This window comes from Eretmochelys imbricata, chromosome 2, assembly GCF_965152235.1.
Source record: "Eretmochelys imbricata isolate rEreImb1 chromosome 2, rEreImb1.hap1, whole genome shotgun sequence".
Classification (NCBI taxonomy): domain Eukaryota; kingdom Metazoa; phylum Chordata; order Testudines; family Cheloniidae; genus Eretmochelys; species Eretmochelys imbricata.
In genome coordinates, this window is record NC_135573.1 from 221,898,742 (window position 1) to 222,187,099 (window position 288,358).

The 288,358-nt window shown below is 42.4% G+C and overlaps 1 protein-coding gene across 1 annotated transcript; it reads right to left on the reverse strand.

Moving 5' to 3' along the window:
- Positions 1 to 243: 243 nt before the first annotated feature.
- On the reverse strand, positions 244 to 127,292 carry COL1A2 (collagen type I alpha 2 chain). Its single transcript, XM_077808748.1, has 50 exons — positions 127,032 to 127,292; positions 46,416 to 46,451; positions 44,474 to 44,557; positions 42,741 to 42,797; positions 39,123 to 39,167; positions 38,959 to 39,012; positions 38,581 to 38,634; positions 38,145 to 38,198; positions 37,482 to 37,535; positions 37,131 to 37,184; positions 35,213 to 35,257; positions 34,863 to 34,916; positions 34,702 to 34,746; positions 32,470 to 32,523; positions 30,166 to 30,264; positions 30,019 to 30,063; positions 29,811 to 29,909; positions 29,158 to 29,211; positions 28,952 to 29,059; positions 27,943 to 27,996; positions 27,707 to 27,805; positions 26,252 to 26,305; positions 25,680 to 25,778; positions 24,797 to 24,850; positions 24,136 to 24,189; positions 23,942 to 23,995; positions 23,384 to 23,437; positions 22,599 to 22,643; positions 21,136 to 21,234; positions 20,014 to 20,121; positions 18,134 to 18,187; positions 16,251 to 16,304; positions 15,497 to 15,550; positions 15,333 to 15,386; positions 15,121 to 15,228; positions 13,566 to 13,619; positions 13,402 to 13,455; positions 12,112 to 12,273; positions 10,405 to 10,512; positions 9,151 to 9,258; positions 7,093 to 7,146; positions 6,878 to 6,985; positions 6,649 to 6,702; positions 6,173 to 6,280; positions 5,419 to 5,472; positions 5,165 to 5,272; positions 3,988 to 4,234; positions 3,170 to 3,360; positions 2,055 to 2,297; positions 244 to 1,127 (listed from the first exon to the last, which is right to left on the reverse strand). The coding sequence occupies exons 1-50, from the start codon at positions 127,290 to 127,292 to the stop codon at positions 981 to 983; spliced, it is 4,254 nt and encodes a 1,417-aa protein (XP_077664874.1). The 3' UTR covers positions 244 to 980.
- Between the last annotated feature and the right edge of the window lie 161,066 nt (positions 127,293 to 288,358).

Here is a 288,358-nt window from a genome sequence, read left to right on the forward strand (position 1 = left end):
TAATTTAGCACAACCAAATATGGGCCTGGATGTAGCCAGATATTTTAGCAGAAGTGCTGTATCTTGCTATTTAAAAAAAAATATATTTTTTTGCTTAAGAAGCCAGGTAATTAACAATGCATATACTGGGTACAAATATCTATTGATGCACTTAAGCAAGGAACTTTACTCATTCAATGTTTTCTTTTGGAACACTGGACATGCTTTATTTCAATTTTTTCACAATTTATTTAAACATCTCACATATACAAAATAGGTACAATTTTTTTGAGAAATGATGCTTTCTTTTTACCCATCGTAAGAGGATGAAAATGAGATTTAAAGCATGAGCACCTGAATTTGGAGGGAGAGGTTGAAGATGGGGCCGGGGGAGAGAAATGATCCACATGCTTAATCTGGGGGTAAGATGGGACATTCTGACTAAAGTTTTGAGACAGATTTCAAAGAAACAATACAACTTAATACAGAAAAGTGGTATTTCAAATGCTGCTAGCACCAACAAAGTTCAAGTATTGGAAAGATCCTCTATCATACTGAAATTAGCACCTTTGTATTACGAATGGAACTAAAAGCACCTCAGATCATTTGGAGAAGTACCTACTGTGGATGTGGATCACACTTGGCTTTAAGTGTATGAGGTAGTTTAAACCTTTGGAAGTTGTGGTTTTAAACTTCCTCTGTGGAAGATATTCAAAGGCCACAAGTGGTGCAAACTTTCATGATTTTTTATTTTGTTTTTTTTACAAAGGCTGACATTTCCCAAAACAAGGTGTTAAAATCTTGAAAGACTTCTGAGTCCTTTTGGGGCTGTATTAAATTGCATTGCACAACGCTTCAATCAATCCTTCTCCTTCTCTTTTGCCCAGAGTTTAAGCAAGTAGATGAACAGAAGAAATGGAAGGAGTCAGCTTTCAGTATAAAAAAAGAAATGGCAAAGAGAGATTTTTTTTTTTTTTGATTTTAAGTTAGTTTGAGTTCATTCATTTGAAACAGACTGGGCCAATGTCCAAACCGAATTCTTGGTCAGCGCCACCAATGTCCAAAAGTGCAATGTCAAGGACGGGCAAGCGAGATGGCTTATTCGTTCTGTATTCAATGATTGTTTTGCCCCATTCATTGGTCTTTCTCTGTAAGATAATAACAGTGATAGTTAGAAGAGTTATTGTGCTGTTTACGGTACCAACATTTCTTCCAGTGAATTTAATCTCTTCTGAAATCTGCTGCAACTAATTTTGCTAGCACAGGTCATCAGTTAGATGCCCACCTACAGATCTTTCATATAAAGAAACATATTTATTTTAATCTTTTAACTTAACATAGCAGCTGATCACTCAGAATAGCAGATTCTGTGTTCTGGCTTTAATATAGTAATATATGCACTAGGGATCAAATCCTCATAGGAAGGGGGAGGGATAGCTCAGTGGTTTGAGCATTGGCCTGCTAAACCCAGGGTTGTGAGTTCAATCCTTGAGGGGGCCATTTAGGGATCTGGGACAAAAATTGGGGATTGGCCCTGCTTTGAGCAGGGGGTTAGACTAGATATTCAATGATTCTATGACACTGCCATGGTTGTTGAGCTCCAAGAACTGAATGGAGGGCTGAATAACAGGATTCTCAGCTCCTGCCCGCAGCAGCTAGTATGGAGATGCTTTCCAGTGGCTATGGAGGAGTAGCAGGTGTAGGATTTTGGACTACTGGATATGCTGCATGTGTGGACTTTTGCCACTTCTCCAGTTTGCACATCATTCCCTCTGTTCTCTGGGTTAGACAGCTACATGCAGCTTTCTCTTTGGCATGTAGAGGGGTGAAATGCCTATAAGGTGCTCTCCACCTTTCGGCTCCCCTGTACAGTGCAAGTGTGATATTTCTGTGTTTTGGCCTGTGCACACTTATCGAGAGAGCTGTAGGATTCAACACTAGAGACTAACTATCTTTGACACAATATGAATTTTAATGACTAATGTCCTGCAGAGGAGATTGGTAATCTAGCTCTATATCCATATCCAACTCTACCACTAGAGTAAACAGGAAACCATGCATCCAGTAGTACTTACAGAGCAGCCATCCTCAAGAACACTGAAAGTGAACCTGCTGTTGCCTTCAGCTCGTAGTTCAACATCATTGGATCCCTGCAGTATAACAGCCTTCTTAAGGTTGCCAGTTTCCACATCCATGTATGCAATGCTGTTCTTACAGTGGTAGGTGATGTTCTGGGAGGCATGGTTGGCCAGCAGACGCATGAAGGCAAGTTGGGTGGCCATATCCTTGGAGGTCACGCCTTCCTCGTTGTATTCAAACTAAAAACAGGAAGGAAGAACTCTAAATCAAATATTCATTGAAATGTAATGGGATATAATATGCTCACAGGATGTGTGTGCGTGTGTCTGAAGTGAACAGGGATGCTAGGAATGTGAAAATCATGGAATTCAGGAGGTTGAGATCTTGAGCACTTTGAGATTTCACCACAAGACCAAAACTACTCAGTTAAAAAAATAACCGAATTAGAGCTATGTAACTGAACAAACGGAATTATTTACAGTTGGGAGTTGAGTGTCTGTTTTTTTCATTATATTACTGGAAATTATAAACGTAAACATCCATGGTGGGTATCTCTCTTCCTTTAATTATGGCAGTGTGAAGCGTTATGATGGCATAACTTTAGGAGGACTCCACTGACGTGTTTCTATTGTAAAGGTCTTCCCAAGCATGTCCAATATAAGTCAGAGCAACATGTTAAAGATAAATTGACTGCAAATTATAAACTTTGCAAAAATGTAAGAGAAGTCCTGCATGGATTTTTGATACATATTCCTATTCAGTGCCTGTATCCCCATACTGACTTGGAACATGCCAGATATACCAGTCCCAGACTTCCCTTGAGCTATGACTAGTAAACATGTTAAGTTTGTGATAAACTGTGTTGTGATTCTGTGATGTTCCCAAAGGGAAAGCAGGATGATTCCAACAAACCCATTTTGCAATTGTGACCAAAACCAGACTTTGAATTCTGCTCTCCAAAGATGAAAGGCTAGTCCATTGCCTCCTATCCCTCCACTAGGAGAGAGTTTTCACTAGTCTGTGCTTTTGAAAAGGGTTACTGTGCAGGCAACTCTTTAGACAGCACTGTAGGTAACAAATTCACTCAAGTTTGCACTGTTTGGCCACTCACCTGTGTACCACCATTGATAGTTTCGCCAAACCACACATGCTTCTTGTCCCTGGGGTTCTTGTTGACATACCAGTTCTTAGTGGGGATGTTTTCTGGATTAGCATTGATGCAAGTCTCACCAGTGGAGAAGTCACAGTACACTCTGATGGCATCCATGATGCACCCCTGGTTGGGATCAATCCAGTAGAAACCTGTCATTGAAAAAAAAACCCTGGTCACTAATTCAGCCTCATGCAGGCACTCAGCTACTATGGTAATGGGCATGGCATAAATACCCAAAGGGATAACATAGATACTATAGTTGTGTACATTATTACACTGGCGACCTGCAAACCACAAGAAATCTGTACTTGAATATTGCTAATGTGTGACATTGCATTACTTTCGAAAGCTGAGCATACATAATTATCATATTGATTTTGTGGTGAGGATTGCACCACAGTGAACAATGAAGGGAAACTCTTCAGGGTGAGCTTGTGTAATTGTGCTGTCAGTAGAGGTAGGGGTTATTGTTTCATTGGTGATTTATTAGGTTAATAATATCCACTGCCTGTCCAGAGTGTTAAGAGTGAAATTTACCCCCTGGCCAATGGCCAGCACAAGTACTATACACCACTTCAATACCACTAATTGGGCTTAAGAAGACTTAAAGTTTATATGCCTTGTGCTGGCTCTCAGCACAGGGGTAAATTTCACCCTTAAAAGAATAAAACTGCTGACACCAGGCCCTAGTCAATCAGGAAACCACATTGAAAGCAAGCTACTAAGCTGAATACAACCAGCGAGCCAGAAGAGGCATCCATCTAGCATTAACATACCACTGGTCCATTCTGGGTGGCTGAGTCTTAAGTCACGGCAGGTGCGGGCTGGGTTCTTCCTGGAGCCTTCTGGGGTCAGGAGGGTCTCAATTTGGTTGTTCAGTGATTTCAGAGTGGCATCAACTTCATAGTCCTTAGGTCTGAGAGATGGCTGATCAGCCCGGTAGTACTCAGCATCATAGCCAATTTCATATCCACCACCATTGGGACCAGGTGGGCCAGGGTGACCAGGTGGACCGGGTGGACCCTAAAGAGGTTCAATGTAAGAAGACAAAGAGCATCCCATTATATAAGTCTGGGCATTGCATTGATGTGCACACTACACCCAATTACTTGCATGAATAGCCCTACTCTAAGGCACAGGATCCTCAGCTCCAGTCTCGAATAGCTGGTAGGGAACTGCTTTGTGATGGGTATTTCAGAGTAAAAGGGTAACAGATGCAAGATTTAGGGCCATGGCATCTTCTTTGTGCATGTACTCACTGGCTACAAGCAGTAAGCACTCATCAGCTTGAATAAGGACTCTGCAATTAGGTCTAAGGTTGGTATTCTCGTATAAAGAGAGAGAACTTAAATGAACAGCTGGTTCAGTCTTCTCATCTTAGCCCCATATTTAATTTACATGACTATATTTTATTTAAATGTTTGAATGGCTCACCAAAAATGTGAGGGCCAGGATCAGTCATATAGTCAGACTATGGAATAGGAATAATAATCATCATCATGATATCACTTTTCATTTATACAGTGCTCAATAATCTGAGGGTTTCAAAGTGCTTTTCAAATTAGGACCAATATAATAATCCCTATTTTACAGCTGGGGAAACTGAGGCACAAAAAGATTAAGTGACTTGCCCAAAGTCACAAAACATGTCAATGGCAGAACCAAGACTAGAACTCAGCTCTCCAGAATCCTAGTTCTGTGCTTTCATCCGTAGGCCCCCATAAGCAGTTGTACTGTAGCTGTCTTTAATACTATCCTGTAACAAATCTTAATTTTGTAGGGAAACATGTTAGAATGTGAAATAAAAAGTTTTCCACTCTTTGAGGAAAAAGGTAACGTAGAAATCTCTTCCATTTCCTCTTCTTAACTCCCCACCACCAACCACTGGGGCTATTAAGTGATGATTTCAGCTTGTGCCCTTAATTTATCACAAAAAAAAAAAATCAAACTTACACTAGGACCTTGGCTACCCTGAGAACCACGCACACCAGCAGGTCCAATAGGACCAGGAAGTCCATTGCGACCATCTTTACCATGAGGACCAGAAGGACCAGCAGGACCCTACAACAGAACAACAACTTCTTAATGGAAGTAAACAATACAAGAGAAATAGGAATATAATTTTAAAAAGTCACAGGCATTGGAGAGGGTTACTTGCCCTTTCCTTATTCCAAATGAATAGAGAGTATTCACTTAAATTCCCATACCCTTGGACCAGCAGGGCCGGTGGAACCAGGAGCACCTTGATCTCCGTGGTGGCCCTATTGGAAAAAAAAAAATCACACCCAGATTAAAAACACTGATACACAGTTATATTAATATGATACTGGTCAGCCATGCCCCAAGGCTTGGAGTTCTGAGACTGGAAAGCTGGTGCCGACCCTGTTCCCTTAGTGAAGTACCGTCAGAGTTAAAGTAGCTGTTGTTGGGGGCATGGGGAGGAAAAGGCCCCATACAATCAACTGGAATCTAAGGAAGATGTTTTAAGACAATAACATTCCTCTATATAAATAAAAGAGGTTTTTATTTAAAGGTCAAAATCTTAAAAGGAATGTCACATTTTTAAAGAGAATGCAATCTATATGAGGATCTTCCATTTTTCCGTGCTAAAGTATTACAACATTGTAACAGAAATGGGTAAATATTGTATTATAATAAAATGAATATGCTTTTAAATATAATGTTGGCCACATTTCAAAACCAATCTCTAAAATTGTGTCTCTATGTTTCAAGTGTGCTGTATGACATTCATAGGAATAGTTTTAGAAGCCTTTTAAAAATTTGATATTTTATGTGGATGGCAACAAACATTAAACTATGTAGGCATATTTCACAGCCTTTGAAAGATTTGTGGGGCGGTGTCAGCCTACAGAGTTGCACATATGAATCTTTATACATTGTGGTAATTTTATTTATTTCTGTTGTGCTCCCCATTCTAAATTATTACAAATGTTTACTCACAGCAAGACCGGGCAGACCCTGCAATCCATTGTGTCCCTTAAAACCAGGCATGCCTCTAGGTCCTTTATCACCTGGCACACCTTTCTCACCACGTGGACCTTGTGGGCCCTGGAGAAGAAAAACACATCAAAAGAAAAAAAGAAACATAAAATGGAATGTTTTGAAATGTTTTCGAGACATAGTTAGCCAACGTGAAAATGAATCATGAGTAGTCTACGTATGTCATATTCTCGTCGTGAAACATGCATATAGATTCTGTTAACACATGTGGAATCTGCTCAAGGGAGTGTGGATTAGTCCCATGGGAGGGAGATACAGATCTAGATTTGAACAATTCTAGGTATATAATATTTTCAAACCCATAATACTCCTCTCTGGACTCTATTGCCCAAGATTGGGTCCTTAATGAGCAATGAAGTATACATTTTCATTTCTTACTTAAACTTTTTTGCTGAGAGATTAAAAAAATTACGTACAGCAAGACCTCTTGCACCAGCAGGACCAACAGAACCAGTAACACCAACGGGACCCTGAAACACGCACATAAAATACATGTAAGCTATAACATCATATTAATGGAAAAGCTCAGTGCCCTGTGTATACTTGTTGCCAGGACAAGTGAGCAGTAAGTGTTCCATGGTTAATAGCTGTGTTCTGGACTAGCAAGTGTTTTAAGTAATATGAGAAATGAAAGTCTGATCTTACAGGTTCACCACGATTTCCAGGCTTTCCAGAAGGACCAACTGCACCATGAGGACCAGGGGCACCAGCGGCACCAGCGAGACCATTGTTGCCAGGATAACCACGCTCACCCTAAAGACAAGGGAAGGTGAGAGGAAGCAGAGAGTGTATCAATACTGGCTTCTTATAAGGATCGACATATATCTGCCACAAGTATGAAACAAAGGAGAAAAGCTTACCTTGAAACCAGGAGCGCCATCACGGCCTGGAGGACCATCATTACCGGGATTGCCCTGTTAAAACAGCATAAGAAACCAGTCACCCAAATATCAACGGAGAACTGTGCATCCAGTTGCAGTTCCTTGTGAATATGAAACTTATCAGACATTTAAAAAAAAAGACAGCACAAATCTTGACAAACAAAAACAACCAACCAATCAACCAACCAAAGCCTACAAGGAAACTTCACATATTATATTTGCTACCTACTTTCTGGATGGATACTGACAAGTTGTACATTTGTACGTGCGGTATAAAGGCCATCCTCAGATATTTCAAATCTGTTTAAGTCGTATAAAAAAGATTGGATAGAATTCAAATATTTTAGAAGTCAGGGACCAGATTCTGTAGAAGAAGAAAATTGTTTTTCACCTCCATCCTCTAAAATGATCTTTACATCGATACAGCAGTAGCCGTCACTTAGGCACCCTAGCAAAGGGCACCCTGTGTACTTGAAAAAAGTGCCAGTGGTGGGCGCTGGCAAGGGGGTGGCGAAATCAACGTAATGCATTACACAGATTTCAGACAGTAGATTCAGGGCCCAATGACTCCATTTGTGGACTTCATTAATGCCAACTCATGTTAGCAAGCATCAATTTCTTCCTCTGTGACCTTTTGGTTGATTTCAGCTGCTTCCCCGATGTTATGGATGCTTAACTAGTGTTCTCTTGATATGAACATCACAGAGCATGGAAGTTATTTATGTTTAAAGAAATTCATGCAATGAAGTGAATGTTCTCAGATGCTCACTGGAACACAATGTGATCAAATAACCTGAGGCATCGCTTAAACTTATAAATTAAGTTTCACCAGTTTGTACCAATCGAGGGGCTTATTCTACAGTTATAGGGGGCAGAAATAATTTATTTATACTTTATTTTTACTCCCCAGACGATTAGATTATGCATGGTTGCTGTATGGCCGGGCATGGTTGGGCAAAGGGTTTCCTCTCTCAAGGATTTGATTCCCCCCAAGGGAAGGGAAAGAGGGCGGAGAGAAGGTGGAACAATAGCCCTCCCTTCCAGCTTGCAAAGCAAGGCCAGTACATCGGGGGAGCAGATGGCTCCCCTCGCACTCTCCCTAGTGCACAAGAAGCAGCTTCAGCACTGATTGTGCCTCTCTGGTGCTCCTCCTGGACAGATGGCTCCATGTTATCCACTGCATAGAAGTGTAGCTTAAAAGCCACAGTCTGCTCCTTAACGTTTTTAGACTGCATATGTCTTTTCAGATTTTGAAACGCTTACCTTTTATGGGCTCTTTTCCCATCAATTCAAGCACACAGGGAGATATTATGCAGTTAACTCCCACTGTTTCTCTGATAGGGCTTAGAACACGCTAGGTGTTGTGCGATCATTAACAGCTTACATTCTGAAAGCTTGAGGTATGTGCTTAATTTCTGTCCCTTAACATTGGCTTTGAATTCAGAGGTAAGACTGTTTTTAGGATTATGTGTATTGCATTCCCCATTCAGTGTTGTTTTTGCATTTCACTAACTCACTACAAGAGATACAAATGCAGCAGAGGTGAATTATGTCTAAATGATGTTTGGTTCTGAGTACTTTAAAAATTATGGGATAACCAGCCTTCCAGATAAATTCTTCCTTCTAGCCCAGTCCTCTACCCCCAGAATAGATTATCCTTCTCAGCTCCTCTAATGGACTCCTATCTTCCTCCCATTCCTGAGTCCTTGATTTGATTTATATTGCCATAGAACCCAGAAGCCCCAATCAGGTTTGAGGCCCTATTCTGACATGATCCCTGCCTGCAAGAGCTTGCAGCATAGGAGGTGGGGGAAGCTGGCTGCATTCCCATTATGATTTGGACTCACTGCTCCATCTAGGACCCCTCTGATGTGGAGCCTGGATTCCCAATGATCCTGCTTTAATCTTCCCCTAAAATTCTGTAGGATGTAATTTTGCTAGCAGAACTGTCTCCAGCAATGCCCTGTTTTTCCACATATGTTTCTCATTATTCTGAACTAAACCCCCTTCCCCAAAATGATATAAAATGTAGCTTACATCACGGCCAGCTTCACCAGGGGGACCGTTCAGACCAGAAGCACCCGAGGGGCCAGAGGGACCACGTGAACCGGAAGGACCGGAAATACCAGCAGGGCCTGGCTCACCCTAGCAAGGGAACAAGAGTAGGACACGGTATTGCAATTCACATACTGGCTTTATCGAGCAACACTTTTCTGAATATTTATTTCTGCCCATGAACTGCACACATAGAAGAAATATCTCTTTAAGGAGTTCCAGAAGTAAAGGAGAATTTGGACAAACTAACATATGTATCTGACTACAAAAAGCAATTTTCTTTACTTCATGCTTTGTGCCTTCTCCCTCCCCCAGCCAATGTGAGAAACAAAAGCTTAATAGTGAAAGATTAATATTACACATTCTGGAACAGGTTTTCAAAAGGGAAAGAGCCGAGGGTTAGGTATAAATGCATGCCAATGGGTGTCCTCATTTCCAGACACAAATAAGGTGGTTACAGTTGAAAATGGCTGTTGAAATGCCCAACAGGACATACACATTATCCGTGTGTGTGTGTGAGAGAGAGAGAGTGATTGTGGTAATTTGACATGTGAGTTAGACACAACGTTGCAACTGGATTTTTGCACGCGGTCCTAGACTGCTGCCATTTGGAAAATCTTGGCATATGCTTGAAAACCTGTCTCTCCCCCAAACAGAAGCTGGCCCAATAAAAGATATTACCTCACCCACCTTGTCTCTCTAAGATCTTGATGAAGGCAGATTTGTGACATGAGCATCTGTGTGTCATCTAAAGAACATTTTAATTCATAAGTGTATAACTGACTTGATTTAGCCCATGGGATACAAAGTAAAAGAGAACCTCATTAATTGACATTAATGACGGAGAGATCCATTACCAATTACTGTGCAGTGCAATTAGTGGGAAAGTAAACACACACAATTAAAAATAACAGGGGATGATACATAGCAAAATGTAAGAAGGGATTTTTTGGGGGGTGCAAATTAAGGGATGGGATGTACAGATTAGCATATTAGCCAGAATTAGTGAGGTTCTACTATACTCTAAATCCCAAATCCCAGAATCAGTCTTACTGTTTCTTTGAAGAAAGTATTAAATATAGTGAGCCACTCTTTGATCTCACACCAATTTTACATTGTTCTGACTCCACTGATCAGAATCTGGTTCTATATGTCCTAGATTAAATGTTAAAGAAAAAGTCAATTTTATCTCTGAAGTTTCTGATAAAAGGAATATAACTGATGTCATAGACTCACTGTTCCTCCAGAAATGCCAGGAAGACCACGTTCTCCCCGAGAGCCAGGGAGACCAAGGATACCAGGAGCACCAAGAATACCCTGAGGTCCTGAGGTACCAGGAGGACCCTGAGGAAGGAGGAAGAGAACAATCGAACGTTATGGTCCTTGTCTATAAAAATGGAGCTTTGCAGTGGCACTGCAAATCTGAATGGATTTTTTACCAAGACGAATTTTTTGCAATTTGATTAGATCCCATAATTGCACCAAGTTCTTTCAGAGGAATCTCACTACATAGTTCTCAGCAATAATTCCCATACAAGAGAAGTTAGACATTCTGTATTTTGCATTACATTTCAAAGTTAAAGTCTCTAATATATATAGCCGCTGAAAACTCTTCCAACAAAAATATTTTCCAATTGAAAGTTTTGTTGGTGAAAAATTTATTTTTCTCTGTGTTCTGCTGAGCCCTTGTAATATCCCATGCCTTTGGCATGCCATAGAGGGAGGGCTGTGCAGAAAGAATCTGGTATTTTTCAGTATAGTGATAGGATAAATCTATTTAATGAGATGCTGTAGTAAAAAAACTGATCCTCTAATCTTTGGAAGGATTTAAAGATACCAATGTGAACATACACTCTGCTGTTGAGAGTCCTTTGCTGTACTCTTCTATTTTGCTGAAATTGTGAAGGGGTGAGCTAGTTTGGTCCAAGAATAGCTAGCTAGGGCCCATATTCATTTATGCCTATGCAATGTGAGTGTAAAATGTTATTAGGTCAGGTGCAAATGAATATGCTAGGTGTAAAGTAGTGCGGAATCAGGCCTATTAGCTCCATTATCCAATATTTCTAATACAAAATTAGATTTTCTTGTTCAGAAATGTTCTACAAAGATTTACACTGGATATAAGGGGCACATTTTTAAGTGTGATGCATAAAGATTTAACTACACAGCTTTCATCAGCATTATTGTCAGTTGCATGCACAAATCATATGTGTGGCACTACAGAATTAACTGTTTGCTGTAAATAAAATAGATCATAGAAAGAATAACTGATAGAGAAGCAGAAAGCAATAAGCCAAGGTAGCCTATACTCTAGGCCCTCAAAATATCATTTTGGCCTTAGCACGGCTAGTAATTCTGAGAGTGCAAGTTGAAGAGCACTGATCAATTTTGTTGTACAATTTTAAACCTACAGTTTAGATCACTTAGACCTCATCCACTTATTAGGGATTCTGAGCTATAAGTGACCTGAAATTGTCTAAAACATACAATTACAAATTCCTTCCTTAGCATCATATTTGGTCTTTTATTGTGCAGGAAAGCAATATGCTTGCCCCACAGCTTAATAGCAGAAAGCCAAATTCTGCCACCCTTACTCAGACCGAATACTATGTTCCTCTGCAAATAGCCCCACTGGTCTCAGAAGGGTGTTCTCAGACTAATATGCTACTCAGCAGAAGTAAAGGCAGCAGAAGCTGACTCAGAGAGCTTATAACACACTTTGCCCTTCACAGCACTAATTCAACTAAGCACTTAAGCATGTACTTAAATCCCACTGAAGTCAATGAGACTTAAGGACATACTCAGAAGGAATCATGAGCTTACACGCTTTGCCAGATAGGGGCTAAAAGAGAAAACTGCTGAAGCACAAGACCTGTACTGGAATTTGTAATATTTACATTAAAAGCAACATTTAGGAATGTGAAGAGATGTTGTATGACTTACAGCACCACCAGGCTCTCCAGATGGACCTTTCTCACCAGTGAAACCAGGTGGGCCAACGATACCTTGTTCACCAGGACGACCAACTGGACCAGTATCACCACGTGGGCCTCTAGGACCATCTTTGCCAGACTGGCCAGGAGGACCAGGGGGACCAGTGATACCCTAGGATTAAATATAAGCATTAGTTCACTATCCTGCAGAGACAGATTATTCGTCATTTCTCAATGAAACAAAAAAGGCACGCAGCAATAGTTTATTAGGGATTTAGGCCCAGATCCTCAAAGGTATTTGGGGGGGGTCTAACTTTCATTAGAAAGTTAGAAGTTCCAGCGTCTCCTTCCCTTACTCACCATGTATGTCTGAAATCAATGGAACTACCCCAGGAGCAGTGTGAATAAGTGGTACGATTTGGCCCAGAATAAACTATAGTCTTGGTTCTGTGCCTACTGGTGGTGATTATTAACATTATTGTAATCAATTTTATAACAGGGTATTTTCTTCTTCCCATCTGGCTGGACCCTTTATAGCAGCTTTTAGCTCTGTCAGACATGCGGTGATATCCAACAGAATTAAATACAGGAATATCAGACAAGAAAAAAAAAAAAAGGTCTTTTTCAAATGAATGGAAGCACCTTCGTGATGAATGTGACAGCCTTTGCATGTGTCATTAGATTGCATACTGGATCTTAAAGAAAAGCTTTGGGTGGGAAAAAATTAAGGGTCCAAATTTTCAAAAGGAACTAGTGATTTTCGGTCCCTTCATTTTTGTGTGCTCAACTTAGGGCACTTTCAAGAAGGCAGATTTTCAGTTTTGAAAATGTGGGCAAAAAGTGACTTTCTGCCATGCTTTCCCAAGCTGAGGACTGCCTTTCCCTAGGAACACTCCCACTGAAGTTAGTGGAACTGCTCCCAGAGTAAGTTGATACTCAGTGTGAATAGAGGTGCCAGAAACTATTACAAAAGGCACAATTTACAAAGGTATTTAGGCACCTACACATGCAGACAGATGTCTAGTGGGATTTTCAAAAGTGCCTAGGCACCTAACTCCCAATGGGGGGAGGTTCTGAAATTCCCACTAGGCATCCATATAAACTCTATGAACCTAAGCACGTTTAAACACCTGGTGCTAAGTATTGAAGGGCCCGTCTCTGATCTCAGTTACACATGTGTAATTCAGGAGTAACTCCTCTCACGTCAATGATTTATATAGATGGAACGGAGATCAGGATTTGTCCATAATGTGGTTCAGCCTGTCTGTCATCTGATAAACTACTTTCACCAATTACTTACCGCAGGGCCGGGAGGACCAGTTCTGCCAGCAGCTCCAGGGAAACCAGTGGCGCCCTACAAATAAAAATCAAGGGGAAGGTGAGGGCTGAATATTGGAAGGTGAATCACTGAACGATGATTCAAAGTCAAGAGAAAATGGAGGTGTAAGAAGCTTGAAGACTTACAGAAGGACCAGCGTCACCGCGACCACCAGTGGGGCCTGCAGCACCAATGGGACCCTACATGCGAGGAGGAGAAAGGGAAAACAATGAACCAAACAAAAACCTCCAAAGTTCCAGATATAGAAAAACGTCCCAATCCTGCTCCGACTGAAGTTAATGGGAGTTTTGCCATCAACTTTAATGGAAGCAGGATTGCTCCACCTCCTCCAATATCAGAGTACATATTTGAATACTGGGGCCAAATTCTGAGTTCCTTTGCTTAGCTTTCACTCATACCTTATGCAGGTGAACTCATGGAAGTCACAGAGCTAGGACTTGGTACAAACTGAGTAAGGGCTTCAGGCTTTAAGGAAAAGGTTTTTCAATTTAAACTGGCTTCCAAATGTTACATGCACACCCACAAACTCAGAAACAAAACAAAATAGCAATGGCTTAGTTGGCAAAGGGCATGAAGAAACCACTTACATGTGTGTTGTATGGATATTAGAACAACTCTATATATAGATTGAGTAAGGCCAAGGCAGAATACTGCTCTAGCTGGAAGCATATGGAGAAGGGTAAAGCCCTAAACAATCCTGTAAAGAAATTTCCTCTTGTGAAGTTTCAAAAAGGGGAATAGTTAAATATCGAGGTCCTGACTTTCAGCATCTTTTCAACCTAGTCCCCATGTCTTATATTATGTCACTTGGATGTGAAGACAGTTCCATCAAAACCACAAGTGCAGGTGCACATGTACAAGAGGAGTATGGGTCTGAAAGTCCAGCCCCTAAAGAACATATTTTATCTTTGATAGGATGCCATTAGTGAGGGATCCTCAACTTTGGAATTTACCCACAAACATCTCTTTGCTTGGCCCAACACAGCCTCAATATATTGACCTTCATAGCATGTTGCAAAACTTATTTATTTTCCTAACCTCTATCTGAAGAAGTCAGTTGAGTGGACATGAACAAAGTGAGGGGGCTCTGGGGGATTTTTGGGGTATTTTTGGTTCTTGTTTTGGGAGGAATTTAATATTGATCCTGGCTGAACCTGAATTTGTTCTATGTACTTTTAAAAAATTAAATTGTGCACTTGAGCCTACAGTTTTGGCTAGGTGCATTTTTATAAATGGGAAATAAACAGATTGTGTAAATTATAACAGCTTTTGTTAAGAGAAATGAATAAAAACCTTTATCACAATTATTAAAATTTGTTATCTGAAGCCACAAGAAACTTGACTGCAGGTGTATTGATAATCTCAGGTCTTCTTAGTAACCTGGACACATTTATGGTTTTGCTTTTAACTCAAAGTTTGTGTTTTGAATCAAGTTCAGAGTGATTGGAGGCAAAGGAGTTCATCTGAGTTTCCCAAATAAACTGATGACAAAGTTCTCACAAACTCTTGCAAACCAAAATCACCACCTTTTTCACAGCTTAAAACTTTAGTTTTGAAACTATGAAACTCGGAGAGAAACAAACAAAAAACTGTTTAAAGTTCAAAGCCTACTTGCCAGCTGTACTGGTTGCATAGTTTAATCAAGGATCAGTATTTTAATAGTAAATTCAGTTTACTTACTGCTGGTCCACTACTGCCAGCTGGGCCAATAGCACCCAGTGGACCAACTTCACCCTTAGGTCCTTTCTGACCCCGCTCGCCTTTAGCACCAGTTTGGCCAGCGGCACCCTAAAAACAGAGAGGAATAAAATAATGTTTAAAAATATATTTTAAAGGAACACAACAACAGAATGTTGCAGCGTTTGACAGTGAATTATACACTTGGTACTTACAGGAGGTCCAGCAAATCCGTTAGGGCCAGCAGGACCACTCTCACCACGTTCACCCTAGAGTGAGATAAGAAACACTCAGGACTAAAGCTGTCAACACTCAAGAATAGTTGTTTTCTGAATGTAGCATTTTTGCATCTGGAAATGTTCTCTAAGTTGCTACTTACGGGAGCACCACGAGGACCAGCAGGGCCAGCAGAGCCAGCAGGACCAGCTTCACCCTAAAATATACCAAAGAACATTTTCACTATGATGTGCCATTGGCAGTCACACTGACTAATCAGAATGGGGATGTACTCTAGGTAATATGGCCTTCTCTTTGATTAATGGGGAAATTATGTACTCATCTCCCCTATGCCTGCAAGTGAGAAGAGATCACCACTACATATTACTCTTCATCAAAATACTCTAGTTTTCACCTATTTAATGCTACTGAGTTGCATTTTTTGCATGGTTTTTGGACATTTCCTGAAATTGTCACCAAGGATCAAATATCAGGGTATTTCAAAACAATGAGGAGTTGATATGTGTTCCTCCATCACCTCTGCCTGCTCCCCTGCCCACCAGAATGCTAAGTTTGCAATCAGAACTAGGCTCTATGTGAAGTCAGAAAGGCAGGGCCCAATCCAGAACCTTCTCTAAGTATGGTCCCACTACACTCTTACAACTCTTCCCACCCTGACCTGTTTGCGCAGACAGAGCAGTGCTGTGGTAATCCTTCACTTGCCAGTGAGGCTTTATAGCCTCTGATAGTCCTCCCAATATGGGCAATATATGGAAGATGTAGAAAGTCTATTTACAACGCTAGCTAGAATGGAATTTCTTTTTATTCTAAATAGAGACTGGTTACATTTTCCCCTGCAGCCTTCAAATGTTCATACAAAAGTTACACTGGCAACAAAAAAGCAAAGGAAGACATACCCGATCACCAGGACCACCAGCAGGGCCAGGGGATCCAACAGCACCAGGAATACCCTAAAGAACAAGACAGAAACATGGCATGATTTCTCGTTACATATATTCATGCAAGGAGGAGTGGCCATTCTCTCTGCTCCACTGCCTTTCGTTTCTTTTCTTCCCTCTGGAGACAGCAGTGTGACAATGTTGTTTTATTAGCTATGAACTTATATGATGCAAAATTTGTGAGGAAAAAATCACAGAATATCAGGGTTGGAAGGGACCTCAGGAGGTCATCTAGTCCAACCCCCTGCTCAAAGCAGGACCAATCCCCAACTTTTGCCCCATATCCCTAAATGGCCCCCTCAGGGATTGAACTCACAACCCTGGGTTTAGCAGGCCAAAGCTCAAACCACTGAGCTATCTCTCCCCCTCCCTTCATTACACTCTTCTTCTCAAAGTACAAGTTTCCAGGTGGACTGTGAGTATCCCAAAGCCTCTTTGAGCATTCGCATTAAAATGAGTGCCTTCTTTAAAAAACTAATGTGCCTTTGGGGTACAAGAGATCTTCAATTAGAACAAATGAAAAAAGGGCTCATTGTTACCTCACTGTTTCTGCCATTGATCTACACTCATAACTCTCATTGACTTTCGTTGGTGTTCACACACTGAACAATTGCAGGGCTGGGCCCTTAATTTGTATATGTCTATTGTTTAACCCTTTTCCACTTCACCTACTGTATAAAGGATATATAGCATCTGATCATGGAACTTTACTTGAGCAGACCCATTGATTTCAATGAACGACTTACTTGGCTCACATGGGTTTTACTCCTGTGATTCATGGGTTTGCAGTTTCGGGTCCATATAGTATGAATATTTGTAACTAAAGGGTAATATCTCATTGCATAACTGTCTGCGTGAAGCAAGGCCCTATACTCAGATCAATGGCATTTGTTTGTATGCAACCAGATAAGTCAAAAACACAGCATCCAATCAATTTTGAAATTTTAGGGAGTGTTCTAGACATCAGTGGGCAGAACGCTATTGATTTTGGTGAAAATCAGAAAAGTGGAAGGGAGATATGGGGGGCACACAAAGCCCCTGGTATCTGGTTAACAGAACCATCCACTTCAGCCAGATCTGTAATTGTCTATAGATAAAAACAACAAAAAAAAAAAACAGTTGACGGCAGCCATCAACACCTTCCAACACCATCTCAGCCCTGTCCATCTTCCCAATACAGTTAAAACACCCTGAATGACTTTTCACCAGGCAGAAAGAAAAGAAATAATAATGGTTGGGGAAGGGAGGAATGGAGGGCACATAGAGCCCCTGGCATGGGGGGAGAATGGGGAACCCTGGTATGGGCGGGGGAAGGGAAGAACAGGAGGGTACACAGAGCCCCAGCACAGGGGAAAGGAGTGGCAGAGTTGCAGGGAGTCTTAAAATAGAGGGGGATGGGAGGGTGGCACACAAGTTGCTTGTGGGAGGTTGGAATGGAGGGATACAAGGAGTCCCTGGGGTGTGCAATGAGCTCAGCCTATGGAAGCAATGAAGTGTGAGATCCTTGAGTTCATTAATGCAAAACATTTAGTGTCCTGAGACATCTCTGGTTCCCTTCCACTACAGAAAGCTGGGACTCCAGATTAATCCTTCTCAGTACTACTCAATCAAGTTATTATTTTACTTTGCTGGTGTATTTTAAAGCTTTTCTTTAAAATATGGAGAGCTGAAGTCTAAACACCATTTTGTTGTTGACTGTGCAAAGGACCTGAACAGATCTTAGACTTCAGGAAAGGCTTGAAATATGCTCCTGTAAATCTTGTTCATTGTCCTTCAACAGAAACACTTCTGAACTGTCCGGAGCTAAATTTAGTGATAATAGAATGACTTGATATACTCACCCGAGAGCCATCTCTTCCTGTTGCCCCAACTTCGCCTCTGAGGCCTGGTAAACCCTGGAAACAGTAAAAAAAATAAAATAAAACTCCACCACCACGTTATATTGTTAATGAAGGCCAGAGACAAAAAGAGATCTAAACTGTCTATTTTAACTGCATCATCATTTAACTCTTATTCCTACATACAGACATAATTCCTTCCTTCTTTATGTGCAGTTATTGTATGTGTATCTTGAGTGCAGAAGGAAATCTTCATTTTGGGGTACATTCTCTTTTTAACATGCAGACTAAAATCTGACACTCCTGAATGAGAGTTTAATAGCAAATGCATTGCTCAGCGTGCCATTGCTTGTGCTAAGCAGTGAGTTGTGGAGTGAAGTTGCCGAGGAAGAGGAATGACATAGGGTCACCCCAAAAAAAAAACACAAAAGAAAGGTTAAAAGAGTTGCAAACTCAGTTCCTCTTCTCCTGATGTGGAAATCCTGCTCCACACCCATAGACCTTCCTACCAGGTCACAGTGTGTTTGAATGGAATTAAAGATTCAATTACAAATTACAATCTGTGAAAATGATGAGGGGCTTGCTACTGACCTCAATCTGGTTTGCAACAATGTGAGACATGAATCAGACCACTGATATAATCTATCTATAGTATAAATCTATCCCTCCCCTTTTTCCTTTGGCCCATAAAAGCAATATGTACAAATTCTCCTGGGAATCTGCATTATACTTTATGTTTGGAGCAGGAAAAATAATTGTTGAACACAATGGGAGCATATAAATGGTTACACAGTGAACAAGGGTCACAAGAAGGATAGTCACTGGCCATCACTGTAGCCTCAAGGAATCAGAATATGATTCAGCCCTAATTGTTCTTCTCAAATATGTACTCTTGCTTTGCGTTGATTCACATGGCAGCTACCTGGATATTGTATCTTATAAAGAGTGTCAGGCAATTCCAGGCCTCATCCCTTTTTGACTGCATCTTTAGCTGAATGCCTTTTGATTCCTTTAGTCAAAACAAATGAAGCAATATTGCCAACCTCAGGCTTAGAGGTCATTCACTAGATTTCATACTCTCACATCCTGAGAAAGGCTTTGGTTGCTGAGATATTTCTCTGATTCCCCTTGGATACCTAGATTACTCAAATACTTAGGCACTTCACATTTGGAGTATCTGACAGAATGATACTGGATTTTGCAATTCATCGTTGAGTTTTATACACAGTAGTAATATGAACGGGGGTGAGTTGCTCAGGCAAACTGAAGGGCATTCCTAATTCCAAAATTAAAAACAGAGTTTAATCCATTTTCCAAGAATAAAATTGTGAATGGATCAGCCAGATGAAGGAAAATACCGTGACTTAAGTATGACACTGCCAACGGTATTCATTCTACATTTGCTAACTACATGTCACAAATATTACAGGTCCTGTAACTAGTGCTCAGTGCTCAACAAGTTGTAGCAAAGGAGGTGGAGCCCTTTTTACATATCTCCATTCTTACTGTAAGTAGGACTCACTGAAGACAAGTTTAATAGATCTCTCAATACACTCATGGGGCCCAGTCCTGAAAAGTGATGAGTGACCACTACTCCTACTGATTCCCAGGGGTATTCAAGGGTGCTGGCATCAGAGAGGAGGCTTTCAGCACCTCACAGGATCATGACTTTGTTGAGGAAAATAGCTCATTTACTCATGTGCTAGTGGTGGGTGTCTATGAAATATAGTTTTACGTAACTTTTCAGCTTTGGTGAAAGTTATATTCAGGTGACCTTTCCGTTCAATTGTTTAAAAACACAAAGAGTCCCCCCTCGCCTGTCCCCCACAACCTGTGCACATGTGTTTCAGTTGCAATTAAACTGGTTGAAACTGGTGATTTACCTTTTCACCTTTGCCTCCTGGGACACCAGCAATACCTCTCTCGCCTGGGATTCCACCAGGGCCGGCTGGGCCTGGACCACCAGGGGCACCAACATTGCCAGGTTCACCCTAGCAGTAACAAGGGAACATGTAAGAAAGGAATGATTTGTTCTGTAAGGGTCTCAGCAAAATTATCTTAAGATTAAATTCCCCATCTTTCTTCTAATTTTTGACAGGACTGACTCAATAAATCATTCTTATCTTCAAATAGTCTGTCTCGAATTTTAGAAGATTTTTTAAAATTTATCCCTGTGGTAAATGGGTGCAACTTCATTGCTTTCAGCAATGTTCCCTGAAGGCAGCGGAGTAGTGCTTCTTCACTCCACGGCTGAATTTCGCTTCAGGGGAACAGCCTGATCTTCCAAAAAAAACACTAATCTTCCACTTTGCCCAGGAACCCGCCCCCTCCTCCCATGTCACCCCAATTTTCTACTAGAGAAAAGGCCCAAATCAGAACCATTTCCCTGACTCTTTAGAATCTGGAGGTCTTGACAGAATGGAGCCTGGATTCCAAGCTCAACTTTACTGATGAGATTTTGCAAAGATAAGACAATGCCTGGATTTCCTTGTTTCTCTGTGACTTTAGCGGTGATCCTCAGACACTAAATGATGCTCTTGCTTTCAGTTTTTGCAACTTGATCTGTGGGTCAAAACCAGGCTTTTGTTCTTGTGGGGGCAGTTTTGTGTCAGCTTGTCATTGGGCTCCCACGTTTGCAGATATCAGTAATTAAGATATAGAAATGTAGGTGCTAATGTTTACAATGATGAAAGTTTGGAACAAAGAGTCAGGCACAGTATAAATCCAGTTCAAAAGAGGTGAATGGAACACTGAGCTAACAGAAATTGTATCAGTGATTCCTAGCTGGAATCTTACTCCTGTCCTCTGTAAAGGGAAAATTTTCAGTGCATAACAAACTAGTACATACTAGGCCTCAATGGAGCTTTGCCATTTGACGCCACCTGAGGATCTGGCCCACTGTCTCAGGGATATATGTAGGTAATTGTCATCAGCATCAAGTGGAGTTATGCACTCGGTTGTCAAGGTTTCAGTGGTCATAGCAGTAGCAGTTTGCAAAGGCTTACCTTGTTACCATCAGGGCCTGGTGGGCCAGTTGGACCACGGCTTCCCATGGAACCTACAGGACCAACAGCTCCACTTTCACCTGGAGCGCCACGTTCACCCTGAAAGAGACAGGTTGGTTTGAATTGTCCTTGATAAACCAGAGCCATTAAAGGGCTGGTTGATTGCACCAAACTCTTTATTTGAGGTGAGTTGTGCAAACTAAAAAAAATACATTGGCATTCACATTGTGTAAAATATATTCCAAGTACACTTTCAAAAGGGGCCGGTTTTCCAAGACCTTGCACCTTGTGCAGTCACTGATACCTATGCAAACTGGCTACAAACAAATCAGAATGGCAGTTTTACACCCACTTTGTACAGGTATAAATGACTTCACTAGGCAGTAGAGAATCTGGTCCATAGTTTTTGGCACATACCTACCAATATAAAATCCCAAAAACTTTTAATCGAGAGAGATTGCCAGTTAAAATACAAATATTTTTTAAGCACAAAATTCTGCCTCTGGACAGGGTGCACGCAACTTCTCTTAACAAGATCCATAAGCACAATTGTGAACTGATGCCCCACAGGCCCATTTGAAGGCAGGATTAGTATTTAATGGGGGTCCACCCATATGGAGCAGCTCGCAGGATTAGGGCCATTGCAATTATCAAGCAAGCATCTTTATTGTCTGTTTTAATTCAGTAATGCTCATTATCACCCCTAAGAACATTAAGTGTTTATATATACAATTTTTAAAAGGAAAAAAGGCATCTCCCAGCTTCTAAGTGTTTTGAAGCCAACCGGATAGTTTTCTGATAAGCAGTTTAGGGACAACATAAATAAAATGTAAATTATTTCTCACAATCAGAGCTTTTCCAGCATGGCAGGAGAGCAATACTGCCATGAACTCTTTGCTCTTTGTTTCTGCTAGTAGCCATATGGTCAAATTTTGAAAAGCAACTAGTTAAACAGGTGTTTTAAAGAACCAATGTCCAAAACCAAAGCAGCCTTCTATGCCCACCACAGCAGAAGTATAGTGTTTTGCCTACTTCTGAGCACGAGCAGGGGGATTCTGCATCACTTTGTGCAATGCAGAGAAGCCTTTGCAGCATTTCTTTACACTATCATGCTAGGGTTGGAGGTAAGGTAGGTTTGGAAGTGACTAGGTGTGTTGGGGTCATGGCCAGTAGTTTAGTGCACAGTGTACCTGATCCATAGCACAAAGAAATCTATTGTTTTCACTGTGCTTTGGACCAGGCCATCTATGCATATGCAGAGGTCAGACATGACATAGGAGGGAGCAGCAGGCCATCCCCATTATTTTCCCACTACATGGGAAGGTTTAGCAGGCCCTGACACATGCACTGGGGCTGAGAATTCTCATTCCTCCTGAGTTTATCAAGTCTTATTAGAAATGTACATAAATAAAGAAAACTTTATCAAGACAGAGTTTGAAAATGTACCATGAAGAGTAACTTACTCTTGAGCCAGCAGGACCGGGGAGACCAAATTCACCTGGAATACCCTAGACAAAAGAAAAACATGGGTTAAGCTGATTTCTAAAGCAGGTTTGTCATGATTGTTGTAGTCTTACATTTGTTTTTTTAAATACTAGTTAGAAATACTTTTCAGTGCAATAACATATGACAAGTATGGCACATCACAACCTGGCCTTTGGTGCACAAAGGTGGGTGATGATGAAAGGGCGCAGAGACCCTTTCCTCCCCAAACATGCAGCCAGACAGTATCCTATGGCACTGGCAGGCCTAGCTTTCAAACTTTGCAGACTCTGGAGGCCTGCTTCACCACTGAGTTACCCCAATTTTATTCAGCAGATTTCAGTGGAATTACACTGACATAAAACTAGAATAATTCCGGAAGAATAGCAGACATTGAAGTTTTGGAATGGAAATTTTCTGTCAAATAATTTCCATTTATTGTCAGTCTACTTTTAAAGATATTCAACCTGGAATACAGAGTGTAAGTCAGATCAGTCTTGAAAAGTCATATCACGGTTTGGCTTTGTCCATACTAGAACTTTGAAATAAGAAATACTCCTCAATTGCTAAGTGAACGTCTTGATTTGTTGCTGCCTTTAATAATGAATTAGATAGAAATTTTGCATACAATATGGAACACTTTGCATTTTGGGAAATGGAGGATCTAAATTAGACTTAGTTTTTCTTCACCTTATGTATGAGTTTAATCACAGCACTCAGGTGACTCAGCTGTCACTACTTGCAAACTACTGCTTGTGTTACTCACTCTGTCGCCTGGTTTACCAGCTTCACCAGCAGGGCCTGAGGGGCCTGGGAGACCCTAAATGAAAAGAAATAAGTGTATGAATAAAGTCATTACCTGAAGTACTGAATGCATTTCAGATTGTTACTGAAGAGCCTACACAGCTTACAGCAAAGCAGCAGTAAGAGGCTAAGTTTATAACATGAAAGAACAAGGGACATGTTTTGCTTTCAGGGCCTGACTTAAAGCCCACTGAAAGACTCCAGATGATTTCAATGGGCTTTTGATCAGGTCCTAAGTTATGAGAACAATTGTGTAGTCCCACTGCATGGGAGTAAGAAAGAACATCTGGGCCCAACTATTTTTGACATTTATTCATAAATTGAGTGCTTTGATACAGTTACACTGAAGAAGTCTAAATATTTGAGATTTCAGCTGGCTACATAGAGAGCTACTAAGAAAGTTCTGAATGGGCTAAGGTGGGCTTACAAAGAATGGGAGAGTTAAATATTAACTATAGTGTTTGCTACTATGAATAATAAAATATATGGGATAATATTTGGCAAGTGAATATTTACTTACTTGGAAGCCAGGGGGGCCAGCTGGACCTTGTTCACCTTTTGCACCAGGATTGCCCTAGAAGGAATTAAAAAGAAAAATACTTAACTAGGACCTGGAAATACAAGAGAAGGCTTTTAATATTGGAAGTCCTGTAGTTTAACATTAAATCAAGAAAGTTCTGCAACTAGGTTTATGATGTAGAAGCTGTTACTTACAGCAACGCCCAGGGGACCTTGAACACCATTGTTGCCATCAGGACCAGGAGCACCCTAAATACAGTATTAGAGAAACATCTGATGACTCATTTATAAATCCAAGCTTTCCTGTCTTTCTGAATTACACACTCATTCTGAAAGTATAGGGCCACAACAGCTTATTTTGTACCTGCAACTGGTCTAGTTAATAAGAGTCTTTATCCTGCTCAGATTTCTATCCATTAATAGCTGCATTACTGTTTAATAGCTGCATTGTAAGAAGACAGCAGAAATGCTCACAATTGTATTGTGGGATGGCTTTGGTTCTAGAACCAACTTGAAATCATGGGGTCAAATTCATCCCTGGTGAAACTTCCTTCAGTGAAGTTATATGAATAAATTTGATCCATCAGCCATAGAAAAAGAAAAAAGAGTTCTTGATGGCAGGATGTGGATGAAAAGCAATCCTTTCCACTGGAGATTTAGTAAATCTCATAAATAATATGAAGAAAACAGGATTTGAGGGATAAATTGGAAATGAATAAACTTTCCTTTTCAAAATCGATTTACAGGGGAAGGGGTCTGATGTATGGGGTGAACCAAGCAGAGTAATTCACATTTAACATTAGTCCAATGTGTACTGGTAGAAGGTTAGACACATGTTTACAGAGTGTTCACATACCCGTGAGCCAGCAACACCAACATTGCCTTTGTCACCAGGTTTGCCAGGTTCACCCTACAGTTAATGGGGGGGAGGGGGGAAGGGAGGGGAAGAGAGGAGAAACACAAACAAATTAAACAAGTCATCATTCTGGAAACAGTTAAAGTGCCAATCAAAGATTGTTATTTTCCATGCCATAAGATCTATTATAATATTCCTTTATCCCTATATTTTCAAACATTTTCACTGGATAGTTGAAGAGGTAGGAAAAACCATCTATACAATAGAAATAATTACCTTGTCCTTTTTTTCAAATCCCCATTCATCTATACTGGCAGGTCTCAGTTCTGCTCTCTGAGATGCTGTGCATGGTGGCTTTCACTAGGCAACACCATAAATCCAGGGGGTTGAATGTAAAAAATTACCTATCACACCTATGGGATTGATCCAAAACTCACTAAAGTCAGTGGGAGTATTTCTACTGGCTTCAATGGGCTTTAGATCAGACCATATATATTCAGGCATATTCAGAAAGCTTTTGAAGGGCCAGACGCTGCAGTTCCTCTACAGTTAATCTGCATACAGGGGATCAATGTTTGTAGAACAATTAAATATAGAGAGCAGCACTAAAATGAACATATACTGTAAAATGCACTTAATCTGATAACAGCCTTAAACATTTTCTGCTGGTTTGTTGAAAAAATATTGTTTCTATTTCGGGTTACTGCACAAATTACTAGAGAGACAAAAACGTCCTGATAGCATTAAGTATACTATACTCAATAAATAACAATGCAAATGGCATGCAAGCAGATTCAAGTGCTTAACTGTAATTATTATGAAGATAACTCTCTACCAAGAAATAGGCTTACAGTGATATAAAGCTCTGCTCTATTGTACTTACATTGGGACCTTTTGGTCCAGGGAATCCAATGTTGCCAGGCTCGCCTCTTGCACCAGCTGGACCAGCTGGGCCAACTCTACCATCAGCGCCAGGGAAACCCTAGAAAAATCAATCATACTTTTGAATGCCTGTTTTTTAATCACTAGCCCATGGTTCAGTTTCTTTCTGTGATGTAAAGAAAAGAGTTACCTGTATGGGGAAGCAGCAAACATCTAATGCATATGGTTTACTTTTAAAAAGTGGAGAGCATATCTGAATATACAGTCACTCTTAGTACATGTTTTCTCCTTTCTGTGACAATGGTAATCGTACTTTTATTGTTACTTCATTTTTTGGGATTATGGGCCTGATCCAAAGCCCATGGAAAGTCTCCCATTGACCTCCATGGATTTTGGATCAGTCCCTTGAGCAATAAAATACATAACTGTAAAGGATACTTTGAAATAGATCTCACTGACTTTAAACATAGTTGTGCTAAAGCTCAGCAATGTGATTTCAGCTTCCTAAATATAGCTATTAATGGTGTTTTAATATATATTTGGAAAATATAGTGAAAAGAAAAGAATACTTACAACGGGGCCTTCCTTGCCAGCAGGGCCTGGGTTACCAGGTTGACCAGGAAGACCCTAAAACAGAAAGGTTTTATTGTCATGAAATTCATTCAGATCATTAAAAAAACAGAAAACAAAACAACCCCCCTAGCTTTTTCTATATACTATTTGAATAAGTTGCAGAAAATAAGTCTTTATTTCCTATTGTTTGCACCAAAAACACATTAAAGCAGAACTCAGTAATATATTCCCACACAGACTGAAAACAGTCATTTTAATTCCGTATACTGTATTTTATAACATGTGTGCCACTTGCTTAAACTCATTTAGGCCCTAATCCTGCAAACATTCACAAATTTAAAGTTAAGTATGTGCACAAGTGTTTGCAGAATTGGAGGCTAATGGTTTAAACATTGATTAGAAAGCTGATGGAGACAAATTTTAAAGAGGGTGAATTAGAGAGAATAAAACCAATGCCATGAAGGCAGTGACAGACTAGGGCCAGATCCTGCTCCACTGAACTCAATGGGAGTTTTGCTACTGACTTTAATGGGATCAGGATTGAGTTCTAGATAACCTATCAACTCATGTGAATTTATGGACAAGATTTATTGTTTTTTCAGTTAACGTGAATAGGAAGATGGGCCAATGTGGCTTAGAGAACACTGCAACAGACACACAAATTTCAACTATGATCATAATTACCACATTGTATAAGTAATAATTAAGGCTAAGATTTTGTCATGTTTATTTTTAGTATAAGTCACGTACAGGTCATGGGCAATAGACAAAAATTCACAGAAGCCGTGACCTGTTTGTGACTTTTGCTGCTGCAGCTCCATAGTGTCTCCTGCCATCATGATGACTGGGAGCTGCAGGAAACCCCCTCTTCCTTCCCTCCCACATATAGGAGGCTGTCATCTGTCACTGGAACCCTGAGGAGGGCCCCCTGAGGAGGCTGTCAGGGGACTCTGAAGAGGCTGTCGCCCATCACTGGAACCCTGCCAGGGCCCCGCTGGCTGCCGGCTCCAATCCCATGGCCCCAGGGGCTGAAGCAGAAAATGTCACTGAGGTCTCTGGAAGTCATGGATTCTGGATTCAGTGACATAAACGTAGCCTTAGTAATAATCAGTGGAATCACCTTTGGGATAGGGACCATCTCTTTGTTCTGTGTTTGTACAGTGCCTAGCACAATGGAGTCCTGGTCCATGATTGGGGCCCTTAGTTGCTACCATGATAGCACTATATAATAATGCTTAATTTCATTAAATGTTTTGATATTGTTTAATAACTTTGTTGAAGAAAGCACTCATAATACCAAGAGATCTTATAATGACAGGCTGATGGAAATTGGCCAGTTATCCTCTGTGATAATGGACAAATATATCCTCTAAGTTTTGAATAGTTTTATCCCATAAAATGAAAGTCATTTCCCTTTTTGCAATTCTCCAGCAAAGCTACTGAGTTCAGACTTACTCTTGGACCAAGGAGGCCAGGCTCACCAGGGCGACCAGTATCACCGCCAGGACCCCTAGCACCAGCGGGACCAGGAGCACCACGGCTTCCAGCAGGTCCCTACAAAAAAAAAAAAAATTATAAAAAAAAATTAAAACCAAGGCAGAGACAATTAGCCATAAGTATCATCCATATATATAAATAAAGAAATCCTGCATTACACTACTTGACTAGAAGTAAATTGTACAAAAACTCACCATACCACCAGTTCTGCCATCAGATCCAGGGAGACCACGAGACCCAGGAACGCCCTACGAATAACAAACACAAAACAGATTAAGAATGGAAAAGAGATTAAGTCACATGCTAAGGCAGAGTTTGCTAAAACTCAGAATGCAAACCAGAACTGCTGGTATCTCAGATGAGTCTGGATCTGAGCACCCTCAATTGTGGGGAAATCTGGATCCTGAGAGAGATCCAGACTTTGTGTCTTCCCAGAGCTCTAATGGGTGGAATCAGAACTTTTGGTCTGAGCACCCTCAGTCTTTGGTAAAATTCAGCTCTGGATCTGGGGCCAAACTTTGGCCATGATCCTCTAATCTGATCCATGCAGGTGGGCCCTTGCACCCATGCAGAGCCTTACTGACACCTGGGAGGTTCCACGTGAGTACAAGGAACTGCCCGTGCAGCTCAGATTGCAATATCGGGGCCTTTCTGTCTATAGCCAACCACTAATCTTCATCTGAAACACATATGGGATTATCATTCCGTTTTCTTTCCTCTCCGGGTGAGCGCCTGATCCTATGAGGGGCTGAGTGCCTCCTCGAGGAAGCTGGCCTTGTTCCCCTCCAGCTGGAGGTGCCGTCTGCACCTTGTCAGAGATACTCACCAGCCTTGCAGGATCGAGCCCCTGGCTTTCAACTACATTTATGTGTATCAATGGGTTTTTAAAGGGCTAAGTGCATTTGTGGGGCTCTAAAAACAATAAATATTTAACAAACAACAATAACTGAAACCAACCATAAACATATACTTTGAGGACAAGTATAATTTTCAGCATTAATATGTACTATGCAAAAATGGCTCAGATCACTGGATACAATATCTGTTCAACGGGCACATTCCTAGGGGGCTCGACTTAGCCGGAATAGTACGGATAGCAGCATTAATGACTCCCCATTTCTTTATTTGTATTTGTTGTTCTAGTTTTGCTGTGTCATTTCCCTTCTTATTTGCTTATGGCTGAAATGTGCAAGGAGAACCTACTCTTAGACCTGCTGCACCAGGGGGGCCGGTAGCACCAGCTTCACCAGTAGTGCCTCTCTTGCCTTCCTCACCATTTGGACCAGCGGGACCCGGTGGACCAGCAGCACCCTGTTTCAATGTGAATAGAGAAAAAGATCAGAATCTTATGCGACAGGCTACACTAAAATTAATTCACTGAAACATGTTTCATGTGCTACCATACTCACAGGTTCACCCTTGTTACCAGATTCTCCCTTGGATCCAGCAGGTCCAGGCTCACCCTAAAGTCAAGCAAAGAGGTCACAGAATTAAACACCCTAAAAAACTACTTTCTTCCACCTGTGCAAGCTTTCTATGCAGCAAAGAACTATTTAATAATCTAACGGGAGTATCCTGCATCGTTCTATTTTGATAGACAATCAGGGGCCATTCCTGGTATGTGTCAAATGGACTTTTTTGGTTTAACAGACATGGAACATTCATAGAAAACAATATGTTAAAAGATAATTTAAAATAACATCAATTGACCTAAAGCATTCAGGGCCTGCTCCTCAGTTGGCATTATACCAGCCGAGGGCCTGGCATTAAGACTGTTGTTGTATCTTTCTGCCTTACACAAGCTTGGATAGCATTAGTGTGCAAGAACTACTGAGCTTTATGGTCATCACACCCGAAGGATGTGCGACATATGAATTCTTAAGTCACAATAAGCCAAGCGGTGGCAAAATGTGGAAGTGAGCTGCTATGTGTAACTTGAAATGCCTTGGAAAGAAAAACTAAAATGTTTGCCATTAGAGATAAAATATATCCAGCAGGTTTTACAAGTGTGGATACTTTGGCCATTATAAAATAGAGAGACACTATAGACTATGCCACTTACAGCAAGTCCTCTAGCACCAGCTGCACCAGCTGGGCCAGCAGGTCCAGGAATACCACGAGGACCAGGCAAACCAGGAGCACCAGCAACGCCAGGAAGACCCTGTTAAGCAAAAAAGAAAGAAAGAACATAACAATCTCATTATCTTCTTTGTCACTTTAATTGAAACATGCTTTCTGAAGCAACTCAGCTTGAATTTAGAGATACTCACAGCTGCACCTTTAGCACCAGCAATGCCATTAGCACCAGGGTTGCCCTAATAAGGAAGACAAAAGGTATTGGTTAATATAATCTTCTGCTTACTTCCCCGAGCTCCAAGAATTCACATTTGCTGATAGCAAGGTTGAAGCTAACTTACTGCAGGGCCAACAGGGCCAGAAGCACCAGGAAGTCCAGGCTCACCTCTTGGACCAGCAGGACCACTGGGACCGACAGCACCAGCAGATCCAATATCACCCTATTTGAGAAAACGGTCTCAGACCTTTCAGCTACAAGCACAGTGCAGTGATAGACCACAGCACGGTGTCTCTCAGCATACACTACCCACACCACCGCAACCTGAGATTAATAATAAATGCTGGCATTTGTTATTGCTGTGTGAGATGTGAAGAAACCGAGGCTACGTTTACACTATGAGCTGCAGTGTGATTCCCCAACTCGTGTACATGTACTCGATGACAGCCAGCGTGAGTCTCACTAGCACTGTAGCCATGGTAACAGGAGTAGTGGCAGTAGAGGTGTGGCTGAGCCATGCCAAAGACATAACCACTGGTGTTAGGTGGGTGGGTGTGTACTCGGCACGGCTCAGCTGTGGCTCCATTGCCTCTACCCCTGCTATTTATACTTGTGCTAGTTCAATGAGAACTAACCTGAGCAATGTATACGATCTGGGGAATCACACCCCTAGGTCACGGTGTAGACATAGCTTTTATACCCATTTTCAGGGACACTGAGCCTTGGAAGCCTATGTAGTTCCCATGGAAGTCAGTGGCTTACATGGGAGCGGTGGGTCCCCAGCACCGCTGAAAAATCAGACCATATGTTATTACCCAAGACCATATGTTATTACAGCAGGTCAACTGCAGAGTCAGTTTGCACTATTGCAAATAATGACACAAGGTGCAGAACAACCGTGAATTGGTCTCAAAGTGCCTCCAGGCACTGGATGTCCAATTTAATTTTTGGCATCTGAACTTATAATAAGCTACTGGCAGGGTATCAATTACACCTTTTTATGGGATCTTACCTTTTTCTTTTTTTTAACGGTACATCAGAATTAGAGGCTATCTTAGCTGAGACAGAATCTTTAAAACTCAGCCCTCGGACCCATAATTGTTCTGATTACTTATGTTTTCATCAACTGACTGTACAAACTCTCTGCTATTACTGGATACACTCTGGGTAAGGTTTTCTTTGGTTTCTAAAGCTACTGCCTTCTATCAAGAATGTGGCCTGCGTGTATCTTCATCTTCAATACAGTGTTTCAGTTTGCAAAGACTAAGGATCCCAGCAAATAATTCTCCATTATTCTGATCTAAATATGAATCAAGATAGATTTGTCTGCTACGACATGTAGTCTTCATGGGAAGCACATCTGTATTAAGGAGGAGGATAGCACCAGCAAACTAATCTAGCTTATTCAAAACCAGTGTAGCCCTTGGCCTCTTGGCAAGTTGTCAAATCAGCTCCCAAATGGGGCATAACTTGACTCGCTGGTCTAAATCCTGCCATTCTTTCTCCATCAAAAAATCCCGTTTTATTTAATGGGAGTTTTAACTCAATAAGAACTTCAAGATCTGAACTACAGCAAATGGATTATCCAACCTACAGTCTGCAATGGGGACAAGTTATTTACTTGAGGGTTAAAGTAAAACTATAATTATTTTTAATTGTAGGTTCTTCATAGTAATTTTTGGAACTCAGGAAATGAGGACCCTGATTCACCACCAATCTGCACCTTGTGTAGTTTTTCATACCTGTATAAAGTGGGTGTAAAATGCTACCATGCTGATTTGGCATGTTTCACCTCCACTTGTCAGAGGTATACATAACTGCAACAGGAGTGAAGCACTGATGAACCAGGCTCTATATCTCCGTAAGTGCCTTTATCTGTTCATTTCTTAGATTCAGATTTCATCTAATCTATTATTAACTATAGAGGAAATCCTGCTCTCAGATCCAGAGTGTGAGTCTCTTACTGGCATTTCCTTTAGTGATTATTCTGCATTCATTCTGCTCCAAGAAGTTCAGTTTACATCAATGCCAATGCGGCAATCAGTTTGAGTGCTGAATATGGAACAGATTTGTACCAGAGAGCCCACAGCTGGACTTTACAATCCTATATGCAATCGACATATTTTATGTAATCCTTTTGGGAACATGCTCCCTATGATCATTTGGGGCAAACATTCCCTGGGATTATTGAGGAAAAAATAAATTAAAATAGTCTAGCTGTGTGGAAAAGCTGCCATATTTCAAAATGTTACTTATGTATATATGTGATAATATTTCCAAATATTAGGGTTAGGGTTTTTCCTCATTCTGACCTGTAACAATAATGTTTGGTTTGAAAGCACTGCAGTGTCAGATGTGAGCGCACATTTTGCTGTGCATAAGAATTAGATGGTACATTTCACCTTCCTCTAAAAGAAGATATTCATACCTTAGCACCAGGAGCACCTGGGAAACCTGGAGGACCAGCAGCACCAATGGGGCCCTACAAAATGAAAGAGACAAAGTGTTTAGAAAGATTACTGAAAACACAGGCACCTTAGTTGCTGAAATAAATATATGGCAAAATACAAATGTATCTATCTGATCAATTACTTATCAATACATCTTCTGAATCTCAGAAGTGACAATTAGAAATAGGATTGATACTGAATAATATTTGCAGTGTGGATTAAGACTTTATAAATGAGCAAAGACTCCTGTCCTAGAACCAAAACACATGAGCAGGGCAGGAAAGTACAGGATGGGCAGAGGCAGCCATCTGCTAGTGCCAGGCAGGATGCCTCACAGCAAACTATCACAAAAAACAAAGGGGGAGCATGTTATTCTGGCCAGGAGCAGTGCACCAGCTACTCCTTGCTGCAGATGCTTATCAACTGTACACCCCAGTGCACGAGGCATGTGTGTTGTGTAGGGCAACTGGCCAACTGCTTGCATGGGAGAGGGAAAGGTTCCCTCAGCTCTTTGCATTACCTTGCACTCTAGTGCCTGAAGCAACTCTCACTGAAGTCAATGTGAGTCCTTCCATTGTCTTCAATAGGTGATGGATCTGGCCATAGGGGAGCAGAGGGCAGGATTTGACCCTAAGATGTGAACGGACTGTACAATAGTTACCATGATCACCTCCAAAAGGAAACCAGGATTTGTGGGTGGATGAGGCAATAGGCGACTTCGCTTCCATTGTGATGAATAGGAGACAACTTATGCTCTGTAACCATGGCAATCCCCAGTTGGCACTACTCACTGTGGGTTACCATATTTAAACAGTTATGCAGCACTTTAGCCATTCAACTCTTTCAGTCTCTGCTTCACTGAATACAATACAGAACTGGGGTGTGGCCTAGGGGTGGCAAATTGTATTATATTTGTGACATAGACTCTCAGGATGATATTAACATAAACATCTTTATTCAACTAAAGTGGCTCTGTCTTTAAAAATGGCAAAAGCAAAGATATTTCAGCAGTAACCTGCCGTTCCACTGGCCCTGTCATATCTAGGTGCTGCTGTGAGACTTGATGCTTGGAATTATTATGGGACAAATATTCTGGCATACAGTACCTAGACACAACTGGATGAGTTAGGGATAGCACTAAATCTCTTCGTTTTTGTGGATTTATAGCCTTCATTTTATTTTGTTCTTCTTTGCGACACAAAAAAGTGTTATTTTTTCTTAAATTATTAAGGGAAAGCATAACTATGATTCACCGATTATTGGTACCATCATCATCTCATTCTGTTTCTATTGGGCTAAGACCTTCTCTCAATTACACTGGAGTAACTCATCAACAGCAACAACCCCCCTAGATCCAAATGAAGTCATGGGGTGTAACTGAGAGGAGAATTTGGTAGATTATTTCTATCCAGTGTACTATATAACTGAAGGAACCACCGTGACCCCGCTTTTCTATGATTTTTAACCCAGAAGTAATAACCACAATGGTTGTATCTGCTAACTTTAAAAAAACCCCTGTAATGTGTGCTAAAAATCCATATCAGAAGTAATATGCATGAAAAGTAGCCATTTGCTGAACTTCCATCATCTTGACGTTTGGAGTGTTTTTAATTTTGAGAGGCATGAAGAATGGAAGCAGAAAAGCACTTGGTTTTTTTTAAAAAACAAGTCTTGAGGAGGATCAGACATTAAATCACCTACACATTGAAATTTGGTTTGCTGAAGTTAGTAATTCTGCACATACAGACATCTGATTTGGATCTCACATCAGTGTAAATCCAGAGTGATTTCACTTAAGTCAGCCACTAGTTAGGATTTTACATCAGTACTAACCCATCTGAATTTGTTTCAGTGTGAAAAAACTGCCTTTGAAACAATTTAAATGGTCTGGTTTTGCCCTTGAAAAGTAAAATAAAATCCCAGCTGCCTGGTCCATTTGGTATATAAATGAGTAAATGAGAGTACAATTTGATCCTTTCACATGTCAGGTATGTTCTACCAATGTTGATGTCTGAGAATCTCAGCAAGTGGTGACTAAAAATGACATTATACTTCATATTTTACTGACTTCCTGTTGGTTAACAATCATAAACAGAAAAGGCCACACAGATAATCTCATTGAACAATGGGAAATTCTGCATAATTCAGGAGATGGCTACAAGACTTAAAACACCACCCTTCTGCCCCAAATGACCAAAGTTGTAACTTACAGCAGGACCTGTGGGGCCAGCACTGCCATCACTTCCACGAGAACCCTACAGGAGAAAAATATGAGAATTAACTTCTGACACAGGATTAACAAATACCTACTGAAAAGGCACAGTAAATATGAGTTAAGGTAAGTAAAATATACAGATACGAAGTCACTTACAACGGGTCCAGGAGAACCTATTCTTCCTCTTTCACCAGGGAGGCCACGAGCACCCTGGAAGAATACATTTAATTAGTTATTTTGTACATGTGAGGCAAAACATTCACTGAGCAAGACATGACTTCAGTTTTGCCTCCATCACTGTATTAACATTCTTCAGAGGAATAGGTTTCAGATTTTAATTCTGATCAGGCAAAGAATGTCATTCCAGTTAAACATGCACTGTTATATTAGGATGACTGACTTTAACAAAATTGACCACAGTGATTGGCAAGCATTAGAAGAGCTAGCTGAGAAATATCTTACAGATTTAGCAATTTTCTACATTATGAACAATAGCAAATACTCACAGCTTGTCCTGGGCTACCATTTTCACCATGGGCACCAGGTTCACCCTATTAACAATAAAAAATTGTTCGTCGGTTAGGCCTACATTACATTTCTAATGGACTGTTCAGTGGCCCTACAGAGATTTTAAGGGCCTGATCTTACTCTTATTGATCTCAGTGGGAATCATATCGCTGTCCTCAGTAAGAGCATATCTGCCCCTAAAGTCCCTAACTTTACATATCTAACATGTAGAACATCCCCATACTGTGAGTAAAAGACCAGATTTGATCAATATTTTTCAGTAGGTTTTTTTTTTTTGGCCTCGCTCCCCCTCCTTTTTTTTTGCCTTAGGTCAAGATTACAAACGCTGGGTCAGCCCACTCCATCTAATGGCCAGAAGTAAGCCATTACCCCAGTGCCTGGTATCTTGAGGCCAGTGATCAGAGATATGTATGGGAGTCATCCAACTAAACACACCTTTTTCTGTCCTTTGACCACTAGATGTTGCCCTGGATGCTGTCCCATAGGTGAATATATCACTGTGCTAGAGCACTAATATTTTGTTCTATAGAAGTATTATGAAGCTACAATATGGTTTTGCAAGAACTGTTGCAATGTAATTTGAGAACAAATAAATTTTGCTGGTTGACAGTGTAACATATATTTGTATGCAGTAATACCATATGATGTGTTTGGTTTGTGACAATAAAAAGGTGTAATATAATGTATAGCAGAGCTAAAATTCCCCCAATAGTGGCTCATTTAGCCTTATGAATCAGTGTTATAATCTGCATTCTATACGTCATGGATTCATGTAAATTAGTCCCTGTGAATATATCTGTTCTCCCTTAATCATGGGTCCTCCAAAGTAATGACAAGGCCAAATTTAACCCCGGTGTAACTTCCCTTTAATCAGCATAGATACACCATTAGTGATTTTGGCTTACTCTGTTTCCAGTCATTAGTATTCATAACTCATGTGTTAATAATTGCTCTCTCATTCATTTCACAATTTTTGTCTGATTTTCACCTGCAAGTATTTAACAGAAATTTTGATAGCCTAATAGTTTGCCATTAAAGAAGTCAGCAACCAGATAGCATGCTGCATAGAGATAGATATGAGAATTCTGTACTATAATCAGCAGCATTCATTAGTAGGCCCCCAGAAAAAAGGTGATGAAAGGAATTTTGTGTGAAATTTGTGTGTTGCTGATTTACTAACTGTGAAAATCAAACCTCTAGTGTGAAATAAGCAAAAGTATCCCAGCTCCCAATTGGTTGTTTCTATCAACATTGCTATGAAGGACTGAAATGAAAAGGGAGAAAAAGTATGAAGGAAAGAAAGAATGACTAGTTGGGGAACCTAATAAGTTGTTAAAAATGCCTGTGTTTATGTGATTTTCCATTTCTCTGCCACGTTTAAATTCAGTTTTGCAACATTGCTCTTTAAATCTGTTGCTAAAGTGTGGCGTTGTGAAGAAAAAAGCCCAGAAAGACCAACACAATCTGAATTAAAGCAACATCACCAATCGTCAATGTTCTAACAGAAGGCAGTACCACAATACATGGCTAAGGCAACAAAATTTTTCGGAAAGGGGAGAGATTTTCATTGTAATGGACTTAGGGTGTAGGGAAAGGAGAATCATGATTTTTTAAATACTGCTGGAAAGCTAACCCGTAGGGGCCCAATCCTGCAGCTCTTACTCAGTAGAACGACTCTCGCGAGTAACAGCTCAAGGCCCCGGGCATGATCTCTCTTGTTAAGAAATGACATGTATTTCTGTTACATGGGTCAGCTGATGTCAGAGTTATTTCATCCTGAGAAATGTTTAGGTGACAATGTAAGAGATGAATTGGAGATAATAGCATGTGTATTTTTCTGGAGGAAGTTGTAAGCGCCCTATGTTTTAAACTCCATTATTCTGATTTAGTTTTTACCTTGACACCTGGTGCACCGGCTTGTCCCCTTTGACCATCCAGACCGTTGTGTCCCTATATTGGATAAAAAATAATTATTAAAATATATCGTCTTGCCAATATTTATTCATGCCTACAAACTGTCATTCACAGGTGGAAGGTCTATCTTTCCACTATCCCTCAATGCTAATCATATGGTTGTTTTTTCTTCCATTTTGTTACATCAAGGACACATTCAAGGGTTTAACAAGACTCATTTTGCTAGTCCATACATTTACAATGTCTCTCACATTAATCTGTGACAGATTTATGGGGACTTCAATATCCTGAGATATTTTCAGGCTTGACCACATAGGTAAGAAATATGCTCACCCTAATTCCTTTAAAGCCAGGCAGACCAGGAGTTCCAGGGAAACCACGAGCACCCTTAAAGGAAACAGAGGGAGAGTGAAGGAATGTCTCTCACATTAGCAATTATAGCTAAAGGGAAAAATGATAACTTTTGCAAAATATACTCATGTATTGACCAGATTAATAAATTAGGAAAAAGATTTTAGCTATAGGCTGGGAGCCTGAACCTGTGAAATACTCAGCATTGTCAATTCCTATCCTTCACAGGGCAGGCACTTAACTATTAAGCACAATTATTAACAAGAAGCAGCCAATTGCCAAGTTCTTGTGTGGGATGCATAGGGTGTAGATCATAGCTGTTAGGATTCCAAATATATTCTATACTAGTGTAGTCTTCTACACTAAAGGATCCATTCTCCTCTTCCTATGCAATTCCTTGCCCCCACCAAAAAAAAAATTAATATAAGCCCCTAAACGTTTCTGATACACAGAACCTCTAGCTCCATACAGAAGAATATAGACACAGAAGAATCCCTTAGGGTATGGAAAGGCAGCAGAATAGCAGAGTAGTCCATTCAGGCCAGTATTACTAGTCTGATAATATGTTCCTTTTCCTAAATGTCCCCAGGTTTTATCAACTACAAGGCAATTATTTGGTTTAATATATGATAGGCAATTGCTCACCTGAGAACCAGGAACGCCCCTCTCACCAGATCTTCCAGGTTTTCCAGGGTGACCCTGAAAAGTGACAGAAAAGAAAACTAGTTGTGTAAACAAAGGCAATGGAACCACTTTTTAAAAATTGTTGGAGCTTATCTTCAGTGCATGGATGCTACATTTGCTTTAATTTCACTTTTCCTGTATTTTTGAGGCTTGAGGTCACATTTGGAAAGGTTTAATATTTGTCTGTTTTACATTATGTTGAAAAATGCAACATGATTTCTATAAAATCAATGGTTTGGGGAGTTGTGGTTCATTTTTTGGTGGGTGTTTTACACTTTTGAGTAATTGTCACCAGAACACCTAGGGGTGTCACTGAAATAAGATAAGTTTAACTTAGAGATTTTAATCATGAACATCTGACTCTAATGAAGATGAATGGTGTTTAATAACTACTTACATCTTCACCAGTCTTTCCAGGAGGACCAGCTGGACCACGGGCACCAACGGGACCCTATAAAAAAAGCACCAGGATTATGAAGTTGAACAATTGAAGTGAGACTGCTCAGTTGCTTTGATGTTCAATTTGAATTAGAGATGGGCCTGACATGGGACCCTGGTTCTGAGTCCTTCCATCCCAAGTTTTGTGGAAGCCAGCTGATTTTGTAGTTTATGGACTTTAGACTTGTGAAAGTCTAAGCCTCATGGCTCAGGCCTATCTCTGACAGGAGCAAATGGAAACAACAAATTCAAATTCCTCTGGACATGCACATATATAAAAATTTCAGAGTTAAGATCCGCTTCAAATTAACAGTAAGGGGCAAAAAAATCTACTTACTGTTTGACCAGGTTCACCAGGTTCACCAGCAGGTCCTTGGAAACCTTGAGCACCCTAGAAAAAAATAAGTTTTCTTAATATCGTCTTATAGAATAAACTATTCATATTCTGTATGCGTATACTCCTTCTCACCACCCCAATGGCTGTAATCTGAATACACTTACAGGGGGTCCACTTGTTCCAGGTGCGCCTCTGGGTCCCATTATACCCTAGAAAAAAATATATAAAAATCCTGTTAGCATAATAATAATAATACTTGGCCATTATCTAGCGCCTATCATTTGAGGAGCACAAAATATGTTACAAACATTAATTCATTAAGTCTGACAACATTCCTGAGGAGTAGGAAGGGATTACAGCTGCCATTGTGCAATAGTTGAAGCACAGGAGGTTAAAGTGATCTGTCTCAAGCATGCAGCCAGCCAAAGGCAGAGCTGGGAATAGAACCTAGGAGTCCCCTGACTCTTCTTCGCCTATTAGCTTACCACCAACTCAGCACAGTATATATGAGATATAATGAAATTATTAAAGGCACACTGCCAATGCTGACAAGTCATTAGACTTCCTACTTTCTTTTTGGCTTGTAGGTGAGGATATAAGTGCCCTTGCACACGGTCATTCCTCCTCTTGGCTTGCCTGCACTATTCTTGTGAGCAAACAGGCAGTGTGAAAGGATAATGACACTAATATGCACATCCCCCCAGTCATAAACAAACAACAAAAAAGCCTTTGTTAAAGAAAGTTACATTTTAGGGTCTCTCGACCTTGTCAGTGGCTCTTCAAAGGAAAGGAAGAGATATTGAACAATGAAATCTGATATCATTGCAGGGCAATAAGAGAAAAAAAATCTAGATAATGAATGATTATATATGTTACTATTACTATATACTGCAAAATCCCTGTCAGTGTACCACTTTGGAAAGTGACTCTGTGTATACATTGCATATGTAATATTTTGCCAGATATAGAGAAATTATTTTCATTTAAATTCTCCATTTTGCATTTTTTGAACTTCACAAGGCAATCCATAAAGTGTTACTAGTTTATTCTGCTAAACTGATATTACGAAGCCAAATTATGCCCTTAAAGAGGATTGTTAATAGACTAACATGCAATCTGTTAACAATGGTTTTATATATTACAAAGCAAACACAGAAACAAATAAATAAGACACCCCAAAACTCATCTATCTAAACTTCCAACATACAAATTCATATTTTATAGGATCTAGAGTGCTTTATGTCATAACTGAAATAATTAAGTATTAACCTTATAATAATCTAAAATACGAATCTGGGAACATTTTTAGATATTCTGAGAGCAGGATGAAAAAATATATAGCAGCGTTTCAGTACATCAGATTATGCAAAATTAGGGTCTCTTAAAAATGTGGACAGTCCTCATTAAAACTAATGAAAGCAACATATGCCTATTGGAAGAAGGATCCTATGGGATCGAGAGAAATCTTAGTGGGTGATGAGACTGCACAAACTGTATTTTACAATACGTGATATGTTTACCAAAAGATGTAATGATTTGGAGTAAAATTCCTGCCATGTTGACTCCCTGAACAAGGCCTGTGGACTACCTGTCTCGCTTAAACCCTCAAAATAGGGTCTAAGTAGGACTGGAGTGATGCATGGGCCTTGCACTGGCTCTTTGCATGAAGGTGAATTACACTCCCATTTTTTCCCTATTTTTTCTGTGGCATTTAGAAATAAAGATACAATATTTCCTACAAGCAGATTTTGCTAAAATTCAAGATCTAAGAGATTTCTCACTATGAAATCACACAAGTTTTGGATATGATTAAGGAGTCCATTCTTCTTGCCATGTGGGTGCATTATTCCCATTCATGCTAACAGAATTTACTCATGCAGTACCTGTAGATATAGTGGTTTCCATTAAAAATTCATCATTTACCCATAGTTACCTTTTCATGGAGACCATAGTTATTTACTCTCACATGATTGGTTATATACTGGTATATATATTGGTATGTGGGGGAGGTAGGAGTACAGTAAACACGGGCATAGCTCAGATTCATTTTGAATATGTATAAATTCCATTCTGTCCAATCTTTCAGTGCTTCTGCACTCAAAACTCCCATTGAAGATAAGGAAAGCTTTGAATGAAGATTGATTTTCACTGCGCTACATTTTTATTTAGGTCTGTCACAGGAGAAAAAAAGTATTAAACAACAAGGGGGCATAGGCTCATCTTTGTCCATGTAGCCCCAATAGTGTTGCTGGTATGGGGGGTGATATACTCTATTTGTTCACTCTTTGTGGAAAATTCTTTTGTTAGCCCTTTGCAACAGTGACAGCCACAGGGTGAATGAATCCTCATGTACATTTTCTCTCTTCCTCCCAGGGACAGAGACAGCCTCCATCTAGATGTTCAGCTGTAAATTGTTTTATCCCTCCCCAGAGTTATCACTGAAGCATTATGAGACACCCTGCTATTTGTTTCTCTATACGCTGTCAAAGTACATTTTTATGATCTATTAATAGAGTTCATATATAGCTGAGAAATCTGAACAATAGTGATACATATTGGTTATGGAGGGAATGAGTGTAATTAATGCTATGACACGCAGGTGTGTCAACATCTTTTTATGAAAGTTTCATATCTAAGCTGTTTTCAGGAATGGAAACACTAATCAATCAGCCCCAATACTGAACAGTTTAGCTGAACAAGTTTGGGACAAATTCTACACTGAATTACAACCATACACCCACTAGTAACTTCAATGGGGGTTGCACAGCTGTAAAATAGGGCAGAATTCAACTCACTGATTATATTTTAGGTACACTGACAACATTGATATTGTGTGTAGTCACTGTTCCTGGAGACAGAGACAAGTTCTACCTTAATTTACACCTCTGACTACAATAGAGTTACACAGATTTAACTGAAGGCAGAATTTAGCCCATATCCTGCTATCCACATACACATACAACATGATCCAAATGGAGAAGCAAATATACTTCTAAAATATCCATTTCTACAGATTTAGCAGTAGTAGGTAGATAAGGCTCTCCCTCAGGATAGGCTTTGCCTATATGTTTTTTATCAAATACAATTTGATCTTTACTCAATTCACTCTGTATTGTGAGAGCTATTTTATATGTCTGTTTTGCCTAATTACTCTTAGATGTGATAAGCATTGGAAGTAGATGACTCAAAATGGAATCCAGGGACCAAATTATGCCCTTATTAAACCTGTGCAATCCCAATGAAGTCAACGGAGTCATACAGTCGTGGGGGTAGAACTTGCTCCCACAAGTTTCTCATATCAATGATGCTGAGATGAATTAGCTGAGGTAGCTCTTACCAGGTCTATCTTGGTATGACTGAGATTTATTTCACTGTCAACTTTCTTCATTCTTAAAACACAATTTTCTTATGTCTCATTATGGGGAAAAGGATAGTGAATAAAATGAAACTATTACCTAAGATCAGACCATGAGCTTCCCTGACAAAATAAGGGTCAGATTCTCAGTTGGTCTATATCGGCACAGCTCCACTGATGTCAAAGGAACTACACAGAGATACATCTGCAGAGGGTCTAGCTCTAAGAATGCACTGCAAACATTTTCAATGGTCCCACATCAAAAGGGCAGCAAAAACTTTACACTGACTCAGACTATGATATGATCATCACATCCATTTTAAACTATGTTGTCAGTTATAATGCAGGTAAGATATGTAGTAAGGATCCAAATGAAACATTTAATAAACATGATGTAAGCTGTCGAATGAAGGAGAATGTTGCCTACCATGGGTCCTTGGCCGTAATCAGCTGCTTTAGATGGATCATACTGAGCAGCGAAGTTCTGTAGGAGAGAAAATGTTTGAAATTCATATTATACATAAGAACTTCATTAATACTATCAGTCTTTTAGATCTATTTTATATGCTCAGATCACCTGATTTTTGTTATATTTGCTGGATAATGGTTTATTTTAACTTCCTTAAAATCTATAATAATGGCAACATTTATTGAGTCCATCTGTGTTTATTTAAAAAATTAAATTTTCCTTAGTAATAGTTATGCCATTTCACACAACTCTCTCAGCAACATTTGTTCAACAGTGGCTGAGAGAGACTAATAATATGAGTTGAAAATTCAGAACATAAAACTTATGCCCATTTAGAAGAGGTAAATATTCTTAAATCACCTAAATCATCTTGGACAAGTCTCAATTTGAGATGCTATGTACATTTATCATTGCACCAACCAGCTGGACTTAATGCTCCACCCCTTTGAACCTGCAAGTGAGCTAGGGCTCTGCAGCTTTTCAGAAGATCTGAAGTGCCCCTACATTCTCAAGAAGACTATAGTGGACTTCATGAGTTTCCAGATTTTTATAGAAGGAGATGTTTTCCTTACTGAAATTTTTAGAGAGAAAATGCTCTGTCCAACTGTTAAACCAAGATGAAATAGAAAATATTCCTTTCATGCTTTGGGTTCCTTTTAAATTCCCATTATTTTAATGTAATATTTAAAATTTTAACTTAATATTTTAAAATAAAATTTTAACTTAATATTTTTTAGCAGTTTTATGTCTGCTAAAAGGGAAAAAACAAACAAACCCATTTCTTTTCCCAGTGAAGATGAAAGTGGGTTAATCTCCCTGGTGCCCCAGGGTTTTATAGTGCCTGCCCATTAACACGTCATCTCTAAGACCTTATGCCTCTTATGAACTTAATGTAGGGTACTCAAAAGGTTAAACCGGCATAACAAGGCCTTCTGAGAAGAAGCGAAACACACATTGTTTCTGCAAAAAGGGTAGAGGAGACACAATCCATTTAAGCTCTGAAACACTGATATTGTTCATACTGAAAAATTCAGAGGGAAGAAAGATATAGTTTATTAGCTAGTGAGAAGGAAAGAAGCTAGGACATACTCTCCAATATTCCCATATATGCAACTTCAACACTGACTGTTAACTTCTAAAAAGTTAGCACAGTCTGAACTTCCATTGCCATGTTGTTTCACCATAATAGTACATTTACTACGTTTTTATTTTATTTATATATAAATTATTATATTATATTATTTCTACACTTGGTTTCAATACTAACTTCCCCTCATGTGAAGCCAACAGCAAAAAGTGCTGTCTTGTTTGCCCATGTGCTTAATCAGTATGGATTTCATTTAAGTTAATTCCTGAATAACAAAAATATGTCATGGGTGCACAGATCTGAGATGCTCAGACAAGAAAAAAAATAGCATTAGGGAATCAAGGAGTTAATTCGCCTCTTCATGCATGTGGCTAAGCACCCTACTGACATTTATATGGGTCCCAAATTCATCATGGGAAATATACCCCTCGAAGAACATTTCAGTGAAATGGAATTAAGAATCCCATCCCATTCCAAGTCCAACAGAATGTTTTCTCCTATTCTAAAGTGAAATGCCTTTATTTTCTGATAGATGTATATTTAATCAACAGATGCTACAATGCATGGATGATCAGTTTCAGTAATTAAAATTTGGATGTCTTACTCCGCCAAGACCTGGAGGACCAGGGAGGCCTGGTGGCCCTGGTGGACCATCTTCACCATCTCTGCCTGGTATACCTGGTAGACCCTAGAGTCAAAAAGATGAAAATGAAGTGAATGTTAGGAGTAGTTGAAGAAGATTCTGAACTTGTGAAATCAGAGGTAAGAAAGAAGCTAGGACATACTCTCCAACATTCCCATATATGCAACTTCAACACTGACTGTTAACTTCTAAAAAGTTAGCACAGTCTGAACTTCCATTGCCATATTGTTTCACCATAAGAGTACGTTTACTATGTTTTAGAGCATCAGAGGCTCTTTGGAGCTTTTATTAGATCCATGCTCTCAAAAATGGCTGTTAAATTGGGATGTTCAATTTTGAAGTACTGTCAAATTTTGTACCTGCAATTTGCATACACAGGGCCCGATTCTGCCATACTTATTCACACTAAGTAGCACTAAGGGGATATTCAAAGTGAGTATGGGCAGCTGACACTGGCATAGTTATTTTTGTGCCCAAATGTCACAAATTAAGTCTTCTGCAGGTACAAATAACTGGGCATGCAACAACTGTGGGCACAAATGAGCGGGTGTACAAAACGGCCCCTGAAAACTGGGGGGAAGTCAGCTGCGGCTTGCTGGGCAGAACGCTCCACTGGTGTAAATCAGCATAGCTTCATTACACTCAATGCAATGAGACCAATTTACATGAGCAGTGGATCTGGCCCAATATTGTTACAAATCTGATGACAGAAGCAAAACAGAGTGCTGTAAAGATTTTCTGTTCTGTCCCTCTACCACAATTGACGATACTCTTCATTTGCTATAATTGCTTGAAACTGCATATGCACAACCAACTTGTGAGCCAAATCTATCCTCAGTTACACCCATGCAGCCCTGCTACTTTGTGCCTTCAGTTACAGGTGTGATTGAGGACAGCATTTAGTTTACTCTGTATTTTGGGCCCAAACTGTTCTCCAAATGAAATCCGTGGTAAAACTCCCATTGACTTCAGCTGGAGCAAGACTGGGACCACTGTACACACGCACACACACTACTATATATTGTTACAATACGGAAAATAATTCTTAAATGGATTTAGATAGAAGTAAATAGTGTAAAGCAAATATACAGCCACAAGTATATGTATTCTTCTTAATGGTTTACAGTGTGGGTGTTAAAGCTTGTAAGTGATCATTACACGAAATATGCACCATATCATGGCATTTCCATGATATAAAATGATGCAAAACCACAGCCATCACTACTGCACCTTGTGAAGATAAAAAATATGCCTCCCAAAAAAACTGCTGCGTGACACCAAAGCAAGCCAGAAAAAGAAAATGGATGTAAATAGGAGTATGTGAAAGTTGTAATTAGATATGTAACTATCTTCACTTACAGTTACATAAACAAAATCCATGAATGAATACCTCCTTCTCATTGACCAGTAGAATATACACAAGATACATTTGCCTACAAAAGTTTTTTCACCACGTATATTTGATTTACGATAAGTGAAAGCTTCTCAGGGCAGGCTTTGTCTATTCTGCTTAGTGTTTTGCATAGTTTTATCTTTACCCAATGCTTTGAACCAGCTCTGAATCTGCACCTTTCTGCGTCAGCTTTTCTTCTCCACTTTCATGTCACCGGCCTCCACTGTGTACAGTTGGAAATTATTCTTCAGATTATTGACCAAAGGTACTAGGCCAAGTTCTGAACTCACACCTGGGCAGCCCCAGCACCTTAACCAGGCTGCACAAATGTCACTTGGGGCAGAATCTGGTCTGCCATGTAATTTACCTTTTATAAAAGTGCGTACACAAAACTCTCACAAGTGAATTTATTTCATTACTTGTGCTTTAATGTAGTTGGTTCTTTCCTACTGGTCCTCCAAAGACAATTGTTCTAACATAAATAGTTGAACAACAATCATGGTTCCTTACCCTTTCTCCTGGTGGCCCTCTGTCTCCTCTGGGACCCTGCAGAAAGAAAAAGAAAACAATGTAATTTGCCATGCAGTCCTCCAGCAAAATATATGAACACATAAACAAATTGCATTGTTTAGAATAATCAATTTGTGAAGGTGTGACAAAACTACTATATTATATATGCCACTTATAGTTACTTTGATAGATATAACTGATCTTTTCCCTATAACTTATTAAGAAGGAGGAGTAGGCTATAACAATATTTTAGTTAGATAAGCACAGAATAGTCTGTGGAAACACATCCATGTAAAGTTTATTTTTGTTTTACTCCACACTGAATAATTAGCACTAATATGTTAATTATTTCTAAAAATAACATGTATTTTCTCCATCATTATAGACCTGAATAGGTGTCACTGTTGTGTAAAATGTGTATTTGTCATCAATTGCTTTCTGAAATGTTCTCAAGAATATAGCTTAGTTCTCTGTGTTCACAATTCTTCTCTCAGGTAAACCAGTGTAAATCCAGAATCTATGTTTACACTAGTGTAAATATAGCCCAACAGCTGTTTTCTTCTTTTTACTGTCTAATAATTTAAGTGCTAAATTGGTCAAGTGTCTGAAAGATAGGTTAAATATGTTTCTTTTCAACCTATATCCAACAAAATGTTAGTTTGTCTGTGAAAATTTCATCAAAATTCTTAAACAATAATAAATAATAATAACAATGCTTACCCTCCGCCCTGCAGTTGCCTAAAAAGGAATGAATTATAACAAAACTGAAATTAATAACAGTTCTATCGCAAACCCTATTAAATTACTATAATATACAAACACAGAGATTCAGCCTCTTAAATCAAGTTCTATATTTTGTAATTGCTCAAAAATCTGTATTTGTGAAATTGCTCTAAAATCTAGGAGAAATTATGTATATTGTACACATTATGTTAGATTATTAATGCATACAGCTATCTGTTAAAAACTTACATATAAAATTGGCTAGTTTATATTTACCACAGCATGCAAACAAGGTATAAATAAAAGCACACCTGAATTCATTGATAATCCTTTTGATTAAACAACATTTATAGAGATACTTAAGCTTTAAAGTATAATAATCTCCAACCCAAGGGCCATGTATAATATCCAAATGTCACAGCTATGTTATTTCCTCTTTATATTATTTTCACCTACGAAGGCAGTCTCTTAAAAAAGCCCTGCCCATTTGGAAATTGGGGTGGGCACATTTCTAGACAGTCCCTATAGCACTTAATGATTGCTAGCTTTTCCATGATCATCTTGGGAATTAAGGTAAGTGAGTGCCAATTCTGAAGAAAAAAGATGCCTAGCTTGTTAGTTAAGGGTGAATATTGTATATTGAATGAAATTATACTGACCTCATTTGCTGGAAAAAGAAGGAAAAAGAAGAAAAAATAGATTGTAGGTTACAATAGCTTTAAAAAGCTTAAATTTCAATGCTTGTAAAATACCCCAACATTTAATTAAGATTATTAAAATGTTAGTTTACAGTAGTAATTACTGAGATTTTATGTGGAGAAACAGATTGACTAAGGAAATTAAATACAGAACTACATTTTATATTGTAAGACTTGGATGTACTATGTGGACCTGATCCTGCAGCGCTTTCTCAGGAAAATCTCCCATCAAAATAACAACTGGGCCTAGGGACGGGGGGGAGAGGGGGAAAGGGGGAGGAGAAGGAGAGGAGAGCGCGCGAGCGAGAGACATAGAGACAGACAGGGGGACAAATCCAGCAACACTGATGCATGTAAAGATCTTGATTGAAAGGAATAATTTTCCATTTTCTTGTAAATGGCTCCAAGCTCATTTTTGTGAAGTTGGGGGAGGGGCCTACTTCAACTCATCAATATTTCTGATATGAGAATTCTAAACACAATGACTACAGATACATTGTATAGGAAAGTAATTAGATTAGCCATCAAATGATAAATAACTTTCTTTATGGACACTTTTGTTATTTAATACTACATAACAAATTGTTCAAGGGTGCTTTTTAGTGCTTTGAATCTCCCAAATGAAAAATCTATAAAATTATGTTTTTCTCATTTTATTTAATTTTTGCAGACTGCAAGCAATTTAGTCAAAACATGTCTATTCTGGCTCAAAATTGAGCAAGTTAATCTGTACTTTACACTATATTTCGACCACACTGAATTGATATGTTTAAAACTTGAGTGTGCGTCTTTTAAATTTTCAGTTTGGCAATTTATTATGATCAAGACCAATGCCAGTGGTTGGTACAGTTTAACAGAAAGATGACTGGCATAATCCAATATACAGAATATTGATTTGTAAAACATATTATTAAAACATCAGTTTGGTGTGCTCCCAAATACCAAACTGAATTCTAGTTATCTAAACTAGCAGTTTAATATAAAAATGTAAAACTTTGGGTGTTAAATGATAATTATTTCAGGTTAAATTCTCTCCTTATTATCCTTTTGGAAAAGGTCATATGTTCTTAAGTTTAGGGTTGACTGACATGATGGAATTCCCCCATGAATCCCCTTCATTTTTGGAAGGTCTCTGTCTCTCTTAGAATGTTACTGGAATTGCAAAATGTGTTACTATTTCTTCTTACCACCAGAGGGAGAAAAATGTCTATGTTTAGCCTCAGCCAGTGAGTTGTGAGGGTCAAATTGATAATAAGTAGATAGTGGAAGAGAGGAAGCCAGTATGGTCGTAAAGATATTACAGTGATAACTTTTTACTTCTTTAGGTCCTTTTCTGTGCTCTGGACAATCAGTTATTCAACACTGGTCACCATCGTAAAGTCATTGCTGACTTAATGCTCTTGACAGATCAACCATCTATCAGAAAGGATGTCATTGAGTAAAAGCATCATCTGTAGAACGAACAGAGTTTGCTTGTGTGTAACATATTGGATATTTATGGGGACATTTATGGGAATATTGTGTTCAAAAGCTTACTTATGGCATCCATGTGCCATTTGAAGGAATACAGCTGGCACAGATGTATTTAGCCAGTTAGATCATTTGTCTAGAGATGCTTCCACATGGGCTCTACGCGCAGCTCATTTTTATAGAAAGTCATGTAAAGGAACAAGTGTTCGATGTGCAAATGAATTTCAAATGCTGCATTAAAGCAAAGGGATTCTTGAATTTCTCATTCAGTTAAGAGGCAAGACTTGTTAAGACCTCTAAAGTCTGGTTTTAAAGTTTACCAGAAGGGGGCACTATTCCTGAGTTAAGTGAGCGTGCGAGAGAAGAGCTCAGCGTCTCCATAAGGCAATACTCGGCATATTACTTCACTTTTTACACACTAGCTCAAGAAACATTTTTTCACAGTCAGATTTTTTTCCTAACAAGTGTTTTCTTTCTTTCTCCAAAGGTACGATTTTAAATTTTCTAGAAAACAACCAGCCAACCCCCGAGAGATCTGAACTTTAATAACTTCTCCTTTTGATGCTGGATCTAATAAACTGAGACACTCTCCATTCTTTTCCAGAGTAAATCCATCCCGACTCCACAGACTCTGAGACTGGGTCCCCTGCACTACTCGTTTCCTCCCTCCAGAGGGCGCCACTTGGGCAGAAGCCAGCAGCAGCCGCCCAGACAAAGCTGTACAACGCCCTAACGTTACTGTTCTTGCAAGGAGAGGGTAAGCTGTTGCTTTCCAACCCCTCCCCCTCACGGACCTTTTAAAAAGTTAGTCTGAAGTGCTACACAATAATAATTTTAGTGCAGCTAGGAGGATTGCTCTGCCTCCTATAAATATCCCTCTGCTAGGAGTTGAAACATCTGCTCACAAATGAAGACTTTCCATTCGCCTTTGGAAAACACCATCTTCTTTAAGGAGAAAGAGGGAGCGTGGGGATTCTTTGGCCTCCTGCCATCCTCAGACAGAAAAAGAGCGGGGTGTTTTTTGGTGTTTTTTTTTTTTTTTTAAAGTGAAAATCCGAACTGGGCGGACAATCTGCACTGGCTCAGTGGCAATGACATTAGATGCAGGCTGTATAGCTCCACACTAACAGACCCCCCCCCCCGCTCCTCACCCTCAAAGGACAAGAAGTCTAGGGAGAGTGGGGAGTCTAAGGACACCCCTTCCCCCCCAAAAGAGACCTCCCCACACCGCAAACAAGCCGAAAGCACTTACATTGACATGTTGCTAGGTATGAAGTTACTGCGAGCAGCAACAAAATCCGTGTATCCACAAAGCTGAGCATGTCTAGTTGCTAGACATGCAGACTCCTTGTGTTGCAGAGCCCCTGGTCGGTGGTTAGATATTACCTATGGGACGCAGGCATACAGTCGTGGCGAGTAACTCCAAACTTAGCAGAAACCTGCTGCCCGGGATGCTAAAATAATAAAGCCCCGCTCGGCCGTATTTATACGGCAGGAGGTTCCCTGGGCTGGCGGGTCCCCGAACGCCTCGCAGCCAATGGCGGAGCAGCAGCCCTGGGGGCCCTGCGAGGCTCCCAGGCCGTCACGTGCTCCTTATCTCCGACCTGCCCCGGCAGCTCTGGCGGCAGCTGGGGAGGCCGGAGCGAGGGCGGGGCAGAGGGCTGGAGGGGGTGCGCGTGAGGGGTGGGGTGGGGGGGGGGGCAAATTGGTTCCATTCTTCGTGAGGACGTGGCCACTTTGAGGCTTTAAAAAGGAAAATCTGACTCGCTGTCTGGTTTGGCTTCCCCGTTGGGGGTGGGAGGTCCGGGGGGGGGGGGGGGAGGGGGGCGGCTGGGAGCTGCCAGCCTGCTCGGGAGCTTTCGAGCTGCCGCCGGGAAGCTGCTTTCAAAGCAGGAGCTGTCCAGGTCCTGCGATACCTCGCGCCCTGCCCGGCTCAAGGTGGGTGGGGAAGGAGGAAGCAGCGAGGGCGACTGGGGAACGCTGGATCGGGCTGGAGCCTGGTGTGGGTTTGCTCCCTAGGCTCCCACACTGTAGCAGCACAAGCCAAACTCTCCTACCGACCCCATCAGATCCAGATCCCCATGCGTCCCCGCACTACTGCACATCAGACCCCTGATCCGACGCCTGAAGCCAGCCCCCCCCCACCATCAATAAAGCACTGGGGTAGGTGCCCTGCTTCCCGCTGCCTGGCACAGGCTGGCAACCAGTCCCAGCAGCACCTCGCCTGCATCTGTTCAAAGCAGAATTCATTTCCAGATGAGCCTGCTTCTGTCCCAGGCGGGAACGCCAGCCAGGACTCGGGCTTCCAGTGTGTTCTCCTCCCTTGTTTTTTGCAGCGGGTCCGGTAACGGGTCCTGCCGCATTCCCACCCCGCTGACAATCTCTGTGACACCCTCAGGGCCCCGGAGAGCACGGAGAGGAGTGGGAGTTTGCGTGGGTGCACAGTTGTCTGAGTGGTTAGCAAAGAAGAAACACAGTCTGAGCAATGGTCCGAGCGGTTCGTTAGCAGCGCCTAGCCAGCAAAAGGCAGCTCTTAACGTCTTACGGAGCGAGCGACATCGATGTTAACGATATTAACAGAGTATCTATCTATCTATCTATCTATAGTGCTCCATCGCTCCTGTCTGTGCTACCTGGCTCCCCCCCCCCCAAGCCCCATGTGCCCCCTTTCATCTGGGACAGAAATCCAACTGATCAAAGATGTCAAATATTTACGACCCGTTTCAATTAAGCGCCCTGAGCCTGGGTCCCGGACATGCCTGCTGCCGCACCGCCTAGTCCCCCCCGTTCCTTTCCACCCCTGCCAGCTTCAGGGCTCTGGCTGGCTCCCAGGGCAAGACACAAGCAGGGCGCGGGACGCTAGGAGATGCGCTTTCCGCAGTGCCAGTCTCCTACAGTGCCAGATTTCCTACGCCACGGCCTCAGCCAGAGGCACTTGGGGTTAAATCCGCCTCCAGCATCCGCATCCCCCGGCTCGCTTGCCTCTTCCCCTGCCGCAGGCGGCCCCGCTCGCAGCGATTTGCGGTGGCTGACAGGGAAGCTGACGTGGTCATCCCCAAGCGCCAAGAATGGGTTTCCAACAGCCCAGGTCTGCCTGCCCGCGCTGCCCTGGCCTGAGACAGCTGCAGGTAGCTCAGGGTGCAGCCCGAGCTGCCTCCCGCGGAGCAGTTCCCAACCCCCCTCCCGTAAGTTGCTTCCCTTCCTCAAAACCCGAAGCTTCATTAAAAGGAGCCAAGAGCAGAAGAGACGCGGTTAATTGCAAAGGCAACTAGCCTCGGGGGGTTGGGATCCAGGCCTGCCCCAGCTCTCAGCAGCGGAAGGGGCGAGAAAGGGGCCTTGCGGGCTGCAGTTGCTCACAACTTCTCTCCCCCCTCCCCTGCTTTGTTTGTTTGTTTGTTTGTTGCAAGGCAGAGACATTCCTGCTCAGACACACGAACTAGCAGCAACAGGTCCCCGCTTTTCCAAAAGGCTGCCGTGTACATGGGGCAGGGCAGCCGCAACTCCCGGGGAAGGCAGCTCAGCGGAGCCCAGGGCAGAGGGAAACAGCTGTTTTTGGGAGATGCTAACTCTGCGCACTGGAGAGGCACGTCTGCTCTTTGAGCTCTTGTTTTCCCTCCCTTGCTGAAATGTTTCCGGTCAGATTTTAGGTGTATATTGAAGCGCCACTGGGTTCGGCCAGGTGCCGGGTAGTGGGAAAATGGGAGCTGCTGCAGGCACTGGACACTGGCAGAAAGCACCTCGCTTTGTACTGGACCCAGCAGCATGGGAAGTGTAACGGGCACGCCACGCTGAGTCAGCCGCTAACGCCACGTTGTTTTATTTGAAGTGCTCGATGCCGGTAGCGTTACCAGAACCGATCAAAGGAGAAATTAGTGACCCCTCGCTCATCGCTGTGGACGTGTGTTTATATCCAGACCAATACTCAGTCCTGGTATGGGACTTGTACTAATAAAGAAGAACAGTGCCGCTAAAAACATCCATCACAAACAAACCTTCATACTCTTACCTAAAACATCTAATTATACCTATTCTGGCTAAAGGCTAGCTTGAAATTCATTTGACAAAATACACCCTACCACACAACAGCAGGGCTGCTGGAAAAATTAGTACAGAGGAGGTGCTGAGATCTTTTTAACCAAAGTGTAAACCCTAGATGATGGAATACACTTCAAGCCCCCAACACTCCTCCTTCCAGCACCTATACCAGACAAACAGAATATAATACAGTAATAAAACAACAATACTTAGCATAAAACCTTAAATGCTATCTGCAGTCTGTGTGTTTCATGTGTGTGATAGTGACTGAAACACCATATGACAAAAAAAGAGAACCTAGCTAACATATTTCATCCAATTATATTTAAATTTTATTCTCACGTACACCAGGGTAAATCCAAAGTGACTCCACTGGGTCTAAATGTAAGGGGACTGTTGCCCCCTTACTAACATTCAGTGGGGGTGTTTTAGTTGCTAGCTCCCAGTACTAAAAGGGAGAAGGGTCTATGGGAAACCAGGACCCTGAGACTGACAGTCCCCAGGAACAATGGGGAGAGGCCAATGCTCCAGGTCAGCCTGAATGACAGGGCGGGCAGGCTAATCAGGGAGGCCAGGGAGGTCCCATCTTCTGTGTGAGCTGGATTTGCCTGGGTCAGACAGAGTGGGGGCCGAGCTAAGGAGAAAGCAGGGTCCCAAGCTGAGCTGTGGAGCAGAGCTGTGCCAGATCCAGAGGGGCCAGAAAAGCAGCCCAGGAAGCAGGTCAGTGCTGGGAGCAGAGTCACAGAAGCAGCCTGCAGAGCAGACCTGTCCTGGGAGCAGAGCTGGAGCAACCAGAGACAGAGGGGCCAAAGAAGCAGCCCAGGGAGCTGGAGGCAGAGCAGTAGTGCAGAGACAGAGTGGTGCAGCTGGGGCTAGAGCAGTCTGGAGCTGGGTGCGGTGAGCAGCTGGGGAGACCGAGGGGGCCCTGGGCAGCGGCCCCAGCACAGGGAGACGCCTCAGCCAAGAGGCTCTGCAGGCCAGGCTTGGATCATAACCCCGACAAGGCGGGGGCGACACTGGGAAGAAGAGTCCTACCACTTAGAGCCTGAGAGTGTGTGGCCACCACCAGAGCAAGTGTCCAACCCACAGCATCCCTGCAGCAAAGCCAGGGTCTGAGAAGGCGGCCTGGGACTTACAAGGAACAGACTGTGAACTGCCCTGACATTCCAGAGACACTGTTTGTGATGTTCCCTGCCACAGAGCGGGTTGATGTGTTTCCTTTAACCTTTCCCATTTCCTTATTCTTTTTAGAATTAATTGTTGATTAAATAGCTTGCATTTGCTTTAACTTGTATGTAATGGTCAGTGGGTCAGAGAAGTGCCCAGTGCAGAAAGAGTACCCCGGAGTGGGGACACCCTAGCCCCTGTCCTAGGTAACCACAGCAGGGTTGGGGGTCGAGCCCCCCAGGAATCCTGGGCCCAGCCTTGTTGGAGTTACGAGGACTCTGCCAGACAGGAGAGTGGAAGGGGAGTCCTCAAGGGCAGGGAGGCCACTGGGTAAAGGAAGTGGGAGCGAGGACTCAGATCCTTTCGCTAGCCCACTTCACCGGGGTAGTGCAGAAGCCAGGAAAGTTTCCCACAATAGCGGGACTATTCCCCCACTTACACAAAGAAGTTGAAAAACAAGGCATGAAAGAAGACCCAAGAGACAGAATTTTTCTTAACATTAAAAATATAATTTTGTCTCTAAATGACTTCAGTGGGAGCATAAATCACTATACACTGAACAGGTGGGTTGAATCTGTTCAAAGGAAGTAATTTCTAATCCATCTGAATTATTTCAAATAAAGGTGGCCTGTCTAGTGTATTAAAGGCCTAGGAGGACACATCCAACATGGGGTTCTGTGCTGGTGCAGAAGTCCAGTGACATGGAGCAGCTTGCAGGATTGGGATTAAAATGCCAAATTCCATATCGGCCAGCATCTTGTGGGGTAAAGAAAAGCAGAATCTATATTTATATAAATTATTGTCTGATTTGCAGAGGTTCCTCCATGGTGTGGGGGAAGGTTCACGGGCCCATTTCCACCACCATTCAAAAAACATCTACATCAGCCTGTCCTTGCTTTGGTGACAGGGATATTTCACCTCCCACCCTTTCAGATCTGAGTGGGGATGCAGGGGGAAGGAGTGGGAATGACATCATTGCCAGTGCTTCATCACCGCACGTGAGCTGTAAAGTCAGCAGGGAGCAACAGCTCCCAGGGTGTGAGACAGGAGTGCTCCAGTCCTTTGCATACAGAGCAGAGGGAAACGGAGAAACCTCTTACATAAGCTGAGGAAAGAAGTGGTCCTTCAGCAAGTGTAGTAGCTCTGATTGGCTGTCCTTCCCTAGGAGGAAGGGCAACCAATCAGCATAGTGTTTCCCTACTCACTGGTGGGTTTCTCCATCAAACCCATAGCAGGTTTGGAATAACTACAGCCAAGGAGGAAGCTCTTTATTGCACCAGTGTAATCTGAATTAGTTCCATTGGAGCTCAATGTAGGATAAAAAATCTGCCTTGTATGTGTGTAGGAGAAAAACTTTTTTCTCCTCTCTCTGCAGCCATGCTGGGGCCACTCGCACTCGGGCCCTTTGTGCCTCGCCTGTTCTGCTGGCCAGTTTGTGGGTCCAGGACAAAGAAATTACCTCTTCTCTACTCCCTTTAGGGTGACTTGGAGCCCTTCTAGGTGATTAGGTGGAAGTAGTTCCTGTGCTTCTTTCTGGACAGAGATTGACTGTACCTGGCAGCTGCACAGAGGGAGTAGGGAACAGAGGTAAGACTTCAGATTTCAGTCCCTCCTTGTGCATCCACACATCAGCCAGGCACAATTTGGGCTATAGTGAGTAATAGCACATTCTGAATGGTATTCTCAGACTCAGAGCTGACTTTTGGGGCCTGTGAAGTCCTGGGCGATCCTGATTTGGGGGAGATAGACATGTAAGGGAGAAGCTCGGCTTTCTGTTCTTTTCTAAATTTAATCTCCAGCTGTTTTCTTTCTTGTGTTGGTGAAAGGGGAGAAGGGTTAGAGAGATCTCTTCTTCTCTTCCACCACACACACATTCTAAGTTAATAAAAATTCATTCATTTTAGGGTGTGTCTGAAAGAATCATCATTCTTATTCTCCTTAAATGAGAATCTGATCCTCTTCCCCCAAAGTCTTCAGGATGGTCTCATTCATATTGATCATGGCATACAGCAGTTAGGTATGCTCAGGAGAAGATGGCAAATGTTGCTTAGCAAGTCTACTCAAGAATACTAAGGCCATCTCGGATGCTTGGAAAGATCAAAGTGTTTCCGAAGAACACTGGGTCTTTGATGAATTCTCTCTCCTTTTGGAACCACACTGTGAAGTGGAAAATTATATGCATTTCTGGCAGAAAATAATGGCTACTGAAAAGTTCTTATTTTGTAAACACTTTTGCTAGCATAGGCACATTGAAATTCATTGGAAAGAGTAACATGACATCCCTTGCAGCCTTTAGTATTACAGAAATGTCTTGACCAACCAGCCCGAACCAAAAAACAAAAGGAAGAAAAGAAAATGGAAACCAATATAGTATCAACCATCCCACTGTAGGGGTTCATTTTTGTATTATATCTTATTCAGCATTTGAAGAAATTATCTTGTCTAAAAACACTGTAGCCAGCAATGCCTTAGGCAAAATTGAAACTGAAATTGCTAATAATACAAAATGTTCCCTGACAACTCTGCTACAAAAGCTAGCTTAGAAAGATAGGAGCTTCCAGAGGAAACCAAATGAGATTTATTTCTTATAATTTTCTATCCTGTAGCATATCTATTAAAAAAGCTCATGTAAATGGTCAGAAAGATAGAGTTCTTTGCAATAAATTCCAGTGGGAGGATTCACTCATGGAAAGAGTAATTTTCCCTACTTATTTCTTCAAAGAACTATAAGTTAATCTTCAGGCCTTTACTGAATTTCTACTTCAATTTGAAATAGTTGTCCAGTCCAGTAGTTTAATCCAGTATGGCAAATCCTTTCTTCCTAGAAAATACACCATTACAGAGCTATAGTATGCTGAGAAGAAAGAGTCTACGTCTCTGAAACCACCACCCCTATATACAGAGATGGACTTTATGACTGGTTGGAATGTTCTTGGAGTCCAATTCACCTCTCACTGAAGTCAACAGGAGGTCCTTGCTGTCTGTTGCCAGGACTGAGCTATTTGGGGACAACAAGACCTTCTTGGAGGAGGGCAATTCAACTCTAGTATTCATTTGCAATGGAAAAGTCAAAATTGGCCCTTTAGGACTCAATACAAAAACACATTTATTTCCTGAGCTAGCTGGGAACTGATTGCTATTGGTTGCTAGCTTAAATAATCAGCAGTGGATTTAATATCAGAGTATCGGAAGTAACTGGGACATGATCTCCAGCACCTCATTTGTGGGGAGGAAACAGTTGGCAGGCCCACTATTGCACCCTTTCGGTGTGGTGCAACTGACTTCCTGTGCTTCACTGGTCTCATTCTGTAAATAATTGTGCTGCAAGAGCCAAGGCCTTGTCTTCTCCAAGTCCCTCCCTCCCTGCCCCTGGGAGAGTAGTGAGGACTGCAATTGCCTAGATCTTGTATGGAGCATGCAAAATGAAGGGCCTTTCCTCCTCACTGTGCATCCATGCAAGGGCATCCATGAACAACTTTATCCTTTATAAACATTGCATATTTCTCAAGGGAGATCAGGTCAAATTCATTCTTGGTATAACTTCAGTGAAGTTACATCAGAGATCAACTTGGCCCACTACATGATAAGATTGTCACTGACAAGTCTAGGTGCTATATTTCAGCTTCCCTACATAATTTTCTGTATTTTACTTTGTAATTTAATTTCCTCAATTCTTTTTATTCCTCCTTCCTTGCAACAGTGAAGATATTAATAACAGAGACATCTCCCTTCATTAGTTTCAGTGAAGAGAGGAGCAAAACATTCCTTATTTATTCAGTAGCCATGGAATTTTTATTAAAGCAGCCCCAAAATGAAAGCACTTTCTCATTGGGTAAAATTTTCAAAAGTGTCAAAGTAATGTAGGAACCTAAGTCTCACTGGTGAGATTTGGGTGCCTAAGTCTCTTTTAAACATGAGACTTACGCACTTTTGAAAATTTTACCCATTGCCTGCAGGAATTCAGTCACTTCAGAAGCTCAATTCACTTTAATTTGCTTTCTATAAGAAACCCTCTGTCTTGTTTTATATGACATGTGCAGTATGCAGCATGTCTTTACCTGTACAGCTGGCTATGTTAGATTGTAGATGTGCATACCAAATAGGATCCAAATATGAAGGATCCATATCCAAAGGAAGGTGCTCACTAATTGATACAGAGAAGATTTTTTTCTAAATAGCCAGTTATGTTCTCTTTATTATGATTAGAAATTGTTTTGAGTTTTGCAAATAGGATTTTGTACAGAGATACGGAAAACGGCAACTGTTAATATTTTAATAATTTAGGATTTAGATGGCAGTATCCATTTTGCCTTAGAAATTACTGGTTGGTTCTTTACCAGTAATCAGCAGTTATTTTTCACCGTGCAGCCAAATTTTTCGATAGTTAATTTTAAGGCAAAGTCCAGTTTGGTAAACCCTCAGAATTTAGCCAGTATAAATGGGGATTGCTATATTTATTGCATCCTGCCACAATAGGGATGGAAATGCCCACATTATACTATATTTTATGCCTTTCTCACTAATGCACATATGCTAGTGAAACTAAGTGCAGTGCAGGAGGGTGAGTTTTCTTTTTTTAATTGAAAGAATTTAGTGATCTCTATTTCCTTTTCCCACCTCAACTGTGTGCACTGTTTCTTGCACCTCTTATTGCTGGATCCTATTTCACTTCCCGGAAGATAATCTGTGAAAAACTGTAACAAAACTGGTCATGGTAAAAGAGGACACAAGGCCAATCAGTCTGATGTTCACTCTTGATAAGAAACAACCATGGATATTTATGTTCCTTTATTAGGAAGTTGTTCCTTTGAGCTTAGTCTCTCTCCTCCCAAATTTCTTTGGAGAAGTTGCCCAATGAGGTCCTTCTTAACAGTATGAGAACAAGCCTGACAGGTTCTCCACTAGCACAAAGAACAGAGCTACAGTCACTGCTGTCTTAAGGCTCTCAGACTGGTTCTTATTTTAACCAAACCATTTTGTCATTCCTTTGCTGGATGCATCAGTCCCATCATGTGCTGTCTACTTTTAAGATCCCTATCAACCAATGTTTCTAGTTTAGGCCAACAGTCATACTTTAATACAGAGACAGATAATTTTTATGTGGCAATTTTTGAAGGTTCACTTTTCTAACAGAAAATTAGGAAGCAAGCTGTTTTTTGGAACCCTGTGCACCTCACCTTTAGACCATTTTCTAGTGTTATAAACCATCAACTGGAATTTAAAAAGAGCTCTCACCATTGGTCTGACTCTGTCCCCATTGAAGTAATTGAATGGAAAATCCCATTGACTTCAATGTCAGCAGAGACAGGCTGATGAAGAGTTCTTTTGAAAAATAATTACTTCTCTGTCTACTTTAAGCACCACATAAAGTTAGTTCTGTTGGCCCTTTCTATTTACCGGCTGACAAATTTAGTATTGACAGGATTATGATCTACAGTAGAAACAAAAAGGACATAAAAACTAAGAAAGTACTTTTAAAAGGATCTTCAACCTCAACCCCCCCCCAAACCCCCAACCACAATAAAAACAATTGGTCAAAAAAACAGGTTAAAAAATAGCAAGTCAGAAGCCAATAGTTACACCAGGGAAGAATATGCTGGTTCGGATTTCATTTAGTAGGTTGGCAATGGCTCTTTTTAAATGTTTTACGCCTTTACGACTGTTGTTTTATATAGGTCCTTTTATGAAGGAAGGTGAACACCTTCAATAAGCAGATTACTGAAATGGAGCTCACCCCCATTTAAGGCACAGATGTGCCGTTTGTGATGTGGTTGGTGCAGAGCTACCCTACCCCCAGAGGAGCACCAGGAATTAATCCAGTTCAACAGCAGGATGTAGATTCCAGCATTCACTGGGAGTGTCCCTTTGCAGCATACAGCAGACTCTCCCTATGCACCAGTCCTGCTCTGTGCACTGGTGTGGGCGATGACCACATCTCCTCCCCACTCCTTTGGTGCCCTGGGAGTACTGGAGTACAGTAAGATCAGTGCCTATGTGCCCTTGGACACAGGAACTGTAATTGTGCCTGGCAGCTTGGCCTTTCACACACAAAGTGAAGGCTCTTTCCACTCTCCCCTGCACTGAATATCCATATAAGATTCTGGCCCAAACTCTCCTTTAGAAGGCAGGAAAGTGTGTGAAATAATAAGCAGTTTCTATTAGAACTTTTCCAATTGCGCTCCCCCTTACCATTCACAGGATTTGTTTTGCCCCTCCCTCCCTTACTTGTAATGTGAAACTGTTTTTTTTTATTTTTTTTTTGCATTACTTGTAATCTGACACTGCTTTTCAGGCTGGAAGGTGGAGGGGAAACACAGAGATGAGACTATTCATTCATTCGGTTTAGTGTTAGAGCATCTGACTCACTGGAGAGGTCCTGGGCTCTCAACTATTATTATATATGTTGCCAGTTTATGTCTTAATATCACTTATTAAACTTTAAATGAGTTTTAAAATTAATGAGAATCAAAATTAATTTTAAAGGCACAGTAAGCCTTCTGTAATGATGTAACTTATCAAATTGTTGAAAATAAGCCAGCCTATGCTTTTATTTGTATGTTTGTTTTTTAAAAGGGTAAAAGGCTGAGATTTCCTTGCCCTCTCCACCTCAGAGAACCTCTTGTACTCCCCCCAGTTTGTGCACCCCGGTATTAGACCTTAGTGTTCTCATGACAGGTTTTTCACTGGCAATGTAATTAATCAAGTTTTGTGCAGGGCAAGCTAGTGGGTATTCTATGCCAAGAAACGTTGTGGCCATTAGTGCGCCGTGACAGTGCTGAGAGGCTTTTTCAATAACAGGCTTAGAGATATTTAAGTAGCTGACCCTTTCTGCCTAAAGGCTATGAAAAATAAAAATGTAAGAATGAGTGACTAGCATAAGAGTGATCTTGAATAGCACACTACAGTGGTTGAATACTGTATTATTAGGTACATGTATTAGATAGAATTGCATAAAAAAGATCACACTCCCCATCCAAAGAATTTGACAGTTCAGTGGGATGTATACCTGGCTACTAATGTCCACTATTTATTTGTTTTCTGTAATATTTCAAATTTTATGTGATAGAATCCATGAGTTGCACACAGAATATATATAAACCCTCCCCATCTTTATGTTAGCTCAGTGAGAAAAGTACAGTTTTTTTCCTCAGTTCCCTAACCTAAACGTAGTTGAAGTTGTCAGAAAAATCCACCAATGACCTGAGGCTAAGAACAGAAAATTCCAGCTGAACGGCAATATTTTTTCCAGGAAGTTCTGAACATCTGAACATTCAGGATAAAAATGCAAATGTCTTGCAACGTAACTCTAATTGTGTCTGTCTGCATGTTGTATAATTATCCGTTTCGCTTTCTGGTTCTCATATATATTATACTATTTGGGTTTGGGTTTCCCATGCTTCTGGGGAATATTGAAACATCAAAGAATTCAATGAAAATATTTCTAATCATATTAGGTTTTGAATAGAATCTTGTTTATTTACAAAATATATATGATTAGGTCTAAACTACTTTTTAGTAGTGTCCTAGTGTGCCAGCCATAAAAGCTAAAATTAAGTTTTCCAAGAAAAATTAAATTATACAATGTAATTAGTAGAGATGTGCTGAGGAGGCCATATTATTGCTTTGCAACATCTAATTCAGTGGTGGGCAACCTGCATCCCGCAGGCAGTAGGCTGCCCACCACTGAGATACTTGGTTAGGTTTTAGTTTTCCAAAAGCAAACTCAAAATCCAGGGTGATTCAGTCCAGGTACCATTTTATCTAAACTATCCATTTTTGGAAGGGGACAGAGGTAGTTTAGGATAAGATTCTTGTTTTAGAACATCTCTAACAAGAAGTGAAGCTTATCCCACTCCCTAAGGTGTAAATAACAACCATGGGCTGAATCCTCATTAGTCGAGCTAGCAGAAAAGGGAAAATTATTCATATTTCCCCTAGGTTTTTTTATTTGAATTTTCAGAATTCAGAACATTTCAGTCAGCTCTGTGCATGTGTCCCAAGCCAGTGTTTGGAACATCTGAGCGGGACCAAAGCATCAAAGACAGTTATCCACACCCGTAACCTGGGGCCATAACTAGTGGCCTGTTCTAAATTGTGCCAACTTGTTACGGCCTCCCAGGGGCCAATACACGAGCAGGAATTGCTGGCCACCCACCCTCTCAAGCCAAGGGACTTAGGGTTCTTATGTAGGGCACATTTAGGTCTTATTTGTATTGCTATGATGGCATAACAGGGACTAGACTAGACCAGGATCTGGCCCACTGTTGGTAGCTGTCACTTTAGGTGTTGTGAAATCATAGAATCATGGAACTGGAAGGGACCTCTAGAGGTCATCTAGTCCAGTCCCCTGTATTCAAGGCAGGACTAAGTATTATCTAGACCATCCCAGACAGGTGTTTGTCCAACTTGCTCTTAAAAATCCCCAATGATGGAGATTCCACAACCTCCCTAGGCAATTTAGTCCAGTGATTAACCACTCTGATAGGTAGGAAGTTTTTCCTAAAGTCCAACCTAAACTGCCCTTGCTGCAATTTAAGACCATTGCTTCTTGTCCTATCCTCAGAGGTTACGAAGAACAATTTTCCCCCTCCTTGTAACAACCTTTTATGTACTTGAAAACTGATATTATGCCCCTCTCAGTCTTTTCTTCTTCAGACTACACAAACCCAATTTCTTCAGTCTTCCCTCATAGATCATGTTTTCTAGACCTTTAATCATGCCAGTTCTAGACCTTTAAAAATGCCAGCTATTGGACTCCCTACAAAAATCAAGCTTTTATTTATTTTATTTTTGCTTCTTTTAGTCATAACTGAAAGTAAAGTGAACTTCAGTGAAGTATTAAGCTAGGCTGAACTAAATGATCTGATCCTGCGATTCATATTTATGAGAATCAAGGTTGCAGGACTAGGTCTGAAATGGATTAATAATCTAATGGCTAGCATCATGACCATTGGTTAAAGCAACATCATTGTAGTGACTTTTGGGGATTTAGGGTTTTTTTCCAATTTCTCTCTATCACTCTCCTGTGACAAGCTCACCATTCTTGAATGCGAGTGTGATTGCCCATGTTTTCTGCCCTCTAAGTTAATGGGAAATGGATGTTGGGTGGTGCAGCCAACTGGAGTTGAACTCCATCACTGAATTCATCATGATGATGCACTGCTTCCATCTAAAAAAAATACACTGGCTGCAAATGAAAGTTGGCTCCCTCCTTTCACCCTTTCCATGAAACTGGAGAGAAGCCAAATATAAAAGGCTTTCAGCTCTGTTGCGCATTGCTCTATAGTTTAGGAGATACCTGGTCATATTCTAATTTTTGTGAGTGCTCTTTTAAACACCAGTTTATAAAATTCAACTCAGAATTTAAGATCTCTTGTGAAATATTGCTTGAAGCTATTATTTTGCACTTGGTGGAGAATATGAGACAGTCATATCCTTAGTTAATATTTTTGTAGTAAACAGGTCTAAATTTTTTAAAAGTGACTACACAGAAGTATGTCCATATTTTTTGCACACACCTTAGTTGTGCATCTGAAATACCTGATGTACTCGCATAACTCAAGGATTTATGCAAGAAAACATGCAGCCTCAATTTGTATGTGTGCGTTTTGCATACTCACTTCAGACAAACTTGCATCTAAAAATTTGGGCTTTACTGTTTGTTTAAACTTGAAAAATTTAGGGCAAGATTAATCACACAGCATTTCTGAACTCCAGCTATAGTACACAAACTCTTGAAATGCAGGATGTCAGAAGAATCTGGGGTGTAGTGAAGAAGAGAAGAGTGAACTAGAGGAGAGCATGCATGTCTTAGCTTGTAAGGAAGTTCACTTTTTTCTTTGCTCTGAGTAAGGGTAAATTACATTTTCCGCAGCTGCTTCCAAATCCATAACTTACATTGGAAAGCACTTGAGGGTGTCACATTCCAGATGATTTTTAGACTACATTGGCCCAGCTGAACTTTTGTTGGCAAAGTTTCCAGACTCTCAGATTTCTCGGTTCCTTCCAAGTTGCTGGAAACAAAAATCAGACTGCTACCCCAAATGCAAGGAGGAGCACTAGGTGTAATGAAACACACCATCATGCTGGGCTATGCATGCAGTAAAATCAGTTAGAGATTAAAGGAATTACACCTCTTGATGCTTATGCAACTCCAACTGTTGAGATTATATTTGTGAACTCTGTGAGTTTTGTCAAGATATATCTAGCACTGTGGGATTTTGTTAAATCATAACAGTGAAGGCCTGAACTTGGTCCCATTGAAATCAATGAGAGTTTTTTCATTGTATTCAGTGGAGACAGGATCAATGCCTGATTGATTGACTAGCAGTGGTAGTCTCCTTCTGGAAGATGCAAGACTGTACATGTAATCTTGCCTGTAATATTAAAGACATTTTCTGACTGGCTAATGTGGATTTCATTGATAAGGAATAATGAATAAAACAGATATAGAAAAGCAGTACTCCCCCATCCCCCAACCCTGGCATAACTACTCCCTTGTCCCTCAACCCTGGCATAACTGTAGAAGAACTCTTGACTGGGCAATTTTTAACTTAGATGCTGGCTGGTAACAAAGGCTAATTTGCCCTCAGTGAACATTCTTATGATTCAGATTTGTGAATCAGATAGTAAATGATGTAAAGTTTCATTCCCGCACCCTTTGGCTGAGGGAATGCAGAATTCAGCAGCTGAATTGAATAAGAAGTAACTTACAATTAAAAAAAACACAAATTTTAGGCTGTTTCTTCATATTTATGTAGTAAATTATGTATGTAAGGTTTGTACTGGGAAATAGATTTTTAATCTGTTTTCTGATGTCTAAAACATCAACCTGCTCATCTACTGCAGGAGCTATTTGGTTGTTTTCTCCTTTAGGAATATATTCTGCCTCCAGCTACTACTGAGAATTTATAGTAGGGTGAGATTATTAAAAATGGCAAGTATCTGAAGGCTGTAGAATTTCTAGTAAACATTTGAGTCACTGTTTGTTCTGCTCTTTTGTAAAATATACAGTAGGTTTTCAGCTGTTTATAAAACACTGTCAAAGGCACAGTAGTTAAAGATATTTAGAATAAATGTTTTATTGCACTTTTCATGTCATGGCATAAAAGTGAGGTGGTTAGAATCATAGAACTAGACTGCAGAATTTTCTGCAATGCTAAGATTTGACTGGAGTACAAAGCAGCATTGCCTGAAGCATACATAGAAATTAGGGGTGGAAAAAAAACTATTGGATTTCTCTCCCTCCTGGGAGTCTGAATCTCTCATGTAATTCAAGGGGAGTCTTCTAGCCAAGGCTATAATTGAGCCCCAGGAGGGAGAGGCACTGTTGAGGGATTCATTTTAATTAGGAGTGATAGGATGGAACTCAGTAACAGAATGTTCAGGCTAAATATCAGAAAAAATTCTTAACAATGGTGGAAATCCCATTGTTTGCCTCATCCAAGACTGGACCAGACAAAGTACTTGAGACTATACTATAGAGAATAATCCTGCATGGAAGTCAGGATGGGCAAAATTAACCTAATTAAGTTTCTTCTATCTCTGGTTGAAATGATTTTAAGCCAAACAGAACATTTATCCTGAATATTTTTAACTATTGTGCCTTTGATGCTATTTTATAGATAGCTGAAATCACACTTCACGTTTTTAAAAAGAGCAGAATAAACACTGAATCAAATGTCTTGTAGGACTTGCTGCCTGTCTGTAGAAAGGAAAGCAGGCATGTTCACTGACACATATCAGATCTGTAACAACACGAAGCCTGAGCAAAAATTTAAGTGAGGAACATCTGCAAAGAGATTATCAGTGAGTAATCTATAAACACTATCTGATCCCATAAACACATTATAGAAGTAGGTAGAATTGACCCTTTCATGGTACAATTGCTAAGTAAGAACCAGCATCATAAGATATAGGATCATAGGCCTTCATTTTCTCCCAATCAGCATGATGTGGAGGGAAGCTTAACTACAGACAAATCATATGGATGGGAATGAGGGCTATGCAGAATGTTTCCCTTCCAGCACATAGCCCTTGGTGTCCTCTCTGGGCAGTCCACAGACAGATATACTGGCCGAGGAACCAGCCCCTCTAAACTGCATGTTCCCTTTCATATTATACTAAAGTTCAGATCAGTTAATGCTTCCTAAATCAGCATTAACCCATCTTGTGTATGTAACCCATGCACCTCCTGAGTGTGGTGTTCTGTCCCATCTCCTGGGGGAGAGAAGGAGAGAGAGAGAGAGAGAGAGAGAGTGTCAGTCTGTTCTAGAGCCTCAGCTAGCAGCCAGTTGGCTCATGCACTAAGCTGCAGAGGTCCCAGGTTCGATCCTGTCTGTTGATGACCGAGGGTCTGTCGGCATTACCAGTGGGGGTTCGTTCGGGATTTCAACTGGGAAGTCTCTGAAGCTTGGGGATGTGCTTTCTGAGCTAGGGGAAGTATTTAACTCACATACCTTCTGGGTGTGGTGTTCTGTCCCATCTAGTGGCACCGAGACCACTTAGAGAGAGAGATTGAGACTGGTCTACAGCCATAGGGCTTTTAGCTCATGCAATAGCAGCTCATGTCCTAAGCTCCAGAGGTCCCAGGTTCAATCCTGATGACCGGTGTCTGTCAGTGTTACATGCACTGTAGGATTTCCACCAGAGTGGCTGCCGTGCAGGCATTGTCTGCCAGCCAACAGCAGCTTGGCTGAAAGCTATGGCTTGTGTGAGAGTGAGTGAGGATCTCTGAAGTTAGGACTAGAAGAATCCCCCTGATTCCAGGCAGCGACTTGAACTTGGGTCTCTCAGGGAGCAACACCAAGATGCAGAGCAGTCTCTCATCCTGCCTCAAGCTCTCCTGTTGTAGCTGTTCCACTTTGTATAAATAAGTCATCTTTGCACCAGAGAGACTGACCGAGGGCAGGAACTTGAACCTAGGTCTCTCACATCCAAAGTGAGTAAAAAAAAATATGTTTTGTCAAAAAATTCCCAATCACCTCTACTTGCTACACTGGGGTGGAGGGGGAGGCATTAGGGAGGGTGGCCTAAAGCCTGCTATCCTGGCTGTACACACTCGTGGGCTCCTCAGCTGACCCTGTGAGCTACTAGAGTGACATGAAGGGCCAGAACAGACCAGGGAATCTGGTCCTCTAGGCCTAGTTTCCACAAGATGTACACATGCAAATCTCTGATGTGCACTCACAGAGGGCTTAATAGGCAATGATGTAACTGTATGGCTTTGCAAATCAGGGATTCGTGCAGGCAGATCAGGTAGTTTGTGCACAAAATAGACATGTATGTCACTGTGTTAGCGTACATTGTGCATTTCAAGTAAGGCGAGGGAGACAAAGTAGAGACGGGGTGGGCCTGGAGCAGAGGGGGAAGGTAGAGGAGGTGAGTGACAACAGCTGGCTTATCTCAACACCTTTCCCTCACCATAGAATTCTAAATATGCATCTACTTGTCCTTAGGGCTCTAAGGGGCACTGTGCTGCTAGAATTGCCATCTTTGACATGAAACTGAGGATCTAACCAGCTGTGGTTTGTGGAGATTAAATATCCCAAGACATTTTTTTTGGGGGGGGGGGAAAGGAGGGGGGATTCTTAAGTTGATAACCCAGACATCCTAGTCAAATTTCAACTTGGGTACTTACATTCTTCCTACCTGAACTCAGGCCTGTAATAGCCTATGAGCCCAGAATGACTGTGCTATGTGGATGTAGTGATATTGGCAGTGCTATTTTGGAGAGGCATTCAGACATGTGGGTAGGGAGGGGAACACCGGCTGAACAGGAAGCCAGGTGGGCAGAGTGTTTTTGAGAAGTGGCTCGCTGTCCAGCTGGCACTTAACAGCTGCAGCCGTGCTGACTGCTCACTGTGTACAGAGCAGCAGGCTCACTGCTAAGAATGGCAGGGAGGAGAGAAGAAAGAGCAAAGCAGAGGATCTGGGATTTTCTGCAGAGGCAGAGAAGGGGAGCTGACTTAACATTGCAGTGAGGTGGCACTCGCCAGTGCTTTGGTTTCTGAGATATTCTTGTTGAACCACTTTAGCGATGTTGGGTCTAAATGGTGACTAATTTAAAGCTACCCAATATTTTAGGATTTCTGGGTGTTCATTGGACTGATCAGGTCCTGTCTTTATGTAATCGTTTTCACTTTCTTTCCTAAAAACTCTTGTGTAATGTTACGGTGTACTGTTAAACACTAGATTTGTTTCAGCCCAGAGGTAATTGCATTTCAGTGGTGGAGGAAGTGTGCCATGTACAGCATGAAATGTGTATAGGGCTTCTGATTGTAGATGTTAACCAATTAACACTGATAAAACACCCTCAATAGACACACAAACAAAAGAAAGAAATCAGTTGGATAAACACTGGAAAACTATCAGAAATGGTTACTTGTATCTAAGGGCTTGTCTACATGGAGTGGTAATATGCACTACAGGGTGTGTGTAATTGCTAAAGTGCACCAATGTGTTGCACATTAATTGGTCTGTGTAGACCCTACTGGTTAGCACCAGGCTTCCTTAGTGCTGTTTGAAACAGTAGTATGTTAAAGTTCACTAGGCAACATTACAAAGAGATTACTCATAATCATAGAATCATAGAATCATAGACTTCAAGGTCAGAAGAGACCATTAAGATCATCTAGTCTGACCTCCTGCACAACGCAGGCCACGGAATCTCACCCACCAACTCCTGTTACAAACCCCTAACTTATGTCTGAGCTATTGAAGTCCTTAAATCGTGGTTTAAAGACTTCAAGGTGCAGAGAATCCTCCAGCAAGTGACCCATGCCCCATGCTACAGAGGAAGGCGAAAATCCCCGAGGGCCTCTGCCAATCTGACCTGGGGGAAAATTCCTTCCCGACCCCAAATATGGCAATCAGCTAAACCCTGAACATGTGGGCAAGACTCACCAGCCAGACACCCAGGAAAGAATTCTCTGTAGTAACTCAGATCCCACCCCATTTAACATCCCATCACAGGCCATTGGACATATCTACTGTTAGTAGTCGAAGATCAATTAATTGCCAAAATTAGGCTATCCCATTGTATCATCTCCTCCATAAACTTATCAAGCTTTGTCTTGAAGCCAGATATGTCGTTTGCCCCCACTGCTTCCCTTGGAAGGCTGTTCCAGAACTTCACTCCTCTGATGGTTAGAAACTTTGTCTAATTTCAAGTCTAAACTTCCTGATGGCCAGTTTATATCCATTTGTTCTTGTGTCCACATTGGTACTGAGCTTCAATAATTCTTCTCTCTCTGTGGTATTTATCCCTCTGATATATTTATAGAGAGCAATCATATCTCCTCTTAGCCTTCTTTTGGTTAGGCTAAACAAGCCAAGCTCATTGAGGCTCCTTTCATAAGACAGGCTTTCCATTCCTTGGATCATCCTAGTAGCCCTTCTCTTTATCTGTTCCAGTTTGAATTCATCCTTCTTAAACATGGGAGACCAGAACTGCACACAAATATTCCAGATGAGGTCTCAGCAGTGCCTTGTATAACGGTACTAACACCTCCTTATATCTACTAGAAATACCTCACCGGATGTATCCCAAGACTGTATTAGCTTTTTTGATGGCCATATCACATTGGCGGCTCATAGTCATCCTGTGATCAACCAATACTCCAAGGTCCTTCTCTTCCTCTGTTACTTCCAAGTAATGCGTCCCCAGTTTATGAGAGAAATTTTTGTTATTAATCCTTAAATGCTTGATCTTGCACTTTTCAGTATTAAATTTCATCCTATTACTATTACTCCAGTTTACAAGGTCATCTAGATCTTCCTGTATGATATCCCGGTCCTTCTCTGTATTGGCAATACCTCCCAGCTTTGTGTCATCCACAAACTTTATTAGCACATTCCTGCTTTTTGTGCCAAGGTCAGTAATAAAAAGATTAAATAAGATTAGTCCCCAAACCGATCCCTGAGGAACTCCGCTAGTAACCTCCTTCCAGTCTGACAGTTCACCTTTCAGTGTGACCCCCTGTAGTCTCTCCTTTAACCAGTTCCTTATCCACCTTTCAATTTTCATATTGACCCCCACCTTTTCCAATTTAGCTAATAATTCTCCATGTGGAACCATATCAGATGCCTTACTGAAACTGAGATAAATTAGATCTACTGTGTTCCCTTTGTCTAAAAAATCTGTCACCTTCTCAAAGAAGGAGATCAGGTTGGTTTGACAGGATCTACCTTTTGTAAAGCTATGTTGTATTTTGCCCCAATTACCATTTACCTCAATGACCTTAACTACTTTCTCCTTCAAAATTTTTTCCAAGACCTTGCATACTACAGATGTCAAACTTACAGGCCTGTAGTTACCCGGATCACTTTTTTTACCTTTCTTTAAAATAGGAACTATGTTAGCAATTCTCCCGTCATACGGTACAACCCCTGAGTTTACAGATTCATTAAAAATTCTTGCTAACGGGCTTGCAATTTCATGTACCAGTTCCTTTAATATTCTTGGATGAAGATTATCCGGGCCCCCCGATTTAGTCCCACTAAGCTGTTCGAGTTTGGCTTCTTCCTTGGATGTGGTAATATCTAGTTCCATATCCTCATTCCCATTTGTCGTCCTACCATTATCCCTAAGCTCCTCATTAGCCTAGTTAAAGACTGAGGCAAAGTATTTGTTTAGATATTGGGCCATGCCTAGATTATCCTTAACCTACACTCCATACTCAGTGTTAAGTGGTCCCACTTCTTCTTTCTTTGTTTTCTTCTTATTTATATGACTATAGAACCTTTTACTATTGCTTTTAATTCCCTTTGCAACGTCCAACTCTACATGGCTTTTGGCCTTTCTCACTTTATCCCTACATGTTCTGACCTCAGTAAGGTAGCTTTCCTTGCTAATCCCTCTCATCTTCCACTCCTTGTAGGCTGTTTTTTCTTAATCACCTCTCTGAGATGCTTGCTCATCCAGCTTGGTCCACAACTCCTGCCTATGAATTTTTTCCCCTTTCTTGGGATACAGGCTTCTGATAGTCTCTGCAACTTTGACGTGAAGTAATTCCAGGCCTCCTCTGCCTTTAGATCCACAAGTTTTTCAATCCAATCCACTTCCCTAACTAATTTCCTTAATTTTTTAAAGTTAGCCTTTTTGAAATCAAAAACCCTAGTCACAGATCTATTTTTGTTCATCCTTTCATTTAGTTTGAATTGAATTAGCTCATGATTACTCGAACCAAGGTTGTCCCCTACAATCATTTCTTCTATGAGGTCCTCGCTGCTCACCAAAACCAAATCTAAAATGGCATCCCCAGAATCCATCAGCTATTGTATCCAGGAAAATCTGAGCCCTATTATTATTACTAGCACTTGTCCTCCAGTCTATATCTGGGAAGTTAAAGTCTCCCATGATCACACAATTCCTATTAGTATTTACTTCTTTAAAAACATTAAAGAGGTCTCTATCCATATCCACATCGGATCCCGGTGGTCTATAGCACACCCCAAGAACTATCCCAGGGCAGGCTCTAGTAGCTTTCTTCTCCAGTGTGATTTTTGCCCAGACAGACTCTGTCTTATCCATTCCATCACTTCTTTTTTCTTTACAGTGTACCTCATCACTGATATACAATGCTACTCCACCACGTTTGCCTTTATTTCTGTCTTTCCTAAACAGCACATACCCTTCAATACCCGTACTCCAGTCATGACTACTATTCCACCATGTTTCTGTTATCCCTATAATATCTGGTTTCACTTCCTGCACCAGTAGCTCTAGTTCCTCCATTTTATTACCTAGGCTCCTTGCATTTGTGTACAAACATCTTAATTTTTGCCTTTTGGCTTCACTCACATTCTTTACCCAATTGGGCACAGACATTCTACCGCCAATATTACCTGTTAGATAGGTATGTACACTGTCTTTTCGCCTTATGTCCATTCTCCTACCCGCGGCTGTATCCTTTCTTACTTCATTTTCTTTCCTCTCAAAGAAAATAACTGGTGTGGAGATTACCTGGACATCTCCCAACTGTCTCCCCCGAATTCCTGGTTTAAAGCTCTCTTGATCAGTTGTGCCATCCTCCATCCTAGAAGTCTATTTCCCTCCTTACTCAGGTGAAGTCCCGAGAGAACTGTCCTCTGTCCATGAATGCTTCCCAGTGGCCATACATCCCAAAGTCCTCCTTATAGCACCACTGCCTGAGCCATCTGTTGAGCATCATAATCTTGTCACACCTTTGTTGCCCTTCTCTAGGAACAGGCAGAATCCCTCTGAAGATCACCTGAGCCTCGATTTCCTTTAGCATCTTCCCGAGCCTGGCATAGTCTCCCTTGATATTTTCCAGCGAGAATCTAGCTGTATCATTTGTTCCCACATGAAGGATAATCAATGGATTCTTTCCTACTCCCATTAGGATCCTCTTCAGCCTCAGGTCCGCATCCCGTATCTTAGCACCCAGCAGACAGCACACCCTTCTGTTCTCTGGATCAGCTCTTATTACAGGCCTGTCTGTTCTTCTCAGCAATGAGTCCTCAATCACGTAGACCTGCCTTTTCCTGGTGATGGTGCGATTCTCCAGTCTATCCCCTGTTCCATCTCGCTGCAAGTCCTCTCGATTCCTATTATTCCTTGCAATCCTCTGCAACCCATCCCATATCCTCCTGGGACTCATATTTGGTGTTGTTATCTCCATTGACTCTTGCCCTCTTCCAATAGGGCTATCTGCTCTTCTCTTTTTCCTTGCCCTCTCACCTTCAGTGACCACCTGCTGTGCCCCTTCTTCATTTTCCAACTCTGCACACCTGTTCCTGAGCTCTATTTCTCCTTCACTGCCCCGTTTTTTCCTCTGCCTGGTTCTCCTAGTCACATGCTTCCACTGTCCACTTTCCTCACCCAGCAGTATCGTCTCGGAGTTCTTCAGTCCTGCTTCCATCTGCAAGTCTGAGCATTTCTCTTCAGCCTCCTCATGTCTTTTCTCCATGATCCACTCGAACCCCCTTCTAGACTCAACCAGAGTCTCCACCTGCATCTCCAATCCTAGGATCTTCTCTTCCATCAGCTCTATCAGGCGGCATTTCATATCAGACGAAATTCTTTTCAGGTACTCTCTCTAGGATCATGTACATGCCACAGCTTCTACATCCAGTCATCTTCATTGTGTCTTCCACCGCTTGGGTCATTACCACTGCTGCCTCTGTGTCTGTCATCGCCTGTTAGTCACAGGACCTTCCTCCTGATGTCTGATAACGCTTGTACTCCTCAGTCCTCCAGCAGTACACCTTTACACGCTCAGCTTCTTGCATGCCTCTTGCTCCCAGCTCCTCGCATAACTTACATTACTCATTACAGTATACACAAAGAGAAAACCCTAATTTTGGACATCTACATAGAATTCTAAAATTGCTCAAAATAAAGCCTGAAAAAAGAAATTAATATAATTCAAAACCCTAGAAGCCCTAAATGTGTATTAGTTTCTTGTTTGTAAAATGCTTCAGGATGAAATGGTCTATATAAATCTTAGCAAGATTCAGAAATATTACTTTGAATAGCAGATACAGTTATGCTAACTAGGATCACAATTATACAGGGCTATCAGTCATCACACTTCACAATATAAATTGGTCACTACTGCAGTTATACACAGGTTTTTCATCACAGTTTTGTATAAAATTGTGAAACTGGATAGGTGCATTGTGTTTTTGTGTGCAGATGAGGGGGAAGAATCTAAATCTGACTTCAGTGAGACTACTCGCGTGTATTAGTAGTAAGTATTAGGGTAAGTATTTGTAGGATTGGGGCCTTATTGAGGTATTAATAGCTATTAGTTCAGGGCAGCTGTCTCTAGTATAGAGAAAGTTTCCTATTTTATTAGACTGGTCCCTAAATTAGTAAAAGTTTGGAATGAATAAGTTACAGTGTGAAATCCTGGCTCCACTGACATCAATGGGAGTTTTTTCTTTGACTTCAGTGGGGCTAGGATTTCACCCATAGCATGGGAGTTTGGAATGAAAAATATCCACATCATCATTTTGTGCAAGTAAAACTCCCGGAAAATTGGATACTTTCTTTCAGGAAAAAGAGGCAGGAGCCTGTAATCCTTGCTCACCTTAGAAGTGCCACTGAAGTAAAGAATGGCCGGATCAAGCTCAATATGTTTAAGGGATTGAGAAGTTGCTTGCATATATTATTTTTCAACAGATAAGACAGAACTTTTTATGAAGCCTGATGTGTGTTTTAAAGATTGTAAAGCAGAGAGGATAGCATGAGTCACACTAGACCTCTGGAATGGTTTCCATCCCAAATAGTTTATTGAAATTAAATGCAGTCTGGAGGATGGGGGCAGGGAGTTAAACAGGACTCAGCTCAGACATTCTTGTGATTTCAGCTTAACTTTTTCAAATCCTGGGGAGGAAACTGTCTTTCCTTAGCCCTGTGATCATTGCAACTTTTATGTCGGATAGACACAGACAGTACTGCAGCCAGGCAATTCACCTCCACTTCTACAGCAACGAGGGCTGCATTTTCTCTACATATAAGAGGAAGAAAGTAAAAACCCAGCCCTAGTCAACATCAGAGGAATGGCTTTTGTTTTCTGAGGGAAAAAAAAACGCTGCTGTTGGTTACACTATTGTAAATCTGAAGTTAACGCGATGAAATGATTCCAGACTTACACCAGTATATATAAGAACAGAATCTGACCAAAACTAGCCATATGTTTAGGCATTCATATTTATTAACCGTATAGCATCCTGGTTGTATTGAATCTGTCTAATATATATTCAGTGTATAAGTATAACCTAAGATGTCATGTTTTCTATATTATTTGTTGTTAAATATATATTTACATCCGCCTATTTCAGGGGCATACAGCACAATTGTTTTTCTCTGCCTCCCCTACCGTTGAAGAAAAAAGTCAAAACAGTCTCATCTGGCTTGCTTTCCAGTGTGCTCTGGGGAACTGCTACAAAGCCATTTTGTGGTCTGCCTTGATGCATTGCAGCTGGTTGGGAAGTACAGTATCTCTCTAAAACTCCAAATACACTTTAGAGATGCAGCCATTTCCCCCCTCCCCCTTCCAGTTATTGAAAACTGTTTTCAACTCCTTTTTGATTTCACTATTTAAGCAAAGAAAGTTCATTTAGATTATGCTTCTTACTTTAAAGTACAGAAAGGGGTGGGGGGGAGATCAGTAAGAAAAAACCTGGTAGTTACAGCAATGTTTAAAGAGAAAGCTGGATGGCTGCAAATTCTCTAAATTAGTGTGTTATTTCTTTAATATAGTGATTCAGGGAAAAGGAGGAGTGTTAGACCCAGAAAACATCTAAACTATGTTTTTTGGGGGGAGAGGATGGTTGTTATATATGTATACAAAATTGTGGTATATACTGAACCCATAGGAGTTCAAAATACGCAACCACTTCTTAGCTGCTTTGTTAGAACCTGTTTTAGATAATAAAACTTTCTATTGTCCTGATTCCCCCTAATCAGTGCTATGCTGTGTTTCACAGACACTGAGCTTGCTGCATATAAACATGGTCCTAAAAAATGAAAAGCCCATGGAAGGGCACACCCTTTGGTCAGTATAATAGCTATTTAACTTGCAACCAAATCCACATGACTCATGGTTTTTTAAACCAGACACATTAAAGAACTAAATATATACATTACTCTAAGATACGAATGGCAGTTGGGAAGGGTAGGTTGGAACTATGGTCTCCATCTGGCAAGTGCATCTAGTGGTACTCTTTTATTTAAAGAAGACTGATCAACAAAGCTCCCATTTTAGAGTTTAATGGTGATTCATTCACAGTAATTGCATTGTATGCACTGTATGTCTTGGACGATATGATCTATCCATTTCTAAGCTAAGTGAAAACATGCCACTGAAGGCCAAAATTACAGTGCCAGGTAGGTACAGGCACATGCCAGAAAACCCACAGCTCGAGAGGGATCATGGGGCTGATGTTTGCTGCCCCAATTCCTGCTCTCTTAAAATATGTGGAAAAAGGCAGTCCACAGACCCCCTGATGACAGGATTCTCCCCGAGGTGGGTGGACAGGGGCCTGGTAATGTGATCAGGGGGTGTGGTCTACGTATCAGTATTGCCAACTCCAAGTGTGCAAAAATCATGAGTCAGACCTCTCCCCCCTGCAAACTCATGATATATTACAAAGGAGAAATACATTCGGGGTTCTCGTTTCTCCTCAGATTTGAGTGTTTAAGGGCACACTTGGGTTACATTTTCAAAGTTCTCTCTTCAACCATGAAGGCGAGATTTGTTTTCTTAAATGAAAGCTGAGATGCTCATGTCATCACCTGACCCAGGGAGACCTCTTATTAGTCCCTTTGCAGTATTTTGTGTCAAAAGTGGAATTGCTGTCTTACTCTTCATGACTCACTGTAACTATTGTGGCTGCATATGCTTCAGATTGAAGTGTCTGCTGGCATTTCCTGTCTGGAGGAGGTTATGCAAAAATACAGTTAAGCTGTAATTGCCATTGGACACTCTGAATACCATGCAACATTCTACTTCTTCTCTTTCTAATGACTAAACCTGACAGTGTGCTTGCTAATGCTCAAAAATACCTGTTTAGACACTGTGTACCTCACTGTGCAGGGTTTTAAGAGAGACAAGTCTGGAAAAGATTGAACTGGCTCTCACCAACATGATCAGTCTGTTTTGGCAAGAGGTGCTAAAAAGTGGATTTGGAAGGATACAGAAGCGGGAGAAATGGAGGATAGGAAATGGGTTCAAAAGCAAGTATGCCAGACCTAAGGAGACTGTGGCAAAATCTCCTTGAAATTCCTTCATTTGGGAGCATGCGCTGGGGTTTGGAGAATTTACTGCTGAGCCACGTTGGCTTGTAGCTTAAGGAGAGGTCTGAAGAGCTATGGCTTGGCTTTGCGCCAGCTAGTCAGCTATGTGGCAGGGCTGCTATCACTGCAATAGGCTTCTTCTATTATTACATCCATCCCCTTAAACTCCACGGAGTGCTCAGCTCTCAGAATCTGCTATTCATATTTATGAGCTCAAAAATAAAAAAAATGAAAAGCATTCTCTTCCCCTCAAGGTTTGAATATGAATATTTGCAGCAGGCACATGGTCCCAGTGAAGCAGGTGGGAGGCTGGCAAATTAATTAAACAAAGAGCAATCCAAGTGCCTTCATAGAAATACCTTTCTCTCGTACATGCTGGGTGGATTTCCTAAGCAGGCGGTATGTAACTCACCAATTAACTTATGAAGATTATGATTATGAGAGAAAGAAACAATGGTATACTTTTGGTCCAATCTTCCAATGGAGACAGGATCGGCCCTTTCAAATACAGCATGAGCTCATCTATTAATTCTGCTGCAATTAAGAATGGTTTTACTTTCATATCTGTGACTTTAAAATTTAAGGTTCAGCTGAGCAATGTACAACGCCTCCCTTCTCACCCCCTGGTCCAATCCCGTGAGGTACTGTGAATGACTCCACTCCCACTGAAGTCAACATCTGTCCAGTGGCACTAAACAGGTATTTTTTATTGTGGTGGTGCTGAAAGCCATTGAACAAAACTGTAAACCTTGTATCTGATGGAAAGCACTTCAAGCCAGGGGATGCTGCCCCACCCTCAGTACCCCTAGATCCAGCACCCCTGCATCTGTCAGGATCAGCTCCAAAGAGAGAGAGAATGAACAATTCCCCGGGAACTCCAGTGCTCCATACATTCCCCTCATGGCACTGTGTATACTGTCTAGTAGAGTCAGTCAGGAATTTTGTGATGAAATGGCTTTTTAATGGGAAATGCCATTTGTTGAAACCAATGCACTTTTTATGGAAAGTCTCAGTACCATATCAAAGTTTTGACAAAAAACTTTCTTAGGTCCAGGATGGAATTTCTGCTTAGCGTGAGGAAGAAATTCCCACCTCAAGATACCAATAGCCCAGTGATTATGGCACTCCCCTAGGATGTGGAAGACACAGATTCAACTCCCTGCCTTGCCCCATTCAGAGTAGGAACTTGAACCTGTGTCTCACAGAACCGCAGGGAATGCCGTAACTACCAGCCTATGCAGTCAGTATCACTCTCTAGCCCAATGAATATTTAATTATTCATACAGCAGATGGGATTTGTAAAAATATATACAGGATACCAGTCACTTACTTCAGGATATAAGAGACACACTAACTGATTGGGTTTGAGAAAGTCCCCTCATAAGTATGTTTTTGCATAGTTGTTTATTATAGCAGTGTAAGCAAGTAGAGATCCCGCTCTGTTCTTAACAGAAAATATACAGAATGTACGTTATCCAAACAACCCCCCTTCCGCTGTTTGGCTGTATTAGTGACTTAAATAACAAAGAGCAGCATGGAAGCCCTGCAGTTAAGACACTACTCTGGGACTTGGGAGACCTGGGGGTCGATTCCCTGTTTTGCTACAGACTGTGTCCTTAGACAAGTCACTAGTCTCTCAGTGCCTCAAGTCTCCAACAGTAAAATGGGGATTAAACTATTTACCTCCATTGCAGGGGTGTTGTGAGGATAAGTACATCACAGATGGTGAGGTGATCAGATACTGTAGTAATGTAAATATAGAAGATAGAGATATAGATACACCTCAGAAGAAGCACTTTCTGCCCAAGACTAGCCATTCCTAAGATTTCTGTGCAGGGCCTCCTCTAGCCCAATCTGCAGTTCCTACTGTTGCCAAGAGACACACTCCTTTCTCTCTTATGTCTAGGTTGGAGATAACAGGATGAATCACTAGGAATCAGCAGTAATTACCCTCATCTTTATGCAGGCTTCAAGCACATCTCAGCAGGATTCATCCATATGCAGTGCCTTAGAGTTTACTACCCTGGTACCAGGGGTTTTACACTCTCCTTTGAAGCAGCTGGTATTGATGACTGTTGGAGATGGTATACCAGAAAAGATGAACCAGTTGGGCAATTCCTACACTCTGATTAGAATTAAATTCGGACTAAATCCTCCATACGCTTTTGAGAGGGCGTTTAGATAGATAGATAGATAGATAGACAGATGGCAGGCAGGCAGGCAGGCAGGCAACACCTTGCTGTTTCTTGACTTTTGTAAATGCCATAGCAGTGATTCTCAAACTGCGGTCTGCAGAGCTGACATATTGGCAGTCCACAGAACTGGCTGGTGCTGGATTTCCCCCTTGTTTCCAGATGCAAACCATATTAAAAGACAGCTAAAATGTATTAAATACTTCCTAACATGCTGCTGTAGTTGACACAGGGATATTAAGATTGCAAATGGAAGGAGAGATAGTCCACATGACTGAGGACATGATCAGAGATGTCCATGAGATATCCTATCAGCCAGGACATCTCAGTCAGTAGAGGCTTAGACTTTTACTATGAGAATCCAAGGCCCTGTTTCAAGAGAAAGGATGGCCCAGTGGTTGGGGCACTAGCCAGCAACATGGGTTCAATTCCCTGCTCCACCATAGACTTCCTGTGTGACTTTGGGCACACCACTTAGGCCCAGATCCACAAAGGTTCCTAGGCACCTAAACCCCAGACTTACACATCTAAATCCCAGTTTTAGGCTCCACTGTTATCCACAAAACTCTCAGACTGCTGCTGCTTAACCCTATAGACTTCTAAATTCACTCTGCGCCTCACTTTTCAGAGTAAAAGTTCTCTCAGTAGCTAAGTTTCTGACTCTGAGCTTATGCTCTGCTGCCTCACTCTAGGGATCGGGACCTATCACCCACCTAGCCCCAGAGTGACCCACAACCTGGGGAAGGAGAGGCAGGTCAATGCCTATCCTGCTTGCAGTCTGGTCTGATAGGTGGGCTCAGAGGCTGCCCACCAGGTTGGGCTCATTCAAAATCTATCTGAAGGAGGAGGCAGCAGCGGTGACAGTGGCCAACTTATATCCCGGAGGTTAGGGCACTTGCTCAGGATATGGGAGACACAGGTTTAATCTCCCCACGCCCATGGGAGAAAGGGTTTGAACAGGAGCCTCCCATCTCTCAGGAAAGTGCTCTAACCACTGAGCCAGGGGCGGATTACCACACAGGCCCATGAGGCCTGTGCCCAGGGGCCCCCAGCCATTCGGGGGTCCCCACAGGAGCTCTGGAACTCTGGCCCTGCCACTCTGCTCCTCCTTTTCCCCTGAGGCCCCACCTTCTAGCCAGGCCAGAAGCCAGAGCCCAGCTGTAACAGGATGAGCACATTCCCTCCCCCCTTCACAGAGCTGGCCGAGCCCCTTGCCTGAGCCTCCCTCCCCCGCCCCCTCCCCATGCTGACCTCTCCCAAGCCCCTCTCCCAGCCAAAATGGGATGTAGGCTGTAGTAAGAGCTGCCCAGGAAGCACAGGTAGCTGTGGGGAGCCCCAGAATCTCCACCTGCCCTGGGTGGGGGGCCAGGGTGCCCCAAAGCAGCCCCTGGCCTGTATCCCTGCCCCCCAGGGCATGCCTCCCAGGGCAGGTGGAGGGTCCAGGGCTCCCCAGAGTGGGCTGGGCTCCCTGTACAGCTCTTATCACAGCCCGGCTTCTGGCCACGTGAGAAGGCAGGGCTATAGGGGGAAGGAGAGGAGGAGGCGGCAGGGCCCTGTGCCAGGGGTGTAGTGTGGGTGGCCCAAATGTTCTTTGTGCCCAGGGCCCCAGTAAATCTTAATCTGCCTCTGCACTGAACTATGGGATAATCTGATGTGGGGACCCCTCATTCACTCCCGTTGAACCTGTTCCATTGTGTTAAGTAACTAAAGAGTCATCAGAGCACGAGCACTAGACCCTGGGTCTTCCAACTCCCTGCAGTGTGCTACAATCACCAAGCTATAGAGTCATTGTCACTTTCTCTGGCTCAATGACTCCAAAGCTATATTACACTCCATGTAGTAATTGGTAACCCCAAAACGTTCAGAAATCATGAGTCCATCCCCTCCAAATCATAAGATAATTTTTAAAAAATGGGCTTTTTTTCATTTGTCTTTTGGTTTTTGAAACTTCAGGGTGCACTTTGATCACATTTCCAGGCTTTTCTTCACAATTTTTTTTTTAAATGAAAGGTAAGATTCGTACATAAATCACTTGTCTCCAAGAGTTGGGGATTTAAGTAAAACAGTATATATGGCAACACTCACATTAAAATCATGAGAGTTGGCAACAGTGCTCTATGTATACAACAGAGGGAGAACACACCCTGAAATGCAAGGAGGAGGGTGAGAATGGGCAGCAGGGTCATTACATGAACGTGAGAGCCCTGGATAGATATCAGCCAGAATTTCCCCCAATTGTAATTTCTTAGCATGTGAAATGACCCATTTAATGGGGGTGGGGGAGAGAGAGAGAGAGAGAGGAATGTTCATTGCACACTGATTCATCTCCAAAGCAATTTGTTTTATTTTCACATTATTTTAGCATCGATGCTTTTCATCCATTTATACCTCTAATATATAGAAACTATTCATTCTAAAGGCCAACACAAGAATGATTCTGATGGCTTGGACTATGTGGGGCTTTTTCTGAGCACAACAATCTTAACTGCAATGATTCCCAGCAAAACATTATACCGTAGTTTGTATGCAACTGTAACAAGACTAGAATTCTTTGAGGGAGTCAACAAGCATGTGGACAAGGGGGATCCAGTGTATATAGTGTAGTTAGATTTTCAGAAAGCCTTTGACAAAGTCCCACACCAAAGGCTCTTAAGCAAAGTAAGCTGTCATGGGATCAGAGGGAAGATCCCCTCAGGGATCAGTAACTGGTTAAAAGATAAGAAAGAAAGGGTAGGAATAAATGGTCAGTTTTCAGAATGGAGAGAGGTAAATTGTAAATTCCACTGAATGCATCCGATGAAGTGAGCTGTAGCTCACAAAAGCTTATGCTCAAATAAATTTGTTAATCTCTAAGGTGCCACAAGTACTCCTTTTCTTTTTGTAAATTGTGGTGACCCCCAGAGGCCTGTACTGGGACCAGTACTGTTCAACATATTCATAAGTGATCTGGAAAAAGGGGAAAACAGTGAGGTGGCAAAATTTGAAGATGATACAAAACTACTCAAGATAGTTAAGTCCAAAGCAGACTGCGAAGAGTTACAAAGGGATCTCACAAAACTGGGTGACTGGGCAACAAAATGGCAGATGAAATTCCGTGTTGATAAATGCAAAATAATGCACATTGGAAAACATAATCCCAACTGTACATATAAAACAATAGGGTCTAAATTAGCTGTTACAACTCAAGAAAGAGATCTTGGAGTCATTGTGGATAGTTCTCTGAAAACATCCACTCAATGTGCAGTAGCAGTCAAAAAAGCTAACAGAATATTGGGAATAATTAGGAAAAGGATAGATAAATCCATGGTACGCCCACATCTTGAATATTGTATGCAGATCTGGTTGCCCCATCTCAAAAAAGATATATTGGAATTGGAAAAGGTACAGAAAAGGGAAACAAAAATGATTAGGGGTATGGAACAGCTTCTATATGAGGAGAGCTTCCATATGAGGAGAGATTAACTGGGACTTTTCAGCTTGGAAAAGAGACAACTAAGGAGGATATGATAGAGGTCTATAAAATTATGACTGGTGTGGAGAAAGTAAATAAGGAAGTGTTATTTACTCCTCATAGGGGTCATGAAATGAAATTAATAGGCAGCAGGTTTTAACAAACAAAAGGAAGTATTTCTTCACAATGCACAGTCAACCTGTGGAATGTTTTGTTAGAGGATGTTGTGAAGGCCAAGAGTATAACAGGGTTCAAAAAAAGAACTAGATAAGTTCATGGAGGATAGGTCCATTAATGGCTATTAGCCAGGATTGGCAGGGATACAAAACCATGCTCTAAAAGTGTCCCTAGCTATGTTTGCCAGAAACTAGGAATGGACGACAGGGGATGGATCACTTGTTGATTACCTGTTCTGTTCATTCCCTCTGGGGCACCTGGCATTGGCCACTGTCAGAAGACAGGATACTAGTCTGGATGGACCATTGGTCTGACCCAGTATGACTGATTTTATGTTCTTATGTTATGTTCTTAAGACTGGAGCTCTAGTGTGGACTTTGTCCATCATACCTTTCTGTAGAGCAAAAGCAAAAACAGACAGAGTATGTGGAAAGACTGCATTGTCTTCAAGGGAGCTACACAGATTTACACCCCTTGAGTATATGGCTCAAATACTAATTTTTAAACTTTCACTGCATTGCAGAGTACTGTTGATCTTTGAATGCACGCCAAAGTGAGGTATAACTTAAAGCAGAAACAGATGTCAATGACTGTAGCCAAGCTGCAAAATATTTGTGTTTCATACATGTTTATGTCTTATGCATATGTAGTAGGGCAGATCAAACATATTTAAGAATCTTGCACCTAGCAGGCCCTGAATGTTGAGGAAGTTTTCTCCTTTGCTTGCCACAAATTGTCTTTCATTTTCATCTTCCCCGTTTAGATTACAGTACATTGACTTTGAATTGTTTTCAGCCTTTTCTGCTAAGCATTATGGGAGCTCACTCTTAAGTGATTGCAAATGTTTTTGCTGTAATCATTTCCATTAAAGACGCCAGCTGGATCCTCCTTTGTAACTAGCTAATACTTTCACAGTATGCGTTTAAAACATTAAGAACAAAATGGTACAAGTATTCTGCATTGGTATAGCTGTTAAAATCTAGAGTGCAGGTATATGATAAAATGAATGGATAAAGCAAGGAGTCCTTAAAGCAGCGACACCCTGAAGCAGGAATTCATTTTCAGTGCACTGTGGTTTTGGAAAGTGGACCAAGAGAAAAATGAGGTTTCCAGCAAAAACAGAGTGATGGGCCAAACTAAGCAAAATACTTAAAGTGAGCAAAGCAAACCAAGAGTCTGTTAACAGTTCGTAGCAAGAGACCATATTTTCTTTTCTAACCTCCTACAGTGGGAACTTCGTTCTGAGATTAAAGAGAAAAAAAAACAGGCATAAACAGATTGCTGGAGTTTCATTACTTGTGCAGAAAACAGGATATCCCAAAGCAGCTGTAATTGTATGCCTTTGCATTGGACTTAATCCTTTAAATTTAAAAATTAAGGCTAAATCACTATATTCTCTGTGCTTTCCCTTATCTCAGCTATTGTCACTTTGGGTGTTCAGCCTGTATACCAAGGTGGTATCCGAGTCTTTATGTATTTTCAAAAGCATGGACCTTGTCCTAGCAGTAATTACATTTTCCCTTCAAGTTACAGGAAGAAGAAAAGTGGTTGGGGGAATTTAGAAGCCCTCCTTGTTCATTGTGATATGTTTGCATGATCTGAGAGGAAGGTGGAGAAACAGATCCCAGCATTCCCACTGCAAATGTTTTCATCATTGTTTCTCAGCTCAGTAAAGTCTTCATAGTCTACTCTCCACACCCTCACTTTAACACCAAAACCTCAGGGGACATTTCTATTAACTTGTTCATTACTCACATTAGGGAGGATTGCTCCTTACTGTTGCTAAACAGATTTTCAGGGGACAAAGCTGTCTAAACTCTGTTTTTGGACCTTCTTGGGCTAGAGTTCCCTGTTGCTTTTTTTAAGGTGAAATTCACTCTGGTGCAGAGGACCAGCACAAGGCCTATATGCAGTGATGCTTGAACTATTTTTATAGTGGGGGTGCTGAAGGCAGAAACCATGTATTTGGGTTGTTATTACTACTGCAAGCCAGCACTCCTAGTTCCAGCAACTATGTCTATATGCAGCTTAAATCCCATTTGTTCTCTCAAAATCGGACATACGTGGTGCAAAGCCTCATGCTGGCTCACTGCACGGGTTCAATTTCACCCTTACAGAACTCTTGAAACCCTGGAGATTGGTTTTGTATCAGAAAGGGGAGCTCATCCCTAAAGTTTTACTACAAATGAAAAGAAAATACCCCTCTGTGTTTGCTGTGAGAAAAGGAAAGTGGAAAGTAAGCTGAAGACTGGACCAAGCTGCAGAGATGGGATGAAGATACTTGCTGTGGGAAGGCAGGGCTACTTCTTTCCTTCAGATTCTTGTTGGACCACACAAGCCACCATCACTAAGGCCAGAGAGGGCCAATAAGTTAGGAAGTTCATGCTGCTTATTTACTTGTGAATACCTCATCTTGGTAAGCATCTGCATAAAGGCCCTCCTGCACTTCGATAATAAAATCTTCCAATACGTTATAATTATCTGATTATCTGAAACAATTGTTCCTATTCAGATAGGATTTTTCTAAAATATCACATACCCGGAGGGGTATTTAAGGTGACCTGGAAAAGAAAACGGGGTTTTTTTTGTTTTGTTTTTTTGCTGCTTTATGATGTGCATATGTGGCCTGGCAGGATTAAATAAAAGCCACAGTTTCTCTTTTACCTTAGAAAAATCAATATGGTTTGCTCTAGTTTTACTGAAGGAATCAATGGAGATCTTAATTATGGCCTGCAAGCTTTCCCCAGTCTTTAAAACAAGACAGGTTAAGGGTCTGGATCAATTTTTAAACAAAGACATCTTTTGTCCCACGTGTTCCTCAGTCTTTTGATTGTAATACATGTTTAAAAATCATCACTTTATTTCCCAATTAATCAGGTTTAATGGTATCTGATGTCACCACTTACGAGTTCTCCAGTCACCCATCGTGTCTTTCAGGAAAAATAGAGTAGACAAGTTTGGAATTTCTAGGGAGGAGGTGGGAAACCCTAGAGTAGCAAGGAGGGATGAAACTCAAATTTTCTTTTCCTTCACAGATCACCTTTAAGAGGAAATACACTATTAAAAGAGGGTTCCAGCCCAGATGGTTTTCATCCTTTTGGGAGGTGTCCTCTTTCTGTATTTTACTTTTTGAGTTGGTTACCATGGAGGATTCCATCCCCCAACTGGATTTAATGGACAGTTCCAGAATAAGATTAGTTTAATAGGTCTCAATGCCCAGTAGAGTTTTAGGGGAGGGGCAATCTGCGTTACTGAGGTACCACCTTTTGGATGAGATATAAAACTGACATTTTGACCACTTGTGTTCATTAAAGATCCCATAGCACTTTGTGTAATTGGAGGGATACCCCCCTTGGCCTTCTGGTGGAATCCCCAAATCACCTAATTGAACTCTGCCTACTTACATTTCCCTATAGTTTCAGCCGGTTCTACAATCACCCTCACCCCCACGCCCTCACCTCCACCCCCAGTTGCTGTCAGTCACAGTTGTGTGTGTCCTAAAGTGTTGTGTAGCATAACAGTTTCTGCATTCCCTTTCAGTTATATATATGTGCAGAAAGCCCTGTGTATCTAAATGCCTCACAGCGGTGTTGCTGGGCTTAATTAGTAACTTGCTAATTACTAAAGTGCTTTGAGAGGCTTGGAGACAAAAAAAAGGCATAAAAATGAAGAGAATGATGTTTTATTATTATTAAAACAGTTTCCTTTTGTGGCAGGTTATTACTTAGATTCTTGCTGGCTTAAAGCGTGTCCTAAACCTGACATAAAAAAACAAACAAACAAACAAACAAACTGAGAAAATGGAAATTGGGCAGATCCATTTTCCTTGCCAGCCTACGGCACTTCTGAGCAATGCTGCAAGCTGACAGGAGAAAATGGGCAAATTATTAATCACGCAACATTGACCTACATCATTTAAGTATCTGGCGCAAAATGAGGGCACCCTGACCCTGAACAACCTCAAGGAGACCCCAGCATTGGAGCTAAAATAGCAGGAATCCCTAGTGATGACATTCTCTGCATCTCTAAGCAAACTCTGGATGAATTTCCCTTCATAAGAAAAAAAAAATTGATGTACAATGGTGTGCCTGGTTCTCCAATGATCTGTAGCTCAGCTGTATAATTAATTGTCTCGTACAGTCGCTGGCTGAGAAATGTAAATATCAACCCGAGTATCCCCTCCCCTCCATCTCTTATCCATATAAGTGCTGGTCACATGGCAGAATTGGAATTCGTGTAAGACCTTTCTCAACAACCTAGAAATAGCTGCCAGCTGAATGCTGTGGTCTGAGAGAAAAGTTTGAAGTTATAAACAAACCGGTATGGAAACAATGACCACATCACAGTGAGTCTTAGGCTAGTTTTCCCCTTGCACCTAAAAGGTCTGCTTCATTTTCTCCTTTTGAAAGTCTTCACCCAGCCATTTTCTCTCTGTTTAAAAAAAAAAAAAAGCTCAAGTTGCTGCTTTTTTGCTTTTTTTCAGTAAAGGAATGTCAGTGATGCTGCCGGATGAATTGTGGAAGTAATCCACAACTTGCGGTAAGCGACAGGGACAGCATCTGGCAGCAGCTTCTGGAGGCACGGTGCTTCCGGCAGGCATATGTGCCTGATCCTGCACAATGCTTCAGACAGGCACAATGCTTCCAGGACAGCAGTAAAAGCATATCACCACCCAATCATAGTGCAGTGTGTGCTCTGCCCAGTGTGGAGCCAGCTCCAGTGGCTGATGCAAGAAGCACAGGGTCATGAGTGACCCTATTTTTACCCTTCCAGGGAGTCTGGCCCCAGCAATGGTGCTGGGCTCCCGTAGTTCTCCTCGTCAGAACCCACAAAGGCTAGCTTATGACCTGGCCTCAGCATAGGGCACATAGTGGGGAAGATTGTTCTGGGGAACTGGGGCTGGCTAGAAGCCAACCAGTAACAACAACTGAAGCAAGTTTTACACTTACAGATAGCCAAATCCTTGGATTTTACACAGGCAAAGAAAAGAGGTTGGCCTGAGTAAGAACTGAATTAAAGCAAAGCAGGGGCCTCTGGGTTTGGTCGACTGCTGCTACGTGAATCTTGTAAGATTTTGCTATATGTCTTTGCATGGGTGGGACGTGACACAGCTGTTTCCATGTCAAACCTCCACATTTAAACTGAAACAGCAAGCACACAGGCTAGAAAAGCCTCCAGGCAGCTTCGAGTTCAATGCTTAAATCTGTCTTTTTTTTTTTTCCTTTCTAAAAAGGATAGACTACGCACAGAGACCTTTTTAACCCAACTCCAGGCTTTTTTGGAATATGCTGCCTTCTTTCCGTGAAGGCAAATTGCAGCACAAGTGTGTTGGATGGAAGGGAAATATGTATTTATGGGTTCTTTTTGGGTTTGGGGGAGGGCTTGGGAGGGGGTGTTTTCTACCATCTTAAGTCAAATTGCACAGAAAAATCCTTATATACTAGCCTTTGTCCATTAGAGCCAAAGAGTAGGATTTCATTAGTTCTAGGATGATGGTTCTGAATTTTTGATCCCAGTCGAGACTCAGGTGTCTGCATTACACCTTACAGTCTGCAGGGAGATTATAAACGTTGGTCCAACTATTTCCAGGTACGATTAAATCAGACAAGGAGGGGTATTTATACTTTGTCTCTTGGGACTGCAGAAGTGACCCATGAACAGCACTATGCATGTGGGGACAGATTTTTTTTTTAAAGTGTTAATTCCACTGGAGCGATCTCTTGAAAATCTGGCGCATACAACTAAACTGTGGTTTGAAGGAATGGAGTGGAAGCACACCACCCCAGCAGCAACTTGTGGAGGCATTGTGGCGTGCTGAAGATGTCAGCAGCTTTTGAAAGGGCACAGGATACTCACCATCTTGTAGGGGGCCATTGGTCTGTTCTCTCTTCATTCCTCCCTGCCCCCTTTGGAAAGGCTAGTGCAACAGCAGGTGTGAGCTAGGAGCAGAATGCACGCTCTCTGAATCCAAGGGCTGGGACTGTGCAACCACAAAGAGGTGAGGAGGGAATAGGGTCCTTGCTCTTCCCTTTCTAGGTACCAAAGCAGGCTGAGCACAATTTAGCCCACTATGTACTGGATTACCAGCACCTTTCAGATCACATCTACACTATTGTTTTCCCTTCAGAGAACTTTTTTTTGTCTTGCTAATGACATATGCATCCATGGAAACCTCATGAATTGCTGAATATATATGTGTGCAGCTTGTGTCACTCACAAATACTATAGGAGAGTTATGAAAAAAAACAATCTTGGGCATGATTCTCTTATTTTCCACATTGAAAGTCAGGAATGACTTTTACACTGAAGTCAATGGAGTCACACTGGTTTATAGTTACACATTTTTACAATTCCGAGCACAGCAGAGCTCTGAGCCCAATAGGAGCCTAGGGATACTACTGCAATAAATTTAATGCAATGCAAATAAATAATAATGTTATCTACTGTTCTTGATGCTCTCCATTCTGCAATGCTACCCTGGCCTTTTGATTCTTTCTAAGCTTGCAGAGGCATTCAGCATTTGCATAGTATTTCTCAGTGTTTTATATCCCTCTGCAGAGCATCAAGGTCTTTGTGGCATTATCAGATGAATTATTTATTATTTGTATTACCATAGTGCCCAGCAGCTCAAGTCATGGTCCAGGAACCATTGTGCTGGGCACTGCACAAACACAGAACAAGAAGATGGTTCCCTGCCCCAAAGAGTTTACAATCTAAGTATAAACCAAGACACAACACATGGATACAGACAGATGGGGAGAGTACCAGGAAAAAATGAGACAATATTGGTCAGCATGAGAGATAGGGGTCTCAGCGTACCATCAGCCTAATTGTAGTCATCATGGCAAAGGATAGATTTGAGGAGGGATTCAAAGGAGAATGATGAGGTAGCTTTGGTGCTGTTTATAGGGAGCTCCTCTCAAGCATGAGGAACAGCCTGGCAATAAGCTTTCTCCATCATTATCCTGGGTCTCTGTCACCATTATTCCTCTTGTTCCCCCATCCCATAGACAGCTGTACAGAGTATGGGAGAATCTTTGAGTGCTCAGAAGTCTCCAGCTCCACATGCAGAAGGATCCTCACATAGCCAGCTTCTGAGGGAGATGTGCAGATAGCATTACCTGTTTAACAACATACACTGAGAGGAGGGATAGTCTACAGAGAAAGATGAAACACAATCGTATTATTTAAAATTTATAGGCAACAAACCCAGGGCCACTTTCTATGGGGGTAGGGGATCAGCAAAGGGAGGACAAGGGGGTATAGCTGGATGTTCTTTTTGTCCTCTCTCCCTACTTCTCTATTGTTTGTTGTGTTTTGTCTTTAACTAGACCCCCCCGGCCCTGGAAGTTGCTTTATGTAGGCAGCCCCCTGCACTTCCATGGAGTGGTTTCCAGGATTGGGGCCCAGGTCTGTAAGATCTTCAGAGAAGAGACCATGTCTACCTGTGTGTTTGTAGAGTACTTAGGACAGTGAGGCCCTTTGGGCACTAATGCAATATAAATAATTAATAATAAAGCTTGAGATCCAAATTCAGATGTGGGAGTTGTGCTGCCACTGGGCGGGCCGGTCTAATATCCTAATATAAGCTTCTCTGTCATATTCTACATTTATAATGCCTCTTTCAGGGTGGATTCCAAATGACTCTGCAAGTTTCCATGGTAACTGAATTACTGTAACTTTGTTTTATATGAATGAGCTGTAAAATAATTAGAAATTCTTTATCTCTAACCTGCAGTTTTGTCCTTCAGTCTGATAAAGCTGTGAAAACTAAATGCTGTTTTTCCCCACATTCTTTGATGTTTGTGAGAGATGGTGGCTAGAAGTGGTGTACCTTTGGGTAGTCAAAGGCCGTTCAGACAAGTAGGTGTAAAGGCTGAGGCAAATTCTAGCCTGATAATTCATATCTACTGTTGAGCTGGAGACTGTCTTGAGGTGATACATTTTTATGTTGTCATAGAGTCAGTGAAAACATTTTTGTTTAGACAACTGTCTGGTGTATAATAGGAACAAAGGCATGAAATTCCTATGTATTTATTTCAGAAGTGTCATTTCCACTAGCTTTATATGTATTAATTACATACAAAAATTATATTAAAAGGGCCTTAAGGTTGCAAAGTCAAGCACTCAAAAGCACTGGCCAACTTAATTCTGGCATTTTTTAATTGTTGAATGCTTGACTTTGCAACCTTAATAATGTTATTTGAATTTAATTTCTGGGTGTGTAATTTCCTAAGTTTTTCAAAAAAACAAACTGAAAAAACAAACAAAAATTCGATTTTGTGAATTCATATAAACACCAATGTGGGTCATCAGCAGCATTGGAATCTTTAGATCCACCATACAGACCTATGCCACTTTGAGCTAATGCAGTAACTGACAGCAGTAGTAGGTTGTCTTCCTCTGTGTGGGACCAGCACTAGAGGGTTATGATACACTTTGCCAGTGGGTTTCACAGATATTTACTGACAGCAGAGGAATGGAGAGACATAGAAATCATCAGTTCTAGTCTAGGCAGTGGAGAGGAGTTTTTTCTAATGGGCATAGACTCTTTTGCCCATTCCCCTCAAGCTTGCACCTTCTTGCTCCTTCCCTCCACCACAATCTCACAATCTCCCAGTGTCCTTACACAGCTATTTCCTGTTCTCTCCGACCCCTCTAGCTTTTTGTCCCCAGTCTCCCGCACCAGCTCCTCCCTTTAACCCACCCTCTAGCTCCTATCCACTCCTCTTTGCCTCTTCCCCACATTGAGTTCTCAGTCCCAGTTTCCCCCACCCATGCCAACTCAGTTCCAGTTTCCCGCCCTCCCTCATTCCTCCACCAGCCCCCAGACCTAGTTGTGTGTTGCCACCAGGCTCCTTGTCCCAATCTACTCCTCTTGCCGCCTCATCCTCTGCTCCAGCTCTTGTCTCCTTTGCATTTATATCAGGCAGCTTTCTTCTCCATGCTGCCTCAGTGCCAACAGGGATGTCATTGAGAGCACCGGAGCAGCAGCCTCCCTGATCTCAGTGCTGGTGTTTGGCCCCGGAACAGCTTGCAGCAGCTCAGCACTACCACTGCAGGGAAAGTCCTACTCAGCCCCAGTCTGGAGCATGCTCAATGTGAACAGAATCTTTGGAGTTTTTAAGAGATTTGCTAGCACACTGCAGCTACTGAGCATGTGCAAACTGCAATTTTTCAAAGGCTTGTATGGGGGTTACAGTGGAACACCAACTGAACAGGAGTCAACTGTGACCCAGCTGCAATAAGAAAGGCTAATATCATTCTGAGATATATTAACAGGAGTTAATATATGTGTAGGACACAGGAGATAATTGTCCCGCTCTACTTAGCACTGGTGAGGCCTCCACTGGAGTCCTGTGTCCCGTTCCGGGTGCCACACTTTAGAAAAGATGTGGACAAATTAGAGAGAGTCCAGAAAAGAGCAACACAAATGATCAAAGGTTTAGAGACCCTGATCTATGAGGAGACATTAAAAAAAGTGGGCATGGTTAGTCTTGAGAAAAGATGATGAAGGGGGGGACCTAATAATAATCTTCAAATATGTCCACTGAAGGTAGGAAAAGAAAATGGGTTTAAAATACAGCAAGGGAGATTTAGGTTAGATATTAGGAAAAGCCTTCTAACTATAAGGCTAGTTAAGCTCTGCAATCAGTTTCCACAGGAGGTTGTGGAATTGTCATCATTAGAAATTTTTAAAAACAGGTTAGACAAACACTTGTCAGGGATGGTCTAGGCTTACTTGGTTCTGCCACAGTACAGAGGGCTGGACTTGATGACTTCTTGAAGTCCTTTCCAAGGCTGCATTTCCATGAGTCTATAACATGGCCAGATTTGCTTGTATTTTCCTGGAGATGGCAAAAGAAAATATCCCTGACACAAAGGCCACTTCCCTTGCCAAATTTCAAGTCCTTGCTCCAAAGCATGGGGGCATTTGAGCTTTGAAAAGATCACTAGAATTATTTTTTTAAATTCATGGGCCAAACAACTTATTTTTTACTAGCCTGGTCCTCAGATATGGCTGAACCATTTTATTGAAACAAAATTTCAGCCTGACGAAGAAACACAGCATGGAAAATTTCTGCCCAAATTGTTAAAGTTTGGTAAAGTTATAAGCATTTAAGAACTGGGTCACATGATATTTAAGAACAGGGTCTTCTGATGGGAAGTGTCAGGCAACCTTAGTAGGTGGAGCTACCAGCCTCATCTATAATACACAGACAACTTCATTGTGAAACAGTTAGGGTTGTTACACACACACACCCTACTTCATACAAATCTACAAAAGCAAGGAAATAAAAAGCTAATTCACCTAACAGTATATACTTCTCTACTCCTCCACTCACAATCACACACTGTATCATTAGAATTACCATACACCACACACTATATGCTGCAAACTCAACTCAACTTTTCATTTCCTCACTGTTTGTGTCAAGCAAGTTTTGTATGTGCAGCAATCCAAAGTGCTTAACAACCAATTTTCTCTAGTCTGGTTTCCTATGATTTTTTAATGCTTAATTGGGAGTGGGCTTTGAATGAGGAGTGAAGATGCAGGAAGGAGGGGGTAGTAGACTTTTGGAGATAGAAACGCAACAGGAGAATATTTTCTCCATTGATACCTGTGCATGAATATGTGACAGATGTTAGTCACATAGTTTAATGCACTATTGGAAAGTGCTCAGATACCATATTGAGAAAGGTGGTAAAAGAACCCCTATAGTGTCGTACAGTACAAACCAGAAGAGAGAATTTTGACCAAAGTTACAGAAAATACCAAAATCCTGACAACACAAGGATACTTTCAGTATTGTGTAATATATGCACATTTAAGTTAACATATATTTTACCACATGAACATTTAGAATATTTTGTGTGAACCTGGCGTTCACCAAAAATGTTTTAATTACTTTTATTTTCAGGAAACAGACCCAAATTCTACTCCATCACTGCATATCTATTAAACTGTACGAAACACAGTAAGCCATGTTCTTTAAAACATGTGAGGCCAGAAAAACCACTTATAGTTCTATTGACTTTCTACCTGTACATGTGTATCTTTATTTCTAAGTGACCGATCAGTGTAACTGTTCAAGCATGTGGTTTGCATACAGTAGTATTCATAATAATATGTATGCAAATAACCATGTAGGTTCAGTAAGAATTTGACCAAATGCATACTTGAGAGTTTATTTCAGATAAGACTCTAGGGAAACACCTGCTTTTGATCACAGAAGGTAGCCGTGCATGTTCCAGCCTGTTAGGTACATTACATCATGAAAGTGAACTGAAAAGCAGCTTCCAGCATGTCATAATAGACAGTCTGGCTTCATAGCACTGTGCAGAAGAAGTTCCCCAGCTGAATGTGCTCCTGCTAATGCCAGATGGTTGCTAAAGTGATATATGTTAAATAGTACAGTTTAAAGTTGAGCCTTTTGACCTGGTGGCAGACTTGGCAGCAAGCATTGATGAAAAGAGACTAAAGTATTTTAAAAGGAACTACTCATGTGCTGCAAGTTAGAGACCAGGATGCTGAAGTTTTCTTGCTACCTTCAGAACTGGTATAGCATGGTAAGCCACCGTTCAAATTTCCCTTCACTGCCCACCAATATCCTTCAACCCTGCCCCATAGAGATGAGTATCCAGTCAAGCTTGGCCTTGTTGCTGAGTCTGCCTATAAGTGCCAAGACCACCAAGTGGTCCATATGATCAGATGATAGTACTTTTACGGTGAAGTCCTGGCCCCACTGAAGTCAATGGGATTTCATCCTCAGTTACTACAGACTGAGGACAGATTGGAGCCTTTATTTATTATTCTTCAGAAAAGGACCTGGGGATTACAGCGGACAAGAAGCTGGATATGAGTCAGCAGTGTGCCCTTGTTGCCAAGAAGGCTAACGGCATATTGGGCTGCAATAGTAGGAGCATTGCCAGCAGATCGAGGGAAGTGACTATTCTCCTCTACTCGGCACCGTTGAGACCCCACCTGGAGTATTGCATCCAGTTTTGGTCCCCGCACTACAGAAGGGATGTGGACAAATTAGAGAGAGTCCAGTGGAGGGCAATGAAAATGATTAGGGGGCTGGGGCACATGACTTATGAGGAGAGGCTGAGGGAACTGGGGTTATTTAGTCTACAGAAGAGAAGAGTGAGGGGAGATTTGATAGCTGCCTTCAACTACCTGAAGGGGAGTTCCAAAGAGGATGGAGCTCGGTTGTTCTCAGTGGTGGCAGATGACCAAACAGGGAGCAATGGTCTCAAGTTTCAGTGGGGGAGGTCTAGGTTGGATATTAGAAAACACTATTTCACTAGGAGGCTGGTGAAGCTCTGGAATGGATTACCTAGGGCGGTGGTAGAACCTCCATCCTTAGAGGTTTTTAAGGCCTGGCTTGACAAAGCCCTGGCTGGATGATTTAACAGGTGTTGGTCTTGCTTTGAGCAGGGGATTGGACTAGATGACCTCCTGAGGTCTCTTCCAACCCTAATATTCTATGATTCTATGATAATTTATTAAGTACTTTTTGCTTGGTAATATGTAAATATGGAAGGCAACAATAATTTCTGTCCTAAGGAATTTACAGTCTTAATCAGACACAGATAATGCAGTTCACATACATAATACATGAATGAAAGTACAGTTTAGGAGCAGTTTGAATAGCTTATTTATTTATATTTGGCAGATTATCATTGAAAGGTTCCACAGAAGAAATGTTATAAAGGAGAAGTTTGAATAAAGAGAAGGAAGCTTATTTGCATGGACAAGGAGGGTGTTCTGGGCCAAAGGTACAAACCCTGAGTGGAAAGAAAAGAAAGCTTAGAATAAAGGGAGCGAGACTGGGAGTAGAAGGAAATTGCAACAGAGATGGGGGAGGGGAGACTAAAGTGGGATATAACTCTGAAGTCCAGAACCTTGAATTTTAAGTGAAAGGAGAGAGAAAATTCAGGGATGAGATTTGAAGAAGGCACTGAAATGGCCAAAGAGATGGAACAGGAAGACTGTTTTTAGCAGCAGCATTTTGCAGAGGGTGCTGGGGAACTAGAGGAGACACAGTGAAGTGACCAAGGTTTAAATATTTCATCAGTCTTAGTCTCCTCATGTTTTACTAGAAAGGCATCATATCCTAGTACTTCAATGTGAGTTAGTTGAATCCTGTGAGGCCTGTCATTAGGTGCTCACAATGTCTTTTTTTTTTTTAATTAAACTTTCTAGAACACTCAGAAACATCAACTTGTGTTTGGTTTGAGAAATGAGCAAAAATTATTAGTTCTTATTTTATCAGAGGTAGCTCACCCATCATAGGTGGGAATCTCTCTTTTTGGGTAGGGGCGAAAGAAGTGACAGGCCATTATAGTGTTAGAATGTTGCTTTTTGACCATAATCAGTAAAAATGAATGGTGATTGTGCAACAAAGCAAAGAGCACAGCTTGCTTTTTAATTCAAAGGATATGATCCAAACACAGATAATGGCCAAGCAGAGGGAAAATGGAAAATATACCACAGAACCCCGTGTCTCAATAATTCAAATGACAGACATTAACATTGTAACAAACTAGCAAAAAACAAACATTTTTCCTTTATGAGACAGAGACAACTTACTTACATATTAATCTGAAAACATTTCATTTACTATTGTTATTTGTAATAGCCACGATTCTTAGACTGAAAGAGATTACAGAAAAAAATTGGTTTTCCTTCTCAGGCTCCAATCTACAATGAGCTCTACCTGGATACCAGGATCTGCCTGTAAGTAGCTTGTTGTTTAAATGAAGCCTCAGTTGGTTTACATTGTATATTTGACAGGGTTCTGTGTACAGTATTGAAGCGCCCATCCTACAATGGGACTTACAATAAATAAAACCCTGATACTTGTGCCCACGTGGTTTCCCTTCTTGTTTGCATGAGGCTTCTTACGCTGCAGCAAAGGGAGAGAACAACATTTTTTTAAAATAGGAAACTGTTTGTAACATTACAAAAATTGTCAACTGTAGGGAAGGTGTAGTTAGTACCTACTGCCATTTTGAATGTTTTATTTTTTCTAGCAAGTGACTGGTTTGCAAATTGACATTGTCCCTGTGAGACTAAGAAAGCCTAGCCTGGAGCAGGCTTCACTTTTATGCCCCAAGGATTCTCCTATATCAGCAAAATCCTTGACACGTTGGCTAAGATGACTTTGCAGCCATTTTGAGCTGCAGGTGTCCTTGAACACTGGAGCCACAGAGGGAGCCAGGACTGGTCCTTTGTTTCCTCTCCCTTCCCACTTCTCAGTATAATTATTGATGCCACTTATTTCCCCACCTAGCAGGCAAGAAGCAGATCCAGAGAAAGAAATCACTAAGTATGAAGTCAATTTTTTTATACCTGGCAATTTTCAAGTGTGAGATTAAAAAAAAAGTCAGGAAGTCTGAAGTGACATATTAATAATAAAGGGAGGTTACATGCTATGGAAGAATAAAAGTCTGGGGGGTATTTTGTGTGTGTGTGTGTGTGTTTGTGTGAATGAAGAAAGTTTAGGTGTGATGCAAAGAAATGCAGCAAGTCTGAGGTAATTCTTTTGTTTAGAGCTATATGTAAATCTGAGCAAAAATATTCCATATGTTAAAAAAAACCCATCAGTTCTGCTTAGGTCTAAACATTTCCTGTATTTCCCCTCATTTTTTCCCAATCATTGTGTTTCCTAACCACTGCCAGTCCTTCCTCCCTTGCAAAAAAATTATACGAGGGCTAAATCTTATAGACTAGCATGATAGGGCATAAAAAAACTCCTTGTAGTGCTTACCAGACTAGGACTTGTAGCCATGATGCATCTGTCACAGTAATTCCCCTAGGAGAATTTCCTCCCAAACTAGGCACTGATGTGAAGAATTTGGAATCAAATCCCAGCTTCCTACCTGCACCTGTGATATTCAGATACCTCTGAGCCTGTTAAACTCAGAGCTTTAATAAGGGCTGTGTTCCTTTCAGGAAAGGACTGAGAAGCATTTGTGCAGCAGAACTCAAGATAGGGAGCTCTGTAGATATAAAAGATGGCCGGTTTATATTGTTTTGAATTTATACTGTTTGTAGTTTACAGACTGTTAAAGTGAATGTAGTCAGAAACTCTGCTGCTTGGATTCATTCATCTGCTCCAGGTAATAAACTTTAAGTGATCCTGAACCTGCCCACCTTCCTCCAAGAGGGATTTTGCTGCTTAACCTGAAATTTGTGCCAAGTTTCTGTCCATATGCACAGATCATAGCCCAGTCATCACCTCATAGGTACTGGAACTGAAGACAGCATTTAAAAGAAAAAAAGTCATTCCCTGTTTAGGATCCTACCTTGTTTATCTAGTAGGTCCCTGGCACACTAAAATGCAAGGTAGAATGAGATGAACACGTCAGGGAGTGCAGGTTAACCTGATCCTCTAAGAGTGAGTGCTGCTGTGTGGTCTGAATGCCAAATTACTCCTGAAGGAGAAATTGTAAAGAGGAGATAAATTCCTCATATGAATGAGAATCACATTTAAGTACATGCTTCTTTTAATAGACCCATATACCATCCATACTCAGCTTATATTTTTATTGTCATAGAATCATCGGACTGGAAGGGACCTTGAGTAGTCATCTAGTCCAGCCTCCTGCACTCATGGCAGGACTAAGTATTATCCAGAGTATCCCTGACAGGTGTTTGTCTAACCTGCTGTTAAAAATCTCCAATGATGGAGATTCCACAACCTCCCAAGGCAATTTATTCCAGTGCTTAACTACCCTGACAGTTAGGAAGTTTTTCCTAATGTCCAACCTAAACTGCCCTTGCTGCAATTGAAGCCCATTGCTATTTGTCCTATCTTCATAGGTTAAGGGGAACAATTTTTCCCCTCCTCCTAACAGTCTTTTATGTACTTGAAAACTATCATCATGTCCCCTCTCAGTCTCTTCTTCTGCAGACTAAAAAGAAAACCAGTTTTTTCAATCTTCCCTTACAGGTCATGTTATCTAGACCTTTAATAATTTTTGTTGTTCTTCTCTGAACTTTCTCCAATTTGTCCACATCTTTCCTAAAATGTGGTGTCCAGAACTGGACACAATACTCCAGCTGAGGCCTAATCAGCATGGAGTAGAGCAGAAGAATTACTTCTTGTGTCTTGCTTACCATATTCCTGCTAATACATCCCAAAATGATGTTTGCTTTTTTGCAACAGTGTTACACAAAGACTCACAAATTCACACACAGTTTTGGGTTGACTCAAAATGCATTTTTGGTCAAATAAACTACTAGCATATTATTTTCCCCCCCAGATCCCTGCCTCATTCAGTATACAGACTCAAAGGTGCTCAATTAATGAGCAACTATTCAACAGGTTTTTCCCTGGCACTCATCACTATAATACCTGAGTGCTTTGCAAATATTAATACATTTATCGTCACAACACCCCAGTGAGGACAGGGGTGGTATTAGCCCCATTTTACAGATGAGGAGTTCAGGCACAGAGAGATTATGGTCAATGGAATCATGAATTTTGGATGCCCAATTTGAGACATCTAGGGCCTGATTTTTCAGAGTACTTAGCACTGTAGAGCACTACAAAGGACAGCTCCCAGTGATTTCAATTTGCAGCTTCTGCAAATCAGACCCCTAAGGTTCACATCAGGCACCCTGAAAATGAGCACACAATTAGGGTATGGGTACATTGCAGCTGGGAGCATGCCTCCCAGCATGGGTAGGCAGACACGTACTAGCTCTGCTTGAGCCAATGTGCTAAAAATAGCAGGCTAGACATAGCAGTATGGGCTAGTCACTCAAGTACAGACCCAAAGGGTTGGATGGGCTTGTACTCTGGAGGCCACCCATGCACAATGTCCGCACTGCTATGTTTAGCAGGATAGCTTAAGCAGAGCTAGCATGTGTCTGTTTACCTGGGCTGGGAGGCACATTCCCAGCAGCAGCACAGACATACCTTGAGTGACCACCTGTGAAAAGTTTGGTTTAAGGGACTTGTCTAGCATCACACAGGAACTCTGTGTCATAAGCAGGGATAGAATCCAGTTCTCCAGAGCAGCCTTCAAGTTCCTTAATTAAGAGATTGTCCTTTCTCTTGCTGCAATCCCTTGCCTCAATTGCTGCACCCCTTCCAACTTCTGCAAAAAGGCAGGGATCCTACAGAGAAAAGCCTGCCTCACTATATTCACCTTCAGAGCAGGTCCATTCTGTGTACTGGGAAAAAAGTATGTGATCACATAATTAAATGCATATACACAAACAGGTTGAATTAAGGTTGCACAGGTAACCTTAATTCTGGCATTTGCTAACATTTGAGTGTTTGGCTTTACAAACTTAATGCTGTTTTAGCATTTTGTGTGTGTGCAATATAGATTATTAAGAACAAAAATGCCTATAAAAATGACAAACTGAAGCTAATCAGATGGTGGCTGCCCCATGTTAAAAAAAGCATGTAGGTTAAGAAAAATTAATCAACTTTTTTCTCTTTAACGGTAGCTGGCTTTAAGTACACACTTCAGGAGAGGTTTCAGTGAGACCTTAAAATCATGAAGGTACACAAATCCCATGGCATCAATAAGTCCAAAGAAAACAGTGCCAGGCCGACTGAGTCAGTTTACATGATAGACCTTTTAAACTAGCCATACAGACCTTTAACCACATAAGAGTTCAAGAAACCACTGACATGAACTCCTGTAGAGCTCAGCAAGGAGCCAGCTGTTGATGCAAGAGAAACAAAAATGTTCTTTAACATGTCGTCTAAGTCCTGCAATTCCCATCCAGAAATGAGGAGTGGTATTAACACAATACAGTAGTTTACCACACCACCTCAAGCTTCTTTTTACAATAAAGTAAAAAAATATAATGGAAATTGGGGCTATATTTTTAAATATAATTGCCAGAGTTCAGCATGCAACTGCACACACAAGTCAGTACTTTTGTGTGCAAACAGCTTTCAAACATCTAAATGGCCATGTGCAATTTTCCAGTTTACACACAATCATGGAAATGACGTGCAAAAGGGGACTCACGTGTTTAACCAAGGACCCTGGGGTGCTATTTACTGGAGAAAATGTGACCTGTATATGTATGAGAATAATGAGGTTGGTCATTGATCTAAAGAAGTGAAAAAAGATGGAGCTGAAATGCACAGAAGCTTTCTTTGCTGAAGGAAGGCCCACTCTCCCAAACTGGGTTCCAGTCCAGGGACCTATAACCAGCAGCCAGGATCTGCTCCTTCAGACTCCTTCCTGCTGCCTCCCTGCCACAGTCTGTCAGCTGGCCTCTCCAAGTTCACCCTTCTTTCAGGGCTGGGACTCACAGGGTGCCTCCCTGGATTCCCCCAATAAATCTCAGACTAGCAGTGTAATTTAACCCAACTTCTGCCCTCCTCAGACTTGACCTGTCATCCCTGTTAAGTTTTCTTTACACAGTTCCTCAGGTGAACTCCCTGGATGTCCAGATCCTGCCTCTTTTATCAGAGTTCACCACCAGGGCCTTATCCCCCCCAGTAGCTCCTCCATGTCACGCCTGGCCTTTTCCCAGACTTCTCTACTTCCTAGAGAGTCCCTAGGCTTCCTCCTTGACTCAACCAACTCTTTAATCCCAGATGGTGGGTGCAGAGTTCTTTCCTCTCTCTTTACAGCTCTCTGCTGCTGCTCCAAACTTCCTGCCTTTATAGTCATCTCCAAGCTCCTTCCCCATCTGGGCTTCATCTTTAATTATGGCTGGCCTACCCGCCAGACCCACATTAACCCTTTCAGAGCTGGGGACGAAAATGCACCCCATCACACTGAAAAAGACCATTGTATTAAACCAATGAGTTGATAAATAACATGAAAACTATTGAGCTCTCTCTGTTTTGAGGCAGATTTGTCACATTTGACCACTCCAACCCTTGCCACCTTGTGCTCACACCATGAGTGATTCAGTAGAGGACAGTTAATTTGTCGGTAATATCTTCTTGTCCAACCTAGCAAGAATGAGGGAAGCACGGTGAATGACATCACCGTTTACTAGCTAGGGGAAGTATATATTTTGCTTTTATTTACTTCTGTTTCCTAGATAACCAACATATAGACATAGACTGTGTCAGAAAACATCAAATAACTGATAGCACCACCACATTTGTCAATATTTTTGAACAATTCAACCAATAGCATTTTAACTTCCTGCACAATGACCTTTCAGACTAATCAGCTCCAATCCACACAAAATGTAACCACTAAAACAATTCCTCCCTTTGAATCTCTCCACCCCTTCTTCATTGCATAAGTTCAAGCTTCTTGTGATTGCTTTCAAGTGCCTACTTAACTTTTCTCCTCCCTACTAATCTGACTTTGTCTCATATCAAGTTACTCTTCTTTCCCTTTCTTCCATGTATGACATCTGCTTTCCCTACAGCCTTCACAGTGCATTTTCCCACACTGTCCTTCACAAGATGATCCTCAAACCCTCTCCTTAGTTACCATCATTTCAGGTGACACACTGCCTCTGCAATGTGTTCATAAAATTAGCTGCCTAATTCATCTAATTAGTTAATTATCTTCTAAGTGTACTGCTCATTTATGCTGAGGGAAAGGAATGAACATTGGGAGGGAGAGGCATAAAGATACTACAATTGTGGCTGGAGATTGCTACAGTAGAAGGGGGAAGAAGAGGATTTGAATGATACAAGGATGGGAATTTAGCATGCCTAAACTCAACAGCAAGTAACTAAAAAGACAAGTGTTCTTCATTGCCCTGATCACTTTGCTCATCTGTTCTATACCATTTCCTCAAATCATTGCCTTCATCTCAGTAGTTTTTGCATTGATTTACTTGTATTGGTTTAGAAAACTTACTGAAATGAGTAATACTGATATTACATCCAAAAACAATGTTAAAGGAATGTTAAGGTTGCTAAATCAAGCACTCAAAAATTAGGAAATGCTGGACTTAAGGTTGCCTGTATAACCTTAATTCATCCCCTTGTGCATATTGTGATACAGCATGGCCAGAGGGCAGCAGGAGAGTGGTTTTTTTTTGAAGCAAAAGATATTTTTATTTGCATAACACACTTACAAAGTAAAAATAGCAGCATATGCAATGTGTAACACAGCAACCAATCACAATTGTTTTCTCATTAGCTTCAGGGGAGGGAAGTGTTCAAACTTGCCCGGGCCCAGAGCGTGGGGCTTCCTTGACTCTCATGGTCTTCCACCCTTCCAAGTTACCTGGTGGCCCAGAGCGAGGGGGCTTCATTGACTCTTGTGGTCTTCCACCCCCTCGAGTTACCTGGTGCCACGCCCGAGTGTCACCAACAATTCCCTCCTCTGAAAGCACCCAACAAGAGGGGCAGGCTGTGGGGTGGACAATCTGGGCGGGGGAGCACGTGCACCCACATGTGAAAGGACTCCTCTAGGGTGGTGGTGTCCGCAGCAGAAATGGTTGGGGCTGAGGTCCCTTACTCTCTCCCCCAATCACAGAGTCAGACAAAGGGACCTGGATGGGGACACCGAGCAGAGAACCTCGGACAGCACCCACTGCTCCTGAAAAGCATCAAGGGAATCGGTGGACACCACCCAGAGGAACTCCGCCCGGATACGTGAACGGACCGAGGATCGGAAAACAGCCCCACAGTCACAGGAAACTCCATCAGCCAACCTCCCCTCTCTGGTTTTTTAGATGGCCGTTTTAGCCAAGGCCAGGAGGAGGTTAACTAGAAGATCCCGCGACTTTGTGAGGCCACGGATGGGGAGTGCATAAATAAAAAGGTGAGGGGAAAAATGCAACTAAAAACGTAATAGAAGATTTGTGAGGAGCTGGAACAGGGGGTGCAGCCTGGCGCACTCCAGATATACATGCGCCAGGGTTTCCCTCACACCACAAAAGGGACAAGTATCTGGGATGGGGGTGAACCGCGTCAAGTACGTGCCCGTGCTCACAGCTCCGTGAAGGAGCCGCCAACTGATGTCCCCGACGGGTCTCGGAACCAAGGTGGAATATAGGCTGGCCCACCGGGGCTGCTCACTCTCCAAAGGTGGCAGAAGGTCTCGCCACTTTGTGTCGGGGCAGGACACTAGGGTGAGGGTGTGAAGGGTGTGGAGCACAAGCGTGTATAGATGTTTCCTTGGTGTGGTTTGGAAGCCTACCGGCTGCAGTTCATGCAGCCTGCTCGCAGTGAAGGGGTGGGGGGGTCGATTGGGTCTGCAGGGCAGGGGCCCAATTGAAAGGTCCGGCGGGCCTGGGGTAGAGGGTGGGCAGGGCGTGCCCTCGAGCAGGACCTGGTCGAGGTAAACTCGAGCAGCGGGCGGCAAAGCAGCCTTCACCTCCTGAAGTACGCGCCGGGGGTAACGAGGTCTGGAGAGCCCCATGTGCCAGGCGAGCGTCAGAGGATCCAGCCAGTCTCCCCGGTCGTAGTCCAGGAGGTCTCCGACTCTCGTGACTTCTGCCAGGATCAAAGCAGGAGAGTGTTAGAAGGGATCCTTATTCCCTGTAGAGGGAAGAAAGTTTGCTATAGATTAATTAAAGCATCTGAAGCCAATTAGAGCACCTGAAGCCAGTCACCTGATTAACCCCCTCCACTCCCCGCTTCATTCAGACAAGGGAAGGAGTTGAAGCAGAGTGGATTGGTGTTGGAGTAGAGAGCAGTTTGGAGGGAAGCACTGCGGTGGGCTAAGAAGACCAAGATCCTAGGTAAAGGGACACCTGGTTTGTGCAGAGGGATGGCAGGAAGCCCCACAAGCTTAAGGGCAAGAGAGGGAAGTAGCCCAGGGGAAGGAAGCACTAGTTCAAGCAGTTTACTGCTATCCCTAGGGGCCCTGGGCTGGGACCCAGAGTAAAGGGTGGGCCTGGGTCCCTCCCTCTCCACTTCCCTCCTCTAGGGCACTAGTTAGGCAGTTAATACCCCAGTTCAGGGGTGAGAAATGCTGCCCTGAACCCTCCCCAAGAAGAGAAAGCACGAGACCCGTCAAAGTATTGCTGGCAATTTGCCATGATATTCATTATGATATAGTTTTCAATTACATGATCACATATTATATATTATCTAAAAAAAGTCTTACAACCAGTTACAACCAGATCCCCTGGGAGAATAACATGAGGGGGAAAGGAGTCCAGGAGAGCTGGCTGTATTTTAAAGAATCCTTATTGAGGTTACAGGGACAAACCATCCTGATGTATAGAAAGAATAGTAAATATGGCAGGCGACCAGCTTGACTTAACAGTGAAATCCTTGCTGCTCTTAAATACAAAAAAGAAGCTTACAAGAAGTGGAAGATTGGACAAATGAATAGGGATGAGTATAAAAATATTGCTCGGGCTTGCAGAAGTGAAATCAGGAAGGCCAAATCACACCTGGAGTTGCAGCTAGCAAGAGATGTTAAGAGTAACAAGAAGGGTTTCTTCAGGTATGTTAGCAACAAGAAGAAAGTCCAGGAAAGTGTGGGCCCCATACTGAATGAGGGAGGCAACCTAGTGACAGAGGATGTGGAAAAAGCTAATGTACTCAGTGCTTTTTTTGCCTCTGTCTTCACGAACAAGGTCAGCTCCCAGACTACTGCACTGGGCAGCACAGCATGGGGAGAAGGTGACCAGCCCTCTGTGGAGAAAGAAGTGGTTCGGGACTATTTAGAAAAGCTGGACGAGCACAAGTCCATGGGGCCGGATGCACTGCATCCGAGAGTGCTAAAGGAGTTGGTGGATGTGATTGCAGAGCCATTGGCCATTATTTTTGAAAACTCATGGCGATCAGGGGAGGTCCCAGATGATTGGAAAAAGGCTAATGTAGTGCCCATCTTTAAAAAAGGGAAGAAGGAGGATCCTGGGAACTACAGGCCAGTCAGCCTCACCTCAGTCCCTGGAAAAATCATGGAGCAGGTCCTCAAGGAATCAATTCTGAAGCACTTAGAGGAGAGGAAAGTGATCAGGATCAGTCAGCATGGATTCACCAAGGGCAAGTCATGTCTGACTAATCTAATTGCCTTCTATGACAAGATAACTGGCTCTGTGGATGAAGGGAAAGCAGTGGATGTGTTGTTCCTTGACTTTAGCAAAGCTTTTGACATGGTCTCCCACAGTATACTTGCCAGCAAGTTAAAGAAGTATGGGCTGGATGAATGGACTATAAGGTGGATAGAAAGCTGGCTAGATTGTCGGGCTCAACGGGTAGTGATCAATGGCTCCATGTCTAGTTGGCAGCCGGTATCAAGTGGAGTGCCCCAAGGGTCGGTCCTGGGGCTGGTTTTGTTCAATATCTTCATAAATGATCTGGAGGATGGTGTGGATTGCACCCTCAGCAAGTTTGCAGATGACACTAAACTGGGCGGAGTGGTAGATACGCTGGAGGGTAGAGATAGGATACAGAGGGACCTAGACAAATTGGAGGATTGGGCCAAAAGAAATCTGATGAGGTTCAACAGGGACAAGTGCAGAGTCCTGCACTTAGGACGGAAGAATCCAATGCACCGCTACAGACTAGGGACCGAATGGCTCGGCAGCAGTTCTACAGAAAAGGACCTAGGGCTTACAGTGGATGAGAAGTTGGATATGAGTCAACAGTGTGCCTTTGTTGCCAAGAAGGCCAATGGCATTTTTGGATGTATAAGTAGGGGCATTGCCAGCAGATCGAGGGACGTGATCATTCTTCTCTATTTGACATTGGTGAGGCCTCATCTGGAGTACTGTGTCCAGTTTTGGGCCCCACACTACAAGAAGGATATGGAAAAATTGGAAAGAGTCCAGCGGAGGGCAACAAAAATGATTAGGGGACTGGAACACATGACTTCTGAGGAGAGGGTGAGCGAACTGGGGATGTTTAGTCTTCAGAAGAGAAGAATGAGGGGGGATTTGATAGCTGCTTTCAACTACCTGAAAGGGGGTTCCAAAGAAGATGGATCTAGACTGTTCTCAGTGGTACCAGATGACCGAACAAGGAGTAACAGTCTCAAGTTGCAATGGGGGAGGTTTAGGTTGGATATTAGGAAAAACTTTTTCACTATGAGGGTGGTGAAACTGGAATGCGTTACCTAGGGAGGTGGTGGAATCTCCTTCCTTAGAGGTTTTTAAGGTCAGGCTTGACAAAGCCCTGGCTGGGCTGATTTAGTCGGGGATCGGTCCTGCTTTGAGCAGGGGGTTGGACTAGATGACCTCCTGAAGTCCCTTCCAACCCTGATATTCTATGATTCTATGATTTTATTAACATGGGCAAAACAATGTATTTTTTGCTAATCTTTTTTTCAGAAACAACTCAACCATTTTAACTGAAATGTTCCAGAAAAATTAAGCCTGAGTCATGGAAAATTTCACCCTAATATTTAAAGTTTAGCAAAGTTATAAACAACTAAACACAGGGCCTTACAGTGAAAAGTGCTGGGCAACCTTAACTTTAGGCAGTGCTAACTTTGCTCCCTATATCAAACACCTGTATGAAGGCATAACTGCATCCACACTAGGGAATTGCATTGATCTATTAATAGCTTCTAAACCTCTCTTGTTAAATTGGTGCAAAAACTGTGTGTAGACAAGTCCTAATTAGGCTTTCGGTATATTTAGATTGTATGCTCAGCAGGGCAGGGACTGAGTATTTGGAAAGCATCCTGTAAAATTTTATAAGTAATATAGTATTATAACATCTATCATCAGAAGGTGTATACAAATATTTTAAAGGAAATGCAAATCTGTTCTCTCATCAAAAATGATTCAGAAATATTCATTTCTAATTTTTATTTTACTTACTAAGTCGGGGGGGGGGGGGAGGGGGACAGGAAGCAGCCTGAAGATAGGAACTAGAGCCTAAAAGAGTTCACATACATAAAATGGCCACATTTTTCACATCTGGTTGCCAAAACTTAGGCACCTAAACCCATATGTAAGCATCTAAATAAAAGTGGCCTGATTTACAGATGATGTGCTGAGCATCCAGAACTCCCACTGACTTTAGCTGAGGCTCAGCACATCTGAAAATCAGACCACTTTCATTTCTGTTTCTAAAGAAAAGAGAGGAAGGATGATCCACAGTTAGGGCTCACCTGGAACCCAGGTTCAATTGACTGCTCTGCCACAGACTTCCGGTTTGCCATTGGACAGGTCACTCAGTTTCTATGTCTCAGTTCTTCCCAATTTACAGGAGTGTTTTGAGGAAAATATATTAAAGATTGTGAGGTTCAGATACTCTCATAATGGAGAGTGTACCTAAGATATTCATGTATGGGTTTAGGTGACTTATTTTTAGGCTTTCAGGTTTGAAGTTTGAAATTTTACATATAAATTTTGAGTTGGAAGGTGTGGGCAGTGAGGCAGGGAGGCACAATGCACAGGATTTTGGAGACAAAAATGACAGCTTTATGCGGTGACTAATCTTTATTCTGTATATGCCACATTCTGTATTGTTTTAAGAAATCTGGACTGCAAGGATTCCACTCTTGCTGATGTGGCACTGGGAATTCCAAGCCGCCCTAGTTAGTTCTTTTTCGTTTGTCAAATAGAAGGTATTTCTGTTACCTCCGCCTCCCCTTTTGTGCACTGGATCTCTACAGACGTGGCAACTGACTGAACCACTTCCCAGTTATACAGTATTCATGCTGTCTTTTGTGACAAACACAACACCAAGGGATTCAGAAATTCCAAATTAAAAGCAAGTAAAAAGAGATACAGAATATGTATCACCAAGATTTCTTCAGATTTTGCTAAATGGTAAGGTCTGTCCTATGAATGCTTAGAATTGCCAGACTTCAGGATTGATGAACTGTTATTTATTGCCTCACCCCCCTCAAATACATAAACTAAGTTCTTGCTGTTCCAGCAAGATCGGGCCCAAAATTTGCAAGGGAGGGAAATCTTTGACTCTCTTTTCGTAGGCTCTGCCTGCTCCTTTTTTCAGGGAGAGTGGTGGTAGGCTACAAGGCAAAATGACTCACTCCCTGGGACTTTTAATTTTAAGTGCCTAGACCTGCTCTGAGTAAATCCAGGCTATGGAACACTCTTCTAACAGGATTTTATGACCCCCCTGCTCCACGTCATCCTGCAGTTCTCAAATCCCTGGAATGGTGTTATGGAGATTCAGGAGGAGGGGAAAAAAAATCTTTAGCCTTTCAACCTGCAGGTTTTCTTGCACTCTGTTAAAACGTTTGCAACTTTAGCACATAGGCACATGTTTTGCCAACATTCTTTCCAAGTGCATTTTTCTTTCCTATTGTTTGGTCTGGAGCCCAAAGAAAGATAGTTCTCTTTTCTTTTTCACAATGGAACAGGAGATTTGTACATTCCTTTTCATGCATTTGTTCACTTTAGCTCAAGTTGCAAAAGGGTTTTCATTCCTTATCAGTTATAGTATTTCCAAGGTGTTCAGCTCTTTACAAACGCAAACTTATTTATGTGCAGGGGTCAAAGTTAGATAAGGCACCTAGGCTAGCAGGGGAAGTCAATAAGTGGACTGTGGGCCAAATCCAGATCCCCAGACATTTTTAAACAGACTCAAAAATATTTTTATTTACTTATTATCATTTTTGTCATCATTTTCTCTGGAGTCTGGATCTTGACTATACCTTGACCAATAAATTTGGACCTTGACAAAAAATAATTGACTGCCCCTGGATTATAGTGTTTCAGTTAGTTCCTCCACCATGTCTCTCTAATATCCTGGGGCCAACAGGGCTACGACGACACATGATACAGTGTTGTTTTTAACATTCACAAGGAAATAACACAAAACTACAGGAAAGGATATTTGCTCAGTTGCATGGTTTTGGTTGAAAAAGAAACTTTTATTTAGCACCACTGCTTTGCAGCTAGAGAAAACCTGTGCATTTTTCCCCAAGAAGGAAAAGTGCATACAACATGAGCAATAGTCTCTAAAGCGGGATTGGGAAGAGCAATTTTAATGAACAGTAAATGTTTGGCTTTTTTAAAGCAGGGGAAAAAAAGTTTCCCTGCACTTTGCCACAATACAAACACTATATGTGGCAGGTTTTTTTTTAAACTTAAAATCTGAGCTTAGTTCACATTGCTGTGCAGTTAAATTTTCATCTGGAAAACACATGCAGATTTAGCCAGGATAGAGTCAGGGACTGGGACGCACTGTGCAGATTCAGATAAAAGGAATCTCATGTAGGAACTTGGCCAAGAGAAAACTGCTTGTTTCATTTTGTGACGTGTCAAGGAGATACAAATCATACTGTATATTGGGGTCTTGCTATGGGCTCAAGACTGGATAAAATCTAGAGATAGCCTTTGTTAAATATCCCTTCGTACTTGAGCTGTTCAGATATGCTACAGTTATGTACCAGTTTGAATAATTAGAAGTCTTTAAATACACCTCTATCCCGATATAACGCGACCTGATATAACACGAATTCGTATATAACGTGGTAAAGCAGCATTCTGGGGGGCGGGGCTGCATGCTCCGGTAGGTCAGCAAGTCAGTGTGTCTGGCTCCGACACACTGCTCTGAACGGCGTGTTAAGGGTGCCAGGCAGGGGCCAAGAGGTTGGATAAGGGGCAGAGGGTCTTGGGGGGGCAGTCAGGAGACGGGGGGGTTGAGTGGGGTGGGGCGGTTGGGGATGGGGAACGGGGGCATTGGATAGGGCATGGGAGTCCCAGGGTGCCTGTTAGGGGACGGGGGTGTGGATAGGGTTTGGGGCAGTCAGGAGACAGGGAGCGGGAGACGGGGGGGGTTGGATGGGTCAGGGGTTCTGAGGGGTCAGTCTGGGGTGGGAAGTGACTATTAATATCAGAAATACTCGAGGCCAAAGCAAGTTCGATATAACACGGTTTCACCTATGACACAGTAAGATTTTTTTTTTGGCTCCCGAGGACCCCGTTATATGGGGGTAGAGGTGTACTTTAAAGTAAAACAGGAATTTTCAAAAATTGATTTGATATCAGTAGAGCTGGTCAAACACCAGGAAAATGATTTCACAAAAAAATTCAAATTTTCGAATTTGTTTCTGTTTGCAAGGTTTGGGTCACACCCATTTTATTTTGCTAAATTTTCCTTGATTTTATTTTTAAACCAAAAAGGGCTTTGAAACTTTTCATTTCTCAAAAGTATGGTTTTTAGTAAGAAAATGTTTTTGGTAAATGAAACATTTATAATTTTAAATGATTTTTAGTAAAAGATTTGCAAAAATATAATGGAAAATTTTGTAACACACAGAGTTGCTATAAAACTGACAATTTTTTGTAAAAATGTCCATTTTTAAAATAAGACCTTTTTTATTAAGCAACTTTTTATGTGAAAAAATGTGACCAGCTCTAGATGTCAATGAATGGGCCCAATCTGGCAGGCCTAGAGACTGAAATGCCCTACAGCATAGGCAGCTACAGTTAAAGTTTTCTCACACTGCTCTGCTAAGGTGTCCTGATCTGGAGTGAGAGAGAGAGCCTAATGCTTTCTTAGCCTTTCTGTTGAGGTTTCCAATTGCATCAAAACTCATTGCTCATGCCCCTCCCAAATAGCCAGGCTGGGGGCTGAGCAAATGAGCAGGGAGCAGGATGTGCAGAGGAATCCTCCATCCAGGCCACAATGCAGCTGAAGAGCAGCTTTGGAGAATGTATTAAAAACCAATCGCTGGAGTAGATTCTCTAGGGCCCTTATGTGCCCAGCCATCCCCATGTGAGGGGAGGGCAGAGGAGAAAAGAATCAGTGAGGCAACAGGGGCTAGATCCAGAAAGGGACTTAGGTGCCCAAGTACAACATTTAGGTGTCACTGACTTTCTTAAAACCATTACTCAGCTGCTGCCTAATCTAGACTGACCCCCCACTTGGTAAAGCAACTCCCAACGAGAATTTAATTAACAGTAGAATACCATCTCGTTAGACTGACCCCTCATTTGGTAAGGCAACTCCCATCTTTTCATGTACTATGTATATATACCTGCTACTGTATTTTCCACTCCATGCATTTGTAGGAATTACTGGGATAATTGCATTTGCTTTAAAAAGCTTATTTGCCTCAGAATTTTTTATAAGACCCATGTGATTCTGCTCTCCGTGCAACATGGCTGTCTCTGATTCAAAAAGAAAAAGGTAAGCCTTACGTAGCCACATTCACTCAAGCATCTTAAAGCACTTTGCAGTGTGTCCACTTTTTTCAAGTGTCCACTAAATGTGTGTGTGCCAAATTTGAGAACTTGGATATTTTGCTGAATACTCACCACTCCAACTGACATCAATAAAAGCTATGGGTGTCCAGGAACTCTGAAATTGCAAACCAAGTTAACACCTGACGCTCCCAAAATTAGTAGAAACTTTTGAAAATGTTAGCTGAAGAACTAACCAGTGATTTTTGGTGCCCCAGATTTTGGGTATCCAACTTGAGACACCTAAAGTGACTTGATTTTCAGAGAATGCTGAGCACCTACCCTATTAAAATCAGATCCCTGTAAGGTGTTTCATATTGGGGAATCCCCACAAAATTGAGACATCCAAAATTTTTAGCCATTTATAAAAAATCTTAGGAATAGAATCCACATCTCCTGATACAGTCCTCTGCTCTAACCACTAGACATCTGAATCCTTCCTGCACTGTCAAACATTGCTTAGGGCACAAGTAAGGCTCTAACATCCTTGTCTATTTTGGGCCATTATTTCAAATGGCAAAAAGAACATGTTCACTGTATCGGATTAATTGAAAAGATTGTAGCAGAGAGTCCTACATAGCTTCAGGATCATACAAGTTCAGAGTAAACTGGATTATTTTTTTGTACCTGAGGTTCAAGTAATCATTAAGCCATACTCTAGGCTAGGGGGAGCATCTATGCCTATCATCTGGAATTAAATTTAAGTCCCAGACAATTACAAGGAACTTCACTAAAGGGAAGTTTTTCCCCGTTTCTTCCAGATTAGAATTTGTGAGGTTCACTATACCAGTTTAGAAACCCCCCATTAGCAATATGCAGGTGATGTTAGTTTTGCTTTTATTACAAACTTCCTTTTCACTTAAAGAGTTAATGCTTAAATGGAACCATGGTACCTTACATATGCCATGGGGTTTAGAATATGTACCAGCCTGGCATGGCTATTTTATATACTACTGCTATATAACCTGCTGCCCCACTAACCAGCTCAGCTATGAAAAATGACTTTTAAGTGGAAAAAAGTGTTTTTAAAAATATTGTGACAGATGGGGAAACTGAGGCACAGCGCAGTGACCTGCCCGAGGTCACCTAGAAATCAAGTGTCAGAGCCAGGAATAGAACCAAGGCCTGAGACCCAGTCCAGTGCTTCCCATCATAAATCAATATATGTATTATTCAAAGGCATGTTGCAGTTACATAGAGTGAGAGGATTTTTTTAAACTCAATTTTACTGTACTGTTGTACCTAGAAATACATCTCCATTTAAATAGAGAAGAAATCCCACTTTTCCAGCATAGGGATTCATGTGCCTATCTTTGTTTTTCTTATTTTCCTTTGCTCCCTAATGAAAGGCTTCATGGAGACTGAAGAAAGTCAGCGGCGGACATTTTATTTCTCCAGCTCATCACATATTTATATAACCAAAGTAGAATCTGTTTTCTGTTAGAGAGTGGAGGGCAGAGTAAGGATTTTTTTTGTATGGTAACAGATCCAAATTTTGCCTGGAAGCTGTGCTGAAACAATAGCCTAAAAAGAATGCAGCTGGAAGTCATTAAAGAAACTTGCAGTGGACAATGATTAAAGCAGGATGGAATTTCTGCTTTTTTTTAAACAATATCTAAGCCAATCAAATGCTGCTTTTCTAAACTGGAGTTGGTCTGATGAATGTGCAAGCAAGAAAATAATTCCACCCCTTTACCTCCCAAAGACAATTCCAACTCTCTCTTCTGAAATATCTCCTCTTCCCCCCCCCCCGCCACATGTCAAAAGAAGCCCCAGCCCTCTTGCCCCCATATTTTGTGAGTTCAAATTTCTTTTATTTTGCTCTGTTTTTCCACAGCAACAGCTGAAAATTCTAGCTTCTCTCTAACTTCAAAGAGCAACAGCTAGAACATTTGCTAGCGATTACATTGGTACAGTAAGATACAGTGCTATAATTTAGCATTAAAAAGAGACAGTAACTACAAGAGTTGGGTTACAACTGAATGCTAATCTTTTGGATCCTATTCAATCTTCAGATTAGTTTCCCTGTGGATACACTGCTTTCCCACTGCAGCCAACAGTAGAGGGGTAGAGTGCTGCAGTGTCCTTCCAATAGTGCCTGCCAATTTATGCCTTGAATGCAGTGGTAACAGCCAGCTAAATGATGCGGGGGTACTCCCACTTTCCTGCTTTTCTGACTACCTCCATCCCTCTCCTATGTCCTCCTTCTGCATAGCATGTCTGATGATGCTGAGACTTAGAAACTTGATTCTTTATTACTCTGCTGAGGACCAAACTAATTTAAATCCTTTTCAAAATGTCTACAAAGGAAAATTTACTCTGCCACACAGTCAGAATCCGATATAGTCCAGAATACAATTACAAGTCTTCCCAACTGAAATTGTTAATAAATGATATATGTAGTTACCCTGGGACAACACCTCATCCCCATCACACACACTAGGCATTCTTAAAGTTGCTAAACATAACAGGTTGATAAATAGCTAACTCACCACCCATTCTCTCCATACCTGCAAAACACACAAGGTTTGAAGGGAGACAGCAGTAATGGCTCTCTTCGGACTCCTATGCTTACATCCAGTTCCACTGTTCAGAAACACCATCAGTGCTAGACCTCTGTGCTTCAGTTTCTCCATCTGTAAAATTGGGAGAATGCTATTTGCCCACTATTACAAAGGTCCTTGAGCACTACATGAAAAGCACGACATAAAGGCAAGTTCTTATGCTGTATTAGTAGAGTAGTGCAAGAAACAACTGAGTTCTATTCCTGCCACTATCACTGACTTGTGATGTTGATTTAGGCAAGTCACTTGGGCCCTGATTCACAACAGAGATTTAGACATTGTGCTGCTGAGCATCACAATGCCTAACTTCTAGGTGCCTGGAAAATCACGGAAACAACACTTGTGATCCACAAAGCCTGAGTTCGCAAAAAGAAAAGGAGTATTTGGACTAACCAATTTATTTGAGCATAAGCTTTCGTGAGCGACAGCTCCCTTCATCGGATGCATTCAGTGGAAAATACAGTGGGGAGATTTATATACATAGAGAACATGAAACAATGGGTGTTACCATACACACTGTAATGAGAGTGATCAGGTAAGGTGAGCTATTACCAGCAGGAGAGCGGAGGGCGGGGAAGGGGGAACCTTTTGTAGTGATGATCAAGGTGGGCCATTTCCAGCAGTCTAAGCCTGAGTTAGATACCTAGACTCCCTATGATGAATGGGGAGAGACAGGAGCCTTAGAATGTGATCCAGTTTGCTAGGCGGGGAGCCATTTAAGCTAGCTCAGGCGAGATGCCAATGAAAAGGGTATGTGCTAAAAACCTGGCCTTGGGGTTCAGCATGTAACTCTGCATGTGACTCACAAACAAGAGGGTGCTAGGCATTTAGTTGCCTAAGTTGTGCACAGGGCCTAATCAGAGGCTCCCCTAATACCACATAAAACAGTCAGGGATGGGTGAGTAGAGAGGGGTGACTTCTCATATAATCTTTAGCCTAGTGGCTAGGGTACTGGGCTGGGGCCGGGGAGACCCTCGTTCAATTCCCTGCTCTGTCTGACGAGGAGAGGGAATATGAACAGGGCTCTGCCACTGCTCAGGGGAGCATGCTCACCATAGGGTCATTCTAACTCTTGCTCTGGCCCAATTAATATTTAATTAATTAAAGTGGAACAACTTCAATAGGAGAGATTTCTAATGTGGGTCTCTCAGTGCTAGATATGCCTTAACTCAGCTGATCCCAGGGCTCTGGAATCCTTCTGGTTGCACCTGCTCTCCTCTGGTCCCCCTCAAAGAGCATCAGTGGTAGCCTTGATACCACAGTAATGGGCTCATTAGACAGTTATATAATAGATTCTGTCTGGTCCTCACTGATTGCGTGAGAGGAGAGAGACTTCCTGTTATTATTTATTGTCTTAATGTCTAGGCGCCCCAGTCATGGACCAGGCTCCCATTGTGCTAGATGCTGTACGAACACAGAACAAAAAGACAGTCCCTGCCCCAAAGAGCTTACAGTCTAAGTAATCCTGATACTTCTTCCCCAACCCAGGCCACTCCAGTAACACTAACCAGAATTTAGACTGCATGTTATTTTGGCTTTTGGGTCCCCAATAAGGGCTGTTTCAGACATTACCTTTTTTTAAACCTATGATGCTCCACAATGTCTTTTCACCTGTATGACCTGGGAGCGCCTGGGCAGACATGGGCGCAGGGACTAAATTTGGAGTGACTTGATCAGGTCATTCTCTTTAGTCCTGCAGTCAGTCCTATTGAACCGTCTTATGGTGAGCAGGCAGGCGATACAGATTGCTAGCAGTCGTACTGTACCATCTTCTGCCGGGCAGCCATAAGATGTGGATGGCATGCAGTCCTTCTGCACCGTCTGCTGCCAGCCAAAGATGTAAAAGATAGATGGAGTGGATCAAAACAAGAAATAGACCAGATTTGTTTTGTATTCATTTGCTTCCCTCCCTCCCCCATCTAGGGGACTCATTCCTCTACGTCACACTGCAGTCACTCACAGAGAAGGTGCAGCGAGATGAATCTAGCCATGTATCAATCAGAGGCCAGACTAACCTCCTTGTTCCAATAAGAACAATAACTTAGGTGCACCATTTCTTATTGGAACCCTCCGTGAAGTCCTGCCTGAAATACTCCTTGATGTAAAGCCACCCCCTGTGTTGATTTTAGCTCCCTGAAGCCAACCCTGTAAGCCATGTCGTCAGTCGCCCCTCCCTCCGTCAGAGCAACGGCAGACAATCGTTCCGCGCCTTTTTTCTGTGCGGACGCCATACCAAGGCAAGCATGGAGGCCGCTCAGCTCACTTTGGCAATCAGGAGCACATTAAACACCACACGCATTATCCAGCAGTATATGCAGCACCAGAACCTGGCAAAGCGATACTGGGCGAGGAGGCGACGTCAGCGCGGTCACGTGAATGATCAGGACATGGACACAGATTTCTCTGAAAGCATGGGCCCTGCCAATGCATGCATCATGGTGCTAATGGGGCAGGTTCATGCTGTGGAATGCCGATTCTGGGCTCGGGAAACAAGCACAGACTGGTGGGACCGCATAGTGTTGCAGGTCTGGGACGATTCCCAGTGGCTGCGAAACTTTCGCATGCGTAAGGGCACTTTCATGGAACTTTGTGACTTGCTTTCCCCGGCCCTGAGGCGCATGAATACCAAGATGAGAGCAGCCCTCACAGTTGAGAAGCGAGTGGCGATAGCCCTGTGGAAGCTTGCAACGCCAGACAGCTACCGGTCAGTTGGGAATCAATTTGGAGTGGGCAAATCTACTGTTGGGGCTGCTGTGATGCAAGTAGCCCACGCAATCAAAGATCTGCTGATATCAAGGGTAGTGACCCTGGGAAATGTGCAGGTCATAGTGGATGGCTTTGCTGCAATGGGATTCCCTAACTGTGGTGGGGCCATAGACGGAACCCATATCCCTATCTTGCCACCGGAGCACCACGCCGCCGAGTACATAAACCGCAAGGGGTACTTTTCAATAGTGCTGCAAGCTCTGGTGGATCACAAGGGACGTTTCACCAACATCAGCGTGGGATGGCCGGGAAAGGTACATGACGCTTGCATCTTCAGGAACTCTGGTCTGTTTCAAAAGCTGCAGGAAGGGACTTTATTCCCAGACCAGAAAATAGCTGTTGGGGATGTTGAAATGCCTATATGTATCCTTGGGGACCCAGCCTACCCCTTAATGCCATGGCTCATGAAGCCGTACACAGGCAGCCTGGACAGTAGTCAGGAGCTGTTCAACTACAGGCTGAGCAAGTGCAGAATGGTGGTAGAATGTGCATTTGGATGTTTAAAGGCGCGCTGGCGCAGTTTACTGACTCGCTTAGATCTCAGCGAAACCAATATTCCCACTGTTATTACTGCTAGCTGTGTGCTCCACAATATCTGTGAGAGTAAGGGGGAGACATTTATGGTGGGCTGGGAGGTTGAGGCAAATCGCCTGGCTGCTGGTTACGTGCAGCCAGATACCAGGGCGGTTAGAAGAGCACAGGAGGGCGCGGTACGCATCAGAGAAGCTTTGAAAACCAGTTTCATGACTGGCCAGGCTACGGTGTGAAAGTTCTGTTTGTTTCTCCTTGATGAAACCCCCCGCCCCTTGGTTCACTCTACTTCCCTGTAAGCTAACCACCCTCTCCTCCTCCCTTCAATCACCGCTTGCAGAGGCAATAAAGTCATTGTTGCTTCACATTCATGCATTCTTTATTCATTCATCACACAAATAGGGGGATGACTACCAAGGTAGCCCAGGAGGGGTGGTGGAGGAGGGAAGGAAAATGCCACACAGCACTTTAAAAGTTTACAACTTTAAAATTTATTGAATGCCAGCCTTCTTTTTTTTTGGGCAATCCTTTGTGGCGGAGTGGCTGGTTGGCCGGTGGCCCCCCCACTGCGTTCTTGGGCATCTGGGTGTGGAGGCTATGGAACTTTGGGATGAGGGCAGTTGGTTACACAGGGGCTGTAGTGGCAGTCTGTGCTCCAGCTGCCTTTGCTGCAGCTCAACCATACACTGGAGCATACTGGTTTGGTCCTCCAGCAGCCTCAGCATTGAATCCTGCCTCCTCTCATCACACTGCCACCACATTTGAGCTTCAGTCCTGTCTTCAGCCCGCCACTTACTCTCTTCAGCCCGCCACTTACTCTCTTCAGCCTGCCACCTCTTCTCCCGGTCATTTTGTGCTTTCCTGCACTCTGACATTATTGGCCTCCATGCATTCGTCTGTGCTCTGTCAGTGTGGGAGGACAGCATGAGCTCGGAGAACATTTCATCTCGAGTGCGTTTTTTTTTCTTTCTAAGCTTCACTAGCCTCTGGGAAGGAGAAGATCCTGTGATCATTGAAACACATGCAGCTGGTGGAGAAAAAAAAAGGGACAGCGGTATTTAAAAAGACACATTTTATAAAACAGTGGCTACACTCTTTCAGGGTAAACCTTGCTGTTAACATTACATACATAGCACATGTGCTTTCGTTACAAGGTCGCATTTTGCCTCCCCCCACCGCGTGGCTACCCCCTCAACCCTCCCCCCTCCCTGTGGCCACAGGCAAACAGCCCAGCAGGAATGGGCTCCTCTGAGTGTCCCCTGAAGAAAAGCACTCTATTTCAACCAGGTGACCATGAATTATATCTCACTCTCCTGAGGATAACACAGAGAGATAAAGAACGGATGTTGTTTGAATGCCAGCAAACATACACTGCAATGCTTTGTTGTACAATGATTCCCGAGTACGTGTTACTGGCCTGGAGTGGTAAAGTGTCCTACCATGAAGGACGCAATAAGGCTGCCCTCCCCAGAAACCTTTTGCAAAGGCTTTGGGAGTACATCCAGGAGAGCCGCGAATGCCAGGGCAAAGTAATCCTTTCACATGCTTGCTTTTAAACCATGTGTAGTATTTTAAAAGGTACACTCACCAGAGGTCCCTTCTCCGCCTGCTGGGTCCAGGAGGCAGCCTTGGGTGGGTTCGGGGGGTACTGGCTCCAGGTCCAGGGTGAGAAACAGTTCCTGGCTATCGGGAAAACCGGTTTCTCCGCTTGCTTGCTGTGAGCTATCTACAACCTCATCATCATCATCATCTTCTTCGTCCCCAAAACCTGCTTCCGTATTGCCTCCATCTCCATTAAAGGAGTCAAACAATACGGTGGGGTAGTGGTGGCTGAACCCCCTAAAATGGCATGCAGCTCATCATAGAAGCGGCACGTTTGGCGCTCTGACCCGGAGCGGCCGTTCGCCTCTCTGGTTTTCTGGTAGGCTTGTCTCAGTTCCTTAAGTTTCACGCACCACTGCTTCGTGTCCTTGTTATGGCCTCTGTCCTTCATGCCCTGGGAGATTTTGACAAAGGTTTTGGCATTTCGAAAACTGGAATGGAGTTCTGATAGCACGGATTCCTCTCCCCATACAGCGATCAGATCCCGTACCTCCCGTTCGGTCCATGCTGGAGCTCTTTTGCGATTCTGGGACTCCATCATGGTCACCTCTGCTGATGAGCTCTTCATGGTCACCTGCAGCTTGCCACGCTGGCCAAATAGAAAATGAGATTCAAAAGTTTGCGGTTCTTTTCCTGTCTACCTGGCCAGTGCATCTGAGTTGAGAGTGCTGTCCAGAGCGGTCACAATGGAGCACTCTGGGATAGCTCCCGGAGGCGAATACCATCGAATTGTGTCCACAGTACCCCAAATTCAAGCCAGCAAGGCCGATTTAAGTGCTAATCCACTTGTCAGGGGTGGAGTAAGGAAATCGATTTTAAGAGCCCTTTAAGTCGAAATAAAGGGCTTCATCGTGTGGACGGGTGCAGGTTTACATCGATTTAATGCTGCTAAATTCAACCTAAAGTCCCAGTGTAGACCAGGGCTGAGTAACTTTGGATGTGTGGTACGCCCTATACCACCCCACTATGCTTGAGCCTGATCAGCTCCGTGTAATTTTGCTGTATGTCAAATAAAAGCACCTGGGTGACAAAATCTAGAGTCACACTGAGTTCTTTTGGATCCCAAAGAACTGGATAAAGTGTTTTCCCAGAACTGGATAAGGTGTTCTGGATAAGCCAAGTGGAAAAGTGCTCAGAGGGAATCCCACCATTAATGTGAGTACACCGTACATCAGTTGGTCCTTACACAGGTTAATCTACCAGTGAGGAGAACATTTTGGCTACAATAGGCTTGAACAAAAACTGGGAGTGGATGGGTCATTACACAAAGTAAAACTATTTCCCCATGTTTATTCCATGCCCCCCCCCACACACACACTGTTCCTCAGATGTTCTTGTCAACTGCTGGAAATGGCCCACCTTGATTATCACTATAAAACGCCCTAGTTTAATGTGAATAAGCATGGGCCAGACTTTCAGGCAATTTAGATGTGTAGAAAGCCCCATTGTGTGACTATTATAATCAAAAAGTGGGCTATATGCAATTGTGAATTTGTGAGCTTTGTAGAAGGTTCAAGCTGGGATGAAATTTTGCAGGCAATGCTGCTCTAGCTTACAGTAACCAGGACCCACACCTTCTACAGGAGGAAATAATTTATGGAAGAGTACACTGGGATACAATGATCATGGGATTACAATGAAGGTTGAAAAAAAATGAGCCCTACTACCATTGAGTACACATGTTCTGTAGTTTGGGCTTTCTGTTTTTTTGTCACTGACATCACTGATCGTCCAAGTAACCTTGAAGCACTGAATTCCCTTAGCACTGAAATTAGAAAATGGTGAGAGGGAAGTAACCCTTGTAGGAACCAGAGTACCACAGGTAAATAAACTTAATGATAGTCAAACAGGACTTAAGAAGTTCTCCAAATAACGATTAGGAATACTGAGGTTTGCAGTAACGTGGTATAATATCCAAGAACAGCAGCAGGCATTACCACTGGAATGTGGAGGAGGAAACGGCCAGGTTTTCCAAATAGTGAAATAGAAGAGTTTCCTGTTTGAGGTGGGTGTGGGGCTGGTGTAGTTTCTAAGCTCAAAGGGAAAACCATAAACCCTTCCTAGCTCACTGTGGATGGTTCAGACACTGTAGGTGTTTTGTTTTTCCAACACACTTTTTCATTTCTTCCACTCCTCTTGCCTCTGAGCGGTTCCTTTCTTTGCGTTGTGCCTGAAGGTCCTGCCTCTCATGTAGTTCAGTTATCAGACCCAAAGGAGGCAGGGCAAGCAGATTTGTCAACACAAATGGAAAACAGACACAGAATGATAGCTGGGAAGACCTGGTGATCAGTAATGTAATGCTAATGTGGGCTCCTGTGCTTTGTGCTCTGATCTTTCAAAAAGATACCAAGAAATCTGAATAAATACTGTACATGTTGCAACAGCCTTAGTGTGTTCTCCATTATTGTGCACTCTCTCCAACCTTTGCAACCGGGCATTGTTAGTCATACATGCCACATATGAGGTGGATTTCTAATTGGGGGCCCTTGTGAACAGAGCTAGTGGTCTCAGCCTAGTTTTGAGTTGGCAGATATCCACGTCTTATGCAAAAACAACCATTCACCAACACAACAGGCATTTTGGTTGGCAATCTGAGTAGACTGAGTGGGAATGGATCCTGGACTATGCACTGTCCCCTAGAGGTGATCCTTCCATGTCAGGGCTGAGGCACACCGACAGAGTCTGGGAAAGTTTGCACTCTCATTGTTTGTACAATTCTACTCTTTTGAAGAAATGGAGGACTTCGGCCTCCTGGTTCATTAAGCTGGCATGTTTCACATGTGTAGTAAATCGGCTGAGTTTCTATTTCCCTCCTTCCCTCACAATGAATGACCCTGGAGGTCACCCTTTAATAGCTCTGTACAGTATTGCCCAGCCATGAGGATGGAGAAAGGAAAGCAGACATTACATATGACTAACAAGACAGTCCAAAGCAAATTCACAGTTCAAAACCTGATTCTGAGTTATAGCCATACACTCAAGGATCTGAAAAATACCCTGTGATCTGTATGCCCAATTAAAATTTAAGCAGAGCACCATAGAATCTAAGTTCAGTTGTCACTGGATAGATTTTGCTGCAGAATTGAGGGCCATTTTGTTGCTGAATACTGGAGATTTGGATATATATTTTCTCTTTATGATAATAAAAAAGTTTGTTCTAAAACATTGGTAGGTTTAATCCATCTCTATCACATATCCTCTCCTGCCATTGTCAAAAAACTACATGTGCAAAGATGGGGCTCTGAATATATACACAAGTTAAGGAAAGCAAACTGAGGAGCATGTGCTGTACTGAATTTACAAATAGCTGTAACTGCATTGTTTCTAAACCAAATATCTTAAAACAAGGGAAGAGCTCTAGTGCATCATGAGGACAAAATATGCACCAATTATGTTATATTAAAATAAGCGATATCTGATTATTCAAGTACAGTATTCACTTAACTGATGAAAAAATTCTTTTTCATGTACTTTCAGGTAACTCGAAGGTGACCTGAGGAGCATCTGGGTCTTAAGTCGATCATGTCACTGTTGCATTGCAATATGATCCCTCAAAAATGTTTCAAACTGCATTACTGCAAACTAGCCAGCTCTATCTTCAGCACTCTCTACTTCAGTTACTTTTCATGATGTTTCACAAATGATGCAGCAGGCCTCCGTAATTCTCTCTCTAATAACACGTTCCAGGTAATTGTTGGTTTCTTGGAATGCCTGTGCCTATACTTCACGCCATAATTAAAGGAATTGCATAAACCTTGGAACAGTATTTGGAAATCTGCAAATGGAAGTTTACTTTACAAATGTTAGGGAGGAATAGGAAGCCAAAGAGCTAAAATCAGCAGGCTGTGGTGTGTTCACTTTGAATAGTTTGAGGAAGACACCTTTCTGTTTTAGCCATCAGGACTGGACTCACTTCCATGGGATCTTTTAAGTACATGGGGAAAGAGGTCAGTGGAAGTGACAGCAGGTCCTCACAGAGGAGCTCAGAGGGGACTTATTGGCAGAAGAGGAAGACAGTGCTTAAAACTAAACAAATGATTGATTTTTAAAGTTCAAGAGTCAATGCTAGGAACAGATAAGGGTTGCCACAGGGAAAACCATATTACCAAAGAGAAAAAGACCTCCTCCTACAGCAGCGCATCAAGAACAATTATGGGGTAGGTTCTGAATCTGAAGTCCCCATTTAAGGATTGAATCTGGCTTTTCTTTTACAAGCAAAGGCATTCTGAAGGAGGTCCAGAGGGCTAAGCTGCACCTGGAGTCCAAAGGAAGAATTTTGGATGACTCAGTCAAAATTCTGCTTGGGGACTCCCAGGGAGTGGAATGGCAACTGCACCCTCCTTTATCCATTGTGTTAAGTAGCTCTTTCATGATAAGGGAAGGCTTAGAACTATGTTCTTGTCTGAATCCAAACTAGCTTTTATCCAACATGTCCATTTTTGTCTGGGTGTTCCTGTGGCAATGCCACCAACACTTACTCTAGGACATCAGCCAGAAATGTTAAGTTAGGCACCAGCAAGGTTCTCTCAGAGCAGAGGAGCGCAAACTACAGCCCATGGGCCGGATCTGGCCCATCAGGGCTTTCTATCTGGCCCGTGGGATTGCCAGCCCCGTGGTGCAGTGGGGCTAAGACAGGCTTCTGCCTGCCCTGGCCCCGTGCCGCTCCCAGAAGCGGCCGGAACCACGGCCCCTCGGGGATGGGGGGTGGCAGAGGGCTTCGTGCGCTGCCCTTGCCCGCAGGCACCACCCCCTTCAGCTCCCATTGGCCGGGAACAGGGAACCGGGACCAATGGGAGCTTCAGGGGTGACACCCACAGGCGAGGGAAGTGCACGGCGGAGCCCACACCCTGAACCCCTCCTGCACTGTGCACCCCAACCCCCTGCCCTTAGCCTGCCTTGAGCCCCCTGCTGCACCTAATCCCCTGCTTTGAGCCCCCTCCTGCACCCCAAACCCCTGCCCTGAGCCCCAAACCACCTGCTGCACCCCACATCCCTTCTGGGTTCACAAATTTGACCACTCTTTTCAGGAATTTTCCTCAATAATTAATTTAAAACATACCCACCACCAAAGCTCGTTCACTCGACTATTTCCTAAAAGTGAGCAGGAAAAGAGTGCAAATCCAGTTGTACTGATATGAAAAAGTGATAATATCTAAACCTTTTTTGTAGTATTCTTCCATCTCTATTTTAGAAGACTCCGGTAGTACTATTACCAACATAAGGCTAGACTCACCCTGGGTGAGATATCTTAGAGTAGGTGAGAGTGCGTGTTGGAGGGGTAAATGTGGCATAGTCTCACCTTGTGGCTCCCTGATCTGAGGTTCATTACAGGCTGGCCCAGCTTCTAGCATAGTTCAGAGCAACCTCAAGGCTTTGTTAAATTATGTCCAAATTACATTCTAAGGACCATTTCAGCAGCCAGTGATCACGAGAGCACAGCAGCACTTTGGCCAGGCCCTCTTTTTCCCAGCTATGCCCCTGTGCTTCGAATTGTGGTGTGTGTGGGGGCATCAACAGAGAGCCATTGCAGCTGCTCTATATGCCATCTGGAGATTACCCCTACCTGGAGAATGCTCACTGGGCCAAATCAGCTCGGTTCCCGTCTACTTTATGCCACGAGAGCAGAGACAAAGATCTGAACCAGAAAGAGCAGATTATTTTTTTATTTCAGTAGATAACCATACTTTAGGTAACCAGGTCTTTAGTTTGGGTTCTTGCTCACCAGTAAAGATAATCCTCCATTTGATGTTGCCTTGCTTGGTTACACTTCTGTATTCTGTCTACTAGCCACATCAGGCTTTATAATATTTATTAATTCTTGCCAGAAATAATATATTAGCTGATTTCAGTATAGCTGTTTTTGAGAAGGTACCTAAGGGCCTTTCTTCCTGGCCCCATGGACCTCAGAACCATGTCTCAGGGCTTTCCAATGTCCTGATCATTTTATATCAGGAGAGGCTTTATGCCACCTTCTCCAGTGGCTAGTAGGGGAACCTGCACCCCCACACTACATGACTTCCAGCCCAGGCACCCTATAACCAGAAGCCAAGGTGTCTCAGTCAGACTCCTTGCTGCTGACTCCCTGGGCTCCTCCCCACCTAGGCTTTCTCAGGCCTGCTTCCCTGCAGCCTCTGTAGACTCAGCCTTTCCTTAGGGATGAGATTCACAGGGCATTCCGCTGGAGTCCCCAACAAAACCAGAGCATAAACGTATAAACAAAAACCCACTTCTGCCCTCCTTTGGCTTGACCTTAATGCCTGCTCTCTCAAATGCCTCTCAGGGCTCCCCCAGACCCCTGAGATCCTGATCCTGCCTGGGCTCTCCGCCAGAGCCTGCGCTACCCCAGCCATAGGTAGCTACTCTGTCTCCCCTGGCTGTTTCACAGCCTTCTCTAGACAGGCTAGGATCCCAGGACTTACTCCCCTCCAGGGCTTCCTCCTCATTAAGGCTATGGCTACACTGGAGAGCTTACAATGGCGCAGCTGCACTGAGGCAGCTATACCGCTGTAAGCTCTCCAGTGTAGCTGCTTTAAGCCAACGGGAGAGAGCGCTCCTGTCAGCTTAACTAATCCACTCCCAACGAGCGGCGGAAGTTATGTTGGCAGGAGAAGCTCTCCTGCCCGCATAACACTGTCCACACCGGCGCTTAGGTCGGTGTAACTTATGTCACTCAGGGGATGGCTTATTCACACCCCTGACCAACATATGTTATATTGACATAAGCTGTAGCATAGACATATCCTCACGCTCTGTTCTCAGAAAGTGACTGCAGACCCTCTCTGTACAGCCCCTTCTGCTACAAACTTTCTCTCTCTCTGCTAACTAGCCTGCTGCAGCCCAGCTGGTCTTCACATTCCAGATGCAGCCAGATAACCTAATTGTCTTCTCAGGCCCTCATTAACCCATTCAGGGCCTGTGTGTGATACATGACCCATCACAGGTCCCTAAGGATATGTCTACACTGCAACGTAAGCTTGGGCTCAGACTCAGGTTCAAGCCTAACCCCCCTTCCATCCACACACAAATCGTGTTAACCCAGGGCTTGGATCAGAGCACAGGTCAAGCCTTAACCCAGGGCTTGAGTCCTATTGCTTTGCAGTGGCAGTCCCAGTTGACTCAGGTTCTGGGAGTCCTCCAGAAAGTAACCCACAATCCTATGGGCCATCTTCCTTTGTCTTCTCTGTCCCAAGAATCTTGAATCTACTCTATTGAAAACAGAAGCAACCATCCTTGGTGTACTGCAGTAGCTCAATGAGTCAGTGTCAACACTTACATTGTCTTCTGACCACCGAGCTGCAAACACACCAGCAGAAAGCCTCCTGTGTTTGCAAAGGAGATTGAACAGAACAAACCTTCTGCAAAGCACGCACTTCCTGGTCACAGCAGCACAACCTGGATTTTTGGAAAATCTCTCGTGCACGGCCAGCAAAACTGTACACATCCCCAGTGCTTCGGAACGCGCAGGCTCTGCAGCTGCTCCTCAGTGGGTGCATCAGCTCTGACAAACCATGGTCCCAGAATGTGCTCCTGCTGCTCCAGCTCCAAAGCCTGCTCTGGAGCTAGTTCCAGAGACACAGTGACTTCATTGTCCCCACTCAATGCCTGCTGTTGGCTCCCATCAGTCCCACAGCTCGATTCTGGGACCAGCAGGACACTGTCCTGGCTGACCAAGTCTTCATGCACCACTGTTGGCTCCATCCTGCGTGCAGTGACCAGAATCCAGTCAAAGTCCTCATAAAACAGGCATGATTTTGGTGATTTGTGCTAGGTGTGGTTCTGGTCCCTTTTTTCCCCCTGTAGAGTTCTGTTGTTACTAGTGTTTTGGCATGGTAATGGCAGCTGGCCGACCTGGGAATGGGTGAGTGTTATAATTTTCTAATACATGTTTATGAAGAACGTTTTTTTATTTCATCAAGAAATGTTATTGCTATCACTGCTTCATTCCATACAATGTGTATTTAACATAGTAAAGGTAAACACGTACCCAGGGACAACTGGAAATTAGTATGCAAAGACTATCCGTGGTCATGTCATTCATAAGTACATTGCATGGCACTAAAATGCCCCACTGCACCCCCCACAGGCACATTCATAGAGGTACTACTCCCTCTTTTAGTGGGCCATGTAAGTCCATAATGTGGGAGCACAAAGCATCCCTGACTACTGTTGCCCAGGTGCATCCAGACCCAGCCTGGGATGTGGTTGGTTTGATTCAAAGCCCCAGGTTCGAGCCCAGGTTAGAAAATTCATAACCTAGGTTTACTGAATGCATCCGATGAAGTGAGTTGTAGCTCACGAAAGCTTATGCTCAAATAAATTTGTTAGTCTCTAAGGTGCCATAAGTACTCCTTTTCTTCAATCAGTGTAGACACTTAAGCCCTGGGTTCTTTCACGCAGGATCAATGGACTCAAGTCCCACTAACCCTGGGCTTACATTGCATTGTAGACATTCCCAAAGTGACCTAGGAGCACAAATCCCATGGTACTTGTGGTCTTAAATTCCTTAGGTACTCTGGAAAATCTCAGGCTAGGTGCCAGAACATGGGTTTAGGAGCCTAACTTTAGGCAACCAGTTTTTAAATTTTGTGACCATACAATAAGTTAAAGTACAGGGATCTAGTCTGTTGACAAAAAAGTGGGTGATAATGTGATGCTGGCAGACCAGATGCCAGCTCATGCCAAGGCCTAGGGTTCACCCGACACTGACAAATGCATAGCTGGAAATCAGACTGACTCACCTGTGTGTTAGTTTAGTTAAAAGAGATTATTAGTGTTATAAGAATGTGTTTAGACTTTATGGAATGCTTGTAGGATGCCGCATGTACTAATTCTGCTTATAATATCTGTATCCCGTGGTATAAAGTTATATTGCGTGTCTACATGATAAATCGCTGTAATTGTGAAATTCATCAAACAGGATAAGAAGCATTAATTAAGGTAAAGTGCTCATCCTGCACACAGATGGTCAATTGAAGGCAAACGAGGCATTGTGTAGCATCAAAGGACAAAGACCTTGTTAATTGCATTCTTCAATCTCTCCAAGAAGGGGCTAAAAATCCCTGAGAAGGAGAAACTGGAATCTTTATGCTGTCTAGAGTCTGAGGAGCAAAGATGCCTACACATAAGCAAGAGATCCCTTTGCTGCTCGGCATGGGTCAGCCCTAATGAACATATAATGCTGCTTGTTATAGAAGCTTCAGTTACCTTTTTAAATCTAATACTGTAACTCATTTGTGCATGTGTGCTTCCTGTTTTAACCTTGTAAATAACTCCCTTATTTTCTTTGTTAATAAATCTTTAGTTAGTTTATTACAGGATTGGCTATAGGCAGAGCCATCCCTCGGGTACCGTGAATCGGGGCTATTGCTCCAGGCCCCACGCTTTGGGGGTCCCAGTGGGCCGGTGCGTTTGGCTGGCATGGTCGGTCCCTGAACTGACAGATTCGTCACTTCCACCCTGGGCCCCGCCCTGCCGCTAGGGACGGCCCTGGCTAAGGTATTGTCTTTGGGATGAGATCTGAGTACAAATGACCTGGGATAAGTGAATGGTCCTTTGGGACTGGGAGTAACATGACTATTGTCATGATCTTTGGCGTAAAGTGATCAGCTATGGGTGGCACGATAGACCAGAATGCACAAAGGGACTGTCTGTGACTCCGTGGTAAGAATGCTCTAGTGCTCTAGGAGTTCACACTTGTTACTAGGTTGGTGAAATCTAATTATAGATCATACCACCAGTCTGGGGTGTCAGCTCTGCTTTTCGATAGTCTGCCCTGAGGTTGACACTGACAGTTGTGAGACACTCCAGACAGCGTGACAGATGGGAACATAATAATTCACACAATAATAGAGAAAGTGGGACAGGAGCAGATGACATTAATGGAAACATGAAAAATTAACAGAAAATGGGCACAAGGCCTCCAGAGATGCCAACCTGAACATTCATACATGGGCTTTTATAGCTTATGAAATCAGTTGTTGCACATGTGAGATCAGAACTTGATACAGTTATTAAAATATTTGAAAATGAACTATTACAAATCTAAAATGCCAGTAAAAATAACGTGCCTTCTGTGGGAATCTGAATGCATTTGTGCAGCACTCAGGCTCCAGGTGTAAGCAACCAATTAGCACCGAGTAAAATGTAACACTTCCCCAAATGCGTGAAGGTAGACCATATTGCCAGTATATGATTGACCCAACAGAGAGAGTACACTTAGGGAAATAAGTGGGCTTGGAGGAATTACCATTAAGTGGAAACATAATTGGTTAAACAACCACAACCAAAGAGTAACGATTAATGGAATGATGTCAGATTGGAAGCAAGTCTCAAGAGGGGTTCCACAGGGATCTGTTCTGGGTCCGGTGTTGTTTAACATCTTTATTAATGACGTGGATGTAGCAACAGAGAGCATCCTGATCAACTTTGCAGATGACACAAAGCTGTGGGGGAGGGTTGCCAACATTTTGGCGGATAGAGCTAAAATTCAGAGTGATAAATTGGAGAACTGGGCTATAGGCAACAAAACAAAATTCAACAAAGACAAATGTAAGGTGCTACTTATGGAAGAAAACCCAAATGCCCACATACAAAATGGGGAGTAATTGGCTTGGCAGCAGCACTGCTGCAAAGGATCTGGGAGTTGTGGTGGATCACAGCCTCAACATGAGTTAGCAATGCAATGCTGTTGCAAAAAAAGCAAATGCAATTTTAGATTGCATTAGTAGAGGCATATCATACAACTCATGGCAGATGATAATGCAGCTCTACTCAGTGCTGGTTAGGTCTCAGCTCGAGTGCTGTGTCCAGTTTTGGTCACCAATGTATAAAAAGGATGTAGAGAAACTGAAAAGGATCCAGAGGGGTGTGACAAAGATGCTCAAAGGGATGGAATGCAAGCCATACAAGCAAAGACTGAAGGAACGGGGTATGTTTAGTTTTGAAAAGAGGAGATTAACAAGGGACATGATAACAGTCTTCAAATTTGAACAGCTTCCATAAAAATATGGAAAAAAATTGTTCTTTCTTGTCACAGAGGGCAGGACAAGAGGCAGGGGGTTCAAACTACAGCATAGCATCTTTAGGGTCAACCTCAGGGAAAATTTTCTAACTGTAAGGACAGTAGGACAATAGAACAGACTGCCTAGTTAGGTCGTGGAAGCTCCTTCACTGGAGGTTTTCAAAAGGAGGCTGGATAGCCATCTGTCTTGATGGTTTAGACACGACAAATCCTGCATCTTGGCAGGGGTTAGACTAGATGACCCTTGTGGTGCCATCTAACCCTATGATTCTATAATAGCTTCAGCACATGGCTGAGAGCTCTGAGGCAGCCTGGCAACGTGTCCTAGCTGATTGGCTTGAAAGGGAAACAGAGAGAGTCCTGGCTTTGTTGACAAGCGTTAATAGGCTTTGAATCTTAATGTCTGCTTCCAGCTGTGTGCATTTGCTTCTCTTTATGGGCTGCAAAGGTATGCTATCTTTTTTGTGCTTACCTTAGCGGTGTGCCACAATGTTGTGGTGATTTCAAGGCATAAAGCACAAGTACGTAGCTTTCATCCCTGAATAACAGGCTGTGAGTATTTTGTTTCCATATGCCCATCTTGCTGACCACTCAGCTCACCTGAAATTCCCATATAGGGTTGCCAACTTTCTAACTGCAGAAAACCGAACATCCTTGCTCTGCCCCTTTTCCTGCCCCTTTCCCAAGGCCCTGCCCTCACCTGCCCCTTCTCCAAGGCCCTGCCCCTGCTCACTACATCTCCCCTCCCTCTGTCGCTCGTTCTCCCCCACCTTCGCTCACTCACTCATTTTCAATGGGCTGGGGCAGGGGGCTGGGGTGCGGAAGGGGGTGAGGGCTCTGGCTGGGGGTGCGGGGTCTGGGTTGGGGCCAGAGATGAGGTGTTTGGGATGCATGAGGGGGCTCAGGGCTTGGGGCTGGAGGGTGGGGCCAAGGGGTTTGAAGTGTGGAAGCGGGCTCTGGGCTGAGGCAGGGAGCTGGGGTGTGGGAGTTCTTGGCTGGGGGTGTGGGCTCCATGGTGGGGCCAGAAATGAGGGGTTCAGGGTGCAGGAGGGGTCTCCAGGCTGGGGCAGGGAGTTGGGGTGTGGGATATGGTGCGGGGGTGCAGGCTCTGGGCGGCACTTTCCTCAGGCGGCTCTAGGAAATGGCCAGCATGTCCCTCCAGCTCAGAGGTGGGCAAGCTACAGCCCATGGGCCACATCTGGCCTGCGGGACCCTCCTGCCCGGCCCCTGAGCTCCTGGCTAGTCCCCGGCCCCTCCCCTGCTGTCCTTCCACCCCTACAGCCTTACCATGCTGCACCACCGGCCCAATGCTCTGGGAGGCCGGGCAGCGCAGTTGCAGAGCCACAGCCTGACCCGGTGCTCCAGGCAGTGTGGTAAGGGGCAGGGGGGTTGGATAGAGGGCAGGGGAGTTCGGGGGTGTGGTCGGGTCGGGGGTGTGGATAGGGGTCAGGGCGGTCAGAGGGCGGGAAACAGGAGGGTTGGATGGGGCTGGGGTCCCGGGGGGCAGTCAGGGGTGGGGAGTCCGGGAATGGTCAGGGGACAGAAGCAGGGGGTGGTGGATGGGGTAGAAGTCCCGGGGGGGGGCTGTCAGGGGACAGGGAACAGGTGGGGTTGGATGGGGCAGGAGTCCCAGGGGAGCCATCAGGGGGTGAGAAGCGGGGGGTTGGATAGGAGGTGGAGGCCAGGCCACGCCTGGCTGTTTGAGGAGACACCCCCACCCCTAACTGGCCCTCCACACAATTTTGGAAACCCGATGTGGCCCTCAGGCCAAAAAGTTTGCCCATCCCTGCTCTAGCTCTTAGGTGAAGGGGTGGCCACAGGGTTGTGCGCACTGCCCCCGCCTACAGACGTCGCCCTCGCCGCTCCCACTGGCTGCGGTTCCCAGCCAATGAGAGCTGCGGAGCCAGAGCTCGGAGTGAGGGCAACGTGCGGAGCCCCCATGGCTGCCCCTATGTCTAGGAGATGGAGGGACATGTTCCCGCTTCCCGGGAGCCGCGCAGAGCCAGGTAGGGAGCCTGCCAGCCCTGCTGCACCGGCAGCACCACCAACTGGACTTTTAACGGAACAGTCAGTGCTGACCAGAGCTGCCAGAGTCCGTTTTTGACTGGGTGTTCCGGTCAAAAACTGGACACCTGGCAACCCTATTCCCATGCCATGAGCACAACTGATTTCTTGGGCTTTGATGCAATCGGAAGCATATTAAATCTCACACTTTCTGCTCCCCTGAGTGAAAAGACCCTACAGGTATGCTTACACCACAGCCTATCATGCAGATCAATTATTGTTTCTTTGTACTCCCCCCGTGGTTTGCATCCACCTGTTTTTTTCTTGTTTTATACTTAGATTGTAACTCTTTTGTTCTGTGTTTTTACATCACCAAGCAAATGGGGTTCTGGTCTATGACTGGGGCATCTCAGCACTATGGTAATACAAATAATAATAATAAACATGTGCATTGTATGTGATTACCCAATTTTCATAGCAAAAGGTCAGGTATTGTACACTAGCCTGGATGTAACATGAAGCCTGTAATCCAAGATACGTCCCAAATTCAGCTACCCTTCTCTGGTGAGAAGCAAAACATATATTCTGCATATAATAAAAATTGAAACACACACCAGTATATTATAGGGGGAAGAGATGGAGGACAGACATAATTAACAAAATTAAATAAACAAGGCCCTCAGAAACTGCAAGGATGCTGTCAGGGTTACATGGCTAGCAGTACCCTTGACCCCTTTCTGGTCTTTGAGTGCACCCCTTCAAGTGTTAGGTCTTGAGTACTTACCTTTCCTAGTGGGGAAAATGCCATAATTCTCTGACTCAAGGGTACAGCACCCTTGTAACCACTTGTGATTACTCAGCAGGCCTGACTGGATTTGGAATCTGCAAGTCTTTTCTTTGGGAGCTGTGACCAATGGATAACACAGGTGACCAGATAGTTTTCTGAAAACAAAGTATTGTTTAAGCTGAAGCTCAGGAACTAAGCATAACATAAGAGGAAAATGATTTTAACACAATAAAAAGTCTATATGCATGACTATCTTACGTACATAGCCCTGGCTAGGTCTATCAGACCCTAGATCTTAATTGCTGGAGTCTGGGTGTCAGTCTTTTCTCCAGTAGTCTCTGCCTTGGTCTTCCCTTTCCTCCTTCGACTCTGTCCTTCAGGGTCTTCATTTTTAAAACCAGCCAAAGTTCTTTGCTTGTCTTTGCTTGTTCTTTGTTCTTTGCCACACTCCCTTGTCCCAATTCAGCAGCTCAGCAGGGTGTCTGGAGGTGCACTCCAAAGTGGTTATCTTTGCACTGGCTCTTATCCCTTGAATAAATTGGTTAGTCTCTAAGGTGCCACAAGTACTCCTTTTCTTTTTATCCCTTGAAGTGTTTGCCAGGAGATGTGAATATCAGTACCCACTCCTCTTCCCAGATGTATATCCTGACAAAGCTGCCAGCGAGCTAACACAACATATGTATTCAGTAAATAACACAATACCTGGTCAAAATAAAGTATTCACAATTTATTGCAGCTCAGCCCCACATCCCTCACAGATACACAGCAAAGAGTATTTATAGCTTTAAAAAAATCTGAATCAAGCTTTCAGACTCATTTTAAATTCACTAAAACAGGGACATAGAGAGAGAACTCTAGTCTCAACCCATCCTACTGTCATCACATATTTCAGGGGTTGCCACACTTTTGTAGATTCAGATAAGCCCAATTACAGCTCTTTCCATACTGGCATTTTATGTATTGCAAGACAAGTAAATGCTCTGGGAGACATTTATATTTATATCTGCAACTTCCAAGAGTGTCAGAATGTTACTGTCACTTCAATGTCATTTCCCTTTCCCCCAACATATTAGCTATTCATATTTCTAATATGATTTAAGAGAAATAAACTACACTATCAAACCAATAAAATAAGAACTAATATAATAGAATGAAGGGCTCTTGAATATTTAACAGTTTTTTTCATTCTCTACATTTGTGTTTAAAAATGAAAAGGAGTCTTTAAAGGGAAGCGAACACTTATCTATGCTATCATTTCACTTTTGCTCTGAGAGTGGCAAAATGTTGAACATCTATCAGGGACGAAGCCCATTCCTTTAATTCTTACCCAAGTGTGTAGCTCTACTGAAGTCAATGGGAGTAAAGGCTGCCTTATGGCCTTGCATTAAATCCAACTGTGAACTAATAAGGGTTTTTGTGAAGTTAAATGTGTAAATTTTTCCATTCCCATATAGGTGGTTTTCATGCTTTCCTACCTTACTTCCTCCAGCAAGGCTATGAAATGGCCTTTTTCTAATGGGTGCATTTCAAATTTTGTGCATAGTAAAACTTCTGTAAAAACTGTGTAACAGTTATTAACTTCAGAGGCCTTTTACACTTCAGTGTGCAATTCATCACTAACTTTGGGAGCCAAAACCAATGGGTAATGGTTTAATGTTTATAAACTCCTGCGTCATCATTTGAGAAGACAAAACTTTATATTAGGGCTTGTCATGCACAAGAGAATCTGGGGAGGGAAAAGAAACAACTGTTTTTCTGACATTTGAAGATGAATTCCAGTATTATTGATATGCATGTATAAAGTTACACCTTGAAAATAAATTTAGGCTCTTCAAAACATGCTGATTTCAAGTATTTCCTTTGTACAGCTTAGTTCTTCATTTTGTTCACGTTTTTTTTCTTTCTCTCCAGATGCTGTGACTTCTGTTTTTAGTTATACTTCTGTACTGCCAAAATGAAATGAGTCCAACAGTTGTGTCAGTTCTATCTGCCCTCAGCTCAATTTTTTTAAAAACAACCCTGGAATATTTTAAGGGTTTTTTTGTGTGTGTGGAATCTTCAGAGAAAGCTGACGTGTCATTCAAGCCTCCATATTTAAACCTGGTGATTTGTTTTCTGATTGAATAAACTGGAACTAGCTCAGCTTCAGTTTTTGCAAATAAGCATGTGCACACATGAGGGAATAGTCTTCTTAACGTTTTCCTGTTCCTGAGAAAGTCAGGAGAAGACAATGAAGGCAAAGTAGTAGAACTTGATAGCAGCTGACTACCATGAACATGGAATTTATTCCAGAATGTGAAGGCTTGTGGCAAAAGAAATAAGGGAACCTCAAGTATATATTGTAAGACTCTGGGAATAGAAATGTGACTTGCAAAACCATCTGACTAGTGTGCTCATCCATCATTGCTGGATATAGTGATGGATACTGGAACAATGTGTGTATCGAATTCAAACACTTTTCCACAACTTCTGCTCAGAATGGAGAGTGACAATGAAAATGAACACCATCTCAAATACTTAAATCTCCAATGCATCCTGCATACAAAGATCAATATCCATGTTTTATTGTATAGCAATAGCTGCGTCCCCTAGCAACCTGTCAAAACCTTTAGCTTTCCTCTTGACAGCCTTTGTAGTTCAGATACTTGTTGTCAATAGAAAAATCTGCGATGTGTTGAAAAGTTAAAATTAATAGGAACAATAAATTGGATATAAAAATAGACCACATAAGGGATATAGTACTGATTAGATGGGGCAGAGCAGGGCAATGGAGGGGGAGAGGATATGGAGGTGTTCTCTACCGTGTAAATCTGGGACCCACGCCCCTAGGGTATGGGATCTTGACTGTAATTGGAAATAGTAAATGAATGTGGTATGGGGAAGTTAGCTTCAATTTGTTTGTTGTTCCATAAATCACCTACAGTGTGTATGTTGCCACCTACCTTTCAGAACTGTTTTCTAAAAACTCTCCATAATAAGTACATTCTTCAGGAGGAAAAAGCCACAATGAATTAGTCTTTATTGGGTTTCTTCTTCAATTAGGTCAAAAGGAAAAGAAACCGATTAGTGCTTTTGACCTGTGACAAAGTCCCCTCAGTGTAAACTGCCCAAACCTGTCAGCTTAGGACCACACTCCCTGAATGCAAAGTAATTCTGACCAAATCTGCATTTTTTGTAAAAAATCTTTTCTCTGGCCAAAAGGGAGACAAAATGCAATTGAGATTCTATGATCCAAATTTTCCATATGTCTGAGAGTGGGATTGGCATTGGTGGCTTTAAATCATCTTTTACATTCCCTCACACTCTCCAATGTCTGCTGAGTGCTGGCCCAGGCCCAGGCTGCTCAATTTTAAGCCAGCTGTCAACATTCCCCACAGGCAATTCACAGTAGCCAGGGTCAGCTCCGTGTTGGGATGCCCCAGCCATACTTCTGCTCAAGACTGAGAAGAGGGTGATGTAGGAGCTGCTGTAAAATACAAAGAAGTGGAGAATCTGGCACCAAGTGACCCAGAGCCATTTCCCACATTTCAGCTTTTTTTGCCTGTCAGTATATTCAATTGAAAAACTGCTCCACAAGTAATGTACAGCTCAGTAGACTTGGTGAAGCATTTAATAAAATATACAAAAAATAAAAAAGCCAGACTATGTGACTTTTCGGAAATTAACATGTAGATCCCTTCAAATGCACTGAGATTAGCCGTTTGTGAAACAGCTGTGGTTTACACCTAGACCTACACAGTTGAGCATCATCATGAATATGCATGAGAGCTGGTACCAGCTCTTCATCCCAGTCTCAGATACCCTATTATACTGTGTGCAGTGCTACATGCTTTGTCAGAAGAAAATACGCTACGTATTTTTTTCCTCACAAAAAATTGCTGTTCATTAGTTCTCTATGAACTAGAGTTACAGCTCCTTATATATAGATTTGGGAAAGAGAATAAACAAAAACTCCGCTTAAAATTGCTTTGGTTTTCTGCTGCACTGTACCATTAATGTTAAGTATAAAGCAGGTATCACTTAGTCTTGGTTTCATAACACAGCACACCCACAATGTGTTTAGACTACAGCAAGTGTATTTCTACAGCATAGAACTATTTACAGAAAAAAAAGTGAGTTTCATTTAAGCTTTAGTGCAGTTACTCCCATGGATGCTGCAGAGTGAACACACAGAAGAGATGGTGCAGTTGGTCACAAATGACTTAAAGGATTTTTCTTGTGAGCCTCAGATTTGACCCCACCCAGCCTATGATTTGAAATGGAAACACAAGCCCCTGTTTCACTAATGTACGTCATAGATCTATGAACTTTTCACCTCTTCTGCTGGGGAAGTTGGATCAATTTAAAAAAAAAATGTATTTCAATTAAAATAATCTGCTACTGTGTACCTGAGTTACCGCCCCGCTCCCAACCAAACACAACTATCCCTCTTCCCTATGCCTCATTTCAGGAAGGACATTTGTGTCCAGAGCTACACCCGAGACTAGGTCAACAAACAAATACACAGTTTTATTTAAAACATGATACTATGGCTCTGCTGTGGACAGAAGCAAGCTCTTTAGGGACTATGCCATACAATACAGAAATGAAATTCAAAAAGCTGAGGGGTTCCTCATTAGCACTCTCATCTATAGAAAAGGGCTCAGTTAAAGAGCAAAGTTGTGTGGAAAAGTTGTGTGCTTCTTCCTCGGGTAGTATTTTGCTTTCATTTCACCTGAATTTATAATGCACATCTCTTAGAGACCCATTTTCACCCAAACCCCCCAAACCCGAAGATCTGCCATCACAAATGCAGTGATTATGGACTCACATTAGCTGAACATTTGCACCAGCAGATTCAGTGTTTGGTAAGAGGCTCCAGTCAGACCCTTAAATGAACAGCATATCTGAGTTTCAGAGATCTGCAACGTGCCAGTGAGGGTAATTTTTTAGTCAATATAATGATAAAGGGAATTTTATTAATATAAATCTTTTTGTTAACTTTGTCACGAGAACACGTTATAGCGTAATGGCAAGTCTAATGGGAAACATCTGGCAGTAGATGTAGTGTCTAAGTTTGTTTCAAGCAATTGCCACTTTTTGTACTAATGAACAAAGAGCTAAAACTGCATGAGTCAAGTGCAAATGTTTACATTATTTAACTGCTTATTTAAATGATAGTAGTATGTTTGTGGCTGAATTGCCTTGAATTTGTCCCTGGAGAGGCCTTACCTTAGACCTTAGTCCATCCCATGTTTTGCTGCACATTGGGCAATCCACATTTCCCTGGAGAGGAGCAGGATAATCCTAACTAAAGCTAATGATACCTGGTGGCCAGTTTTAAAGGTGACAGTAGTGTCTAAATTTCATCTGAGAAGATATATGGTGTTCCAAAAGAAATCCTGTGGGAAACCTCACCCATTAAAATATGACAATAGATAAATTATGTATTTCTACCTTCAACCCTGTTTTAGCTACATCAGAATTGTGCATTGATTGAAGCTGAGAAGCATCTTAATTCCAATGCCCAAAAAAGCTGCAGGAAGGGAACTCTTGCTTGTCAGCAGTGTTTAGTTTTAAATACTGTATGTTACCAAGAAAATCATATTTCATATCTCCTCCTCCTAGTATTTGCTCCTCTCAGACTAATCAAAAGGTTTCTCAACTCTGTTTCTGTTCAAGGTATCCCTACTTCCATTCTGGTCCCAGAGGCTTTGCTATTTCATATATCTACAGGGTATTTTGCCCTGCTTTTTTGCAACTACTTTACCTGCTTCATGTGTAATGACACCCATTCAGACAATAGATTTTTTTCCCCACATACATTATTTCTCCTGATGGTGACCAGTTATGTGTCTTGAATTTTGTTGCCAATGGTTATTTTATATTATCAGTGTTAACTGTACCTTAATATGTTTTCATATCTACTAATTTTAGTACTTTAAACCAGTAGCTTGCAAACTTCTGTAGACAGTTGTTATAAGTAATTTCTAACAGCGGTAATGTATAGTAGGGTTACATTGAGAAAAAATCTCCATGCTTGTGAAAAAAAGGAAATATTTTTGTCCTCACCCCAGGTGTTTTCCAAAATGAATAGGTTTTGCTGGGTTGGGCCCAAAGTGAGTGAGTTCTATACTGTCAACTAAGAATTGTGCTCCTAACAGAGAGTTTGATTCAAAACCCAATAGAAATCAATAGAAAGAGTCCTACTGGGCCTTAGATCAGTGCCAAAGTCCTTTGCTGTTTCTGTTGCCTCTCCACTAATGATAATTGGCCCACAATAAAATTAAAAAAAATAACTCAAGCTGCTACTGAAAATCTTGGGTCCAACTATGTTCTCAGTCTGCTTTAACTCCACTGAGGTAAATGGGATTGGACTGGTGTAAGTGAGAAGAAAATTTGGTCTCTCCTATCAAGAGTTCACGCAGAAATCTATTAATTTAGCAAGGACTTTGCCACTTATCAGCTATAGTTTTGGAACTATATTTTTGGAAATGATAAATTTGCAAGTGAAATACTGACTGAAGTGATGTTATTAATGGCAGTATTATTACTTAGAATCATAGAATATCAGGGTTGGAAGGGACTTCAGGAGGTCATCTAGTCCAACCCCCGCTCAAAGCAGGACCAACACCAACTAAATCATCCCAGCCAGGGCTTTGTCAAGCCTGACCTTAAAAACTTCTAAGGAAGGAGAATCTACCACCTCCCTAGGTAACCCATTCCAGTGCTTCACCACCCTCTTAGTGAAAATGTTTTTCCTAATATCCAACCTAAACCTCCCCCATTGCAACTTGAGACTGTTACTCCTTGTTCGGTCATCTGCTACCACTGAGAACAGTCTACATCCATCCTCTTTGGAACCCCCTTTCAGGTAGTTGAAAGCAGCTATCAAATCCCCCCTCATTCTTCTCTTCTGCTGACTAAATAATCCCAGTTTCCTCAACCTCTCCTCATAAATCATGTGCTCCAGCCCCCTAATCATTTTTGTTGCCGTCCGCTGGACTCTTTCCAATTTTTCCACATCCTTCTTGTAGTGTGGGGCCCAAAACTGGGCACAGTACTCCAGATGAGGCCTCACCAATGCCGAATAGAGGGGAATGATCACTTCCCTCGATCTGCTGGCAATGCTTCTACCTATACAGTCCAAAATGCCGTTAGCTTTCTTGGCAACAAGGGCACACTGTTGACTCATATCCAGCTTCTTGTCCACTGTAACCCCTAGGTCCTTTTCTGCAGAACTGCTACATAGCTGCTTGGTCCCTAGTCTGTAGCAGTGTATGGGATTCTTCCGTCTTAACTGCAGGACTCTGCACTTGTCCATGTTGAACCTCATCAGATTTCTTTTGGCCCAATCCTCTAATTTGTCTAGGTCCCTCTGTATCCTTTCCCTACCCTCCAGTGTATCTACCACTAATCCAAGTTTAGTGTCATCTTGCTGAGGGTGCAATCCACGCCATCCTCGAGATCATTAATGAAGATATTGAACAAAACCGGCCCCGGGACTGACCCTTGGGGCACTCCACTTGATACTGGCTGCCAACTAGACATTGATCACTACCTGTTGAGCCCAACAATCTAGCCAGATTTCTAGCCACCTTATAGTCCATTCATCCAGCCCATACTTCTTTAACTTGCTGGCAAGAATACTGTGGGACACTATATCAAAAGCTTTGCTAAAGTCAATGAATAACACGTCCACTGCTTTCCCCTCATCCACAGAGTCAGTTATCTTGTCATAGAAGGCAATTAGATTAGTCAGACATGACTTGCCCTTGGTGAATCCATGCTGACTGTTCCTGATCGCTTTTCTCTCCTCTATGTGCTTCAAAATTGATTCCTTGAGGATCTGCTCCATAATTTTTCCAGGGACTGAGGTGAGGCTGACTGGCCTGTAGTTCCCCAGATCTTCTTCCTTCCCTTTTTTAAAGATGGGCACTACATTTGCCTTTTTCCAGTCATCCAGGACCTCCCCCGATCGCCATGAGTTTTCAAAGATAATGGCCAATGGCTCTGCAATCACATCCGCCAACTCCTTTAGCACCCTCGGATGCAGCACATCTGGCCCCATGGACTTGTGCTCATCCAGCTTTTCTAAATAGTCTGGAACCTCTTCTTTCTCCACGGAAGGCTTGTCACCTCCTCCCCATGCTGTGCTGCCCAGTGCAGCAGTCTGGGAGCTGACCTTGTTCGTGAAGACAGAGGCAAAAAAAGCATTGAGTACATTAGCTTTTTCCACATCCTCTGTCACTAGGTTGCCTCCCTCATTCAGTAAGGGGCCCACACTTTCCTAGACCTTCTTCTTGTTGCTAACATACCTGTAGAAACCCTTCTTGTTACTCTTAACATCCCTTGTTAGCTGCAACTCCAAGTGTGATTTGGCCTTCCTGATTTCACTCCTGCAAGCCTGAGCAATATTTTTATACTCTCCCTGGTCATTTGTCCAGTCTTCCACTTCTTGTAAGCTTCTTTTTTGTATTTAATATCAGCAAGGATTTCACTGTTAAGCTAAGCTGGTCACCTACCATATTTACTATTCTTTCTACACATCGGGATGATTTGTTCCCGGAACCTCAATAAGGATTTTGTAAAATACAGCCAGCTCTCCTGGACTCCTTTCCCCCTCATGTTATTCTCCCAGGGGATCCTGCCCATCATATCCCTGAGGGAGTCAAAGTCTGCTTTTCTGAAGTCCAGGGTCTGTATTCTGCTGCTCTCCTTTCTTCCCTGTGTCAGGATCCTGAACTCGACCATCTCATCGTCACTGCCTCCCAGGTTCCCATCCACTTTTGCTTCCCCTACTAATTCTTCCCTGATACTTGATCAATATGGAGCTGCTTGTGCACCTCACCATGAGGTAACTTTGTGACTGCCTGTTAAGCACAGTAAGAGACGCTGTGAACACAGTTATGGGAAGGCCTATATGTAGTATGCTGTTAAAGATTTATAAGCACAGTACATGAATCCTTCCAACATGGCAATTTATCATGGATATCCAATCCAAAGGCTATTTTAGGACATTTTATTCTACAATGATTTGCCATGAATAGTATTATATAAGGGCCTGCATTTAGGAAGTTTCAACTAGGGTGTTCAACTAAAAGTTTCAACTAGTTTCAACTAGGATGAACAGACAGCAGGGGTGAAAGTAATATGAAACACTTACCGGTTCAGGGGCCCAGCTCCAGGCCCCCGGAAGAGACGAGACCTCAGGCGGAAGGGCCAGAGCCTCAGGCAGAAGGGGCGCGGCTCGTGGGTGCGGTGGCAATTTAAAAGGGCCCGGGGCTGCTGTTGCGGTAGTGGTGGCTGGGAGCCCCGGGCCTTTTAAATCACCAGCCCTGGGGCAGAGACCCTACCAGCAGGGCCACCGATTGGGGGGGACAAAAGGGGCTGTGACGTTAAAGCATTGCTGTGGCAGCACTTTAATGTTGGCTGTGTATGGGTCAGTACCGGCTTCTTATCGGTATACCGTACTGGCCTGTACTGGCCTACTTTCACCCCTGCCAGACAGCAAGTGTGAAAAATCGGGACGAGGTGGGGGTTAATAGGTGCCTATATAGCCCCAAATATTGGGACTGTTCCTATAAAATTGGGACATCTGGTCACCATAGCTTCAACTGGAAAAAAAAATTCTGCCCTGTTCGCAAACATTGCCTACCAAAAGTTGCATAATGGAAGGTCCACAACAGTGTGATGCTGACCTATTCACTTTTTGTAATAAGCCCATCTTTCTTAGCTGTATCTGCCGAGTTCTGCACAAGCCATTCTACTCTATAAAAGAAAAGACAAGTGAGATCATGGAGCAAGTATTTGGACTAAAGAGAGGCAGGATCTGTGAAGGACTCTCTCACTCTCTGTCTTTCTGAGTTCCTTGGAAAAAGCCTATTTACTTGGGCTTTGTGTGAGGAGGGATGACCTTCAGCTTTGATGCTTTTGGAAACTTCAGTGTCTTCGCAGCCTTGGAAATAGTTCATCTAGAACATAGTTGCAGCATATTGGTGGGATGGAGAATCTTACAATGCTGTTCCCCACCCTGCAGATAGAGAGAGGAGTCTTGGGTTCCACAACTACCAGTCTTGCGCTTTTCTTGTACACTAAAATTCATGCAGACTCAAAAGGGAAAGAAATAAAACCGAGAGGCTGATTCACGCAGCTCTACATTTGAAACTTCCCAGCATTCTCTACACAGGCCAGGTTCTTTGACTGTGTTCTTTGCATTTTATATGAAACTAATCAAATTCATACCTAGCCCCTTGAGTTAGGCAAGTATTTCCATAGATGCAGCAGTAATTGAATTCAGCCATTGGCAGAAATGTAGAAACCATAGTGCTGCCAAGAACTGACTTTTTTATGGCCCTGGAACTTTTAGCCTTTCACAAAAAGGGATGCGAAAGAGCAGCATATAAAACTCTATGGAACAGATTCACATTTTACAGACCTCTAAAAAGCAATTCGATTTTATTCAGCTAGATTATCATGCTGCCCCCTATTCTTTAATCTTTATATCAGAAGTATAGCATGATTGTTTTCTATAGTACTTATTCAAGAGCAATTGATCTCCTTTAATGCCAGCACTATAGGTTTTTAGTTTAGAAGTAATTGTAGCACCTGAGACAAAGGTCAAATGCAAAATGAAACTAAAAGCTATTTAAAAACCCTGAGTTGTGTTTAATTTACACATGGAAAATATTTCATACATTTAATGCTGAAGCAAGGTAATGATCTATGGGATGAAGATGACAGGGAATTAACTGAAATAAAAAAATCCAAACGAGTGAGGTGGAGGAGGTGACGTGGCTGTCAGTAACACCAGTTATTTAGAATCAACCAGAGGAGTACATGCCTCAAATTCTGCATGCCAAATAAAGTTCTTCTAAATGATATAGCTGGAGTTCCAAATGGGACCTGGCAAGTCAGACTTAATTTCACTAGAACCACAATACTATGCATAGCAATTAGACTGGTCAAAAAATATGGGAGGGGTCAGTTGCCTTTTGTTCAAACCCCTTTGGCTGTAGAGTTTGTTACATATTTGGGTAAAGGGGCTGTTGTTTTATTTAATTAACTGTTTATATGTACATAAATTCCATGCATAAAAGAAGGTGGGAAGAGTCATGTGCATACAATATGTGTTTTAATACTAAGTCTTAGTCTCTCATATTCTTGTCCCCCAAAATTCTGTGTCAGTTCATATTTTTTAACCCTGAAGAGAGTGGACAGTATTGTGCCAGGGTGGGTCCAAGAGCCAAATACTTTTACTAGCTCTCATGTTTTGTCATTTGGAAAAGGATCAGTGGAGCCTCTCTCAGTGACTTACTAAATATTGCTTCACAGAGGATAGAGGAAGAAGACATAAACCTAACCACTCATTATCAAAGAGCAGAAAATATGCTTTCTGTCCGAATCTCCCTCATTCCCCATGTACAGCACATAAATTACAAACTTTTAAACATACAGTTTTAATAGTTAGAGTGTTTCATGTGGGTTTAGACCTACACAAACTTTAAAAATTGATGGAAGACAATGGAGGAAAAAGAGAGTGTTTGAGTGTAAGGGAAGTTGAGGGACGAATGCTCTTCTCAGTTTTGTTGGCAGAGGGACACTAAAGCTGGTGGAAATTCAGAAAAGGTGCAGAACAGAACAGTGGATCTGTTACATGCTCCTGCTTCTGCCGAGCTTGTGGTAGTCATTCCTAATGTATATACCATGAAGCTGAGTTGTTTTCGTAGTCTTCTTTGTATTGCTGTAAAGCGTGGCTCATCATTGCCCTGCACCTTGTGTAGACATGGCAAAGAGTCCTGTGGCACCTTATAGACTAACAGACGTATTGGAGCATAAGCTTTTGTGGGTGAAGACCCACTTTGTCAGATGCATGTAGTGGAAATTTCCAGAGGCAGGTATAAATATGCAAGCAAGAATCAGGCTAGGGATAATGAGGTTAGTTCAATCAGGGAGGATAAGGCCCTCTTCCAGCAGTTGAGGTGTGAACACCAAGGGAGGGGAAACAGCTTTTGTAGTTGGCTAGCCAGTCACAGTCTTTGTTTAATCCTGAGCTGATGGTGTCAAATTTGCAAATGAACTGAAGCTCAGCAGTTTCTCTTTGAGGTCTGGTCCTGAACTTTTTTTGCTGCAGGACAGCTACCTTTAAATCTGCTATTGTGAGTCCAGGGAGATTGAAGTGTTCTCCTACAGGTTTTTGTATATTGCCATTCCTAATGTCTGATTTGTATCGATTTATCCTTTTACATAGGGACTGTTTGTTTGGCCGATGTACATGGCAGAGGGGCATTGCTGGCACATGATGACGTATATTACATTGGTGGATGTGCAGGTTAATGAAATGGTGATGGTGTGGTTGATCTGGTTAGGTCCTGTGATGGTGTCGCTGTTGTAGATATGTGGTCAGAGTTGGCATCAAGGTTTTTTGCATGGATTGGTTCCTGAGTTAGAGTTACTATGGTGCGGTGTGTCGTTGCTGGTGAGAATATGGTTCAGGTTGGTGGGTTGTCTGTGGGCAAGGACTGGCCTGCCTCCCAAGGCCTGTGAAAGTGAGGGATTGTTGTCCAGGATGGGTTGTAGATCACTGATGATGAGGTGGAGAGGTTTTAGTTGGAGGCTGAAGGTGATGGCTGGTGGCATTCTGTTATTTTATTTGTTGGGCCTGTCTTGTAGTAGGTGACTTCTGGGTACTCTTCTGGCTCTGTTAATCTGTTTCTTCACTTCAGCAAGTGGGTATTGTAGTTGTAAGAATGCTTGATAGAGATCTTGTAGGTGTTTGTCTCTGTCTGAGGGGTTGGAGCAAATGTGGTTGTACCTCAGCGCTTGGCTGTAGACAATGGATTGTGTGGTGTGTCCGGGATGGAAGCTGAAGGCAAGTAGGTAGGCATAGCAGTCGGTGTGTTTTCGGTATAGGGTGGTGTTTATGTGACCATCGCTTATTAGCACCGTAGTGTCCAGGAAGTGGATCTCTTGTGTGAACTGGTCTAGGCTGAGGTTGATGGTGGGATGGAAATTGTTGAAATCGTGGTGGAATTCTTCCAGGGCTTCTTTTCCATGGGTTCAGATGATGAAGATGTCATTAATGCAGTGTAGGTAGAGAAGGGGTGTGAGTGAACGAGAGCTGAGGAAGCGTTGTTCCAGGTCAGCCATAAAAATGTTGGCATATTGTGGGGCCATGCGGATGCCCATAGTGGTGCCTCTGGTCTGGAGGCATATATTGTCACCAAATTTGAAATAATTGTGCGTGAGGATAAAGTCACAAAGTTCAGCCACCAGGTTAGCCATGACATTATCGGGGATACTGTTCCTGATGGCTTGTAGTCCATCTTTGTGTGGAATGTTGGTGTAGAGGACTTCTACATCTATAGTGGCCAGGATGGTGTTTTCAGGAAGATCACCAATGCATTGTTGTTTTCTCAGGAAATCAGTGGTGCCACGGAGAGAGCTGGGAGTGCTGGTAGCGTAGTTTCTGAGTAGAGAGTCTACATAGCCACACAATCCTTCAGTGAGCGTGCCAGTGCCCGAGATAATGGGGCATCCAGGATTTCCGGGTTTGTGGCTCTTGGGTAGTAGATAGAATAGCCCCGGTCGGGGCTCTAAGGGTATGTTGATTTGTTCCTGTGTTAACATAGTGCATAGTGCAATTATTACATAGTGCAATTATTTTCCTTTTATTATATTTTTCTATACTCAAACAACAAACATATGCTTTCAGTCACAACGACTTATTTTAGATAAGAACACTGAAACAAGAAATACAGTTTCTTTGAGAGTGCATCCTGTGTGTGAGTGCATGTCCTTTGTGAGGGCCTACACTGAACTGAATACAAAATGGTTGCCTCTCTGCAGGTATCAGTGCCCTCAGAGATTTAAAGGTGCATTATGAGGCAATAAATGGCATAACAGTTACATAGCAACCACCACCACCCTTTCACAGGAAGACAAGTGAACAGGTTCATCAACAAAATCTGGAACTGATTATTTAAAAATCAGAAAGGTGACAAATCCTAAATAAAGTGTTACAGCCTGAAACAACTAAACTGTCCCGAGTGAGATTATTAGATGGGCCAGTACATCCTCTGTGCTGAGGAAATGTCTAAAATCAGATTAGAACATGAAGTTTTAAATTACAAGTCACATTGTAATGAATTACTGCCATTTGGTTTGTCTCTTCCTTCTGAGTCTCTTCTGCTGGTGTTTACTTAAAGTGCCACCCCCTAGCTCACTTTCACTGTTTCCTTGGCAAGATCCTCAAACGAAAGAAAACTGAGGGCTACTTTTGTGACAAATTGTAGAAGGTGGTGTGCCACATATACTCATCCGTCCTGAGCCACAGCAGACTCTCATTTCAAAGCAGTTAGAATGTTTCTCCCAGGGACATCTTTATTATAGAGGGAGAACAGCCCTGCACAGACCCCTGTAAAACAGATTAGACTTTTCTTGGAGCAAGGGAGGGCTGTCAAGTGAGGAGGGAGGATGTGGAGGAGGAGAGAAGACCTTAACTACAATTTTCCTCCACTGTTGAACTCAGTCAACTTGCCTCTCATGATTTCTGCTGAAGTTTTTGTTGTTTTAGGCCTGTAACAGGAAAGGCTTTTTTTTGTTTCCTCCTTCCCAGACAGCAGGACTTGGCTCTCAATCAAAGCACAAGGGCCCACCCAATCAGCCTGCTGGGACTTTCCCCAACTAAAATATATATCTTTGCTGCAAGTGTCTAATCATTTGCAAGTGAGTACAAGTTGGAAAAAGAGAGGAGAGAACTGAATTTATCCAGAGTTTCCCTTTGCACCTTTTCATTAAATTGAACCTGTGTGCACTCTGCTTCCTCAAATATTTTCATTACATACAGTAAAGGGGCTATCTTAGCATCTGTGAAAATATTTATTGGCAGTGGAGACATGAGTTTATTCTTTTTATTAAAATTATCATTATGCCCCATATGTCCCCCTGGGTAAAAATGTGGGGAGGGGAAACTAACACAAAAACCTGAGCTTTGGTGTCAGTTTTCCCCAGGTCTGAGGAGAAGGCAGCTGCTGGGCTTAGGAATCAAGGACAGCAGAAACCAGAGATCTGCAAATCGGAAAGAGCCCCACTTTTGCAGATCCTCTGCCAGCTAGAAAGTCTCATCCTCTGCATTTCCTCCTTGTGTGTCTTGTCACCAGCAGCCAAGGTAGCCCATATGGGCCAGTAGCCATGCTGCCACTGGCTGCTGGCTCACCTTTGGGCTCTTTGACATCTTTGTGCGGGGATCACAGACCATGCAACCGAATGAATGCTGCTTCATGCTGCATTAGCATTCATGGCATTTTTTTCCACAGTCCTTGGAAGAGGGTGGAGATACATACTGTACTGCTTAATGCAGCTCCTCCCCCTGTTTAGGCCCCTTTGTTCTGTACTGCCCACTGACTGCGTGGATTTTGTGTGGAGGAACGCCAGGGTGACACGCAACGGGTAGGGGAAAGACCATCCCACATAACTGCTTTTGTCTCTCTTTATAAATCTGTTTTCCCTTCTTCTGTGATTTTGCACCCTGTCCATCACACAGCTGAGGGTGGAAGAGGGAGAGGGACTTTAGATATAAAAAACAAGATCCCAATAAAAATGTATCACAGTAGTGCTGTAGCAACTCCCCCACCATTCAGACTCAAATGGTTTTGACTTGACCCTGTTTCAAATGTGGTCTGGTCCCATCCCCACAAACCACCCTCTTCAGGCAACACAGATAATGGTCCAGTGTGGATGGGTTCCGTTGATTAGTGGTTGCAGGCTAGGAAGGAGTAAATCAGTTCATCCAACATAAGAAATAGCTTGAATTTAAGCCCAATCAGAACCACTCAAACCTTTGTAAGAGTTGTTTAATTCATGGGGGGTTTGCTACACAGCATTTTTAGCTGCTAATGCTGGTGCACTCAGATGAGGCTTATAGTCAAAACATGCACAAGTTGCATGCCCTAGTGAGCAATGCATGCAATACTTCTGCGATACAGGAAGCTCAGCGTTCACGCAGTTTGTATTTGGAGCTAATGGATATCTTGGAGGGGGGACTATGGAGCCTCGAATATACTGGGGGAGGGAAGTGCCAAAAGCCTGTTGATGTGGTGTGAAGCACTGCTGAGGGCTTGTCAGAACGAGAGCCATTAGTTTCAGGGCATTCATTATGAGGAATAGAATGATGGGGGTGGGAGGATTATAGGATTGACAAAAAGGGAGAGCAGTAGGATGGCGAGAACTGCTAGGAGAGTTAAAATGCCATGGGTTGCAAGAAGCTTTTTGGTGGGACTCTGGGAATGTCACCAGAAGCCAAAGAAAGACTACTGGGTAACTGTGGTGGGTTTTAGGAACCTGTGAGAAGGGGCAGAATCATGCGGAAGGTGAGGAAAGACATGTCAGGATGTTCTGATTAGTTCAGATAAGTTATGATGAGTTTGCTCTGTCCCTGTGTGATCCTCCTGCAGCTGTGAGCAGCAGAACACTCAAGCTAGGGCCTCCTTAGTAAAATCCTGCAGAAACCATGGGGCCAGGTTGTTCAATCCCATGTAAAAACTTGTGGAGGCAGCAAAGGAAGGGAGAGGAATGTGCTGGAGTTCTTTCCAGGTTGTTCTGTTGGAGACCCATTTTGACCTTTAAATGGAATCAAAGTCAGACCCCAAAGCCAGTAGAGCTAATGGGAATTGCTGAAGGCTCAGGCCTATATCTCAAGGCTCCCTGTCACCTTGTCAGCACAGTGGAGCAATACTGGCATGGCTTCCCTAATGGCTGCCATCCCTTGAGCCAGTCCTTCAAGGCATGGAGTGGGCTCTGCTCGAAAGTGCATACTAGCTTGGGCTGTATTACTTTCTGAGAGGATTCCCTATTGGGCTAGAGTATGTTATGGGTCTTCCCTGCCCCATCTGGGGCCCCAGCTTACTCCTCTCCACATTAGCAACTCCTGGACGCTGCAGAGAGCTCTCCACATGGTCTGGTGGGAATATTGCTATGGAGGTGGCTGATCCCCTTTCCACATAGAAGGGAGTCAATGTACAAAAGGTGGGTCTGTTGCATGCACATTTCCTCACAGGGCAATCTAGCCCCATGTGGTTAAGAGGGGCCATGAAGAGAGTCACTGGGCAATTGGTTTACACTGGCTATAATAGGGGAATGAATGCAAGAGAAAAGCAAGTAATAGAGATAACAGATGGGAAAATTATGAAGGAGTCGGGGAGGGAGGGAAGAGAAGGGAAAGCATTGGAAGAATGCTGAGGCCAGTATTGGGAGAGATCAGCTGCACTACAGCGCAGTTCTAGAAGAGTCAGATTATCTTCATGTGATTCTTTGCTCCTTTCTCTGACTGTAGAACACTTTTAAGGGCTTACACAGCATTTAGTTAATGCACCAGGCTCAATCAATAGTGTGATAACATTTAACTTTCTGCACTTGAATTGGACAGCAAAGATTGAGCTTTCCTGAACTGCAAATGGAATGGAAGTTATTGAGTGGAGAGAGAGAGAGAAGGGCCTGAATTTCTTTTCAAATGAGCCTCCAGGGGTCTTTGCCAGGGTTATATAGGTCACAAAATCAGTTCAAAATGTTATAACTTGGTGGGCTCTGTAGACCCAAAAGCACTTAATTTTTTAAAATTTGATTTTGCTTCTCGACCAGTCTGAAAGAGCAGATATTTTCTAAAGTTTTTGTCTTCTCTCTTGCTTTCAAAATCATTTCCTTTGTTTTAATGTTTTCATTTACTTTGATTACATTTTCTCTAGGCTTCTGAAGAGGGCTGTGTTTTCTCTCACCTGAGTTACTGTCTAGTTTCCAGCCCACAGTTTCAGTCCTTTCCTGGAGAAAGTTCCCATTGACCTCAGCAGGCATTTTGTTTGCAAGGACTGCAGGACTGGGAACCTTCTCAGTGCATGTGGATGAATAAATTAGACAAAAATACAATGAGCTTTAGGAATGGGTGAACTGGTTCAGATTTTGTAGGCATCCATCTAGTGGAATGAAAATGGAGCTGACAGTCTGGAGATCCAGGCTCTAATATTGACTTTGGAACTAGTCAATAATACAAGTTTTGTAAAGTGTCCTTTAATTTTTGATGTCCAAAACTTGACGGACACAATAGTAGCAGATAGCTGAAAACGTAGGCCTTAACTTTTCTGTGCCTCAGTTACCTCCATCTGTAAAATGGGAAAATGAATGTACCTTCATAAAGCATTTTGAGATCTTTGAAAGAAGATGCTCTATAATGTGCAAAGAATCATTATTGAAATAAGGAGTGACCTGAACCTTTGCCCAAAATTCAGAGAGAATATTTCTGTCTTCCAGGTTCACAGTGTTCAACAGCTCTTAGCTCACCGAACCAGGAGTTGACTGCTGTCTTAAAGGAACAGCACCTCAGCAGTATAACACAAAAGGATAGTATGAAACATCTAACACAGTACTACTGGCTTCAATATCTCAATGTGGGCTGATGGAGTCTTATAATTTTGGGGCTGAGCAGTAAGATATTGGACTACACATTCTTTACAGCAGCGCAAATTATCTGTCAATCATTACATTATATTTTTCTGAACTTTTTTGTTATGATTTAATTTCCAATGCTTTTAAACATTATTTATTATTACCCCCTATATTCACAGAAGCACCGCAGTCTATTAAGCACCGTGCAGGCTCTCAGGCCTCTCCCCGCCGTCCCCAACCCAGCCCCGGCCCATACCTGCCACAGCTGGTGGAGAGGTGCCTATCCGGGGCCCCAACCCCAGAGCTGCCACGGTGGGGAGAGGCACCTCTCATCCCCAGCTCAGGTGCTGCTGCAGGGAGAGAGAGCTGGGGGGAGTCCTCTCTCCCCACCATAGCCCAGGGACAGCCTGCACCCCAAATCCCTCACCCCCCACACCTCAATCCTCTGCCCCAGCCCCACCCCAGAACCCGCATCCTCAGCTGGAGCGCTCACCCCCCCCACACTCCAATCCTCTGCCCCAGCCCTGAGCCCCCTCCCACTCTCCAAACCCCTTGGCCCCACCCCGGCCGCATGAATTTTGTTATGTGCACCAGTATGGAGGTGATGTGTGACACATTGGTGCACATAACAAAATTCATTCCACACATGCATGGGAAAAATTAGAGGAAACATTGGTCAGTATTCACAGCTGCATCCTTCCACTTTCTCCCAACACTGGCCCTCGAGTGTGGCCCCATCTGCTTTCCCAGTGTAGCACTGAGGGGCCAGGGTTGGGAAGGGAGTGGCCCCTTGCTGTTGAAATCCTGGATAAAAGGCATCCAGCACTGATTTAGTACAGGACAGGCAATTTTCTATTTAAATAAGGGATATCCCTTGTAATATGGGACTGTTGGCAACCCTAGCTGAGGGGGTGAAGGGCAGTGATGGGGTGAGAATTGGATGGGATAGAATCGCTGCTCCCTCAGACTGTGGGTAGTGGTGGGTAAGGGGAGTCATAGAGCAGTGAGAGAGTCTGGGGCAACTGGAGACAATGGAGGGAGGAGATGGGGAAAAACTAATGCAGGGGAAGGAGAAACCCCCCCAGGGGCAGCGAGGGAAGACTGGGTGAAGGTGTTAGGGAGGTGAGGATGCTGGGTTTGTTGAATTCTCTTGGATCAGCAGGGCTGCATGGATGGAGCAGGGTTTCCCTGGCAGTTCATACTCGTGGCCCCTACTCGCTGCTACAATAGTGGATGCTAAGTAGGCAATTTATCAGCTGTCTCTCCTCAGCTTCCCACTGCCCACTTCTGGCTCCCTTGGATAAATCACACAGAGAGCCCACCAAAAAAATACCTACAAAGAGGAAAAGAAACAGCTGATGCAGGGTGCCTTAGTTTCCAGTTTGCCTCCTACCTCTTGAGCTGAATAGAAGAGCTAAAGCAGCAGAGAAATCAGGAACAGGGAAGGCAGACCTTGGAAAAGGAATTGAGGCAAGGAAAGAAACAGCCCCAGTACAAGAAGAGTGGAGTGAGGAAGATACAGCACTAGGAAAGAAAGGGGAGGGAGTAGAAAGATGCAGGAAAGGAAACCAGGAGATGTGTGTTGGGAAGACACAGGTTCTGCTGGAAAGGAGATGGTGTTATGGAAGGGGAGGGGAGATATGGCATGGAAAGAGTGCCTTGGCACAAAGTAAAAAAGAGAATGAAAGTCTCAACATTTTACTGTGAAAAATGCCTCTGGACCCCCTAGAAACTGTTCACTCACTGCCCTTGTGCTGTTTTGTGAGAAATGTCAAGCAAGGGCAGCACAGAACTGGCCGCAAGTCCCACTGGCGTGCATAGGCTTGATGTGGATAAGACAAAATTGTCCTTACAATTATCTCCTTTGGACCCAGTCCTGCCAGGCCAGGTGCCAAGCATTAAAGTCCAAAGTACCTTTGCAGGAGGTGGTTGGCACATGTTTCAAGATTGGGTTTGAATTTATCTTTTTTTTTTAAATTTAGGGAGGTAATATCCCTGCAGAAGTTTTGAACCCTCGGAGTTGCATAGCACTCATCCACGTTGACTAAAAGAAAAAAAAAAACAACCCACACATGCGCACGCACACATCTGGAGCCAGATCTGTTGGCCAGGGTACAATTCACATCCCTTTTAAGGAAAGGGAATGCTGGCAAGTTTCATGATCCGTGGAAGCTGGTTTCATTTTTCTGTTTTTGCATGGGAGGGGGGTGCAGGCAGGGAGGGAAGGAGGAAGGGAGGAACAGACTGTGGGGAATGAATCACTCAGCTACAAAGCAAAGGCATTAGCACCGTTCTGTGAAGAAAACTTTCAGCTCACACCCTATCTCATGCAAGTTATGGGTTGACTTGCTTTTATAGGTGGATTCTCTTATGGACAGTGTCAACTGATTCTTTCTGTGATTTATCACCACTGAAAGAATGCTTTTGGCTCCTCAATGGACAGCCATCAGCTTTTAGCTCCTCCCATCCCACTTCTTTTGGTGGTGACCCACTTAGCATTGACAGGCCATAGTTCTGGCCTTGCCAGTCAAGCTCCTTGTGCCAAAAAAAATGCAATAAGGGTTGAATTAGGATACCCTTTTTGATATTTAAAGTGACAGTGACACGAACATGAAATTAGTTAGCTGATGACTTTGAAATTATGTAAAAGGCATCTGAAAGGCTATGAGGACTATTATTTTGAAAAATAAATACTCACTTTTTATTTTCCGTATTGTAAGAACCTGATGAGATCCTACAAACTGCTAGATTGAGGCTTGAGTTTTGACCTCAAACTGGCTCCACAAATGAGCCTGATCCCACAAAAATGGGACTGACCTTTATTTACACATTAAATTGGTCTCAATGAATTATTTCATGAATTCCATACATTCACCTTAAAAATGAGATGAACAATCTGTTGCTGGCCTCTTAAATAAACACTTAGTTTGTGAAACACTCGCTTAGACTTATTCATTTGAAAATGAGACCCCCCCCACACACACTGTGTATTTTATTTTTAACTCTTTTTCATCTAGACTTTTTTGGTAAACCAACCTCTCCGTATTACAGGGTGTATCCCAGTTCAGAAGAATCTCTAGCCAGTTGTTTTTAAGCAACTTTCCAAATGACTGCACTGCTGAGCTTCGGAGACTGAGAATGCCACGTCGATCTTTAGTTTTAAAGGCTGAGAAAGACATTCTGGTTGCTTTTGCAGTTCTTGATGTGGTTCTGGGTGGGAACTTCCAATTGCCAATATTATTTTTTTCCCTGCTGTAAAGACATCCATAATTGTGCTTGGCTATATCTACAGTAGATCTTTCTCAAATGGAAAACTGAATCACAGGGACCATCTAGTGTTCTTACTGGTGTATTCTTCACAACAATTACTATTATCTGGATAATGAAGATGCGAATGCACAGTAGTCTGCTGGTTAAATCATCTCTACCTTTAAGTTAATGTTTTTCCCCCTTTGAGCTTAACAGTAAAAAATATAGAAAGATTAAAAGAAAAAGAAAAATATTAATACTGCTAAACCTGAATTTATGGATACTCTAGGTCACTGGGATAAGGTTTCAAGGATTTTAGTCCATATAGCCAAACAGTTATACGGACTCGGATTTATTAGGTGCACCAAAACTCCCTCCAAATTAAGGCTGGGATTTCAGTGTATTTACAAGGAATCCATTGCTACTCAGGTACATATTTCTGTAAACTAGGTAGGAATGATGCTCAGTGCGGAGGGGTAACAATTGAAGCATTTGAGCACCCTTCAAAGTTTGTATTTTAGGTAAGCATCTAAACTGTGGAATGCTTATCCAAACTTTATCTGAAGTATCTGTGGGCCTGGTTTTCAATATCCAGGGAAGGCTGCATTTTCATGCACAGACACGTGCCTCCTTTGTATACACACATATTCGTGTCCATGCACAAGTCCATGACTAATGCACACACAAAGCTAAACAAGGCGCTTATCTAGCCATGTCTGCACAAACTGGGGATTTTCTTGCACTCACCAAGTTGCACCGGTGCAAAGTAGTTGTGCACCTGGGCACAATCAGGACCAATGGTCAGAGCAGGGTCAAACTGGAGTCTGAGTGTAGTGGAGGAGTTCATAGTCAAGTTTCAGGCCGGTTGGTGCCAAAGATAAGAGTCTGAGTCAGGCTTTGGGTCCAGGTCAGCAGGGTTCAAATCAAACTGAGGTTGAAGCCAGGAGTTCAAAAGCAGAAGTGGCCATGGCAGCTACAGAAGATCCACATTGTTGCCTGGACACTTCCTTGAACATCTTTTGAGTTTATATAGGGCAGGGAGCCAATCAGGAGACATGAGGCTACTGCCTGTTGGACCCCTTGAGGTAGGAATTCCTGTGGTCTATGTCCACAGTGGGTCGGGATATTGTAGGCCCAGCTGGCTACTGCTGCTGCTGCGTAGCAGCATGGATGTGTTTGCTGCCTAGCAGCTGTGCAGGCCTGGCTTTGAGACCTGATGGGCTTACATTCCTGCCCAGGTGTGTTTGGATGGGTGGTCTCAGAAGGCGTTAGGGGCTGAGGGTTTCAAGCATGGTGTCTTAGTGTGTGTGCATGTCTTACAGGAATCAACATACGAGTGGATCATTGTGTGCATGTGGGGATACCAGAAGGAGCAGGCAGCCAAATGGATGGTCTTGAGATAACCCATATGGCCTATTAATGGCAAGTTGTGACAAAACCATAGTACCTCACACTGAGGAGGTCCCAGTGGAATGGCTAAGCAGCCCTTGATGAGGAGCAAGCCATCCTGGACCTGGTGTTGCCCATGGCTTGTTGCCCCAAGTTCCTTGGAAGGCAGCTCATTTCCTGCAGCTGAGTGGAATTGTGACATCCAGGAAGTTTTGATTGGCAAGATATTCCCCTTTTGGGACAAGGTATCAGCAGTCTTTTTCTGGGGTCCTGGGAGATACTTGATGGTGAAATAGAAGCATGTGAAGAACAGGGTCCTGCGATGCTGTTCAGTGTCTTGGCTTGGCAGAAGTACTTTAAGTTTTTATGATCCGTGTGGATATGTAATGGTACTGAGCACCCTCCATATAGTGTTACCATTCTTCAAAAGCCACTTTGATGGCTAGAAGTAAGCTATAAAGCTAGGTAATTTCATAATTCTGTTGCAGTGGCATGAGCTTTGTGAGGTGCAAGGGAAGAGGTGCTGTTGGGGACCACATCTTTGGAAGAGTATGGCCCCAATTATCATACTGGAGGTATTGGTCTCAACAACAAAGGGTCATTCGGGGTTGAGATGGGCCACGATTAGGGCACTGATAGAGATAATCTTGAGACAGCTGAATGCTTGTTGTGTTTCTGGAGACCAGGTGAAGATGGTATTTTGGTCACAAAGCATGGGCAGTGGGGCGATGTGGCCTGAAAACCTGGAGATGAAGTGCCTATAAAAGTTAGTGAACCCTAGGAACTGTTGTAGCTCTTTGATGTTTTGGAGTGTGTCGAGGGGGGTGCCCAGGTCTGTACCACTTTCATAATCTTGTGATCCATTTGGAGGCCCTCGGGGGACAGGAAGTAGCCCAACAACTTCATAGAGTACTTGTCAAAGCTGAATTTTTCCACCTTTGCATACAGGTCGTGTTGGTGGAGCTGTTCTAGGACTGACCAGATGTTTTGGGTGTGTTGCTCAGGATCACTGGAGAAAATTAGGATATTATCAGGGTAGACTATGATTACTGGTCTAGGATGTCATGGAAGACATTGTTCACAAAGTGCTGGTATGTTGCAAGGGTTTTCATGAGAGCAAATGGCATTATCTGATGAGGTTCAACAAGGACAAGTGCAGAGTCCTGCACATAGGATGGAAGAATCTCATGCACTGCTACAGACTAGGGACTGAGTAGCTAGGCAGCAGTTCTACAAAAAAGGACCTAGGGGTTACAGTGGACAAGAAGCTGGATATGAGTCAATAGTGTGCCCTTGTTGCCAAGAAAGCTAACGGCATTTTGGACTGTATAGGTAGAAGCATTGCCAGCAGATCGAGGGAAGTGATCATTCCCCTCTATTCGGCATTGGTGAGGCCTCATCTAGAGTACTGTGCCCAGTTTTGGGCCCCACACTACAAGAAGGATGTGGAAAAATTGGAAAGAGTCCAGCGGAGGGCAACAAAAATGATTAGGGGGCTGGAGCACATGCTTTATAAGGAGAAGCTGAGGAAACTGGGATTATTTAGTCAGCAGAAGAGAAGAATGAAGGGGGATTTGATAGCTGCTTTCAACTACCTGAAAGGGGGTTCCAAAGAGGATGGATCTAGACTGTTCTCAGTGGTAGCAGATGACAGAACAAGGAGTAATGGTCTTAAGTTGCAGTGGGGGAGGTTTAGGTTGGATATTAGGAAAAACATTTTCACTAAGAGGGTGGTGAAGCACTGGAATGGGTTACCTAGGGAGGTGGTAGATTCTCCTTCCTTAGAAGTTTTTAAGGTCAGGCTTGACAAAGCCCTGGCTGGGATGATTTAGTTGATGTTGGTCCTGCTTTGAGCAGGGGGTTGGACTAGATGACCTCCTGAGGTCCCTTCCAACCCTGATAGTCTATGATCAGCTATTCACAGTGGTCACACCAGGTTCAAAAAGCTGTCCCTTGCCTGGATCCAAACCAGGCTGTAGGCACCCCACAGGCTGAGTTTCACGAATGGCTTGGCCATGTAGTTCTGTGGTCCAGTAGTTCTAGGAATGAGTGGAAGAAGGGACCAATTGCTGATGGTAACCTGACTGAGGGCCTGGTAATCCTTGCATAAATGCAGCATTCCATCTTTCTTTTTAATGAAGAGAACTGGGACCCCAGTGGGAGAGGTAGATGACTGGATGAAACCCTAGTTCAGATGCTCCTGAAGACAGAAATGCAGGATAGCTCAGGCTCCAACATAGCCAAGGGCTTGGCCCGTGGTTGCAGCTTGATCAGGCAGTCGTAATCCCAGTGTCATGGCAGAATATCAGTGTTCTTCTCAAATAATTTACCATAGTTGTTGTAGTTGGAGGGCTGTGCTGAGATCAACTCTGGTGGTGGTCTCACCTGACTCACAGCTAGGGCTGAAGTCATGTTTCAGAGTCTGGGTAAGGAGGTGAGGTCAAAATCAAGCCAAGGTTGAATCCAGAAGTTCAAGAGCAGAGAGTAGGAATGGCCATGGCAGCTACAGAACATGCACATTGTTGCCTAACACTTACTGGAACACCCCTGGGATTTATACAGGGTGCAGAGCCAATGAGGAGCCATGAGGCTACTGCCTATTGGATCCCTTGAGGTGGGGCTACATGTGGTCCGTGTCTGCAGTGGGTCATGGTGTGCGAGTTGGCTATTGCTACCGCTGGGAGGTGTTTGCTACCTAGCAGCTCTCCAGGGCTGGGTGAGAGACTTGCTGGGCCTTACAGTACATGTATGTCTACTTCAGTACTGAACATCAGGCTGTTGACTCTGCAAAACTGGACTGGAAGTCTTCTGAGAACAGATTTTCCAAGGAGATTTCCAGCACTTATGTTTCTGGTCCCAGCAAGAAATACTGCAAAACCAGCTTCTTTTACCCATGTATCAGCACTTCTGCAGCCGATCCTGCCCAGAACCTAGAAGACTAAGGTGCACAACATTTGCATAGAAGTTATCTGACTATTTCAGAACCTTAGAAAGATTTTGTTGTCATTGACATCCAAAACCAAGCAAAGGTTCTCGGGGAGAAGGTTTGGGGAGAGGCCCTTTGACTGTGTGCAGAAGAGAAAACCCCTCCTCTGGAAACAATAATAAGGGAGGAACTCTGTAAAGAGGACTTTTCAGACCATATCTCCTGCAGGTTTTACTATCATAGGCAGCTGGCAGGGCCAATGTAATTAGTTTGATGGAATATTTGGCTGAGGGGTTATAATTTCATAGGGATATTCAAAGTGTTTTTTTTTTTAAAGTATAGGACACATTAACTTCTCTGAACTTTTGCCATGCAAGTACCTGCTCATTAATTGCAAAACAAAGTCTTAATTAAGATCAATGACTAGGCTTGAGTCCAAAGGAAAATGTTTGCATTCTAAGCTCATTGTTCGGACAGAGGGTGCCATGTTAAACTAAAGTAGCCGCACTAAAATCTGAAGTCATTTTATACAATAGTGTCTGATTATATACACTGAAAATGAATCCACCTTATGTAGTATTTTTATTGTAGCGCAAAACGGGACCAAACCCTGCAGTCCTTACTTGAGGCCAAACTCTGCAATGACCTATGCCACTGTAAACTCAGAGATCTGGACCCAGATCCTTTGTTCCAGCCAAGCTCTGCACAGTACGGCACCAGGGGAGAGGAAATCAATGTAGCTTTCAGCCAACTTCCACTACTCTGATTCTTGGAGAGCCAGCCCAACAACTGTCATGAGTGAACGCAGCTTCAGGGCTGCTCCAGTTTATACTTGTCTGTCTCTGAGGGTAAGGGGCTATTTCAGCAGCTGGAAGATTACTGGGGCTCCCAGAAACCCTCACTATACCACCTACACAAGGCTGTGGCATAGGAGTCACTAGGCTGCCTCCTGCCAGAGAATTCCCCTTAACCCAATTTTTAGAGTGCTTTACCCTCTTGGAGAAAATATATTGTGGCCAGTGTATGCCAACATCTATTTTTATTTGAAGAAAAAATATTAATAAAGTAAACACATTAAAGTGTGTGAGGTGCTCAGTTACTATGGAGGCCTTAAAATGCCTTAGAGAGATTGCTAGGCAGCCGCAATGTTAGCACAACTCTGGGGATGTCTCAGAGCACTCAGTCAGAGCCCAGACCTTGGAACTGTCCCCAGTGTTGTGTCAAAGACTTGGAGCTGTTGTGGTCATGGAGAAGGAGGCCATTGGGCCAGCTGAAGGGTGCCGGTGGCTTTTTTGTGGGGAGGAAATGAGGGAACTCAGAGAGTCTGCTGGGTAACCAGAGAATGGATGAAGGATCTGGTGTGCTGGGAAGAGGAAGGAAGGTCTAGCAAGAATTATATAAAATAAAACTCCTCCTGCTGGTTTTTAATGTTGCTGCAATCCCTGCCTCTCAGCATTTAAGCTCCACCCCCTTACATCAATGTACTCATGCTCTGTGACTGAAGTCTTACACTGTCATTTACATCGCCTCTAAATCCAGCTCTTAGTGATTGTCACTGCAGGTCAAGCTGAGGCACATTAGCAGGAGAACATGGATAAAGAGAGAACTTCACTCTCCAAAGCTGCCAATCAAACACCATTCACAAGCACTAAATACACTCAAAATAATTTAAAACTGGCTGTGGTGATAGCTAATTATTAAAAAGCAGGACCAGCACCTGTCCTTTCTACCGAGTAAGTGCAAATAAGGCTTTCAATGGCATTGCGTTGCCCCCTCCCACCCCGGCTCTGTTTTTAAATAGCTGTACTTGGGGAATATATGCCTTTTTCCAGTTAGTCCACATCATTCTTAAAGTGTAGCACCCAGAACTGGACACAGGACTCCAGCTGAGGCCTCGCCAGTGCTGAGTAGAGCGGGACAATTAACTCTTGGGTCTGAGGCTACATCTGCACTGTGAGCTCGGGTGTGATTTTCCTGTTCATGTACACATACGTGCACGAGGCCTCATGAAGCTAGTACAACTACAAACAGTAGTGTAGCTGCGGTAGCCCAGGCAGCAGCTGAAACCCACAGCTGCATCCTACTACTGACTCATATTCAGTTTGCGATCCACTATAATTCCCACTATGCAGCAACCTCAGGGCTACTCAGTTGCACAGGAGTCTGAGCTTGTCTTTGATTCTTGGGAACACAAAAGTGGTGAAAAGCCACCTTTGACTCTTCCCCTCTAGTTCTGCACTGAGCACAGCTCCGCTGGAGAGAATCCAGCTCATATTTGTGTATATATAAAGAGAGTATTACACACACACACACACACAGAGACTTTTATTAACCTTAATTCTAGTACTGTTGTATCACGGCAAAGTAATATGATCTAGTTTGTGTAGTTATCTTAGGTACCACATGGTGTCTATAGTGTCAAAGAAAAGGAATCATGTAAAAATTAATTCGACACTTCTAACAGAGGGATTTTCTCCAACCACATTTGTTTGGAGTTGAAAGAAGGAGGATAAACAGATGTATATCACAAGCAATACATATTTTTTTACTGCTTACTATTAATTAAATGCATCAAATGCACATTATAAATCAAAGAATCATGGCTAGGAAGGAACTTCTAGTTGGTCATCCTCTACACTGTTCCTTACATCATGGCAGCACTGATTTCACTATCCCCAAACCAGCTGAACAGATGTGGGAAATGATATCAACATCCTAAAAGCATAACACAAGCAGAATAGCTTCAACAGTTATCAGTACCAAAAAACAGAAGAATGCTAGTTAAAAACTAGGACAACACTGAGGATTCTTACAGGATTAAATCCTGCAGTCCTTACTCAGGCGGGACTCCCAATAACATCAATAAGAATTTTGCCTGTACAAAGACTGCAAAATTAATCGTGCAGTGATTAACATACATGGGTCAATAACTTGTCTTATAATGTCTGTTTTACAGTAAGTCAGTCAGAGGCGCCATCACATTTTACAGTAGGAGGTATCTCCTCAGATGGGCCTTTCCCCCTTCCCTTATTTTGTTATTAGTTTCCTCCATTAGGTACTGGCACCAGTCAGACTAGTCAGACAGCAGCAGTGAGTCAGGATTCAGCTAAGAGAACCTGAATTGTAATGTAATAGTGCTGTGGTCTACCATGTTCCTCAGAGACTGAGCACATCATCAGCATTAACCAGGTGCTCATATAATCATATCATACAATTGTATCTCAGTTTAAGAGCGCAAACCAAATTAAACACAGAGATCAGCTCTGGGGTGAAACATTGCAACTATTTAGTAGCACACAGCAGTACCATATAGCAATGTAGGAACAGGAATGGAATATTTTAGCCACTTTATTCTATGAAACTATGCTAATTTAGGGACCTGAGATCATCAGTACATTCACCAAAGGGGCTTCCTTTCCTATAGCAGGCTGCTGCAGAGCTTCTGAGCCGTCACCTTTACCTGACCTTAAATATTCAGCAGGCAATCTAGTGTAATACAGAGTAGCCCAGCCAAGAGTCTCAGAAGACTCATAAATTTTGCTTATCTTTCTTAAATAAAGTTTTATCGCTGATTAAAAACATCTTCAATCATTAATTAGGATACAGAAAATGGGACAATTCTAAACAGGACGCAAGCTCCTTATTTGTTTTAATAACAACTAGTTGCCATGGCCCAGATTTTTAATGGTATTTAGGTATAGCTGAGCAGAACAATGCCTAAATACCTTTAAAAATCTGGGCCCATATGCTTTGCACTCGAATATTCCCAAATGATGTAATTTAGGACTATTTGGAAAGATCAGTACAGGCTTTTTCCTCTCCCTTAATATTCCCTGGGGTTGGAGGAAGGCTGGTCTTTTGGTAAAGGCAGAGGTTTTCAAACTGTGGGGTGTACCCCCCTAGGGAGGTGTGGAGGAACATTTGAGGGGGGCAAGCGGCAATGCCAGATGGCTTGGGCCAGCCCTGTGTGGTGAGGCTCAGGGAGGGACAACCACGTTCACCCTGGCACCCCTCAGTAGGCCACCCAGCCTGTGGGTCAGTGTCAACATTCCCTGCAGCTGTGCTAAATTTCACTCCCGGTAGCGTCCACGCCCAGCCCTGGCTCCTCCTTCAAAGACCATCACACATGCCTTCCCCCACCCTGAAAATCCAAGGGGGAGGGGCAGGTATTGTTTCCATTTTTGTCTGGGCTGGGGATGGGGTGCAACCAAAAATTGTAACTCAAAGTGGAGGCTCAGCTCAAAAAGTTTGAAAACTGCTGGGTTAAGGAACTGGACAAGGAATCAAGAGTTCTGGGCTGGAGATACTGCTTTGCCACAGACTTTATATGTGACCTTGGACAAGTCACTTATCTCTGCCTCAGCTCCCCACCTGTGAAATGGTAATAATACTTTCCTACCTGATGTGAGGATAAAATCATTACAATGGTTTTGAGGTACTCGGATTCTATTGTGATGAGGGCCAGACAATTATTTATTTGGTTATTAAACTAGATTTTGTGTCTGAAAGCCCTACCACCTCAAAGTAATTGACACACTTTTTGAGCAATGTGAATTTCTAGATTTCTCTGTAGAATAACTATAGGAAATCTTCAGACCCCTCAAATGGAACAACTAGTGAAATGCAAACTTTCGCTACATCTATTCCAGAAGCGTAATAGGATAAATTCTGTCCACTGTTGCATCAATTGGTTTATAAGGCATAATAGAGGTCAGTATTTGGCCCACTGTGTTTAACAAGAAAGTACCATGTTCAAATATTTTTAAAAAGGAATATTGAAAGATATTTAGAACTTCTTTGGCCTTCATTTTTTAGGAGAATATTTAATGGAAAACATATGTATTATGGAAGGAGGAAACCTGCATTCAAAATGTCTTGGGACCAAAGATTACAATATAAAGAAATTAATAACAGTATTCTTAAGGGTCATGGCTGAGAGCATTTGTGGGAACGAAAGGCCAAATTCAGTCCTGGTGAAAGCAGGAGCAACTACATTGACTTCGGTGGAGTTCCACCTATTTGTAGAAGGGATGAATTTAGCTTGAATAAACTGCAGCCTCTTCTTCTGGGAACCCTTTAAAACAAAGGCATGGCTCTTGTGCCAATATTTTGCCTTTCGGGAGTAGACTACGGTTTGGGTTCTATGGAGTGTAATTGTTACAGCAGCAGGTCTAGCAACCAATTACTGTGCTGAAAGTGGAAATGGGCTCTAGACTCAAAATTCAGATGCAGATTTTCAATACTATAAACCTTGGCATGTCTGATCTGGAGTTTTCCTTCAGCCCATTATAAGAAATTGGTACCATTACAAAATTTGGATTTGGGTCACAGTCTGGATTTTAACCCTTCAGAGTTCATGTGTGTTTGAATACAGGCTTTTCTCTCAATGAAAGGGTTACTTTTACACTCTGGCCAGGACATGGGAAGTCCCCACCCCATCTAGTGCTTAAAAATACCAGTTAACTACTAGTTAGCATAGCCAAATGCAAAGGGGATTGTTCTTTTTCTACCACAAAACAGATATCATGACCACTTAAAGGACAAGGTCTTTTGAATGAGCAGTTTGACCACAATTTATTAGAGAACTGCAAACAGCCTTAGATGCATGAGCAATTAACAGACAACCCCCAAAAAAGAAAGAGAGAGAAAGGAAACCAGGCCTGATCCTCTAGTACTTACCCATGTTGGTAGGATCATTGTCTTTAGTAGGACTAATCATAATTAAAGGTTGCAGGTTCAAGCCTACAGATTGGTTTACAGGTTGCTAGAGCTGCATAAGTTGATAACAGCAAAATAATTAGTTTTGCAGTTTAAACAGTAGAAGAGCAATTTTTCTGTTCAATTAAACCAAAGAAAGTGAATTTCCTTCCTCCTTGCACTGCTCAGTCTACAGGAGCTCCCCTCCAATAGCTGGAACACAAAGTTTCAAGGAAATCACTTGGCAAACATGAATTATTTATAGAGCTACCCACACATCAAATCTGCTGTTGAATGCTCAATTTTAGAGAGGTACGAATTTATTAGTGCAGACAATTATAATAAGAAAAGAAATCATTGTGAATTCAATGCTCAACTAAAGAATTTTAGTTATAAACTCAGGCAATTCAGTTGCTTTGTTATTTTCTATTTGTCTTTGCACATCCAGTTTTGTCTTATTTATGTATTTTTAATCTTTAAAAAAGATGACCCTACTTCCAGCACCAGTGCAGGGAATGGGAGTGAGAGCACACCAGTTGATTGCAGAAGTACACAGGGAGAAAGGCTGTGTCTCTGGTAGCTAAGGTGTTTAGGTACATAGGGCTACACCCAAAAGCAGTCTTTGGAACATTGGAATAATATTTTCTTTGCAGCTAGCAACACTTAATACCCTGGATTCTGCACCCTGCTGCAGCTTCCAATTAGCCTTTGGGTGTAGTCCTATGCAGAGAGCATTGCAGTAATCTAATCTAGGGGTGACAGATATGAATAAGGGTGGCAAGGGGCACATCACAATCTTTGGGCTAAACAGATTTTAAAAAACACCATCAGCCAGCAGACATCTGTGACGCCAAGAACAATTGAGTAATCCAGAGTAATCCAAGATTGGGCACCTCATTAAAAAAGGATGGATAAACTCCTGACTCATGATCAGACCCCATCTCTGCCATACTTCCTTAATGCTTCTCCAAACCAACCATCACCTCCATTTCTCAGCAGGTCCAAAGTTTGTCAGGCACTGAGGAAGCAAAGTACGGTCTGGAAGCAATGGATGCATACTGACTGCAGCATGATCCAAACTTCCTCATCATTTCCTCAAAACAGCTTCACACATGCACTACACAGGCAAGAAATCCACATAGATCTCCACAAGGAACCCTTCAGTGAATGAGCAATTATCCCAAATTTCCCACTGGGATCTCTGAGAAATTGGAATAGAATAATGGAATACTTCAGTGTGATCCCATCTGCCTCAGAGAGATCCACAGTTGAGTCAGGATATCCAAGGAGGTTGCTAACAGATCCCAAGAGAGTCATCATGGGACAGCTTGTCCAGTGCTAGAGACGGTTATCAGCACGTGTGACCAGAGAAGGGTCCATCCTGTTCCTAGGCTGAAAGCTGGGCTTGACAAAAGCTGGGCTTGAAAGCTGATGACTCTGAGTGATGCTAAAGTTGCCCCAGCACCAACTTTTCAAAAACCATGACCAAAAAGGGCAGGATTAGTTACAGAATGAAGTGTAATGAGAAAGTCAATATCAAAAGATTGTTTCCTGCCTGAGGGCTCATTTAAGGGAAATTGGCACCCAGCCAGCACTTAGGAAGACATTAACAATCTTAAACTAATGGCTCCAATACTTCCTTACAGTACTTAATTTTATTAGCCACAGAGAGTACAGATGTAGCGCCTAAGTAGCGCTGTAAATTTTCCCAGCACAACTAAGTCCTCTGTGCCTGAAATTGGTGAAAAGTGAAACAGAGGTGGCATCTGATATCTTTGGACAGAGATCGGCCTTCATGCAAAACTATTCCAGCCTAAATCTTATCAATTTTAACAGCAAATGAGACATTACATGGGTCACTAATAAAAAACACGACCCTCTCTCCAGTGAATACAGCCTGGACTCATAAAGCAGTTGCCTACAATTCATTTGGACAAGACTGTGGTAACAATATTGTGGAGGAGAAGAAAACCTTCATTTCCACACTAGCCATGGGATAGAGCTTATGGGCTCCAGCTACTCTTACAGATGTTTCCAGAAGTGACAGTATTACTCTCACTTCTGAACTGAGATGTTGGGGAAAAAAAACAAACAAAGCATCCTAAGCTCTTTGGGGCACATAGTGTCTTTTTGTTATGTGTTTGTACAATGCTAAAGACAGCATGGCCTTGGTCTATGTTTGGGAAACTGCAATACAAATAATAAATAGTAACAGTTAGAGCTGGACAGGAAACAGAATTTCAATTCCATGAAAAATATGTATAGATTTTTTTTCATCCTGAATGAGGATGAAAAAGAAAAACCTCAACATTTTGCACAGAACTGAAATCACACAACATTTTGTTTCAGAAACACCCAGATGTTCCCACTGCAGAAACATTTCACTGTTTCGGAAACAAATATGCTCCCCAGGATCCCCAGCGGCTTGCCTGGGAGTCCTGGTTCTGTGACAGACCACCTCGCAGGCTGCCATGGAGTCCAGAAGCCTGGCCTACCACGAAGTGGGGAAGCTAGAGAGCTGGGAACAATATTCCAATGGAAAATTGAAAATTTCCATCAAAATCCAAATTTTCCCACGGAAAATTTCTGTTTCGCAGAAGGTGAATTTTCTGCAAGTCATTCTGATAGAGAATTCCCAACCACCAGTGATGATAAATGACAAATTCTCTGCTGCTATAAATCGGCACAGTTTACCGAGTAAAAACTTTAATCCAGAAGAATATTTTGAACCAAATAAATCCAATTCAAAGTTTGTAAACCTGGGTGACTAAAATTAGGCACGTAAAGCCATATTTCAGTTGGCACCTAAATAAATCGTCTGCTTTTCAGAAAGTGATTCAGTGACTTCCATGGAAGCCGTGGGCACTGAGCACCTGTGAAATTAGCCGCTTATTTAAGTACCTAACTTCAGGCATCCAAGTCTGAAAATTGTGGCCTGTGTTCTGTTTCACTATGCACAAAATTACAAATATTTCTACATATTAATGTTGGCCCCTTTCTAGTGTTGTTGTAAAGCAAATGCTGCTGGCTTCACTCCATAGTTTGGCAGTTTTATAGTGTGTTATCTATACTCTAATTCTTCCCAGTGTCAACAGCATTGTTCAGACGTTAGAACTCTTTAGGACTGAACTGACCTACTGTAAAACAACATCAGCAAATTCAACATATTTCCCATTCTATACCCAATACCTATTCTAAAGCCCAATACCTTTCTGTAAGTTTCTACATTCCTCTAGTGCTGAATTAAATAAGTATTTTATCAAAGTGTAATGGCAGAGTTTAAATGTTTTATCAGCCTCCCTTTCAAATATCTAGAGTAATGAGAAGGCAATACAGAGTTTCTAAGACGAATACGCATGCTATATTGGCATTTTGATTGGGACCAGCTTTATATTGTACCAGTGGAAGGACAGCACACTCTACTGGCAGGAGTTTTTCCACAGTTTAAAGCAATGTTCTTTGAGGGAAGCCGCTACCAGAATTATTAATTGCAGGGTTTATTTAATGCTGCTGATGATATTCTTTAGAAAGAGTTTTACTCTAACATGTTATCTTGCTCAATCATACAAGCTATGCCAGGATAACACCCCTAAGGTTTCACACAAATGAGCATACATACAGTTAAAATCTTGGTTCAGGTAGAGATGAGCAAAGATCAGAGCCCCCTTTTTTCCCTTTTACCCCACAGGTTAAAAAAAGAAGACTGGAGAACAGTTTCTCAAGAACAGAAACAAGTTTTCATAGCAGAATGAATTTAGGACCAAGATGAGGAAAGATGTGCTGGAGAGAAGATAGTGCAAAAAATTCCTTCTTCCCACCCAGTGCACTTGTGTAGAGGTAGGCATAATCTGACTGCGGGCATAATCTGACTGCAAGTGCCAGAGAACACAGATGGAGAAGAGATGTGTTTGGGTGGAAGGGCTGGGCAATGTTATGATCTTGCCTTTCCACTCACCCTAGCAAGCATCAACAGGGGAGCACAAGACTGAGAGCAGGTTATGTTTCTCCTACTGGTGTCCCAAAAACCACAACTCCCTGGCACCTCTATAGTGATTTAGAACTTTTTGTGTGTGTGTGTGGGGTGGGGGAGGGCAGGGTGCTAAGCACTTCAATTTTGAATTGGGCTGACTTGCAGCAGCTGAGGGCCTCAGAAGTCAGGATGTCTCGGAGTGTAGGGTTAGAGAAAAAGCAACATCATCCTGACTCTGCAATGACTTGCGGTGTGACCTTGGGAAAGCCTCTTCAAACTTTAGGCTCAGTTTTACTTATATTTGGAGGAAGGAAATAATACTTCTAATTACATCCCTGAGGACTAGGAGACTTAATGGTGTTTTAGCACTTTGCACTCATCAGACAGAAGGAGCATGGAAGTAAAGAAATTTATTATAGAGACACCTCAAAACTAAGAGTTCCTCAGAATAAAGTGTGTATCAGCTAAGGGCAAACCAAGAAAATCTCTCTAACATTCATAGGTTTATATTTCAGCAAGCTGAACACTTGCATTTTAAGAGGAATTCAAAGCTACTGTGGTTTAGCGTGTTGGGTTCTCTCATTTCTGGACTATCTCAGAAGAGATTCCTCAAACTTTGGACCATTTGCAACTCAAGATGGTATGACACTTGGGATAATTTTCCTCTGTATGATCTCTCACATAGGAAGGTCATCTAAAACTTGTGACCATCCCAAATTCATCTTTCAAATCATTCACATTTATGCATTTATAACTTTCAAACTACTAATTTTCTTCAACAGTGCCTATTTTGTAGGAGAATGAAAGAGCTTTAAACATCAAGCCAAGTCTGCAGACAATGCATACTGTAATAACGAATGCAAAGGTTAATCAAATAAAATAATAATGTTTAATGAGAAATTTCATTAAATGGTATATTATGTATTAACAGGAAAAAACTGTAATGATATAAAAGGAATATATTTAAAGCAATGCACAACGAGTGTGAGTGTGCTAACAACATTTGTGGATGATACAAAGTTGGGAGGTATTGTCAAGATAGAGGAGGACCAGAATATCATGTAAGAAGATTTGGACACCCTTGAAAACTGGAGTCATAGAAACGGGATGAAATTTAATAATACGAAGTGCAAGGTCATACATTTAGAGACTAACAACAAGAATTTTTGCTATAAGCTGGTGGCGTATCAGTTGGAAGCAACAGAGGAAGAGAAAACCTGAGTGTACTGGTCAAACATTGACTAACTATGAGCACCAGCAGTTAGGCTAATGCAGTTTTAGGATTAGTATTTCCAGTAGATGTAGGGAAGTGTTATTACCATTATACACAGTACTGGTGAGACCTCATCTGGAAAACTGTGTGTAGTTCTGGTCTCCCATGTTTCAGAAAGATAATTCAAACTGGAACAGGTGCAGAGAAAGGCTACTAGGAAGACTGGCGGAATGGAGAACCTAGCTTATGAGAGAAGACTTAAGGAGCTTGGCTTGTTTAGCCTAACAAAACAAAGGCTGAGGAAAGATACGATTGTTCTCTATAAATACATCAGAGGGAAAAATCCTAGAAAGGGAAAGGAATTATTTAAGCTAAGGACCATGTTGGCACAAGAACAAATGGATATAAACTGACCATCAATAAGTTCAAGCTTGACATTAGACAAAGATTTCTAACTATCAGAGAAATGAAGTTCTGGAACAGCCTTCCAAGGGGAGTAGTGCAGGGATGAGGGGAGGGAACCTAACTTCTTTTAAGACTGAGTGTGATAAGTTTATGAAGGGGATGTTATGATGAGATTTCTACAATGGCATATGGTCCAGCCACAATTGCTATTAGCAAATATCTCCAATGGTCATAGATCGGCCATAGATGGGACACTCTGAGTAACTGCAGAGAATTCTTTCCCAGGTGTCTGACTGGTGCCTCAGAATCTAACTAGTCGCCACATTTGGGGTAGAGAAGGAATTTTCCCCAAGTCAGATTGGCAGAGACCGTGGGTTTTTTCACCTTCCTCTGCAGAGGGTGTATAGGCTACTTGCTGCTTTGAACTACAGTAAATGGTGGATTCTCTGTAACTTGAAGTTCTAAAATCAAAATTTGAGGACTTTAGTAATTCAGCCAGAAGATATGGGCCTATTACTGGAGTGAGTGGGTGAAAGGTTCTGTGGTTTACAATCTGCAGGAGGTCAGACTAGATCAGGGGTTCCCAAACTTGGTTCGCAGCTTGTTCATGGTAAGCCCCTGGTGGGCTTTGTTTACTTGAGCGTCTGCAGGTTCGGCCGCTCCCAGCTCCCAGTGGCTGCGGTTCGCTATTCCTGGCCAATGGGAGCTGCAGGAAGGGCCACCGGTTCCCGCAGCTCCCATTAGCCAGGAACGGCAAACCGCGGCCACTGGGAGTTGCGAGCGGCCGTACCTGCGGACGCTCAGGTAAACAAAGCGTCACGCGGCCCACCAGAGGCTTACCCTGAACAAGCCGTGAACCAAGTTTGGGAGCCCTTGGACTAGATGATCATGGTGATCCCTTCTGGCCTTAAAGTCTATAAGTTAAAATTGATCTTTCAACCTTAACTCTGCATTTCCTAACTTTTGCTTGGTTTCACAACCTTAATGTTTCATCATCACTAGTATGTTGTATGGAATACATGTATACAGCTAAATGAATGTTAAACGTAGACTAATATGGATACTAATGCACTTGATGTCTTTAATACTGTATAGTTGCTTCTCATGCTATTCATTTTGTGTATGTTATCTGTTTCACAAATATATTTGATCAAATACATTGATTAAATTAAAATGTACATTTTTTCATATGGGATAATACCACTGATATTGATTTAAGCTTACCCCAATCTTTTCACAAAGGTTATGTTTCTGCCTAGGCATACGTCCTATATGTTAATTATGGGTGCTCAGGGAAACCATGGAGTGGAATGTCACTGGCCTGATTTTCTGAGGAACTGACCACATGCAACCCATGATGATTTCATTTACAGTCATAGGTGCTGATTACCTCTGGAATTAAAAGAACAGTCTACTTTTTGATACCTACTACTAGTTCAAATTCATAAAACACATTAATATGAAAGCAGCAAGTTATTCAGGTTGCAAGAAGTCAGACAAGTTAATTATACACTTTAGACTGTAGTATCCTTGCAAGTCCTAATTAAACAAACATTCTTCTTTCTAGACGTTATGTAGTGAGGGCTGCTGTTTCAGTTGACTGACAGAACAATTTGAAGTCGTTCACAATAGTGCTTAGAGCGCAATCCATTTTCTGCAATAAATGCTCATCCCTAATGGTAAAGGCCTCTAAGTTACTTGACATGACAACAGTATCCACATTAATATTCAAATGTGAACATTTAATAACCCTTGGGCACTTTGTGCAGGATCTTCTATCCATTAATGAGAACATCAGCCAAAGAAAGGACATGCTGTCTTTTCAAAGGATGGTAATCTAGTATAGGATAGAATTTTAAGGGCACACATTGGTTACCTATGGCTCTTAACTGGCCCTATAAAAGGACCCCTGAACCTACCGTACATTAACGTGTCAGCTTTGCCTGCCCACTTTCAGATGTCACCAGCCTCCACTGACTTAGTGAAATAGAAATAGCATGAGGCTGGTGAGCAAAAGTGTTCCTGTCTTGTTGCTGGCTGTCACAGCTCATATGCTGTATCTGATTTTTGTTAGAAATGTAACAGTATCTTGTGCTGTTAGGCAATAGTTAGAGATCAGATCCAGCATTTTTTGGTTTGGACCTGAACATCCTGGAACTTTGGATATGGATCTGAAATTTATGGCAGTTCCGTTTAGTGAAGTGGTTCTAGGGCTACTGCTTGTTCAGGGAAAGCCCCTGGTGGGCCGGGCTGGTTTGCCACTACAGGCCAAGGGGGCTGCAGGAAGGGCGGCCAGCACATCCCTCAGCCCGCACCGCTTCCCGCAGCCCCCATTGGCCTGGGAGCGGTGAACCACGGACAGTGGGAGCCGCGATCTGCCAAACCTGCGGACACGGCAGGTAAACAAACTGGCCCCGCCCGCCACAGGCTTTCCCTGAACAAGTGACAGCCCTAGTTTGAGAACCACCGCTTTATTTTATGCACAATAATTTATATCTCCCACAAACAACATTAACAAAACATAAAAGCGACCAGTAATGCTGGTCTGCAATTGACTACAAAAGCAGACCATAAACAGTTGACCGTGCAGATCTCATCAGCAGAGGTGACCGTGGAGTCCCAGAATCGCAAGAGAGCTCCACCATGGACCCAACAGGAGGTACTGTATCTGATCGCCATATGGGGAGACGAATCCGTGCTATCAGAACTCTGTTCCAAAAGACAAAATGCCAAAATATTTGAAAAAATCTCCAAGGACATGAAGGACAGAGGCTAAAACAGGGACCCGCAGCAGTGCCGCATGAAAATTAAGGAGCTCAGGCAAGCCTACCAAAAAACCAAAGAGGCAAACGGCCGCTCCGGGTCAGAGTCCCAGACATGCCGCATCTATGATGAGCTGCATGCAATTCTAGGGGGTGCCCCTACCACAACCCCACCCCTGCCTGTGGACACCTGCAAGCGGGGAGTCTCACGCAACAGGGATGAGGATTTTGGGGATGAGGAAGATGAGGAGGAGGAGGAGGTTAGCGTACAACAGGCAAGCAGAGAAACAGTTCTCCCTGACAGCCAGGAACTGTTTATCACCCTGGAGCCAATACCCTTCCAACCCTCCCAAGGCATGCTCCCTGACCATGAAGCTGGAGATGGCACCTGTGCTGTGTGTACCTTTGTAAATATAATATGTGGTTTAAAAGCAAGTGTGTTTAATGATTAATTTGCTCTGAAGACTTGGGATGCATTCACGGCCATTTACAGCTACTGGAAAAGTCTGTTAATGTGTCTGGGGATGCAGCAGAAATCCTCCAGGGACATCTCAATGAAGCTCTCCTGGAGGTACTCCCAAAGCCTTTGCAAAAGGTTTCTGGGAGGGCAGCCTTATTGCATCCTCCATGGTAGGACACTTTATCACGACAGGCCAGTAGCACGTAGTCTGGAATAATTGCATAAGAAAGCATGGCACATGTGGTCCTGGTGTTTGCTGGCATTCAAGCAACATCTGTTCTTTATCTCTCTGTGTTATCCTCAGGAGAGTGATATCATTCATGGTCACCTGATTGAAATAGGGGAATTTTAGTAAGGAGACATTCAGAGGTGGCCGTTCCTGCTGGACTGCTTGCCTGTGGCTGAAAAGAAATCATCCCCGCTGTTAGCCACGCGGTGGGGGGAGGGGTGAAGTGATCACCCCAGAGATTTGGGGGGGTGGGTTAGTTGGGTTTGTGCTGCACATTAATCCGAAAACATCAGCCCCTCCTTTTAAATGGCCAATGTGTCTTTTTCAATTTTACTCTCCCTTTTTTTCCTCCCGCAGCTGCAAATGTTTCAATGCTGCCACTAGCATCTCCATCCAAGAGGCTAGTGCAGATAAAAAGGAAAAAAAAATGCACTTGCGATAAAATGTTCTCTGAGCTCATGCAGTCCACCCAAACTTAAAGAGCCCAGCAGAATGCGTGGAGGCAGACAATGGCAGAGTCCAGGAAAGCACAAAATAAAAGTGAGGACAGGAGGGACATGTCGGAGGACAGGTGGCGGGATCAATAGGAAAGGTGGCAGCAGCATGATGAGAGGAGGCAGGATGCAATGCTGAGGCTACTGGGGGATCAAACTGATATGCTCCGGCGTATGGTTGAGGTGCGGGAAAGGCACAGACCACCACTGCAGCCCCTGTGTAACCAACTGCCCTCCTCCGGGCACCCAACCACTCCACCCCAGAGGACAGCCCAAGCAACAGAAGCCTGGCATTCAATAAGTTTTGAAGTGCAGTGTGGCCTTGTCCTTCCCTCCTCCCGCACCCCACTCAGTGCTTCCCTCCTGCCCCACCCCTCCCAGGCTACCTTGGCAGTTATCCCCCTATTTGTGTGACGAATTAATGAAAAATGCATGAATTTGAAACAACAATAACTTTATTGCCTCTGCAAGTGGTGATCGAAGGGGGGAGGGAAGGGCGGTTGGCTTACAGGGAACTAGAGTGAACCAAGGGGGCAGGTTTTCATCAAGGAGAAACAAACAGAACTGTCACACCATAGCCTGGTCAGCCATGATACTGGTTTTCAAAGCTTCTCTGATGTGCAGTGCGCCCTGCTGTGCTCTTCTAACAGCCCTGGTGTCTGTCTGCGCGTAACGAGCGGGGATACTGTTCCTGACAGCTTGTAGTCCATCTTTGTGTGGAATGTTGGCTTCTACATCCATAGTGGCCAGGATGGTGTTTTCAGGAAGATCACAGATGGATTGTAGTTTCCTCAGGAAGTCAGTGGTGTCTCGAAGATAGCTGGGAGTGCTGGTAGCATAGGGCCTGAGGAGGGAGTCTACATAGCCAGACAATCCTGCTGTTGGGGTGCCAATGCCTGAGATGATGGGGTGTCCAGGATTTCCAGGTTTATGGATCTTGGGTAGCAGATAGAATACCCCAGGTCAGAGTTCCAAAGGTGTGTCTGTGCGGATTTGTTCTTGTGCTTTTTCAGGGAGTTTCTTGAGCAAATAGTGTAGTTTCTTTTGGTAACCCTCAGTGGGATCAGAGGGTAATGGCTTGTAGAAAGTAGTGTTGGAGAACTGCCTAGCAGCCTCTTGTTCATATTCCGACCTATTCATGATGACAACAGCACTTCCTTTGTCAGCCTTTTTGATTATGATGTCAGAGTTGTTTCTGAGGCTGTGGATGGCATTGTGTTCGGCATGGTTGAGGTTATGGGGGAAGTGATGCTGCTTTTCCACAATTTCAGCCTGTGCACGTCGGCGGAAGCACTCTATGTAGAAGTCCAGGCTGTTGTTTTGACCTTCAGGAGGAGTCCACCCAGAATCCTTCTTTTTGTAGTCTTGGTAGGAAGGTCTCTGTGGGTTAGTATGTTGTTCAGAGGTGTGTTGGAAATATTCCTTGAGTCGGAGACGTCGAAAATAGGATTCTAGGTCACCACAGAACTGTATCATGTTTGTGGGGCTGAAGGGGCAGAAGGAGAGGCCCCGAGATAGGACAGGTTCTTCTGCTGGGCTAAGAGTATAGTTGGATAGATTAACAATATTGCTGGGTGGGTTAAGGGAACCACTGTTGTGGCCCTTTGTGGCATGTAGTAGTTTAGATAGTTTAGTGTCCTTTTTCTTTTGTAGAGAAGCAAAGTGTGTGTTGTAAATGGCTTGTCTAGTTTTTGTAAAGTCCAGCCATGAGGAAGTTTGTGTGGAAGGTTGATTTTTTATGAGAGTATCCAGTTTTGAGAGCTCATTCTTAATCTTTCCCTGTTTGCTGTAGAGGATGTTGATCAGGTGGTTCCGCAGTTTCTTTGACAGCATGTGGCACAAGCTGTCAGCATAGTCTGTGTGGTATGTAGATTGGGGACAATGTATACCTTCAAATCAGCGGCACTGCTGTGGGTACCCACATGGCCCCACAGTATGCCAACATTTTTATGGCTGACTTAGAACAACGCTTCCTCAGCTCTTGTCCCCTAATGCCCCTACTCTACTTGCGCTATGTTGATGACATCTTCATCATCTGGACCCATGGAAAAGAAGCCCTTGAGGAATTCCACCATGATTTCAACAATTTCCATCCCACCATCAACCTCAGCCTGGACCAGTCCACATAAGAGATCCACTTCCTGGACACTACAGTGCTAATAAGCGATGGTCACATAAACACCACCCTATACCGGAAACCTACTGACCGCTATTCCTACCTACATGCCTCCAGCTTTCATCCAGACCACGCCACACGATCCATTGTCTACAGCTAAGCTCTACGATACAACCGCATTTGCTCCAACCCCTCAGACAGAGACAAACACCTACAAGATCTCTATTAAGCATTCTTACAAATACAATACCCACCTGCTGAAGTGAAGAAACAGATTGACGGAACCAGAAGAGTACCCAGAAGTCACCTACTACAGGACAGGCCCAACAAAGAAAATAACAGAACGCCACTAGCCATCACCTTCAGCCCCCAACTAAAACCTCTCCAACGCATCATCAAGGATCTACAACCTATCCTGAAGGACGACCCATCACTCTCACAGATCTTGGCAGACAGGCCAGTCCTTGCCTACAGACAGCCCCCCAACCTGAAGCAAATACTCACCAACAACCACACACCATGCAACAGAACCACAAACCCAGGAACCTATCCTTGCAACAAAGCCCGTTGACAACTGTGTCCACATATATATTCAGGGGACACCATCATAGGGCCTAATCACATCAGCCACACTATCAGAGGCTCATTCACCTGCACATCTTACCAATGTGATATATGCCATCATGTGACAGCAATGCCCCTCTGCCATGTACATTGGTCAAACTGGACAGTCTTTAAGTAAAAGAATAAATGGACACATATCAGACATCAAGAATTATAACATTCAGAACCAGTCAGAGAACACTTCAATTTCTTTGGTCATTCGATTACAGACCTAAAAGTTGCAATTCTTCAAGAAAAAAACTTCAGAAACAGACTCCAACGACAGACTGATGAATTGGAATTAATTTGCAAACTGGATACAATTAATTTAGGCTTGAATAGAGACTGGGAGTGGATGGGTCATTACACAAAGTAAAACTATTTCCCCATGTTTATTCCCACCCCCCACAGTTCCTCAGACGTTCTTGTCAACTGCTGGTAATGGCCCACCTTGATTATCACTACAAAAGGTTCCCCCCGCCCCGCTCTCCTGCTGGTAATAGCTCACCTTAAGTGATCACTCTCGTTACAGTGTGTATGGTAACACCCATTGTTTCATGTTCTCTATGTATATAAATCTCCCCACTGTATTTTCCACTGAATGCATCCAATGAAGTGAGCTGTAGCTCACGAAAGCTTATACTCAAATAAATTTGTTAGTCTCTAAGGTGCCACAAGTACTCCTTTTCTTTTTGAGATCTAACCGAGTCTAAACTGTGCCACCACGCTTTTAAATGTCCAAATGCACATTCTACCACCATTCTGCACTTGCTCAGCCTACAGTTGAACAGCTCCTTACTATTGTCCAGGGTGGCTGTGTATGGCTTCATGAGCCATGGCATTAAGGGGTAGGCTGGGTCCCCAAGGATAACTATAGGCATTTCAACATCCCCAATGGTTATTTTCTGGTCTGGAAAGTAAGTCCCTTACTGCAGCTGTTCATACAGACCAGAGTTCCTGAAGATGTGAGTGTCATGTACATTTCCTGTCCATCCCATGCTGATGTTGGTGAAATGTCCCTTGTGATCCAGCAGTGCTTGCAGCACCATTGAAAAGTACCCCTTTCCATTTATTTACTGGCTGCCTTAGTGGTCCAGTCCCAAGATAGGGATATGTGTTCTGTCTATCGCCCCACCACAGCTAGGGAATCCCATTGCAGCAAAGCCATCAACTCTGACCTGCACATTTCCCAGAGTCACTACCCTTGATAGCAGCAGCTCAGTGATTGCGTTGGCTACTTGGATCACAGCAGCCCCCACAGTAGATTTGCCCACTCCAAATTGATTCCCAACTGACTGGTAGCTGTCTGGCATTGCAAGCTTCCAGAGGGCTATCGCCACTCACTTGTGAACTGTGAGGGCTGCTCTCATCTTGGTATTCTTGTGCTTCAGGGCAGGGGAAAGCAAGTCACAAAGTTCCATGAAAGTGCCCTTACGCATGCAAAAGTTTTGCAGCCACTGGGAATCATCCCAGACCTGCAACACTATGCGGTCCCACCAGTCTGTGCTTGTTTCCCAGGCCCAGAATCGGCGTTCCATGGCATGAGCCTGCCCCATTGCCACAGGATGTCCAAATTGCCGGGGCCAATTCTTCAAGAGAAGTCTGTGTCCATGTCCTCATCACTCTCATCACCGCGCTGCCATCACCTCCTCGCCAGCTTCTGAAGGGTCTGGTTCTGCATATACTGCATAATAAAGCGTGAGGTGTTTACAATGCGCATAACTGCCGCGGTGATCTGAGTGGGCTCCATGCTTGCTGTGGTATGATGTCTGCAGGAGAGCAGAATTGCAGGGGAAGCGGTGGTTGGATGACCAGTTTTGAAGATCTACTCCACCGTCTGCTGCCAGGACACAACACTGAATGGGCTGCACATTTGCCATGGTATAGCGAGACAAGAGCAGCCGAGCAGAGTTGCAGTGGAAGCGACCCTATGAGACCACCAGGAGAGCAGGAGAGCAGAGTGGCAGCGGAAGCGGTCATTCAATGACGATGGTTTGCAGACCTATTGCACTGTCTGCTGCCAGGACACAACAGCTGAGCAGGCTGCACGCTTGCCGTGGTATGGTGAGACAAGAGCAGGTGAGCAGAGTTGCAGTGGAAGCAGCCCTGCGAGACCACCAGGACAGCAGAGTGCCAGCGGAAGCGGTGGATGACAACGGTCATATAGAGGACCTGCGAGGTGGATTCATAGCATCAGGAGAGCAGAGTGGGAGCGGAAGTGGTGGATGATGACGACGGTTAGCAGTCCTACTGCACGGTCTGCTGAAAGCAATATCGTGCCCGCATAGAAAAAAGGCAAGAAACGATTGTCTGCCGTTGCTTTCACGGAGGGAGGGGCAACTGACGACATGTACCCAGAACCACCCATGACAATGTTTTTGCCCCATCAGCTTAGCCTAGAATCCCAATGGGCAGCGGAGACTGCGGGAACTGTGGGATAGCTACCCACAGTGCACTGCTCCATAAGTCGATGCTAGCCACGGTAGTGAGGACGCACTTCGTCAACTTAATGCACTTAGTGTGGACATACGCAATCAACTGCATAAAATCGATTTCTAAAAATAGCCTTCTATAATATCGACCTAATTTCGTAGTGTAGACATAGCCTCAGAGGCGCTATAGATGTGTGACCACCATAGGACAAGTACAGGGAAACAGAATTTCTATAATCTACAGAGGAGGACATCCAATGGGGATATTATATATCTACTAAATTAGATTTTAAAAATTCTGGGTCTGTTGTAGTAGGATAATTGGAAAGTGAAGGCACCTTTTTCTTTTAATTTATGTTTGCCTCCAAATAAGGTAAAGCCTCAGATCCAATCTACACAGTTCTCTAAATGTTCTAATTTATTTCTGTAAAACTGATTCAGTTTCATTAGCTCCCAATTCTGGTGTCATGTCTGTTTAATTAAAGATTTGTCCTAACATATTCCATAGTGGCAAAGTCTGGATATTGTAGAACACTTCAAAAACCGATTCATTTCCCCTGCTTTGAGAGGAAACTAACTCTTCCATGTGTCTCAGTTTGATCATTGCACCAATAGGTGGCACCATTCCACTTTTCTGAACCTACCTCTTAGTAGTCCCAGTGAAAGTCTGAGGGAACAAAATATTCTCAGTCAGTGTCAGGCTAACATGATCATTTCATTTTTCCCATTTGTTATGGTGCCAACATTCAAAATAAAATGTTTTACAGGGTCGGTGTCATGGCATTACTCCACATGTCTATTCAGAAGAGGGTGGTTCTATTGTTGTAGTTAGTTGCTTTACAAACCAGAATATACATTTGAACACTACCAAAAAAATTAGATCAGAAAAAACACAATTTATATTGACCAGCTTATAAATATATGCTCTTCACAATGTTGTAGAGCATATGTACCAAAAATGTAAAGACTACAACAAAATACATTTTAAAAGTATGAAATTAGTTTGTAGCTTCAGTCTACGATAGTGTCTGCGATATAAAACCAACACAACGTTGACATTTTTGGCAGCCTTAACACAGAAGCCAAAGACTGTCATGCAGAATGAGTGGTTCCTCCAAGGATGGATTCTAATCTAATCCAGCCCAACCATCTAGGTTCTTAAACCATGCCCATCACCCTGTTATCTAAGTGGCCCAGGGCTGAGGAATGTTGGTGTAGCAATGTAGAAAAGTTTTCACTGCAGCTATCTTTAATTAGAGAACACCGAACTGCAGGGAATATCAATCTCAAATCTTTCATAATATATTAATGACTTCCTTTTTTGCCTTCCCTCCTCACATGCCCCTTTGGCTTCCTGGGTATATACACAAAAACCAAAGCACTGCTATTCCCCTCCGAAAGGCATGGAATTAACTCAACATTTGCCAACCATTGCGGCTTGTGTGTTGCATCCCTTTCACCCCACCCTTTGTCTATATTGTTTATGTAGATTGTAAACTCTTTGGGGAAAGGACTGTCTCATATGTATTTGTACAGCATGTAGTAAAATGGCTCTCTGATCCCGACTGGGGCCTCTAGGGATATATCTACACTGCAGTAAAAGACCTGTAGCAGGGCTGCAACTGGCCCAGGTCAGCTGACTCGGTCTCGTGGGGCTCTGGTGGTGGAGCTAAAAATTGCAGTATAGACGTTTGGGCTTGGGTTGGAGTCCAGACTCTGAAATCCTGTAGGGGCAGGGGAGATTGTTTCTCAGACAATGGGAACAAAGGGTGGCATGGAAGGGATGCAACGCACAAGCAGCGTTGGTTGGCAAATGTCACATTCACCAGGCTCTGAGGCTAACCTCCTTTGCGGTGTTTCAACGGCTCCAGCCTGAGCTCTAGTGTCCACACTGCCATTTTTAGCCCGACAGCCTGAGTCCCAGAAACTCAAATCAATGACCCAGGCTCTGAGACTCAGTGCCATGGGTTTTTTATTGCAACGTAGATGTGTTATTATTATATCATTTTGCAGTAATAATAAATACAAATGCTAGTAATACTCACAGGTACTAACATTCAATACATAAATACACAATCCATCCAAATCTAGGAATTTGAGTACAGGAAAGATTTTTGATTTTCAAAAGGGCTGAGCCTTCTGTTCTCAGAAATCAGGCTTTCATTGTAAAGAGCTATCAAAATGTTAACAGACCCGCACGAGTCCAAACTGCATTCTAATGCAGTTTGTTTTTCCTAATTTGGGGGACTCATTAGTTATAAAAATAACCAGCTTCATTGTACAGGGTGCGTCTCTTGCAGCAGAAAAATTAGAGATTATTGTTTTTTAAAAAGTCTGGTAGTTTGTGTCTTTTTCCAGATAATGACACACATGAAGAAGAAATTGGTTTCCATTCAGAGGTTTCCTAGCAACAATACAGGTAATGCAGAAAGCAGGGAGTGCGGTTGCATACTCTTGGTAACTGAAATGGTTAAATTAAAAAGCCTCACAATATTATAAATAACAAATGGTGTCTAGAAAAAATGGTGTCTGCTTCACTAGGGACCAGCTGGAGATAGTAAAGGCTGGAATGAGTAACAGCTATGGCCTTCAGCACTCTAAAATCTGGAATCAGCTTGACAATAGATGATAAAGATGCATTTACAATTTTCAATCTATAGCTGAGTTTGGGATGGGGGAGGAAAATTCAGACTAAACAGTATCTCAGCAGCCTGATAGTTTGGTAAAAGGTTCTCAGATTACAGAGACAACAGTGGGGCTTGAAGAGTAGATGGGCTTTGTGATTATTTCCTAAAGGGAATGTCAAATACCCACCAAATAATTAACCTAAAATCATCACCATCTCAATTCATGCTTCAAATATGCAACACTTCAACCTTCCTTTCATTTCTGAGGTGGGTTATTTTTAAGCACGAAAAATAGCGAGGGCTATTTTTGTCAGACATGCAGAAATAGGACATTTTACCAAAGACCGCGATGCTCCCTCTGCTGGATTTGTTCAGAAAAGCAAACACTATTTCTGCATCTGGGAAGTCATCATCACTGATGCACAACCCAAGTTGTAAGCAAAACACACTCATATTGATATTGGGCTCCATAAAAAAAATACAGATACCATTGTTCGCCAAACAGGGGAAGAGAATAAAGCCTGTAAGGAAGGATCAGCCAGAAATACTACATAGAGCCTATTGACCTGCCAACATTGGTCAGTGCAATTAGCATGGAAACAGACACACAAATAATCCAACCTTTAATTAAGATAGCAAATCTACATGCACAGTCTGCTTTGTGCTCAGATGTTTTAGCCAAATAGTGTATAATAAAGCATTAGAAATCTGACTCCAGGCATCAGCAAAATATCAAGATTCATAATTACAGCAGAAACAGCCCTGCTCAAACAGGGGCACTGTCGGTAAGAGCAATCAAGACTGTAGCAGCTTCTCAAATGGTCTTAATGAAGCCATTATAGTGAAGAAAAATCCTTGTCTAACTTATGCTGTTGGTGCTGAAATAGCAATTCTACACTGACAGCGATGCTAACTTAGAAATATAAGCACTCCTATACAAAAATGGATTCCTATTATGGAAACAGAGTCAGCTTTATTTAAAATTGTTTTTCCTCCCTTTTAACATTAAAATACTAGAATCCAAGCATTTGCCCGTAAGTAAAAGTGAACATTTTCAGACTTCCAAGTTTTTCTGGTTTTTGCAAGTTACTTATTGTTTCATTTCATTTTAGGCTAATGCTTTAAGCATCTCCTAGTGACAGATGATGTGGAAAAAGCTGAAGTACTCAATGCTTTTTTTGCTTCCGTCTTCACACCCAAGGTCAGCACCCAGAGTGCTGCACTAGATAGCACAGTATGGAGAGGAGATGAGTAGCCCACAGTGGTGAAAGAATAGGTTAAGGACTATTTAGAAAAGCTGGACATGCACAAGTCCATGGGGCCGGATGCACTGCATCCGAGGGTGCTGAGGGAGTTGGCTGATGTGATTGCAGAGCCATCAGCCATTATCTCTGAAAACTCATGGCAATCGGGGGGAGGTCCCGGATGATTAGAAAAAGGCAAAGATAGTGCCCATCTTTAAAAAAGAGAAGAAGGAGAATTCAGGGAACTACAGACCGGTCAGCCTCACCTCAGTCCCTGGAAAAATCATGGAGCAGGTCCTCAGGGAATCCATTTTGAAGCACTTGGAGGAGAGGAAGGTGATCAGGAACAATCAACATGCATTTACCAAGGACAAGCCATTGACCAACCTGATCGCCTTCTGTGATGAGATAACTGGCTCTGTAGATATGGGGAAAGCGGTGGACATGATATATCTTGACTTTAGCAAAGCTTTTGATACAGTTTCCCACAGTATTCTTGCCAGCAAGTTAAAGAAGTATGGGCTGGACTATAAGGTGGATGAATGGACTATAAGGTGGACAGAAAGCTGGCTAGATCATCAGGCTCAATAGGTAAGGAATACTTGTGGCACCTTAGAGACTAACCAATTTATTTGAGCATGAGCTTTCGTGAGCTACAGCTCACTCAATAGGTAGTGATCAATGGCTCCATGTCTAGTTGGCAGCTGATATCAAGCAGAGTGCCCCAGGGGTCAGTCCTGGGGCCGGTTTTGTTCAACATCTTCGTTAATGATCTGGATGATGGGATGGATTGCACCCTCAGCAAGTTTGTGGATGACACTAATCTGGGGGTAGATATCCTGGAGGGTAGGAATAGGGTCCAGAGTCACCTAGACAAATTGGAGGATTGGGCCGAAAGAAATCTGATGAGGTTCAACAAGGACAAGCATAGAGTCCTGCATTTAGGACGGAAGAATCCCATGCACTGCTACAGGTTGGGGACCGAATGGCTAAGTGGCAGTTCTGCAGAAAAGGACCTGGGTATCACAGTAGACAAAAAGCTGGATATGAGTCAACAGTGTGCCCTTGTTGCCAAGAAGGCTAACGGCATATTTGGATGCATTAGTAGGAGCATTACCAGCAGATTGAGGGAAGTGATTATTCCCCTCTATTCAGCACTCATGAGGCCACATCTAGAGTATGGCATTCAGTTTTGGGCCCCCCACTACTGAAAGGATGTGGACAAATTGGAGAGAGTCCAGCGGAGGGCACCGAAAATGTTTAGGGGGCTGGGGCAAGTGACTTATGAGGAAAGGCTGAGGGAACTGGGCTTATTTAGTCTACAGAAGAGAAGAGTGAGGGGGGATTTGATAGCAGCCTTCAACTATTTGAAGGGAGGTTCCAAAGAGAATGGAGTTAGGCTGTTCTCAGTGGTGGCAGATGACAGAACAAGGAGTAATGGTCTCAAGTTGCAGTGGGGGAGGTTTAGGTTGGATATTAGGAAAAAATATTTCACTAGGAAGGTGGTGAAGCATTGGAATGGGTTACCTAGGGAGGTGGTGGAATCTCCATTCTTAGAGATTTTAAGGCCTGCTTGACAAAGCCCTGACTGGGATGATTTAGTTGGGGTTGGTCCTGCTTTGAGCAGGGGATTGGACTAGATGACCTCCTGAGGTCCCTTCCAACCCTAATCTTCAGTGATTCTATGATCTTCTACTGAGAGCATTAAAGTGCATGCACTTACTATTGAATGTTCAGTTAGTCACTCAACTGCCAGTCTGAGGCATGCAATACGAGTACCTCAGTGTAGCTGTATGTACATCTCAGCAAGTTATTTTAGATTGAATCCAGCAAATATTAAACATTAATAATACACTGGAAATAATTTGATGTATGTAGTGCAATATGTAGGAGTCACAACCTTACAAGTTAAACAGGAACGCCACCAGGGTCATGGTGCTGGGAATTTGGTTTGGGAACCTGAGGAGCGGGGAAGATGATTTTGTAATATTTCCCGCCAAATGACATGGACTGTGTGTGTGAGTGCATGCGTGGGGGGAATTGCTGCATTTAAAAAATATATATTTTAATTATAATGGACTGCTTGGTGGTTAGAGTCAAGGATAGGCTGATTTGTGTTTATATTGAAACAAATATAATACAGGGCAGGTGAATGGATGTAGGGGATGGGGCGAGGCACAGTAGAAATACATCTGAATGCTGTCTGAACAAGCAGCTTAGCACCACTGCAGTTCATCGTTGCTGAGAGCTTTTGGCAGTCTTTAAGAACAGCCAATGATCAAAAAAGAAACAGGGTCCCAGAACGCAGCAGAAAAAGCTGCAAAGTTTCATGCAGCTAGGGGTGAAACATTCTGCAAATTATTCAGTGAGCTAATTTGAATTTGACCATAAATTTCAGTAACACCTTTCCTCAAGCAGTGATGGGGATGGGACACAGAGCCACACAAATTTTGGCAGCTGGGTGTGGAGCAAGAAGGAAAGTGGGTAGGAAAGGGTGAGTTTCGGGGTGCTGGGGTAGGTGGAGGGGTGCTGGAAGGCACCTGGGATTGCTGAGTTAGGTGGGTGAGTGCTTGGGTGGTTCGGTCACTGGGTGCTGTCTAGAGGTAGTTAAGATATGTGGAGGTGCTGGGAGGTGCCAAGGCTGGATGAGCGGATGGTGTCTGGGAGTGCTGGAGTATGCGAGGTTGCTGTATGTGAAGAGAGGTGGGGTCTGCCTAAGGAACCGGGGTGGGGTGCTGCGTGTTTGCTGTCTGGCCTGGGGAGTGCTAAATAGGCATCAGGAGGTTTTGATGTAGCTGTGGTTAGTACTGAGCCCTCTCATCCTATGTCACCACTAATTGCCCACACGGTGCTGCAACAACCACTGCCACCGCTCCTCTTGCTGTTCCTTCTCTGTTTGAATCCCGCTAGGCCAGCAGAGGCAATTAGGCCAGAGAAGAGGCAATTAGGCCACCTCAGTGTCTTTCTGAAACCAGGCTCCACAGTGAGCTCTAGTGACTAGCAAAAGGAACTACAGTTCCTGCTTGCCGCCAGCTGTGCTAAGTAAAGTGAGACAGTGCCATGAGATGCATGCTGCTTGGAAGTCAGTTCACCTCTCTCAGGCCTTGCTGTGGGGTCCCTAACTGGACTCTAATTCCTAAAGCCACTTCCAGGAAAGAGCAGCAGACTGCATAAATTATTGGTTGCCAGATTAACAAGACCATCCTGCAATACAAACCTAGTTGTTCAACCTCTGCTGGTCCTGGATAAAAACCAAAAGCCGGGCCTTAAAAACCTCTAAGGATGGAGATTCCACCACCTCCCTAGGTAACCCATTCCAGCGTTTCGCCACCCTCCTAGTGAAATAATTTTTCCTAATATCCAGCCTAGACTTCCCCCACTGCAACTTGAGACCATTGCTCCTTGTTCTGTCATCTGCCACCACTGAGAACAGCCAAACTCTATCCTCTTCAGAGCCCCCTTTCAGGTATAGGCAGGTGTTTGGTTTTCCTTCCCATGCCAACTGTGTACAGGATGCTATAAAGCAACAAGGTTTTCTCACGGAGCTCCACCCCACAACCAAGTGTCATTTAAATGTCACAATTGCATCTCCCTGCCAGGATCCAGTTGAAACTGAAAACAAGTCTAAGACAACCCTATAAAACCATAAAGCATGACAGTGCTTGACAAATCCAAACTATGCGGTAAAGCCACTGGGGAGATAAATTCTGGGAACATTCATTAACCCAAGCATAGCAAGGCTGGGGCCAAACACTGGAGCAGAGCCAAGAACTATGCTAATATCGTTATGCTGAAAGATTCTGGTGACTGCTTAGATTACAAGCTCTTTGACACTAGGTGTGAACATACCTTTCAGTTAACAACTGTCAGGATAAATTGATCACAAGACCCTCACCTAAAACAAGCAGGGGTTGTGAACCAGGCCAGGAGTTTTGGACTGAGTAGGTGAAGGGGGTTTGTTGAGTCTTGTTTTGGGTTTGCGTGTGTGGGTGTGCGCATGCACGGGAAGGAAAAAGAGCCTAAGGCCTGGTCAACACTAAGAAATCAGATTGGTATAACTTTTTCGCTCAGGGGTGTAAAAAATCAGAAGGCAGAATTGCACATTGACATGTTGGAAACTTAGGTTCAGAGGCCAGGTTGGGACCCTTTCTGGCATGCTGATGAAAAGTGAGCTTATGCTAGTCATGTGTTGGCTCTTGGGTCATGGCCCCATGGTCAGGCTATACATCCTGCCAGATGGTATATTCACTGTCATCTTCAAAAGAGGCTCTTTGCCTAAACTTAAGGTGCAGAGGTGAGGGTCACTAAATGAAGGGCACTGCTGAACTGGAAGAAAAGACAGTGGACCTGGCGATATGGTTTCACTCCTTGCTGCAGTTGCAGTGCTCTCAGAAATCATCAGCTCTCTGAGCTTTTGACAATTAAGCCACTTGAGTGTTTTATGGCAAGCTGCCCATAGAATGAAAAATTGCATATTTTATATAGATTCATATTATTAGCACAGGGGCTTATGTGAGAGCCAGTCTCACCGATTGGACAAAATGCCACAAAAATTTGCTTGTGGTTGTTTATAATTTTACTATATCTGAAGTCACATAATTGAACAATATGCTAGAATCATAAAAACACACAGTATAAAGCAATCAGTTTGGTGTCATTGCCCTATGGCTTAAAACCATTTAAAAAATGAACTTAGTGCATATGTGACAGGTGCTGAATTTATACAGTGGAAACTGAAGTCCTTTCTCCATGAAGTAGGGTAGGAATGTAGAAGTTCAAGCTTCTCACACCTGCCCAGCCAACATGCTTCAATCCTGGTCTTGAGGACCATGTCTACAGGAGACAACATAGTTCAGTCTATGGCATTTCAGTACTTGACATCTCTGCTAAAACTGAAAATAACAGTCTGACCTGTGATGAGGGATTGTGTGTAGAGTTGGCTGAAAAAAGATACATAGGTTTTGTGACTTCTTTAAAAAAAAGTTCTCTTTAAATCACTCCCCCCCACCCCATTTTTTTCATTAGAAGAGGGCAATGAGCACCAAGTTAAAAAAAATTACATTTCTCCAACAATTGCAAAATGATTTTTTTTCAAAATTTCTGATTTTTTTTGTTTTGAAACTTTATTTAAAATGTTGGATTAAAATGAAAATTTTCAGTTAAAAATGTTGTCACATAGACCCCATCTGTTCAAAAACAGCTCTCTTTTTGCGTCAGAAAGCTATCATTTAGGAAGTGACCTGAGACTATGAAGGCATTTTGCACAGGCCTCTGAGCCATCAGATGGTCATGACTTTCAGTCACAAAAACTTCAGCTAGATTTGAATAAATATTTTTTATGAAAGTTGAGCAAAAGTTGTTGGGCAAAAATTCTTTTAGGGTCCTGCCATTCAGATCTTGATTCCTCTTAGAATTGCATTGGTTTACTTTTTTAATAGTACCACTTTCTTGCCCGACGATATGACTTGCCTGTGACCTTTTCAGTGCATTGAAGATTTGCTGAGCAAAACCTTGCTTCCTAATATCTGCTCTTAATTTACCTCGCTCTAATTCTCAGACATATCTTTTGTCATTTAATCTGCTCTGGCCTAAGAAAAGGGTAATGTAGTTGACATTTTGTCTACTGTACATTTGAGGTAAAGGATACTTTGATTAAATAACCCCTTCACTGTCTGCTTTCTAGTGCATGGGATACAGCTGCCTCTAGGTTAATATGTGTAAATACTAATAGCACTTACAGAAGCTGAGCACATGCATCAAGAGGAAATAGGTAGATTCTTGTCTGTGTTTTTGGCTTATCCTTTTGCCACTCCTTCCTTGTAGTTGTGCAGCTCGACTCATTATTCCTCTTCCAAGTTTGTGTGTCTTTTTTGTGTTGTACTGAGGAAATATTAGATCCTACAATTCAAGATGAAGTTTTTACTAACAGAACTGAATAACCCATCCTTAGATTTATGTTTTACTATTTCAGTTCAGTAGCATCCCGTCAGCTTGTTATTGAACCACTTTTTGACATTTCCAATATAGATATTTTTACGAAGCATTTCTAACCAATACCATTAATGCTACACTTTACTTTTACCACCAGCTTCTTTTACGTACAATATGTCCTTGATAAACTCAGGTTACCAACAGTTGAACTCTAGGGGAGTTAAACAGTACAATTATATATTAAACGCGAATATAAGGCTTCACTCTAATCATGTCCTCCTACCGCTAAAATATTGTGCATTGATCAAACTGAGCTAATTTATTGCAGGTTTCACACTCTTTAAAGTTTTTTTCAAACAGATTATGCTGAACAAGTCCAAGTGTTGGGCATTTGTTGCAGCTGTGTCTAATTCGGGAGCCTGTAGTATATAAATAAAGTAAATCACTATTGAAAAGGAATACTTTTGTGGAGTTATAACGAAATTAACAGAAATCATGCTTCACTTGTTGGAATGACAGCAGAAGTCACAACAACAGTTTAGGTAAGGAATAGTCACAGAATGAAGGAACTCCATGTGACTGGCATTACAATTCACCTCTGGTGACCAAAGTGATGTTTGTAAGAGGAAAAAGACAACAACGCAAGAAAAGATGGCCCAAAATAGAAAATAGCAATTAATGAACCTGAAAAGTTTCAAAGATCAGTTTGGTTCAGACAAGTTTTTGCCAGGTACAATGCTTATCCAAGCATCATCTTTTGAAGTGCTCTTGATTTCCCTGTGAGACATCCCCCCCTCCATTTTCACAATCCTCTAGCAATTCCCTGTTGCTCTCTCCCTTCCTATGACCTTCTTCCAAACTGGCTCCGAGCCTCCTTGCAATGTACTCCCTCCCACAACCTACCTATACCAGTTGCTAGAACAAATAGTACCCGGCTTGGCACATTCCAGCAGATGCTGAAGGTTCTGTTATTTGGATCCGAGAATGCGTAGTGCACCTGTGAATCTCCAGAATGCCTGAGATTTGAAAGGCCTAGGGGATTTCCCCTAAGAGACATGCCATAGTCTTTGGTGGGTTCCCATTAGAAATATCCTAAAGGAGTGCAACGCTTGATGTCAACAGCGGCAAGAACTAAGCAGAGATATGGACAAACCTGCTGGTCCATTGGATCTTCAAAAGATAAGGAGGAATATTCACAATGAAAATGGAGAATATGTGCTCTCCTAAGAGACAGGACTTGTGTAACATCATTGACACTAAATCATTGCAGAATTGGCTCATAAATTCTTATTAGCAGCTGGGTACAGAAAAGTGTGATTGAAAAGGAAAATGTTAAGGATGATTAACTGTGTATCAAATTCAAATGCAAGTTGCAACTACTTAAGAAACTGGTTGATATACTCAGAGTCAAGATGAAAGGTAGAAGGGATTTTTCCCACGAAGTGTTATCAACATTTCTGTTGATTCTATTAATTCTGGTTTACCCCAGTTGAATACCTCAAAGCAAAATCATTTTGTTTGATTTATGATTACAGAAATAAGGAGAAGCATTCATTCATTATATGCTGGCTTGATTTTGACTGTTATTGCATAATATTTTCTTCTCCCTAACAGCATCACAAACTAAGTTCAAAGGTAAAACAAGATATATACGTTTTGGTACATCTGTGAATTCTACCAAATGGTGCGTTTACAATAGGTCCACACACACACACACACACACACACACACACAAAGCTTATCATAACAGAACATGCTTCGAATGTTCTAAGGGACCTAAAACATCAGTGCTCAGTTCCTTCTTTATTCTAAATTTTACAGTTCATTCTGGTTTATCAAGTCAAAACAGTAGTTTGGCATGAACATATCTGGCACTTTGCTGAATATGTTTCCTGAAATTACCCTTAATTAAGATTTCAGGCATGTACAACTCATTTTCCCAACTTGTATTGTACCAACTCTTCTTCAGTATAGATTAATATAAGTGACTCTTACATTGCCTAACCTGGCAAAGAGAGATGAGTTAGAGGTCTGATAGAAATTAGTTTTAAAATAGACCATAAGCAAATAAAAACAAAAAAATTGAAATAGATGCAACAAATGAATTGAGGGATAGTTGGTAACAAAATAGAGCTGGTTGGAAAAATTGAGAATTTTTTTTTCCCATTTAGCAACCAGCTGTAGAATATCAGAATGTTTTGTCAGAAGGCAACTGCATGGTCAGTCAAGACCTGCAATAGCCTCTTCTCCATATTACAAACTGACTAGTTGTGCTTATGTAACACACTGGTGAGTGTGTGTGTGTCATATCCTCTGTGGATTGACTCAGAACATGTGATTCTATTACAGCCCCCGTGGGGGGGCCTTGTCTCTTTTGCTCAGTCTGTAGCAGCTCATGATTTTAGTTCTCCACGCCCCTGCAGGGCTGGCTCTAGGATTTTTGCCACCTCAAGCAAAAAAATTTTTGGCCACTCCCGCTTTTTCTTCGTGCCCAGCTCCACCCCAACTCCACCCCTTCCCAACCCCTTCCCCAAATCCCCGGCCCCACCTCCTCCCCCGGGCGTGCTGCATTTCCCCCCATTGCTTCCTTTGGCTCCCTCCCCGCAACCCCCTGCCCTAGCTCACCTCTGCTCCACCTGCTCCCCTGAACACGCTGCCACTCCGCTTCTCCCCCCTCCCTCTCAGGCGAGGGAGAGGCAGTGTGTTCAGGGGAGCAGGCGGAGCGGAGGTGCGCGGGGGAAGCACAGGAAATAACAGTGGGGTGGTAGAGAAACCGCTCCCCACCCCAGCTCACCTCCCGCTCCACCACCACCGCCTCCCCTGAGCGCACCGCCGCTTGGCTTCTCCTCCCTCCCAGGCTTGCCACTCCAAACAGCTGTTTCACGCGTTGCAAGCCTGGGAGGGAGGGGGAAGAAGTGGAGTGGCGGCGGTGCGCTCAGAGGAGCAGGCAGAGGCGAGCTGGGGTGGCGGGGGCACATTTCTAGGGGCAGCTTGGCCGGCGCCGGAATGCCGCCCCTAGAAATGTGCCGCCCCAAGCACCTGTTTGTTTTGCTGGTGCCTAGAGCCGGCCCTGCGCCCCTGGTTCAGTCAATATGGTGGCCATCATGTGACTGAGGGCTCATCTGGGATTTTAACTGCTCCAGGCCATGGATACCTGGGACACCATGTCACCCATTGATTAGTGCATGTTACAGGGTCCCCCTTTGTGCCTGTTTCACAGAGCATGAGTCTGCTACACACAGTAGATTGGCCTTGTGCAATCAGTAAAGTCTCTTATACTGTGGTGTGAACTTACTGTTCATGAACACTAGTATAGCTAAAACTCAAACCGGAAGCATCATTTATATCTGAAGAACCAAAAGCTTTACTAAGCCGTCAGGAGCTGTGTGCAGCTTTTCTCAGCCACTTTTGTCTCTCTCTCATATGAAGACCTTTTTGACTATTTATTTGGAAGAATGAAGTTGTCCTTTGAACAAGAAGTGCAATAGTGACTTTGGGTGAACCATCTTAAAACAACCCATCCTCAGTCCCACTTGCCTCTCCAACTACCACCCAACCTCCCTCCTCTCTTTTATTTCTAAGTTTTGTTCACAATTGTTTTCTGGAGTTCTTCTCCTGCAATTGCATCTTAGATCTTCTCCAATCTTTTCAGCGCCTTGCACTCTTCTGAAACTGCTTTAGCCAAAGTCTCTAATGACCTCTTCTTAGCCAAAGCTCAGAACCAGTACTCTGTCCTCTTCCTCCTTGGCTTATCAGCTACCTATGACACAGTCAACAATGATCTTCTTAAAATTTTGTTCTCCCTTGCTTTTCATGGCTCGGTTCTCTACTGAATCTCCTCCTACCTCTCTAATTGCTACTTCACGGTGTCCTTGGGAACAATCTTTTCAACTTATTTATATATTAGATATTAAGCACACTCCATGGAAATCTGCTGCAGTTTTATGGACAGTAAATGGTTTAACTATCATACTTTTTATGATAAGAGGAGGCCTATTGACTCAATTTTAAAACAAAACACTATCATGAACAGGGTCAAAACTAACGTAGAATGTCATGCAGATTTTGTATGATCAGATGGATTAAAGGGCTAATGTTTGGATCCTGATTAAGAAAACGTTTTAAGAAAATGTTCAAAGTTCAGCTTTGAGAATAGGGTTAGGCTTCGTAGCGATAAAATTGCACAGGACTGTTCTTATGAGATGTTGAATGAAAAGGACAGAAATGCTGTGAGACGATCAAGTCTCATGAGACTTTTTTCTAGCCAGAACTGTAAACAGGTTCCCCTTCTAGTTTTGGATCAGAGCAGGATCTTTAAAGTTTGGATTTAGGGATTTAAGCCCCCAAGTTCTCCCCCCACCACAAATTCAGGGGGTTGGATTTGAATTTCTAGTTCAGGCTCATTTCTAGTTCTTCAGTCCTGACTGATGAAGTCTGAATTTGGACCTATTGCATGACTGTGCTGAAAGTGTGTGTTTCATTAACAGACTGCTTTAGCTTCTATACACTCTAATTGCTTCTCATCTAATTAGTTTGTGCTGAAACACCTTTTCTTTTAAAATTGTCAGTTAAGGGTGTGAACTGAGTCCAATTTAATATAGTTAGCTGGACCAAGTTATATTATGAATTATAACTTCCCTGTGTATTAGAGCTGTATTTTGCATGCACTAGTTAGATTTGTTTCTTTGCTTTCCAAAGGCTGTATTGATTCTTTTTAAGTGCCTATTTTATTGCTTTCTGCTATCTGCATAAGTCACGTTCCATTTTATTACCCCTACGGTGCACTCATTCACAAAAGCAACACAATATTACTGCTGGCATGATATTTGCAGTGGAATCCCTGAAGACGTACCAGTTCAAGTGGCAAAGAATTTGTCTCTCATAGTCTCTTCCCTACCTGTTTGTATTTGGTCACATTTTGAAGCTATATGTGTATTAGTTTACTCAAAATAATTGTGGAAAAATGATTACTAAATATGTTGGAAAAAGCTCTGCATTCTTCCAGTAGAGAGGCTCCACAGTGATGTAATATCTCAGATCAGCTGGCAGACTTTAATGGAGAAACACTTCCCAGCTCCCACTAGGTATAAGCAGGAGCAAAAAGGTGTAGCACTCATGAAAACACAGTAATCAAACTTCACTGTTGGACTATGCACAGTAGTAAAGATTAGAGATGGACTTGTGCTCCAAAGTTCAGGATCCAAGATTTGGGGTAAGTTGTTGTAACAGAGTAGGCTCCACTACTGGCCTGAGATCCCACATAAGCAGCCTTGGACACTTTGTTAGCATCTCTGTGGGTTTTATTTATACTGCCCCCACCAAATCACCATCACAGTCCTGTGCAATTCTATCTGCACTTTCCCCTAGTACTCAGCCCTTTCTCCAGGGAGAGGAAGGGAAAGAATTCAGTCACCACCCTGAGAGCTTGCTTCCTCAGAGGTCCGCTGATTTTTCCCTTTGCATTTCCTTCCAGTGCTTTTTAACTACCCTGTTAGTTAATGGGATAATTAGCTCAGTAAAACCCAGGGGAGTGCTTTATTTACCCGTGACCAGTTTTCCTTAACATTGTTTTCATGTGGCTTAATTCATTACTTACAATTGATCATTAAACAAACTATAGCCAAAATGATGGGAAAAAGGTACTGACACTTTAGAAACAGCCAGAGAAAATGAGCATTATATTTTTAACATTCAATAGTTCATGATTTTGCAAATGCTTTGCCTGCAGCTGAAAAGGTGTGTGTAACTCCCCGCTTCCCCCGCATCAAAAGACAAAAATAAGCCTTTGATTTAAATTGCTGAAAGGACCAGATGAACTTATTATCAAGTGCTTGCTAGGAAAAGGGTAACTTATTTTGGTAGTTTACAAACTCAAGAAGATATTCAACTACATTAGTGCTGCTGAAAAGCCTTGGGAAGATAACTTTGATCATTAACCTAGTGCCTTTGCAAAGAAAGATACATGCTGAATAACTGCATTGTCAGAGAGGGCACTCCAATCCCTCCGCCTGAGCCCAACATTTTGTATATTTCCCTTCTATATTGTTTCTGCTTGTCAGTAGGACCTTTCCCTCTTCTTTTCTAAAGTGTTTGGGTTATAGTATTGTAACCCTTCTGCTAGGTGGAGCCAGCAGCAACACAGTCTGGGTTCAGTATCTAGGGATTTCTTTTCAATAATACACCACACAACCAGCTCAAGCCCCCGCCCAGTGACCTGGGACCACCCCCTGGGCACCTCAAGAAGCAATACGTCCCCTCTTGCAAGCACAGAGTCTGAGTATAAAAAAAATTTTGCTAAAAGGAGGGAAGTAACTCAGCATTAATTTGGGAAAACACTGCAACTAGGGTTATAGATACTAAGGTCAGAAGGGACCATTATGATCATCTAGTCTGACCTCCCGCACAACTCAGGCCACAGAAGCTCACCCACCCACTCCTGCGAAAAACCTCACCTATGCCTGAGGTCTTGAAGTCCTCAAATCGTGGTTTAAAGACATCAAGGAGCAGAGAATCCTCCAGCAAGTGACCAGTGCCCCATGCTACAGAGGAAGGCAAAAAACCTCCAGGGCCTCTTCCAATCTGCCCTGGAGGAAAATTCCTTCCCGACCCCAAATATGGCAATCAGCTAAACCCTGAGCATATGGGCAAGATTCACCAGCCAGATACTACAGAAAATTCATTCCTGGGTAACTCAGATCCCACCCCATCTAACATCCCATCACAGGCCATTAGGCCTATTTACCATGAATAGTTAAGATCAATTAATTAAAATCATGGTATTGCATCATATCATCTCCTCCATAAACTTATTGAGCTTAATCTTAAAGCCAGATAGATCTTTTGCCTCCACTGCTTCCCTTGGAAGGCAATTCCAAAACTTCACTCCTCTGATGGTTAGAAACGTTCGTCTAATTTCAAGTCTAAACTTCCCGGTGGCCAGTTTATATCCATTTGTTCTTGTGTCCACATTGGTACTGAGCTTAAATAATTCTTCTCCCTCTCCAGTATTTATCCCTCTGATATATTTATAGAGAGCAATCATATCTCCCCTCAACCTTCTTTTAGTTAGGCTAAACAAGCCAAGCTCCTTGAGTCTCCTTTCATAAGACAAGTTTTCCATTCCTCGGATCATCCTAGTAGCCCTTCACTGACCCTGTTCCAGTTTGAATTCATCCTTTTTAAACATGGGAGACCAGAACTGCACACAGTATTCCAGGTGAGGTCTCACCAGTGCCTTGTATAACTGTACTAACACCTCCTTATCTCTACTGGAAATACCTCTCCTGATGCATCCCAAGACCACATTAGCTTTTTTCACAGCCATATCACATTGGCGGCTCATAGTCATCCTGTGATCAATCAGTACTCCAAGGTCCTTCTCCTCCTCCTCCGTTACTTCTAACTGATGCATCCTCAGCTTGTAACTAAAATTCTTGTTATTAATCCCTAAATGCATGACCTTACACTTCTCACTGTTAAATTTCATCCTATTACTATTACTCCAGTTTACAAGGTCATCTAGATCCTCCTGTATGATATCCCGGTTCTTCTCTAAATTCGCAATACCTCCCAGCTTTGTATCATCTGCAAACTTTATTAGCACACTCCCACTTTTTGTGCCAAGGTCAGTAATAAAAAGATTAAATAAGATTGGTCCCAAAAATGATCCTTGAGGAACTCCACTGGTAACCTCCCTCCAGCCTGACAGTTCACCCTTCAGTAGGACCCATTGTAGTCTCCCCTTTAACCAATTCCTTATCCACCTTTCAGTGTTCATACTGATCCCCATTTTTTCCAATTTAACTAATAATTCCCCATGTGGCACGGTATCAAACGCCTTACTGAAATCTAGGTAAATTAGATCCACTGCATTTCCTTTGTCTAAAACATCAGTTACTTTCTCAAAGAAGGAGATCAGGTTGGTTTGGCACGATCTACCTTTTGTAAAACCATGTTGTATTTTGTCCCATTTACCATTGACTTCAATGTCCTTAACTACTTTCTCCTTCAAAATTTATTCCAAGACCTTGCATACTACAGATGGCAAACTAACAGGCCTGTAGTTACCCGGATCACATTTTTTCCTTTTCTTAAAAATAGGAACTATGTTAGCAATTCTCCAATCATATGGTACAACTCCTGAGTTTACAGATTCATTAAAAATTCTTGCTAATGGGCTTGCAATTTCGGATGCCAATTCCTTTAATATTCTTGGATGAAGATTATCTGGGCCCCCCGATTTAGTCCCATTAAGCTGTTTGAGTTTCGCTTCTACCTCAGATATGGTAATATCTACCTCCATATCCTCATTCCCATTTGTCATGCTACCATTATCTCTAAGATCCTCTTTCGTCTTATTAAAGACTGAGGCAAAGTATTTGTTTAGATATTGGGCCATGCCTAGATTATCCTTAACCTACACTCCATCCTAAGTGTTTAGCGGTCCCACTTCTTCTTTCTTTGTTTTCTTCTTATTTATATGGCTATAGAACCTTTTACTATTGGTTTTAATTCCCTTTGCAAGGTCCAACTCTACTTGACTTTTAGCCTTTCTCACTTTATCCCTATATGTTCTGACCTCAATAAGGTAGCTTTCCTTGCTGACCCCTCCCATCTTCCACTCCCTGTATGCTTTCTGCTTTTTCTTAATCACCTCTCTGAGATGCTTGCTCATCCAGCTTGGTCTACAGCTCCTGCCTATGAATTTTTTCCCCTTTCTTGGGATGCAGGCTTCCGAGAGGTTCTGCAGCTTTGATTTAAAGTAATCCCAGGCCTCCTCTACCTTTAGATCCACAAGTTCTTCAGTCCAATCCACTTCCCTAACTAATTTCCTTAATTTTTGAAAGTCAGCCCTTTTTAAATCAAAAACCGTAGTCACAGATTTATTTTTGTTAATCCTTCCGTTCAGTTTGAACTGAATTAGCTCATGATCACTTGAACCAAGATTATCCCCTACAACCATTTCTTCTATGAGGTCCTCACTACTCACCAAAACCAAATCTAAAATGGCATCCCCTCTAGTCGGTTCAGCAACTACTTGATGAAGGAATCCATCAGCTATCGCATCTAGGAAAATCTGAGCCCTATTATTATTACTAGCACTCGTCCTCCAGTCTATATCTGGGAAGTTAAAGTCTCCCATGATCACACAGTTTCCATTAGTATTTACTTTATTAAAAACATTAAAAAGGGCTCTATCCATATCCAAATTAGATTCCGGCGGTCTACAGCATACCCCAAGCACTATCCCAGGGCTCTAATAGTTTTCTTCCCCAATGTAATTTTTGCCCAGACAGACTCTTGTCTTATCCATTCCATCGCTTCTTATTTCTTTACATTCTACCTCATCATTGATATACAATGCTACTCCACCACCTTTACCTTTATTTCGGTCTTTCCTAAACAGCACATACCCTTCAAAACCTGTAGTCCAGTCATGACTACTACCCCACCATGTTTCTGTTATCCCTATAATACCTAGTTTTACTTCCTGCACCAGTAGCTCTAGTTCCTCCATTTTATTACTTAGGCTTCTCGCATTGCTGTACAAACATCTTAATTTTTGCTGTTTGGCCTCGCTCACTATTAGGCACGGTCATTCTACAGCCAATATAACCTATTAGACCAATGGCCATACATCCCAAAGCCCTCCTTATAGCACCACTGCCTAAGCCATCTGTTGATAGTCATAATCTTGTCACACCTTTGTTGCCCTTCTCTAGGAACAGGCAGAATCCCACTAAAGATTACCTGAGCCTTGATTTCCTTAAGCATCTTCCCCAGCCTAGCATAGTCTCCCTTAATACTTTCCAGCGAGAATCTAGCCATATCATTTGTTCCCACATGACGGATAATTAGGGGATTCTTTCCCGCTCCCTTTAGGATCCTTTTCAACCTCAGGTCTACATCCTGTATCTTAGCACCTGAAAGACAACACACCCTTCTGTTCTCTGGATCAGCTCTGGTTACAGGCCTGTCTATTCTTCTCAGTAAAGACTCCCTGATCACATAGACCTGCCTTTCCATAAACCATGAGCAAAAGACCCACCCCCAAGTAAGTTGGGCAGTGTCCTTTTCCCCTCAGGTTCTTAAGTCCAGCAACCCAAAAGTCCCTTTAACATGCCTGTCCCTTCTCTGCACCCCACTCACAGTTGCTGTCCTTGGGCAATGTGGCCCCAGAGTTCAGAGGTTCATCCACAGAGTTCACCTCCCAGCCTGTGTGGAAGGTGGGGTGTGTGGAAGGCGGCACCTTACATGCTGTACTGCTCAGGCACTTGCTCATCGCCACAATGGCCGATTGCCACGCCTCTGCAGGGCTCTGCTCTGGCCCTCTCCGCCAGCCACCCTGCTGGCCACTTGCTACACCTCTTTGCCAGCCACCCAAGATGTCTTCAGGGCCCTCCACTTAACACAGCTCTCAGTGATTTCAGCTGTTAGCAGGGGAGCCTCACTGCTGGTGTACACTTGGCATCTCTTGCAATAGAGACACTGTTCCAAAGTCAGTCTAATACTTAGACCTAAGTATCAGTGATTTCCGCTCTGTAGCATGAAACGACACTCTCAACTGAATCTAAATTAGCTCTTTTATTATACCATAGAGAGAGGAAGGGTCAAATGATGTTTAAGACCCTTAAACAAGGCCCACACCACCAGGTACAAATACCTATCCCCACCCTAGGTCAGCTTATTGGGCTTTGGAACCCATGTCCCCTGCCTAGCGAGTATTGTTCAGTTGAGGGTGAGTCCCTCATTCGGGGTATGCCAGGTAAACTTCTGCTGCCCTCATTTCACACAACAAGGATAACAACCTTTATTACTCCTGCCCCAATAACAAGGAGACTGGGGATCCAACACCAGCCACAAGTGATCATTTGGGCAAGCAGTCCCATCATGCTGAGCACCTAGGCAGGGTGGGTGTGTCCATTCAAACGAGATCAGCTCCTAAAGTTTTTTTCCACAGCTCACCACTAGATGTCAGGGGAGAGCTCATTCAGACTCTACTTACAGTATTAATATTGAAAACTTTAAGAAAATCAGTAAAGTCTCATGACACAGGAAAAACTCAGTGAGCAACTGACTCTTATTGCTGGAAAGCTACAGTTAAAAAATTAATTTTAAAAATCAGTTTTAGCCATGCGGGAGAGAGAAAAGGAAGGGTGATTTACATACACAGGGAAGAACAAGTTGCTTAAAGGCTAAAAGGATTGTCTCCATAGATTGTAAACAGCTAGCAAGTTGATTACTAGATATTACTCAGCGATGGCATTTTAAAGTTGCTCTCTGGTGCAAGCTTCTGGACATTTTCATTTGGGGGACAGTACACACACTTTGGCAAGTTTGGTTCTGCTGTTCAGAGAGCAAGATCTGATAGGCACCACAGGAGCCATGGGGTCACCCTGTGTGGCTGCACACAAGAGATTTGCAGGTGTGGGGTTGGGAGAGAGATGCAGGCATAGCCAGAGTACTATTGCTACACACACATCCACCTGCCTTTGCCCATTGCAGACTCAGATGCAGCCAGCAAAAGATTACTGCAACCTCACCGCAGCTGAATATATTTCACAAGTGCTACAGACTGAGTAGGAAAGGTTCTTTCTCTCACATTGATCACTGCAGTGCAGCCCCTATGTCATGTTTTATCTGCTCCCAAGATTTGGATCTTTGTAAATATGTGTATGTGGAAGCTTCTTGATACAAGTATACATTACTTTGTAGCTCTTCTGTGGAGTTTAATATAGCAGTTCCAGTCCATCATCATCATTTTGCAAAGATGATTTCTCTCAACCTTTTTCCCTTCCTACCCAAACCCTACAATCATGTTTTTGGCTCTAGAATGAAAGGTGTGGGCGATTCAAGCATTATTATACCTTATCAAGCAAAACTTCTTCCTCCTCTACTGCTTCTAGGCAACAGCTGACTCTTGAGAAAAAGCAGCAGTTACAACCCACACAGTACACACTCCCACGCACTGAGTGAGAGAAGCTTGCTTAAGGTCTTTGAAAAACATAGTAATGAAGACTAAATGACTTCAAAAAGAATTTGAATTGCATATTATCCTAGTCCATTGACTGATTCAAGTTAGTTCCTCTTTGTAAAAGTCTTTTCAACTTTGTCCAGAAGTAATAAGTTTCACAATACCCTCCTAGTTCCTATCAGCCAATGGTAGCACCACCCACCCACCCACCCAGCCTTTTGGGGGTATAAGAGTCATTGTGCCAGTATTACTTGGTTAGGGATGCGTGGGCATGGCTTAGAGAAAATAACATGCAACCAGAACCTTCATCCAAAACTCAGAAAAAAAGAAATCCAAACCCTTCTGAAGTTTGGAAAAGTTAGATTATATTTAAGACATGATTACACTGTCTGATTCTTACTGGTGCCAGATGTTAGGATATAGATATTCAGGCCTGTCTGCAAAGGCCTATACTCTAAGAATTTAGGTGTATTCTTATCACTTGGCTAGTGATAGAGGTATAAAAGAAAGAATCAAAACCACTGTCTGCTGGTGTAAGGGCCTTCTCTTATTGTGACAGTCTGAGGCCCTGTTCTTAGGCTCAGGCCTTTGGCTAAGCAGCAGAGGCAGCCATACGCTGGGAAGCGAACAGCCACATCCTCACATTCCAAACTAGTCACATTGAAATAAGGTGCTATTGGGCTGTCAGGCACTATCAGGACAGGATTGTATTCCTGTCACCTCCAGAGAAAGGGGAAGTGCCTAGAAAATGTAAAAGGAAACTTAGGTTGATAGCATCCTGTCTGGCAAGAACTCACTTATCAATAGCTGGGATGTGAAATCCTCACTTCTGTGTTGTCTTGTCATTGTAGTTCCCACTTTGCTATTGTTTGTCTGTATAATCTCAGTCTGGTTCTGTGATTGTTCCTGTCTGCTGTATAATTAATTTTGCTGGGTGTAAACTAATTAAGGTGGTGGGATATAATTGGTTACATAATCATGTTACAATATGTTAGGATTGGTTAGTTAAATTTCAGGAAAATGATTGGTTAAGGTATAGCTAAGCAGAACTCAAGTTTTACTATATAATCTGTAGTCAATGAGGAAGTGAAGGGGTGGGGGTAAGGGAGATGGGAATAAGAAAATTGGAATCATGTTTTGCTAAAGGGGGAAATGGGAACAGGGAATGGGGGTAAGGAAGTTGGAATCATGTTTGGCTAAGGGTAGGAATGGGAACAGGAACACAGGTGTAAGGCTCTGTGGTGTCAGAGCTGGGAAGGAGGATACTAAGGAAGGAAACTGGAATCATGCTTGCTGGAAGTTCACCCCAATAAACATTGAATTGTTTGCACCTTTGGACTTCGGGTATTGTTGCTCTCTGTTCATGTGAGAAGGACCAGGGAAGTAAGTGGGTGAAGGAATAAGCCCCCTAACATCTTGGTGCCGTGACTCAGATGCATTGCATTGGATAGGTGAGTGGCAGCCTGTAAGTCCCCCTCCCCAACAGTCCGCGCAGCTGCTTGGAGGGGGTATCGCGAACTCTCGTGATGGTAGTTGCGGGTTCTGGCAAGCCAGGGTAAAGGATTTTTGGATAAATGGATAAGGGAGAACCAGGGCCCATACCAGGTACAGGGGTCAACCTGGGATGAGATTAAAAAGGAAATGGAGGAAGTGTTAGGGGACCCAGAGGTATGGGGGGTGGCTGAGGAGCCCACCCTCCTTGTTATATGGGTAGTGGAAGAAGGTCCCTGCCCATGGGGACTGAATGCCTTCCAGGGAAAGGAGGCACTTCAGTCTGCTTGTGAGAGGTTTGAAGTAAGGGCAGTATTATGGGAAGCTGCCAGTAATCTTTCAAGTTTGGTGCTGCTTCAGCAAGGGCTGCTGAAGGGTTGTAAATTAGTTAGGGGTAGTGAAAGATGATTTGGCACAAAAGGGTTTAAAGTCAAAAGCAGAGTTAACAGACCACCTTTAGAGACTGAATCCGGGACTTGGTCCTGGGGGAGTGGAGGAAAAAAAAAAGTTTCAAAATGCAACCTGCCTTTCCACACTCTTTTGTTTTTCTGAAGTTTTAATGGAGGGTACTTTGGATACTTATGTGAGATGTCAAGAAAGAAGTTTTTGTTTAATGATAAAACCCAGTTATATACATGTAACTGTATGTGCAACTCTGTGCAGTCACATTGGATGGAAGCTTGGTAATTAAATTATCCAAGGGGGTCAGGTAGAGTGGCTACTACCACTACTATGCTTCTGTCCCCAGAAGCCTTTACAGCTATTCTGAGGGAAAATGGGCCCTTTTCCCACAGAAATGGTCTATAGGGGACTGCTGCAGGCAGCCCGCAGAGAGAGAATCTGATCAAAATTATTTGACTTTTGGGTAATGTAATCAAAATCACTAAAGGATGGAAGGGGTTTCTATTGGAACTTAACTTGGCTGCTTTTGGTTGTGTCTAGTTGTACAAGATGGAAGTGTAATCGGGGTACAGTTGTGTATTTGAGTAATCACAGAGCAAGGGATGTTAGGTAAAAGAGAATTTTGTATGTGCACAGGTAAAAGGAAAAGGGGAGGAATGATGGGAGCACTGAGCCTTGGGGTGGCTCTGGGGGATCAGATTGTTGCTTTAGTGGGTGTGCATGAAAACTCTGCGGGCATGGGGGAGGCAGTTATACCTTGTGTAAAATTAATTTGGCTAATATGATGTTATGGAGGTTAAACTATACGGAAGGAATGTGCATTTTCCCAGGACGTGTGCGGTGTATATTGGAGAAGGGTAAAAGAAATGCAAATAAAAATGGTACTTCATTAAAATCCTAATAGGGCTCCAAAAGGAGCCACATTAGGTTGTGCTTTCTTTTTCAGATCGCTGTGTTTTGGAGCAGGAGATGAAAGTGGAAAGTAATCAGAACTCTGGTGGAAGTAAAATGTTTCCCTTTTAAGACAGTGTCTGAGCTGCTAACAGCTTTGGATCCAGAAGCAAGCTAGTAAGCCTCTGTGTGTAAATGCAAATTACCTAGCTGATGGGCACAAAGGAGATGCAAATAACGAATACATCTGATCAGCAAACAAGCTACTAGAAGACTCAGATTATGGCACTTCAGGAAAGGGAGGTGAAAAAAACAAGTCAAGCCTGAAAATAAGGGGGACAGGTTAACCTTAAGGGGTGTGTGTGTGTGTACAGTGCTAAAATCTGAAGCTGTGTCTCAGCTATTACCTGAGAATAAACTTAAAGCTTGGTGCAGCAGAGAAACTATTGCAAACTTGGTCTGTTGTACAAGAGGGGAAACTGAGGTACACCATCTCATGAATTTCATAAATGACCAGTGAGTGAGGTAATTCACTAGCCTGACTATAGAACAAAATAAGGACAGCCTGGAGGTAATTCTTCTGTTTTTCCTGCAAGTAGCAAGGACATTTGTAAAAGAAAGTGGTATTATTATTAAGCAATAATCTGTCCCCACCAGGGGGGTGGAAATTGTTTCTTTTGTTTTTCAGACACTCTACAAGCAAGCTGGCGCCAGCGGAAGAATAACTCCGAATACCATGGATCTATGTTTTGTGTTGTTTGTCTGTGGTGTTTGTCTTGTTGCTAGCATTGTTGTGTTTTAATGAACAGAAAACCTCACGATGTGGGTGGGGGATGGCTTCAAAAGGCTGACCTTGGGGGGGGAAGATGTGTATGGGAATGCAAATTCTCAACTAGGAGGCCAGCACCTGTGTAATAGCTACCGTGGTACCTGGAAATGGAATGGCAACTACGGTGGCCCCCACAAGCCCTATGGAAATAATGAAAAGGGGAGGAGCTCACTGGGAATCAATGGAGGGGTGTGTAAAATAGTGTAAATCAATAGAAGATGTTTGGATGTGCCCTTCTCCTATGACTATAGAGGAGCAGGATCAATGGCCTATGCAAGGGGTGGACAATTGGGTGTACTGTGTATAAGGTGTTTTGCTGGGAATGTACATATTACTGGGGGCACAATTACACCAGCCCTTAACCAAACTACACCCATCTACATGCTGCTATATGGACTTTGGTGCACAAATGGATCTGTGAATCTTATTGCTGTGAATAAGCCAGGGCTTATTGCCTGATTCCATACCAAGTGGTCAAGCTGGTTTGGACAATATCCCATTTCTCTGTGAACATTCAATGGACTTATGATATGGACAAAAGCAAGCAAAACCTGCAGGGCAGCTTGTTGCAACTGCCAGCAATTGGACACATAAGATCGTGACCCCATCGAAGGAGGAGAGGCAGTGTTTTGGGGGTGTCTCGGATGTTGGACCATACTGCAGTGGACAGGACTCAGTGTTGCTGTGGATTTTGTATTGTTAACCGTACTTATGTTATGTTGCATATGGAGATAACCTATAAGGAATGTAATAAGCCCTCCAAACCCTGCAGTGTACTAGACAACCCGGACCCAACTTTCTCAGGCCCACTCTAATGGGAAGTCTTGAACACTAATTGGAATAGGTGTGGTATGCCCGTACGAGAGAAGGTGCAGGGCACTATACTACACAAGGGGCAGTGGGACAAATGGACTATCGACACCTTCCACCTTGATGCCTGGCCCTATCAGGAAATGTGTTGCCATATGTCCTATGCTTTTCCAGGGATACCTGGGCAGGAGGATCCCAAAAGAAAAAGAAAAAAAAGGGGTGGAGTGTTAGGATATAGATATTCAGGCCTGTCTGTAAAAACCTATACTCTAAGAATTTAGGTGTATTCTTATCACTTGGCTAGTGATAGAGGTATAAAAGAAAGAATCAAAATCACTGTCTGCTGGTGTAAGGGCCTTCTCTTACTGTGACAGTCTGAGGCCCTGTTCTTAGGCTAAGGCCTTTGGCTAAGCAGCAGAGGCAGCCATAAGCTGGGAAGCGAATGGTCACATCCTCACATTCCAAACTAGTCACATTGAAATAAGGTGCTATTGGGCTGTTAGGCACTATCAGGACAGGATTGTATTCCTGTCACCTCCAGAGAAAGGGAAGTGCCTAGAAAATGTAAAAGGAAACTTAGTTTGATAGCATCCTGTCTGGCAAGAACTCACTTATCAATAGCTGGGATGTGAAATCCTCACTTCTGTGTTGTCTTGTCATTGTAGTTCCCACTTTGCTATTGTTTGTCTGTGTAATCTCTGTCTGGTTCTGTGATTGTTCCTGTCTGCTGTATAATTAATTTTGCTGGGTGTAAACTAATTAAGGTGGTGGGATATAATTGGTTACATAATCATGTTACAATATGTTAGGATTGGTTAGTTAAATTTCAGGAAAATGATTGGTTAAGGTATAGCTAAGCAGAACTCAAGTTTTACTATATAATCTGTAGTCAATGAGGAAGTGAAGGGGTGGGGGTGGGCATGGGCATGGGGGTAAGGGAGATGGGAATGGGGGTAAGAAAATTGGAATCATGTTTTGCTAAAGGGGGAAATGGGAACAGGGAATGGGAGTAAGGAAGTTGGAATCATGTTTGGCTAAGGGTAGGAATGGGAACAGGGACACAGGTGTAAGGCTCTGTGGTGTCAGAGCTGGGAAGGAGGATACTAAGGAAGGAAACTGGAATCATGCTTGCTGGAAGTTCACCCCAATAAACATCGAATTGTTTGCACCTTTGGACTTCGGGTATTGTTGCTCTCTGTTCATGCGAGAAGGACCAGGGAAGTAAGTGGGTGAAGGAATAAGCCCCCTAACACCAGAAGCAGAAATACCAAGATACCCTTAGAGAAGCTCTTCATAGGTGCTTTCTGCTGGGCTGAAAAAGAGAAATTACTGCACATGAGATATTGATATAAGCATTCAAATGGTCTAAACAGAACCAAATTTATTAACTGTTTGAGGTTTGCCTGTTACCGTGTCTTCTTCAATATGTGATGTTGTATGGCTCATGTGCTGTAACACCTATGGCCACTATAGGATGTACCAAGTCACACAGGATGCTCTCTAGTTCCCATTCCTGCTAGCTGCTTTAGCTCTTTAAACTCTTATTTCTCACTGTTAAAATTCCAGATGTTTCAGGGTGCTCCCGTGCTTCTAGAAGGGTAGTTAGAGTTGATCATCAGCAGATTTTACTCTACAGTTGTTGAACACTGGAACTTATAACACCAGGTGCATATGTCAAAATTTGTTGTTACTGAGGTAACTGGGGGCTCGGACTTATTCACCCACTGATCCGTAGTTTGTTCTGCTTTTTATTTTAATCAGGAGGCTAAAACCTTGGAACAAGAATGACTTCTAGCAATGAGCTCCAGTTTGAAATGATGGCTTCACAATGTGCTAATTTTACAGTTAGATGAATAGACAGATTAATCAGAGTTGACATTTTGGCAAATTTCCTGACAAAGCTGGATGAAAGCATTTCATTAGCATGGCCTGAATCAGAAAGTTTCAGCCAATATAGATGGTGGCCCTTTGACACTTCCTGATCACTGTCTCTCTGCACAAAGTGAACTTCTACAGAGATGATTACAACAGAGACAAGAGGCACATAGGGGATGATTCCTGTTTGTGAACTTCTATTTTTGTTTAGTTTGCCACAGTTCAATGGATGTATTCAATATTAAAATAAGACAAACTCTTAACAACAATGACAATGTTAAGCAATTCAGATTAGCTACTGTCACTGATAAAATTACTGACGAGCTGCATTCTCCGTGCATCTTAGAGGGTGAACATTAGATAGGATGCAGAAGGTGACCTTCCCAAAAAGGAAGGTCTTCTCTGTTACTAAACTCACTATGAATACATAAAAATCCCCAGGGATTCACTCACTGATTGAATCTTAAGATTCAATTAAGAGCTCCAAATTGCTGTAACTTCTGCTTCAAACGTAGGACAAAACCCCACATAGTGGTACCAGAGTATCATGGGAATAGCATTTGATTTCATAAGTTTTTTTCTTTTCTCGGAAGCAGGTTTGGAAACTAATCCAAATATCTGCAATGTCAGTGGAAAATGTAATAACAAATGCAAACCAAAGGAAGAAAGATCCAACAAACTGAAAAATGGAACAAGTCTAAAAAAAGGAAAATTGAGAACAAAGGAGGGATGGTGTGCAAAGTGCCTGACAGAAAGTTCAACTTTCATATGGATTGTAAAAGCAGATGGTGGAAAACCTCAAAGCTGGCAACTGAATACATCAGCTTCAAGCTGGGAGGTCTTGGAAGCCAATGGAAGATACTCTGTAGTGTCATCTTAAGACATCAACAACTGAGTCCCTGCAATATAGAAGGAAAACCCTGTGAATAAGGCAGCTAAAATAATCTATGGAGATGTTAATGCTAAGCAAGGATTTCTACTCATATTTAGAGATTTTTGTCTTTATAATGTAATATGTAAATTTAGCTAATTTATCTTTCTGAGGCAGTTAAGAAAGTAATACTAACACACTCGACAGAAGGGGAGCTGAGACAGAGGGGTTAAGTGTTTTATGTCTCCCTGATCTCACCCCCTTCTCCAAAGGCATTAATTCTGTGGCCAACATCATCTAGGTCCATCTACCCCCACCCAACCGATAGCTCAGTTCCATCGTTCTGCTCAGTCCCTTCCCTTTCTGCCCCTTCTCCTCTGACAGCTCAGCTCTGTTGCTCTGCTTAACTTCTTCACCATCTTTATTGAAACTGTTCTGTTCTCTCTGCTGCCCTCCCACTCAACCCCACCAGCCACCCTCCCCTCTAACTGGCAGTTCAGTGTTGCTGATATCATTCAGGCCACCCCTACTTTATCTCCTTGTCCCTTTACTTGCCCATATATAGCACTTTTATTTCTCCAGGACTTCTAGGCAATACGGTTCTCTCTAGGCTGCTATAAATCCTTTGTTACATTAAAGGGGTAATACTTTTTTAAAGTGTGGATTATGCTTTATAAATCTGCTCAACCCCACACCTCCGTCAGATCCAGCCACATTCATTGGCTGGAGAAGTAAATTCCATTCCCAGTTTGAAATCTTGTGGCTTTCTTCAGATGGAATTAGGGAAACCAGAATGAGGAAAATTGAGGCAAACACCATGAATTCACAGTATTAACAGGTACCATGCTGAAAATGTTGAGGCCAAATCCTGCAGCCTTTAAATGAGGATTACCAGTCATGTTCTGGAGAGGGCTTTGGAGATGGTATGAAAATGAAGAGACAATTGAGAGAGTTTCCCTGAGACAGCTGGTCCCTGTGTCTCCTAGAATGCGTCTAAGGAGCAAATGGTTGGTCTTTGGAGAAGACCAGATTGTCTCAGATAACAGGTATTTTAAAAAAAAACTCTTAGGGAAAGACTGGACAACCAGATTTCTGGGAAACTCAAAATTATCCACTGTTTTGTCCTTCCTCCTGAAAACACCAAGTGTTTGAAAAAGCAAATGGCAAATTATATGGACCTGCCTAATCCTGTACATCCAAAACTGTGGCACTTAGGCATGTGGTGCTTCACTCATTTTTGCACATCTGACATTAAAAAAAAATCAATAATAATCCATTTGACTAACCATACTACAGAAATGGCAATAGGGCTGTGAGTGCAGAATTCTGGAGGTCTTTTCTCACCTGTACCACTGATTCGCCTTAATGTTTGTATGTCTTTTCAGTTAAGCTTCGATTTGCTTTTGCCACTGGTTCTGTTTCCAGTCTCCTACCATACAAAAGTTTCTAGTGATGCCCATCCCATCCTTACTGCCTACCAAAACACCACACTTCCTGTTTAAAAAAAACAAAGAAAAAGACCATACTTGATCATTCAGATAAATCTTAGAGCTGAATTTAAGAGTTAGAAATATTTCAGGTTATAAATAAAATTAAAGATACAGGATAACATTTTCAAGAGTGCTTACTTGTCACAGAAGCGAAAGTTCCATTTTCAAAAGTCAATTTGCAGCCAAGATTACCCACACAACAACAAAGTTCATGTGCGTTTGTCAGTTTGGGAAGTATCAAGTTTATCTGAATATGTATGAGACTTCCATCAAGAGTTTTCCCAAAATGCTGATGCTGTAATATTCCCAGGTAGTCAGTAGTCACATTTTTAGACTTTTCATTACTTTTTTTATTTTAAAATGTTTGGAAGTGCTTCCTGTGCTAAGTCAAAGATACTGTTAGGGAGAAACATAACTTCTTCGGACCTGTCACAATGTAGAAAGCCAACAGTCTTGGGAAATAAGAGTTGTATCCATAAATGAAGTATTAAGAACAGAACTAAACTAGATCTTGCTTTGATAGATGCTTTTGTAGTTTTTGGGTATAATCACTGTTCTGACCCTTCTTTAAACTCATAATTCAGTAAATCCATTTATTCATGTCTGAATGCTTGTGAGATAGCAGAATTTTTGGAAGTCACAATCTATTGCTAACTTTGAGCTCTCAGTAGCTGACCTTCAAGCGATTTGCTGCATGCCACCCATCTCCTTGATGGTTATCCCCTGTTATGACCACCTTCCACCATTCCTTCCATAACAACTCAAGGTTATTTCCATCTCTATGCTGGATGTAACCAAAATCTGAATTCAAAATAAGGCTAAAAACATTCTCTCAATTTTTCTGCTCAGCAAGAAGAGAAAACACAAACAAGCCAATGTGCACGTGGGTGAGCTTGCCAGGGTTCAACATATCTAGGAAATCTAACAGAACATGTAGAACACTGCAGACCTGATGGGTGCCAATTTAACGTTAGTTTTTATAAATGCACCTAGTGTGACATTTTGGGGATCACCCAGACCTAGGAGGGGTTCTGTCACTTCCTGCCCTGTAGCTTTGCGGTGTCATAATGCTGTGCTTCTACGGCTCAGATCCCTGACACCAGTTGCCTGATCACAAGCACAAGGTCTCACCTGGCTTCCACCAGCTTGGTTACTCCTTGTAGGGTGACACCAACAGCCTGTCCAGTCCCAAGTCTCCCCAGATCTGACCTTCAAGTTCTTAACAACCAGACACTGACTTTTCCCCTCTGGTTTGTCACTGCCAAAGGTGTGAAACCAGCCTGCCAGTTATCTTTGGGACACAGACTCCGCAGTTTGCACTCCAGAGACCTGCCTGGGGTAAAAACAAACAAAAGTTTATTTAATAGAAAAAAAATCACAGATTCAAAGATGAAAGAGTAAGAGAAGTAACCATGTACAAGTTATACAAGAAACATACATAATGATGCAATCATAGGCTTTACACTACTACATTCTAGACAACTTGTATTAGAAAAGGAAATTTATCTATTGCCTTTGAACTCTCTCCCAGAGTAACCCTACCATAGATGGATCCAGTCCTCATAGACAAGCCCTCATCTTCAAGACTGTCCGATAGTTCTGGATAAAGATTTCAATTTCAAAACTTCTTTTAAAAGGGCTTTCCCTCAGCCCCTCTCCTGGCATGAGGGACTCATGGTTACTTTGGGAGGTGAAATTCTAGCCAGGCTGTCAGTGTTTTCCCATTAACCCTAAAAGCCCATCACATATCTCTTTCTGGCTATAAAATGCTAGGTGCTTGGAGTCTCATCTATCTGGGGAGGCAGCCGCATGCTGCCTGATTGCTTTTCACCCTTTTGTGAAGCGATGCTGACATTGCACTACAGTTGCATTTATTTTACACACACACACACACTCTCTACCATAACCCATCCACATCTCATGACCATCAAGTCCAGAACCTTACAAGCTTTCCTAAGAGACCTTATTTGAAATTTTTATGCACAACAACACTGTACACAACAAGTTGATTCAATTATGTATTCTTTGGGGTTCAGACCCCCAGTTCTCCCCTTGGGGTGTCTGGACCCTGATTGGTTTCAGAGTAACAGCCGTGTTAGTCTGTATTCGCAAAAAGAAAAGGAGTCCTTGTGGCACCTTAGAGACTAACCAATTTATTTGAGCATGAGCTTTCGTGAGCTACAGCTCACTTCATCAGATGCATACCGTGGAAACTGCAGCAGACTTTATATATACACAGAGAATATGAAACAATACCTCCTCCCACCCCACTGTCCTGCTGGTAATAGCTTATTTAAGCTATAATAATAATTAAGCTATATAATAATATATATAATAATAAATAATAATATATAGCTTATTTAAGCTATAATAATAATTAAGCTATATAATAATATATATAATAATAATAGCTTATTTAAGCTATTACCAGCAGGACAGTGGGGTGGGAGGAGGTATTGTTTCATATTCTCTGTGTATATATAAAGTCTGCTGCAGTTTCCACGGTATGCATCTGATGAAGTGAGCTGTAGCTCACGAAAGCTCATGCTCAAATAAATTGGTTAGTCTCTAAGGTGCCACAAGGACTCCTTTTCTTTTTGGACCCTGATTGTCACACCTAGGATAACAATGAAAGTCTTTCTATGTATAGAGATAGTTTCCTTTCTGTACCTTTCTGTCCTGAGAGGAGGTGACCTTCTCTAAAAGAAATGAGGGTGGAAACTGAAGCCTTGGCATTATAAATATAAGGGCAAATAAAGCCATACCTTCCCTTTTAACTTATTATTTATATTGCAGTATCACCTTGAGGCCACAGCCAAGATCAGGGCCCCATTGTGCACTGGACCTACATGGAGTGGCTGTCCCTTGCCCCAAAGAGATTACAATCTAAATAGTCGGTTTCTTTTTTTACCATGTGTACCTCAGTTTTTAAACATGGCGGGACATACCATAGGTATAAAGCGGGAGGGAAGCATGTCACACAGCTTCTCTCCTCTACCCAGCTTATCCTCTACACTCCACCCCTTAATGCTAGTTCCTCTCAGTTTTATATCCTCCCCATTGCTAAACCAATTACCTCATTAGCCCAACAATTGCTACCAAGAGTCAATAATCCCTACCAGAAGCAAGTTGATTGATTCCAATTAAGTCTGCAGCCTTCTCTATGCTGCAGCAACCTCAGTGACCAGGGTATTATGACCAGCACTCTGCCACACACTGCCAGATTAACTTGTTGTAGAGCTTAATTAGCCAATTACATTTTACCAGCAACTATGTCAAGAACAAAGGAATAAAAAAACCTCCATACTTTATACCATCTAAGTGCTTCGTGTCTGAGCCTTCAAATAGCAGAAAGAGTTAATCTTCAACTCGAATGGTTTCAGAGGTGTTATCTGCTAAAATCATGCCAACAGTGAATAATAGAAATACTTAGTGTTTATATAGCACTTTACATTTTCAAAATACTTTGCTGACACTAACTAATTGAAGTGGCGAAAAGAAAGATAGTAATCAGAATGACAGGATTTTAAAGCATGGGTGCCCTGTAATTTAGTGAATCATTTTTCAGTATATTAGTTATTGAGGGTTACCTTTTAAACACATCTCAGTAGTTCATAAAAGGAATGTTATTTGCAGTTTTGAACTGCCAATCCTTTTGTCTCTCACTGTGATGTCTAAATTGCCATTTGAACCCATGTTACTGCTGCTGCTGACAACTATAAACAGTTCCTAGTTTCTTTGTTTCCATGCTGTGGCAATGGACTCTCTAAAACATTCTCTGTCTTGTACTGGTTTGTAAATTGATTTCGTTATTCCAGTGAGGGCAAAGAAACTAATTTAAAAAACCCCCTCAAAACACATTTTAGTTTTTACTCCAGCACTCACCAATGAATTAATTCATCATTTCGCAATGGAGACAAGCTTGTTAGGACATTCAGTAATGCAATCTTACTCATGCATGTGAATATAACCAGTAGCACAATGAGTCAAACAGAACAGTTGAAAACCCTTTTTTCTCTTTAGATTTAAAAGTTCACCAACAACCAATATGATAGAGAAATTTTTAGGAAAGGATACAAAGAATGAAAACAAAGTAAAAATTAGATAAAAACCTCTACGACTGGGAGAGGGTGAGAATGGCCTACACCACTCTGTCATTCAAAAGGAGAGGGTACCATACTCACAAGGGTTGGTAATTACACAAATATCTGTTGGGTAACAAATATTGACAGTTCTATTGGCCTTTTGTCCTGCTGTTGGCTCATACTCAATCCTGTAAAAATAGAGGTGATGTTGGTTGAAGGATTGAAACAAATGGAGGAACTAAATAAGTAAAATCCATTTATTTATGTCTGAATATTGGTGACATCATAGCAGAATTTTTGGAAGCCTTCTTGATCCATCACTAGCTTCAAGCACTCATTAGCTGACCTCCCAGTGACTTGTTGCACACCATCTATCCATCTCCTAACTGCTTGTCCCCTACTATAACACTCTATCATTCCTTCCATGATAACTTTCTCAAGGTTATTTCTACCTCTATGCCTGATGCAACCAAATTACATATGTTTGCACCTGTTAGAGGAACAAGTAGTAGAGAAAACTTCACCTACAGCAGAGTGTACCCTGTTCTATCATTAAAGTGGTGTGCAAACTTGGTGTCCTCCTGGACACCTTATTAATCATGGATGCCCATATATCAGCTGTAGCAGAACTGCCTTCTTTCAGCGTAGGCTAACCAGGAGAGATTGTCCTTATGTATCAGCTGATGAATTTGGTCATGGAAAACCATGTTTTGATCAAATGCATGGTGAATTATTATGTCCTTTACCCAGGTCTAACGTGGGGAAGCTACCTGAAAATTACAGCTAATCGAGCATGCAGTGACCTATCTGCTAAATGGAGCAAATCATTGTTAATATGTTATTCAAAGGCCTTTATTCTTATCTTTAATGTCCTAAATGGTCTTGGACCCAAAGGAATGCCTCTCTTATCATGCCAACTATGCTGAATGTGGATTCCAGGGCTGATGAAACTCAGTTTGGACTTCCAGGGCAGAGGCAGAGTATTTTCCACAAAGGGCCTTTACTCAGGAAGCACAATAGTCCCCAAAGAACAGGCTGAGCCAAAGTCTTGCCACGTTTCAGTGAGATGGAAGATTAATTTTTCAGCAAGCCCTCTAATGAAAATGGCTGGCAGCATTTCTCCAATGGTGGGCTACACTTGGGATACCAATAGTTTATAAGCACCATGTTAACAATGCGATTAAACAGAAACATTGTTAGTCTAACTTGCAAGAATCTACCATTTCTTTAGAACCGCATAAATGGCACCAAGATACTACATCAACGAGCACCCTAGAAATTTGTATGTAATATATAAATATATTACATTTATGATAAAAAGATAGAGGCTGATATTTTTCTTCATTTTGGCATAGATCCTCCAGGGTATTGAGGCTCCTAGCTCCCATTGAAATCAATGTGTGTAAGGAACTTAAAACCCTTTGAGAACTTGGGATCTATTGTCTGAGACATTATCACACTCTAGCCTTGAATTCCTAATGTTTTACTCCATATAGAATTTTCACCAAACCATCAAACCCATAATCATTTATCATAAAGACCATCTTCTGTATTTCACATCACTCCTTTTAAAAGTCTTCTTGAAATCTACTGCTTCATCCAATCAGTTGTTATTAGCTTCTCCAAGATTTCAATTAAACTCTGTAAGCATGACTTCTCCTCTTTATAAATAGTTGCTGATTGTCATTAGTCCATACTATAGTAGTCCAATAAGAGAATAAGAGAACTTATTTTCTCACTGATCTGTGAGGTTAGAGTCTGTGCAGAAATTTTCTGTCTGACTCAAAATTCTTGGTATTCATGGAAAAAGAAATATATGTTTCTGCCTCTTTCTAGAAATCTTACTTTTTGATTGTCAAAATATTACTATCTCATGATGGAAATATGCCACTACTACTGCAGCAAATACCAACAGTGGAGATACATAGGTTTGCCAGGTGTCCAGTTTTCAACTGGAACAGCCAATTGAAAAGAGACCCCATCGGCTCCGGTCAGCACTACTGACCGGGCCATTAAAAGTTGGGTTGGCGCAGAACTGGCAGGCTCCCTACCCAGCTCTGTGTGGCTCCCAGGAAGCGGCAACATGTCCCTCCAACTTCTAGGCACAGGGACAGCTATGGGGGCTCTGCGTGCTGCCACTGCCCTGAGTGTCGACTCTGCAGCTCCCATTGGCCAGGAACCACGGCCAATAGGAGCTGTGGGGGCAGCGCCTACAGGCAGGGACAGCGCATGGAGCCACCTGGCCACACCTCTGCCTAGGAGGCATAGGGACATATCACCACTTCCCAGCAGCTGCCTGAGGTAAGCACTGCACGGAGCCTGCACTCCTGACCCCTATCCCACACCCCGACCCCCTGGCCCAGACCCGAGTCCCCTCCCACACTCCGAACACCTCATCCGCGGCCTCACCCCAGAGCCTGCTCCCCCATCTGGAGCCCTCACCCCCTCCCACACCCCAAACCCCTGCTCCAGCCCAGTGAAAATGAGCAAGTGAGTAAGGGTAGGGGAGATCGAGTGATGGAGGAAGGGGGAATGGAGTGAGTGGGGGTGGGGCCTCATAGCAGGGGCAGGACAGGGGCAGGGCCTTGGGGCAGGGGGCAGACAAGGGTGTTCAGTTTTGTGCAATTAGGAAGTTGGCAACCCTAGAGATACATGTCTTTTAGATTGTAGAAACAGGGTTGATGTTGAAGAACACTATCCAATACAAGTGGCAAAAACTTAGTGGAAGAGTGCAAAGCCTCCATCTGTAGTACAAATTAATTTGAACATTCCCAGACTCAATTTCAGTCCACTGTCTACCAGCTCTCATGTCCTTTGGAGCATATTAGTTATATTTATATGAATGACTATAAGCAGCAATTTCTTACTGTGAATACCTGTAGTGTCTGATCTTTATATTAAATGGTAACAAGACCTCCTTTTATGGTCACATTGGAGAAGTTCTGAAAGATTATTGGCTCACAGAGCACATACAATCCAACTGCAGAAGTGCCTTCCTAGTTTCTGGCGCAATTATAGTTTAGTAGTCAAAAAAGGGAGAAGCTTAATTTCAGACTCATTCAGAAAGGCTTGACTAAAAAGATGACATTTTTATTGCTCTGTGAGCCTATAAATCTGGGCTTTGATGGACCACATCAGGGGAAGGAGCCAGTGTTCTACTCAGAACAACCCTGCTTCCAGTTGTCAAGTGAGCACATCTGGGACACAACATCCCAACAGAGCTCAGCCCTCTCACTGGCACAGAGGGAGGGGAGCTCTCTCTAAAGCAGCCAAGTCCCAAAATATAAGTTTAAAATGAACACCTGGAATTGCACATGGAAGCATAAAGACAGCTACTGCAGTGCCTGGAGAACAAGTCTAATATACTCTGAAGAGCCAATTCTGGGAAGCAATCTGGTGGCCGAGTTCTGCGCTACTTGAAGCTTATCTAAATAGTCTTCTGTTGTGTGGCTCCATTGGTATGGCATAACTCACCAGTGGGTGGTGAGACGGTGCCTGCTGGGTTACAGCTCATCAGCTGAGGAAAACCCTCAGCAAAACACTGCAGTTGCTAGTGGAGGCAGAGGCAGGGGAAGAAGCAGCAGCTTTCTCCCCTCTTCTGCTGTTGCCTATGCCCTGCCCCTGGCTCAAACCATCTCTCTTCCACAATCCTTTTCCTCCTCTATAATATTCTTGCAAGAAGTTCAGCTAATAACTCTAGCCTTAAAACTGAACTATTAACATGCCCATTGCAAACAAGGTTTTGTTTAATTATTAGAAAACTGGTCTTATTTGGTGTTTCTCTATCAAGTTTGTTAGTGAAGGGTCTCAAACTTCACTATCATCTCCACATGAAAACTTCTTGGTATATTCTCATATGAATACTGGTTTGTTTATTGTATGAGCAACTGCACAGATATATCTATTTCAATACTATTCAGCTGGATGTTTTAATGATGAATAATAGCTCTTTTCTATAACTATTCTCAGTGGCTGAATGACTGACAGAAAGATACCCTGGGCAAAATTCTGATCTCTGTTACTCCAGATTTACACTGAGGTAATTGAGGTAGGGATATGGGACTCAATTCTCTTCAGAATATTTTTTAAGGTTGTGTTATCAAAAAGGAAAAATGACTTTTTAATTGACTTAAATGTTTGCAGTAAGTGACAATTAGGTCTTATTATTCCTCGCTAAAAAGTCACAGTTCATCCCTGAATTCATATTCAGAGTGAATATGTGGGAAGTTGGGAAGCAAAAAAGGGCTTCCTTGAGGTCAACAGTAACTTTAAAACAAAAACAAACAGATGTCCTATTAACTTTTACAAATATGGAAATTCATTGTATTAAGTGAAAGTTAAATAAGGACTCTGAATCCTGCCTGTGCTACCAGACATTGTGCAGGGCGTCAACAGGGCTGCACCATCCCAGTCTATCCTGGGCCACTCTTTGCATGTCCTTTATGTTAGGTCCTGTAAACATTCCCTCTTTGAGAAGTGTTCAGTAAAGAGATTCCTTCAGTCAGCCCCTTTGAATGTTCCCCCAGCTGCAGAACAGCAAGCATGTCATGGCAGATGCTCTGGAGCATGCACAGGGATTTAAATGTGACTATTTTTGGCGGGGCTCTTTAAACACCAGCTCCCCATCCAGTGCCCCACTACCTTCCCCACCCCCCTAGCCTCTACTGCCTCCCTGAGCTCCCCACCCATCCTCCCAGTGCCCCTGGGGCCTTGCTGCCTCACCACCCCCCATTGTCCCAAGCTCCCTTCTGTGCACCCCACGTGGGCTCCAAACACTTACTTGAGGCTGTGGGCAAGGAAGAGATGGGACTCAGCAGGCTTACCAGCGCCCCCTCTGGCAGAGCTGTGCTGCCAACTGGCTTCCCTGCTCCGGGCACCATCTAGTGGGGTTCAGCGGGAGCACTAGTTGCAGTGCCTTTCCCAGGCATATCCCTTCAGCTGCGCTCAGCCCGACTCCCACCCTGGCAGAAAAGGGGGCAGGACAGGCTCAGGGGAGGGAATCCCGGGGCAGGGAGCCAGGGCAGAAGCTTGGAGCAGTGGCGGAGATGATTATTGGGGGGCCAGCCCCCTCCCCCCCCCCCCGTGCATGCCCCTGCAAGACACCATGACTTCATTCTTAACATGTCCCAAATATTTCCACCTTCTTTTTTTGGATAACTTTAGATAAAAGGAATTGTGGTGAATCTTGGCATTTGTTATAAGTTCATTACATTTAATACCTAGTATTTTTCTAAGGCATTTGCGGTTGCGGGCATTAGGTGTCTGTCTGTACCTTGGGTGGCTTTCTGGCTTTCACATCTATATGAGAAGATGAAATAACATTCAATGGGAAATAGAGTAAAATAAAGTCCCTTATTTGGTTTTGATTCACTGAAAATCATGTCGTATAACTGATCATTAACATTCTTTCCACTAGTACCTCCTTTAGTGACCTGATGCAGCAGCATGGTGCAGTGTTTAATTTGTTAAATGACAAAAAATTATACAGCACTCACATGGTTCTGCAGGTGTTTCTTATACATTCCTGTAGGTCACCTCCATCTCTAGTGAACCACTTTTGCAGCTAGTAAGTTTAAAGGACAGAAATAATCAAGTAGAGCCTGAGCAGAGCTCATTAAAATCAATGGAAGGACTCCCATTAATTCACCTGGAGCTAGATCAGACCCTGTGATGGGGAGGGGGTTGACCCTAGTGGTTAAGCATTAGCTCACTACTCCCCACCTTGTGGCTCCAGTCTGTGATTTGGCAGTACCATCTTGGGTTTCAAATCTGCAATTGGTACAAGTGCCTCGTGGTTCAACACTGTGTGGGGGAAGTAGGGGAACTCAGGCTCTCCCACTCCTCCATGTTCCAACTCAGGGCGTGGGGCTGGCAGTTCAGGTGCATCACCTGGGCAATGGTATCACCTCCTGCTCCCTGAGTCATTTCCTACTGCACCTCCCTCCATTATCTCTCCAGAGTCCTAGCTGGGGTCTGGCTGTTCTTTCCCTTCACTCACAGGCTGGCACTCCACTGTCTCTCTGGCAGTACTCTGCAGCTGCATCTTGGGGTCTGCTCTAGGCAGTACAGGACTTTTGCTATATCATTCCAGAAACTATCAGTCCAGACCTGTGCCCTGGCACTGACCACCTTAAATGCACTGTGCTGAGCTCATTTAAGCTTCCCCTCCATTGCAAGCATGTTCAGCAGATGAAGCTGGGTGGAGCCCACTGAGGTCAGAGCTACTCCTTAACCCCCTGTTCCCCAGTGTTGGCTTTGTACACCCCATCATAGACCATAGCGCCTGGCCCTTTTGTGGGTACACATTGAGGGGGTGGGAGAGAGAGCATAAGGAGCTAGTGCACAAGATCAAGAGCAAAAGCTACCTGGGAGGTCTGCTGGAAGATTCCACAAGACAACAGCTCACTTTTAGCCTGAGCTGCCTCTTAGCTAATCACAGGATACTTACTTAAAGGTCTTTCACAAACTGACCCTTTAAAGAGAACAGACTGCATTATAGTTATGTCCTCCCAAGGAAAATACCAGCATTCAAAAAGTTAAGATGGTTGCAAAGTTTTTCTTACTACTAACTTTGGCTTTGTATATAATACATTAGACATTTCTGGGTGCAGAAACATAGATAGTTTGATAGCCAAATCAAACTTGGACACTCCTTCCCTAGCATTAAGTCTGACAAATTAAATCTGACAGATTTCTTGTACTGACCATTCTTTTTCTATGTACCAGCAAATGCTAAGAATATAGTTGACATTATGCTCAGGATGAGCATTTCATTTGCATTAAGCAGAGCAGAAAGTGGCATTTTTCTTTCCTTAGCAGTACTAAAAGAGCAATGCAATTTGCTTTTCTGTAGCCATACCAAAGCATACTGTGGAAACACAGAATGTAGCCATCAAAGATTTAATTACGTAAAACAGAAACATGGAAACTGCATTAATCAGTTTTCAACATGAAAACCTCTCATCTGGAGCAAGCACTCTTAATACTCGGTAAGCAAAGACACGGCTACAGTTGGTAGACTAGTGGTTGGCTATAAAAACTATTCCTCATCTGATTTCTACAATATAAAACTTTTTTGCTGGCATATTAATGAACTCTCTTAAGCCAGTGAAAAGATGTTGTTTTCCTGTAAATGGAACTCCATTGTTGTTATTTAGGCATGGGTTACATTTATGGGTCTGATACCATGGCAAGACAGTTCCTAAAATTCAAAAGATGCTGTTATACTTTTGAAAAATCCCCTGAGTTGGTCTTACCTGAGTATATGATGAATAATGACCAACATACTGTATATCATATTCTCTACTATCTAGCATCAGGCCAGAATGATTCCACCTCTTATCATCTGATTAAAATAACCAGTTATCATTTGGTAGTTTCAGCTTCAGGGCATAATGGATTGGTAGAAAACTGAGAGCCTGTCTACACTTACCAGAAGATCAATGCTGCGGCGATCAATGCATCAGCAGTTGATTTAGTGGGTGTAGTGAAGACCAGCTAAATCGACCTCAGATTGCTCTCCCGTCAACTCCTGTACTCCATCAGATCGAGAAGAGTAAGGGGAGTCGACGGGAGAGCATCTCCCATTGACATTGTGTAGTGTGGGGCCCCTGTGTAGCTTAGATCAACTTTTCCCTTTAGTGTAGACAAGGCCTGAGTAAGTTTCTCTGTCTGTTTGACCATTTAACACAGATCCATGAAGACAAAGGAAGTTTCATGAAATATCATGAAAACTGAGTAACATTTACAAACTAAATAATATTCCTCCAGATCCTGGCTGTGTTCAAACTGCACAGCTCAGAAGGGGTCATGTGCAAGGTACACCCACCTGATTCATGATTGGAGGCCACATTGATCCCCAGAAAAAAACCAGGGCAGCTTATGAGTGAGATTTATGCCCTGTTGCCTATAACCCCAAAGGGGATTGCTGGAGAATAGGGATATCCCAGCTACTAACCTTTTCTCCCAGACATGCCTCCATGTAGGAGGATTTCTCACAGAGGGATGGATCTGCTGGCTTTCCAGTTGCTGTGTATTGTCAGAGTAGTACATAGCAGTAGGAGCAGGGCCATGATCTGACGTACTAACTCTTTCTTTGATGCATTCAGCTGTACCCTTGCATTGTCAAAATGACATTCCCATGCATTAGGAAGGATCTGAGGTATATATTTTCCATATCCCAGGTGTGTTCAGCAACACTCAGGTGGGTCTTAGCAAGTAAACTCACAGAATAAGAGGGCCTGATTCTCCTCTGATAGCTGTGTAAATTGGAAGTAGCTCCACTGAAGTCCATGAGGTTAAATTGGTGTAAAACTAGTGTAAGTGAGAGGAAAATCAGGCCAGAGGGATCCTTGCATGTGCTTGAGACAAATGCCAAAAGCCATTCCTGATATAACTCCATTGAACCCAATGGATGTGTTTGGCTTATGTTCAGTGTATTTTCTAATATGATATCTAACCTAGAGAGCAAACAATGAAATGACCTAATCTCATGTCCACTGAAGAAAGACTTCCACTGACTTCAGTAGCATTGGATCAGGTCCAAAGTGTATTGTCTTGGTGTGTAGTCATCTCTGGTTCTTAAAGATTCATGAACAAACTAATCAGTGGTGTAGCTCAATTGAGTTCATGAGTCAGACAGATAGCAAATTTGAACCTATGTGTTTTAACCATACAGAGAAAGCAAAGAGAAGCTTTAGGTGTGAAACTCAGACTTGCCTTTGCTCAGAGATGGCACAAAGCAGCAGGATCATTTTGTTCTTTGGTTATTTATGAAGCTATTGGCAAGAAACCACACAGCCTAGAAGTTCATAGTATTTGGTGCTTTTCTAAATGGAAGAAACAGAACTCTTGTTTTTTGTCAGTGTAAGATCAAAAGAAATTATGACTGCTTTGTGTTGTTTGTTATTTTTGCTCAAATGCCCTGTAATATACAGTTTAATTTGTACTGAAGTACAACCATTGTGGTGTCCCTGGGATCCTTGTGAAAATGAGATTTACATCTCATGAGCTTATCTTTCTGAGCAAAATTCTTAGATAAATAAACCATCTCTTTTTTGAAGTTTTAGTGGCAATATGTTGCTTTGTGACTAGAGCGATGTGACGATGGAAGAACAGTTCTGTGAAAGGTTTCAGTTTGCATCTACAGCAAGACATGGGCTGAATGTAATTTTGACTTAATTATAAGTGGGTTTTGCTCAAGACAATGAAATAGGTGGGTCATAATAGAACAGGGGGTAAAGAGTGGAAAAATTAAGCTGAAAGAGTACATTATTTTACACAACCTTCCTTTACCTGCATGATCAGAAGAATTTATGCTGGAAAGTATGGATAAAAAGGTTCTATGGGTGCTGTGATTAAAAATCAGTGAGTTACATCTACCAGAACTGGATTACAGTGTAAAGGGTGAAAACAGACTTAACTGAAATTGGAGTTGTTTACAGTGGTTCTGAATTTGGCCTAAAATTTATCATCGTCTTTGTTGTCTTACTAAGTGAATTGATTCAGATCACTGATTGACCACATGTTACTCCCACACATTCAATATACTTGGATCCGTTTGCTTCTCATTATCCAGGATGCAAGGAGAATATATGTATCACAGCCCCGGTACTTAGCAGGACCCCTTGTTTTAAAGTTATGACAGAGCTTACACTGCTGTGGAGTGACCTAGGATGTTCATTACAGTTTTGTAAATCTCCTCCAATATATTTATACCGAAATTTATCCATCTCTGTTTCTTCTAATGCAAGTGAGGGTTTCTACTGATAAGGTGCCCTGTACTCTTGGGTCAAGCCATTTAGCCAATGGAAAGTGCTCACAAATTTTAATAACAATCCTACATCAAGCAAAACCCTCTACTCTCTAAATCTATGTTAAATCTAATTCAACATATTTAGCGTTTTGCACCTCTGGAAAGTATGTGACCAAAGATGACTTTGGTTAAAGGTATTTCAGGGTCCACATAGATCTCACTAAAAGCACTACAGAACACTAAAGATAGCAGGGTATGGTTCATTCCCCTCTCACAGAATCTACCAGGAGTGGCCCCCTCAGAGAAAACAAAATCAGTTTGAGTCTCATCACTTACCGAATCTTATTTTGACCTTCTAGAAAATCAAAATCTCTGACATTTCTTGGGGTCCAGTAGATGTAGTTTAGTGACTAATGTTATCTTCTCTTAGCTCCTCCAGACCTGAGGGCCTGACTCAAATCCCAGTTTTGCCTACTGTATGAACACTTCATTATTATCTTGCATGACAGTTCATTTTCTGGTCTGAACCATTTTTCAAAGAGACAAAACTAAGAAAGATCCATTTAGTTTCCCTACACATTTTCCATATTTTTATATACACACACACACATTCACAATCACATATTCAGTGACAATGCCCATATGATAAATTGCCTTTATCATGCACATTTCATTGATTTACCTCCATTCTGCCCACTGACCTATCTACCCCTAAACTAATTCTAACACTCCCCAGAATAATTTTATGGTGCTTTCCTTAAAGCAAAAAAGAAATCTATCTCTAACAAATTGTTTCCCTCAAATATTGATTTTCTTCATTAAGATTACAATGGCCTGGGAAGATGATATTCAATTCTGTGGATCTGTGATGAACTGAAGGTCTGTTATCTTGTAATCTTGCAGAGTTAGAAAAAGAAGACTTATACCTCTGGAAAAGGGAACTTCCTAGCTTTGCAGTGGGACAGGGAAATTGTTCTTGCAATGAAACATCCTAAGATAGTAATCTTTAAAAATGTGACATTTGCATTATTAAAAAAAAGCTATTTCAGATCCTTTTTAGAGGTGTAAATGTATTAAATGAGTCTTCTTTCTATAACTGATAAAGGTGAGATGCATGGGTTTAAATCTTCAAATTTTAGTTCCCAAAGTCTAAATAAGGCATCTAAATAAGGTATAATTTCACAGATACCAAATACCCACATGTCCCACTGCATATATGCAGTGACAAAAGTCTTGTCAATGTAAAAAAATACAATCTTGTAACTGTATTATTTCCATCAACAAAACTATATTGCCTGTTAGAAATGTTATTTATCTAAGGGGAAAAATGTCATTTCAACAAGTCTTTGTAGTAATGTAGAAAAGACTGGAAAGAATGCTGTTAAATGTTCGTCTGCATAACACACTGTAATAGACGATATATTTTGTATCAGAAAGAAAAATTCCCATTTACTGTAAAAAAAGATTTTTAAGGAAACCCCTTGAAAGTTAATGTGTAGTGCTCTTTTTCTCCTGGAAAGTTGAGGATGGCATAGATTCATTGCAGCCGTAAGTGACCTTAGGTTTGACCTTTCCCTGGTAAACAATCATTAGATTTGATTTAAAAGCATAAATGTCATTAGTTCTTCCTGTACCCAAATGATGCTGTCATGTGCAGCACATGCCTGCCTACAGTAATTTGTTTTAATTTCAATTTCATTTTAAAACATGACAAGATAATGCTTGTTATTAGCACATGTTCCATTAGATGCTTGAATCAGTAGTATACAGCAGTTTTCCAAGGGAAATTGTAAATTGCAAAGGCTCAAGATGTCAAATCAAATGACATATTGTAATTGGAGTTAATAGTGTCATTTGTCAATTTATGTACCTGCTCCCTCTTTCATAGTGAATAATTAGTCAAGTTTTCTGTAAAGATAATCACTAATTATTCTTTATGAAAGCATGATAGCATAACTTTATATTTCAGGGAATTCAGGCTAGTAGTAGCTTGGCATTGTTAGGACACGGACAAAGGCACACAACTCTAAAATTGCAGCCTTTTAGATCAATACCCAAACTATTCTGTGACACTAGAATAGTCGACTGCAAACAATATAGCCACCAAATTTAGCCCATTTTACTGTTTATGAATTGTCTCCAAACAGAGCACAATTTTTATAAATTGTATACTTAAGATCATTTAATGAATACTTTGTGTGGATCAATCCAGACTATGGATTTGTCACGGATTATTCTGTGCAAGCATTCATTCACGTATTCGCAAATGAGAATGTACTTGATAATCAGAATATACTAATCTGAATTATGCAATTGAGCACCTAGATCAGATGACATTGGGTCTGTTCTCTGCTTCAGAAGTGATTAAGAACTGTATGTGATTATCTTATCTGATTTACACATATCTTTTCTTTTTCTAATTTCTCTTCAGAAGTGAAAGGTTGTGATAATGATGATTGTCCAATTACAATAATAAAGTGCAATTGTCTCTCTCTCTTATCACTCCAGGGGCAGCCGACCTTGCTGGAGATAGCGGATGAGTGACATATCTGCATGCAGCAAAGCATCAGGCTCTTACTCCACATGACTTTACGTACAGTAGGTAGCTGAGAAGCCTCTCATTATTTACAAGTTTAATTGCTCTGCTCAATTCTCATTTCTTTTTGTTGACAACATATTCTATTTTTTTCTCTCTGGATCTGAATTCTTTATTCTCTCACACCTACTGTAAAAATGTGATGTTAGTGAACAGGCATATACTACAGCAGTCATGTAGTCACTGTTATATTTAGTTAGTTTTCAGTGGTAGTCACTTCACATGAAATATGCATAATGTGCAAACAAAACAACCTACAATAAATATGAGATTCTATAGTCTATTTTAACCAGAACTAGCAGCTCTAGTTATCTTCCTATCTAGACATTTACAATACAGTATCAGACTATGGTCAGGGGATATTTGTGGCTTTAGTCAGTGTTCTTCAGTTAGGTAGGTATCTGTCTATCATTGTGTTTGTTTTGTTCCATGGCCATCATATCGCTCCCTACGTGTAGCCATCCTTAACATAACTTCCCTTGGTGACGATTTAGTACCCTTTTCTTAAGGTGGGTGTAATTTTGTTACCAGGTATGCTATGAAAGTGCTTGATCACATATTTGCCTCTCCTAAAGCTATGGAAAGGAACAGAGGCCCACATCCTCAAAGGTATATAGACACCTAACTCCCTTGGATCTGGGCCAGAGTGGTTTTTATTAGCATGGTTCTTTGCTCTAAGGTTAGCAGGCCAAGGTGTGTTGGCAGAGCACCACAGCGGAACCTCAACTTCATTCTAAAATTATGTTTCCCACAGTCAAAAAAACATTTTTGGAGGGTGAGGGACTTGAGTGGCTTTTGGTTAATTCTAGTAGTTAGTTATGGTTCTGAACATGTCACAGAATCTTAATATTTGGCTAGCTAAGTCTCCCCACTCTCTTATCACCCTTGCTGTACTTGCTCTTGGCTTCTCCTTATAATGAGGACTCACGGTATTGGTATCCTGTGTTTTTCTCCCCAAAGTACTAAAATAATTTTATCTAGAATCTGAAAGTTTCCCCTGAAGAAGGCCATTTAGGCTGGGTGTATAAACTAAGATCCTGCACTCCATTAGTGTCTTAGGATGCTGTAAGTGGTGTGATATTTACTTTGTATTAGCCTTAGAAAATGTGCTTGAGGAAAATAAAAGGCATGGCAAAGAGAAGCTATTTACTGAAAGCATATTTTGGCATAAGATACTAGATAAGCATTGCAAAATGAGGCCAGCCTTTCAAAAATACGTTCCCAGTAATGCTGCCAAGGTGAATGAGAACACTGGGTCTCTGCCTAGAGGCTGGGTTCAGTTATGTACCCAGCATTTCTGAAGACTTTGTCTTATTTGTAAATCCACATTCCTCATTTTTTAAATTCTTTTTTAGTACATCTTGATGCTTACGGTTCCCCTAGGGGGCACCAGTCAAACATTCCACAGCTCAGAGAGTATTCCGCAGGATAAACACCTACTGAAATTCATACATGTTTCACAGTCCCTTTATATAACTTGTATACATACAACTAGAGCACAAAGATAGGAAAAGTCATGAGAGAGATCACTTAGATACATGACGTAAAAGTAAATCTTTAAAAAATCCCATTTTATTAACACACCTAAAATAGTAAAATGTTTCCTGGGAAGTACAAAAGTCTTGCTCAGGAGTGCAGCCATGCTCCTTTGTGCTCATTCCTGTCAGATCTCACAAACAGTTAGGCCAACTCAATACCTGAATGGGAGACCTCCCAGGAACCATTAGTTTCTAAAGGAGACATTCTCCCTTCTGGATTAGTAATGCAGCATGTTTCTGCTATTATGTAAAGTGAAGTCCATTTGTGATCAGTAAAAATCCAACGTAGTTTCTTTTTTAGAAGAATAGCTGCCTTGTGTTTGTGCCACATTCTGATTCAGTTATAGCTGCTGTCTCTCTAAATGTAGCCTACGACTATGATGTTCTTTGCTTTCTGCTGTTAATTGTTGTCTAGTACTGCTGTGTACTGCTACATGCCTGCAGAGTTCTACCCCAGAGGAAACAATACTTCAATGGCAAGTTACGTGAAAAGTCTATCTACAGTTTATGGTCTTTATCTGCAGGGATGCTGTGAGAACTGATGGGATGGAGTTACAAAGTGCAGCTCCAACTCTGAATCTGTTAACACAACAAAATTCAGTGCGGGCAGGGAGTGTGGACTCTGATGTTCCATGTAGTGCCGGCATAGCTATAATTATGAGGTTCTCATTCATTTTGCAAAACTCTCTAAGAACCTTAGAGGAAAGGTGCTACAACTGTCTTAAGTAATATCTACCTACAAAGCATATTAACAAAATAATAATTACACTGTAACAGTTCAATATCCCTTTACCAGTACATAGATACCTGCTCTCACCTGGACCAAAACCTATATTATGTATCTTAATGTTGTACAGATTATGAGGATTTGTAGTTCTGTAGGATCGATGTTAGCTCAGTTTGATGCAATTGTTAGCTGTGGCATTGTTGTGTATAAAGAAATAACAGAAGAGAAGCATATATCATAACCCTAAATTCAGGCAGGTTTAGCTCTGCTTTAAAACACACACACAACCAATATTTCTGTTTAACAAAAGGGAGGGTGCCTGACTACATGCTTGGTCATTGTGAATAATGTAGGACTGTATATAACCAGGTACAATACAGAAAGTCAATGTAGTGACAATTATGAGGTCTACCACTGCAGTGAACAAAGGGAGCAAGAACATAATGTCATAGAAGTCTGAGATGGAAAATACTTTTCCTGGGGTCATCCATTCCAGCTTCCTGCCAATCCTAGATTCACAATATTGGGAGGAGACTCAAGAATGAGGTGGGGGCTAAAAATGTTCTAATATATCTAATTTCTACAAAATTATGTTCTCTATTTTTAACCCCATGAGTACTAGTTATAGGCCAATGCAGTAGACAGGCACACAATTGTTTGATTCAATTTGCTCCTTGAATGGCTGAAACTTAGGATGAAAACTAGAGGCAAACCCAGCATTAAGAGCAAGCAATTGTCTATCATGTGCTAAACAGAGTGTGGAACATGAGGGGCCTTTAACAGCTCTTACTGAAAGGGCAATCATAAGGTACTGGAAAGAGAGAGAATAGATTCCTTGAATAAACGGGAGAGTAGTCATAGATCTTTTTATAACTGTGGAGTTTCAGGCAATTGAAAAAGCACCAGCTGCTCAAGAGGTATTTCACATCCACATCCTCCAAATCAGTAGATGGCCTGATGCCATTGAAGAAGAAGGGGCAAATGGAGACTAATTCAACCAAGTGCTAGATGAGGAACAACTTTGATGAAAGTTCTGAAGGTGAATAAGTGAACACATGAGACTGAGAGCCAGAACAAAAGGAAGGAAATAAAATAGAAGCCCCATTAAAGTTGTCATTAAAAATAATAAAAGCCCCATTACAGACAGCCATCAAAAACGCACATTTGGAATTTGAGCTCAGAAATGTTAATTCCCATTGATCTAGAAATTCCTATCTGTACTTACTGGGTGTGCTACAGTTCACAAATATTTGTCTCCACTCTATGCCTCCTGGCTTGTCTTTCTGTATTTCCTTTTTGCTTAAATGACATTTACAGTCTTCTAGGCATAATTTCCACAATATCTGGGCTGGTCTAAGAAATTCCATCCATTTGTGCAAACATGTAATATTTATAACATCATTATAAGCAAGAAAAGCAATGTGGGGAAGCTGTTCTTCAGAAAAAAATAACTGATACTAAATTAAGATAAACGTCTCAGTTTATAACCAATGTTTAATCCTAGGCTTTGAGTAAATCCTGCCAGAGTATATTCATATGATCTTTTATTTAGGTATACATTGCATACATATATATGCAATGCATTACAGGAAAAATATTAAGAGATTTCACAACCCATTCTGCTTACAATACACAGTGCAATAGATTATTATATAAATGCTACCTGGAAATAAACTGCTGTTTACGCTACTCAAATCAAATATATCACAATATTTGTATTACAAAAATTGAAGAATTATCTTTTGATCGTTACAAAAATGTTTTGCTGGAATTTATGCAGGAGTAAGAGCACAAAGCGACTTTGGCAGCTATATTGTATGAAAGATATTTCAATTTTAGTAAAATGTATGAAAAATATTGCTTTAAGTCTTAAGCTGGTAACAACATAGTAGGTTTAAAGTGTAATGTCTTGATGCTTTATAAGGCACTCACCTATCATAGAAAGAATTACCATTACCAAGGCAGGTAGAGGACTCTAAATATTAATGACTGCAAATCTCATTGCTAGAGAGAAAAATTGACATTACATAATGAGAAGAAATGTATTTATGTGAACCGAGTTTCTGAAGAAATCTATTAAGTTAATTTAATGAGGAGAAAGAGAAAGACAGTGAAACACACCATGATTTCAAAATAGTTTAGTTCTCACTGTGTCACTTAAAATATCCACTAAGGACTTCACTGTATTTGACAACAGTTGATGCCTGCATCATAGGTGAGGTACAGTCGACCGTAGACTTCTAAGGGCATTATATTGTCCATGTTCTATAGCTGTGTGTATCTTACTGGGAGTGTGTGGAGACCTCCATGGCACATAAGGAATGCAGAGGTTTCCCTTTGTAGCCACTCAACATACCACACAGCCCCATCAAGAAGCTTGAACAATGCAGAGGGTGTTGCTCTGACCCACTGCGCCTGCTGTAATTTACAGATTATTTTGGAAAATGCCAACATGCTGTGTTAATAAGGAATTTTGTTGAATTAGAGGGAAGAAGCTCTAAGACTATCTAAAGCCATTTGTGTCGTCTTCCTTGGCCAACAGTTGTAATTTACCTACGGAAAAATCTCAGGCCTATGGAAGTCAATGGGAGTTTTGCCAGTTACTTCAATGATACCAAGAATTCAACCCTTGTATTCTTCAGACTTTATAAAGATCACTCATTTATCCTAATGGCTTAAAGTACTGGTTTTAATGATACTTCAGACTATGTGTCCTCTAATGTGGGTGCCTGGAAAAGGTTGGAAAGGAAGATGGAGATAGAGAAATCATACCACCCACCCACTCCCCTTCCCCCCGACCCTACGCTGCCAGTGGCAAACCTCAAATAATGTTCTTGGGGCCTTCTCCAGGGTTGTCTTCTAACTCATCTACTGCATACATCCTAAAGGAGATGCTTTTGTCTTTAATGATCTCTTTCTTTGTGGACAGTGGGAATTAATTTGTGTGGTCTTAATTGTGTGATTGTAATTCTGTTCTTCAGGTAAAATAGAAAAAACCAAGAATACTGACAGAACAAGCTGTTTTCTGCATCTGCCTATAAATTATTCCTCTTTTTTGGTGGGTCTAATTCCTCCAACACTTACCTGACCAGTGGCAACCAACTGCTGCCTTCCAGCTACAAATCCAGCCTGCTTCTCATGGATGTAACACAGCTCCCTTGTTATGCCTTTCCCTAACTTTGGAACATGTCCTGTTCTTGTTAGTACTTCACTTAACTTCAACTTCCTCTATGACAGAGATCACCCAGCTGTACAAAATGAAACAGTGCAGAACTCTTGGGCCAGCAGTGCATCAGGCTGGTCCCCTGACTAAATTACAGGAGGCTGAGGGTTGTTCTCTCTTGAGCTAGTTGCTAATGGTCCCAAGGAGCCAACAGTGGCACCCAGGGATTGCTGGAGTACAAGAAAACCCTAGCTATGCCCCCTATGCTTTCTGCTGGGAAGAGCTGGAAGTGGTGGTGATGGCTTACAAGCTGCTGTGCTGGCTTTTTGCCATCAAAGTTTTCCCTTCTACTGAGGATATCCTCTTGTGGACGATTATCTTGGCTTTAGGGACACTATGCACCAGCAGCACAACACAAAGCAACCACTTTGCAGCACAGAACTGGAGCCAACATGTGACCACTGCCCTGGAAATTGTATTATTTTATACTGCAAAATCCCACTTCTGTAATCTGACTCTGTGCTACCTTAGGCAAAAGTGGGTAGGCACAACTGACACAAAGCCAACCTCCACTTCTCTCTAGGCCAGAGCAGTGATCATCAGAACCACTCCTAGCACTGCTGTGTAAATATCACAGTTTATTAAACTGGGAGTAAAAAATAAATACAGAAGAGAACAACTGATGAGCCCCCTTCTTCCATAACATCACAATAATGGTTTAAAAGAATTGTTTCTCTATTTCAATTTCCCAGCTGGGAGCAGGTGCAGTTTTATCACTGCTTGGTGAAAGAAGACTTCAGGCTGTGCCTTCTAAATAAACCAAACAGATAAAACCCTAAAAGACCCCTGTTTTGGGCACTGAAGTACCTTTTGAAATTGGATTCTGCTGGTTGTACAGAGCAATGCTTTGAAACCCATATATATATATCTGTTAGAGGCTGCCCCTGGGTAGTAGTGCTTTATAACACGCATCTTTAATACTTCCCAGCTACAGCTTTTATTCAAAGTCCACCCCTCTCCCCTGCCCCCCTGGATATCACCATCCACATGGTCAGTCTTTAGCTTACATGAGGCTGTGAATCTTTTATTAATATTCTGGCACTGTTTAATTTTGATGCCTCTCCATACTGAGCAAGACTTTTTCCACTCAGGGCACTGTGTAGACCTTCTTGAGACAGCTGGATTGACTAGAGTAGATGACTGTCTTCAGAGTTGACTGCAAACGACAGATCTTCCCAGGAAGTAGTTGGAATTTTTTCCCCCTTGAATGAAGATTGAAACAGTTTATTGCTGATGGCATTTTCGATGATGTGAAAGTAAAACAATTCACTGGTAACTGGATTAAAGGCCAAGTCTGTAACTTTTCTGCTTTATGCCACTTTTCCTGGTAAAGGTCATGACAGCAGCATGGAGAGTAGGGACGACAAGACCTCCTTTCTCTGCAACACATTCCAGCTCCTCCTGAGGGATTGCCCAGCATTTCCAGGCCAGCCGGAAGATATAATCTCTCCAGCATGTCCTGGGTCAGCCTTGGGCCCTCTGTCCAGTGGGACGTGCCCAGAATAGTTACAGTGGAAGCCTCCCAGGGGACATCCTTATCAGGTGCCTGAACCACCTCAACTGGCTCCTCTCGATCTGGAGGAGTAGCGGCTCTACTCCGAGGCCCTCCCAAATAGCTGAGCTCCTCACTCTATCTCAAAGGGAAAGCCCAGACACCCTATGAAGAAACCTCATTTCTGCTGCTTGTACCCATGATCTCGTCCTTTCAGTCATTACCAAAAGTTCATGGCCATAGCTGAGGATGGAGATGTAGAGCGACCTGTAAACCAAGAGCTTTGTCTGAGAACTCAGTTACCACTTGGCCACCACAGACCAGCCCAGCGCCTGCATTACTGCTGCTTCCACACCAATCCGCTGGTTGATCTCACGCTTGCCATCACTTGTGAACAAGACCCCTAGATACTTGAACTCATCCTTTAAGGGTAGCTGCTCCCCTCTCACCTGGAGAGAGCAGTCCACCTTCTTCCGGCAAGGGCCATGACCTCTGATTTGGAGGTGCTGATTCTCATCCCAGCTGCTTCACACTCAGCAGCGAAACGCTCTAGTGTACGTTAAAGATTGCAGCCTGAAGAAGCAAGAAGGATATCACCATTTGCAAACAGCAGAGATAACACCTCCAAGTCCCTCTACTGGATGCAGTCCACAGCTTGGCTTCACCTTGATAACTTGTCCATGAAAATCATGAACAGGAGTGGGGACAAGACACTCCCTTGGCGGAGTCCAACGCCCACTTTGAACAAACTTGACTTAATGCCAAGAATTCAAACAACTCTTACTCTGCGAATAGAGGGACCAGATAGCATGCAAAATCAGCATCGGCACCTCATACTCCCGCGGCACTTCCCACAAGACATCTTGGGGAAGACGGTCATATGCCTTCTTCAGGTCTACAAAACAAAGGTAGACAGGATTAGCAAATTCCCATGGCCCCTTCAGTATCTGTGAGAGAGCAAAGAGCTGATCCATTGTTCCACAGCCAGGACAGAATCTGTATTGTTCCTTCTGAATCCGAGGTTCCACTAATGGGCGTAACTGTCTCTCCAGCACCCTGGCATAGGCTTTGATCCCCCTACACTTGGAACACACCCTCTGGTGTCCTTTCTTAAAGACTGTGATCACCACCCCAGGTTGCCAGTCCAGAGGTACTGCACCTGCTTTCCGTGTAACATTGAAGAGTCACGTTAACCACGACACCCCAACATTGTCCAGTGCTTTCAACATCTCCAGGAGAAGTCTAACTTATTGAAATTCCACCATAACACAAATGTCAGTGTTACTGAGCAGCTAATAAGCCCTGTAGTGCTCCATAATCATAACACCCCAGGACAGCCACCATGTGAGTTGGACACCAAAAAGATGCTACTTCCCAAGCTTCAATTATACAAATATATGGGAGGGGCATGTGAGGAGCCCAATAGCTATGTACAATAGTAAGGCTGGGAATGCTGGCTGTCTTGTCAAGTTCATTGCTCTGGATTTTCACCAGTGGGAGGGATAGGAGACTCAGATCCAATATCTACCATTTCAGCTTCCTGGTCAAACCTTCTAAATCAACCTCTGGAAAATCTGGGTTTATAAAACATGAATTCTAGCATTACCTATAGCAGCAAAAGGCAGTCCTATTATTATAGAGGTTTCAGAGTACATCTGCTCTGGAGCTGGGAATGTGTTTCCCAGCTCCGCTAGACAGACACATGCTAGTATGCTAAAAATAGCAGCATGGCCAGGGGTAGCAGCTCAGGCTAGCCACCAGACTACAAACCAGTCCAGACCCCCTGAGTATATACATACTCATCCGGCCAGCCTGAGCCGCCCCCTGTGCTAGCCCTCACTACACTGCTAACTTAGGCAAAGCCAACTTAGGCAGAGCTCCCAGTTGCAGTGTAGACACATCCTTAGTATATTTTACAGAGAAATATTAAATTAAGCATATTTTCCACAGTTCAATAAAAAACGTTGACTGTTACAAATAGTCATAAGCAGTTACCCATTTATAATTTCTTGCACTTACATCCTTATTTTGGCGGGGGAGGGGGAGAGAATCAAAACCTATTTATAGAAAACCCAAGCACCAAGCAAACACCAGTCTGTTAACATGCAAGGTTAAAATATCCATATTCCAGTAGAACAGACCTCTTCCCATATGAACCAATCAAAATGCAATTACTGCTGAACAAATATTCCTTTATACAGTCTGTTCTTTAATTAAATAGTGTCAGAGGTCAAAATCTCTCTACAGTCAGATGTTCTCAGTCACTAGCACATGATTGTGAACATGAGTTTAAATAATGATAGAAAAAGTTTTAAAATAGATGTTCCTGACAAACCCTAACTGTCAGAGAGAAACCCGAATTAGATATCTGTAGGTCGAGGGTTAGCCCTCGGACTACTTGTGATCAACGAAGGAATGAAGGAGAGGCTATTTTAGGTACAGTAATGTTAATGACTCAGACAAGTCCCGCCTGCACTAGTAAAAAGGGTTACTGAGTTACAGGCTGGGTGGATGGGTTGTAATGAAGATTCTGTTTGATGAATTGAGTTTCATTTCTCATTTGCAAGTTATCTGGGCAATGTACAAAACCAGCGTAAGATATAGTTCCTACCCCAAAGAGCATGTCATTTAAATAGACAAGAGAGACAAAAGGTTGGGTGAGGAAAATGAGGCACAGAGAGAGAAGTGGCTTGCCTAAGGTCTCATTGCAGGTCAGTGACAGAGCCAGGAAAAGAACTCATGTTTCCTGAGTGCAAGGCCACTGTGCCCTTCTGCGTACTTATGCAACCTTAGCTTTTTTCTCTTTCCTTTCTTACACACACCTTTTTCTTTGTAGGACTAAATTAATATCAACACTGAACTTCATGCACAATCCCAGCTTTGGGCAAAGAGCTGCATCTGTTCTTTCATTTAAATTGGTTCACTTATCCCTAATTTGAACTTGTTTCATTGAGAGAAGGGTAGGGTGACCAGATATCCCGATTTTATAGGGACAGTCCTGATTTTGGGGTCTTTTTCTTATATAGGCTCCTATTATCCCCTGCCCCCATCCCGATTTTTCACATTTACTGTCTGGTCACCCTACAGAAGGGGGTCAAATTCATTTCTCAGCTATGCATTAACTACTTCAGTGGGCAATGCACAGATGTGTCTGAGAACCAGAACTGTGTCCAGAATGTTTTAAGGAACCCAGAATGACTTTTCCCAGCCTCTGGCCAATTCCACACTGCCCCAGCACTGCCGTGTCAGCACGGGGTATGAGCTCACGTGTACCCTCATGATCTCACAGGCAAGAATGCTACTATAGGAACCATGAAGACAACAGTATTATTGATCTCTTCTAGGTCTTGACAATCCTAAGCTTTTTGGAACTATTATTCTTCCTTCTTGTATGGTAAAGATGTGTCTATTGTCTGTTATAATAGACAATTAAAAACCCTTTTAATTACAATGAATGATACAGCTGCTGAGGAAACATTTATAAACAATGAGAAATTGAAGTGGCCATTTTACTGTGTGTTAATTCCCCAGAAATGCCTGGTGCGAATGCTGGAACGAATTGTTCTCACAGTGCTTTAAAGGAAACAGTATTGGGGGAAAACTTTTTGGGGGGCTGAAGGTATAATCCATTTGGATAACAACAACAACATCATCTGCCCAGATCATTTCTGATTAATAACTGTCTGGAATTAAAACCAAAGGCAAACTCTCCTTGCTAGTCATGTCTTGGATTTCAATCATTTTTATTAAAATATCCTTCAAAAATATACATTTTTATTGAAATTCCACTTGTCAAGGGAGCAGTACAGAAAACATTTCCCTGTCCAAACAGATTTATTCTGAAGGTGACCTACTCACTAACAACTTGTCATTAGTCCTCTAGTTGTCATCTGGTTTTATTACAATACATTTCTGCAGTCACATTTTTATTACCACAGGGCTCTATGTCAATTTACACCTGCACACAATCATAAATTTGAAATTAGGCGCAGGCTACTACTAACCTTTAGGGACAAACTAGCTTAAAGAGTCTCTTAGAGAAACATGTCCAATCTTTCCAAGATGAAGACCTAAACACTCATTGTTAATACTTTTTTTTTAAAAAGCCTGTTTATTTTGCAGCAGTTCCTTTTATTATCACAATAAATTGGGAACTCTTGCCTTCTTTTCCCCAGCTCATACTTCTATGGAACATGTTTCTTCATAAACAAATCCCTTGCTGGAAATCAATCAGAATCTGTGTCTTCATACAAGCTGTTTACTTTTTGTGCGAGAGGCTTCTCTGGAACTCATGCCAACTGGAATGACCTCCCTATATCTCTCCGCATCTCCACAGCTTATCAAATCTCATCTAAAAGCAGATCTCTTCTCCTTTGGTTTGCCTTTTGCTTGCTGTTATTTCAGTTTGTAACTGCATTATTTTAAAACAGGGTAGTAAAGGGAGCATGACTGGGTAAGTCTCCTGGAGAGGGGTTGGCAAAATGAAGCTGGAGTATGGGTTTGTTGGGGCAAGGGGCAAGAGGAAGCAGAAGGGATGTGTGTGCATGTGCACATGCACTTTGTGTTCATTTCCGGTTAACTTTTCATCTGCAAATATTCTCACACCCACACCCTGCTTGGGTTCAAGAGGACTTTGCTATTGTAATTCAAAAACAACCACCTAGGAATCCTACCCAAAATGCATGCACACACACACAAAATAATCATGATTTTTAAGCCAAAATTGACCTCCTAAGGGCTCAACACTACAAGATAAAAGAAGCACCCCCACCCCCAAATTTGTTTAAAAAAAATCTCATGATTTTTAAGGGAATCTTACAATTGTATATGTGTGTGTGTTTGTGAGAGAGAGAACTCATGGTTTGGAATGCTTGAGGTTGGAGATACTGCAATGGATGGTTATAAAACCTGAAAAGCAGGGTGGGACTGGGGAAGCAAAGGGTGGTGAGGGAAGTCTGCCCAAAAAGACATTATGGATCAAACCATACCACCTCCCAGGTCTGTTGTTCATAGGTGCTGGAACTAGGGGTGCACCCCCCGGCTTGAAGTGGTTTCCATTACATACAGGGTTTACAGTTTGGTTCAATGGCTCTCAGCGCCCCCCCCCCCATACAAACTGCTCCAACGCCCCTGCTGGTGTTTGTAAACAGAAATGCTGCTACTCAACATGGCATCCACAACAGGAAGAATGCATCAGAACTGAGTTGTAATATGCTGTCAAACTTCTCACTGACTACAATGAAAACTTCATCATGCCAGAATATGGCCCTTATTAAATATTTGGAGAAGAACTAGAGAGTTGCTTAGAAGATGCTACTTTTATTCCAACAGGAAAACATGCCAAAAATAAACAGTTTCTCTGGAAAGTAAGCAAGCACTAATTATCTTTCATGCGCTCCATATATTTTTTCAATAATTTCAAGAAAAATCTATGTTGATCATCTTACTTAAATTTAAATACATCAAATTTAATATGGAATCTAAAATGGCCAAAAATCGAATAAAGTAGGCAACAATAGCTTTTGAAATAAACTTCAGCTTAGTATTCCTTGGATTTTGGCATAGTTTGTATGTAAACTCTGGCATCAATTCTCTCTCTAACGGTATCTCATACAGGCAGCAGCCTCAGCCAATGGTTTTCTACCCAAAGAATAGGTAGATACGGATGATGTGTTGGCATAACCTGTTAATGCAAAGCAGACCTATTCATCGATCAATTACATGGTATCAAGATTAGAATACAGAGAAGGATTCAGCCTCAATAACTGTTTTTACTAAGCAAGTTTAATATGGTTTTATACAAGATAAAGATGTTCAACAAGTTCAAGATGCTATTATTCAGGATATTCCGTCTATAGCATTGTTCTATTTATTTATGCAACATACCACTTAGTGCACTGAACTTGTTAACTTTCACATTTTCTTATATTAAAAAAATAGCGAGCCTGTAATTTCTCTTGCCTTCAGAATGTGCAGGCTATTACATAAAAGACAATAACAAATGGTAATTAGAACACATTAATGTATACTATTGTTTTCCAATCTGTAGTGGCCCGATCCTACATTCTTAATGCACCCATTTACTAAATGACTGAATTAGTCAGACACAAATTGGTCCCAGTGTCTAAATCCCCATTCTAGCATACAGACTGTATCTTGGTGGAAGGGTGATCCAAACTCCCAGACTACCGAGCTGCTGCAGAGCTGCTGCATTTCTTACTTGAGGTGGTTACATAGGCTAGCACTGTGCATAACCTGTAGATTTAAATCCATTAAAAAAAAAGATAAATAACATTTTAATTAAAAAGCTGATCGGGAAGGCTTTTTTCCCCACCATAAAAAAAACCTTTAAATTAAAATAAAGTGTTTTTCAAGTGAGTCAGAATTGTTCTTTGAGTTCTTATGTTTTTATTAAAAATGGAAAATGGGAAAACTGAAAAACGTTTTCAGTAACAAACAAACCAAAACAGTTTTGTATTATTTTCAGCAAAGGAACAAGAACTTATGGTTTTTTATTTTTCAGTTTTTCCACACAAAAAAACCCAAACACTTTCTAATCCCCCCCCAGAAATTCTAATTTTAATCCAAAACTTTCACACCAACATCTCAGCTGGGTGACTAGGTCATTCTTAGTCCATCTGTCCCCAACCTGAGTCCAGTGCTACCCAGGCTCTTCCCCAGAGATTCTCTCAGTTCCAGGCTCTCTGCCCCTTGTGCTAGGCCTCTTGCCCCTACCAGTATAAAATCCTTCTCTGAGATCAGGGTCCACAGTCTGTGACTCTTCTCCAGGGACAGCAGAGATCCTTTCTAGATCTGGCTTCTAGCCAGCGTCTGGGAGACCCCTGGCTGAGGCCAGGCCCTTTTGGAAGCCTGCTGGCTGCAACCCTCTCTAGGAGCACCTCTTACAGGATCCCCATTCTGGTGGGTTTCCCAGAGAGCTCACCCTGTATGCTCCCGGCTCAGCTCTCTGACTCAGGCCTCTTACATAAGAGCATCCATCCTGGGTCAGAGCAATGTTCCACCCAGCTCAGTTTCCTGTCTTCTGACAGTGGTCAGCACCAGATGCTTCTGAAAGAATGAAGCAACCAGGGAAATTGATGGATCCATCCCCCATTGTCCAGTCCCAGCTTCTGACAGAGAGTTAGAGACGCCCAGCACAAGGATTTGTGTCCCTGACCATCCTGGCAAACAGCCATTGATGGCCCCTTCCTCCATGAACTTATCTAATTTGTTTTTTGAACCCAGTTATACATTTGGTTTTGACAACATGCCCGGCAAGTGAGTTCCACAGGTTGTGTGAACAAGTGCTTCCTTTTGTTTTAAACCAGCTGCCTATTCATTTCATTGGGTGACCCCTAGTTCTTCTATAATGTGAAGGGGTAAATAATACTTCCTTGTTCACTTTCTCCACACCAATCATGATTTTGTAGACCTCAATCATGACCCCCCCTTCGTCATCTCTTTTCCAAGCTGACCAGTCCCAGTCTTACTAATTTCTTCTCATATGGAAGCTGTCCAATACCCGAATCATTTTTGTTAGCCTTCTCTGTACCTTTTCCAATTCTAATATATATATTTGGAGTTGGGGCGACCAGAACTGCATGCAGTATTTAAGGTGTGGGCGTACCATGGATTTATATAGTGGCAATATATATTTACTGTCTTATTATCTATCCCTTTCCTAATGATTCCTAACATTCTCTTGGCTTTTTTGACTGCCACAGCACACTGAGCAGATGTTTTCAGAGAACTACCCCCAATGACTCCAAGATCTCGTTCTTGAGTGGTAAGAGCTAATTTAGACTCCATCATTTTGCGCATCTAGTTGGAATTATATTTTCCAGTGCAGATTACTTTGCACTTAGTATTGAATTTCTTCTGCCATTTTGTTACCCCATCACCCAGTTTTGTGAGATCCTGTTGTAACTCTTCATAATCAGCTATCTTGCATAGTTTTGTATCAACTTTAAAATTTGCCACCTTGCTCTTCCCCCCCCCTTTTTCAGATCATTCATGAATGTGTTGAACAGGGCTGGTCCAAGTACAGGTTCCTGGGAGATACCACTATTCACCTCCTTTGCTAAATTCTGACAAAGTTATAGCTGCTGTCTCTCTAAATGTAACCTATGTTTAATTGACTATGATGTTCTTTGCTGTCTGCTGTTAATTGTTGTATAGTACTGCTGTGCACTGCTACACAGCTGCAGAGTTCTACCCCAGAGGATATAATATTGCAATGGCAAATCAAGTGAAAAGTATATCTCAGTTTATCTTCTCTTCCAGTCTTTTAGCCAGTTACTGATCCATGAGAGGACCTTCGCTCTTATCCTAGGACTGCTTACTTTGTTTGAGACTTTGGTGTGAGACCTCGTCAAAAGCTTTGTGAAAGTCCACATACACTATCTCAGCTTGATCACTCTTGTCCCCATGCTTGGTGACACACTCCAATTAAATTCAATTAAAGGTTGATAAAGCATAATTTCCCTTTACAAAAGCCTTGTTAACTCTTTCACAACATTTTGTGTTCATCTATATATCTGATAATTCCGTTCTTTACTATAGTTTCAACCAATTTGCCTGGTGCTGAAGTTGCTAGGATAGCATTTTTATTTAAATCAGTGTTACATTAGCTAGCCTCCAGTCACCTGGTACAGAGGCTGATTTAAGTGATGGTTACATACCAAACTAAGTAGGCCTACAATTTCATACTTGAGTTCCTTCGGAATTCTTGAGTGAATACCATCTGGTACTGGTGACTTACCATTTAATTTATCAATTTGTTCCAAACTGCCCTCTATTGACTCCTCAATCTGGGACAGTTCGTCAGATTTCTCACCTAAACAGAATGACTTGGGTGTGGGGGTCTCCCCTACATCCTCTGCAGAAAAGACCAATGCAAAGAATTCATTTAGCTTCTCCACACTTCATTTAGTACTTCTCCAGCACCTCGCTTATCCAGTAACACCGCTGACTATTTGGCAAGCTTCCTGCTGCTGATGTACTTAACTTTTTTTTTTTTGCTGTAAATTTGTATCTTTAGCTATCAGAGTGATAGCCGTGTTAGTCTGTATCAGCAAAAAAAAACAAAACCCAAGAGTATTTGTGGCACCTTAGAGACTAACAAAATTATTTGGGCATAGCCCACGAAAGCGTATGCCCAAATAAATTTGTTAGTCTCTAAGATGCCATGAGTACTCCTCATTTTTTTTTATCTTTAGCTAGTTACTCTTCAAGTTCTCTTCTGGATCTTCTCTTCACAGAAGCTTCTTGACTCCCTTTGGAGTTCCCCTCTAACTGAGTTTGGGGAACCATTACTGGATCCAAGACAATTACCCCCATGTGGGCTTTCGTAAGGCACTCATAGGCAAACTAGGTCTTAATTCCCCATAAAGGGAAGCTACTCTGTCCCAATGCAGTAGGTGGCCTCTGAGCACACCTACTCAAGTGGGTCCCATTCAAAGTCTGGCCCAAGGAAGAGGAGACGGTGGTAGTGGTGCAGGTGCTATCACTCACCATAAAACTTTTAGCCCAGTGGTTAGAGCACCCTCCTGAGAAGTGGGAAACTCCTGTTCAAATCCTTGCTTCCTCTTTAGCAGAGAGGGGAACTGAACTTGGGTTTTCCACATCTCGGGTCAGTGCTCTAATCACTGGGCTAAAAATTATAAGGTGGGCAGCAGAAGCACCACCGCCTTCTCCTTCTTCTCCTGCCTTGCTCCACACTAAACTCATTCCTGCCAGAAACAAATTAGGTGCCTGAGACAGCTAACTGCAGAAGACTGGTCCCATTCATAGATAGCTAAGCAGAAATAAGCACCTCCCTGCAGCTCAGACTTAGGCGCTTATCTCAGAGAGGAGCAGAGCATAGGAAATACCCCTCTTCTGGGCATCAGCCATTGGCTAGCTTGACCGCTCTATGCCATGTAAGCTGGTTTTTGTGAATCACATTCTAAGGTGCCCATCTCTTGCCATTCATTGTCTAGGGAGCCCAACCACCTAACTCAGCTTTGTAGATCACAGCGTTGTTCCTGTTATCTTCTAGATGCTTAAAAGTTAGAAGTTGTGATGCTCAGTGTTGCAACACCTAAGTCCCTTTGTGGATCCCACCTTAAGAGATTAATTTGAATTTTGAATTCAAATCCACTGGGAGGTGGGACCAGTCCTTGTGAGGCAGGGAAGGAGAAGCAGACATCTAAGGCCTTGTGTACACTACAAATGCTTTGCCCATGTAGCTATACAAGCAGAGTCCCCTAGTGTAGACACAGCTTATGCCATCACAATGAGTTTTTCTATTGGCACAGTAACACCATCTCTCTGAACAATGTCAGCTATGACAAACAAAAGCACCTTTAACTCAAAAGATTGATGATGGGGAGTGGAGTGGGGCTGGTAGGAGCTGCCTCCTTCCCTTCCTCCAGACTTTCTGATCGGAGACAGAGAAAACACAGGGATTCACTCTAACATCCTGCATTGAACCAAAACCCAAGAGTGCAGTCTCCTCAGGATGGCTGTGAGGGACATACAGATCATATGGATATAGAGACATTGTAGAAACCTGAGAATTTTAGATTTCAATGGGGTTTCATCTTTACGTTTTAAAGTAACTTTTCTCTATTAAGATTAGAGCTGTGCTGGAACTGAAATTTCTCTCCTATGCAAAACTTTGCATTTCTGGAAACAAATTTAAAAAATCCACAAAAACCAAACCCAACCCTGTGGATCAGAACAAGGAATTGGATGTGTGAAGTTTCCTGTGGGAGGAACATTTTCAAAAAGATTCCATTTGGGAAGAAATGCAACAGTCCCATCTCCCCACACGGCAAGCTGCTGAGGAGCCAAAAAGGTCTAGGATTCCAGTTCCACAGCAGCCCACCAGTCAGGGCTGCTGAAGTGCTGAGCCTGGAAGCCCCAGCTCTGCAGCAGCCTACTAGGCAAGTTGCCAGGGAGCTGAGGGGCAGGCCTAGCTCCAGAGGAGCAGTGTATCATTACTGGGACAACATGGACGGTATGGCCCAGCTATAGCACCAGAAGTCAAACTTGGTGGTCAGAGCAGGATGTCCTAATTTGAATCAGATTGGACCAAATTTCATGGCTGCAAGGATAGGATCCTGAATAGTCCAAAGACCTTGGGCTGGAAGTGCTGCCTGCAAGGATGAGTAAGTGAAGTTTGCAAACTGTAAGTATCAAGGGTAAGAAGCTGACTGACATTCCAGAATTTCCAAAATTGATCACCTTGGAGAGACGAATTCACAACATTAACAAACAAGCTATTCCAGCCTTTTACCAAATCTCTCCCTCCATCTGAAGGCAAACAGCCTGCAAGAAGCATGATGCCAGTTTGGGAACACCCCATGATTTTAATTTTAGGGTGTGAAAGTGTGGCTGTGTGCACGTGTATGTAAGCATACGTATGAAGTCCACACATCCCCAGATTTAAACAGCCTCAGATATTGTCTCACAATTACTCATTAAAGTATGTTCTATGCTGAAAAGCCCTGAGAGACTGGAAATTGTCATCTGTGATTTCTGGTGAATAAGAGTTGATAAACCTCTGCTTAGCCAGGAGAGCTCTGTTGAAGTCTATATTATAATCTCAGGGAAAGGCTTAGCTACCTTATTAGAATTGAAATCTAAGTAAGTTGTGGTTTAGACATTAGATAAATTTGGTCTCACTATTAAGATTAAAGTTATAGATTTGATTAACTTCAGTAAAATTCTTTAGTTGGGGATTCATAACTAGACAACCACCTTCTTAAAACTGATAAAGATTGATTTTGTTGTATTAATTTCCTGATTTAACTAATTTGATTACTTAATTCCAGTATTGATGGTAATTTGATGATTTGACCTTTATTTGATATTGTTTAGTTACAGTATTACTCTACTAATTATGTTGATTATTAATAACAGCTTAGCTTTTGTGATGTTTTCTTGATTTTATGTTTAAATTTATTAATAAACTGTATTAAGATGCAGAATCACATTTCTTTCAACAAGCAACATGGATTCAGAAACTTTGTGGACCTGGGGTGGGATATCAGCTGGTCAACCTAACAGCCCGACCAACTCTCCGTAATTAGTTCTCGGTTTTCAGACACCAGCTAGCTGCAGCAGCTTCTCTGCTGAGCAGCCAATGTCTCCTCCGCCGACAAGGGCAAAAGCTCAATACTGAAGGAGGTAATGTTTATAGTGGACTAACTAAACCAGGCTCTGGAAGCACAGAACACCTGCAGTTTTAATGCCAGCTCGGATACTGATTGCCCTTGTGACCATTGAGGACTCCAGACTGTCAGCATAGTTCTGTAATATTGTTGCCACTAGCAAGAGACTCACTTTAGCTAAAAATGACAGTTGAAACCGTAACGGTAATTTACACATGGTACATGGAGCTCATCTCGCTACAGGAAACCTGAAACACGCTACCCTGACCACAATGAGTGTAGTTTCCATTTAAACTTTGTCCCTTCTTGGCCATTCACATTGTTATTCTTCCTAACATTTTACATCCAAAAACCTTTTGCCATATTTCCACACTAGCCCTGCCAGTGGATTCTTTCTGCATTTATAATTACTTGCTGAGAATGTTTTTGCCCTTTTTGGTACTGTTTTAAATTACTGTACCATATGGCCCATTTGGTTTTCCTAGAAGCCTTAGCTCTTTCCTTTGCTGTGTTCTTCTATTTACTGTTCCAAGTGATCAGGTTTCTAATCCTCCCTTTCCCCTTTAATCTTTACCCAGAACACACAACAGCTTCTATTATATAATGACCACGGTAATGTTCCTACCAAGAATAGCAACATCCTCACCCATTGTTATCTGCAACTGCCCATTTCTTTTCATATTGAAAAAAAACTCAGTTTAACACTGAAGTTTGCCAGTCAATTAATTCCTTTCTATTGAAATCTCTAGCTCTTACAAATGAGTCACTGCTATGTTGGGGTGGATTTTTTGTGTGTGTGTGGGGGTACATTATAAACTATTGTAATGCTTATCTGTCAGCTAGATCACCACATCTGAAACCCAAATCTGAAACAGATCAATCTATCATTAAAATTAGTTAGACACCTGCAGATGCCTCATGGACACCTCTGAAAAGCATTATTTACAAAAACAATGTTATGGTCTGATATTATTCCCTCCTTTATTAACAATTAGGAATGTTTTCATGATCAACGTGTCACTTAACATAGCACTGCACACATAACAAATTAGCTAATCCTCACAGCATGCCTTTAAAGTGGGTAGTGAGGTATTTACCCAACTGTATTATTGACTAATTTATGCAAGGCTAGCATATATATTTGTAGACTAAATTACCAACACGTTATTGATGTCCCTAGCCTCTGTTTGCCAGAAACTGGGAATGACTGACAGGGGATGGATCACTTGATGATTACCTGTTCTGTTCATTCCCTCTGGGGCACCTGGCACTGGCCACTGTTGGAAGACAGGATACTGGGCTAGATGGACCTTTGGTCTGACCCAGTAGGGCCATTCTTATGTTCTTATTATACACAATGCATATAATAGTAATATAGTAGCAGTTATATAGCCTAAATACTAAATACTTACCTAAAGTGATCAGAACCCTGATCACTTATGGTAAGTATCCCATAACCCCTTGCATCCACTGAAGTAAGTTTTGGCTTAGGCAAAGAGGGAAGCTGTCAAGACTAGGATAGATGAGTGCTTTACCATAGCAACAAGAAGTGAGTTACTTGGGCAGACCAGTACTGAAGGACAAGGGTAAGATATGCCATGGTACCAGAAAAACAAGGCAGAAAGCTGATTGGTTATATCTAGTTTAAGACAGTGTATACAGTACCATTTACTTGTATAGGGTAAGGTGTAAAAAGATGGCTTTAGAGGTGTAATTTTAGAAGAACACCATCTGTGTAAGGGGAATGTAACAACGCTGCACATGATGGCTTCCTAGAGACAGGTATCTTACTGAACCTTTTCCCTGTACTATATTCTGATGGGCTTTTAGCAATAAATCTGACTGACATTGGTTATTTGGTCTCTTGACTACAATTTCATTACATACTAAAGTATGATCAAGGAATTGACTATACACTTTATCAGCAGTAGAGATGGGAACTTTGGATGGAGAACTTAGTGATTTGTCTGAGACCACATAGTACATTTGTGGAAGAGATGATCCCCACAACTCACCCCTGCGGTCTTCATCTGTTCCTTAAGAGGTGATTTGTCTGAGACCACATAGTACATTTGTGGAAGAGATGATCCCCACAACTCACCCCTGCGGTCTTCATCTGTTCCTTAAGAGTGCATCTGCTGCTGATTTATTATGTTCTGAAATAATAATTAGCTTTAAGCATCTTAGATAAAACAAGAACTGATAGGGACCTCCATCTAAAAAGTTTAACTGAACTGAGCCCTGAAACTTTGAGAGCAGAAAAAGTTAAGTTAATGTGTGTGCACGCGCATCTGCTTCTTCATTGCCTAGCTTCCACCTGGAAAAGAAGCAGAATTATCCAAATGTTGCAATAGGAACTGCTCTTGTGGTAGTATACTACTGCTTTGATGATCAGAGAGAGTGTGGATAGACTAGGATGCAAAATTCAGTGTTTTGTGTGTGATGTTGCTTTTTACCACACAGTTGGATGACCAGCTAGATGCAGCATACTAGCAAGTTGATAATGGAGCGAGCGATGTTTAGGAATCCTTTTCTACTCCTTCCCCGGTTTAGGGAAGGCAGTGCTATCCCTAAAGAGGGTTGTTCGGTCATGTGAGAAGGTTAAAGATGCTGAAGTCACTCTGAATCAATAACGAACAACCAACGTTCTCACACCGCCTGCATGCAAATGGGCAGGTGAAACGATTGCGACAAATGCATGCAGAACCATTGAGGGCTAAAGTCACCACTGTGCAGCAGCACCAAAGCGTATTTGCTAATGCCACAGAAGACTGAAGCAGAAAGCAGCTGCTCCACTGAAGTCTGTGGGCCATGACTGGTTAGCAGGCCAAACAGCCCTGTCTATGCCACCAATAGACTGTTGTCTGGTCCCTACCCTTTGTCCTGTCTAGCTGGGATAGCCCTACCAGGTCTTCAACTCCTGTTGGCATAGCCCTTGGCAAAACTCCCTCATCATTGGTTTTCACCATTTTTTGAACCAAACAGAAAGGAGACATATAACCAGGTTGCTGGATAACTATATGTATGACTGCGAGAAAAAGTCCAACAAATGGATTATTTTAATATTTTGACATTCTATAACGATTTGGCAATAGCATCCCTATAGTTAAGGCTGAGATAATATAACTAATCACATTTAACTTTTCAATATTGTCCCTTAGGAAGCGGAGCTTTATCATTTTGGAATCTTAAAAGCCACTTGAAACTAAAAAAATTATCTTCCACTTGGTAATGAAACGAGAATTAAATGTTTTTAAATACTCCAAATACTCTGCAGTTAATGATTCATGTACAGACATCCTATTAAATTATGGAGCGAACCATAAAGTGCACTCACTCTCTGCTTTAAAGGTGGATCAAAGTCTGCTATGCCAGTTAACTTCAATGGGAGCTGTATACAAATATCTGAAGGTGGACTTGGGTCCTGTATGTCTGCCTTTTTAATTTTTTTTAGCAAATTCTTTGAGACTTTCTTATCAATATCACAACAGTGACTGGACTTCTATTAATTAGATAATTAAGCAGAGATTAGTATTGTTTAGTATGTAGTAGTAAACATTTATATTGTGGCAGTGCCCAAATGTCCCAATTGGCTCTAGCCATAAAATTTGGATCTGCACCAGATTTCAGATATACAGTGCAGAGTGTCTAGATCTGGAGTTTTGGGTTCAGGACCCTCTATTAAGCAGGGCGGTTTTATGTCTATGTGAGTCATTCATTACTCACAGCCACTACTCAGTGATGGGAACCAGCCCAAGTATGTTTTTCATAATATCCTCAATGACAGAAATATTCATGTTGAGAAAACTATTTCTGACACATGTGGATTTCTGGATATATTGATGATGTGCAGCTGGCTTAGTCCAGCATGCTTAGTGACTGCGCTGTCCTCAAGGCTCTGGGATGCCCACTCCCAGAGCATAACCACTTGAAGTGGCTTCCAGAGGGAGAAAAACAACAACAAAAACTTTGAGGGGATCCTTGTGGAATTAGCCACAACATTCCATGTGGGGGGGATGTGACACACTCCTGCAGAATAGGCTGCAGGGCTGCCCAGAAACCCTGCTCATCCCTAGGGATCCATGGAAAGCCAAGTCCATCTGTGCAGAAGCTCTATGCTTCAGGGATAATTACCATGCTTCTCTTTGCAGGTAGGGCACCAGTAGACTGGGAACCAACAAACCTGGGTTCTATTCCCAACTCTGCTACTGGCCAGCTGGGTGACCTTGGTCAGGTTACTTCAACTCTTGGTGCCTCAGCTCCTCCAATTGAAAATAGGAATAATGATACAGTCCTCCTTTATAAAGATCTATAAAAGCAAAGCCCTACCTAAGGGTGAGGTATTATTACAGCCCCAAACTCTGTTATTGGTTCTTCCAAATCTCTGCAGGCCAGGAGGAAGCCTGTCTCTCCCTGGCCCAAGGCAGTGCACGTCTTCCATGCCCATCTAAGCTCTGCCTCTCCCCCTCATGGTTTTCCAGAGAGCCCTCTACACGGCCATGGACTAGGGGTGGTATTTGAGCCATTAAGCATTCTCTGGTGACCCAGCCATACAGGGAGAGAGAAGAGACCCTCCCGGCTTCCTCCAGAGGCCTCCTCAGGGAGGAAAGAAATTATATTTACACAGTGTCAATCAGCTTAGACCCTGTTTGGTGATGGAAGAAGATTCATCTGCTTCTGTTCTTCCCTTTCCCCATAGAATATGAGATAGAAGAATGTGTAAGCGGGGGAATAGTCCCGCTATTGTGGGGAACTTTCCTGGCTTCTGCATTACCCCGGTGAAGTGGGCTAGTGAAAGGATCTGAGTCCTCGCTCCCACTTCCTTTACCCAGTGGCCTCCCTGCCCTTGAGCACTCCCCTTCCACTCTCCTGTCTGGCAGAGTCCTTGTAACCCCAACAAAGCTTGGCCCAGGATTCCTGGGGGGGCTCGACCCCCAACCCTGCTGTGGTCACTTAGTACAGGGGCTAGGATGTCCCCACTCTGGGGTACTCTCTCTGCACTGGGCACTTCTCTGACCCACTGACCATTACATACAAGTTAAAGCAAATGCAAGTTATTTAATCAACAATTAATTTTAAAAAGAATAAGGAAAAATGGGAAAGGTTAAAGGACACATCACCCCACTCTGTGGCAGGGAACATCACAAACAGTGTCTCTGGAATGTCAGGACAGTTCAGCCTGTTCCTTGTAAGTCCCAGGCCTCCTTCTCAGGCCCTGGCTTTGCTGCAGGGATGCTGTGGGTTGGACACTTACTTGTTCTGGTGGTGGCCACACGCTCTCAGGCTCTAAGTGGTAGGACCCTTCTTCCCAGTGTCACCCCCGCCCTGTCGGGGTTATGATCCAAGCCTGGCCTGCAGAGCCTCTTGGCTGAGGCGTCTCCTTGTGTTGGGCCCACTGCCCAGGGTCCCCCTCGGTTTTCCCAGCTGCTCACGACACCCAGCTCCAGACCGCTCCAGCCCCAGCTCCACCACTCTGTCTCTGCACTGCTGCTCTGCCTCCAGCTCCCTGGGCTGCTTCTTTGGCCCCTCTGGCTCTGGTTGCTGCAGCTCTGCTCCCAGGGTAAGTCTGCTCTCTCTGGCCTGTGCCTCTGGCTTTGGGGTGCAGCTCTGCTCCCAGGACAGGGTCTGCTCTCTCTGGGCTGCTTTTCTGGTCCCTCTGGATCTGGCACAGCTCTGCTCCCCAGCTCAGCTTGGGCCCCTGCTTTCTCCTTAGCTCGGCCCCACTCTGTCTGACCCAGGCAAATCCAGCTCACATGGAGGACAGGACCTCCCTGGCCTCCTGACTCCCTGATTAGCCTGCCCACGCTGTCGTTAAGGCTGACCTGGAGCATTGGCCTCTCCCCATTGTTCCTGGGCGCTGTCAGTCTCAGGTTCCTGATTCCCCATCGACCCTTCCCTCTTTTTAGTAGGGAGCTAGCAACTAAAATACCCCACTGAATGTTAGTAAGGGGGCAACAGTCCCCTTACAAATGCATAGTGGCCACCTCTCTTCAGGCTTGAGTAAGTAGGTATAGCTGAGCTAAGGGAGCTTGTTGCCTTTCCTAGCTGTTATTCATTCTTCTCTCCAGCATGGTGAATGACCTTCTACCCTGTCTTCACCACATTGTTTCATGTGGAAAAAGACGAGAGAAGAACCTAGGAAGCAGTCTTGATCTGACAAAAAAGGCCTGCCTAGCCAAATACCCTGGAACGCAATAGATCTCAAATTCAAAGGGATGGATGTTGAATGCTGATGCACATCCCTCCTGTGCACTGTAAGTGCTCAAAAAAAAGTGGCTTTATGGTATGTTGTTGGAAACCTTGATTTCAGAGTTGTCTGCGTGAGAAATTAAATAGGTTTGGTATGTTTGACTCTTTTTTAGTGCACATCTCAAAATCATCAAAATATAGTCTTCAGCACACAGCAGCTCAACCAGCTTTGACATTTCAAGCTGTCTTGGGTTTATCCCCCCTTTCTCTACACATCTCTACTTACTGCTGTGCTTAAGTCATTTTCTTTAACTGTCCTTGCCTTCTCTCTCTCTCTCTCTCTCTCCAGAAAATATAAACCACTTTTCCTCTTGTTTTACTTTTGGCGAAATTTGCTTTTACAGCTGTTTGTCACTTATTGCAGATAATCACAGCCCACCTCTATGACCACTATCACAGCGACAGGGCAAGCAGTGTTTTAGAACTCATGTCCCTTTTGAGTGCACTCCGCTGGGACACGTTTCACTACCTTCACCCCTCTCTGAGGTGGAACCATACAGCACTTCCACTCCTAGATGGGATCTATAGACTATCAACCCTCTGATTACCTCCTGTGTTAACCTTACAGATCCAATGGTGTTGGACATGTCAGCCCTTTTCTTCTGGGAGCCTGTTAATTAGATGCAGTCACAAGTGAACCAAAACCAGCTTCTTCAAAACAAAGTATTATTTATTCACACAAAGATACATATCAAGCAGAGCAAGGGATAAAACAGATAAAGGCCTATACCCAAAAGGTGTTATCTACAACATAATCTTTCCTTGAAAGCTTTTGTACATTTCCCTCAGCCCACCGATCTTCAACTCTGGGTTGGGACAGACAGTCTGCTTGCTGCTGTTTGTCTGTCTCTCTTCAGCTATCTGGGCAACTGCTAGAAACCCACTCAACCCCTCTTCTTCCCTAAGCCAAAATCTGTAGGGTTATCACTTTTCCTCCTAGGTTTTGGACTGGGAAGAATAAACCTTACCAACCTAGCTGGAGCCAGGAAGTGGGTATTCCTGAATTAATAGCTTCCCCATCATTCTCCAGTATTTCATAGACTAAGAAACAGCTCTAAGAGATATTAACTGTTCCTGTTAATCTCAGTGTGTTAACTCTGAGGCCTAATGATGGCAATGTGCTATGATAGATACTGAGCACTGGGGCAGGTGCTTGGTGTCTTACAGTGCTTGTGTTTTGACATTTTAGGTGGCTTGAAATCTCTGCACCTACAGACAAGGGGGATGAAGAGTGGAGTTATATCCCTGCCCAGAGCTAAAAGCCTTAGAGTGTGGGGGTGGGGGAGGAGAACCTCAAGATGTCTCTCATGCTTCCGCAGTTGCAAAAATCCCCTAGATCTCTCATTCCATTGTAGAAGTAGTTTCCAGTAGAAAGAAATCTGGTACACTGAAAGTTTGGGAGCTACACAAAATAAAGTTAATCTAATACCAATGCAAAACACAGGAATACTGTACTTATTATTCAGCTTCACATTTAATTCACTAGAAACACTTTTTCAAAGTTTATTTGAAGGCACTGCCTAAATTCAACACCAATATGACATAGAAGCCGGGGACCTCCTTGCAAGAGGTAGCTTCACCTTGTCATGTAGAATACACATGGTCTTGTGTCCAGCTTGCTACGTACAGGTTAACCCTTACCACTATCTGTACAGTACATAATAAAACCCAAACTTATCACTGATGTCTAGACTTGGTTCCAGCTGATCATTATAATTAATAGTATCACCACCACTCTTCACACACACTATAACCCTCTGTGTAAAATTCTCCATTAGCTTTAATTTACCTGCTTACAAAGATCATTTTGTGATTACTACTACTGTGGTGGGGCACCCTTATCCTGGAAGTGCCCCTTTGTGCCTGGGTGCAATGTCACTGGTATCTTTGGCTTCAGTGTCTCCTGCTGGCTGTTAGCCGGAGGTCTGGAGCCAGCAGCAAAGTCACAAAGTTCGAACCCCTTCCCAGGTATCATGAACAAGTCCATATAAATCTGAATAACTCTTCTGTCCCCTTGGGCTACTGAACTCTTCTCTTTCAACTTGCAAAACCCTGTCTCAGGGCTTCCTCTGTAGGAGCCTACCTTGCCTTGTAGTGCACTTCCCCTCTTTATCAACCTGGGCTTTTCCTCTGACAGAGAGACCTACCTCCTCTGCAATCTCCCCCACAACTGGGGCTCTTCAGTCTACTTATTATACTTAGCTCTGCCCCCTCTGGCTGGGAGCCAATTAGCTACTCACCTCCCTAGGTGCAGAGCATGACTAACTGGGGGCATTCACTAGCCTTGCAGGTGATAAGGGTAAGGTCCCACCACAGTCAAAAAAAATAAATTAAACAAGCCCTGAAAAATCCCTTGAAGTTAAGTACTAGGAAGCATAAATAGCTTCTGTATAGCACTGGAAATTGCAATGGCCTTTCCACAGGATATGGGTTTCAAAGCTGCAGCCTCCTCCTCCACTTCTGCTCTCTACAGAAATGAGCAAGCAGCACCTGTTCAACAGATGGGAATAGGACAATATTATTTTGACTAACGAGACTAATCAGAATGGCAGCAATCCATTTCACATACATTAGCTAATTAGAATTCTGTCGCTCCTCACTCACTGCTATTTGAGCCCTGAGGTGACCTTATCAAAAGACAGCTCATTCAAAGGTAGGCTGGCATTTCCTACCATCTGAAGCACTGTTAAATGATTAAAAAGAAAAATAATTACATTTACAAAATTCAAGGGATTAATATAATACCAACTGAAGCAGCAAAAAAAATTCATCCCTGACCCCTACTCTCCTCCACTGTTTGGCTCAATTTGTGCCCTATGACACATTTGAGGGGCTCATATTTAAGTTAACAAGAGCCAGGCATTAGTATACAGGGATTGAGACAGCTCCCACTGGAGCCCATGACAGCTTTGCCGCTGACTTAATGGGGACAGGATTGGGCCCCCAAGAGAAGAATTTTAGCTCTTTCCATTCGTGAACTAGGATGAATTGAAATTCAAGAGACATCAGGCCAGCACTGAACAATGAAACACTATTTTCTTACTGTATTGTTCATGTTTGCTTTTGAAACATGCACACAATGACACTTTTGTTCAGCTCAGCATGACAAAATGAGAAGAATACTTTAACCCCATTAGCAATTCCAACACTTGCTTAAAAAGTGAGAGGACCCCACCAGCTTGGCACTAATGCTTTGCACTGCCATGCTAGAGTCTTTCTTCCAGAATAATCTTGGGTCCCCTTCTTTTGGCTTCTGGATCTAACATATTGAGAGAGTCTTGGGAGGCTGGAAGCTAGCCACAAAACTTTACTATATGAGCACCCCTGCCCCTTCCAATTAATGGAGAAGAGAGCTGGGCATATAAATCATATGCAACAGTTTATTCTATTCATTTAGCTCTTATGCCTGTTCAAATGATCCACAGACTGATTTGTTCATTTTTCAAAATTTGATGAAGGGTTTATACAAACATGTTTCAGCCTCCCAAACAACTCACCGCAACTTGGTATTTAGAATCAGTAATTCCCTGTGTCCTGTGATTGGTCATCTAAATCAAACATCATTCAGTCTGTGAGTAGAAATAATTCTCAAACACCCAAAATTTTTGAGATGGCTACATATATACACACACGAGTATTCATGAGATTTCTGGCAAATGCGTTTGCCAGCAGACATTCACTGGTGTGAATGTTTGTGAAAGGGAGAAAAGGAGTTGGAGATACCAAAGCCCACTGGAATTTTGGTTTGAATAAATACCAGTGAATGTGTTTTTAAAGTGTTCTCCCAGTTATGATAAAGCACCACTGAGCACAGCCCTTGAAATACAGCGTAGACAGAGGGTGATTAAGGTAATCCTGGAATGCAGGGAAAACAAAGACTGAAGTGACTCCTAGGCCAACCTTGACACCCAGAGGGACTATCAGGCGTTAGGCATGGCAAGACAGTCTTCTCACTTGCTCCAGGTCAACCCTTCTGCTAACAATAATGTTGTGAGCCCTTATAGTGATGGCTGGTGGTGGCCTAGGGTGACCAGATGTCCTGATTTTAGAGGGACAGTCCCGATATTTGGGGCTATTACTCCCCACGCCCGTCCCGATTTTTCACTTGCTGTTTGGTTACCCTATGGTGGCCTCAGAGCAGGTCTAATTATTGTATTATGGTACAGTCAGTAACAGCCAATAGCACATAACATTTTCCCTGCTTGTCAAACTACACATAATGAAGAATTAAGAAATGCCCCCAAGATGATTAATCATCCAGAATGTTTTGTAACTTTATGGAAAAACTCTTCAACTTTCCCCTTTGAGACTCCTGTAGAAATCCAGCTTTAATTCTCAATTCAAACAACAAATGGCATCTTGAACCATCATGAATATTAATCTGTGTTTCCAAGCTCTTGCTTATGAGTCCATGCAAATGAGCATAGATGGCATCTGCAGAGAAGTAGTACCCAGAAAATACCAGGGGTAGTATAACACCCACACATCATGTCTAGAGATAGCAGTTGTTTGACTGGAATGCACGGAGAGGCTGCATTGTACAGCGCTTAAGCCTTTGCTAAGACACACATTTACTCTAATGATCATAATTAACAATGCATCAAACAAAAAATTATAAAGTGTGGGGTGTTGCCACAATGCAGTATGTGCAAGAAAGAGCAAAATAACGCCAACCAGTGAAAGCACATACAGCTTGAGTGAGTAATGATAACTTGCTTCTAATAAAGCAAAGAAAGGACTCCTCTAGCCTACAGTACAGCTTGCCATTGGCATTACTTGAGACAGAGGAAAATGTTGACATAAGGGCAGTTATTCCAGCTAGCAAAGACATCTGCTAGATACCTCTTGGATAACTTATTCATGAGAAAAAAAATCAAAAATATTTAGAGAATAATGAACCAAGTAGGCATTTCAGGGAACATGTAAACCCAATCAATGTGAAAAAAATTTGACCTGTCCAAAGACTTTCTTTAAAAAATTGGCCTATTCCAATTGTTTTGACAAATAGACTCAAAACTTGACACGTTTTAGTTTTTAATCTTACCCTCTCTGCCTCCCCCAGGGTGACTAGATGTCCCGATTTTATAGGGACAGTCCTGATATTTGGGCCTTTTTCTTATATAGGCACCTATTACCCCTCACCCCGTCCCGATTTTTCACATTTGCTATCTGGTCACCTTACCCCCACCACACACACTGTCTCTGCCTCCCCCCTCCCACTTTTTAATTTTTCTCACTGAAAAGCAGGACAGGAAGGTAGAAAAATCACTTTTGTAAGTGAAAAATTTAATAAGCCATTTGTGGAAATTTACCCCACCACAAAATATACTTACCATTTTTCAAACAACTTTATAAATTATACCCAAGTAATTAAATGCTTATTGCCCCATATATAAATGAATTGATTAGAACTGTTCTTTCCCCTTTTTGTTCTGTTCAGTTAAAGTTTGCCCAGCATTTTGCATACAAGCTCAGACTGCCACTGCATCAGATCTTAGACTCCAGGCTCAGTCTTTGGATGAATGACCTAGGAGCATACATGGCTGCTGCAGGAAATGGCATTGGTTAGTAGCTGGTACTCTTCCTTTTGAGCTAGAGATGAGCCCAAATCAAAACTCTGAACCTGAGCAGAATATTTTACTTTGTTCTCCCTGTGCCTTCTCCTCCTGATCACCACACATCAAGGCACACAGGGCAGAATTTTTTGTCCTAAGTGAGCATTACCCTTAGCCTCTCAAAGAGGATCAATATTTAAATTTGATCATTAGTAACTGAAAGGTTTCACAGTCCCAAGTGGTAAAAATTTAATGATGTGGTTAAAGAAAAAAAAGCATAAGTATTAAATATTCATGTCTAATATTGAATGTTTAACATTTGACTGTTCAGATGTAAACATCACTTAAGAGTCTAGTCTTCCCTTGATGAGCATGTAATTGTCATTAGTGTTAATCTGAGTTTAATACACATATAGAAGGGGAGAAAGATCCTGAAGTTGTCAGATCTTCTAAGGTGTGTTTCACAGGGTGCTCTACTCACTGCAGATGGCACTAATCCTGGTCACTGTTCAAGAGGTCAACACCCCTTCCCACAGTTGCACACCATCTCTTCATCTTGTTCTGCAGTCCCTCTTTCAGTCCATGAGCTGCTGCGGCCTCTTGGGGACTCAGCCTTCTGGCCTGGTCACTATACACATTTTCCCCTTCTGGGATACCAAAGGTCTTCCTTCAGCAATGCTGGGAAGTCTTTCCATTCACTGCCACATAGTGCCACTCCCTCAGTGGCTGGCAGGGCAACCCAAACCCAACACAGAGAGCATTAGGCAGTTATAACAATTATGAATTAATATATGTAATAATAGCCACACAAATGACCAAATACATTAATCAAAATACCACACACATCCATAAGCATTGTGGCTGTTCATTATTGTTCTGGTGTGAAAATTAACACTATTTTCTGAGAGTGATGAAGTGAACCAAGCATAAATTCTCTGTAAACCACTTGAATCAGAGTGATATAAACTAGAAGTAAAACACCAAAGTATATCTAACCAGTCTACACTGTCAAGACTGTGCCAGTCTTCATCCTGCTGCCTTGCATTTTTAATAAATTTCATGCTCTGTGCCAGAAAATAAAAGTCATGAACACCCACCTCTCATAAATCAGCATGACTATAACAAGACTTGCTATTTAATGTCACAAATGAGCTTAGCTATAAGAGGCTATTATTATTGACAGTGAGTGATCAGTTTTTAATCAAGAACATGGAAAACTTTGTTGAGTAAAGAAAAGCTGGAATGAGATTATGATCGCAACATTGCCATGACCTTATCAAGAGACTCTGAATGTGACTGGGGAAAATAAAGATACTAAAAAGAGGTGTTTAGCTTGCATCTAACAGGAAGAATTTTAGGGAAGTGCTGTGTCTATTGGATAAATGCAAGGTTTGAATATTCACACAAAGGAAGAGAAGAGGGATGGTCTTACAGTTAAAGCACAGGACTCAGAGTCAGATATGCATTCTATTTCCAGTTCTGTAACAGAGATCAAATTCAGTCTTGCCAAAGGGGACGCAGACTGTATCATTATCAGGTTTAGGGATCAGGAGTTAAGAGTTGTCAATGTCTATCATCCTGATGACAGCCCAATTGACAATCTGTTGACAGCTAAAGAGAATATTGCAACAGCATTGGGAAATTGCTGCCAAACAACTATCTGGGGAGATTTTAATTAGGGCTCTCAATTGAAGTTAATGCATATGATTAACGCAAAAAACCCCAAACTAGATTTAAAAAAAAGTTGTAATTAATTGTCGTTTTAATCGCACAATAATAGAATACCAAGTTACATTTATTATAAATATTTTGGATGTTTTTCTACATTTTCAGATATACTGATTTTGGTTACAACACAGAATACAAAGTTTGCAGCGCTCACTTTATATTATTTTTTGACAAGTATTTGCACTGTAAAAAAATAAACAAAAGAAATGGTATTTTTCAATTCACCTCATACAAGTCCACTGAGCCCTACTTCTTGTTCAGCCGATTGCTAAGACAAACAAGTTTGTTCACATTTATGGGAGATAATGCTGCCCATTTCTTGTTTACAAAGTCACCTGGAAGTAAGAACAGGCATTCGCATGGCACTGTTATAGCCAGTGTTGCAAGGTATTTACATGCCAGATATGTGGAAACATTCATATAAACCTTCATGCTTCAACTTGTAGATGCTGAAGTTTTACATTATCTTGTTTTTGAGTGCAGTTATGTAACAAAAAAAAATCTAAATTTCATAATAGATTCCACTATAGTACTATCAACAATACAATTTATAATGAGGCTCAAAGGATCAGAAAGTGAGGCAATAAAATTAACTATTCAATGGATTCCATAACACGCTGGCATATACAGGAGTGAGGAAGCTGATGACCTAGCCAAAATTGGAAGATTGGAAACTCAGGTTGGAGAGACAATGGTTGAAGATAGCAACACCCTATCAAGGAAAATATTGCCTGAAATAAATGGTCAAAAGATGAAAGATCATCCGATTGATATCAAAGCACCTCAGAAAATAACATCACTATCATGAGGTTGCACACAGGGCATACTGCAGGAATGAAAATCAATAGAGATAGAACTAATCAATTCATTCTGCAAGACGTGTCAGGAGCAGGCTTTAACATCTGATTACATTTTGGATTGTAATAGTGTAAGGAAACGGAAGCTTTTCAGATTGGACACCTTGGATCAAGCCCTTACAAAGGACCCTGTACGAGTCGCTGAATTCATTCTCAAACTTCTTGGCCTGATATGATTACCATGAGACAAGACAACAACAGTTAGCCATGAAATAGGCCTCAGACACCAAACCAGTTTCCCATTCCAGTGCCCTCTCCAGGGGCCTACTAAACATACAAATGGCAGGATTGTGACCTTGGGAGCCCCTCAATACCTTGTGGCAGAGGGTACACCATTCTGTAACTCACATCAGGCCTGACACATTCATTGTCCCAACACACCATTGTCATACATGACACCTTTTAGATACCTTGCACTGTATCACATACAAACTGGTAACATGCTGGTTCCAAAAATCATTGTGCGGTGTATGTATTGGGTATATACACAATGTTATAAAGGTGTGCTGGAAATATGTTCTTTAAATGTGTTTGCAAGCAGTGCACATGCCGAGTCTGTCCAAGACAAAGGAATGTGTATTTATCTGATCTGCTCGAACACAGGCAGAGGACAATGCAAGTATATTCACATATAAGGGAGACAAAGCCATCAAGCTAACAAGCAGGGGCGAAGACCTCTTAACAATCAGTACTGGGGACAGAATCTGCACCCCAGGAAGCCATCCTGACTTTTGAGACAGAGACCATGACCTTTGGGGAATATAAAGACAAGCAGAAAGCCAGTGCCCTCTAAGCCTACGAAAGCTGGGTCCTCTTGGTCTGCAAAGCAAGAGTAACTGGAAACTGACTATAGAATATCAGGGTAGGGAAGGGACCTCAGGAGGTCATCTAGTCCAACCCGCTGCTCAAAGCAGGACCAATCCCCAATTTTTTTTTGCCCCAGATCCTTAAATGGCCCCCTCAAGGATTGAACTTACAACCCTGGGTTTAGCAGGCCAATGCTCAAACCACTGTCCTATCCTCAGAGGTTAAGGAGAACAATTTTTCTCCCTTCTCCTTGTAACAACCTTTTATGTACTTGAAGTTTGTGTTACTCTGGTTTCACATCAATGAAACACCATTGAAATGGCCTTGAGGTCATAGGCAGGTGCAAGCTAGAGCTCCTTACAGTCATTTTAGCATGCCCTACTCCATACCACACATAATGAAGCTGCATCAGATACCAAATAGCCAGTCCCAAGGATCAAATAACAACCTATGCGCCTCTTTTCCTCTTAGTTTTGTTTATTTAAATCAGGAGGTAATTTAAATTTAATTCCATGAAAGTCAATGAAATTTCACCAGTCTAAAAGACATATGGAAGAGGAAATCAAGTTCTATGCAGTTCTCAGAATTTTGCCTGATAGAGCTGGGAGAAATTTCTTAACTGAAACTTTTTTTTCCCCTGAAAAAAACAACAACAAAGAAACAGATTTAGCAACACTGAAATATATCTTATCAATTTTGCCAAATGGTTTTGGGTGAAAAAAAAAATAACCACCAAAAAAATCTAAAAAACAAAGACCTGAAGAAAGTCAAAATATTTTGTTTTGACATTTTCTAGATGAAACATTTCATTTTTGTTTTACTTGAAATGAATTTTTTTTTAAATTTCCCTAAATTTTATGTATAAAATGTTATAAAAACATTTTAAAATGCTCAAAATTTAAATGAAACATTTTGTTTTGGGTTGAACAAAATGATTTGTTCGACCTAAACCTTTTTTCTTCCAACTTTTTGATTTGCCAAAAAATTTGAAGGATTTAGTTTGTGGTTTGTCTCAAAACAATTTTTTAAAATTATTTTGGAAAGGCTAGAAAACTGAAAAATCTGTTATTTGCCCAGCTCTAGTTTTGAGATACTTTGCTTACTGATGATTGTGGAGTTGAGTCTTTTTAGATTTAGTTAACATCACAACTCATGTTTGTATTGTTTTAATAATTCATGTGCATGGTCCCGGAGCCATTGTATAGGGTATGATTTAAAAAAAAATCTCTAAATAAAAATTTAACAAATACCATAAATAAATATAAAAGTGGAAAGATGACCCTGGAAGTCATCTCAGGAAAGTGCATAGAGACATCACCTCAAAACTGCTACTCTCTACTGAAGTAAAAATAAGAAATACAAGCAACAATGTAAACAACGGAGTTAGAAATAGTTTTTGGATCAACTACTATGCATACACCATTGAAAAATGTAAACGTTTTAACCTCTTTATTGCTGTCACATGTCTCAGGAACATACAAAACAGACCTGCCCTGCTGTTGAATCTAATAGTTATGCTTTTAAATTTCAGTTGTTTAGCCGGGATGCTAACTAGCACTGGGTGAAATTATTGCTGCCCAAACTTGTTTTTGGACATTTTTGAAATGGAACATTTCAATTTTTCGATTCAAATTACTTTTGTTTCAAAATTTTCTTCAATTTTAAAAACAAAACATCAAAAAATTTTGGTTTGGGGAGACTAAAACATTTTATTTGACTTTAAATGAATTTTTCTTCAACTTTTCAGTTCACTGAAAATTCAAAAAAAATTAGTTTCAGATTCACCCAAAACATTTTTTCCCCCAACTTTTCAGAACTGCCAGGGAACCAAAAAAAGCAGTTATTCTCACAGCTCTAGTGCTAACAGCATAAGCAGCAGCCCAGCACAGCTAACCCAAAAGAGCTGCAGTCAGTGGATTAATATGTAATACCTACAGCCTATGAAAGAATCGGAGCCACATTCTTGTTGGCATATCCTACCCAAAAAAAAAAAAAAAAAAGCAGGATGGCTAAAATACTAAGAACCTTACTGTATAATGTACTCTGCATCCTACTGTAACTGGGCATGTTGTTAAATGGAATAATGGAAGGCATATTCGCGAACTAATTGTTTCTAATTTAAAAATCAAGAAGAATCTTCCTTACTTTTGAAACTTCTTCATCTCTCTGATGGAACTCATTCATCTGTCCTGTGCAATCCCATGGGCTTTTTGAAGCCGTTCTGCCTACTTAGCTCTTCAGCTGATGGTGTTATTGGTTACCGTTTCGGAGCTTTTCTTATTTATGAAAAAGTTGCACAGCTCATTTCCCAGATTCATTATACCTGGATTTTTTAACTTACCCAATAACAAATGTTGTATAGAGGAGTATTAGATAGGAAGAAGAAAACAAGTGGCGGGGGGGGGGGGGGAGACAAACAAAAGTCATTGTAAGAATATTTTTATATATATGTACTTGGACTTTTAGCTGTTAGTTGGAATCTGCAATACAAGGGATTTGTTCACAAAAGGGTGCATGAGGATTTAGCCACACAGTGTAGTTTGATAGGTAGGGAAGGAACATGACGAAGCCTCTGTGCACTTGTTGTGTCTTGTTTCAAGGTATAAGCCCCCATGGGCAGGGGTCACTATGTCAGTACAGTGCCTGGCACTGTTCGGCCCAATCCTGATTTGCGCGTTTTGGTGCTACTACAAAAAATAATAGTAATCTGATGAAGAAAGAGTAATGAAAGACCCTGAAGATGCTCTAATGGGGGGATAAACAGTATATTTGTAAACCTACTGTGCAAGCTGCAAAAAGAACTAAATCAAATCAAAACAGTCTGAAGTGATCTTTAAGGGCTTACTTTTCATGCATGACGACATGCCAAACTGCATAGATAAAGAAATAGGATTATTTCCAGAGGTGCCGCTGATGCCCCTAAAAGCACCTGAAAATAAGGGATTTGTGCTGCTCAGTTAAGTGTCTAAATTAGTGCTTCTTATTGTGCTCACAAACGGTCAGTGTCAATAAATTCAAGAAGATAATTTTCTCAGTCTGCGCCCTGATCAATGACCCCTTCCTCCTTAACAGATACATGTCTCCACCTAAGCTTGCTTTCCTTTACAGTATTTTAAAAATTGGTAACTGCTCCTTTGCCACCTTCATTCAACTAATGGCCTGTGTAACCAATGAAGAAGAAACTTAGCTGCAGCTGAAAGAGTAATTACTCTGTGAAACTCAGAGTCACTTTATAAGGGGTTTGTACAAATATTTGCTTTGGGTTAGCTCTTTAAGGGCTTGGTTCTCACCCCGGCTTCTCTCATCCTTAGCTCTGGGGATAAACTCAAATCTGAAAGCAAAACATTGTCAGAACTGAATTTTACGGAATCAACCTGGACTACCTAACTCTCCTGCAGCTGTGGGATACAGGGTGTAATTTTTGCTGAAGGTGGGCTTATCTCAGGGCTTTTCTGAATTTGAAAAGTTGGAATATTTAATTTGGAATTTGTGACATGTTAGGAGCAACTAAGGGCAAATCTACATGACAGTGCTACATCGGTGAACTGCACTGATACAGCTGTCGGCATAATCACTTCATCTTGGTAAGAAGTGAAAGCTATGTCAGTGGGGGAGCGCTGGTGTGGACAGCACGAAACTTGCATGGTTCAGGGGCAGGAAGGCTTTTCACACCCCTGAGCGACATAAATTAGATCAACTTAGGCGGTAGAGTAGACCTGCCCTAAGTAACGAGACTCCAGTGGGATTACTCTTCTGAGTAAAAGGTTAGAAATGAGAGACGGAAGCGACCTGATAGGTCATCCAGTCATGTCTCTGTCAATGCAGGTGGGCACCTTATATGACATTTTCCTGCAGTTTTGTTGGATATAGGAAAGTAGCATAAGAAAATATTTTGGAATTGTAGCCCATGCCCCACAATTTTTTCCTGACCTAGCCTTTCCATCCTTTCCACAGATCATCCAGGGCCTCATTAGCTCATGGCTCAACTCCTGCAATCTCGTCCTTCCTGGCCGTGACAAAAGTCAGCCTTGCCGTACATAAATCCATTCAAAATGCTGTGGCAAAATTCAACATCCAGGTTTACTGCTTCTACCAGGCACCTCCTCCTTCCTTTCTTCCTTCCAGCAGCTCCCCATTTTCCACCTCATCAGAATCTCTTTCTTCACTTTTAAGGTTTAGCCCCACCTTGCAGACTCTCTCTCCTATGTTAGTGAGTCATCGCCTCCCCACCACATCTCTACTTTGCGTATGCTTCCAAACTTGATTGTCCAGTAGTCAAATTTTACCACAGACACCTTCATGGTTTCTCCTATGGTATTCTTTATGCATAGGAAAGGCCTTCCATAAAATTCCACAGGGCCACTTCATTATTCCCCGTTAAATCTCTCCTTAAAATTCACCTCTAATAGGACAAAACACTTAACAATGGCGAGTCAGTTGGTGTCCTGCGACCATGGTTTATTACATTCACCATGAACACTCCACTGTTACCCGTGCTTCCTCCATCTGTTTGTTGTATCCATCGTGCCTCTCATCTTATACTTACAATATAAGTTCCTTGGGGAGGAAAGCTTTGATTGCTATGTGCGTGTAGAGTGCCTAGCAGAATAGAAGGCTGATCAATGAGCAGGGCCTCTAGATGCTACTGCAGAACAAATAAAATAATAATAATATCAATGCCCAAAGAGCTTTTAGGGAGCTAATTAATTATTTTACATTTAAACTGCCTGCAAAAGTAAAAACCATTAAAGATACAGAGCTGATCTCTTAGATGAGGGTTGGTTATCCACTTGTTTTTGTTTGGGGGATTTTTCGACATAGCATCTCTCCCACAGTTCTCTCTAGTCTGAAGTTTGTTCCTGCAAGGGTTTCTTTTCCTTTTACGTGTTCATATTTGATTTATGGCTGCTGCAGTCAGACATTGCCTGCCGTAGTTCAGGTCTGCATCGGATGCCCCATTGACTCCCACTGCTACTGTGCTGTGTTCTGGAAGGCTTCCAAGCTGAAAGGAAGGAGGTGGCTGGCCACATACAGGAAGGAATGGGAAATCTGAGAGGGTACAGTCTATGTAAAGGGAACACATGGTTTCCATTTGGGGATTGGGCTGCTGGATTTGGATTTTCAGTGGAGTGGGGGCTGCATGGAAGTGGTCAGTGGCACATTACTTTTGATGAGTTTCAGTAGTTTGGATCTGTAGGAAGGGAACTTGGTCTTGAGGTCATCAGTTGGAAAGCTGTGGCAGAAGGGGCTGGACACTTGACATATGCTGAGCTCCAGAGATCTGCACTGTGTGCCTGACCATGATATAATTATAAAGGGCCGTAATATCTTCATTTCCAAACCTGATGTCTTCAGATATGTTAAAAACACTCGTAAAGACAAGCTTTTCCTGAGTTATAGGAAAGTATTAAAAGAACTAACAACTGTGTGTTTTTCAGTCTTGAACCACTACATGCTGGAGAACATGTGCTATTGAAGGAACTAGTTCTCATCTTGTCTAGAGATGCCCAATTTTTCTTGATTGTGGAAAAAGATACAAAGATGGCGCCAAGTCTCCACTATGTTTGCAAAGTGATATTAATTCCAGACCCTTTGTCCTAGCTATTTGGATGAGATCTTTGCCTGGGACTTGTACTGACTAGCCAGTACCAAAGGATTAAATTATTATTCCTCATTGTTTGGTGTATTAAATCTTTCTTATGCCTCTGTGAAGATATGAGAGAAAAGTATGTGATTACTACTTCAGACAGAGACATTAATTTGTGTGTATTAATGAGTTTTCCAAGAATTTTAGCATACCTGGAATTTTGGGGCCTGAGTCTCCTTTCACCAACATCAGTGAAAATCAGAAAGAACTCCATGGAAGTCAATGGTGTTACTCCCAATTTACACTGATGTAAGGGCATTCAGAATTAGTCCCAAGGACTCTAAGTGGAAGTATTACCTAAAAAATGGTTATTATTTAAGTTAGCACCTGTGAGCCCCATCAGCAGACCAGGACGGACCCCACAGGGCTATAAGCAGTTCAAAAAGACAGACCCTGTCCCAAAGACCTTACAATCTAAGTGAAGTGCAGGTGGACTATTGTACATTTGGTGTTTAAATCGGTGAAAAAAGCAAAACATCACTTTAAATATAAGGTGCCATATTAGTCTACTATATAAAATAGACTTTGAAAGAAACCTCGCCATCTATTTTTATACCTCAACACTCTGCAGTTAGTCTCCCAATGAGGACACCCCACCAGATTTTTTTAGGCAAATTTACTGCTAGAGATCAGTCCAAGCCCCAAACCAAAACACTCTGAATTTTAGGAAACTTTGGGTTGGGATCTGGATCTGAACTTTATTGGCTGGGCTGCTCTCTACTTAACTGCCATATTAACTTTTTCCCTTTTAAAATCTTTACAGAGGAAATATACTTGATTACCAATAGTCAATAACTAAACACTTAAGTCAGAAATACCCCAAAGTATAATACCTCTACAAGACTGGATAGTTCATGTAAAGAGAGAAGAGGCCAGAACCTTTCCTCTGTGTGTTTGTGTGTTTATATAAATAAAAGGATCTGGCTCTTCTCACTTTATCTGAGCTGATTAATATTTATATAAAATGATTGAGTGAATCAAGTTCTCTGGATCTCATACTCAGTCTTTGGAATCTATTGGTGGAATACAGTACTTTTTTGCCAAGTCCCTTTTTAAACTCTCCGGGCAGCCTGTGGCTTCCCCCTTTAGCCATGTCCCAAAACATTCAAGCTGCAGAGACATTTAACTAAGGCTTGCTCTGCTCTGGGCTTTGATAGTGCAGACTGTGGGATATGTGCAGAAGCCACAAAGTGTCTGGAAGTGACGAGTGACCATACCTTGTATGCACTTGTGGGTTACTGACTGTGTACTTGACAACTTGGCAAGCTGAAAGTGTGACAATATCTGGGGGGGACAGGAGGGCTTGCAGTCTGTCCTTCATCTGTGCTGCCCACTCTGCCCCATAAAATAGCTGCAGATCAGAATATCACCTCCCTGTGGACAGTGCTAGGAATCATCAAATCTGAGTTTATGCAATACTTTGAACATATAGCTCAAAATGTATCATTTTAATTGTGATGGCAGTGGCCTTTTTCATAATTTTAGGTCTTGTTCCTTTGATAAATGCATGACTGAAAATGCATGCCATATAGAGAACATTTAAAAATTGCAAATCAGCAACCTTTCCAAAGGGTTAAAATTAGGGAGGGGGAGGGGCTAAAGAACCTCATATTTTTGCAGTTTGAGGGTGGAAAAAGCAGCCTAATATCCAGAGATTATCCAGTATAGCCGAATGCTAGCTGAGTGACCATTTTTTCCTCTTCAAGTTTGCTGAATGTTTTGAAACGTCACAAACTGTTTGGGTTGAATTTGCTTGCTTTAGCTGATTGGTTTTTATAGAGCTCGGAACTGGGATTCAGCAGACTTGGGTTCTATTCCTGACTCTGCCACTGGCCTGCTGGGTGATTTAGGCAAGTCACATCACCTCTCTATTACTCAGTTTTCCCATCTGTAAAATGGGGATAATGATGCTGACTTTCTTCATGAAGCACCTGGAGATCCACTGATAAAAACTGCTATATAAGAGTAAGTTTTAATTTATTATTATTATTCCTGATAATATGGTGAACTTTTTATACATATTTAGTAAGATCAAAATGGTACAGAAAGCATGGCGCCCCTTGGCTGTCAGGAACATTGTACCTGGTCTTTACCTAGGGCTGTAACCTTATCACAACAGAGAAGCTCAGCAAGGCTCACTTCCCCTCCCATGTTGCTTGCATGGAAACCCCACGTAAAGGCTCACCAGAGGACACAGAGTATCACAGCCAGGAAGGGGTGATCAGAGCTTGTCTGTGAGGGTGAAAGCAAAGAGGTTCCAAGTAGTCAGGAGTTGGCAAGTGGAGCCATTGGGGTGGGGGTGAACATGGGTAGGGACGGATCATCAACAAAAGCTAGGGCCCTATGAAAACTCATTGCAAGTACTTGTTTTTCATGAAGCATGACTTATGATAACATAACAGGGTCGTCTTCGTTCTGTTCCATTTTAGACTCCTCCCATTTCAAAGACCTTTTTATATTATATTATATTACATTCCAATTAGTTTGTTTCATGATGATGATTCTGAATTCACTAAAGGGGGTGGGGAAATGTCTGATCATGCATCAGATGGCTACAGACAGAATTCAGCCTCCTGTTGAAAAGTCAGTTCCATCTGCAGTATAAAAGTAGCTGTCTACATGTGTTATCTTATTCTTCTTCTATTCTTGTGGGCCAGGTGTAATTACCAGGACCATTTCTGTGGCTCCCAGACCAGAGAAAATTCAATTACAAGTAACTAACTAAATTTCAAGCTTGGTGAGCTTTGAACTGCCCATGTTCGTGAAATAAACTTGTATAAACCTCATAGGACACAGCCACACACTTGGAATGTGAAGTGAGAGAATTAAAAATTAAATCCATAAATTAGAAGTAATTTAACTTGAATTAACAAGGTCTGTTGCAAGTGATACAACTTCTAAATGAACATTGTTTGCTGCATTGCTTGGTTTAATTAGATGCCACCCTAAGGCACAGTATTTACTATCATAGCTGTTGGATGGCAAGGCTGAAACAACAAATGGTGTGGAAGTGAGGTTCACTTTAGGTACAAGATGCAATTTTTAATCCTTTTAGAATCTCATTCCAGAAAAGATTCCCTTTAGAAATTCCCCTGTTCCCTTTTAATATGCAGAATAGAACTCCTGATACCCTAAGCTCAAAGGGATGTTATTTTGAGTCCACTAATGCTCAAGGGGGATTGCCATCACATTTGATTGTATCTTACTAATATAGTATCTAATTTTAAAAAATGATTACAAATGAGTGAAAATGCATGAGCAGTTTTAATTGGTGATTAGCAGCATTTCTATGCCAGTGGGGAAAAAAAAAATCCAAACACAATATGCCAAAGGAAATGAAGCTTATCTGGCCTTTCCCCTTGCCTTACTTGTGAACTATAAATTAATAACCACTGACAACTTTATGAAATAGCATCATCTGGAATTACAGTTTGTGTCATTTTCATGACTAACATAATATTGGCTGGTATTCAAAGAAAAAAGGGGAAAGTAACAGGATTTCACAGGTCATCTCCAGCAATTACTAGCTAAAAAGCAAGTACACAGAGTGGGGCAAAGCATAACTAACATACTCATGCCAGCTTTCATTTCATAATCCAAGGCCTCCTGAGTTTGGAATGGAGAGTGAAATAATCAAGCCTTTTGCGAAGCAAGCTGCTTCCTGGTAATGTGCAGAGCATGCAGAAAAGTTTTCTCACAGTGCACCATGATCCTAGGGCTAGAGTGACCATATGTTGGGGTGGACGCATGCTAGGGACCCTGGGATATGGTTACTTTGACTCAGGTATGTGCACTGCAATGTGGATGCCAGAGTCCTAGGTTTGAGCACAGGTTAGAAAAATGTTAACAAAGTTAAAATACAATGTAAAGTTAAAATACAATGTAGACGCTCAAGCCCACTAAACAGTTCCCTACACAGGTCAAGTCCCACTAAACCTGGGCTTACATTGCAATTAGCACATACCCTCAATTACAATGATTTGTTATTCTAAGGATACCTGAGGAGAACTGTAGCAAATGCTGAATTTTTAAATGGCAACCGCCATAGGTTTTCTTATGCCTAGAGCTATGCGAATAACAGACTTTTTAAATTAATTGGGCTATGCAAAATAAATAGCAAAAAAATCATATGGGGTTGACCCAAAACCACCAATTTTCAGCAAACTGAAAAGTAAAATATGATAATTTTCTTTGAGGTTTTTAGATGTTTAAAAAAAAACGAAGAAAATTTTGAAGTGAAAAGTCATTTTGAATTGAAAAACTGAAACATTTTATTATGATCACGTGAAAATGAAACATTTCAAATATTTTCTGATTCCCCCCCCAAATTTAAATACTTCAGCAAACTCAACCCAAATTTGCCAAATGTTTTAGTTGACCCAAATCTGCATTTCAGTGAAAATAACATTTCAACCAAAAATTTCCTGCAGCTGTACTCATGCTATTTCTTAGCAGTGGCCTTTGTGCCTATCCAGCTTCCATTGTGTGTGTGGAAATGCCCATGTAAATAGTCCTTGCCCTGAAAGTACTGTTCTACTCCTAAGAGTGAGTCTATAAAACATAGTTATCTCTCAATTATTTCCATATAAAATATGCTCAATTTCTCCTACGTGTTGGCCCTACAATCTCAAGCTGGATTCTAATTCTTTCCTTTTTGTATATCATTTGTAATAAAGGAGTTGCAGGTCAACTTAGACTCTTAATTACATCACAGGAATCCACTGTTCCCCAGTTGAATTGATGCATCTCTATTCCCTTCAAAAAGTTAATCCACCTGAAAGCAACTGGAACTTACTGTACAGTTCTATTGATGTTGTACAAGATGGAAGAAGGAGTAGGACTCTGTATCTTAACTATGCCAGCTCTGTAGCACTAACTGAAGTAAGTACTGTAGTAGTGAAGGTTTAGTTTTGCTAGTAGAGTAAGCGGATAAAACTCTGAATACCTATAATAATCAGATCTGTTGAATAAGAAGTTTTCAGATTTATATAGTCACTGAACTTGAATTCAGTCACCTGGAATAGAATGCCATTAGAAAAATCAAGATCACATATACTTTATTTTCTTCATTTGCCAGGCTAACTACCTCAACATGCTGAAGTGATCTATGAAAATTAAATAATGATTTTGATGGATTGTGTGATGTGCTTGTCTAAAGAGATAATTATTTACCTCTGTCTAGGTGGGCTATTTGACCTAAAATAGATTTTCAGAGCAATCCCATTAGAGATATTTGCACTGTCAAATTCCACAAAACTAGTTAAGCAAAATATTGGGAGCACATTTGAATATGAGGTATCGCATGGGTCACAGAGAGGAAGCACCTTACTATATAGTTCTTTTCACCAAGAGGATCAGCTAATGCTTTACAGATGTATATATCTATAGAAACTCAAGGATCACTCTCACTCAGCCAACTCTGGGGTGGAACCTGCACAGAACTCTGACTTCAATGGGCCACGGTCTGCACAGCTCTACGGAGTTGTCCCTAACATCCTCTGATTTTCATTAGCACTACTTTTCTCAGGACTCTTTTCACAAAGGCATAAGGCATAGCTTAAAGGAAGACACTTCAAAATGTTTTGAAAACCTATAGAAAACTGAAAACAACGGCAGTACAGCTAAACTGCTAAGTAACCACACCCAGCTGTCCATTACAGCTCCATCCGGCAAACGCTCTCTTGCTAGGACCACAGCTGAGTTGTTGGCTCTGTGGGGAGAGGACGCTGTGCAGTCCCAGCTTCGCTCCAGCCATAGGAACTTCAATATCTGCAGGCAGATTTCATGTGGCTTTTTTGGAAAAGGGCTATGAACAGGACACAATGCAGTGTTGTGTGAAGATAAAGGCGCTGAGGCAGGCATACCAGAAGGCAAGGACGGCAAACCGTTGCTCTGGTTCTGTGCCAAAGACCTGCCACTTCTTTAAGGAGTTGGATGCCATCCTTGACAGCGACCCCACCTCCACTGCCACGAACCCCATGGATACTTTGGAGAGGCTGGAGGCAGCGGACAATGGAGCTAACGCCAAGGACAAAGTTGTGGACAAGGAGTTTGAGTTGAAGGACGATGTGGAGCACACAACAGGGCCATCTGGTGGCGTGGTAAGTCAGGACCTCTTTCCACTCTGGAGGGGTCTAGCCAGTCCCAGCAGTCTGTCTCTAACGCACATGATGCAGAAGAGGAGAGCCCTGGTAAGTGATCTTTTTGAGTTGATGCTGCTTGGTTATGTGTGATACAGCTGTCCTTTGATCTGTATATTGTAGAAGTGGGTGAAGGCATAGAAATGTGCAAGACTAACTGTGTTTGAGTGTTCTCCAAATTCCTCTCTGCAGCTATGCTGTATGGTGGAACAGTGTGTTAATGCACACCAAGATTTCACGGGAATCCTCCAGAGAGATCTCTAGGAAACTTTCCTGGGGGTACTCAGCAATCCTCTGCTGGAGGTTCCTTGGCAGAGCTGCTTTGTTTCTTCCCCCAATGTAGGAAACTTTCCTTCACAACTCAGCAATCACTTGTGTGGCACACAGGTGAGCAACACAGGGTCAGGGTCTGAAGCTGCACGCTTGCCCTCAAGAATGAGGTATAGGCTTTAGTGACCTTCACCTATGGAAAATGGTGGCAGAATTTACAATATTGTCCAGAATCCCCTGCAATGATCCACTTAAAAATCAACTAGACCCTTTGCCCCATCTTGAATGCCCAACTCCCACCGGGGCCGAACTCACCATGTTTAGGGTGGTCACAGAGATGTGTGCTTGCTAAGAGACAGTGAGAAAGTGATTGGTATGTTACAAGAAGTGTATTTTACTATGATTCAATGCTATGTGTGAACTAACAATATTCTGTGTATTGTTTCTTGTGCTTCTGCAGATGTGGCCTTCAGGGGAACCCCCTATACATCGGCAAAGTGCCTCTGCCAGATAAGGAAGTGACCAAAGTGAAGCAAAGAAGACATGTTCCAAGATGTGTTCCAAACCTCAGAAGCCAAAAAAAGAATGCAGGGAGTGGAGAGAGATCCTCCAGGAGAAATTTTAAAATAGAAAGGCAGGACAGAAAAGACAGTGAGGACTGCATTTTAAAGGACCAGGAGCGGATGATAAAAGTGACGGAGGAGCAGAGATGTTGAAGTCCCTAATCACACTCCAGGCAGAACATGCTTGCCCCCCTCCTCCTGCCCCACAGCCGATACAGAACTGCTTTCTAAGCCCTCCCCAAACTCCTCTCACACACTCCTTGCAACTTCCCGGTACATCTCAGTACCCTGTTCAATCCACCCCTTCGGACAGCTTCCAAAATGATAGCTGGACTTACACACAGCTATGAGAGCCTACGCTGCCCTTCACTGTTATTTCCCTTCCCACCAACCCTTATGTGTGTGTTGTTAATTGTTATTTAATAAAAACAAACTTTCTGAAAGATAACCAATCTTTATTTGTCTCCTGCACACAGTTGTTGCTGCTGGAGTTAATATACAGTGGCAATTTGATCATTTGCTGACTACAGGAATCATCAAAATTTTCATGCAAGGTGGCAAGTTAACAAAGCATGGCATAGTGCTTTATAGAAAGACACATTACTAGTGTTCATTGTGAAAATGCTGCCTCAAAACTGCGATTCACCTCCCTGCTCCATCCCGGGAGGAACTCTTCACCCTTAGCCTCACCAATATTATGGAGTGTACAGCAGGCTGCTATGACCATGGGAATGCTTTCCTCATTTTGATCTAACCTGCCATTAGGGTTACCAGATAGCAAGTGTGAAAAATCAGAATGGGAGGTGGGGGATAATAGGCACCTATATAAGACAAAGCCTTGAATATTGGGACTGTTGTTATAAAATCGGGACATCTGGTCACCATACCTGCCATAAAGACAGTGCCAACATGCTTTTAATCTACCAAAGGCATATTCCATGGTCATTCTGCACCTGCCCAGCCTATTGTTGAAGTGATTCTTGCTGCTGTCCCGGTTTCCTGTGTAAGGCTTCATGAGCCATGGGAGTAAGGGGTATACTGGGTCTCCCAAGATCACTATGGGCATTTCAACATCCCACACTGGATCTTTTGGTCTGGAAAGAAAGTGCCTGCTTGCAGCTTTCTATACAGGCTAGTGTTCTTGAAGATGCGTGCGTCATGCACCTTCATAGACTACCCCACATTGATGCCAGTGAAACACCCACAGTGATCCACAAGTGCCTGCAATATCATAAAGAAGTACCCCTTTCTATTGGTGTATTCCATCACAAGATGGTCCAGAGCCAAAATTGGAATATGCGTGCCATCTATCACCCCTCCGTATTTAGAGAATCCCATTACTGCAAAGCCAACCACTATTTCATGCACATTGCCAAGAATCACAGTCCTTCGCAGCAGGATGCAATTAACGTCCTGCACACTTGCGTTAATGCTGCCCCAATGGTGAACTTCCAGATTCCAAACTGATTCACGATTGACCAGTAGCAGTTCAGAATTGCCAGCTTCCACACAGCGATCACCATGAGCTTCTCCACCAAGAGGGAAGCTCTCATTTTGGTGTCCTCATGCTGCAGTGCTGGGGCAAGCTCCACAGACAGTTCCAGGAAGGTTTGAAATTTGAAATTTCTGCAGCCACTGCTTATCATCCCAGACCTGCATAACAATGTTATCCCACCACTCAGTGCTTGTTTCCTGAACCCAAAAGCGATGGTCCATGTTCAGCTGCTCCATGAATGCCAAAAGTAATCTGGTGTTGTTTCTTTCCATGGCACATAGAATTTCAGATTGGGAGCTCATGATATACTGCATGACCATACGTGTTGTGTTCATAACAGTGACCTCAAGAGTAGAGAGCGGGATCCATCCTTTCAGACGGAGATGGCAGGTGCACAGTAAACAAGGGCTGTTGAAAAATGCCACTAAACACAGTTGGAAGCTGATGGAATGCTGGGATGGAAAGAACTGCATCATGGGAAGTTGAGCCCACAACCATGATGCACCGCGATCCACTCTGCATTTCCACAAGTCCTAGCTGCAGAAGGTGGCAAGTAGCACAGTGGGATAGCTACCCACAGTGCACTGCTCTCAAGCATGGACGCACTCTGCCGACAGAAGGAGCATCATGTGAACATGCGCACATGATTTAATTATAGTGCTTTTTGATCCTCGGCATAACTTTTTCTGACAAAACTCTGTAGTAAAGACAAGACCTCACATACTGCTGTGTGTTCTCTGTTAGTTGATAGAAACTTTTAAATTATGACTGTTGTTCATGCTGCATTTTATTTCTTCGCTTAAGTAATAGGGTAATTTTTCCACTTTAACCAAAGACCAACTCAAAAGGAGAAGTGCCATGAAAGCAAGAGCAAATTTGTCATTTTATTAAAATACTGAACTATAATTTTGATAAATACCTCATTTGTTGCCATATGCCTAGCTATTAGAGGTGAAATCCTTTTAAATAGTTCTGTCAATCAAACATTTTTCAAGGTGGCATCTAAATATACCAGCCAAGTGAGTTGTGGCAGACTGAAACCTTGAAGATGGCATCCAGCAGAGCAACAGTCAAATGTGTCACTTCAGCATGCAAAGAGATGCTAATAAAAGTTTTATTTTTAATTTCCTGACTTCCAAATACATGGTAGTGTGCCACTGGGAGCAAACCAGTGCAGGAGCACTCAGAGCAGCTACTTCATACATATCCCTTTCTTAGCCCAACAGAATCTCAAAGCCGTTTCATTGCTGAAGTCACCATCTTTGACTCAAGCTGCTGAACATAACTTAACTTCCAATATTTTTTATACTGCATCTCTGATTGGATGTTTTTTTTTTCTAAACGATATGGTCTAGTTCCAGCATAGCTATTGGACTTGAAGCAGAAATTAATACAGGGAAGGCCTATAGAGGTTTGTTAACCAGGAGGTCAGATTCGATTATCACAATGGTCCCTTCTAGCTTTATGAGCTACGAGACAGCAAGAGAAATAGCCAAACTATCCCTAAAACATTTTGTGGCATTACATTTGCCTAGATTATTGTAGGCTCAACGGACATTCCAGAACCCAGCACTCCTAGTACAAAGATCTGAAATACTCCTCTTGGACTTCACAAAAGTGTGACATAGATTCTGCAGCACTTTGGTGAAGGAATCCCAGAACCTATGAAGTTTAAAAATGAGAAGTGGACTCAGGACACAACTAACAATTCTGGACCCCCTGGCAAGGTTGTGACAGGCTTTTCTCATATGGGTGGGGAATTGCAGGGAAATGGAAAGGGCTACTTGAAGAGGACTATGTGAATTGGAAAAAGAGAGAAGAAACTCATACCTCTAAACTGGGTTCTCTTTCTTGTCCTCTCTGTTGCAGGTCATGTGCACCCATGTGTGGCACTGGGCGGAAGCAACAGAAGCTCCCTAGAAGTGGGGGTCCACACCCTCTGCTCTGCCCCAAGGCCTGCCCCTGCTTGGCCTCCTTCCCAAGGCCCCGCCCCTAAGCCTGCTCCATCCCCTCCCCCAAGGCCCCCCGCCTCTAGCACCTCTTCGCTAGAGCCCTGCACGGATACAAAATTTATCTCCATGGATATAAGTCAGTATCTTCTGAGCCGCAGGGCTCTACCGGGAACCCCAGTGGCAAAAGCAGCAGCATTTCAGGCCGCTGCTTCCAGGAGCCAGCATCCCCCGCTGGCAGCTCCTCTGGCATGGCTGTACTGCCCCCAGCCCCGCCCACTGGGAGAGCTGCCAGTGAGCCTCGTGCGCACCCTAGTGGCTGGGGCCGGGGCAGTACAGCCACGCTGGAGGAGCTGCCAGCGGGGGATGCTGGCTCCTGGAAGCAGCGGCCCGACATGCTGCTGCTTTCACCACTGCGGTTCCTGGTAGAGCCCTGCAGCTCCGCGGATACCGATTTATATCCACACAGGGCTCTGCTGTTCGCCCCCTTTCCCAAAGCCCCCCCTCAACCTACCCCTCTCTGCCCCTTCTTCTCAGGGTGGCTCCCCGCCGCTCACGCCTCTTCATGCCTTCCCCTGAGGTCCCTTCTGCCCGCCGGGGATGGAGAGGTGCGAGCAGTAGGAGGGGGCTTTGGGGGGAGGGGAGGAGTGGGGATGGGAAGAGGGGGTGCGAGGTTGGGACCTCGGGGGAAAAGGCAGAGGAGGGGTGGGAAGGGAAGCAGTGTGGACAGAGCCACGGCCCGAGTGCCCTTTCAGCAGCAGCACTCTAAAGGCGGCCAGCCGGCATGCCTCCAAAGGGAAGTGCACCACATCCTGTTTGGGGAGGCTCAGTCTTCCCTGGCCTATTACACCCACCGCCCATGCTTGCACCATAGATTGCACCCAGACTGCCTTCCAACTGCAAAGTCATATTTTATATGCTAACGGGGGTTCTGAGCCATTCCTTCAATCACAGATATTGCACAATATCACAGATATCCAACAGAAGTGACTGACAGATACATTTAAGGTATATCTTGTGGATTCCCAATTTTTCTCGACTTTTGTAAGTATTTTTATCAGTTAAGAATATTAATACTTCTCTGAAGGGAAAGGGTTGATTTGTATAGGCCTTCTGGAAGAAGTGTGTTTTAAGGAGGAGGATATTAGTAAAAAAAAAACCCTGTAAGTGTTAATTTGTATAGCAAACTTCCACTACAGTATGGTGGAGAAAAATTAGAATTACTGTGAAAGCTCTGGGAGCTTGGTTCTCATGTGAACCTCTCAGTGTCGTTAGATGGCACCAGAGAGTAATTTTGATTTCAAGGAGTTTAAGGTCAGATGGGAACAGTACGGTCGTCTGATGTCCTGCATAACACAGGATATAGATTTTCAACTAGCAATTCCTATGTCAATCCCAAAAATGGAACTTGAATGAGGACATTTTGCTTTATCCTAAGGAAAAAAATGTAACTCTTGTAATACTGCATAGTTACTTTGTTTTATATGATAATTGATAACTGAAGATAGCTTGGGTTTTAGTTCTTAATCTCTCTGTTTAACAATTTGTACAATTTAAACATATCTAATCTGAAAGTTGTTTTCTGTGTCACTTGAGACTTTTAACAAAAGGATCTGGGTTCTTTACTCAATAAGAGGCCAGTCATGCATGGAATATAGGATATCAATTTCTTCTCCACTATCTGAGAACACCGCCCCACTGCAGTGTCATTTTCAGAAAGAAGGGTTTGGCTTTTGCAAATGCTGATATTCTTGTGTTCCTGAACTTTTGCTTTCATATCACTTGCATCATTTCTGCTTTTTACTGTCCTGCTTCCCAGATCAACTGTCACATTCTCCAGCCTGTTCTTTGTCTCTAGCAGCCTAGTTTCTACTGACTGGATAGAGGATTGCAGCATATCAATTTTTTAATCTAATTCCTCCAAGTGCCACTGCATGGAATGTCCTCAGTTCTGACTGGCCTTTTAATGGCATCTGCTCTGTGTTTTCCACTGAGAGACCTGAGAAGCTGCAAACTATGAGATTAAGCAGGACTTTTTGCCTGCTTTATGATATTTTGCTTTGGGCATTTTTCTGCTACTATGTGCTCACCTACTATCTCTCACTACATGAGTCACACTAGAGACACAGATCTTCACAATGATGTGTCTTCTTTTCTCAGTGTCAAATTCTTTCCCGGTTATATGTTTTATAACTGTAGAAGCTTAATGAATTTAAGCTTTCACAGTAGAGCTATTGTCCAGGTTCCTTCCCCACTCTGAACTCTAGGGTACAGATGTGGGGACCTGCATGAAAGACCCCCTAAGGTTATTCTTACCAGCTTAGGTTAAAACTTCCCCAAGGTACAAACTTTTACCTTTTGTCCTTGGACCTTATGCTGCCACCACCAAGCGTGTTAAACAAAGAACAGGGGAACAGCCCACTTGGAGACATCTTCCCCCCAAAATATCCCCCCAAGCCCTACACCCCCTTTCCTGGGGAAGGCTTGATAAAAATCCTCACCAATTTGCATCGGTGAACACAGACCCAAACCCTTGGATCTTAAGAACAATGAAAAAGCAATCAGGTTCTTAAAAGTGAATTTTAATTAAAGAAAAAGTAAAAGAAAAGCCTCTGTAAAATCAGGAAGGGAAATACCTTACAGAGTAGTCAGATTCAAAACATAGAGAATCCCTCTAGGCAAAACCTTAAGTTACAAAAAGACACAAAAACAGGAATATACATCCCATTCAGCACAACTTATTTTATCAGCCATTTAAACAGAACAGAATCTAACACATATCTAACTAGATTGCTTACTATCTCTTTACAGGAGTTCTGACCTGCATTCCTGCTCTGGTCCCGGCAAAAGCATCACACACACAAACTGAACCTTTGTCCCCTGCCCCTCCAGCTTTGAAAGTAACTTGTCTCCTCATTGATCATTTCGGTCTGGTGCCAGTGAGGTTACCCTAGCTTCTTAACCCTTTACAGGTGAAAGGGTTTTGCCTCTGGCCAGGAGGGATTTTATAGTTCTGTATACAGAAAGGTGGTTACCCTTCCCTTTATATTTATGACAGTTATATAAGGACAAGATTTTTCATGTCAGGAGAAGCTGAGCTAGTTCAAAATCTCTTTCATTCTAGAACTGACAAAATAAATAAATATATTAAAAATTCAAAATGCTTTATGATCTGATTTTTTTTAAAGAAATGCTTTTTGGGTTAATCAAAAAGGTCATCAAAATTGGAACAATTTTGACTTTTTTGCTTCATCTTATTTTATACCACAACATTTTAAACACTGAAACAAACCTTCCATTCTGAAAATGTTTTGTCTTTATCAAGACACTTTTCACCCCAATTTCTATTTCAAAACAAATTCTCATCAATGACATGTTACTGTGAAACATTTCACTTGTGGTGAATCACCATATTCTGATGGAACACTTTTCCTTTAGACAATTTCCACCCAGCTCTATTTAGAGTATCTCTCTGTCTCATTTTATTCTGCCCTGTAGAGTGGAGACTGGGATGTTTTAAATTCAGATCTTGTTCTGAAGCGACCCGACTGAGTGGTAAGGCAGCCACTATGACTGACTCTTTGGTAATGTAACTTATTGATTTTGTCAGAAGCCTCTGGATGGGAAATCAGAGAGCTGAGAGGAATTATTTCTCCTGGAGTGGTCCTGAGTTCAGCAAGAGAAATCAAAATGTCTTGAGTTAGCCTTTTCATTTGTTCTTGTGAAATTTCCAGAGTCATACACTATTTTTATGTGAAATCCGTATGAGCATCAATGAGCTAAACAAGCACATATTCAGAACTGACTCATCCTAATGAGGTAAAGGGCAATCTTGTTCTGACGAGTTAGTGTTTATGATTGTGAGGAGAAAAAAGGTTGGATCATTTAAGCATCCCGACTAAGGGATGGCAAATACACAGACATGTACAAGTGAGAAATGGCTTGGAGACAAAACTGATATTATCCTCAATGGACTCACGAGGTGATTTGATAATAATTACGGAGAATCGTGGCTTCTATGAGTTCAGGAAAGGACTCCAGGAGAGGTCTTTCTGGGAGGGAAATAGGTTGACAAACAGAGGATACTAAATTCTTGGTCTAATTTACTGAAAGGTCTGAACAAGAGTTGGTCAAAAAAACTTGACTGAAAAATTGTTCATCAAAAATGCAGTTTCATCAAAATCAAACTGTTTCACAGGAACATGTGAATTTCAACGTTGTTTATGGGGAAAAGGCAAAACATTTTGTTTGATCATTATCATTTTGATTAATTTTGTTTCAACTTTTATATTGTTAAAATATTTTATTGTATTATATTAGATATTATGTATATAGAATACATATTTTAATATAACATAAAAGTAAAACTGAAGAGTTCATTTCAGCTATTAAGACCAATTTGGAATGAAACAGAATTTCAGAATGTCAGAAATTTCCTGTGGAACAGAAATTGTGGTTCTTGACACAGATCTAGTTTGTACATGTTTCAAAACAGATTACATCGCAAAAGAAAAACATAGCTTGTAACTCACAGACACAGCACAAACGCTTTCAAAACTCTGGTCAACAGTTCTGTATCCAAATTTGCATTGAGCATGTGTTTCTCCCATAAGCTGATCACTGTTGTGTTCTGTTTGTATGTGTTTATCACCCTCACAACCCATGTGCATGGTGATTTTCAAAGGGGAAAGATCAGTCATGTAGCAGGGAATTTGAGCACTCAGTTTAGATGCTTTTAAAAATAACAAATTGGAATGTGGAATGTGCAGAAGTTCCCTTTGACACCAGTGGGCTTTGATGTAAGGCTTTGGACTCTACCATTTGGCAGAAAGCTATGCATATTCTAGGTGAGGACCACAGGATAATGTGAAGAACCAATAGAGATTCAGAAAACTATAAGGTATCTGAAATGCATATATCACTGGGCTAAGTTTGGATAATTCATTACATCTGTCATGAGGAAATATCTCAGAATAGGTGGAGGAGAAATATTGACGAATATGAATATACACTACATAAGGGAACAGTGCAGCATACTTTCACTAAAAATGATACAGTTCAATAAAAATGTAAGGAAGAGGAGTTTCAGGCATTGTGTGTCAACTCGGCAATGCAAAGTTCCCGAGGAGCATGGCACTGTAGGATACAAAATGCATTTCCCTCTACAGCTGGCCAACTCTGCCTCATTGTCCCACCTCCTGTATGCTTCTTCCTCCAAATAGGTATCCATGGGAGACTAGCCCTGAGCAGCATTTGTGCTTTGGAAATATTCAAGTGCTGCAGTTGTGGGCAGTCTCCTCACTCCTTTGTGCCTTGTCCACTATCTGATCCTAACTGTTTTGCCTCCAAATACCATTCTGTATGTTAAGGTGATCGCTTAGGGCAGAGGTTATCACAACAAAATTTTTGGTGGCCTCGGAGTGTGGCCACCAACACTTTCTGGTGGCCACTTTGATAATATTTCCTAAAATACTTCATTAACTTTAGGAAAAACAAATACATATGCACATACACATATCCAAATCATTGTAATTTATTTATGTAGGATTTTTTTTTGCAGACTCAATAATAAAAATAATGCACAGTTGTCTCTATTCTTTACTGGACCTAAACAGAATAGAAATACAAATAAGGTGCTTTGCACATTCTTGTCTTTTTTCTTGTTGTTTCTTTTGCTTTTTTGGTTGCTTTTTTTTTTAGACTTGCTAAATAGTAAGTCTGTAAAAAGTGATATTAACAAACATACAAATATCACTTTTCACAGCAGACTTACTCAGCCCCAGCAAGCCCTGGATGTGGAGGTGGGTATAGAGGCAGCAGGGGTCAGGGGTGAAGGGACACTGGGGGAGGCAGTGGGGGCCCGGGGTGATGGGGGGTGGTGAGCTCAGTGCCAGAGGCCAGCGAATGAAACCCAAAGCGCTGTGGCTGGAGCCCACAACCCACCACCCCAGGGCTGAAGCCCGACCCCACTGCCCTCAGGAAGATAGGGAACTCACTGGCCTCCTGTTCCTCCAGCTTTTGTGTCTCTAGAGGGAGACAGGGACCAACCACTGCTGGTGACTCTGGGGGAGGGGCTGTTGCTTTGCCCCCCCCAGTCACTGCCCAGAAGGGTATGGCCATGAGAAAAGCCTTTGGTGGCAGCATTTGAGAAATGCTGGCTTAGGGGCTATGTACACTACTAATTTTCACTGACCTAAATACATTTCCAACATTGAATGAATTCTCAAGGGTAGAATCAACCATCATTTAAAAAAAGTTCTACCTTACCCATAGAAGTCAACACGGCTGTGTTTTTCTGTACATGTAACCTACACCTGCTCAGTGTGGCACTGTGTCCCCCTCTAGTTGTGGATAGGACAACTAGAGATTGATGAGCCTGCTACAGCCTTGCATAAGACAGGTGTGCTTGTTAGCTCAGACAAAATTGTGTGCCACTGTTGCAACAGTCAGCTCAGCCTGCAAATGACTAGTTTGCATGTGTACTTTAGCTAAAGGTGCAAGGACTTTGTAACCTCCCATCAGTTCTAATTCTGCCATTTTCCCTGGCAGCAAATCCTTCTCCTGGATCAGGTCCTTCCTGACCACAGAAATTTCTGCCCCTGTATCTCTCAATCCAAGAAGCATTTTACTATTCAGTTTAACAGCATGCATATGCTCACTGCTTGGTTGTGTAGAAGCAAGCTTTACAAATCCAGTAGAGCTTAAGCATTTAGCTCAAGTGGTCCCAGGTTTAATCCCAGTTGCTGATAGCTGGGGTCTGTTGACATTACATGTGCAAAAAGTAACTGCATGGCCTTTGTTTTATACTGAGAACAAAAAAACAAGAAAAGAACTGTAGCGAGGTGGTGTGGCTCCCTGCCGCCCCGGAGAGGGTCGAGCTCCTCCAGACACCAGAGTGGGCGGAGCCAGGAAGCTCTGAGCCCGCCCCTCAGAGGGACAGGCGACGACCTGGAAGTAGAAAGGCGCAACCCGGAAGTATAAAGGCAGGCCCTCAACGCTCACTAGGGGACCAGCTGCCGGGGAGGCCAGACGTAGCTAGCCTAGCCCGCGACTGGGAAAACCCTGTGGCCCCAGGTCCACGCCAAGACTGGCCAGACCTGCCCTGCGCCAGCTATCCGGGGGGGGACGGTTGTCGGACCTGCCGCTTGTCCACTGCCCCGAAGAACCCATGGTGCTGGATCCCCCAGAGAACACCACCGTGATCAAGGTACCAGAAGGAGGGAAGTTAGGAAGTAGCCCGGGGACAGCTGACCCTAGTCTGGCTGTAACTCTGCCAGAACCCATGTCAGTGTGTTGCAATCAGGATCCCCACTGATCCAACAGTGGGTCGCTTGCCGCTGCTAGGGCCCTGGGTCGGGATACAGTGGAGTGGGTGGACCTGCATCCCCCCCTGCCACCCAATTCGTGGGTGGCAGTCTCCCCCTCTTCCAGGTCCTTGGAGGCCTGGGCTAATTCACACATCCTGTGTTGCTCAACCCCTGCCTGAGGACCTGAGCTATTGACTATTTGGTGCCGCCCTGACCCAGGGCCTGGCCTGCTAACATTGGGCTATTTGCTCAGCCCCGGCCTGAGGGCCTGAGCTACTGACTGTTTGGTGCCCTGCCCTGACTCAGGGCCCAGGACTACGGTTCTTGTTGCAGTTACCGCAAGGGCTGCTGAGGGAGACTCCGGTGGCCGGACAAATTCCCCCAAAGTCAACTGTATGTAGCGAGCCAGAGTGACTCCCTGCCACTCCGGAGAATCATAGAATCATAGAATCATAGAATATCAGGGTTGGAAGGGACCCCTGAAGGTCATCTAGTCCAACCCCCTGCTCGAAGCAGGACCAATTCCCAATTAAATCATCCCAGCCAGGGCTTTGTCAAGCCTGACCTTAAAAACTTCTAAGGAAGGAGATTCCACCACCTCCCTAGGTAACGCATTCCAGTGTTTCACCACCCTCTTAGTGAAAAAGTTTTTCCTAATATCCAATCTAAACCTCCCCCACTGCAACTTGAGGCCATTACTCCTCGTTCTGTCATCTGCTACCATTGAGAACAGTCTAGAGCCATCCTCTTTGGAACCCCCTAACCTCGAGAGAGTCGAGCCCCAGCCTAGCCCCTTTACAAGAACTAAAAAAATTTCCACGAGAGAGCACACGTTCTCCCTGGCACAGGCTGTACCGGAACAGAGCACAAAATGCCAGCTACGTCAAACAAACAGCAAATTCCTGGAAACATAATGCTGTAGTCCACTGAAAACAAAATCACAATATAGCTTATGACAGGTTTCAGAGTAGCAGCCGTGTTAGTCTGTATTCGCAAAAAGAAAAAGGAGTACTTGTGGCACCTTAGCGACTAACCAATTTATTTGAGCATAAGCTTTCGTGAGCTACAGCTCACTTCATCGGATGCAATCAGTGTATTTTCCGCTGAATGCATCCGATGCAGTGAGCTATAGCTCACGAAAGCTCATGCTCAAATAAATTTGTTCGTCTCTAAGGTGCCACAAGTACTCCTTTTCTTTTTGCGAATATAGCTTATGTCACAGTTCCAGGGCTAGCTACACCTCTGTCCTGTCTCTGTTCTCTCTGAGCGCACTCCCTCAGCTCTCAGGGCTCATGCCTTTACCTGTCTCAAGGTGAAAATCCACAGTTCTGCCACGCTTAGACTAGGCCCTGGGCTACAGTGCCCTGTGTATCAACCATGCTTACCCAGCAGGTCTGACTGGGTTCAGCACCTGCAGTTCTTCCCTTCAAGACTTTGTGAGGAGTGGTACCCAGTGACACTACGGTCTTCTTAAAACAAATGTATTGTTTGTTTTGCAGCAGAAGCAAAGCATTAGAAAGGAAACAGGATTTTAAAACCGTTTACATGCATGTCTAAAATGTTACCATTCCCTAATGGTAGCCCAGGCAAGCCTAACTTCTTTAGACATCCTCAGAAAGTGCCTGTATCTCAGTTTGTTTCCTCCCCACCCCTGAACAACTACCTCCCTCTCTTGGGAGAGTGTTCCTTTTTAAACCTGCCATAGTTCTTTTGTTCTCCTGAGATCGGGGACTCTTCCTATCCCGGCATTGTCTTGTAACAACTCTCAAGCTGCTTGTCAGCAAACACTTACCGTGAGCCATTCTTCTTACCTTCCTGCTTGTTTGTCCCCAACACCCCCTATTAAGCTAAGCTTATATATTAATACAGTAAATATTCAAACGACAAGGTCAACATACAGTGTTCATTATTACAGAGCACCTCCATGTCTGCCTCAAGCAACACGTGCCATAAGCACCAGTAAGACCACCACTTTTACTCCAAAAAAACCCAAAACCCAGGAAAAAGGTTTTTAAGAACTGACCTTGCAAAATGCTTCAGGAGATAGAAAGATACATAGTGTGCCTGGGCTCTAGATTTTATTGATCTATTCATGAACTGGAAAAACAAAATTCAGATGCAAGGTCCTTAAAGACCTAGAGACAATGAGAAAAGTCAAGGATCCAAAAGAAAGACAGATGCAAAAGAAGTGCAGATAAAGAGAACACACACGTAACCGTCTCTCAGCATAACTGCATTTAAAAAGCATCTTTAAATAGTTGAGATGGTCTTCTAACTTTTGATTTTTATTTTGTACCTCTGGAATATTGTGAACATGGAATTTTAAAAGCAGGCAAACTAGCTATAGTGAAAGAGCAAAGAAAATGTGAATAATGGAAGTTATGAATAGTTGTCAAACCTCCAATCTCACTAAATATTTAGGGACTGATCTGGATCCCAGTGAAATAAATGGGCGTCTTTCCATGATATTCAGTGGGCATTCAATCAGGCACTTTGAGATATTTTGGAAATGAAAATCTAAAGCCCATGTGTGTTTTTTAAAAACTATTTATTTGGGTTAATTCAATCCAGATGGCTGTTTTATTCATAATGTTCTGGTGGGGAATATGTGCTCTTTATTTGTTCTTTCTGTTACTCTGGAGAAAAATGTTTGCTTCGAGTATATGAAAACAACAATCAAAAATCCACCACAGGATTCCACAGTGATATTTATAGTTAGCTCCTAGTTTAGTGCTTTTAATTCCTTAAGAAAAAGACAAGACCAGACAATGAAAGATCACTGACACTTCCACGGTACATTGCCCCTTGGCATTGATACCGTTTCTTTTTTCTGAGTCTGCTACTTTTCATTTCCGGAGTATTCATCCTCATAATCCCTGTACCATCTTTAAAGTCCTCTGAGAAATAGCCAACGTGCCATTTGCTGTGATTTATAATGTGATTCCATTCTGGTGGCATTGTGTGCACAACAGAGTAAATAGAATAGAAAAGGTTCTTGGTTTTTGCACAATCCATATACAAATTGTGATTCTGTTTAAATTATTTCCTGCTTCAGTTCTTGGATTTATTATTTGACAATTTTCCATTTATAAATCTACGTATTAGTCTTGTGCAGCCTCCAGTTTCCTAGATACTGCCTTCATTGTTCAGTTTTGTAGGGCAAAAAATGCCCACCATCAAGACAACTGATGAACTTAGACTGCTCATTTCTCAAATACCCTTATCTGCAATGAGTTTAGTTGACAGCATCACAAACAGAGAATTCAGAATACACTGCACCACAGTAGTTCTCAGACTACGGATCATGGAGAAGAATTTAAGTCAGAGCCATTCCTCCAACCATATGCAACATCAGATTTACTTTCTGCTGATACATCTGTTATCATGAGATTACATCTCAGCCAATTAATAAACAGTTCATTATTTTGCAAACAGTTAATAGTTTAGTTAACAGTTAAGCTTTTGGTTAGTTTCTATGTCATTGGTGCAAAATGATTGTAAACGACATGACTTTTAGCTAACACTCTGAGAGTCAGATTTATATAGAAATTCCAAACAGCAGTTGTGATTGTAATAAAGATATTTGTCATTATTAAGAAGAAACACTCCTGTAAATAATAAAAATTATTTCCCTTTTTCGCATTTTAACATTGGTTTTAATATGTATAATGGTATAAACCCAGTGGTTTCTAAACTGTGGTTAATGGAGTGACCATTGTGACTGAAAGACTGGGGAATGAACCAGGGACTTCCAGAGCTAAAAAAGCATAAGCTGCTACAGTTTGAACTAATACAGCAATAAAATAAAGCTGAGGGCTGTAACAACTCAGATCATCTGTGGATCAGCACACAGTGGGAACTCACTATGAGTTGCAGGAGCTCTTGCTGGTGGCCCATGAAGAGCTGTTCACCTGGTCCTGTCTCTCTTTGTTTCCAGTTGCTTCTACTGCTGACCAGGCTCTTCACAACACTGAACAACCTGGACACCTATAAATGTAGTGAAAAGCAAAGACAAACCA

What these genes read in the sequence shown, in the direction of transcription:
- COL1A2 (XM_077808748.1), bottom strand. Translation starts at nt 127,292, where the DNA reads ATGGAGCCAACAGTGGTGCATGAAGACTTGGTCAGCCAGGACAGTGTC. An exon ending in CTGGAAATCGTGGTGAACCT is followed by an intron (nt 6,703 to 6,877) that starts GTAAGATCAGAC and finishes TGCGTGTTTCAG; the next exon opens with GGTCCCGTTGGTGTTACTGG. An exon ending in TTCTTGAGGATGGCTGCTCT is followed by an intron (nt 1,128 to 2,054) that starts GTAAGTACTACT and finishes ATTATCTTACAG; the next exon opens with AGAAAGACCAATGAATGGGG.